The 288,358-nt window shown below is 48.7% G+C and overlaps 1 protein-coding gene across 2 annotated transcripts; it reads right to left on the reverse strand.

The window, feature by feature from the left end:
• Window positions 1–7,767: 7,767 nt before the first annotated feature.
• gfra4a (GDNF family receptor alpha 4a) lies at window positions 7,768–240,416 on the reverse strand. 2 transcript variants are annotated; one of them, XM_038793212.1, is made up of 8 exons: window positions 240,189–240,416; window positions 130,493–130,771; window positions 97,550–97,630; window positions 70,173–70,527; window positions 48,156–48,265; window positions 42,050–42,184; window positions 35,408–35,571; window positions 7,768–8,556 (listed from the first exon to the last, which is right to left on the reverse strand). In XM_038793212.1, the coding sequence occupies exons 1-8, from the start codon at window positions 240,226–240,228 to the stop codon at window positions 8,416–8,418; spliced, it is 1,305 nt and encodes a 434-aa protein (XP_038649140.1). In that variant the 5' UTR covers window positions 240,229–240,416; the 3' UTR covers window positions 7,768–8,415. The 2 variants fall into 2 exon arrangements, with proteins under 2 accessions (XP_038649140.1, XP_038649141.1); XM_038793213.1 differs by having other exon boundaries at window positions 70,173–70,518; window positions 240,189–240,415.
• Between the last annotated feature and the right edge of the window lie 47,942 nt (window positions 240,417–288,358).

Below are 288,358 nucleotides of genomic sequence, written 5' to 3' on the forward strand. Positions count from 1 at the left end.
TCTCGCTGTGAGCTTTAGGTTCTTGTGTGTTCACAGACGATGTGATGCGAATAAAGGGCACACAAACCTAATTTGTTTACATTTTAATATGGATAATAAAAATCACTCATTACAATCAAAAGAAATTTCATACATAGCTTCCTAACAACGAGGACTTGTTGCCATAACGAGAACATTAGCATGAAGGAAATGGTTGTATGGTTGGGGGGGGGGGGGGGGGGGGGGAGAGGAGAAGGGGAAGAGAATTGCCAGAATGGACATTGTACACCACAGAACAGGACACCCAGGTTCCAAATCAGTACACTGACATTTAAAGTAAAACCAAAAAGTACTGTGAGAAAGGAATGATAATACATTAAATTGCAATGTTAACCCTTTTAGTTTCCCACCCTGTAAGATGGTTGACAAAAATCAGCCAAGAACGTGATTAACACAAACATCTGCTTACATCATAGAACGTGGCCACATATACCTCAGAAAATCAGCTTGTTTTTAAGAAAGACTTTCCGTACAGAAACATCTATAATTTTAGAAAATGTTTGATAATGCTTCATCAACTTGAGCAATGTTGCTAACTTACGGACTTTGCTGTATAAGCTGTGGCAGGGTGAGTTTCCAGCAGGAACTGCTACAAGAGTTATCTCAATATCTCTTTCCCCCCTCCACCCAGAGTTTCTGTCACATTTCCAAGACATGGCTCATTGTCAGCCAAGTACCAATTTAGGCAGTATAAGGTGTGGTCTGGAGACAGTTCAGGGTTTCCTTTGCACTGCACCGATATAGTGTCTCCAACTGAGCCCATAGCTTTGTAAAAGTATTTCCACCTCTTAGTCAGAAGGCGCAGGGGCTCAGACCTTGAGCCAGACAGTTCCAACTTTGAATTCTGAGTTCACATCAGGGCGATCTCTCACCCTGTGAGTATGGGTGACTTCCCACCATTGCATGGACTGTGGAAGGCCATGGAATCTTGCCTGTGTTTAGGTCTAAGCATCCTATCGGGTGATATAAAGATGGATACAGTCATGGAAGGAACATTGATATCGCGGCTGTTAATCAGTTTGCAAACCCTTCCATTATTTCAACTATTAATCATGGTTACACTCAACTATGTGAAGCAGCTCAATTTGATTACTGTAGAATTGTGTTGAGGGCTAGTGTCACTGGGAACTGGCTTAAGGCTATTTTCACTTGGGATCGTCGAAATTAAGAGACCTCACAGCATAAGGTCAATACTAGGGAACACCACCACCTTCCTCTCCCAAGTCACTCACCATCCTGACTTAGAACTATATCACCGTTCCTTCATTGTCGCTGGGTCAAAATTCTGGAACTCCCCAACAGCACTGTGGGTGTACCTAACCCCACCACGTGGACTGCAGTGGTCCAAGAAGGCAGTTCGTCTCCTCCTTCTCCTTGGCAATAATGCTGGACTCGCATCTCATGAATGATTAAAAATAGCTTCTCAGGTCAGGTTTTGAAAAAGAGCCATATTCAACTTGAAAAGTTAACTCTGATCCTGCCAGATCGGCCGAGTGTTTGCAATGTCCTGCTTTATTTCTCTTGGGTCATTTACTTGGACTGACTTTAAATCCAGCTTCAAAATTTGAAAGCAAAGAGAGAGGGCAGAAGAGAGAGTTTTGTACTTGTTCAGGTGAGTTGTGACCCTCATTGGGCATTTACAAGTTTCTCCATTTATATTGGTGAAATACTGAGATGAGGTACGGTATGAACTAAATGCAACATAGAACTGCCTCTCCTTCAGCAAAGGACCATAAGACCTAGCTGCATCACAAATTGGCCAATAGTGGCATCGGCATACTGTTTTCCATACCACCTGATTTATTCTAAACTCCGCTACCTTACTGCATCTCTCCCCACTTCAATACATTCAAAAGCAACCTTTTTGAACATGTCCTTGATCATTTCCACAAACCACTGCCTGGTACCCAGTTTACCCCGATATGATGGACATTGGGATGTTTCATCACTTTATAAACACAATGTGAATGTAAATCTTTGCTTGCAGTTGCTAAAGATTGTCTCCTATAGGTACCATTCTTAATCTCTGAAACCTGTACAAACATCCCAGGAAGAATTAAATCTCAAGATGGCTGCTCCTGTTATTGTTACTTAAACAAATGCCTTGGTGACTGACTAACAAGGAGTAGAAAGTGATACCAGTGCAAACATTGCTATTCCACTTTGTTTCTGTAGACTGGCTTTAACTGTGAGGAGCAGATAGTAATGTTGCTGCACCAAGTTAATCTCTCCTTCAATGACTGACATTCAGAGGCATACAGTACAGTTCCCCAGATTCAGTTCTCGAACCACTGCTGTTTGTTGTCCTTGAGAAGGTGGTGATAGGTCTTCATGATGTTACCACAATACTGATGGGTACGGAGTTCCAAAAGTTTGGCCCAAGATCTCGAGTTTAATAAATTGGCCCAAAACACAGGTTAACCATTAGCAAAACATACTGTACTGTTAACAACCTTCAAAAAAAAAAGTTTACGGATCATTAATTTGATAGTTGAGGGTGAAAGCAACTTAATACAAGCTGTAACGAAAATCGAGGAGGTTCCTCTGATGGCTAGGTGGGTTACAGGCAGTCCAGAGTCATATGGACCACGTAGGTCACAGGATTGATCTCAAGTACTGTGATTTCAGCCAGAGCCATGGTAAAGAAAGAACTTGCATTTATATAGCACCCATAGCAGCCTCAGGATATCCCACTCACTTTCTAGGTAAATAAGTTAAACTGAGCAATTTATTTTGTACTTAAAGCTGAAACTGAACTCTTCTGTGCAGTCACCGGCTTTCATTTGGAGAAAAAAGGGTTGTGTGATGAAATAAACTGCAGGTGATTGTTTGATTTCTGCAAACTTACCTACATATCGGAGGAGGGCAAAACATTCTCCTTGGGCGTAGGGATCTGGGATTCAGCTGTGGGAATTGCCGGAGATGATAAAAATCACAAAGCAACAATAGTGTGTGGTGAACCACTGTTATTGTAGTTCCACTGTTGATCCACTGTTACTTACAGCGCTGTATATATTCTCTGTTACTGTTTGGTCCATTGTTACTCACTGTGTTATATCTGTTGTTCTTCCGTGGGTGTGCCCCACTGGGTGTTGTATATAGTTGTCTGATCTGTAGCTCTGTCTCCAGTCTGGGTTCAGCAGCAGACAGGCTACATCTTAGAGTATTAAAACTATTACTTTGTCTTCTACAACTTGCCTCGTGTGTAATTGATGGTGCATCAATTTAATCCTCTTAAGATGTATCCTGTCTGCGGCTGAACCCAGACAGGGCTACAGATCAGTCAACTATATACAACGGCCAGTGGGGCGGAGCCACGGAAGAACAACAGATATAACACAGTGAGTAACAATGGAACAAACAGTAACAGAGAATATTTACAGCGCTGTAAGTAACAGTGGAACAACAATAACAGTGGTTCACCGCATAGTGTCTTTAACACAGGAAAAGATCCAGAGGTGTTTCACAGGAGCATTATCAGACCAAACTTAATACCGAGCCACAAAAGGGTATTTTGGTCAAAGAGGTTGGTTATAATGAGCGTCTTGAAGAAAGTAGGGAGGTTTTAGAGAGAATTCCAGAGCTCAGAGCCTAGGCAGCTGAAGGCAAGCCACCAAAAGAGGAACACAGATTCCTTGGAGGATACACATGATGCACCATCAATTGGACTCCAGTCATGAAGAAGTTCCAAATATCAGGCTTTAATGAACTAGTTGTGCGCCCGGCAGTCGACTTACAGAGAAAGGCCGACTGCCGGCTGCTACGCGTTCTTATACCCCGCCTCGTAGGAGGGCCTACTGGCCTCTCGGCCAATCGGCGAGCAGTCACATGACTGACCTCAGCCAATTGGCAGAGATACACATGACCTGCCTGAGCCAATGGGCAGCGAGTCCTCTGCACCAATGGCAGCACTACTCTGAGGTATCGTAAACCTCCTAGTCATACCACCACATTCACCCCTTGTGGAGAAAGAAGCCGGGGGGGGGGGGGGGGGGGGGGAGACGAGGAGAGAGAGAAAAGGGGGGGGGGGCGTCAAACTGGTAGTATGACTAGAGAGAACGAGGTGTACCGAGATGTCTGGTGGCTGGGGGGGGGGGGTATTGGTGTGGGGGGTTGTGGCCGCACGCCGGCGGGTGCCAGGTCCTGAAGGGAGACCGTGTCCTACCGTCCATTCGGTCCATCTCCCGTTGGAAGACCGAGACCCCATTTGTGACACCGAATGGAACCCTTAGAAAATGGTAGAGGCGCCCATCCGCTTCGAACGCAGTGTACTTTCGGTCACTCGCGCGGATGGGCAGCTGGTGATAGGTGGACTTAAGGTTCACCGTGGAGAAGACTTTGTACTTCGCGATCCTGTTCACCAGGTCGGAGATACGGGGGAGAGGGTACGCGCCCAGCTGCGTAAACCTGTTGATGGTCTAACTGTAGTCGATGACCATCCGGTTTTTCTCCCCAGTCCTAACCACCAGCACTTGGACTCGCCAGGGACTGTTGCTGGCCTCAATGACTCCTTCCTTCAGCAGCCTTTGGACCTCGGACCTGATGAAGGTCCGGTCCTGGGCACTGTATCGTCTGCTCCTAGTGGCGACGGGCTTACAATCCGGGGTGAGGTTCGCAAACAAGGAAGGGATGGTCCACTTTGAGGGAAGCGAGGCTGCAGACAGTAAGGGGGGGGGGAAATAGGGCCACCGAATTTGAAGGTCAAGCTCTGCAGGTTGCATTGGAAATCCAGTCCTAAAAGTGCCGGTGCACAGAGACGGGGAAGGATGAGGAGTTTGTAATTTTTAAAAACCCTCCCCTGGACCGTGAGGTCCGCTTCGCAGCACCCGGTGATTTGGACGGAGTGCAAACCTGAAGCCAGAGCGATTTTGTGCTTAACCGGGTGAACAGGCAGCGCGCAGCGTCTTACCGTGTCAGGGTGGACAAAACTCTCTCTGCTCCCGGAGTCTAGTAGGCAGCTCGTCTCGTGTCCGTTTAGGAGGATTTGCGTAGTCGCCGTGGAGAGCGTGCGGGGCCGCGATTAGTCCAGCGTCACTGCAGCGAGTCGTGGCAGGAGCTCCGAGTCATCTTCTTCCATGGAGTATTCACTGGTGGGGTCCTCCGTGCCGACCCAAGATGGTGGTGCCCGTCGGCCGCACGTGGAGTCGGGGTTCCAAAATGGCAGCGCCTGGGGCCCGCACCTGGAGTCAGGTCCCAAAATGGCGGCGCCCGTGGCTCACACGTGGAGCCGGGGCCCCAAAATGGCAGCGTCCGTGGGTCACTCGTGGTGGCTGGGAGCGGGGGCAGAGGGGTCTGTGGGCCGCTCGGGGCCCTTGGGGGGGGGGGCCCGGGGGGGTGATACACAGTCGCTGCACGGAACAGCAGCAACCGACCTGGACTACCAGACCACGGAGTAATGGCCCTTTTTACCGCAGCTCTTGCAGACTGCGGAGCGTGCCGGACAGCGCGGGCGGGGGTGCTTGGCCTGGCCACAGAAATAACAGTGGGGCCCCGTGGGCCTATCGGGGCGTCCCGCAGTGCAGGCCTGGGGGAGGTCGGAATCGGCGGGGGTGAGGGGAGGTGCGTGCCAAGTTGCCCAAGGGGTCGCCACGCGGCCGGGGGCAAAAGTGCGGGCGTTTCGGTCGGCAACCTCCAGGGAGGATGCGAGTGCCCGTGCCTCAATGAGGCTCAAAGTGTCCTTCTCTAGGAGCCGCTGGCGTATCCGAGAGGATTGCATGCCCGCGACTAAGGCATCCCTGATTAGCAGCTCAGTGTGCTCCGCCGCAGTAACTTGCGGGCAGGCGCAATTTCTCCCCAGGACAATGAGGGCCCGATAGAATTCGTCAAGGGACTCACCAGGGAATTGTTGCCTTGTTGCCAGGAGGTGCCGCGCGTAGACTTGGTTTACAGGCCTGAGAAAATGTCCTTTCAGGAGATCCATGGCTGCGTCATAGTCCTGTTCATCCTCAATCATCGAATAAACGGCGGTGCCCACGCACGAGTGGAGAATGAGGAGTTTCTGCTCCTTTGTGGGTTGATTGTCTGTAGTGGTGAGGTAACTATTGAAGCACGCCAGCCAACGTTTAAAAGTTGCTGACGCGTTTGTAGCATGCGGACTGACGCGGAGGCAGTCTGGTTTGATCCGTAGCTCCATTTCCAAATTCTAGTTTATTAAATCGATGCACCATCAATTGGACTGGAGTCGTGAAGAAGTTCCAAATATCAGGCTTTAATGAACTAGTTGTGTGCCCAGCAGTCGACTTACAGAGAAAGGCCGACTGCCGGCTGCTACGGGTTCTTATACCCCGCCTCGTAGGAGGGGCTACTGGCTTCTCGGCCAATCGGCGAGCAGTCACTTGACTGACCTCAGCCAATTGGCAGAGAGACACATGACCTGCCTGAGCCAATGGGCAACGAGTCCTCTGCACCAATGACAGCACTACTCTGAGGTACCGTAAACCTCCTAGTCATACCACCACAACACATAAGACGGGAAAGATTATGGGCGGATTTGAACAAAGAGAATTTTAAATGTGAGGCATTGCTGAACTGAGAGCCAGTTGGTCAGCAAGCAGTCGGGTAAAAAAGAGAAAACGCACCTAAGACGACAAATTAATGGGGCAACAGTAAATATCTTTCCGCAATGGCATAAAACCTCCCGCTGTGTTACTGCAGAGAAAATACAGTCTTTACAGCTTATCGTTGATATTAGTGGTCCATGTACTCGACAGGGAAGCTTTCAAGGCGATTGACGAGGCCTTTAAATTTCTGTTCAACTGAGCTGGACTGTGAATAAACTGTCTCAAAAATTCTATATTTTAAATTGTTTGGATGTAATTTTTGTGGAGTATCAGCGGTGGTTCAGAACTCTCACCTCTGAATCAGACAGTATTGGTTCAAGTACCATTTCAGAGTCTTGAACACAAAATGCTAGGTTGACACTCTGGAGCTGCAATCTTTTGGATGCGGCATCAAACTAAGGCCCAGTCTGCCTTCTCGCATGGATGTAAAAATCCCACAGCATTATTTCGAAGAGTGGGGCAGTTAGCCCTAGTGGCCTTGCCAAAATTTATTCCTCAATCAACATCGCTAAAATTAACTCTGATCATCATCATGATGCTGTTTGTGCACATTGACTGTTGCATTCCCTAGTCTAACAGCACCTATTACTTCAGAAGTACTTCTGCCTGGACTGCAGACAGAAAAATACATTTCACTGTACTTCGGTACACGTGACAATAAATCGAAATCTAAGTGCTTAGCTGGTCGTAAAGTACTTCGGGACAGGTGTTATTTAAATGTAAGCCATTCTTTCCTGCCGCAAAATGGTAAAAGTGTCTAAAGTGATAGTACTATTTTACTCTGGGTAGCCGACGATATCTATTTAGAATTGAGTACATGGGAGGAGAGGGTTGGGATTTCCTATAGATGTGCCTCTGAAGGTTTGCAAAGAGTCCCCAAGCCTGTGCCAATATTGATTAATTAGTGCCCCCCCCCAACTTCATGTCTGAAGTATTAGAATACCTCATTTTCCACGGCAATGAGAATTACCTGGTGACCCTTAGTGGAACTAAGTGGCAATTTGTGAAAAATAAATCTGCCAAGCTCCTCTTTAACTCAACAGCTCCTTAACATTTGACAAGGATAACCAGGTTTTAAATTCATACTCTATATTTTACATCTATTGAAAATGGCTCATTAGGTTTCGACCTTCAACACTGCCAAATGGGTATTGACGCTTATTTCTACTTTTAAATCGTTTTTTAATTAATTGTGGTGAATCAAGTACCTTTGAAAACAGTTTAAAAGGAAAGAATAAAGCTCTGGGATGTCTGGCTGAGGGCCACGGGCTTCCTTCCCCACCCAGAGTGGAAAAGTTAGACTAAACCTCCAACTGGTTGCTTAGCTGCTGCTCTTTTCTTCTTTAAAAAAAAATCTTTGCGTTCAGAAGGCGGTGTGATCAGTCGTTCTCCAAGGATCATTCTTGTTATTGTTGGGTGTTATTGTCGACACTGACTGATGTGCAGAAAGTTAGCAACTGATGCAGGCCGCTATGATCTCCCTCAGGAGGAAGTGGGCGTCTCAAAATGGCTTTCCGCAGAAGTGGGCGCATCTCAAAATGGTTTCCCCGGAAGTGCGTGCTTCTCAAAATGGCTTCCCCCAGAAATGTGTGCGTCACAAAATGGCGTTCCCGATGGAAGTCTTTCCGGCTGATGGTGGTTCAGAATGTTCGCCCGGTTTGAAAACAAAATGGAGTTCTGATGGCACAAAACTGCTTGTGTCTCTTATGCCAAATCTTTCTCGGCCTGGAGGGTTGGTGAATGAAGCTAATATACATTATGTTTGTATGTGGACAGAGGTTGATGGGGGACCCTCCCAGCCCAGTGTCTGAATTGTTCACATTACAAAGTGAAGGTGAATCGAGGTGAGCAGCAGAGCCCAGACCAATTCCGCTTGGCTGCTCACAGCCACCGCCAGGCCCAAGGCCTCTGAGGCTGAGCGTGTCGAGTCGCGCCACAGCGGCCTTTCGTCAGCGACCTGCAAGGAGAGACCAGAAGAACAGAATGAGACCATCTATCAAATATAATCTTATCCAATGAGTTCCCCTCCTTCCTCTGCTATTGCAAACCCTGCACACACTTTCCTTTGCCAATCAGGGTGACCAACTCCAGGGGGTGGTGAGGCGCTGGGGAACCTGTGCTAACATGAATGGGCAGCCAGGAGCACTGCGAACATGCATGCACAAAATTTATAGGTGTGAAATTCAGGATGAACTGCCCCTCCCCAGGCAACATACTAACCAGGACCAGTGGCGTGCAGAGGTCTGGTGATGCCCGGGGCAAATCTTGATTGTATGCCCCAAAGACTCAAGTATAAGGCCTAATATACTGAGAAATATTATGAGAAAGGAAAACATTTTGAATATATAAACACAGATGAAACATGAAATAAACGCTTTATTCGATTTTAATATAAATCAATCAAATTTATTAAGTTCTTTTCCCCAAATGATACCTCCTGTCACAAAGCAGTAATCTTTTATATTAGCAATCACACCAAAATCAACGTAAATTAAACATGAATTAACAGGAAAATTGCAATAATATGACCGATAAATTACACATAGCAGATACAAAGACATATCTCACACATTTCTCAGTCAGCCCATTCAGCACGTATCACATTCATTTCAGCCACAATATCCTTCAAAACGTTGAACTTCTTCAAATCAAATTCCATCTTCATTTCTCTAAAGCTTTAGCACCAAGTCTCATCAAACAACGGCATTACTTCACCCAATTTCCACAAATATAATTTTCACAGTCGACACATTTCCAGATCCCTTCTTCTTCACAAAACCCTGGTCATGTGGGGCCTGTTTTTGCACTATGCCAGTGCATAAAGGGTCCCCAAATCCAGATATAAAGGGCGCGATTCTCCCAGACAGGGAGAAATCGTAAGGCTGGCGTAAAATCCGGGCGGGTTTGACGCCAGCCTCCCCCTCCCCGACCGGGAACCGATTCTGGTCCCCGGTCGGGGCTAGCATGCCGCGGCCGTGAACTCTGGCATCGCGGGCTTAACGAATTTCGTTAAGCCCGCTTGCCAGAGTTTACGCCGGCTGACGCGTCACATGACGTCAGCCGCGCATGCGCAGATTGGAAGACTCCAACCCGCGCATGCGCAGATGACGTCATCGCGCATTTGCACGAAACCCGCGCATGCACGGTCGGTAATGCCCCTCAGCCGCCCCGCGAAGTGATACAGCGGGGCAGCGGAAGGACAAAGAGCGCGCGGGAATCGGACCCGGTGGGCACCGATCGCGGGCCCATGGCACCCTTGGCACGGCCGTGGTACTGCCGTGCCAATCGGTGCCATGGTTTTCAAAATCGGGACTTTACGGCCGTTTTTACGAACGGCCAGACCAGGTGTGTTTGCCGTTCGTAAAAACAGCCGTAAAGGGCTGGGAACTCGGCCCATTGGCCAGCTGAGAATCGCTGCTGGCCGTAAAATAACGGCGGCAGCGATTCGTGTCGGGAGTCGGGCGTGGGGGGGGGGGGGGGGAGAATAGCGGGAGGGCGTCAGACTAGCGTGGCCGTAAAAATTTACGAACCCCGCTATTCTCCGCACCGTCGTGAGTGCGGAGAATTGCGCCCAAAAGCTCTGTTCAAGATCCGAGCTCCAGCAGCTTGCAGTCAAGTCTCTGAGAATCTCCCATTTATAGGACCCTGGGCTTTAAGTATAAAGGGTAAGAGGGCAAAAGTTAAGAGGCCATGATGAATCTTTATAAAATACTGGTTCTGTCCCAAATGGGTGCCCCTGGCCCAAATGTCAAATTCTGGGCACGACAGTTTAGTAAGTTGACAGCTATAGAGAGGGTGCAGAGAAGAGTTTTAAAATGGATCAAAAGATAAAGATAAAGAATAAAGAAAACGCACCCATGGTGGCATTGCTGTCGATTCGGGAGAATTTGCGCCGAGTGGAAAGCCGCCTCTTCACCAGCGGCGACCGCGGTGCGCGGGCACGCTCCGGCCGACCGCGGTGTGCAGGCGCGCTCCGGCCGACCGCGGTGCGCAGGCGTGCTCCGGCCGACCGCGGTGTGCAGGTGCGCTCCGGCCGACCGCGGTGTGCAGGTGCGCTCCGGCCGACCGCGGTGTGCAGGCGCGCTCCGGCCGACCGCGGTGCGCAGGCGTGCTCCGGCCGACCGTGGTGTGCAGGCGTGCTCCGGCCGACCGCGGTGTGCAGGTGCACTCCGGCCGACCGCGGTGTGCAGGTGCGCTCCGGCCGACCGCGGTGTGCAGGTGCGCTCCGGCCGACCGCGGTGTGCAGGCGCGCTCCGGCCGACCGCGGTGCGCAGGCGTGCTCCGGCCGACCGTGGTGTGCAGGCGTGCTCCGGCCGACCGTGGTGTGCAGGCGCGCTCCGGCCGACCGCGGTGTGCAGGTGCACTCCGGCCGACCGCGGTGTGCAGGTGCGCTCCGGCCGACCGCGGTGTGCAGGCGCGCTCCGGCCGACCGCGGTGCGCAGGCGCGCTCCGGCCGACCGTGGTGCGCAGGCGCGATCAATTCTCTGCACGCCGCTGCCCCCATCCAAGGGATGCCCGGGGCCAACGCACCGTCGCCCCCCCCCCTCTGCACGCCACTGACCAGGACTCAGGGCAGTCGTCTCGATTACGGGACGATCCGTAAAACACAGCATAGTGATCCACCCTATTGACAATATATACCCAATTTCCTTTTGAAAGTTGACCATGCATGTCCATCTATCTGCGTATTTGTCTCAGTGTTATGTCTTCTGGTTTCCATGTTAGAAATAATCACACTTTGGACTCAAAAGGCTGGAGCTTCATCGAGCGTATTTCTTACAGCTCTCCATGAGGCTGATAGACATTTTTATGTGGCACATGACCGGAGCAGATGCGATAGGCCAAATGGCCTTTTCTGTGCTATATGATTCTATGACTCTGTGCGGTGTCTGCATGTTCTCCTTGTGTCTGATTGGGTTTCCTCCGGGAGCTAAGGTTTCCTCTCACAGTCCAAAGATGTGCGGGTTAGGTGGATTGGCCATGCTAAATTGCCCTTAGTATCCAAAGGGGTTGCTCGGGTACGGGAATGAGGTGTGGGCTTAAGTTGGGTGCTCTTTCCATCGGTGCAGACTCGATGGGCTGAATGGCCTCCTGCACTGTAAATTCTATGATTCTATGACTTTATGTCTAGTGCAGCAGTGAAATGTGGCATCCCTGAATACATATTCTGTTATGATCCCAGTGTGGTGAATGTGATTCACACTATATAGTTGCCAATATCACTCCATGTATATATGTTCGTTATCTACCCGTTCTAAGATCAATGCTGTATATAGTTGCCAATATAAACCCGTGTATATATGTTCACTATCAACCATTGTAAGTGCAGTTGCACTATCCGACCACCAGGGGGAGACGCTCTGGGAGTACGCGAGAGTTTGTACTGGGCTCCTCCCTTGGCTCCGCCCAGGACTCCTCCGCCTGGGACCGATGTATAAAGATCAGTGCCTTAGAGACAGCCTGCCAGTCATCTGGAGTTCAACGATGAATAGGCTGGTTCTATTGTAAGTGTATTAAAGCCTCTGTTCAGATCCAACTACACGTGTTCGCTGAATTGATGGTTCCATCACCCAGCTGATGTGAAAACTGGACAGGAAGATCTCAGAATGGAACCTTGGCTCAAAAGATCGTGGGCGAGATTCTCCGCAAATGCGGAGAATCGTAAAGGCTGCCGTGGGACAGGCCGTGACCCACGGCAGCCTTCACGCCCACTTCCGGGGTCGATTCTCCCCCCCCCCGGGCGCGGCTAGGAGCGCGGCCCCGTACGTCAAGCGTCACGCCGGCTGACGCGGCCGATGATGTCGGCCGCACATGCGCAGGTTGGACAACGCCAAACCGCGCGTGCGCAGTTGGCGTCTTTTCCCTCAGCCGCCCCGCAAGAGGTTGCGGCTTGATCTTGAGGGGCGGCGGAGGGAAAAGAGTGCGTCCGTTACAGACGCACGGCCCGCGATCGGTGGGCAACGATCGCGGGCCTATGCCCCCCTTGGCACGGCCGTGGTACTGCCGTGCCAATCGGGCCCCCAGATGCCCCAAACGGGCATCTGCCACCCGTTTCACGACGGCAGCGAGCAGGTGTGTTTGCTGCCTTGTTGAAACGGCCGTGAAGGCCCGGCCGCTCGGCCCATCGGCCTCGGAGAATCGCCGCTCGCCGTCTTTGCGGCGATTCGTGGCGTGGGTCGGGCGTGGGGGGGGAGAATAGCGGGAGGGCATGAAAAATTTCAGGAGGCCCTCCCGCTATTCTCCCACCCGGCTTGGTGGGCGGAGAATCGAGCCCCGTAACTTTTATTTTAAAAAAAACATAGAGGATGAGTTGTAGGACCACTAATTGTTTTTAAGAACAAGAAAAAGCATTTATTAAATATGAAAAGTTGGATTATTATACAATACACTTTTACAAATACACATTTAAAGATTAATATGGATTACTAGGTACGTCTTAAGATACAATGGTCTCATTAACACAAGATAACTGTGGTCAAATATATGCACTCTGTTTTGAACCTCAAGTGAATGTAGGTGAATACATCCTCAGAACCCCCCCAGATGATGATTACATGTGAGTTTCCAAGCTCCACTCCCAAATACATGCTTTAAAATCTTCTCTCGTTATCGTGTTTTCTCTTTGCGGTTTGCATTCTGAAATCCAGTCCAGGTTTTACAAATTACACTTTTAAAACAAAGGTTTTGCTCCATTTTTAATAGCGAATCCAGTCAGAGTGATAAGGTGAGATTTGTCTCTTTGCCTGTCTCTCAGCAGTTTGGGAGTGATTTCTAGACTGTCTGGACGTGTCCTTCTATAAACCCACGTCCTCTTGGTGATGTGGCGATGATGTTGAACCCATGCTGTTCAGCGCATTCTTTCAATTCGCTGGAGGTGAATTGGGTTCCATTGTCACATCCTTTCAGGAAATCCTTGCTCCATGAACAGAACTTATACTGCTGAGGTGATTGAAGTAATTCTCAACTCTTTCACCTCTTGGGTAAAAGGGAACTTTTTGAGATACCAATCTTGATCTTTTGTCTTGTGTTTCTCCTGTGGTGACAACTGAGCGCATTTGCCAGCACCATTTCTCTTCCTGGCTTGTATTTTAGAGTGAAATCATATCTCTGCTGCCTCACGAGTAACCTCTACAGTCTTGCTGGGGCTCTGCACAGATTTTTCTTGTAGATTTGCTCCAGTGGATGATAATCACTTTCCACGAGGAACTTGGTGATATTCCTTGGTGATATTTAAGTAATTTCTCATATCCATACGCGACTGCCAAGAGCTCTCTTTCTATATTGGCTTATCTGGCCTCAGCTGATGTTAGAACTTTGAACACAAATGCTTTCCTTCTTGTTCCCAGTCCTATTGTAGAAGCATCTACTTGCAGAGTAACTGTTGTTTCCCTGTATACGGTTTGTTGAAAGCCCTCTCATGATTCTGACCACCTAGATTTGCTGTGTGTTCTGACACGCGTTATGAAGCAATTCATGTACTGGATCAAGTCAAGGAAATTTTTCAGCTCTACCTTGTCTCCTGGGGCTTCCATCCACCCTGGAGCCTCCATCTTGGAAATGGCTGTGATTTTCTTTTTACCTCATGTTTTTACTGAGATCGGCTGCAGCTGGGACTCAACTCCCCAGAATAGCAGGAGCAACTGTTTCAGTGACATAGAACATACCTGTTCCTCCAATTTGGGTTGTTACTCGCTGTTGAATCTCTGTTTCACCCACGCCATTCACATGATGAGGCTCAGTTTCAGAGTCTCTCTCTTTGGGTAACCATTTTTTGAAAATTTTCCGGAAGGATCTTCTGGTATAGTTTAAAAGTGATTGTGTGACAAGGACGTACCCACAACCGCCACGACAGACACTACTGGAAGACCTACTGGACGCAAGTATCCTAGAGAAAGGGAACTGTAGTGACATGTATGACCGACTGGTAGATAGGGACGACACCGTACTGGACGCAACAAGGAGGAAATGGGAGGACGACCTGGGGATGGAGATCGGGTGGGGACTCTGGAGCGAAGCACTGCATAGGGTCAACTCCACCTCCACGTGCGCAAGGCTCAGCCTGACGCAACTAAAAGTGGTACACAGAGCCCACTTAACAAGAACCCGTATGAGTAGGTTCTTCCCGGAGGTGGAAGACAGATGTGAACGGTGCCAAAGAGGCCCGGCCAACCACGCCCACATGTTCTGGTCCTGCCCCAGACTCGTGGAGTACTGGACAGCCTTCTTCGAGGTAATGTCCAAAGTGGTGGGAGTGAGGGTGGAGCCATGCCCGATAGTGGCGGTCTTCGGGGTTTCAGAACAGCCAGATCTATTCCTGGGGAGGAGGGCGGACGCCCTTGCCTTTGCCTCCCTGATCGCCCGCCGTAGAATCCTGTTTGGCTGGCGGTCAGCAGCACCGCCCAGAGCTGCGGACTGGCTGTCCGACCTCTCGGAATCTCTCCAAATGGAGAAAATCAAATTTGCCATCCGAGGGTCGGACGACGGCTTCCACAGAACGTGGGAGCCATTCATGCAACTGTTCCGGGACCTATTTGTGGCCAATGTACAAGAGGAAGAATAGTCGGGGGAAGGTAGCGGGAGGGGGGGGGGGCTACAGGTTCGTTACGGGGGTTCGATGGCTAGCTAAGGCCCAAAACCAAGCTAAATAAACATGTTGAGGGGGGGGGGGGGGGGGGGGGGGGCGCAGTTACTACTACGAAGATGCTTACCTGTAAATATGTATGTTAATTTTTGCGTGTTTGTTTTTGTTTGTTTTTTTTTTCTCTCTCCTAACAATTTGTAATTTGTTCAATATAAAATACGAAAACTGAATAAAAACATTTATAAAAAAAAAAAAAAAGAGTGATTGTGTTGCTCTGTGCTGCAGTATCAAACTTCAGATTCAGGTCAATTTTTTGGAATAATTTCTCGCCGTCTCCCTGATCTGAATGGTTATTGCTTGAATTTCTTTATTCTGGGAGCTGTCACATCCAGCCATTTCAGGCTGTTGTATGGTTCCTATACCTCTTGTGTTGTAGACATAGACATAGAACAATCAGTGCAGAAGGAGGCCATTCGGCCCATCGAGTCTGCACCGACCCACTTAAGCCCTCACTTCCACCCATCCCCCAACCCAACCTCCTAACATTTTTGGACACTAAGGAACAATTTAGCATGGCCAGTCCACCATGCACGTCTTTGGACTGTGGGAGGAAACTGGAGCACCCGGAGGAAACTCACGCAGACACGGGGACAACGTGTTGACTCCGCACAGACAGTGGCCCAGCGGGGAATCGAACCTGGAACCCTGGCGCCACAGTGCTAATCACTATGCTACCATACTTCCCTAATGTTCTCATCGTCATTTTCCAGGGTGTGAATGCTTTGGTTCACTTCACCTCTGATTTGCCTTGATGTCTATCTCTGATAACTGGTGATGCACCATCGATGGCACGTGAGGCGAGTGATTTACCAAAGTCAGGCTTTAATTAACTAGAACACAGCCTGGCGATCGTCTACAGTGGAAAGGGACGATCGTCAGGCTTCTGAGCATTTATACCTCGTTGATAGAGGCGTGGTTAACTCAGCCTCTCGGCCAATCGGTCGAGAGGCACATGACCGACCAGGGCCAATGGTAAGCCGACGTTCTGGCCCAATGGCAGACGAGTATGCAGATCATATCATTACATTCACCCCTTACGGAGAAGGAAGGCGGGGGGTGTGTGTGTGAACGAGACCCGGGGTGGGGGGGGGGGGGAAGAACTGATGATATGAGTAGCCGTCGGGAGAATAATTTTCTCTCCGTACCCTTGTCGAATTTGGGGGCTTGCCACTGGCCCAGACATAACAATATTTACAAAAGGAAGTCCATGGGACCGTAGAACTCTAGAAGGATTCGATCAGTCGTTTGGTGGTCCTTGACGTCCTGGCCGAGCGCCGTAGTGGAGGAGGTGTCGTCGGATCGGCTGATGGTCCTGCTGATGTCCTGGAGTCCGGGAGCGATAGACTTCGAGTAGTCTCCGTCACCTGAGCTGGCCGCGGAGACGCCATGGATGAGGGATGGGGAAGCTGAGTGGGGTGCTGGGGTGAAAAAGGGGAGGGGGGGTCTGTGGTGGGGGGGGGCTGCACGCCGGCGGGTGCCAGGTCCCGGAGGGAGACCGTGTCCTGCCGACCGTCGGGGTGCTCCACATACGCGTACTGCGGGTTAGCGTGGAGTAACTGGACATGCTCCACCAACGGGTCGGACTTGTGCACCCGCAAATGCTTCCGGAGCAAGATGGGTCCGGGGGTGACCAGCCACGTCGGGAGAGGGGATCCGGAGGACAACTTCCTGGGGAAAACAAGAAGACGTTCATGAGGTGTCTGATTAGTAGCAGTACAGAGCAGTGAGCGGATAGAGTGCAGCGCATCGGGGAGCACCTCTTGCCATCGGGAAATAGGGAGATCTCTGGACCGGAGGGCCAGTAGTATGGTCTTCCAGATGGTACCATTCTCCCGCTCGACCTGTCCGTTACCCCGAGGGTTATAGCTGGTCGTCCTGCTAGAGGCGATGCCCCTGTCGAGCAGGAATTGACGCAGCTCGTCGCTCATAAATGAGGACCCCCGGTCGCTGTGAATGTACTCGGGGTAGCCAAACAGGGAGAAGATGGAGAGGAGGGCCTTAATGACGGTCGATGTGGTCATGTCGGGACAGGGAATGGCAAAGGGGAAGCGGGAGTGTTCGTCGACAACCGCCAGGAAGTAAATGTTGCGGTTGTTAGAGGGAAGGGGCCCCTTGAAGTCAATGCTGAGACGTTCAAAGGGGCGGGATGCTTTGATCAGGTGTGCGCGCTCGGGGCGGTTTGCACTCGGCGCAGATGTGGCAGTCACGGGTTACTGTCCTGACTTCCGTGATGGAGAAAGGCAGGTTGCGGGTCTTAATGAAATGGTAGAGACGGGTCACCCCTGGATGGCAGAGGTCTGCGTGGAGGGAGCGGAGGCGGTCTATCTGCGCGCTGGCGCAGGTACCGCGGGACAGGGCATCGGAAGGCTCATTGAGCTTCCCAGGACGATACAAGATATCATAGTTGTACGTGGACAACCCGATCCGCCACCGTAAAATCTTGTCATTTTTGATCTTGCCCCTTTGTGCATTATCAAACATGAAGGCTACTGACCGTTGGTCTGTGAGGAGGGTAAACCTCCTGCCGGCCAAATAGTGCCTCCAATGTCGCACGGCTTCGACTATGGCCTGGGCTTCCTTTTCCACAGAGGGGTGGCGGAGTTCGGAAGCCTGGAGGGTTCTGGAGAAGAAGGCCACGGGTCTGCCCGCTTGGTTCAGGGTGGCCGCCAGAGCTACTTCAGATGCGTCGCTCTCGACCTGGAAGGGGAGGGCCTCGTCGATGGCGCGCATCGTGGCCTTTGCGATGTCCGCTTTGATGCGGCTAAAGGCCTGACAGGCCTCCGTCGACGGCGGGAAGGTCGTGGTTTGCATGAGGGGACGGGCCTTGTCCGCGTAGTTGGGAACCCATTGGGCGTAGTATGCGAAAAAACCCCAGGCAGCGTTTGAGGGATTTGGGGGTATTGGGGAGAGGGAGTTCCATCAGGGGGCGCATGCGTTCGGGATCGGGGCCTATCACTCCGTTACGCACTACGTAGCCGAGGATGGCTAGGCGGTCGGTGCTGAACACGCATTTATCCTTATTGTACGTGAGGTTAAGGAGTTTTGCGGTTTGGAGGAATTTCTGGAGGTTGGCGTCATGGTCCTGCTGGTCGTGGCCGCAGATGGTGACATTATCAAGGTACGGGAAGGTAGCCTGTAATCCGTACTTGTCGACCATTCGGTCCATCTCCCGTTGGAAGACCGAGACCCCATTCGTGACACCAAACGGAACCCTAAGGAAGTGGTAGAGGCGCCCGTCAGCCTCGAACGCGGTGTACAGTCGGTCACTCGCGCGGATGGGGAGCTGGTGGTAAGCGGACTTAAGGTCCACAGTTGAGAAGACCTTGTATCTCGCGATCTCGTTTACCATGGTAGAGATACGGGGGAGAGGATACGCGTCCAGTTGCGTAAACCGATTGATGGTTTGGCTGTAATCGATGACCATCCGGTTTTTCTCCCCCGTCCGGACCACCAGCACTTGGGCTCGCCAGGGACTGTTGCTGGCCTCGATGACCCCTTCCGTCAGCAACCTCTGGACCTCGGACCTGATGAAGGATCGGTCCTGGGCGCTGTACCGTCTGCTCCGTGTGGCGACGGGTTTGCAATCGGGGGTGAGGTTAGCAAACAGGGAGGGAGGGTCCACTTTGAGGGACGCGAGGCTGCAGACAGTGAGGGGGGGTATAGGGCCGCCGAATTGAAAAGTCAAGCTCTGCAGGTTGCACTGGAAGTCCAGTCCTAGGAGTGCCGGTGCGCAAAGGTCAGGGAGGACAAGGAATTTATAATTTTTAAAAACCTTCCCTTGGACCGTGAGGTCCGCGATGCAGCACCCGGTGATGTGGACGGAGTGCGAACCTGAGGCTAAACCGATTTTGCGTGTTACGGGATGGACAGGGAGCGCGCAGCGTCTTACCGTGTCAGGGTGAACGAAGCTTTCCGTGCTCCCGGAGTCCAGCAGGCAGTCCGTCTTGTGGCCGTTGAGGTGGATCAGCGTAGTCGTTTTGGCGAGCGTGCGTGGATGAGACTGGTCGAGCTGAACGGCCGCGAGCCGTGGAGAAAATTCGTCGTCGCTGTCCGATTCCATGCTGGAGGGACCTTGCGTGGCAGATGTGGAAGTCGGTGGCCAGGATCCATATGTGGGGTGAACGGCCGCGAGCCGTGGAGAAAATCCGTCGTCGCTGTCCGATTCCATGCTGGAGGGACCTTGCGTGGCAGATGTGGAAGCCGGTGGCCAGGATCCCCAGGTGAGGTCTGTTCCCCAAGATGGCGGCGCCCAGGACCCGCACGTGGGGTCGGCACCCCAAGATGGCGGCGCCCAGGAAGCCCTCGTGGCCGCTGGAGGCGGAACTAGCGTTGCCGGCGCTGTGAGCGGAGAGGCGCGCAGGCCGGCTCCAGGACGCCGGCTAGGTGCATCAGCTGTGGGAGGAGGTAAGGCGCGCGGGCATGGTGCGGGGGGCCGGGGGTGGGGGGAGCCGAGTCGCGCTGCGGGCAGGCAGGGACCGGGGGGGGCCGGAGAGGCGAGCCGGTCGGGCGCCGGGGCCCGGGGGTGGGGGGAGCCGGGGTCCGGGAGCGGGGGAAGCAGGGCCGCTGCGGGCAGGCAGGGACCAGGGGGGCCCGGAGAGGCGAGCCGGTCGGGCGCCGGGGCCCGGGGGCGGGGGGGAGAAACGTGCGCGGCGGGCAGGCAGAGGCCTGGAGGGGCCGGGGAGGTGCACATGTCGGCCGGCGGGGCGCGAGTCGGGAGCGGCTGGAGGGGCCCTGGAGGAGAGAGGGAGGCACACAGGCCGTTTGCAGAGGCCTGGGGGAGGGGGGGGAGAATGCTGTGCAGCTTCCAGAAACGCTGCAGCCAGCGTTTTGGCCTGGCAGACCGTGGAGTAGTGACCCTTCTTACCGCAGCTCTTACAGAGGGCGGAGCGGGCTGGGCAGCGCGAGCGAGGGTGCTTAGCGTACCCACAAAAGTAGCAGCGGGGCCCCGCGGATTTATCGGGTCGCCCCGCGGCACAAGCCTGAGGGAGGCCGGGAGCGGTGGGTAGCTGGTGGGAAGCGTGCCAGGAGGCGGCCTGGCCAGGGTCATAGGTGCGAGCGCTTAGATCTGCGACCTCCAGGGAGGCGGAGAGAGTCAGCGTCTCCGTTAAACTGAGTTCGTCTCTTTCCAGCATCCGCTGGCGGATCACGGGAGACAGCATCCCAGCCACGTAAGCGTCTCTGACGAGTAGCTCCATGTGCTCTGTAGCGGACACCGCTTCACAGGCGCAACCTCTCCCCAGGGCACAGAGGGCCCGGGCGTATTGGTCTAGAGACTCACCGGGGACCTGCTTTCTGGTGGCCAGCAGATGTCGAGCGAATACCCTGTTGGTCGGTTTGATGAATTGTCCTTTTAGCTTTTGTATAGCGTCATCATAATCTGTTTCGTCTTCGATTATTGAGTAAGCATCAATACCCACGCTGGAGTGGAGGACGTGCAGCTTCTGTGCCCCGGTGGGGGGGGGGTGGTTGTAGATGCCAGAAACCCTTCGAGGCAAGTCAGCCAGAGTTTGAAAAGTTCTGTAGAGTTCGGAGTTTGCGGGCTGATGCGGAGGCATTCGGGCTTGATGTGGAACTCCATCTTCAAAGTTGTAGTTAATTAAATTGATGCACCATCGATTGCACGTGAGGCGAGTGATTTACCAAAGTCAGGCTTTAATTAACTAGAACACAGCCTGGCGATCGTCTACAGTGGAAAGGGACGATCGTCAGGTTTCTGAGCATTTATACCTCGTTGATAGAGGCGTAGTTAACTCAGCCTCTCGGCCAATCGGTCGAGAGGCACATGACCGACCAGGGCCAATGGTAAGCCGACGTTCTGGCCCAATGGCAGACGAGTATGCAGATCATATCATCACAACTGGTTTACTATTTTCTTTCTTTGTTCGGCATAAGTTTCCCCCAGTGATTGGGCTTTCCACAAGTTCTTCAATTTGATCCATGTGCAGGATATTTCCTTCTGTCTGTGAACCCGTGTAGTCGTCCACAGCTCTTGCAAGTCTTTCTCTATCTGGTATGCATTCTTTTACTGCTATTTCACTGCATCAACCCTTTCTCTTGACCTAACTGAAAGGCAGTTGTTTGGGTAGTCAGCTTTCTTCACCTGTCCATTTATGGCTTCATGTGCTCTGGCGGTGTCTACAGTCTGTGATAGTGTGAGCTGGTCCTGTCCAATTAAATATTTTTGTACTTCACAGTGTGCAGAGCTCCAAAAGAACTCTACCAGCCTTCTATCTATGTCCTTAAATATGTTTTATGGCTGCATTTTTAAATCTTAATGAAATTGGCAACAGGCTCACCCGATTCCTGCCTCAGACCTTGAAATTCATACCAGTTGATCTGACTTTGGCTGGAAAAACCATGCTGAATCTTCAAAGATTTTATCTAGGTTTTCGCTGTTGTCTTTACTTAGCTCCCGACTACTAAATAAATTTAACCCTTTACCTTCTGTCGCTGATTTTGTAGCTGTGCCTTTCCTCCGCACTAGTGCCTTTTAGAAAGCAACACTTCTATTCCTGCAATTCTGTTCAAACTTCTCAAATGCCTCTTCGAGATCATCAGCTTCCCAATTCATCATCGGCTGCAGCTCCCTGTTTATTGCTGCAGCCACCATTTTGTTCTTGCACGATTCACAAAGTTTTAAATCTAATTTAAGATGTTTGGATTTCTAGTCACAGACAGCCACAGCCACCATGGTTCCCGCAAGTAAGAAATAATCACACTTTCGGCTTAAAATGCTGGGTCTGTCCTCCATGTCGTTGGAAGGCAGATACAATGTTACTTGTCACATGATTGTAGCTCATCAGTGACAGTGGCACCCCAGGATTCACAAAACAATTAGTCCCAGGCTCTTTATGAATAGTACAATAACACAGCATTCACTAGGGGCTGGTTTAGCACAGTGGGCTAAACAGCTGGCTTGTAATACAGAACAAGACCAGCAGCGCGGGTTCACTTCCTGTACCAGCCAACCAGAACAGGCGCCGGAATGTGGCGACAAGGGGCTTTTCACAGTAACTTCATTGAAGCCTACTTGTGACAATAGGCGGTTATTATTATTATTAACCATCTGTCTTATCTAACGTGCAAACCTTCTCAAAAATGTCAGACCTCTTTAGGAGTAAGAACATCTCTATGGAAACCAGATGAGATCACTAAAATGCTATGGTCGGTCAACATTACGATACGGTTGGAAAAATTAGAAATTAGAATATGAAGCTGAGAGGAGATTGACAAGGTGGCTGAGAGGAGATTTGGTCGAGGTATTCAAAATCATGGAGGGGTCTGGATACATTAGACCGGGAGAAACTTCCCACTGTGCCAGAATGGAGAATGATAGACAGATTTAAAGCAATTAGTATAAGAAGCAAAAGCGACACGTGGAAATATTATTTCACACAAGGTGTGGAATGCACTGCCTGAGAGTGTGCTGGAGGCAGGTTCCATTGAAGCATTTAAAGGGAATTACACTGTTACCTGAAAAGGTGCAATATTCAGGATTACGAGGAGAAGTTGGATCATTTGGAGAGCCAGTGGCTGAATGGCCTCCTTCTCCGCTACAATCATACTTTGTTAGGCAAGACAAGGGAAGATAAATTACAATCATCAGAGATATAGGACGCGATTCAGCGGCCTCGTCACACCCAACTTGGTATCAGGACGAGTCCTTTGGATCTCACGAGAGGCCTCGCAAGATTCGCGATGTTCTAAACATCTTGCGGGATTCAATGGAATCTCACCAGGCATCGTGATCGCTCTCGCTGGGCAAGATCCAGGCGTGCAAATTTAATGAACCATTAGATCTGCGCTTGCCCAATTCACCTGGGGCCCAGACGGGATTGACTGGCCTCGTCAGCAAGGCCTCAACCGGGCACCAATTGGTACTGGTTCACAATGTCATGAACCAGTCGTGATGGCACCTCGGGTGGGAGGGGATCTCACTGGGGGGGGGTTGAGGCCCCCAGGTGGTCGGGCACTGGGAGGGGTGCTCCCCCAGCCCCATGGTACCTTGACACTGCCACCTGGGCACCCTGGCAGTGCCACCCTGACACTGCCAGGATGGCAAGATGGCACAGCCAGGCTGGCAGTGCCCAGGTTACCTGTGGCGGGCTGGGCCCGGGGGTCCTTGCCCATAAGCGATGGGGTGTTGGGGGGGCTCAAGGACCCTGGAAGAAATAAATTGGGGTGTCCAGAGGCCATGGTGAGGTTGTGGGGGGTGGGGGGTGGGGGGATTGATAAATCGGAGATGCCGTTACAAATGGCAGCCTCATCCACAACTAGTCTTCCTGCATTGAAATGACTTATAGAGTGATCTAACTGAGTTCCTCGCCAAGGCCAAAAATCAGCAAAGTGCCGTTGAATAGCGGGGCCTTTGTCGGCACTGCAGGTTTTAACTTGAGTCCAATGAATCGCGCTGATGGTATCTGAGATGTCTGGCGGGGATTTATTTGACAACATGTTCAACTAATCAGGAAGTTTTGAAGAAAGGCAACAGGAAGAACTTTTGCAAATGATCACTAAGAGGTAGCTACAACTCCTTGGGAACGTACCTAGGAGAGATATAGTAGAATATCTGGTAATGACTGGCGAAACTGAAGGCAACAGAGCCGGATAGACACAAAGCAGCAAATAGGCTGACAGTTTAAGAAGAACAGGTACTAGATTTGAGAACAACACCAAGATGGAGGCTGCTATCTCGGCCAGTGAAAGTTGGAGAGCCATGATCACCGACGCTGTAAAACATGGCACCTGAAGAAGACTTATCTATCTCACCAGCATCAGTTTGCCTTGTTATCTAACCATATATCAATCCGCCAATAAATCTTTTCTACCTCTGTTTATCTATTAATCTCTCATTGGGTCTAACTCAACGCCTATAAATAAATCAGGCAATTGCTATCTGTCCATTTATCAGTCTATGTTTATCTGTTTACTCCTTTCTTCCACTACTTATCTATAATTCAATCTGTTATAGAATGAAAGCACAAAAAAAGGCTATTTGGCCTATTGTGCTTGTTCCAACCCTTGGAAGGTTATTTTTAAAAGCATATCTTCACGCCCACATTTTTCTTTTTAGCACTTTGGGGAATAGTGATGGAAAGAGTCCCTTGCTGATTATCAGCCTGTTGAACCGTATTATGAACATCCCTTCTGTGGCCAACAGGACCTGTTGTTGGACTCAAAGCTAGAGTTTTCAGTCCAGCGGTAAGGGTGCTATCACTGCACCACAAGGTCTCCTTTGAAAGTGATTCAATTAATCTCACTTCCCTTCTCTTTCCCACGGCCATGCAGGATTTTCCCTTCATCCCTGTCTCGGCTTTTTGGCTCAGATCAAGCATCAGATCAAGCTCAAGATGAGGTGCAATACCTCTTCTTGTCAGCTTGGATCTTGTATGTCTCTCTTGTGGACACATTGAATTAGATTCAAGTTGCATTTGAATTGTTTTTTGGAGCAAGCGATGAGATGGATTAAAGGCTTAATAGAAGAAAATTACTGCGGATGCTGGAATCTGAAGCAAACAGAAAATACTGGACAATCTCAGCAGGCCTGACAGTCTATATTGGGGCCTCACGGTAGCATGGTGGTTAGCATCAATGCTTCACAGCTCCAGGGTCCCAGGTTCGATTCCCGGCTGGGTCACTGTCTGTGTGGAGTCTGCACGTCCTCCCCGTGTGTGCGTGGGTTTCCTCCGGGTGCTCCAGTTTCCTCCCACAGTCCAAAGATGTGCGGGTTAGGTGGATTGGCCATGCTAAATTGCCCGTAGTGTAAGGTTAATGGGGGGATTGTTGGGTTACGGGTATACGGGTTACGTGGGTTTAAGTAGGGTGATCATTGCTCGGCATAACATCGAGGGCCGAAGGGCCTGTTCTGTGCTGTACTGTTCTATGTTCTATGTTCTATGGAGGGAGAAGGGAGCTAACGTTTCGAGTCTGGATGGCTCTTTGGCAAAGCTAGAGAGAACTGGAAAGAAGGTGAGATTTATACATTTGTGGGGGGCGTTGGATAGAGGATCAACGATAGATGGACATTAACAAAGATGTCGTGGACAGAAAGACAAAGGGAATGCCAATGGGTATGATCAAGCCTAAGAAGGGTGATGATATGGCACATGATGTGGAGATGCCGGCGTTGGACTGTGGTGGGCACACTGAGAAGTCTTACAACACCAGGTTAAAGTCCAACAGGTTTCTTTCGAATCACTAGCTTTCAGAGCACTGCTCCTTCCTCAGATGAGTGAAGAGGTGGGTTCCAGAAACATATAAAGTCAAAGATGCAAGATGACAATTTGAATGCGAGCATTTACAGACGGATCAACTGGAGAGAGGGATAATCACAGGTTATTGAGGTATGAACTATCTCAAGCCAAGACAGTTGGTAGGATTTCGCAAGCTCAAGCCAGATGGGGGGGGTGAATGTAATGATACATGAATCCAAGGTCCCGGTTGAGGCCATACTCATGCATGCGGAACTTGGCTACCAGTTTCTGCTTGGTGATTCTGTGTTGTCGCGGGTTCTGAAGGCCTTCTTGGAGAATGCTTACCCGTGGAATAGAGGCTGAATGCCCTTGACTGTTGAAGTGTTCCCTGACTGGAAGGGAACATTCCTGCCTGGCGATTGTCGCACGATATCCGTTCATCTGTTGTTGCAGCATCTGCATGGTCTCACCAATGCACCATGCCTCAGGACATCCTTTCCTGCAGCGTATGAGTTTGGCCGAGTTGCATGAGTATGTACCACGTACCTGGTGGGTAGTGTTCTCACGTGTAATGGTGGTACCCATGATGATCTGGCACGTCTTGCAGAGGTTGCCATGGCAGGGTTGTGTGGTTTCGTGGTCGCTGTTCTCCTGAAGGCTGGGTAGTTTGCTGCAAACAATGGTTTGTTTGAGGTTGCACGGTTGTTTGAAGGCAAGGAGTGAGTGTGTGGGGATGGCCTTGGCAAGATGTTCGTCTTCACTGATGACGTGTTGAAGGCTGCGAAGAAGGTGTTGTAGTTTCTCCACTCCGGGGAAGTACTGGACGATGAAGGGTACTCTGTCGGTTGTGTCCCATGTTTGTCTTCTGAGGAGGTCGGTGCGATTCTTTGCTGTGGCACATTGGAAATGTCGATCGATGAGTCGAGCGCCATATCCCGTTCTTACAAGGGCGTCTTTCAGCATCTGTAGATGTCTGTTACGTTCCTCCTCATCTGAGCATATCCTGTGTATACGGAGGGCTTGTCCATAGGGGATGACTTCTTTCATATGTTTAGGGTGGAAGCTGGAGAAGTGGAGCATCGTGAGGTTATCCGTGGGCTTGCGGTAAAGCAAAGTGCTGAGGTGTCCATCCTTGATGGAGACGAGTGTGTCCAAGAATGCAACTGATTTTGGAGAGTAGTCCATGGGGAGTCTGATGGTGGGATGGAACATATTGATGTTATTGTGCAATCATTTCAGTGATTCTTTGCCATGGGTCCAAAGGGAAAAAAGCTTCATTGATGTATCTGGTGTATAACGTTGGTTAAAAATTATTGCCAGCACACCTGCTACTTCCTTCCTTGCATCACTGCATTGTAGCACAGTGGTTAGCACTGTTGCTTCACCGCTCCAGGGTCGAAGGTTCGATTCCTAGCTTGGGTCACTGTCTGTGCGGAGTCTGTTCGTTCTCCCCGCGTCTGCGTGGGTTTCCTCCGGGTGCTCCAGTTTCGTCTCACAATCCAAAGATGTGCAGGTCAGGTGGATTGGCCATGCTAAATTGCCCTTGATGTCCAAAATGGTTAGGTGAGGTTGCTGGGTTGCAGGAATAGGGTGGAGGTGTGGGCTTCCGTAGGGTGCTCTTTCCAAGGGCCAGTGCAGACTTAATGGGCTGAATAGCCTCCTTCTGCACTCTAAATTCTATGATTCAACAGCTTGTCTACTTTTAAGCCTGCCAGACCACTCAGAACCTCTTCTCTGTCTCTGTTAATCTCTTTAATTTTTTCGCAGTCCTTCCCCCTGATTTCTATACCCACACTGCCCTCTCACGAGTGAATACTGACACAAAGAATTCATTCAGAACCCGACATCCTCTGACTGCACACTTAAATTACCACTGTGGCCCTTAATGGGCCCTACTCTTTTCCTAGTTATCCTTTTACCTTAAAGTACTTGTAAAACAATTTAGGATTTTCCTTTATTTTACCGGCCAGTATCCCCTCATGTTTTTTGCTCTCTTATTTTCCTTTCTAAGTTCCCTCTTGCACATTCTATACACCTCTGGGGCTTCTGCTGTTTTGAGCTCTCAATTTTATTTTTCGCAGAATGTACAATGCAGAAGGAGGTCATTCGGCCCATCGAGCCTACACTTGCTCTTGAAAGAGCTCCCTACTTAAGACCACGCCTCCACCCTATCCCCGTAATCCAGTAACCCCACCTAACCTTTGGACACTAAGAGGCAATTTAGTGTAGCCAATCCACCTAACCTGTACATCTTTGGATTGTGGGAGGAAACCGCAGCACCCAGGGGAAACCCACGCAGACACAAGGAGGAAGTGCAAGCTCCTCCGCACAGTCTCTTGAGGTCGGAATTGAACCCTGGTCCCTGGAGCTGCGAGTCAGCAGTGCTAACCACTGTGCCACCGATATCTGCCATCAGCCTCCCTTTTTCTCCTGATCCAATGATGTATATCCCTCAATATCCAGAGTTAACTGGATTTTTTAGACCCACCCATTTTCATGATTAGAACATGTTGGCCCTGTACTCTCCCTATTTCCTTATTGAATGCGTCTTACTGTTCTGTCACAGATTTACCTAAATGTGTCTGCTCCCAGTCCACTCTGGCCAATCATATCGGATCTTATTAAAATCGGCCTTCCCCCAGTTTAGAACTTTGATCTCAGGTCCTGTAGAAATGCCAGTGCAGATGACAAGATGGTACAGGAGACCCTCATCTAAGACAGTTTCTACCGAATGCCCAAGTTACTCCTGCAGGAAACTCTAGTGTCCATCACTAAATGGTTATCACACCTTCTGCAACATCGGTTGTGCCCCACCGTTCATATAGCGAAGATTGGCACTGGCCAATCAGAGGTACTGGTAGGGCTGAATTGAATATGAGAAGAGAGACCACATTCTGGAAACAGAACTAGTTTATGATACTCTGGCCATTTCAATTTCAGGAGCAGCCTTATCTGTTGTAATTGCTAAGTGGTTCGTGCTGTTTGATCAATTTAAAGGATTGTCCAATTTAAAAGTGGACAATGTGTTGGGGCAGCAGGGTAGCATGGTGGTTAGCATAAATGCTTCACAGCTCCAGGGTCCCAGGTTCGATTCCCGGCTGGGTCACTGTCTGTGTGGAGTCTGCACGTCCTCCCCCTGTGTGCGTGGGTTTCCTCCGGGTGCTCCGGTTTCCTCCCACAGTCCAAAGATGTGCGGGTTAGGTGGATTGGCCATGCTAAATTGCCCGTAGTGTCCTAATAAATGTAAGGTTAAGGGGGGGGTTGTTGGGTTACGGGTATAGGGTGGATATGTGGGTTTGAGTAGGGTGATCATGGCTCGGCACAACATTGAGGGCCGAAGGGCCTGTTCTGTGCTGTACTGTTCTATGTTCTATGTTCTATGTTAGTGGAGGTTTCTATCCACTAATTCTTGGGAATTTTAAAATGAAAGCAGTGTGAGGTGATGCACTTTAGAAGGAGGAATTTAAGCATAGACTATTTTCTAAATGGGAAATGCTTCGGAAAGCAGAAGCGCAAAGGGATGCGGGAGTCCTTGTTCACGATTCTCTTAAGGTTAATGTGCAGGTTCAGTCGGCAGTTAGGAAGGCAAATGCAATGTTAGCATTCATATCAAGAGGGCTAGAGTACAAGATCAGGGATGTACTTCTGAGGCTGTATAAGGCTCTGGTCAGACCCCATTTGGAGTATTGTGAGCAGTTTTGGGCCTTGTATCTAAGGAAGGATGTGCTGGCCTTGGAAAGGGTCCAGAGGAGGTTCACAAGAATGATCCCTGGAATGAAGAACTTATTGTATGAGGAATGTTTGAGGACTTTGGGTCTGTACTTGTTGGAGTTTAGAAGGATGAGGGGGGATCTTATTGAAACTTACAAGATACTGCGAGGCCTGGACAGAGTGGACGTGGAGAGGATGTTTCCACTTGTAGGAAAAACTGGAACCAGAGGACACCAGACTAAAGGGACGATCCTTTAAAACAGAGATGAGGAGGAATTTCTTCAGCCAGAGGGTGGTGAATCTGAGGATCTCGTTGCCGCAGAAGGCTGTGGAGGCCAATTCACTGAGTGTCTTTAAGATAGAGATAGATAGGTTCTTGATTAATAAGGGGATCAGGGGTTATGGGGAAAAGGCAAGAGAATGGGGATGAGAAAATATCAGCCATGATTCAATGGCAGAGCGAACTCAAAGGGCTGAGTGGCCTAATTATTCTCCTCTGTCTTATGGTCTTATGGTCCTATAACCGACAAACAGCACAATCTGTCCTCATATAAATGTAACTTTTCAAGCTAGCAGATTTTCACAGTAACTTCATTGCAGTGTTAATGTAAACCTACTTGTGGCAATAAAAATAAAGATTATTATAAAATAAGTATTTTACAGGCAGTGTCAAAAGTGATGCGTTTTATGTAGTTTATCCTACCTGGAACTTTCAAACTCATTGTCACTGTCCCTCGAGAGATTGCATTTGACTTGATTGATAAACCATTTACCTTAGTGTTTTCCACAGCTCTTGACTACATTCTGTGGCCTCAATTTATTTCTCAGAGATAAGCATAGACAAGCTGTGACTGCAGTATATTAGTGATATAATCAGAGTCTGCCTATGTTCCTCCACTTCCAATTCACTTTAATAGAATGTGGACGAGTCCCATTTTAAAGACAGCTTTTACTGGATGCCTAATATTTTCACTTTGTGTTTCAGTTCTATTATTGACTCCCTGAGGGGCCAGATTCTCCTTTTACTCTGCGATCACATTTTGCATGGTCAAGTTAAACCACCCTGTAATTTGTGTTTGTTTCCAGTGCCCTTTTGAATTAGTGTCATTTGATGTACCATTAGAAAAGAGTATGGTGGTGTACCTCCTTGAATGCAGCTGCAATCACCCTATTCCTCTGCTAAACACGGAAGGTACTAGCCAAAGTTCTTGCCCTCTGTTTGGAGCCCATTTTGTCTCTCCTGATCAATGTGGCTTTATTAAGGGTCAACAGTCATTCTCAAATTTTACGCTGCTTTTTAAATATTATTCACTTCGGGGCTCCTTCTCCTCTCCCAGAAGTTATAATTTCTTTAGATGACGAAAAAGCATTTGACCGTGTAGAATGGGAACTTCTGAGGAACAAAGGGACCTTGGAGTGTTTGATAATAGATCTCTGAAGGCAGAAGGGCAGATTAACAGGGTGGTGAAAAGGCCCTGTAGGACACTTGCCTTTATCAATCTCAGGATAGATTACAAAAGCAGGGAGGTCATGTTGGAGTTGTATAGAACTTTAGTGAGGCCACAGCTGGAATAGTGCGTGCAATTCTGGTCACCACATTATAGGAAGAACAAGTACTTTTTTCTATACTTGTTTCAATTTCTAAAGAAATGGGAATATATTTAAAACAGTTTGTGTGTGAATCTCAGGGTGTGCATGTTCAGCTGAAATTGCTTTAATTTTCAGTAGTTGGCAAAATCAGGTATTGGAAATAAAGTTTCAAAGTCAAAAAGAAAAGAATGCTGACCACGACTGACTTTTAAATACAAATGATGAGGTTTCTCTGCCAGAAGAGGCGGGAGAGAGAAGGCCATGCACGCTGTATGTCTGTGCTTTGGGCGTGAAATTATGGAGGAGATATTCCTCCATTTTGTAGCTGCCGGCAAGCAAGCAACAGGATTGTGTGAAGAACTGAAGCTGGTTTATTTTGTAATAGGAAGAGGGGGATAGAGATACAGACCAGGATCTCACAATTGAATCTGCTGGAGAGAGCTGCGCAGGAGAGTCCACGGCAGGACAACGCAGTGCTAGTGTTAGCTCTGTACAGCCCATTAAGGAGAAACTGAAATCGGGAACAAGCAGTATAAAGATGATTTCTTGAGGTATGGCTTTTGTTGTGCTAATGCAAAGCCCATGTGAGTTATATGCGGGAAAGTACTGGCAAATGAAAGTTTAAAACCCTCAAAACTTCAAAGGCATTTGAAGAGTAAGCATGGCAAGTTCGAGGACAACCATCTAGATCTTTTTCAAATGATGCAGTGAGAACTTAAATCATCAGCTGACGTCCTTAGCAGAAATGTAACACTGAATGACAACGCAAGTGAGATCATGAGGACCAAGCAAGCTCACATTAAAGGTCAGCATAAACGGTGTGTGACAAAGGGCAGCCAGCGTGGGTCGTGACAGTTGGCCAGCAAGGGTCCCGAAGGTCAGCCGTTTGGTAAAAGTGGGTCCCGGGAAAGAAAGTTTGAAAAACTCTGCGCTAACCTGTCCCTCAGCACTGATGCTTTTTTCGCTTGTTTTATATTTTTGGTTTAACCAGTATACTTATAGTTTTGCCATTAGGCGCAGTTCCAGAAGTTGGGTTTGTGACTATTTCTTTACTCTCTGTCCTGCTACTTGTTTTTGGAACAATATTGACTTCCCCTGAGGCCTCCCCCTCCCCACCATTTACGAGTTTAAAGTCCTTGTCGCCAGCCTATTTATCCTTTCCGCTAGGACACTGGTAACTGGATGAGCACTTGGCACGTCATAAAATTCAAGGCAATGGGCCAAGTGCTGGTAAATGGGATTAGGTAGCTGGGTCAGGTGTTTTTCACGTGTCAATGCAGATTCAATGGGCTGAAGGGCCTCTTCTGCACTTTAGAAAAAATTGGTTTTGGTTCAGTTTTTATCTCGTAGATTAAAATGTTATATTTATCACCCGTAGGCTTCAATCCGCACTAATCTTTCGTACTCTGCTTATTTTTCCTTCCACAGAGGTATTAGACAAGGCTTTCTTAAGCCCCATTTATTTTTGATATAGGTTGAGCATCCCTTATCCGAAATGCTTGGGGCCGAGTGTGAATCGGATTTTGGAATATATCTTATATTTGTATCTGCGGCGCATTGGGAACTGCGCATGAGTGTAATGTTGGAAACTGCACATATGTGGCATGTTGCAAACTGCGCATGTGCGGCACGTTGCAAACTGCGCATGTGCGGCACGTTGGGAGCTGCACATTGGCGGCACGTTGGGAACTGCGCATGTGCAAAATGTTGGGAACTGCGCATGTGCAGCGAGTTGGGAACTGCACATGTGCAGCACATTGGGAACTGCGCATGTTCAGTTTGGACTGGGGTGAGCACAGTAAGAAGTCTTACAACACCAGGTTAAAGTCCAACAGGTTTGTGTACTTTAACCTGGTGTTGTAAGACTTCTAACTGGAAATTTGGTGCAAGTGGAACTCCTAAGAATTCAGCAAAGTTCCCTCGAATTTCTATTGGCTGGATGAGGCCTGCTTGTTGCCCTGCGCCATCCCTTTAAGATTGTCATGTGCCCAAGCGCCCAACTTGAATGGGAATGTTGGCCGTGCACGACCAAATTATTCCCTGCACCGCACTACCTGGAATTCTGTGCCGCCGTGGGAGTGAGGTGGGACGTCGGTCAGTAACTCCAAACCGTAATTTAGTTCAATTTGTTAAAATGTAACTGGACTAGCGTACTATGCCACCACTTCCCCAGGCAGCGGATTCCAGCCACTCACCACCCACTGAGTAAAAAAAATCTTCCCTCGCAATCTCCTCTAAACTTTTCCTCTCGCACCTTAAATGTATATCCCTTGTAATTAATTTTACCACCCTGGGAAAAACCTGCTGGCTATCCACTCTGTCCTTGCCACTCATAATTTTGTAAACTTCCATCCCCTCAACCTCCATCGTTACAGTGAAAACAAACAGAAGAGGTTTACCAGGATGTTGCCTGGTATGGAGGATATTAACCTCATAGTTAATGCCCTCCATACCAGGCAACATCCTGGTAAACCTCTTCTGCGCCTTCTCCAAAGCCTCCCCATCCTTCTGGTAGTGTGGTGACCAGAATTGTGCGCAATATTCCAAGTGTGGCCTAACTAAGAATCTGTACAGCTGCAGCATGACTTGCCAATTTTTATACTCAATTTACCGACCGATGAAGGCAAGCATGCCATATGTCTTCTTGACTACCTTCTCCGCCTGCTTTTCAGTGATCTGTGGACTTGAATGCCCAATTCTCTCTGCCTGTCAATAGTCATAGAACTTACATCGAGTCTGCACCGGCTCCTGGAAAGAGCACCCTACCCAAGATCCACACATCCGCCCTATCCCCATAACTCAGTAACCCCACCCAGGGCCGGCTCAAGGCACCGGCAACTCGGGCAGTCGCCCGGGGCGCCATGTGCTTGGGGGCGCCAGAGACTCGGGTCCCGCGCATGCGCAGTTGGGCCGGTGCCAACCAGCGCATGCGCGGTGGCCGCCCTCCCCCAGGGCGGCCCCCTCGGTCCGCCCCCCCGCCCGGTCCGCTCCCCCCGCCCACCCCCCTTGGTCCCCCCCCGCCCCCCCCCTCGGGTCCGCCCTCCCCGCCCTCGGGTCCGCCCCCCCGCCCCACCCTCGGGTCCGCCCCCCCGCCCCGCCCCCGGGCCCGCCCCCCCGGCCCGCCCTCGGGTCCGCCCCCCCGCCCTGCCCTCGGGTCCGCCCCCCGCCCCGCCCTCGCTTCCGCCCCCCCGCCCCACCCTCGGGTCCGCCCCCCCGCCCCGCCCTCGGGTCCACCCCCCCCGCCCCGCCCTCGGGTCCGCCCCGCCCTCGGGTCCGCCCCCCCCGGGTCCGTCCCCCTGTCCCTCCTCGGCCCCCCCCCCCCTCGGCCCCCCCCCCGGCCCCCCCCTCGGCCCCCCCCCCCCCAAGGGTGCCGAAGTTCAGCTTGCCCGGGGCACCAGCAACCCTAGGGCCGGCGCTGACCCCACCCAACACTAAGAGTAATTTTGGACACTAAGGGCAATTTAGCATGGCCAATCCACCTAACCTGCACATCTTTGGACTGTGGAGGAAACCGGAGCACCCGGAGGAAACCCACGCACACACGGGGAGGATGTGCAGACTCCGCACAGACAGTGACCCAAGCCGGGAATCAAACCTGGGACCCTGGAGCTGTGAAGCAATTGTGCTAACCACCATGCTACCGTGCTGCCCCTAAGGGTTCTGCCATTTACTTCCTACCTGTATTAGACCTTCCAAAATGCATTACCTCACATTTGTCCGGATTAAACTCCATCTGCCATCTCGCCACCCAAGTCTCCAACCAATCTAAATCCTACTGAATCCTCTGACAGTCCTCATCGCTATCCGCAATTCCACCAATATTTGTGTCGTCCACAAACATACTAATCAAACCAGTTACATTTTCCTCCAAATCAATTATATATACTACAAAGCAAGGATCCCAGCACTGATCTCTGCGGAACACCACTCGTCATAGCCCTCCATTCAGAAAAACACCCTTCCATTGCTACCGCTTGTCTTCTATGACCGAGCCAGTTCTGTATCCATCTTGTCAGCTCACCCCTGATCGAATGTGACTTCACTTTTTGTACCAGTCTGCCATGAGGGACCTTGTCAAATGCTTTATTGATGTCCATGTAGACAGCATCCACTGCAATTACTTCATCAATCATCTTCATCACTTTCTCAAAAAAACTAGACCTCCCCTTTACAAAGCCATGCTGTCTCTCACTATAAGTCTATTTGTTTCCAAATTGGAGTAAATTCTATTCCGAAGAATTCTTTCCAATAATTTTCCTACCATTAATATAAGGCTCACTGGCCTATAATTTCCTGGATTATCTTTTCTACCCTTCTTAAATAAAGGAACAACATTGGCTATTCTCCAGTCCACTGGGATCATACCTGTAGCCAATGAGGATACTAAGATTTCTGTCAAGGTCCCAGATATGTCCTCCCTTGCCATCCTCAACACCTTGGGGTAGATTCCATCAGGCCCTGGGGACTTATCTACCTTAATGTTTTTCAAGATGGCCAACATCTCCGTTTTGATATCGACAAGTGACTGATTAATGCAACCCTGGCCAGCAGAGAATTAGAAACTGCTCGTGGCCTTTCAGTTCCCAGCATCAAAATGGGGCCTTACTGTGTGGTTGAGTACAATTCCGCACAGCGGAAGAACCTTTCCCCTCTACATTACTTTCCATTCCTACCTGTGTGGTTAGTGATGTACTGAACACATTTTCTTCTTGGTGTGAAAGATCCGTGTCGTTTGTGTGTTTGTCCACTCGGGTCTGTGATGTAGGGAGAGTTGACTGTTGAACACTAGAGCCTGTGTTAAGATCTGTCCCATTTCCAAAAGCTTGGAATGCATTCTCTGCCGATAAAGAAAGAGATGACAGGTTTAAACCCAGGAGGAACAGGCCCTCAGTTTTAATTAATTGTTTTGATTGAAACATTGCCCCATCTTCTGCAGATGCTGTGATCCAGTATTTTCAGTTTTAGCCCACTCGCTACTTCTCAATTTTGCATATCGCTGGAAAAAGAGACATGTTGTCAAAGTTTTTCACCTTGCACTCATCAGTACATTCACAATAATACCAAGTTGTAAAAGGAACAACAATATATATTGCATGAGAAGAGAGTGCCGATTGGTTGGCAAGTGGACTATGATTGGCAGAGGCATAGCCCTGTAGAATGCACCGGTTAACTGGTGATGACAGTTAAGTGCCAAGCTTTGTTAAATTCAAACCAGGCATTTTGACTCTGATTGGTCAAGGCAATGCCCTGAGGAATGAGTCATGAAATGGCTGTCACCTATTTTGTTTAGTTGAAAAAGGCACAAAGTGTATACATGTTCCTTCTGTCTGGAAAGGACAGGGTCCAATGTGTGAATATATGGAACTTCTCGTGCACATAAGTGGGCCACACTGCGAGCTGACTCTTAAATTGGTTGTCAGTGTAATTCTCAGCACACTCAGGGTTGTTTAGCAAATGTGGTTCAATCATGGAATTTCATTTAATGTTGGACTGTGGTTTGAGTTTTGTAAGCATGGACTGGTTGGATAGAGTCTGTACTGTGCCTGTTGCGAACAGCTGAAGGGACATGTTGTTTAATACGATCCGCAAGTCTTTGGGACATGTGGTCTGAATATTCTGATGATTGCAGGAAGAAAATTTACAACAACATAAGCATTTAGAACATAGAACATAGAACACTACAGCGCAGTACGGGCCCTTCGGCCCTCGATGTTGCACCGACATGTGAAACCATCTGAAGCCTATCTGACCTACACTATTCCATTTTCATCCATATGTCTATCCAGTGACCATTTAAATGCCCTTAAAGTTGGCGAGTCTACTACTGTTGCTGGCAGGGCGTTCCACACCCCTACTACTCTCTGAGTAAAGAACCTACCTCTGATATCTGTCCTATATCTATCACCCCTCAATTTAAAGCTGTCCCCTCGTGTTGGTCATCACCATCCAAGGAAAAAGACTCTCACTGTCCACCCTATCTAACCCTCTGACTATCTTACATGTCTCTATTAAGTCACCTCTCAGACTTCTCCTCTCTAACGAAAACAAACTCAATTCCCTGAGCCTTTCCTCGTAAGACCTTCCCTCCATACCAGGCAACATCCTAGTAAATCTCCTCTGAACCTTTTCCAAAGCTTCCACATCCTTCCTATATGTGGTGACCAGAACTGCACGCAGTACTCCAGGTGCGGCCGCACCAGAGTTATGTACAGCTGCAGCATGACCTTGTGGTTCCGAAACTCAATCCCCCTGCTTATAAAGGCTAGCACACCATATGCCTTCTTAACAGCCCTATTAACCTGGGTGGCAACTTTCAGGGATTTATGTACCTGGATGCCGAGATCTCTCTGTTCATCTACACTACCAAGAATCTTGCCATTAGCCCAGTACTCTGCATTCCTATTACTCCTTCCAAAGTGAACCACCTCAGACTTTTCCGCATTAAACTCCATCTGCCACCTCTCAGCCCAGCTCTGCAGCTTATCTGTGTCCCTCTGTATCCTATAACATCTTTCAGGACTATCCACAACTCCACCGACCTTCGTGTCATCTGCAAATTTACTAACCCATCCTTCTACACCCTCTTCCAGGTCATTTATAAAATGACAAACAGCAGTGGCCCCAAAACAGATCCTTGCGGTACACCACTAGTAACTGAACTCCAGGATGAACATTTGCCATCAACCACCAACCTCTGTCTTCTTTCAGCTAGCCAATTACTGATCCAAACCGCTAAATCACCTTCAATTCCATACTTCCTTATTTTCTGCAATAGCCTACCGTGGGGAACCTTATCAAACGCCTTACTGAAATCCATATACACCACATCAACAGCTTTACCCTGATCCACCTGTTTGGTCACCTTCTCAAAAAACTCAATAAGGTTTGTGAGGCATGACCTACCCTTCACAAAACCGTGTTGACTATCGCTAATCAACTTGTTCTTTTCAAGATGATTATAAACCCTATCTCTTATAACCTTTTCCAACATTTTACCCACAACTGAAGTAAGGCTCACAGGTCTATAATTACCAGGGTTGTCTCTACTCCCCTTCTTGAACAAGGGGACAACATTTGCTATCCTCCAGTCTTCCGGCACTATTCCTGTCGACAAAGACGACATAAAAATCAAGGACAAAGGCTCTGCAATCTCCTCCCTGGCTTCCCAGAGAATCCTAGGATAAATCCCATCTGGCCCAGGGGACTTATCTATTTTGACATTTTCCAAAATTGCTAACACCTCCTCCTTTTGAACCTCAATTCCATCTAGCCTGGTCGACTGAACCTGAGTGTTCTCTTCGACAACATTGTCTTTCTCCAGTGTAAACACTGACGAAAAATATCCATTTAACGCTTCCCCTATCTCCTCTGATTACACACACAACTTTCCACTACTATCCTTGATTGGCCCTAATCTTACTCGAGTCATTCTTTTGTTCCTGATATACCTATAGAAAGCCTTAGGGTTTTCCTTGATCCTATCCGCCAACGACTTTTCGTGCCCTCTCCTCGCTCTTATTAACTCTCCCTTTAGGTCCTTCCTGGCTAACTTGTAACTCTCAAGTGCCCTAACTGAGCCTTCATGTCTCCTCCTAACATAAGCCTTCTTCTTCCTCTTGACAAGTGCTTCAACTTCCTTAGTAAACCACGGTTCCCTTGCTCGACAACTTCCTCCCTGCCTGACAGGTACATACTTATCAAGGACACGCAGTAGCTGTTCCTTGAAAAAGCTCCACATTTCGATTGTACCCATCCCCTGCAGTTTCCTTCCCCATCCTATACATCCTAAATCTTGCCGAATAGCATCATAATTGCCTTTCCCCCAGCTATAATTCTTGCCTTGCGGTATATACCTATCCCTGCCCATTGCTAAAGTAAACATAACCGAGTTGTGATCACTATCACCAAAGTGCTCACCTACATCTAAATCTAACACCTGGCCGGGTTCATTACCTAGTACCAAATCCAATGTGGCCTCGCCCCTTGTTGGCCTGTCTACATACTGTGTCAGAAAACCCTCCTGCACACACTGCACAAAAACTGACCCATCTATAGTACTCGAACTAGTATTTCCAGTCAATATTTGGAAAGTTAAAGTCCCCCATAACAACTACCCTGTTACTCTCGCTCCTGTCGAGAATCATCTTTGCAATCCTTTCCTCTACATCTCTGGAACTATTCAGAGGTCTATAGACAACTCCCAACAGGGTGACCTCTCCTCTACTGTTCCTAACCTCGGCCCATACTACCTCAGTAGACGAGTCCTCAAGCGTCCTTTCTACCGCCGTAATACTTTCCTTGATTAACAATGCCACCCCCCCCCTCTTTTACCATCTTCTCTGTTCTTACAGAAACATCTAAATCCTGGAACCTGCAACAACCATTCCTGTCCCTGCTCTACCCATGTCTCCGAAATCGCCACAACATCGAGATCCCAGGTACCAACCCATGCTGCAAGCTCACCCACCTTATTCCGGATGCTCCTGGCGTTGAAGTAGACACACTTCAAACCAGCGTCTTGCTTGCCGGTGCCCTCTTTCAAACTTTTAACCCTATCCCTGACCTCACTACTCTCAACATTTATTCAGCAATACTCAAATTCCGTCCTATCAAATTACTGCAGGCGCAATTTACCGGCCACATGGCGCCCGTCTTGGTGACACGGTGAGGCCGGTGAATGGGGAAATGATCCAGTGGTCGGCATGGTGGTACCATGAGTGGTTGCCCCCCCGGTTGCCCGCCCCCCCCCCCCCAGCGCCTCCCTACCCAGCTTCTTATGGCGGCCCACCCCTGCAGAAATTCCCTACCCCCCACCGAGAGTCCCCCACTCCCCACGAGCACTGGGGCAGCAAGCCCACCACCCCCGGGCTCTTTGCCTGTGAGCAACAATCGCTACTCACCTCCTCAGCTCCCCATAGAAGCCCTTCCGCCAAGTTCACGTTTTTCAAAAGGAGCACTAATTGGTGCCAGCGTGAGCACCTGCTGGGGAGGCCGCAGAATGACAGGAGGCTGTTGGATATGGAATGGCTCCTACTAATTGCATGGAAATGGGGTTTAAATGGTGATGATTGTTTGCTTGCCACGTTACGGAGATATCCCGATTGCCCAACAGGAGCGGGCCGGTTGCATCGCAAACTGGCGCCTGGCGCGGTTCTCGGTTTTGTCCCTCCCACTATTCACCGGCCTTGTTTGGCTTGAGGGAGAGCGTAACGAGGCCGAGAGATCATGTCCTCAGAAAGTTGTGGATGAATTCCTCCCTACTTCTCAATTACTGTACAAGCCAGTAGAATAGGCCTGTATTTGCTGGAGCTCAGAATAACGGGAGGTGATTGCACTAAAACATATAAAATTCTGAACAGACTTGACAGGGTAGATGCTTTCAGATGTTTGGACTCTAAGGCCATCAAGGGTTATGGGGACTGGGTGGAAAGGTTTATTCCAGATCCAGGATCAGCTATAATCTCATTGAATGACGAAGCAGACTCAGTCTATTCTCTAGGAATAAGGGGCTGCATTCTCTGCTTTTGGGACGATGTCCCCACACCGTCATAAAAACGGTGGACTTGTCGTGAAAGGACCACATATTCATAGCCCTGCGGGAGGCCAGCAGTGACCCATTGGGGAGCTCGCAGCTTTTGCTGCAGATATGGGCCCCCGCACTTCCGGGTCAGAGGCCACGCCGTGCTCCATGGCAGACCCAGACTGCAGAGCTGGACCTTAAACAGTGCCCCCGATCGGCCGAGCACCCGAGCCGGGAGAGCGTGCAAACTCCACACGGAGAGTGACCCAATGCCGGAATTGAGCCTGGGGGTCCCTGGGCTGTGAGTCAGCAGTGCTAACCACTGTGCCGCCCTAAAGATAAAGGTAAAAGAGAGCGCGGGCTCGAGGCCTTCACTTACCTTCAGGCAGCGGAGAGCATTGGGCCTGCGAGGGGCAGGCTTTTGGGACAGAGAATAATAGAGAGCCGCGGGCCCTAACCCTAACTGGACCTGCAGCCACTGTACAGACAACACGCTGTATTTGAAATAAAATCCAAGAATGATGACACAGGAAAGTGGTAAAGATGATTAGTCTGTGAGTAACTGATATTCGGGACTGTCTCTAAATAGCTGAAACTAAAAAAAAACATATTATTTGATTGGAAAAGTATTACTTTTATCTAGATTTATTCTAGTCTAAGATATAAATTTTTTACTTTAAGGCATATCAGATGAGGAGAGCTGAGTGGAATGTGTGGCCTGTCACATGTGGGGTGTCTTGGACCATATTGGTGTCCCAGATGACCACATGTGCGGGAAGTGCTCCCAGCTGCAGAAACTGGACTTCCAGGTTTCGGAGCTTGAGCAGCGGCTGGAGGCACCCTGGTGCATCAGCGAGGCTGAGTAGTACATGGTTAGCACATTTAGAGAGGTGGGTTACATTAACACTGCAATGAACTGTGAAAAGCCCCTAGACGCCACATTCCGGTGCCTGTTCGGGTACGCTGAGGGAGATTTCAGAATGTCCAATTCACCTAACTGCACGTTTTTTTTGTGACTTGTGGGAGGAAACCGGAGCACCCGGAGGAAACCCACGCAGACACGGGGAGAACGTGCAGACTCTGCACAGACAGTGACCCAAGCCGGGAATCGAACCTGGGGCCCTGGCGCTGTGAAGTGACAGTGCTAACCACTGTGCTGCCGTGCTGCCCCATGGTCCTTCCTCAGGTGATTATGTTCAGGGTGCTATTCAACTAAAAGGTGTTGTTGAACCGGAAAACGCTGGTAATGAACAACTTTCCTAACATCGGAGCAATGGCTACACTTGACAGGCTGCAAAAGTACTTTGGACAGGTGGAGGTCACGAGGGGTGCTTTTGAGATGAAGATCTTTCTGCCTTTCAAGGGCCAAGCCAGGAGAAGAAGAGCAGGACGGAATTAAAGGGAAAGGTCTTGAATGGGATGGCAGTCAGAATGACCAAACTGATGATGATGTGAGGCAGAAGGAGGGAATAGTGAGACGAGCAAAGAAGTCAAGGTGGGTGCAGAGGAGGTGTCACTGTTTGCAGCAGAGGAAGATATTGGTAATCTGGCAAATGAAGAGGCAAGACCACGGAATGTCATGGGGGAAGGGAAGGTCAAGGCTGTGGGCCAACATGGGGGCCATGTAGCAGTAGGAGAGCACCAGCCTCCACCTCCTCTCCCTGGCTCTGATGTAGCAATGCACCAATGTGAGAGCTGTTTTCGTTCACATTTCCAGCATCCACAGTACTTCAGTTTTGCTTTCGGTGATAAATTAAATGTCAGTTACGTCCCGATACAAAGCGGCCTTACTCACTGAGGCAGATGTTATCCGTGAAGAGGTTAAGGAAGCTCTCACAGTCACCCCTTTGATTTCCACTACCACTGCAGGTACACCAGGGTGCTACATTGGAGCTGGAATTGTCAATGTAGTTTGGGGTGACCACGGTACCTATCAGAAGAGGCAAAGAACAAAGATTAACAGCAGCACAAAAAGGAAGTGTTGATGGGCATCTTTGAGAGACCATGAATGAGGATCACTGGCACATAGTTTGTCAGAGTTGTGCTCATAAACCTTACATAATAATAAATAATAATCTTTATTAGTGTCACAAGTAGGCTTACATTAACACTGCAATGAAGTTACTATGAAAATCCCCAAGTCGCCACATTCCGGCGCCTGTTTGGGTACACTGAGAGAGAATTCACAAAACAAGCACGTCTTTTGGGACTTGTGGGAGGAAACCGGAGTTCCCGGAGGAAACCCACGCAGACACGGTGGGAAGGTGCAGACTCCATACAGACAGTGACCTGTGGTAGTCACCACTGTTGTATTATATACTGCATACGAGGATATTACGGTAAGGTTCCTGTACTACAGGTATGGGGGTAGATCCCTGCCTGCTGGCTCCGCCCAGTAGGAGGAGTATAAATGTGTGGGCTCTCCGAGCTGCAGCAATTTCGGCAGCAGCTGCAGGAGGTTCCACATCTCTGCGTAATAAAGCCTTGATTACTCTCTACTCGTCGTAATTGATAGTGAATCAATTTATTACGCAGAGATTTTAAAACGATGGATCTCCGCATCAAGCCTGATTGCCTGCAGCTGCACCCTCAAGCAGACAATGCCAAGTCGGCCTTCGCACATTGGCCAGCTTGTTTCGAGGCATACATAGGATCTGCGACTGAACCATCCTCAGAAGCTCCAGATCCTCTACACGTGGCTGAGCTCGGACATCTTTCCCCTCATACGGGACGCGTCGACATACGCTGAGGCCATGGCGCTACTGAAGGAGAACTACGCTCAGCAGACCAACAAGATCTATGCCAGGAACCTCCTCTCCACGTGGCATCAACTCCCGGTGAGTCTGTGGAGGATTTCTGGCGTGTCCTGTAACTCCTTGTGAGAGACTGCGATTGCCAGGCTGTTTCGGCCGCTGAACATTCGAACTTGCTACTTAGAGACGTGTTCGTTACAGGCATAGAGTCGGCCTACATCTGCCAGTGACTCTTAGAAGGAGCTACCCTCAGCCCTGTGGTGACCAAGAAACTAGCTACTCGCTCATGGTCGCCTCACGCAATATTCAGGCGAATGCCCCCGACCGCGTGGCCCACCCCTCCTGAACATCGTGGACCCCACCAGCGAACATCCTACCATGCACGCCGTCAGCGACCTCCCCTAGCCAACCCCAGGGTTGTGTCGTGCGGTAACCACACAACCCCAGGGGACCCAAGTGCTATTTCGGCGGACAGTCAAAACACCCCTGACAATGCTGCCCAGCACGAAACGCACTCTGCAAGGCCTGCGGTAAGAAAGGACATTTTGCTGCTGTGTGTCAGGCCTGCACTGTGTGTCCCAGCAGCCCCCATGTGCGACCCGTGGGCACCACCATCTTCCTGGCCGCAGACCTCGTGCGGCCCATGGGCGCCGCCATCTTGCTCCCCTCACAACACGTGTGGCCCGTGGCGCCGCCATCTTCCCTGCCTCAGGATCCCTGCCCGTCGGACACCTCATTGGGCCACTCATCGCCTGCAACCACCGCCGACCAGCCATGTCTGGCCTCCGTCACGATCGACCAGACACGGCCGCACAACTTCGTGACCGCCTCGACGACTGTGAAGATCGACGGGCACAAGGTTTCCTGCCTTCTGGACTCCGGGAGCACTGAGAGCTTCATCCACCCCGATACGGTAAGGCGCTGTTCCCTCACGGTCCACCCCACCAACCAGAGCATCTCCCTGGCTTCCGGATCCCACTCCTTGGCGATCCGGGGGTACTGCACTGCCACCTCACCATCCAGGGCATAGAGTTCAGCGGCTTCAGCCTCTACGTCCTCCCCAACCACTGCGCTGCCTTGCTACCCGGCCTGGACTTCCAGTGCAACCTCCAGAGCCTAACCTTGAAATTTGGCAGGCCCCTACCACCTTCCCTGTTTGTGAACCTCACCCCGGATTGCAAACCCGTCGCCACCAGGAGCAGACGGTACAGTGCCCAGGACAGGACCTTCATCATGTCGGAGGTCTAGCGGCTGCTGCGGGAAGGTATTATCGAGGCCAACAACAGCCCCTGGAGAGTCCAAGTGGTAGTGGTGAAAACTGGGGAGAAAAACAGGATGGTCGTTGACTACAGTCAGACCATCAATCGGTACACGCTGCTCGACGAGTCCTCCCTCCCTCACATATCTGATATGGTCAATCAGATTGCACAGTACCGGGTCTTCTCGACAGTGGACCTGAAATCTGCCTACCACCATCTCCCCATTCGCAAGGCGGACCGCCAGTACACCGCATTTGAAGCGGACGGCCGCCTTTACCATTTCCTTAGGGTTCCCTTCGGCGTCACTAACGGGGTCTCGGTCTTCCAACGGGAGATGGACCGAATGGTTGACCGGTACGGACTGCGGGCCATGTTCCCGTACCTGGACAATGTCACCATCTGCGGCCACGACCTGCAGGACCACGACGCTAACCTTTCCAAATTCCTCCACACCGCCAAACTCCTTAGCCTAACCTACAAGGAGAAGTGTGTGTTCAGCACGGACCGATTAGCCATCCTCAGCTATGAGGACCAGAACGGAGTTCTCGGGCCCGACCCCGATCGCATGCGTCCCCTCATAGAACTTCCCCTCCCCCACTGCCCCAAGGCCCTCAATCGATGCCTGGGATTCTTCTCATACTATGCCCAGTCGGTCCCAAACTATGCGGACAAGGCCCACCCGCTCATTCACTCCACCGCTTTCCCCTGATGGCCGAGGCTCACCAGGCCTTCAACCATATCAAGGCCGACATCGCCAAGGCCACGATGCACGCGGTCGACGAGACGTTACCATTCCAAGTCGAGAGTGTTGCATCAGACGTCGCTCTGGCCACCACCCTCAACCAGGAAGGCAGGCCTGTGGCATTCTTTTCCTGCACCCTCCATGCCTCCGAAATTCGGCACTCCTCTGTCAAAAAGGAGGCCCAAGCCATCGTAGAAACTGCGATTTTGGAGGTATTATTTGGCCGGCAGGAGATTCACTCTCCTCACTGACCAACGGTCAGTTGCCTTCATGTTCAATAACACACAGCGGGGCAAGATCAAAAATGATAAAATCTTGAGGTGGAGGATCGAGCTCTCCACCTCCAATTACGAGATTTTGTATTGCCCCGGAAAGCTCAACGAGACCCCCGATGCCCTATCCCGAGGCACATGTGCCAGCGCACAAGTGGACCGACTCCGCACCCTGCATGATGATCTCTGTCACCCAGGGGTCACCCGCTTTTATCACTTTATAAAGGCCCGCAATCTGCCCTACTCCATCGAGGAGGTCAGGGCTATCACCAGAGACTGCCAGGTTTGCGCGGAGTTTAAACCACACTTCTACCGGCCAGACCATGCGCGCCTGATGAAGGCCTCCCGCCCCTTTGAACGCCTCAGCGTGGACTTCAAAGGGCCCCTCCCCTCCACCAACCGCAACACGTACTTTCTCAATGTGGTTGACGAGTACTCGAGATTCGCCTTTGCCATCCCATGCCCCGACATGACGTCTTCCACCATCATCAAAGCCCTCAACACAATCTTCGCTCTGTTCGGTTTCCCCACCTACGTCCACAGCGACCGGGGATCCTCATTCATGAGCGATAAGCTGCGCCAGTACCTGCTCAACAAGGGTATCGCCTCGAGCAGGACGACCAGCTACAACCCCCGGGGAAACGGGCAGGTGGAGCAGGAGAATGGGATGGTCTGGAATGCCGTCCAGCTGGCCCTACGCTCCAGAAATCTCCCGGTCTCCAGCTGGCAGGATGTCCTCCCCGTCGCCCTTCACTCCATTCAGTCGCTCCTGTGTACCGCGACTAACGAAACTCCCCATGAACGTCTCTTTGCCTTCCCATGAAGTCCACCTCCGGGGTTTCGCTCCCAGCATGGCTGGCAGCTTCAGGACCCGTTATCCTCCATAAGCATGTGCAGCTACACAAGGTGGACCCATTGGTTGAGAGGGTACAGCTACTCCATGTGAACCCGCAGTACGCCTACGTTGCGTTCCCCGACGGCCGCCAAGACACTGTCTCCCTCAGGGACCTGGCTCCAGCTGGATCCTGCACAACCCCCCCCCTTCTGCCCCGGCACCACCCTCCCTTCCCCCGGCGCCCCCGCCACAGCCCCTGCTCCAGGACAATCCACCCTCCCCTTGGTCCCACCCGGGGATGAAGAATAGGCCGACACGCTCCCGGAGTCACCGACGACCGAACCAACGGCGGCATCAACACTGCACCTGCGGCGCTCGCAACGACGGATCAAGGCGCCTGACCGTCTACATCTGTAGACTCTTCCTAAATTTTTTTGACAACCTGTATGTAAATAGTTTCCACCACCCCTGCTGGACTCTTTTCTAACAGGGGGTGAATGTGGTAGCCACCACTGTTGTATTATATACTGCATACGTGGATATTACGGTCAGGCCCCTGTACTACAGGTACGGGGGTAGATCTCTGCCTGCTGGCTCCGCCCAGTAGGCGGAGTATAAATGCGTGTGCTCTCCGAGCTGCAGCCATTTCAGCAGCAGCTGCGGGAAGCTCCACATTTCTGCGTAATAAAGCCTCGATTACTCTCTACTCTTGTCTCGTCGTAATTGATAGTGTATCATGACCCAAACTGGGAATTTAACCCGGGTCCCTGGTGCTGTGATGCAACAGTGCTAACCACTGTACAGCCATTGAGCAGCACGGTGGAACAGTGGTTAGCACTGCTGCCTCGGACAGCGGATAGCCGCTGTGAAGCTGTCTTAAGGAGCTGCAGACCTGTGAAGAATAAATAGCGACGGAAAAGCTACGCAAAGAGTGTCTGGACAGTGTATTCAAACACAGGCCTCACTCCCCAGACAACTTTACAAATTTTATTTCAGCCCGGACATTTGATTCCGTCCTGGATCGAGGTTCAAGCTAAAACGTAAATACCGCCTGCCCAATCGCCTCCCCCCCAATTAAAACAGACGGGCCCCTTAATGGGCTACTCTGCGAGCGTGACTGTCGGCGGGAGCACTTTTGACCCTGACGCCTGCCACTGAAATATTGCTCGAGTGCTCAACAACATCGGGAGGTGCGTCTGCTGTCTTCTCGCACAATTTCATACGTTTCCATATTGGGCACATGCCCGCACGAGCAATATAAAATTCTGGCCAAGGTTTCTAATTTCTGGAAGGGGGTTTATAAAAAGGGGGAGAAAAAAAGAAGAAATTGTCCTTCCATGTACTGAGTAATTTCCTTGCCTTGGTCACTGTGTGCAGGAGTTCAAAGTAACCAATTGGGCTGACGCCCAGAGACTGCTGCTGGGAAGTGAACATACATCAAGGGGTAGACAGGGTCATACTGGCAAGGCAGTGTCAGACATGGCTCAGTGCTCGTCCTCCCACCTCCATAATCTATTGCGTGAGCATTTTGAAAATGGGCAAGTTCTCCTCAGCACCTTAATCAATGTTCCCCAATCAATACCTCCAAAAATAAATAGATTATCAGGTCATCACTGTCTGTGGGATCTGGCTGAGTGCAAAAGTGACTTTCTCATTCCCGACATTGCAATGGTGACTGTACTTCAAAAGTACTTTAATGGCTTTGAAACACTTTGGGTCATCAGAAAGGCTTGAGAGCCCTTTTCTTTTCTCTCCTTACGTGATTGGGAAAGGATAGAATGTGCAGTACACTGAACCGAACACACGATGTGCGGAATCCACTGGGGAATGTTTACTGGTGGTAGTGATTTCACAGTGTAAATTTACAGTGCAGAAGGAGGCCATTCGACCCATCGAGTCTGCACCGGCTCTTGGAAAGAGGTGATGTTCTGAATCAGGAAGGTGTTCAGTTCTCCAGCGGTATCATCCTTCACAAGCAGAGAATTTAGTTACAAAATTGAAGTAACATGGCAGCTAAAAGGCAAGGACCCTGGATCTTACCTATAATCCCAGTGTACGAGAGCAAACATGCTGCATAGTTCTCCCTGAGACAGCCGCTCACAGACTGTGTGGAAGGCTGACAGCTCGTTTGGAATTCTGCTAACCTCGATCTGTCAGGGAGGAGAAAGAAAGGTAGAAATAAAAATTGGGATTGCGTGGCTTTTGAACCGAGCGAATGTAAAACAATGAACCCTTCTCCTTCAACATGTTAGTGGATACAATCAGTCACAACATCAGGGTGGCAGTTCAGATGTTTCCATCGCAAACACTTCTCTTTTATTTCACTGAGAGTGACTTAAATGCTTACTACAGCCCGATTTGTATTCTCAGAACACAGTGTAGACCTGTGGCATAGGGCAAGGTTGACAAGTTTCAACCTAGCAAGTGTATTATTCCAGAATTGGGTTTTTAAAAGGTTGAAACCCCTGGTGCGATATTACCAAACGTACAAGAAAGACAAGTCAGGTTAACACTTACGAAAGTCAGTGGTTTAAGAATAGGAAGCTCCCAATTCATAAATATTCTACAAACTGCCACAAATCAATTGACTTCCTGCACTTGCTATCAGGTAAAACACCAAGAATCAGATTGATGAACCTGGAGGCCATCAATATAATCTGAAGGTAATGGTGAAATCAGGCTAACTATCAATCCTGCTTCCCCGCTACCGTGATGAGGCAGCAAGAAACCGCCACAGGAAATCGGAAGCCCTTCTCCTTGCCTCATCGACTCAATCTCCACTACTGAGTGCATTTACTCAGCATCCCACCCATGAGCTGCTCAAGTGCAGCTAAAGAGATGAGAAGGGTGAGGTATCTCTTGGCATTATGGACATCGCATTGTGCAATAATTCATCATGGCTCCATCCACAGCACCTTCCAGGTCCGCAACCGCTACCATCTAGAAGAGCCAGGGCAGCAACCACTTAGGAAGCTCCCCTCCAAGTCACGCACCATCCTGACAATTTTTGTTGGGATGTAGGCGCCGCTGGCTTGGCCAGCATATCTGTTGTCCATCTCTAATTGCCCTGGGGAAGGTGGTGGCGGGCTGCCTTCTTGAACCATTGCAGTCCATGTGATGTAGGTACACCCACAGTGCTGTTAGGAAGGGAAGACCGTGGAACTATATCACTATTCCTTCATTGTCACTGAGTCAAAATGCTGGAACTCTCTACCTAACAGCACTGTGGATGTACCTACCCAATGGACAGCATTGGTTCAAGAAGGCAGCTCACCACCACCTTCTCAAGGACAATGAATCAACAGGCCCACTTTCTGTGCTGCCAACCGCTCACTGTTTTATCAGTTAACGTATTAACAACTTCTACTTTAGGAGGTTAGCCCTCAAGACATTTTTTTCTTTTGTATTTTTTTGAATTCTTCAGTTATTTTCAAACTGTAGCCAATAATAAGCATCATGTTACAATGCAATTAACTCACCTTCCAGTACCCCCTTTCTTCCTATTTATTCAGACTTAATCCTCTAACGAGGATAAAGAGCAGGGTCACACCATCTAGAAACATAGAATGGTCACAGCACAGAAGGAGGCCAACTGGCGTGTTGAGTCCGTCCCAATCTTTGCAAGAGTAATTCAGCTAACCAAGTACCCTGCGCTTTCAGTGTATCTCTTCATTGTGTTTAATCTTCAGGTGCTTATCCAAGTTCCTGTTGATATCCACAATTGAATCTGTCTCCAACACACCCTGGCAGTGCATTTCAGATCCTAACCACCATCTTGTTGCCTTTTGTTTGCTAATCATCTGTGTCCTGTGGCTTTCGACCCCTTCACCAAAGGGAACACTTTCTTTCTCCTCGGTCTAGACCCTTCATGATTTTGAACACAACTCACCTCTCAACTTTCTCTAAGAACAGCTCCGGCATCTTCAACCCTATCCTCATCACTGAAGTCTCTCATCCCTGAAACCTTTCTCGTAAATCTTTTGCAGACTCTCTGCACAGCCTAACACACCTTCCTAAAGTGTGGACAAAACATTCCAATTAAGGCTGAACCACTATTTTATAAAGCTTCAACATAACTTCCTTGCTTTTGAACTCCATGCTTCTATTTGTCAAACTCAAATTCCCGCGCGCTTTTTTCCACCACTTTCTTCTTTTTTGGCTTTCAATGTAAAGTCACCATAGTCCCAGATGACCATAGGCTGCTTTCCCCTTCCAGGGGGAGAGCTGACTGGTGATGATTTAACCTGAGGATCACCACGCCTCAGGCAAGGTTGAGAAGGCGGGACCTCCATGAACCTCAGCCAGTACGGGAATTGAACCCATGCTGCTGACCTCGCTCTACATCACGGACCAGCTGACTAGCCAACTGAGCTAAACTGGCCCCATGGCTGGCTTTCAGTACATTGCTTGAGAAGTGGCAAAAATGATCACATGAAAGTCTAGTTGTGTCACTGGCCGGACATCAGGTTTTAACAATGATCTTCGGCAATTCATGACCCGAAATGTCCCTGCTCCATGGTTGATCTCCATCTGTGGAATTTCGCAGAATGTACAGCAAAGAAACAGGAAGGAGAGGCCTCAGTGAGAAACAGAAGGTGCCAACAAGAATGTTAAACCTTTGTCGGAGAGTCAATGCAGCATGGAATGCTGGAGTATGAATTTTTAACACAGGCTTAATTGCTTTCCGTACAGTGTGCCTTTGAACTTCAGGTGCAGCTACTGTTAAATGTGAGGTGGATGCCAGCTGCTCCCCCCCGAGAAAGGAAAACTTTGTCATCTCAGGGACCATTTGCACTTATTCCCTGATGGTGTTCACTAGTGAGATGAAAGTCGGGGAACATGTTTGTCCGTTGCCCAGTTCTCTTCCGGATGCTCAGCTGGCATAGATCCCACATTTCCTGGGGATAGCCACAGGGGCTGTTTTTTTCAGGGTGGCAGTCCAATTGGATAACCCACAATCACGCTCCGAGAAAGTGCGCCTGGCATATGCATTCCCATCATTCTTCGACCCACTACGAGGATAGGAGAAACCTCCAGAGACTTGACGGCATGGGTCTCTCCCCCCCCCCCCCCCCTCCCCTCCCCCAATGCCCTTTTCACTGAGGCAGGGAAATGTGCACCTTTCAGAGCAAGGGAAATTAACATTTCCCCTCATAAATTTCTTCATAAGGTAATTAGCTGCTTCAGGAAGAAGAAGAATGGAATTTTATGTTAAAAGTAACGGCGAGGCCAACAATGTTCATCATTATTTACGTGGAAAGCTCCGGCTGCAAGAGTAATTAAGTGGGGAAAGGTGGTGTTGCATATCTTTTGTTTGTGGAGCATGCGACCAAGCAACAGCGGAAACACGGAAGTCAGAAGCAGAAAAACGGGCCTGAATTCATCATAGTGGACAAGCATGACCTTTCCGTTCAATTTCCATGAACCTTAGTGCGGCAGATTGCTGCGAGTGGGAGATTGAAACAGCATGACACCCTCTGCAGGGCAACTTGGTATCCCCCGAAACAATCAGAGTGAAAGATTGAGGTTTGCAATCTCAGTGCAACTGAGAATAGAGAGTTCAACTTCAAACAAGGGACAGAAATGTTGGATTAAGGAAGCAAAATAGAATTCTTATTGTAAAACAATTAATACTGAAGGAATGAGGCTCCACAATTGCAATACCAAAAACAGCTTCTTTTTATACACTGGCAATAATGTAACAAAACTTCGGAAGGAACATTATAAAACTAAATATGACACTGAGTCACATACGGAGATACAAGGCCAAATGAAAAATAGCTCGACCAAAGACGTAAGTTTTAAAGAGTCTCTTAAAGGAGGAATGTGAAGTAGAGATGGCTAGCAAGGCAATTTCAGAGTTTAAGTCCCAGGCAGTTGAAGGCCACCAATCGTGCAGTAATTGACATTGGGGATGCTAAAGAGGCCAGAATTAGAGGAGCGCAGATATCTCCAAAGGTTGTGGGGCTGGAGGATGAGAACTTTAAAATCAAGATGTCACTTGACTGAGAGACAAGGTAGGTCAGGAAACACAGGATTGATAAGTAAATGGAACTTGCTATGAATGGGGACATGTTCAGTCGAGATTTCGATGACCTGAGGGTGAAAGAGCAATCAGGAGTTCATTGGGATAGTCGAGTATACGATTTTCAGGCCTCGATGTGCTCAGACTCGAGCGAAACGAGGCCGGTGAATAGCGGGAGAGGCTGAAAGCGAGAGCCACGCCAGGCGCCAAACAGTTTGCGATGCAACCGGCCTGCTCACATAGGCCAAATAGATCTCACCGTAGTGCGGCAAGAAACCAATTATCACCACTTAAGCCCTATTTCTATACAGTTAATGGGAGCGACCCGTTATCCAATGGACATCCGTCATTCAGCAGCCTCCCCAGAAGGTGGTCACGCTGGCGCCCATTAGTACTCCTTCTTAGAAACGTGAACCTAGAGCATAAGAACTAGGAGCAGGAGTAGGCCATCTGGCCCCTCCAGCCTGCTCCGCCATTCAATGAGATCATGGCTGGTGGAAGGGCTTCTGCAGGGAGCCGAGGAGGTGAGTAGCCACCTTTGCTCACATGCAAAGAGTCTGGTGGCGCTGGGCCCGGCTCCCAAGTAGGGGACCCTCCGTTGGGGGGTGGTGCACCCTTGGCTAGAGGGGGGGTGGGGGGTTGGCACCCTCTGTAGGGGTGGGCTGCCATTTGAAGGGGGGGAGGCGCTGGGGGGGGGGGGGGGGGGGGGCGGGGGGAAACCGTGAGCGGCACCAGTATGCCTACCCCGGATCTTGTGATGTGTCACAGGTGTCCAACATTCTCCACTCTCCCGATAGTGCCGTCCACTCTCCCCACCGCCTCCTCACTCCCCACACCCCCTACCTACCCCTGCCCTCTCCCCCCTCCATGTGCCCTCAGTGATCCTCAATTTGCTTAATCTTTCTTGCTCTACCGTTCCGTCCACAGGATGCACATCTGAGGTGGAGACAGCCAGCTGCTTACCACGTCCAGTGGCCTTCGATACTCCTGGCGGGCATCCTCTGGGGGCTTTGGTGCCGGAGGGCCCCGGCACACTTGTCAAATGAACATGCACAGCCGTGCCGCCCTGTCCTGTGTGCTGAACACGAGAAGCAGCATCATCAGATGGGTGGAATCGTGGGAGCTGGTGGCACCATCCCCACATCATGGGAAGGGTCCGCGTTGGCTCCCAGCACCCCGTCCTCTTGGTCGGTGCCCATAGAGCCCGGGAGTTCGGCATAAAGCCCAGGGGTTCATCTCGGGATGGAGGGGCAGCTGGCTCGAACCCCAGCAGCCTCTGCGTCTTAAAGAACAAAGAACAATACAGCACAGGAACTGGCCCTTCGGCCCTCCAAGCCTGTACCGATCACCTGTCCTACCTAGACTAGCCGCCTATATCCTTCTATACCCCATCTGTTCATGTGCCTATCCAGATAAGTCTTAAAGGTCGCTAACGTATCTGCCTCAACCACCTCACTTGGCAGTGCATTCCAGGCCACCACCACCCTCTGTGTAAAAAACTTCCCCCTTACATCTCCACTGAACCTTTCCGCCCTCACCTGGAACATGTACCCCCTTGTAATTGTCATTTCCGCCCTGGGAAAAAGTCTCCAACTGTTCACCCTATCTATACCCCGAATAATTTTATAAACTTCTATCAGGTCGCCCCTCAGCCTTCGTCTCTCTAGGGAGAAAAATCCCAATTTATTCAATCTCTCCTCATAGCGAATACCCTCCATACCAGGCAACATCCTGGTAAACCATTTCTGTACTCTCTCCAAAGCCTCCACGTCCTCCTGGTTGTGCGGTGACCAGAATTGGACACAGTATTCCAAACGTGGCCTAACCAACATTCTATACAACTGTAACGTAATTTTCTAGCTTTTATACTCTATACCCTGTCATATGAAGGCAAGCATGTCATATGCTTTCTTTACCACCATTTCCACCTGTGCTGCCACTTTTAAGGATCTGTGGACCTGCACGCCCAGATCTATCTGTGTCTCTATGCTCCTAATGTTTCTGCCATTTATTTTATAGCTCCCATTTGAATTGGATCTACCAAAATGCATCACCTCGCATTTGTCCGGGTTAAATTCCATCTGCCATTTTTCTACCCAATTTTGCAGCCTATCAATATCCTGTTGTATTCTCTAACAATCTTCATCACTATCTGCAACTCCTGCAATCTTAGTATCATCTGCAAACCGGCTAATCAGACCCGCTACCTTTTCTTCCAAGTCATTTATATATATTACAAAGAGCAGAGGTCCCAGTATTGGTTCCTGCAGAATATCACTAGTTACAGACCGCCATTCGGAAAAACACCCTTCCACTGCTACCCTCTGTCTTCTATGGCCAAGCCAGTTCTGGATCCATCCAGCTAGTTCACCCCTGACCCCATGTGATTTAATCTTTTGCACCAGCCTGCCATGAGGGACCTTATCAAATGCTTTACTGAAGTCCATGTAGACAACAACCACAGCCCTTCCCTCATCAATCATTTTTGTCACCTCCTCAAAAAATTAAATTAAATTAGTGAGACTTGACCTCCCTTGTAAAAACCATGCTGAATGTCGCTAATAAGATCATTCACTTCCAAATATGCATAGATCCTATCTCTGAGAATCTTTTCAAACAGTTTAACTCTCACTGACATCAAGCTCACAGGCCTATAATTACCCGGGTTATCTTTGCAACATTTCTTAAATGACGGTACAACATTGGCTACCCTACAATCCTCTGGGATCTCACCTGTGGCCAATGAGGACAGATTTCTGTTAGAAGCGCAGCGAATTCATCTCTTGTCTCTCTCAGTAATCTGGGATAGGTGCCATCTGGCCCTGGGGATTTGTCTACCTTAATGCTTTTTAACACACCTAACATTTCCTCCCTCGTAATAACAACCTGTGTGTTTACACATCCTCTGACACACCACCAATCAACGTGTCCCTCTCCTTTGTGAATACCAATACAAAATACTCATTAAGGACCTCACCTACTTCCTTTGGTTCTGCACATAATTTCCCTCCTTTGTCCTTGAGTGGACCAACTCTTTCTCTAGCTAACCTCTGGTTCCTAATATATATATCATCTGGCTCTGCCAGCCCTGGCGGATCCCCGATATCTGCACCAACATGCCGAGGCTTTCGGCGATGCTCCTCAGTGACTGGGACATGCTCCGCAGCTCCCGGCTTTTGCCATCTTAGAGCAGGACATGTCCCGCAGAACCTCATCAAGGTCAGCCTGGTGCTGAAATGAAAAAATGAAAATGGCTTATTGTCACGAGTAGGCTTCAATGAAGTTAATGTGAAAAGCCCCTAGTCGCCACATTCCGGCGCCTGTCCGGGGAGGCTGGTACGGAAATCGAACCGTGCTGCTGGCCTGCTTGGTCTGCTTTAAAAGCCAACGATTTAGCTCAGTGAGTTAAACCAGCCCCTGGGTATATGCTGGGTAGCATATACATAGATACATAGAGATAGGAGCAGGAGGAGTCCTTTTGGCCCTTCGAGCCTGCTCTGCCATTCATCACGATCATGGTTGATCATCCAACTCAATAGCCTAATTCTGCTTTCTCCCCATAGCCTTTGATCCCATTCTCCCCGTGCTATATCTAGCCGCTTCTTGAATACATTCCAAGTTTTAGCATCAACTGCTTCCTGTGGTAATGAATTCCACAGGCTCACCAATCTTTGTGTGAAGAAATGTCTCCTTATCTCGGTCTGAAATGGTTTACCCTGAATCCTCAGGCTATGACCCCTGGTTCTGGACACACCCATCATTGGTAACATCTACCCTGCATCTACCCTGTCTAGTTCTCTAGAATTTTATAAGTCTCTTTGAGATTCCCCCCCCCACCTCATTCTTCTGAACTCCAGCGAGAACAATTCCAACCGAGTCAATCTCTCCTCATATGACAGTCCCGCCATCCCTGGAGTCAGTCTGGTAAACCTTCGCTGCACTCCCTCGAGGGCAAAAATATCCTTCCTCAGAGAAGGAGACCAAAACTGCACACAATACTCCAGGTGTGGCCTCACCAAGGCCCTGTACAATTGCAGCAACACATCCCTGCTTCTGTACTCGAAACCTCTCGCAATGAAGGCCAACATATCATTCGCCTTTGTTACCGCCTGCTGCACCTTCATGCTTACCTTGAGCAAATGGTGCACAAGGACACCCAGGTCCCACTGCACACTCCCCTCCCAATTTACAACCATTCAGGTAGTAATCTGCCTTCCTGTTTTTGCTTCCAAAGTGAATGACCTCACACTTATCCAAATTATACTGCATCCGCCATTGATTTGCCCACTTGCCCTGAACAGATCTTGCTGTAGGATCCCTGCATCCTCGTCACAATTCACCCTCCCACCTAATTCGGTATCGTCTGCAAACTTTGAGATGTTACATTCTGTTCCCTCATCCAAATCATTAATATATATTGTGAATAGCTGGGGTCCCAGGACTGATCCCTGTGGTACCGCACTAGTTACTGGCTGCCAATTTGAAAAGGACCCATTAATCCCTATTCTTTGTTTCCTCTCTGCCAACCAGTTTTCTATCCACCTCAATACATTTCCCCCAGTACCATGCGCTTTAATTTTGCACAATAATCTCTTATGCGGGACTTTGTCAAACGCTCCTCAGCTATGGAGCAAACACCCTCAGCTACGGCCGTCACCGACTACGCAACACCTTGGACACCTTCACTAATGGTGCCAACGTCATGCACCAGGCTCTCCACTGCGGTCACAACCCAAGGCAGTGTTGGCCTCGATGCCAAGCATTGCCGGTGACATCTCCTGCGCCCATAGCCTCTGTGACTCCTCCAAGTGGCTATGGATCTGCTGGATCTCCCTCTGAATGTCCTCATCACACCCGAACGCCTCCATCAGTACCTCTGTGCCACAGGCTCAGCATCAGTCTGGGACCCAGCTGGGTCCTGGGGTCCAGCAGACCTCCGACTGTTGTCTTGCCTGGGGATTCCTGCCTCCACCTGATATACATCAGCAACTGTGTGGTGTTCACCAGATTGTGCCCCAGAAAATTGTCCACTAATATTTCCAACGTGTCTCTGCGCTGGTGGAGGGTGGGGGTGACAGCTGTAATGCGTCAATTGTGGCATCCGAGGAGCTCTCCTCCAAGGAGGTATGGGAGGCAGGGGAGGGAGCCACCCGGGATAGGCCGGTGCCATCGACTGGAGGACCTGCGGGAGAATGGACATGTGGTCAGTGGGAGGGATGGGTCAGTCAGTTAGGCAATAACAACTCACGTGTGACAAGTCCGCCGAGTGGGGCCTAGTGGATCCTCACCTCGGCGGCGTCCGCCTACCTCTGCATTGGTGACCACTCTGTCCTCGGCCACCCCCGTCACCTCCAGGGCCCATTCCTCGAAGGTGATGAGGATGTGTATGTCCGACATCCCTCCGCCAATCTGGGCCCTCTCCCGGTGATTGTGGTAGAGCTTCTCCTGCGGAGAAACAGAGAGGGCATCATTAGCCACACGCGTGGTACACATGGATGGGAGTGTGTGTGAAGGGAGGATTGAAGGGAGAAGGGGGGGGGGGGGGAAGAGGATTGGGGCAGCATGGAGGGTTGGGGTTTGGAATGCTCATGTGGGGGAGGAAAGATCTCGGGGTGGTGGCGCATTGGTGTCTACTCACTCATGCTGTCCGGTGTAGGTCGTTGATCTTCTTATGGCACTGGAGGCCAACCCTTCTGGTCACACTCACCGAGCTCACGGCTGCTGCCACCTCATCCCAGACGGCACTGGCTGCTTTGTGGCTCACCGTCTGGGACCATCAGGGGAAGAGGACATCCCTCCTGGACACCGCCACATTAAGGTGCCTCCTCAGGTCTGCATTCCCGAACCTTGGGGCCGGTCTTCTCGGTGCCATGGCCGCGAGCTGAGTGGGGTTGGCTGAGCATGTGCTGCTCGACCTTGTTAGCTGGGGGGGGGGGGGGGGGGGGGGGGGTGGTGAACACGGTCCCGGCGAATTGACCGGCGAGCCTTCATTTGAGCAGAGAAGCCTGTGTGGCTTGTTAAGTGGACCAATTAATGTTAAATAGCATTGCCGGCCTCGCTGAGCTGAGCGCCGGGAAGCTCGCGGTAATTCCCGCTCGCTACCACACTTAGAAATCTTTCTGGATTATTGTGCCCTACAATTGCCACAAGGCATGAAGAAGGGTTCCAGTTGCAGATGAGTTGAAGCAGGGGCAAAATCGAAGGATGGTACAGGGACGTCTTACTGATGGTGCAAATATGTGGTCGGAAGCTCACCGTGTGGTAAAATACGACACCAAGGTTGGTTTTATCTCAAGCTGTCAGGAAGAAAGAAGCAGTCAGTGGCTAGGGAGTAGAGTTTGGGGACCAAAAAGTAATGGCTTCAGTCTTACAAATATTTAATTGGAGAAAATCTTTGCGTATCCGGTATTGGATGAAAAGACTGACAATTTAGCAACAGCAGAAGACTCAAGGGAGGTGGAGGTGAAGTAGAGTTGGGTGTCGACTTTCTACGTGTGAAAACGTATGGTTTTCAGCCCCAGAGAGGTTGGCCGTCATTAATCAAGACTTTTCATACTTTTGAAATAGAACTGTTCCAGATTTGATAGAGCCGTTCAAACTCATGAATTGTTTTGAAAGAACAAATAAAGAAAAACTTTCTTACCAGATTACAGATGCAAGGTGATTGGCAAAGCAACCAGATAGGACATTTTCTTTTTATTCTTTTATGGAACATGGGTGTCAGCAGCTGGGCCAACAGTTTCCCCTTCCTAATTGCCCCTTGATGGGGCAGCTAAGAGTCAACCACATTGCTGTACGTCAGGTATGACATGTGGGCCAGAACAGGTAAGGATGGCAGATTTCCTTCCCTCAGGGACATTAGTGAACCAGATGGGTTTTTACAACAATGGTTTCATGGTCATCGTCCGACTTTTAACTCCAGATTTTTATTGAATTCAAATTTCACCATCTGGTGGGATTCGAACCCAGAGCGTCACCTTGGGTCTCTGGATTTTTAGTCCGGTGCTTGTGACCTGGAATGTACTCAAAGAAGGTGGAAGTAGATTCAAAGCTAATATTGAAAAGTAAAATAATTGAAGGGAAAGGAGTGACTGGGCTATGGAGAAAGAGCAGGGGAGTAGTTTTTGTGGTAATTGGATAGTTTTTCTAAAGAGCTTTTACGGCGACAATAGGCCGAACGGCCTTTTTCTGTACTGTACCATTCATAGCATGAAAAAGGGTCCTGAGACTGGAATGGATTAGCCCTAACTTTGTACGGCAAGTGTTGTTCATGTCTACAACACCAGCACAGAAACTTCACGCTGTTTGATGGCATTTGAATCGTGAGGCAAAACAGCGGGATGCCAGTTCCAGAGGGTTGCATATGTTGAACTCAGAGATTTTCACATTTGAATATACATCTGTCCTCGCTTGACGTTGCTGGGAGATTTGCTCATAAATAAATGTAAGCCTTGCTCTTATTTTGACAGTAAATTCTGGCCCATCAACGAAGGTAAGCTTCCAATTCACTCCAGAGAAGAGGTTAATAAGCTGTTTGTTTTTCTCCACCCTCCCGGCTGAATTTCGATTGTTTTTCCTTGTAATTTGTTTTCAGCTGCTTTGATGAAATGGTGATAAAGGAGCTGTTGCGGATGAAGCCTTCAAGTGCAGCGCCTCTTCACAGTGATGCATCTCTGCTTTTATTCCACAGAGGCACCCTCTGACCCTTCCAAGCTCTCCTCATTTGGGACTCGCTATCTGGAATGCACATAGCTGTGCAGACAAAATAATATTCCTGCTCAACCGTTGTTGTCGCAGATGTATAATAAATCATATTTAGGTCAGATCACAGGGGTTTTAGAAAATCAAATGAAAAGCAGTCCTTGAAACATCTAACTACCTATGGACCACAATAACTGTTCAAAGTAGAAAAAAACCCTCTGATTTCAATGAGAAGATCTATTACATTGGAAATCTGAAATACTCAGTTGTACGAGAAACATCTGGAGCTAGATTTACTTTTTCGGCCCCTCTGGACTGTCAGAAGTAAGATAAGAAGAACAGACTTAAATAGTTTCAGCAGTGCAGCAGTAATAACATTCACCAGAAATAAATAAGAAGATAAAGGTGTGTTGACTGTTCATTCATTCCTCTTTCCTTTAGCGTTCTCTGCTTCAAGTTTGGAAGGGGGTGGGGGGGACGAGAGTGGGGAGTGTAATTTTAACCTTAAAAGTTAATGGATGGGGTCTGCCGTCTATTTGTCACCACTCTATATTGCGTACTATTGACTTCAGTGGGAATGGGGTGAGCTGCAAACCGTCCAATCACACCGGGCAAAACAGGAACATAGGAACAAGAGTCAGCCATTTAACCCTTCGAGCATGATGTGTGAGCCTTTTGACGTGATCACAACTGACCTGCAACCTTATTCCATAGGCCTGCCATTGCCTCAGATCACCTAATATGAAACCATTGAGTCATTGAAGGTTTGCAGCACAACAGATGGCCACTTGGCCCATCATGCTCTGTACTGGCCACAGCAACGGGCCACCCAGTCCAATCTCACTTTCCAGTATAGGTTACGGCGGTACAGATGCACATCCAGGCACCTTTTAAATGAGTTGAGGGTTTCTACCTCTACCACCCTTTCAGGCAGTGAGTACCAGACCCCCAGCGCCCTCGAGGAGAAACATTTCCTCATCTCTCCTCTGATCCTTCCACCAATCATTTTAAATCCACGTCCCGAGTCACTGATCTCTCTGATGAAGTAAGAGGCCCTTCCCATCTGCTCTATCCAGGTCCCTCAGAATTTTGTACATCTCAACCAAATCTCCCCTCAGCCTCCTCTGTGCCGAGGAGAACAATTGCGGCCTATCCAATCTCTCCTCATAGCTGTGATACTCCAGCCCTGGTACTATCTCTGTAAACCTCCTCTGTACCCTCTCTAATGCAATTACATTCTTTCTGTAATGAGGCGGCCACAACTGCAGAGAGTGGTGTGAATTTGCCACCGGCGGTATTCTCCGTTCCGCCGGCAGCGCACCCAAGCCCACGTGTTTCCTGGCGACGTAGCGTAGCCACAGTGGGACATCCCATTGGCTGGTGGGGGGAATGGAAAATCCCGCTGCCTCCGCCCAGGAACACACGGCTGGGGGACAGGAGATTCCAACCCAGTATCTTGAGGTAAACAATTACTACCGATCACAGATTCAAAATTGATTGCTATCCATGCATAAATTACCATTTGAAGGAGGCAATTCCCAAACATTTGCCACCTTTCGTGTGTCGAAGGTCGAGATTCTCCGGGTCCGCCCGCCGATAGAGAGAATCCCGCTGGCCTGCTGAATCGGGCGTAGCGCCAAAGATGGGGTTCACATTGGTCCCCCAATTCTCCTGACTCCTGAGGAGCTCCTGCTGCCATGATTTGATGCCAGTCCTGAGAAATGTGGATCTGGTGGCTTGCAATCCGAGGGGTGGCAAGGGGGTGACAACCCTCCCTACAAGCACCTCCAGAATGTTGAGGGGGGTCCTTCATGGGAGGCGCGGGTCGGGGTGGGGTGGGGGGGGGTTGTGCTGGGCTGGAGGGGCTCAGGTCAGGGGTCTTTCTTGGGATGGGGGTCATTTGGCTGCTCTTCCCATCTGCAGCCTTTAAATCCTTTTAACAGTCAGTATCTAAAAGTTAAAGTTTTCTCGTAATAAAGTGACAGTGGTCCCATCTGTACCCCTAAACCTTTTAAGCAGTCCGTCTGTCTGCTCCACCAGCCCTCCCCTGGCGAAGAGACTCCAGCATCCTTACTGAAGCCAATTCCCCCGGCATCAGAACTATGGCCGTGCACTGGCCTGGGTGTTGCACCCGCTTACCATATAATGGGCTTCGAAGCAGACCCTTTTTCACAACTTAAGGATGGCAAGCCTGAAGGCCTCAGTGTAAAGGGGGGAGATTGACATTGGTGCATGGGAGGGAATTGCCACGAACCGTGCTGTGTGGTGGCACCTCATCCAACAAGCTACAACACAGTTGGAAACTGCCTGCATAGCCTCTGCTAGAGAGAAGCGACAAAAGCAGAGGGAGGGAGAGCAGGTCCCTGGCTCGGGAACCCCCCCTTTTCTCAAGGCAACTACTGTCTTCTCTGCCTCGAGACCTGTGGCTCCAGGATTGGCCTGCCGAGTCACATCAGGACACGCAACTCATGAAGCTTGGCCAGTTAAGTTGAGGCCCATGGAATAAATGAGGCAGTAGCAGCAGGGATACAAAGTTAGCTGAGTAAGGGGAATCAGGGAGTCGTGGTGAATGATTGCTTTTTTGGACTGGAGCAAGGATTATGTGGGGAGGGGGACGGGGGACGGGGGGGGGGGGGGGGGGGGGGACTTAGCCAGGGTCGAGTTGGGACCACCAATTTTTGAAATACATATTAATGGTCTAGGTGTGCATGACATAATTGCTAAATATGCTCATGACATGAAACTTGGAAGTATTGTAAATTCCGAAGAAGGCAGTGATGGACCCCAAGACGACATAGATGGGCTGGTGGAACGGGCAGAGAAATGGTGGTTGAAATTTAATGCCGATGTATGTGAAGTGATAAATTTTGGTCAGAAAAGCGTGGGAAGCAATATCAACTAAAGGGTACAATTCTACAGGAGTGCGGGAACAAAGAATGACAGGTGGCAGGACAGATTCAGAAAGCGGTTAAAAAGGCATGCAGGATCCTGGACTTTCTAAACAGAGGCTTAGGGTACAAAAGCAAGTTATGATGAACCTTTACAAAACACTGGTTCAGTCTCTACTAATTGTGTCCAATTCTGGCCACCACAGTTTAAGAAGGATAAGGGTGCAGGAAAGATTTATGCAAGTAGCTCCAGCATTGAGGGACTTTGGTTACGCAGATAGATTGGAGGAGCTGGGGGAATTCCACTCGGATAAGAGAAGTTTGGATTGGATTGGATTTGTTTACTGTCACGTGTACCGAGGTACAGTGAAAAGTATTTTTCTGCGAGCAGCTCAAACAGATCATTTAGCACATGAAAATAAAAGAAAAAGAAAATACATAATAGGGCAACACAAGGTACACAATGTAAATACATAGACACCGGCATCGGGTGAAGCATACAGGAATGTAATATTCATCAGGTCAGTCCATAAGAGGGTCGTTTAGGAGTCTGGTAAACTCCTTAAGAGATTTGACAGAGATGTTCCAAATCATGGGGGGTGTGGGGGGGGGGGGGGGGGGGGAGGTTTGGGGGGGGGGGTGGTCTAACAAAGTAGAAAGAGATAAACATTTCCCCTTGGTGGAACACTTGAACAGAAAAATATTGCAGGGCTCCAGACAAGAGGTGGGGGAGTGGGTCCAGCTAAATTGCTTTTGCAGAGAACTGGCCTCCTCCTGTGCTTTGGCAATTCCATGTTCTCGGAACAGACATCTCCCTCATTTCAAGGGACTGATGACGATGCCCGGACACTAGTAACACGTCCATCCCCACAACCCACAACCTTTGTGAATCTTGAATATTAAAGGATTTAATGAAGCATCAACATTGCATATAGGAATGGGCAATGGGACATGCCAGTGGTTCACTCATGGCTCCGTTGGTAGCATTCTCATCTCTGAATCGGAACGTTGCAGTTTCGAGCTCCGTTCCAGGAACTTCATTCCAAGATGTCGGCTGATGGAGGGCTGCACTGTCAGAGGTGCTGGCTTTCAGATGACTCATTAAACTGAGGCTCTCTCTGCCCTCTCTGGTGGATCCCAAGGCAATATATCCCTTCCACTGAGGGCCATTCCCATCCCCTACCATCACCATGCCGTGGCCAATATTTACGTCCCACTAACTTTAAATAGAGATAATAAAAAGCAAATATTGCTGGAAGTTGCTGCCGGTGTCTTTACTAAGTTCTATTCATCGGTTAACTCTGAAGTTGTTCACCTACATTTTATAAATTCATTTGCGGGATGTGGGCATCGCCGGTTAGGCGAGCATTTATTGCCCATCTCTAAACCTGAGGTGTAGGTTTACCCACAGTGCTGTTGTGTGGGGGCGGGGGGTCCAGGATTTTGACCCAGCGACAGTAAAAGAAAGGCGATATCTTTCCAAGTTGGGATGATGATATTTGCGCTCCTCTAATTCTATCTTTTTGTGCTCTGCGATTTTAAAATTGTTCCACCTTCGGTGGCCAAACCTTCAGTTGCCGAGTTCCTAAGCTCTGGAATTCCCTCGCTGCACCTCTCCATTTCTCTTTCAGCTTTAGTGATGCACCTTCCAACCCACGTTTTTGATGAAGCTTTTGGCCATTTTGCCCTAACATCTCCTTAAGTGGATGAGAGTCAAATTTTGCTTTTCAACACTCCTGTCCGCCTTGGGACGTTTCATTAAATTAAATGGGTGTTATATAAACACCAGTTGTTGTTGTCAGGCACACGTCAGTACTGTAATAGCTCTTTGACATTGTTAGCTCTAGCTGACAGCATTCGTCCCCAGTCAATTCTAATGAGCTACAGGCAGTTGGATTAAAGTTGGAATGTTAGAAACCTACTCATTCTGTCAAGTTAATGATTCATGGGATGGCCAGTATTAGCTCAGTTGGCTAGATGGCTAATGTGATTTTGATTCAGAATAATACCAAAAGCACGGGGTACGATCCCCGTTCCCTAGACTTGGGGCCTGTCTCCTCACCCTGCCGCATGGTAAAAATCATGGCGTAAGCTGTGGTTCGGCTCCCCTCGAATAATCGAGGATGTCAGCTGGAGGAGGAGATAAAAAATAATCGCTTATTGTCACAAGTAGGCTTCAATGAAGTTACTGTGAAAAGCCCCTAGTCGCCACATTCCGGCGCCTGTTTGGGGAGGCCGGTACGGGAATTGAACCCGCGTTGCTGCTTTGTTCAGCATTACAAGCCAGCTGTTTAGCCCACCGTGCTAAACCAGCCCCAGATGATTCACAGCTGGGGCTGCAGGAGGGACTGCAGCAAGTATGCCTGAACATCTTGGGTTAGAGAGAAGGGCAGAGGGGGGAAATGAGCCAATATTCCTGCTCCTGCTCACTATCCAGTCAGGAAGTTGAAGTATCATAGAATTTACAATGCAGAAGGAGGCCATTCAGCCCATCGAGTCTGCACCGGCTCTTGGAAAGAGCACCCTACCCAAGTCCACACCTCCACCTTATCCCCATAACCCAGTAACCCCACCCAACACCAAGGGCAATTTTAGACACTAGGGGCAATTTAGCCTGGCCAATCCACCTAACCTGCACATCTTTGGAAACCGGAGCACTCGGAGGAAACCCACGCACATACAGGGAGAACGTGCAGACTCCGCACAGACAGTGACCCAAGCCGGGAATTGAACCTGGGACCCTGGAGCTGTGAAGCAATTGTACTAACCACTATGCTACCGTGCTGCCAGGATATCCAGGGAATTTGCAGGATTAGGCAATCGTTGTTGGTGCACACGTTTGTTCCAACCGTTTCTCCCTTACTTTTTCCTATTCTTTACTGTTAGACTTAGAAAGTAAAGGAACAAAGCTTCACCATGAGACTGATAAGATGAAGAGAAGTGGAAAGGAAGGTGGGACAAATCAAAAACAGTCAAAATCAGTTAAGGCCGTGCCTAGGTTTGTTGAAAGGGGATATGAAAGAAATGAGCAATTCATCTGTTTGAGGTCTTCAGGGAAAGTTACTTGCAGTACAAGGTAGTAATGTGATTCTTGGTCCCTGTGGAAAACCTCTGCACAAAATCATTGTCTTCTGGAGATGAAGAAAGGCAAAGAAGGCTAAAATAATTCACCTTGCTTCACCTGGTTAGTCCAGAGTTAACAACAGAATGCAGGAGCTGAAGTACAAAGAACAATACAGCACAGGAACAGGCCTTTCGGCCCTGCAAGCCTGTACTGGTCATGATACCACCCTTGGCCAAAACCCTCAGCACTTCCTTGTGCCGTATCCCTCCATACCCAACCTATCCATGTATTTGTCGAGATGCCTTTTGAAAGCTGTTAGTGTATCTGCTTCCATAACCTCCCCTGGCAACGTGTTCCAGGCACTCACCACCCTCTGCGTAAAAACCTGCCTCGCACATCTCCTCTAAACTTTGCCCTATGGACCTTAAACCTATACACCCTGGTGACTGACCCCTCCACCCTGGGAACGAGTGACTGCTCATCCACGCTATCCATGCCCCTCATAATCTTGTAGACCTCTTCGGTCGCCTCTCAACCTCTGTTATCCAATGAAAATAGTCCAAGTCTACTCTGTCTCTTCGCATAGCTAACACTCTCCAGACCAGGCAACATCCTGGTAAACCTCCTCTGCACCCTCTCCAAAGCCTCCACATCCTTCTGGTAGCGTGGCAACCAGAATTGTGCGCAATATTCTAATTGCGGCCTTACAACACCAGGTTTATTTGGAATCACTGGCTTTACCCCCTCTCCAGTCTGGACCTGTAAATACTTAATTACCTGCAAAGACTCGCATTCAAAGTGTCATCTTGCATCATTGGTTTTGTCTTTATATGCTGTGTTCTGTAAATTAGCTCTTCACTCACCTGATGAAGGAGCTGGGCTCCGAAAGCCAGTGATTCCAAATAAACCTGGTGTTGTAAGACACCTTACTGTGCCCACCCCAGTCCAACACCGGCATCTCCACATCTTGGTGAACAGTGATGCCAAGTTCCCATTTAGTACCTCGCCCATTTCCTCCGGCTCAACATATAGATTCCCTCCGTTGTCCTTAAGTGGTACAATTCTTTCCCTGGCCACCCTCTTGCTTTTTACATACGAATAAAAAGCTTTGGGATTCACCTTAATCCTACTTGCCAAGGACTTTTCATGACCCCTTTTAGCCCTCCTAATATCCCGCTTCAGTACCTTCCTACTTTCTTTATAATCCTCAAGGGATGTCCCCACCCTTTTAGACCATGCAAAAGCCTCCTATTTCTTTTTGACAAGGTTCACAATATCCCTCGTTATCCAAGTTATCCATAACTTCCCATACTTATTTTTGTTCTCTCAGGAACATGACTTTCCTGAATCCTAATCAACTGTCGCTTGAAAGACTCCCACATGTCCGATGTTGATCCAACAGCCGCACCCAATCCAAATTCTTCAAATCCTGTCTAATGTTATTGTAACTTGCCTTTCCCCAGTTAAGCACCTTTTACCTTCATCCCTATCCAAAAGTATGGAATTGTGGTCGCTACTCCCAAAATGTTCCCCTACTGAAACCTCAACCACCTGTCCAAGCTCATTCCCCAATACTAGGTCCAGTACTGCCCCTTCACTCGTTGGACGATCTACATATTGCATTAAGAAGACTTTCTGGATGCACCTTACAAACTCTGCCCCATCCAAATCCCCAGCACTAAGTGAGTCCCAGTCCTTACAGGGGAAGTTAAAATCCCCTATCACAACAACCCTGTTAATTTTGCACCTATCCAAAATCTCTCTACCTATCTGCTCCTATATATCTCACGGGCAGTTGGGGGGCCTGTAATAAACACCTAACATTGTGATTGTGTTCCTCAGGCTCATTGTATGAGCCCTCCGAGGTGTCCACCCACAGTACAGCTATAATATTCTCTTTAACCAGTAATGCTACTCCCCACCCCTTTTACACCCCCCACCCCTTTTACACCCCCCTCTATCTCACTTGAAGCATCTACATCCTCCAATGTTCAGCTGCCAATCCTGCCCTTTCTTTATTCATGCTTCTGTGATAGCCACAACATCATTGTTCCAAGTACTAATCGGTGCTCTAAGTTCATCTGCCTTACCTGTTATGAAATTAAATGAAATGAAAATCGCTTATTGTCACAAGTAGGTTTCAAATAAAGTTACTGTGAATAGTCCCTCGTCGACACATTCCAGCGCCTGTTCGGGGAGGCGGGTACGGGAAATGAGCCCGTGCTGCTGGCCTTGTTCCGCTTTACAAGCCAGCTGTTTAGCCCACTGTGCTAAACCAGCCCCTATACTTCTGGCGTTGAAACAAATACACTTCAGAGTACTGCGTTTGAGCAGACAGGGTGATGTTCTCTTATTTTTGTTGTCTATTTCCCCTTCAGTTATTACACCTTCTAACCCAGCGTTCTGATTCCCAACCCCCTGCCATACTAGTTTAAATCCTCCCAAGTGACTCTAGCAAACCTCCCAGCCAATAGACAAGACACCATGGCCCTGCACCCCCTCTGCCCGCACCCCCTGGTTGAAAAGCCCAGGGTGGGTACAGAGCCCACTCAGGAGAAGAACGGCTGCTTCGCAACCACTTGACAGCCAACTGGAGATGGGATTTCCACCTCTCAGAGTCAGTAAGTTCCATTAATTAGAAGCTGACCGCTCTGACATTGCCACTCTCAAACATACCAACAAAGTGGAGGAGTAGGCCATTCAGCCCCTCAAGCCTGCTCTGTCAGTACCTTTCCTCTCCCCGGGCCTGAAGGGGCATTCAGTGATGGATCGGAACTTTGCGTGGGAGCCGGGCAGGGAGGTTGGCGAGAGGTACTGGGGCCAAAGTTTGAAAGGTCGTGGAGAGGGGAACCTGGGGGAAGTAGGGTGACAACCTATGGGGGCCCTCTGATGTGCCCAAGTGGCAGGAGGGTCCTCCTCTTTGCCCAGCACCAACTCGCTCAGAAAAACCGCCATACTGGCTGCTTGATGTGAAGCTCTCCCGCTGCCAGTTTAATCCCGGTGATGGTGGGTTGAAGCCCTTAAGTGGGCCTGATGTTACCCCGTCTGCTGCATTGAATAGGCCTCAACCTTCAGACCTGCCAGTGGGGACTGTTTATTCCAGCCCCGAAATTCAGTACCTTAATGCCCCTCAAATTATTTTCTCACCAAATGTCTGTCCAACTCCTTGGCAAAAACATTTGGGAATCATCAGTTTAAATTGTCACTTCTATTGAGCAACAAGCGGACCCTCTCTCCAAATACAGCGTTCAAATCGGAAGATGATTAATAGGTTTGAGGGTGTGAGGAGTCTTGCTCAGAGCTCTGTTTAAGGTGAATTCGGGATGGCACAGGATCCTCTCACCCTCTTTACCTGGGTTAGGGAAGCTTCCATTGCTAGTTCTGTCTTCTGATTTGGCGGGGGGGAGGTGGCGGGGGGGGGGGGGGGGGGTTTAAATCTACTTGTTTACCAAAGTGAGAGTTGCCAACGCTGGCACCTACAATCGGTGCTAAGCACTGAGGGTCAGGGTTAGCACAGACTGTACGCAGGTTGGAACTCAGTATTTCGCTACAACATGCTTCAGCTCCAGCTTTGACAGAACACTCTTTACTGCATTAGCGTGACATTTTGTTATTTCCCACACCATTCCGTGGCTGTTTCAAGGAGGATGTCAATTTAATGCCAAATCAGGGACAGATTCATGCTTCCCCTGGGGGCAGCGTTGACGTTGTCACTAACTTTGTTTAATGTGGGCAGCACGGTAGCATGGTGGTTAGCACAATTGCTTCACAGCTCCAGGGTCCCAGGTTCGATTCCCAGGATTGGTTCACTGTCTGTGCGGAGTCTGCACGTCCTCCTCGTGTATGCGTGGGTTTCCTCCGGGTGCTCCGGTTTCCTCCCACAGTCCAAAGATGTGCAGGTTAGGTGAATTGGCCATGCTAAATTAGCCCTTAGTGTTCAAAATTGCCCTTTGTGTTGGGTGGGCTTACTGGGTTATGGGGATAGGGTGGAGATGTGGGCTTGGATAGGGTGCTCTTTCAAAAGGGCCGGTGCAGACTCGATGGGCTGAATGGCCTCCTTCTGCACTGTAAATTCTATGATAAACCTAACCAGCTGGCAGAGACAGAAGATCTTCAACCCTTCTAACCATTCAAAACACTGATCCCCTGGGCGAAAGATCATCGAACGAAGTGGGAGGGGTAGGAGGAGGGGTGGGGGGAGGGAAGCAATGCTGCAAAATAGCCACCTGAAACACCTTTTTATTTCTATTGATGCCAAATGGATGCAAACAGGCGGCCAACTCGTTGTTTTGGGTTAGTCCCCAAAGTGTGTGTGTGTGTGTGTGTGTGTGTGTGTCAACTGACTGAGGCAGCCAGTCAGCTCGCTGTCATCTCTTTACCTGCAAACAACATTCATTTTGCATGACTCCAGCAGTGTCAAGCAGTTCTGCTTCTCCTTAACGTAATAGGAACACGACGGCACGATGGTTTGCCTTCTGCGCTCCGCGCACGCCGTGTCCTCGCAGGGGCAGAAGAGCAGCTCGTGCGTGAACTCGACGGGCACACGGTCAAAGAACTTGCGGAGGGCTTTGTGGCACTTGGGGTGGTTGCAGGTCTCAGCCTTGCTGGAACGCTTGATGCAGGAGGAGACGTACTCCGTCCGTAACTTCTGGCACGACTCGTCCACGTTGCAGGCTTTGGCTGCGTCCAGGCAGCGGTTGGCCCGTGTAATGCCAATGTCAGATCCTGTGAAACCAATTGGACAAACATTGAACCTTCCTATAGACCTTGTTCTAATTGAGGCGACAATGGCTTACAATCACGGCACGTTCCACAGATTCAGGATTGGTACATTTTTAGAGAAACCAAGGTCCCTAGTGAATAGAGACATTTACTTTGACAGATGAACTAACGCAGCATCTGACAGACTCTCTTAGAAACATCCCCGGAATGGCCGCCATGTTGTGCACAGCACGATTCCACAAATCAACATTAAGATAAATGAATGTTTAATTTCATTTTTTTATTGTTAACTGCTGTAGGCGAGAAGATGAAATGAATCAGGAAGCCCTGATCTGGACTTTAGATGCCTATGGACAAGACAAAGGAAGAGCGAAGTGTCTCTTCATTCATTATTCCAATGCTAAATGATTAGGCCAGAGGACAAGTCTGGAGCTTTCTTAGGGCAACATACCAATTTATGAACATACGAATTAGGAGCAGAAGTAGACCATTCAGCCCCTCCAACCTGCTCTGCCAGCAAGTTGATTTGGCTGATCTGATTGTGGCCTCAACTCCACTTTCCTTCCTACCGTCTAACCCTTTGACTCCCTTATCAATCAAAAATCTACCTAATTCAGTACTGAAGATATTAAATCACCCCGCCTCCACCAGTCTCTGGGGAAAAGAGCTCTACAAACTCATGACCCTCTGGGTGAAACCAATTACTCCTCATTTCTGTCTTAAATAGAAAATTCCTTAGTTTTAAAACTACGTCCCCTCTGTGACAATATGTAAACTGTAAGAATAATGAAGGGTTAATAATTGACTGTAACTGCATCCACCCACTAGATGGCGATCAAGCACATACATGTGGATCACGTGATACTCTTGATTCAGGGAGAAGGTTGTTCGGCGAGATAGAGAATAGTTGTATTATCAGTAGTTAGATCATAGTTTTAGCCAATCTGTTACCTTTTATATCCTAGCAAACAAGTCAAGTCTATTTAGTTGTAGTCTAAATAAATTAGTTTTGTTCAAAACTTAGCCTGATGTTCTTTGTGAGACACTACACTTTGAAGCCATCCTTATTCAGAAAGCAAAGAACATCACATGTTACCAGTGGTGCAAACCGTAAGGTACCAGGTGTGGGTGCTAAGGCAAGTAGAAAGGTTCAGCTAGAGAAGAGAAAAATCACACCCTCAACTCTCCCACAAGGTTAATCATCTTTTCATCATCCCACCCTGCCAGTTCCCATTTCAATGCCTCCTAACCCCAATGGATATAGGCCCAACCTCTCCAACCTTTCCTCATAGGATGTTGCCATCATTCCAGGAAGCAGTCAAGTGTCTCTTCTCTGAACTCCTTCTCGTGCAATCATGTCTTTTCTTAAATAAGGAGAATGAAATTGTAGCCGGTATTCCAGATGTGGTCTCACCAGCACCCAAACAACTGTGACAAAACATCCTTACTTTACATCGCATTCCCCCTGCAATAAACAACAACATTTCATTCGCCTTCCGAATCGCTTGCTGTATCCCAGGGTTCTGCAATCTCTCCCCTGTTAAATAATTTGCTGTTTTTTATTCTTCCTGCCAAAGTGGACAAGTTCACATTTTCCCAACATTATACTCCACCTGCCAAGTTTTTACCCACTCACTTAACCTATCTATATCCCTCTGCACATTCCTTATGTCCCCTTCAAATCTTACTTTCCTACCCATCTTTGTGACATCAGCAAACTTAGCTGTCATATTTTCAATCCCATCATCTAAGTCTTTGATATAAATTGGAAATAGTTGAGGCCCCAGCACTGATCCCTGTGTCAAATCTCGCCAATCCAAAAATGACCCATTTATGCCTACTCTCTGTTACCTGTGAGCTAATGAAACCTCTACCTATGTTAATATGTTCCCCCTAAACCATAATCTGTTATTTTCTGTGGTAATCTTTGATATGGCACCTTGTCAAATGATTCTGGAAATCCAGGTACACCACATCTACAGGTTCCCCTTTATCCATGTTGCTGGTTATTTTCTCAGAGAACACACAAATTAATCAAACATGATTTCCCTTTCACTAAACCACGTTGGCCCTGCCTGATTGCACTGAGATGTTCTGAGAGCCCCACTATAACAACCTCATTAATAGATGCCAGTGTTTTCTCCATGACAGATGTTAAACTAACTGGCCTGTAGTCTCCTGTTTTCGGCCTCCTTCATATCTTGAACAGAAGAGTAACATTTGGGATTTAACAATCTGACGAGACCGTTGAAGAATCTAAAGAATTTGGGGAAAATTAAAATCAATGCATTTATTATCACAGCAGCCAATTTTTTTTTAAGACCCCAGGATGAAATTCATCAGGATTTTGGGACTGGTCACCTTTTAGCTCGAATAATTTTCTCAGCGCTCCTTGGCGATTGTAATTGTTTTAGGTTTCTCCTTTCACCTCTTGAAACACAATTCATAGAATCTATGGCACGGAGACAGCCCCTTCGGCCCAAACTGGTCCATGTCTACCAAAAGGCCCATTTAAGCTAACCGCATTTGTCTGCATTTGGCCCATACCCCTCTAAACCCTTCATATCCATGTATCTGTCCAAATGCCTTTTAAATGTTGTCAATGTCCCTACCTCAATCACTTCCTCCAGCATCTCATTCCATGTGTAAAAAAGTTGCTCCTCAGGTTCCCATTAATGCTTTTCCCTCTTAACTTCAACGTATGCCCTCTAGTTCTCGATTCTCCAACCCTGGGAAAAAGACTGAGTGCATTTACTGGCATGTTATTTGTATCCTCTCCAGTGAAGCCAGACTCAAAATATCTGCTCAATTCATCCAACCTTTCCATTATTAATTCCCCAGCCACACTCAGTAGAGGACCTATGTTCATTCTACTTACTTATTTCCTTTGTAAATAGCCATATAATCTGTTGCTAAAAACATTCTTGCTAGCTTTTTCTTATAATCTAATTTCTTCCTCATTTTTAAAAGTCATTCTTTGCTTTTTTTCTCTGTCCAATCTAATAACCTGCCATTAATTACTGCATAATTATATGCTTTTTCTTTCAATTTGATACGATCTTTAACTTTTTTCGTTGGCCTTGGATGGAATGTCCTGCCTCTCGCGTCTTTCTTTCGCACTGGAATGTATCTTTGTTGAGAGTTGCAAAATATCTCCGTTAAGTGTCTGGCACTGCATCTCGACTGACTTATTCCCTAACCTAATTTCCAGTTCACTTTATCAAGATCTGTCTATCTCAGGAAGGAGATACATGTTGTAAATAATAATAATATAATCTTTATTAGTGTCACAAGTCGGCTTACATTAACACTGCAATGAAGGTACTGTGAAAAGCCCCTAGTCGCCACATTGCGGTGCCTATTCGGTTACATGGAGGGAGAATTCAGAATGTCCAATTGACCTAACAGCGCATCTTTCGGGACTTGTGGGGAGGAAACCGGAGCGCCCGAAGGAAACCCACGCAGACACGGGGAGAACATGCAGACTCCGCACAGACAGTGACCCAAGCTGGAAATCGAACCTGTGATCCTGAAGCTGTGAAGCAACAGTGCTATCCACTGTGCTTCTGTGCTGCCCCTAGGTTGGAGAAAGGACAGCTACGGCCGTTTGACAAATTGGATATCTCTTTCAAGGGCTGTCATAGGCGTGATGGGCTGAATGGCTCATTCTGTGTGTATCATTCTATTTGGAAAAGAAAAGGACACAGAAATGATGACTGAACACTTAGATAATGTTTTCACTATTTATGACGCTGTGAAAGTGTTCTACCATGGCTTAGTTGGCAGTAATCCTGCTTGAACTCAAGAGTTCCAGGCACAAAAATCTAGTGTAGTACTGAGGGAATGCTGCACTGCTGGAGGCAGGCACACCTAACAAGCACGTCTTTTGGGACTTGTGGGAGGAAACCAGAGCACCCGAAGGAAACCCACGCAGACACGGGGAGAACGTACAGACTCCGCACAGACCATGACCCAAGCCGGAATCAAACCTGGGACCCTGGTGCTGTGAAACAACAGTGCTAACCACTGTGCTACCATGTGCCATGAGGGTTAAAAGGCCTGTTCCAGGGATGGCAAGATGTCTTTTGAGGAGAGATTGAGGAAACTGCTCCTATATTCCCAGAGGTTTGAATAATGAGAAGTGATCTCATTGAAACGTTAAAAAGTCTTACAAGACATGACAGGGTCGATGCAGGAAGGATGTTTTCCCTGACTCATGAGTCTAGAACCAGGGGACGCGGTCTCAGAATAATGGGCAGGCCATTTAGTACTGAGCTGAGGAGGAATTGTTTCACACACAGGGTGGCGAGTCTTTGGATTGCTCTACCCCAGTGATTTATAATTGAACATGTTCAAGACAGAAACCAGTTGATGATCAGACATGATCTATTTGAATGGCTGAGGAGGCTCAACATGCTGAATGGCCGCCTCCTGTTCTTATGCCCTTACGTTCTTCAAACCCTCACAATTGCCTTTAAGTTCAAAACACTAGTCTTAGACCCATCCTCCTCTCCCTCAAACTGAATGCGAAATTCAATTATTTTGTGATCACTGCTACCTCTGCTTTTATTATGAGATCATTAGCTACTCTGCATGTTACCATTTTTATAATAACATGCTCTCTGATTGGCTCGAGCACATGCTGCTTCATGATACTGATTGGAGTATATGGGACTAAATAATGGAACATCAGGGGCGGGATTCTCCGACCCCCCTGCCGGGTCGGAGAATCGCCGGGGGGGCGGCGTGAATCCCACCCCTGTTGGCTGCTGAATCCTCCGCACCTTCAGGGGCTAGGCTGGCGCTGGAGTGGTTTACGCCACTACTCGGCGCCGGAATGGCCCGCCCTGCCAGTTCGTGGAGAACCTCGCCCCAGATCAGCAATTGGCAATCAAAACACAGGGGGCTGGATTCTCCATTTTTGGGACTATGATCCCACGCTGTCGTATAAACTGTGACCTTTGACGCCAGAAAAACTGATGTGAAAGGGCCACATATTCATAGCCCTGCGGGAGGCTAGCAGTGACCCATCGGGAAGCTCGCAGCTTTTGCTGCAGATATGGGCCCCCGCACTTCCGGGTCAGAGGCTGCACATGCACAAGGCGGCAGCCTCCAGTGGTCGCACCGTGCTCCATGGCGAACTCAGACCGCGGAGCTGAACCTTCCAAATAGTGCCCCCGATTGGCCATAATCCCGATCCGGACCGCTCACTCAAAATTAGCCCTGTGCCGTATGAGCCCCTCCCCCCCGGCCTCCGATCAACCCGCCCACGACCATGGCAGCCACGGACTGAGTCCGCAGCCACCATGCTAGTATCCCGACCAGCAGGACCATGTTGAGATCCATGCCGTCGAGAGTTCGACCATTCGGAGGCGGAGAAAGGTGGGGTGGGTCTCCAGCAATAGCTGCAGGTAGGGGATACGTGGCGCAACGTTCTTGGAGAGTACACCGCTTTTTGGTGCCCGGAGAATAGGGCAACTGGCGCCAGTCCCAATTCCATGCGCGAAACCGGGGCGGGATTCACCCCTACCTGGCGGGGCAGGGGGTCCCAGCGGGACGGAGTGGCGTGAAGCACTCCAACGTTGGGCCGCCCCAAAGGTGCAGAATCCTCCGCACCTTCAGGGGCTAGGTCCGAGTGGTTTGCGCCCCGCCGGCCGGCAGGGAGGGGGCTTAGTGCCACGCCAACCGGCGCCGAAGAGCGTCCGACGGCTGGCGTGAGTCGCCGCATGCGCAGGAGCGCCAGCGTGTGCTGGCGTCATCCCCGCACATGCGCAGAGGGATTCGCTTCCGCACCGGGAATGACGGTGGACCACAGACTCCGGTGCGGAAGGATAGAGTGCCCCCATGGCACAGTCCCGCCCGCGGATCGGTGGGCCCCGATCGCAGGCCAGGCCACCGTGGGGGCACCTTCCGGGGCCAGATCCTTCGGTGCCCCCTCCAAGAACCCCGGAGCCTGCCCGCGCCGCTAGGTCCTGCCGGTAATGGACCTACTCTAACTTACGCTGGCAGGACTGGCAACGAACGGGCGGGACTTCGGCCCATCGCCGACCTGAGAATTCGTGGAGCCCTGGGGCCCATTCAATCACACTGGTCCCCATCATTCTCCAGGGCGGGTGGTGCGACTCACGCCAGGCCAATATTTTTGGGGGGGGGGTGAATTTGGAGGACGGCGGGGGCGGGATTCACACCAACCCCCAGTGATTCTCCGACCCGGCAGCACGTTTGCATTGTGGATAGCAGAATTGCTTCATAGCTCCAGGGTCCCAGGTTCGATTCCCGGCTTGGGTCACTGTCGGTGCGGAGTCTGCACGTTCTCCCCGTGTGTGCGTGGGTTTCCTCCGGGTGCTCTGGTTTCCTTCCACAGTCCAAAGATGTGCAGGTTAGGTGGATTAGACATGATAAATTGCCCTTAGTGTCCAAAATTGCCGTTAGTTTTGGGTGGGGTTACTGGGTTATGGGGATAGGGTGGAGGGGTTGACCTTGGGTAGGGTGCTCTTTCCAAGAGCCGGTGCAGACTCGATGGGCCGAATGGCCTCCTTCTGCACTGTAAATTGTATGATTGCCATTGGTGAGATCAGAAGATTCCGTTGGCGGAAAGGGCTGAACAATTCAACCCCAAATATTTCAAAGTCTGATTGTGGCAAGTCACACACCAAAGTACATTTATGTAGCTCCTTTACCCTTGTAAAACATTCAAAATCATCTCAGTGAAGTCTATGCGGTGATATAATGTACAACGTTGTGTTGTAATTCACCAACTGACCACTAGGAGTCTCATTAGTATATAAACGAATGTTCGAGACAGGTGACCTCTGCCTGGAGAGCTGGAAGCGAGAGGTTGCTTGCGCATATTCATCCTGTTATTCATCTGTTGTTTTGTATATTTTTGATCCACAGTTAATGTTAATAAATTGTTTATAGCTCAAGTGTTCTTGTATTATAAATCAGGCCATCCGACAAGGACATTACACTGCACCAGGGCTGGATGGTATTAAACACTGAGAAAAAACAAGTTTTCCACGAGGTCCATAGAGATTTGAAAATGTTTCAGACTGCAGGAATGAACACCGTGGAGTCGTTGAAGATACCAAAGAGTCTCAGATTTCACGGTAATGTGGACAGCAACTGTGTGTGTTTAAACAACAATTTAACCTGTTTCTTACTGCAGTAAATTTAGAAGATCAATCAGATTTGCGCAAGGTTGCAATGCTCCTGACAACAATTGCTGTGTTTAATGTAGTTTAATTTGCAAACGATGAAGCTAGCAAAAATTTTAACAAAGTAATTTGAAGATTTGATGCACACTGCAGCCCCAGAAAGAATGATATTTATAAACGCTATGTGTTTCGATCACGTTTACAAAAGACAGAAGAGTCCATAGATCGTTTCATCGTAAAGTTAAAAGCTAAAACCTTTCATTTTTCTGCGGTGGAAACTTCGATGATTCGGGACCAGATTGTGTTTGGTGTGAATGAAATTAAGCTGAGGGAACGGTTGCTGAGGGAATCGGAGCTGTCTTTGGAACAAACAGTTAAGATTTGTCAGGTTTACGAGATAGCAGCACAGCATTCTAAAATGTTTCTCAGTAATGGCCCCGTCTTTTTGGAGGAAAGCACTCCAGTTGCTGCCTTTTTTCCAAATAGTTGGGAAACTTCCAAAAAAATGCGGGAAGGTTCCTGCAGCTCCTTGCACACCAACAAACAGGGTTAAAGATCAGGGCAAAGTACTTCTGTGTAAAATATGTGGTCTAAGGCACAAATTAAAGTAGTGCCCAGCATTTGTCAAGCTTTGTTCTGCTCAGAATTGTCACTCTAAGCTCAATCCCAGATCAGTCAGCACAGTGGAAGACTGTGATGAAACATCATTGTATGTTGGAGTAATAACAGAGAAGAAAGTTTTTGGGAGAAACCAAAAAATTCCCCAACACTTAAAAAATGCTAGCTGATGCTCCATTTAAAAGAAATGTATGAGGACAAATGGCTGCTACCACTTGAAGTGAATGGTACAGTGGCCCAATTGAAGTTAGACACTGGTGCCAAAGCCAATTTAATCAGCATGACTGTTTTAAAAATTCTAAAATTTAGCCGATTAGAAGAACTCACAAAATATCTCTGAGAGATTGTAACGGTTTATGCATTAAATATTATAGTTCATGTGACCTGAGTGTGATGGTGAAGAACACAGTTTATTCTGTCCCATTCTATATTGTATCCAAGGGTTTGGATTCATCATTAGGTGGTCAGTCCTGTGAAGAAGTAGGTCGAGTGCAGTTGGTATACAGCATCCACAATGGATTGGATCAACACTCCAACGATTCGGAGAACATTATCAGCAAATTCAGTGATGTGTTCACAGGGTTTGGTGCACTACAATGCACCTACAAGATAACTCAAAGAGGATGTGCACCAATAAGAGTACCTGCACCCCTTCGGGATCACCTCAAAAAAGAAGCTCAGAATGACAGAATGCGTTTTATTTTTATAAATTTAGAGTACCCAATAATTTTTTTTTCCAATTAAGCCCTAACCTGCATATCTTTGGGCTGTGGGGGTGAAACTCAGGCAGACATGGGGAGAATGTGCAAACTCCACATGGACAGTGACCCAGAGCCAGGATTCGAACCCGGGTCCGCAGCGCCGCAGTCCTAGTGCTAACCACTACATGCCGCCGGACAGAATGACAAAATGAAAAGTAACCAGAAAGATAGAAGAACCTACCGATTGAGTAAACCCCATGGTTTACTCAAAGACAAAGAATGGCTTTATTTGCATGTGCATGGATCCTAAAGACCAGAACGAGAATATCAAAAGAGAACATTACCGAGTACCAAAGAGTGAGGAAATCACAGCTGAGATGGCTGGCACAGAATTCTTTACAAAGCTTGACGCATCTCAAGGTTTCTAGCAATTGCAGTTGGAGGAACAAAGTGAAAAATACTGCACTTTTAATCTGCCATTTGGGCAGTACTGCTTTCTGAGAATGCCGTTTGGCACAGTTTCGGCATCAGAAATTTTTCACCACGCCATGGAGCACATAATCGAAGGCATCGAAGGTGTAGTGTGTACGTGGATGATATCATCATTTGGGGCTCAACCATAGAAGAGCACAATACGAGGCTGCTTATAGTTCTAGCGAGCATCAGGAGAAATGGGCTGAAGCTCAACAAGCAAAAGTGCCAATTTGGAGTAACTGAGGTCACATTCCTAGGTGACAAGCTCTCATCGCATGGCATTGAACCTGACAAGGACAAAAAGCAATTCTCAACATGCCAAAACCACACAACAAGAGAGCCATTGTTACATGGTAGTTAGCCAGCAGAGTTGGCATAGAGGTTGCGTACCACACTTCCATACTTGGCAAAGGAGGAGAATGCAGTGATTCTCGGTGCTGCAGCTGGCGAGAAACGTCCCACCAAACACCCCAACAATTGGCCTTAAACTTTTGTTCACTGAATCGTGCCTATTATCTTTTCCGCACAGGAAAAAAGGCCATTGAAGTTCATAGAATTGCCAGATGGATATGAGAGACTGTAGCACAGAATGAGGCTGCCGGTTAAGTGGCAAAAGAAGGTTGCTAAAATCGCAGAATTGTTTCAGCACAGAAGGAGGCCATTTGGCCCTTCGTATCTGCACCAGCTCTGTATGAGACCCAATTCAGGCAGTGCTGGTGTTTCACACTGTTCTTAAGGATTTACAATGCTCTTCCATCCATCCACTTCTTATTCAAGGACAAGTTTTGTTGCATACACAGCTAAACAAACTCTTTATTTATTGCCTTGGACGAAGAGGCCAACCACTGCCAAGATCTCTAGGGCACTTCCAAATCAAAAGCTGTGTCATGTTCTTGCCAGCTCTGTCCTGTTACCTTAGCTGTGAAGTGCCGCAGATAATCCTCACATGGAATTAGACAGGTTTGCAATTCGGATAATAACTGAACACTTGTGAGTGCGAGGACCAGGAACAGAAGAGAGTTCCTCCACAGAGGTGTGAAGTAAAAGATTCATCCTTGGTGGAAATAATTCCCAGGTCTCAGGGGTTCAGTTTGAAAATGAAGAATGGTTCAAGAGTATCAATTGCGACTTCCAATGGCGTGATGCTTGGGGAAGACATGCACGAGGTGGCTCCCACTGGAAAACTGACATTTTTACTCTTTCTTATTGGTGACACGGGTCCTTGACGTCTCAGAAACTTTTGAATTTGGGAGTGCAGAGTTCACTCATCTTGGAGATGTCCAACGGAGGCAGAACCAGAAAAGAATTGGCCCGAAACTCGTTGACAGACTCTGAAGCCTCTCAGAGATCTCCTGGAGGTAAGATGGCGGAGTCAGCATTTTTTCCAATCACTCCGCTAACGGCAGAAGCTCTCACCAAAAACTTTGGCGATTGAGCTCGATAAACACAGGCAAAACCTGTCGGTAGATCTTAAAAGATCCATTAAAGAAGCCTTGTTCACCATTTGTTTAGTTCTTGAAAACACTAGCAAGACCATTGAAGGTCATGGGAGCCACAATTAAGAGCATAGAGGTTGCATTGTCGGGTCATAGTGACAGGATCACCTCCCTGGAGTCCAACTTTGCTTCAGTGGTCGAAGTTAATAAAACCTTAACTGCTAAGCTGAATGATCTGGAGAACAGGCCCAGTAGACAGAACATTTGTATTGTGGGGTTATGGGAAGGGATCGAGGGCTGCACCCCTACTGAATATTTCTCAGATCTGTTCCACAAGATGGCGGGTGAGGGTGTATATACATCCCCCCCAGAATTAGACTAGGCCCATCGCTCACTTCAACCCTAGTTTCAAGGAAAAAGAATGGGTTCTTCAATGGGCAAGGGAGCATTGGGATCTCAAGTGGGAAGCCATTCTATTTGGCTGTACCAGGACGTGAGTTGCAGATTTAGCCAAGAAAAGAGCTGCTTTTAATGGAGTGAAAACTATCCTGTACAAAAGTGGAGTTACGTTCAGGATGATCTATCCAGCTCTTTGAGTAATGGTCTAAGAAAAGGACCATGTTTTTGACTTAGCAGGAGATGCGGACTCCTTTGTTCAAAAGCGCAAGTTGTGCGTTGTTTAATCTGTTTATGGCTCCGTGTATGGACACTTTGTATTTTGTTTCTTTTCATGTTCATTGTTTGGATGTTTAATAATCTTTATCATTGTCACAAGTAGGCTTATATTAACACTGCAATGAAGTTACTACAAAAATCCCCGAGTCGCCACACTCCGGCGTCTGTTCGGGTATGTCCAAATTACCGAACAGCATGAACAATTTCTCCGACCCCCGTCGGGTAGGAGAATCCCCGAGGAGCGGCGTGAATCCTGCCCCACCACTCCAACGCTGGCTGCCGTATTCTCCAGCGCCAGTTTTCAAGCGGGGGTGGGGATCACGCCACGCCGGTTGGGGGCTGTTAGCAGCGCCCCCCCCCCCCCCAGCAATTCTCCGGGCCCCGATGGGCCGAGTGGCCTTCGGTTTCTGGCCACTTCCGCCGGCGTGGATTGGAAATGGTCCCACACGGTGGGACCTGGCAGGTAAGTTGGCTGGTGCGGTCCTGGGGGGGGGGGGGGGGGGGGGGTCAGCGGTTCTGTGCATGCGCTAACTCGCGCAGTCCCTGCGGTGCTGACTGGCGCGGCGGCAACCCCTCCGCCGCTGGCCTGGCCCCCAGATGTGCAGAGAATTCAGCAACTTCCGGTCGGCCTGACGCCAGAGTGGTTTGCGCCGTTTTTTTACGCCGGCGTCAGGCCATCGCGCTGATTCGAGAGAATCCCGCCTAAGGTCTTTCGGGACTTGTGGGAGGAAATCGGAGCACCCGGAGGAAACCCACGCAGACACGGGGAGAACGTGCGGACTCCGCACAGGCAGTGACCCAAGTGGGAATCGAACCGGGACCCTGGCGCTGTGAAGCAACTGTGTTAACCACAGTGATACCGTGCTGCCCATTGTACTCTTGGGGTCTTTAGTGATATCTGAGAGAGTTATGCTATGTATTTAGTACATTAATCTATTGTTGTCTTTCACTTTTCATTATTGCCATCTGGCAGGACGTTTAGTCGCTAGCGTAGTGTTGTGCGACAAATATGTTTTTACTCCAGTTGGGAGGCTCCCAGCTAACAAGGGGTGTTAGTTAATGGGAGAGGTATTAGAGAGTTTGCTGCAGCTCATAACAGTAGTTTATAAAATGAGCAAGTATTTAGTTTTGATTTGTTAATTGTAACTTTGGGGTAAGTTATTGTTTGCCACCGTTCCATTTGCTTTTGGGTCTGGTTAAACGTAACTATGATTGGTGTTTTTAGGGTTGGGGTGGCGTGGGTTTTACTGTTAGCTTGCTGATGGTGTCTGCTGGTCATTTGACTTGGCTCGGAAGCCTTCTTGGGTGAATCGTTTTGCTTTATCTTACTTATGTCCCGTGTTTGTGACCTCTCTTTGGGAATGGCTGGCTCCGGTTTGAAGGGTGGTGGAAGATCTTCAATCCGTCTGGTTACCCGGAACGTTAGGGGTTTGAAGAGCCCTTAAAAAAGTCGAGAGCATTCGCTCATCTTAGGAGCCTAAACTCTGATATTGTCTTTTTTGCAGGAAACCCTTTATGTATCAAGGATCAGACCAGTGCTGGATTGGACAAGGTTTTCATCCTGGTTTCAATGGCAGAGTCTGGGGTATGGCGATTTTAATTAATAAAAGAGTCCAGTTCTCCTCAGATTATAGTTGACCCCAATGGTCGATATATTATTGTTTGTGGCTCCCTGTCGAACACCCCAGTAGTTCCGGTCAACGTTCAATGCTCCTAACTGGGATGATACAAATTTCATTAACTCTCTGTTAGCTTCCCTCCCCAACCTTGACTCACACTAGCTTATTTTAGGCGGCAACCTGAACTGTGTGTTAGACTCTAAATTGGATGGTTCTAAACCTAAATCTTTGGTCCCATTAGGGATGGCCAGGGCTTTGTCTTATTTTATGGCTCAGATGGGTGGAGTAGATGACTGGTGTTTTTGCACCTGATGACAGGGATTTTTCCTTTTTTTTAACATGTCCAGAATGCTTATTCCCGCATTGATTTTTTTCATTTTAGATAGGGCTCTCCTCCCTTCTGTAGTGGTGGCTGTGTACTCAGCAATTGTCATTTCTGACCACGCCCCACACTTTGTGAATCTATTGCTGGAGTCCGGCCCCACCCAACGCCCACCCTGGAGACTACTTTTCTGGCCGCTAAAAAATTTTGCGAGCGTTTGGCAACCTCCATTGACGACTACGTCAAATTAAATCAGTCCGACTCAATCTCCCGCTCCACGTTGTGGGAGGCTCTTAAGGCCGTTCTGAGGTGGGAAAATTATCTCTTTTGGCGCATACGTGCTGAGGATGAAGTTGGAGCAGCAGAGACTGATGGATTCCGTTTTAGAGGTGGATCACCACTCCTCACTCGATCCTACTCCAGAGCTATTCGCAATCAGCAAAATGTTGCAGACACAGTTTGAACTAATGTCCATTAACAAGGCTGTACGTCAGTTTCAGCGATTGAGGGGTACTTTTTACGAATACGGGGCGAAAGCCAGTCTTCTTCTGGCTCACCCACTCAAACGTCAAGCAGCAACCCGTGAGATCCCCCAGATACTTAATCCGGGTGGCAACCTCATTCCTGCCCCTCTTCAGGTCAATGTGGCTTTCAAGTCTTATTGCAGTGACCTGGATAAGACAGAGCCCCCCTCGGATAAGTTGGTCATGTCTGATTTTCTGGACAATCTGCCCGCCCCAAATGTCAAAGCGGAGAAGAGCTGTGAGTTAATATCCCCATTATGCCCCAACGTGATTTAGAATGATATTGGGCTGTTGTAGGCTGGCAAGGCCCCTGGCCCAGATGGTTTTCCGATGGAATTTTATAAGAGGTTCCCGGAACAGCTCGCATCTTTGTTGTTAGATATGTTTAATGACTCCCTTACCAGTGGTTAATTGCCTCTGACCCTTACTCAGGCCTCTATTTGCTTGCTCCTTAAGAGGGACAAGGATGCGACTGAATGTGGTTCATACTGACCCATCGCTCTTTTAAACGCGGCTGGCTAGGGTTCTGGTGCTCCAGTTGGAGTATTGTCTATCTGGTGTAATTTTGGAGGGACAAACAGGCTTTGTGAAGGGCTGGCAGTTATAAGCCAATATACGTCACCTTTTAAGTGTCGACTTACTTTTACAGGAATTCCAGCAGCAGCCAGGAATCATGGGAGCAATGTCCAGAGGGCAGAGCCTAGCGACTGGTAAGTGTTTAAATTGAGTGTGGTGTGGATTTCGGGCCTAGTGTCGCTTGGGAACTTACCTTTACAGGAACACCAGGAGCAGCCGGGAATCGCGGGAGCAATGTCCGGAGGGTGCTTAAACCGAGCGGCAAGTGAACCTTCTGCAGACGTCAGACTTGCAAAAGAGAGAGTGGCTCCTGATTGGTTCACAATAAATCGGGTGACTCGTTTCCTTAACCCTTTCATTCCTAGGCTCACTGGAGTAGGTTCTGAGTTACATTTTATAAGGTATGAGATTTTAATTTTTTTTCTTCTTCTCACACTTACTTGAGTGTAGCAAGCTGGATTTAATATTGAATAACCTGTAGTAACCAGAAGACACGCTAAAATCTTTGGGGGCCTATTTGTGAAAGCAGTACAGTAAATTTTTATTTGAGGGCCTTAGTATTTAGTTTTTTTAATCTAACAACCAAAAGAGGGAGAGAGATGTCAATTGGCCGGGTTGTGTGCTGCTCCTGCACGATGTGGGGCATCATGGACACTTCAAGTGTCCCTGAGGACTACATCTGCGGAAAGTGTATCCTCACCGACCGCATGGATCGGTTAGAGCAGCAGGTTGAAGCACTGAGGAGTACACAATTAGCTGATATTATGATAGGTCATAGATTCAGAGATGTGGTCATACCCAAGAAGGTAGATAGCTGACCGCCAGACAGGGTAGGCAGACAGTGCAGGGGTCTCCTATTGCTGTCCCCCTATCTAACAAGTATGCCGTTTTGGATAGTGATGAGGGGGAAGGTCCATCAGGGGACATCAGCAGCAATGGCCAAAGTGAAGGCACTACAATTAACCCAACTGCACAGATGGGGGGTACAAAGCTTAGAAAAGCAAGACTGGTAGAGGATTCAATAGTCAGGGGCACAGATAGGCACTTCTGTGGCCGCGAAAAGGACTCCAGGTTGGTAGTTCGCCTCCCTGGTGCCAGGGTCCTGGATGTCTCTGAACGGGTACAAAGCATCCTAAAACGGGAGAGAAATCAGACAAAGTTCATTGCCCACATTGGCACGAATGACATAGGTAGAAAGAGTAGCGAGGTCCTGCAATGGCAATTTAAGGAGCTAGGTAGAAGATTAAGAAGCTGGACCTCTAGGGTAGTAATCTCAGGATTACTCCCCGTGCCACATGCTAGCGAGGCTAGCAAAAGGGATATAGTGCAGTTGAGCACATGGCTAAAGAACTGGTGCAGGAGGGAGGGCTTCAGTTTTTTTGATCACTTGGATGTCTTCCAGGGAAGGTGGGGTCTGTACAAGAAGGACGGGTTACACCTGAATTGGAGGGGCACCAATATCCTGGCTGAGAGGTTTGCTAGTATGGTTTGGGTTGGTTTAAGCTAATTTGGCAGGGGGTTGGGAATCAGCACTGTAATCCAGCAAGTGTAGATGAGCATGGCTAAGAGGAAGGGCAGGCTGGGGGAGGTCATACTCATTGGGCCTGGAGGTCTGGAGTGTATCTGTCTTAATGCACGGAGTATACCAAGTAAGACAGATAAACTTACAGCCTTGATTCAAGCGCGGAACTTGGATGTGGTTGCTGTAACGGAGACTTGGTTAAAAAATGCACAAGACTGGCAGCTAAATATTGCAGGATATAGGTGATTTAGGTGAGACGGGGGAAGGTAAAAGAGGCGGGGTAGTTGCAATACTGGTTCGAGAACATATTACAGCTGTGCAGAGGGAGGACACCATGGAAGAATGAAGTAACGAGGCACGGTGGGTAGAACTCAGAAACAGGAAGGGGGCAGTCACTATGATGGGGTGTACTACAGGCCTCCCAACAGCCCACGGGAAGCTGAAGAACGGATATAAGCAGATTTTGGATAGCTGTAGAAATAATAGGGTTGCTGTAGTGGGAGACTTTAATTTTCCTCATATTGACTGGAAATTCCTTAGGGCTAGGGTTCTGGACGGTGAAGAATTTGTTAAGTACGTCCAAGAAGGTTTTTTGTAACAATATGTGGATAGTCCGACTACAGAGGGAGCTATATTGGACCTAGCACTAAGGAACGAGCCTGGCCAGGTCATCAAAGTTGCGGTGGGTTAACATGTGGTGAACAGTGACCACAATTCCGTAAACTTTCGGATACTCATGGAAAAGGACAAGTGTTGTCCGAGGGTTAAGGTGCTAAATTGGGGGAAGGCCAGATTAGACAGTATTTGGAGGCTGTTGTTTGGGAGAGGCTGTTTGAGGGTAAATCCACATTTGGCATGTGAGAGTCTTTTAAGGAGCAGTTGATGGGAGTGCAGGACAGGCATGTGCCGATAAAAAGGAAGGATAGGAAAGGCAAGATTCAGGAACCATGGATGACCAGGGAAATTGAGAATCTTGTCAAAAAGAAAAATGATGCATACGTGAGGTACAGGCAACTAAAAAGAGATGAAGCACTTGAGGAATACAAGGAAAGTAGAAAAGAGCTCAAGCAGGGAGTTAGGAGGGCAAAAAGGGGCACAAAATGTCCTTGGCAGTCAGGATTATGGAGAATCCCAAGGTACTTTATACGTATATTAGGAACCAGAGGTTAGCTAGAGAAAGAGTTGGTCCACTCAAGGTCAAAGGAGGGAAATTATGTGTAGAACCAGAGGAAGTAGGTGAGGTCCTTAATGAGTATTTTGCATCAGTATTCACAAAGGAGAGGGACACGTTGATTGGTGGTGTCTCAGAGGAATGTGTAAACACTTTCGAACAGGTCGTTATTACGAGGGAGGAAGTGTTAGGTGTGTTAAAAAGCATTAAGGTAGACAAATCCCCAGGGCCAGGTGGCATCTATCCCAGATTACTGAGGGAGACAAGAGATGAAATAGCTGGGCCTCTAACAGAAATCTTTGTGTCCTCATTGGCCACAGGTGAGATCCCAGAGGATTGGAGGATAGCCAATGTTGTCCTGTTATTTAAGAAGGGTTGCAAGGATAATCCGGGTAATTGTAGGCCAGTGAGCTTGACATCAGAGCTTGTTGGATACATTCTCAGAGATCGGATCTATGCACATTTGGAGGTGAATGGTCTTATTAGCGGCAGACAGCATGGTTTTGTATGAGGGAGGTCATGTCTCACTAATTCAATTGAGGTTTTTGAGGAGGTGACAAAAATGATTGACGAGGGAAGTGCTGTGGATGTTGTCTACATGAACTTTAGTAAAGCATTTGATAAAGTCCCTCATGGCAGACTGGGGAACAAGATTAAATCACATGGGGTCAGGGGTGAACTAGCTGGATGGACCCAGAACTGGCTTGGCCATAGAAGACAAAGGGTAGCAGTGGAAGGGTGTTTTTTTGAATAAAGGTCTGTAACTGGTGGTGTTCCTCAGGGATCAGTACTGGGACCTCTGCTCTTTGTAATATATTACTGGGACCTCTGCTCTTTGTAATATATAGATGAAAACATAGCGAGCCTGATTAGACAGTTTGCGGATGATACTAAGATTGCAGGAGGTGTGGATAGTGATGAAGATTGTCAGAGAATACAACAGGATATAGAATTTAACCCGGACAAATGCGAGGTGATGGAGGGATTTAGCACAGGGCTAAAGAGCTGGCTTTTAAAGCAGACCAAGGCAGGCCAGCAGCACGGTTCAATTCACGTACCAGCCTCCCCGAACAGGCGCTGGAATGTGGCGACTAGGGGCTTTTCACAGTAACTTCCTTTGAAGACTACTTGTGACAATAAGCGATTTTCATTTTTTTCATTTATTAGTTATGAGGAGAGATTGGATAAACTGGGATTATTCTCCCTAGAGAGACGGAGACTGAGGGGCGACCTGATAGAAGTTCATAAAATTATTAGGGGTATAGATTGAGTGAACAATTGGAGGCTTTTTCCCAGGGTGGAAATGACAATTACAAAGGGGCACAAGTTTGCGGTAACGGGGGAAAGATTCAGTGGAGATGTGCGGGAGAAGCTTTTTACACAGAGGGTGGTAGTGGCGTGGAATACACTACCAAGTGAGATGGTTGAGGCAGATATGTTAGCGACCTTTAAGACTTATCTGGATAAGCACATGAACTGATGGGGTATAGAAGGATACAGACCGTTGGTTTAGATATGACACGCGATCAATGCAGGCTTGGGGGGCCGAAGGGCCTGTTCCTGTGCTGTATAGTTCTTTGTCTTTGCTATAAACTATGATCTGCTTACTCACACTATCTTTACTTCTGACCGTCTGTAGCTATCTCCTGCACACTCTCCCATACAAGGCTTAGCATCAATGCTTTATATACTTGTAACTGTAGCTCCCTCAACTGGCTATTAGGGGCAGCACGGTAGCATTGTAGATAGCACAATCGCTTCACAGCTCCAGGGTTCCAGGTTCGATTCCGGCTTGGGTCACTGTCTGTGCGGAGTCTGCACATCCTCGCCGTGTGTGCGTGGGTTTCCTCCGGGAGCTCCGGTTTCCTCCCACAGTCCAAAGATGTGCAGTTAGGTGGATTGGCCATGATAAATTGCCCTTAGTGTCCAAAATTGCCCTTAGTGTTGGGTGGGGTTAATGGGTTATGGGGTTATGGGGATAGGGTGGAGGTGTTGACCTTGGGTAGGGTGCTCTTTCCAAGAGCCGATGCAGACTCGATGGGCCGAATAGCCTCCACCTGCACTGTAAATTCTATGATTCTATTCTAAACATTTCATTAACACTTGCAGTTCTTACATTTATGATAAAACCACATCCCCCTTTCTTTGTAAAAGAAAAATTATTATAAACTTTGGTTATGATATTTTTCTTTGAAGAGTACATTAGCTAGTTTTGATCATAAACTTGCTATCAGTTTGTACATTCATTTTCAAATAACTGTTACACCGCTTAGTTGATGAAATGATTAATTACAAGGTCTTCACAAATGTAATCGATCTGGTGGTCTTCTTTTTCTGGTTGATCTTCTCAACGGTGTCTTCAAGGTATTCAATTGCTCTTCCAACTCTTCTTGCTATATTGGTGTCAAGTAAGGATTGGGAATATCCTTGAATTTCTTATCTGGATTAGTAACATTCTGAGGTTGAGACTTGTCATGATGTTGATGCGCAACACAGCTCTTCTGTTTCGTCTGAACATAGAACCTTGTTCAGTCTGAACTCAGTATGATCTTGGTGCGACTTGTCTTAGAACATTTTCTATGTGTTGCCATCCTCCATCAGGATTCTGAATACGTACAAAGTCACCTTCTTTTAATTCAGGGAGAGGTTTTGTTTGTTTAGCATAGTCCTCTTTTTGCTTATTTTTTATGGCTCTGATATGGTATCTCTTGATGATCCATATCTGGAATGATTATCTCAGGTAATGTGGTGCGAAGTCGCCTACCCATTAGCATCTGAGCAGGTGATAATCCAGATGACAGTGATGTTGTTCTGTACGCCAACAACGCCAACAATAGGTCTTGATTATCATTGATTGCTTTGTGAAACAATTTCTTGATTATTCCTATTCCCTTCTCTGCTTTTCTATTTGACTGAGGATAACATAAGAACATAAGAACTAGGTCCTAAATCTACTTCCCCTTATTTTGAGGCTATGCCCCCTAGTTCTGATTTCACCCGCCAGTGGAAACAACCTGCCCGCATCTATCCTATTTATTCCCTTCATAATTTTATATGTTTCTATAAGAGCCCCCCACATCCTTCTAAATTCCAACGAGTACAGTCCCAATCTCTCCTCGTAATCCAACCCCCTCAGATCTGGGATTAACCTAGTGAATCTCCTCTGCACACCCTCCAGCGCCAGTACATCCTTTCTCAGGTCAGATGACCAAAACTGAACACAATACTGCAGGTGTGGCAAACATGGGCTTGAAGTAATGTGATTGAAGTTGTATTGCTCTACAAACTGTGTCCACTCCCAGCTTGAGAAACACAGACTATGGTCAGAGACAACGTATAAAGATGTCCCAATGTGTGCAAAAATTGATTTTCTTGCCCTTAAAACAGATCTTGCTGTTGAATCATTTATCACCTCTGGATAGTTGGAGTAATAGTCTATGAAAACTAGATAGTCACGACCTTGAAAATAAAACAAATCCATGCCCCCTTTGATCCATGGACTGGTGGCGATTTACATTTCTTTGATTCTTTCTCTGCTCTCTACAGGCTGACGCATCTGACAGATTGTGCATTCTTGTAGATATTGATCAACTCTCTGTTGATTCCCGGCCAATATATCGACTGTCTAGCCATTCTACTACACTTTTCTATGCCTTGATGCCCCTCGTAAATCTCTTGCAGAATCCCTTGACGTAGACTGGCAGGAATCACAATCCTATCTCCCTTGAGGAGGAAACCATCTATTACAGAAATATCATCTCTTGTATCTCGAAAGGCAGATCGACATCCATTGGGCCATCCTTCTTTGAGGTATTTCTTCACCTGCTGGGCTGTCAATTCCTTTTCGGTTTCGGCTTTGATAATACTTGTTTTCAATCAGACACTGGAAGTATCTCGGTAAAGAAAGAGTCTTGATTTCCACTATTTGGACTATCTTTGTATCTGATGTGTCAGCATCAGTGGTAGCTCTGGAAAAGTTATCCACATCACCTAAGTCTCCCATTGACTCTTCATGTCGGTCATTCGAAGTACTGGTTGAGTGAACCGTTTCAACGAGCTTCAATTTTTCGCAAGTATCCATCCCAATTAACGATGACTTTTCATCTTCCACTGTCTCAAAGTCGATGGGCATTTCAATGTCACCATTTCTAACAACGAGATGACAGGATCCTCTTGTGGCTATATTGTTACCATTGTAATCAGTCAGCCAACAAGTAGATTTCTTCATCAGTTGTGTCCTGTAAGCTTGTCTTAAATATTTTTCTGTGATAATATTTGTGTGTGTTCCTGTGTCAATTTTAAATGGTATATCTGTGCCATTAATTTCTAATAATACAGTCCACTCCTTAATTATCTGTGAGAGCCGTTGCACTGGTGTGTCATTACGATCCAGCAAATTAATCCTAGTGACTGGTTCAATCATGAACGTATCAGTTAGCGGGTACAGTGAGCAATCCTCTCTATCTGTCAAGATATTGTTTTTTTATCTTTACTCTTAACACTTTGGATCCTTCCGAAGTCATTGTAGGATTTTGTTTATTTGGTTATTGGAGAAGCTGCTGAGAAATGACACAGTGCTGGAAAGTGGTTCAACTTGCAACAATTGGAACATAGTTTGCCTTTCGCTGGATAATTCTATTTACTGTGGGCGTGGCCACAGTGTGTGCTCGTCATCAGGCTCGTGACATCACTCTCAAAATGGCCGGCGGCCGTTGTGCGCAGTTTTCTTTGCTGCGACACAGCATTAATGGCGTCAGCCACGATTCACAATTTCACGCTCTTTTCTTTTGCCACAAACTCTGTGTGCTCAGTTGATGCCTGTTCACTGGCGTTGCAAATTTTACCGCATCTTGTAGCAGGAAAATCGGTGGTATTAGCATTTATCCCCAAAACAACTTGATCACGCAGCATAGAATCGGAGGCTGAGGAAAAATTGCAGGACTGCGCTCTTAACTTTAAAGCTGTTATGAAAGAATGTACCGACTCCTCTCTTAACTGCAGCCTTTCTCTGAACATGTAGCACTCATAGGTCTCATTCACCTGCTTCTTGCTGTGCGTATTTGTAGCACCGTGTTATATTTCGTTTCATCTTCATCAGCACTGAACTCAGATGAATTATAAAGTTCTAATGCTTGTGGTCCTGCCAAATTTAATAGGAGTGCTATTTTTTGTGATTGGAAGCGCATTCTAGTGGAGGCAGATAGGAAATCTTCAAACTGATGTTTAAAGAATGCCCGATTTTGACATAGTTTACCGTTTGTCCTGAAGTGGTCAGGTTTCTTGAAACCCTCCATCTTATGATTTTTCTTCGATGTAGATTTTCAGAATTTTGTAGCATCTTGCTTGTTTTCTTCAATCTTCTTATGCTAATCTTTTCTAATCTAACTGTTTCTTACTTTTCGAAATAAGCCCCTGGTACCATGTGGTGTTGTTTGTGTTACTACATTCAGGATGGTTAGTGTAGTGTTCACAAAGACCACAAAATAGCTTGAGCTTGAACAAAGGTTTACATTTATTAACACTACTAACTTGGATTCGACATGCACTCCTAAAGTATACACAGTTGATTATTAACATAAAAACTATACACATCTACAACTAATCTTTATACTGATATAAACTATGATCAGCTCTTACTCACACTATCTTTACTTCTCACTGCTTTTCTTTCTTTACTTTCGGGAATCTTGGATAACGAGAGATATTGTAGGCCTCGTCAAAAATAAAAAGGAGGCATTTGTCAGGGCTAGAAGGTTGGGAACAGACAAAGCCTGTGTGGAATATAAGGAAAGTAGGAAGCAACTTAAGCAAGGAGTCAGGAGGGCTAAAAGGGGTCACGAAAAGTCATTGGCAAATAGGGTTAAGGAAAATCCCAAACCTTTTTACACATACATAAAAAGCAAGAGGGAAGCCAGGGAAAGGGTTGGCCTATTGAAGGACAGGGGATGGAATCTATATGTGGAGCCAGAGGAAATGGGCGAGGTACTAAATGAATACTTTGCATCACTATTCACCAAAGGGAAGGAATTGGTGGATGTTGAGTTTGGCGAAGGGTGTGTAGATAGCCTGGGTCACATTGAGATCCAAAAAAACGATGTGTTGGGCATCTTGAAAAATATTACGGTGGAGAAGTCCCCAGGGCTTGATGGGGTGTACCCCAGAGTACTGAAGGAGGCAAGAGAGAAAATTGCTGAGGCCTTGACAGAAATCTTTGGATCCTCACTGTCTTCAGTTGATGTCCCAGAGGACTGGAGAATAGCCAATGTTGTTCCTTTGTTTAGGAAGGGTAGCAAGGATAATCCAGGGAACTACATGCCGGTGACCCTTACATCAGTGGTAGGGAAATCACTGGAGAGAATTATTAAAGACAGGATCTACTCCCATTTGGAAGCAAGAGGCAGGAACAGGCCCTCTCGTATTAGCGAGAGGCAGCACGGTTTTGTGAAGGGGAGGTCATGTCTCACTAACTTTAAAGAGTTTTTCGAGGAGATCACAAAGATGATTGATGCAGGTAGGCAGTGGATGTTGTCTATATGGACTTCAGTAAGGCCTTTGACAAGGTCCCTGAAGGCAGACTGGTACAAAAGGTGAAGTCACACGGAATCAGATGTGAGCTGGCAAGATGGACACAGAACTGGCTAGGCCATAGATGGCAGAGAGTAGCAATGGAAGGGTGCTTTTCTGATTGGAGGGCTGTGACTAGTGGTGTTCCGCAGGGATCAGTGCTGGGACCTTTGCTGTTCATAGTATATATAAATGATTTGGAGGAAAATGTAACTGGTCTGATGAGTAAGTTTGCGAACGACACAAAGGTTGGTGGAATTACGGATAGCGATGAGGACTGTCCAAGGATAGAGCAGGATTTAGATCGTTTGGAGACTTGGGCAGTGAGATGGCAGATGGTGTTTAATTCAGAGAAATGTGAGGTAATGCATTTTGGAAGGTCTAATACAGGTAGGGAATATACAGTGAATGGTAAAACCCTCAAGAGTATTGACAGTCAGAGAGATATTGATGTATAGGTCCACAGGTCACTAAAAGGGGCAACAAAGGTGGAGAAGGTAGTCAAGAATGCATACGACATGCTTGCCTTCATTGGCTGGGGCATTGAGTAAAAATTGGCAAGTCATGTTGCAGCTGTATAGAGCCTTAGTTAGGCCACACTTGGAGTTTAGTGTTCAATTCTGGTCGCCACACTACCAGAAGGATGTGGAGGCTTTGGAGAGGGTGCAGAAGAGATTTATCAGGATATTACCTGGTATGGAGGGCATTAGATATGAGGAGAGATTGAATAAACTTGGTTTGTTCTCACTGGAAGGCAGACAGTTGAGGGGCTACCTGATAGAGGTCTACAAAATTATGAGGGGCATAGACAGAGTAGATAGTCAGAGACTTTTTCCCAGGGTAGAGGGGTCAATTACTAGGGGGCATAGGTTTAGGGTGCCAGGGGCAAGGTTTAGAGGAGATGTACGAGGCAAGTTTTTTTACACAGAGGGTAGTGGATGCCTGGAACTCACTGCCAGAGGAGGTAGTGGAAGCAGGGACGATAGTGACGTTTAAGGGGCATCTTGACAAATACATGAATAGGTTGGGAATAGAGGGATACGGACCCCGGAACTGGAAAAGATTTTAGTTTAGATGGGCAGCGTGGTCGGCGCAGGCTTGGAGGGCCGAAGGGCCTGTTCCTGTGCTATACTTTTCTTTGACTGTCCCCAGCTATCTCCTGCATACTCTCCCCCACAAGGCTTAGCATCAATGTCTTATATACTTGTAACTGTGGCTACCTCTAGTGGTTATTCTAGATATTCCATTAACCCTTGCAGTTCATACATTTATGATAATACCACACTGACCATACACATATGTTTTGACCCTGCCCAAACTTGCCAGCTTTTGGGCTGCCTCTTTTAGCATCATGTCAGAGGTATTCCGTTTGGAATTAATCCCGTTTCCACTGGTAGCCATATTTGGGATTTCGGATTCACTGGCTGTTCACTCTGGGGTCGAGGCGGACATTGTCACCTTTGCCTCACTGATAGCTTTGAGGTGGATATTACTTGGATGGAGGCCTACATTTTGCCCAATGCCTCTGATTGGTTGGTGGACGTTTTTCTAAGTTGTTTTCAATTAAGGGGCAATTTAGCGTGACCAATCCAGCTACCCTGCATATCTTTGGGTTGTGGGGGTGAGACCCACACAAACTTGGAGAGAACGTGCAAACTCCACACGGACAGTGACCCAGGGTCGGGTCCTCGGCAGTGATAACCACTGCGCCACCGTGCCGCCCTGGTTGGGGGGCTTAATGTCATTCCTACACTGAGAGAAAATTCAATTCACCATCAGAGGTTCAGTGTAGAGGTTCTACCTGACGTGGCTTTAATAAAGGTGAGGGGTGTCCGCCGAGTTAACAAAAGAAGACAGGGCAGCACGGTAGCATGGTGGTTAGCATAAATGCTTCACAGCTCCAGGGTCCCAGGTTCGATTCCCGGCTGGGTCACTGTCTGTGCGGAGTCTGCACGTCCTCCCCGTGTGTGCGTGGGTTTCCTCCGGGTGCTCCGGTTTCCTCCCACAGTCCAAAGATGTGCGGGTTAGGTGGATTGGCCATGCTAAATTGCCCGTAGTGTCCCAAAAAGTAAGGTTATGGGGGGGTTGTTGGGTTACGGGTGTAGGGTGGATACGTGGGTTTGAGTAGGGTGATCATTGCTTGGCACAACATCGAGGGCCGAAGGGCCTGTTCTGTGCTGTGCTGTTCGATGTTAAGACGTTTATTTATAAGAATGATGATTTACATGAGGCCCGGTTATACCTCACCGGGTCCTCTCTCTGTGTCGGTCGGTTCCTGACTGGCCGATCTTTTATACAACACAGTTAGCAGCCCTGGAGTAAGCAGGAGAGCCTGTAAACCAGCAAGCTCATTCCTGAGAGCTATCTCACATCTGTAAGGCTGATCCATTTGAGGCAGCCACAGTTCAATCATGACACTGAGGTGAACACCTCTTAGAAGTAGATTACGAATGAGAGCAAATTAGCTGATGGTTAGTCATGTTGCTAAGAAGTATTTATAGAAAGAAAGAACATGTTTTGTTGATGTTTCTGGTTTAATGTCATTTGAAATAAAGACATAGTCATGAGTTCATTTCTGTATCTGCTTTCAGCTCCTGTGAGTCAGATGATGACATGGGAAATGCAGACTCTTGGAGAGAGCCAGCACACCTACAACTGGCCGAATGGCCTCCTTCTGTGCTGTAACGATTCTGTGGCCTGAATCTTTCTTGGCGGGGTCCGGAGAGTCCACGAGGAACAGATCCCCACCAACTCCAACAGGCCCGCTGCCATTTTATGCTCAATTCAGCGTTGATTGGAACATGGGCAGGAAAAGGCACTTCGGTGGCCATTTAAGAGCCTTAATAGAGGCATGGGCGGGCGTCCCATTATAAAATCGCGCCTGGGCTGGGGAGGGTGGGATTCGGAGACGGTGGGATCCCGGAGGGAATCCCGACCATGCAATTTCAATCCCCCCCCCACGCCTCAATACCCGTCGGGGGAGCGTTTAATTCATGCCTATGATTCTACAAGCGGTTGGCCATGCCCATTTGACCCTATGTGAATGCAGTAGAATGGACTTGGAGTGGACAATAAAGGGAATTGACATTTTGTTGAATAAACTAAGCTTTTAGTTTTCTTTTAGTGGACAAAAGGCGCTATCTTAAGCATGCATTTTTCTGTTTACCGCCACCTCCTGCTCCAAAAGAGATGAATCCGGAGCCTTGGGTGGGGGGGTGGGGGGGGGGGACATCCCATGGCTGCAAGTTGACCACGGATCGCGGCTTTAATAAATATGAAAAATGGCTGAACTGTGCTTCCCAGGGCACTCCATATTGAGGCAGTATCTCTCTCTACCTCTCTCCGTCATGAATTCCCACCAGGGCCTGGAGTGGCTGCCGATACGTTAGTCCTCCCATTGGCCCTCCAGCTTCGGGAGCCCACCTGCCGCCACCCTTACTCCCTCCCTGGAACGGATCTCAAATTCCGGCTTGCAAACCCAGGCTGAAGATCCAGCCTCAAGGAATTCGGTAGCGAGATATTTGCCCGAGCATGGAGTGATGCGGAGTGAGTGGCACAACTCAGTGCTGCTGGCATTCTGCACGTCAAAACTACCTAAACAGACCCAATCAACCACTCAAGGCTGTGTCCACCAGGCACTGGAGAACTCTTTTATTTAATAAATAGGAGACTCACCTGCTGTTATTGAGGCCAGTCTGGCATAGTCATATCCCCTCTTGCTGGGCTCGTAGGGCGAGCTATCATCTATTTCTTCACCTGTAACCCAAAGGATTTATAACATTAACTTCACGTCTGCTGTGTTTCAGCCAATGTGTCTTTGTAACCAGCTCACCATTTAATTGGGATGAAATTACAGAACTGAAATTTTACACTCCTCTGCCAGTGGGTTTGTAGGCGGTGGATGAGCGTAAAATTCCTTGGATGGGCTTCCCGCTGGTTTCCCACCTGCCTGACCTCGCGGTAATTTCACACTGGGGTGGGCGAGGCCTCGGGAGGCCCACCATCCCTCGCCCCAATTGAAGCCTTTAAGTGGCTGATTGTTGACCACTTAAGGGCCGTTTCCCGCCCAGCTTCAATTTCCAGGCCGACGGGAGGATTTCTAAGTGTGGGGGAAACCTGAAATGTCACCATCCGCACACTAAGCTGCTTGTGAAGGCCCATTGGTGACATGAGGTCTCAGAAGATCCTGCCTCATAACAGGGACAATAAGGAGGACAGTAGCATCATGGTAATGTTACAGGCCTAAGAATTCTGAGGCATGGACCAATGCTCCAGAGGCATGAGCTCAAATCCCACTACAACATCTGGGGGAAATTTAAAATCAATTAATTATTCTGGAATAAAATGCTGGTCTCATTAATAATGATTATTAAACACCCGGATTCTTCTATGTGGTTCACTAATGTCCTTCATGGGAGGACATCTGTGGCTCCTCGCCTGATCTGGCCTCACGTGACTCCAGACCCACAACAATGTGTTTTCAGAAATAGTCAATCAAGTCACTCAGTTGCATCAAACCATTACAAAATCATTGAATAATGAAGGGATGGTACACCCCGTCTGTACCTGGGCACAAGAAGGTATAAAAGCACACCCATTCAACCCTGCAAATTCCTCCAAACTAACATCTGGGCCAACATTGAGAGAGCTGTCCAACAGATTAGTCAAGCAAAAGCCCAACATAGTCATCAAATCAGACCTTACAGCCAATGTCAGAGACCCTTCCATCGCCTACTAGAAGGACAAGGACAGCAGACGCATGGGAATACCACCATCTGGAAGTTCCTCTTCAAGCCACTAACCATCCTGACTTGGAAAGATATCGCCGTCCCTTCACTGTTGCTGGGTCAAAATCCTGCATCAAAGTCCCTATCAGCACTGTGGGTGTTCCTACACCACAGGGACTGCAGTGGTTCAAGAAGGCAGCTCACTGCCACTTTCTCAAGTACAACTAGGGATGGACAATAAATACTGGCCAAATCCCATGTGGGGAAAAAACATTCCTGTTGGGAGAGATCCACCAGAGATGGTGACACAGTGGGATACAGTTGGAAGGGAGAGGCCCTGGGTGTCCTCAACATTGACTGCTGACACCATGAGGTCTCCTGATATCAGGTCAAACATAGACAAGGAAACCTTCTGCTGATTACCACCTACTGCCCTACCTCAGTTGATAAATCAGTACTTCATTACGTTTAACAATTGGAAGAAGCACTGAGGGTGGCAAGGGCACAATATCTACTCTGGGTGGGGAACTTCAATGTCCATCTGCTAGACTGGGTCTGTGGCTGGTGGTAGTGGAATCAAAATAAGGGAAAAACCTACTTGACCTCATCCTCACCAATCTACCTTCCACAGATGCAATTCTCCTGACAGTACTGGTCGGAGTGTCTACCACACAATCCTTGTGCATAAGAAGTCCTAGCTTCACACTAAAGTCACCCTCCATTGTGTTGTGTAGTGCTACCGCTGTACTAAATAGAACAATGAATAAAGAAAAGTACAGCACAGGAACAGGCCCTTCGGCCCTGTAAGCCTATGCCGACCATGAAAACGCGAGCTAAAAAAAACCCCCCTTCTGTCCTTACTCTGTCCGTATCCCTCTATTTCCTCCCTACTCATGTAATGCAGAACAATGCCAGCAGCGCGGGTTCAATTCCCATACCAGCCTCCCCGAACAGACTAGGGGCTTTTCACAGTGACTTTGTTGAAGCCTACTTGTGACAATAAGTGATTATTATTATTAAAGTTCGGAAGGGCCAAGCCTCCCTCACTGCGCCCCAGCTCAAGAAGAACCTTCATCACCCTCGGGGCTTTCCCGGTCCATATAAAACCCGAGGTCGCCGTGTTCATCTTCCTACAAAATGCCTTGGGGATGAAGGTTGGGAGACACTGAAACACAAACAGCAATCTCGGGAGGACTGTCATCTTCACAGTCTGTACCCTCACCGACAATGACAGCGGGAGCACGTCCCACCTGCAGAAGTCCCCTTTCATTTGCTTAATAACCCTGCCCAAATTTAGTTTATGAAGCTGGCCCCAGTCCCTTGCCACCTGAATCCCCAGGTACCTAAAACTCCTTTCCACCACTTTGAACGGCATCTCCCTCAGTCGCCTCTCCTGCCCCCTTGCCTTGTTTGTAACCTGAGAACCGGCCAAATTCTTCCAGTACTCCCATAATTCCTGTGACTTCCTCCCAAAGGGTCTGCTACATAAAGGAGTAAATCATCGGTGTAGACTAAGCCCTATGTTCTACCCTCCCTCTCACTATCCCCTGCCAAATACCCTCAGTGCTATTGCCAAAGGCTCTATGGCCAGGGCAAACAGTAGTGGGGAGAGTGGACACCCCGGCCTTGTCTCCCTGTACAGACTAAAATATTATGATTGAACCCGGTTGGTCCTTACATTCACCACCGGTACCTGATATAGCAACCGGACCCAATCCACAAATCCCTGCCCAAACCCAAACATTCCCAAGACATCCCACAGGTACTTCCACTCCACCCGATCAAAGGCCTTTTCTGCATCCATGGCCACCACCACCTCGACCTCACATTTAGGAGCCGCCTAATGTTCAACGGCAGGCATCGCCCTTTCACAAATCCCGTCTGGTCCTCCCCTATTACCCCTGGAACATAATCCTCTATACGTGCGGCCAAGATCTTTGCCAGCAATTTTGCATCCACATTCAACAAGGAGATTGGCCTCTGCGGGCCTCAGCTCTCCGGATCATTATCTCGCTTCGAAATAAGGGAAATCGATGCCTGTGATAACGGGGGAGCACTCCCAGCTCCTTGGACTCATTGAAAGCCTTTACCAGGAGCGGCCCCAACAGCCCAGAAAACTTTTTATAAAACTCCACCGGGTATCCGTCTGGTCCCGGGGCCTTACCTGATTGCATTTCCCCAATCCATCTACAATCTCCTCCAGCCCGATTGGGGCTCTCAAACCCTCCACCAACTCTTCATCTATTCTCGGAAACTCCAGCCCTCCCAGAAATTGCTTCATACCCTCTTCCCCGGCTGGTGGGGTTCCGATTTATACAATCCACTGTAAAATTCCCGAAACACATCGGGCGGGATTCTCCAACCCCCCGCTGAGTCGGAGAAGTGGCGGCGTGAATCCTGCCCGCCGCTCCAAAGCCGGCTGCTGAATTCTCCGGTGCCAGTTTTCGGGCGGGGTGGGGACGTGCCGCACCGATTGGGGGCCGTTGGCAGCGCCCCTCCGGCAATTCTCCGGTCCCCGAAGGGCTGAGCGGCTGCCCATTTTTCAGCCAGTCCCGCCGCCTTGAAATGGACATGGTCCATCCCGGCGGGACCTGACTTGGAGGGCGGTTAGCGAGGTCCTCAGGGGGGCGCGGGGGGATCTGGCCGTGGGGGTGGGGGGGCACGGTGGCCTGGCCCATGATGGCGGGCAGTCCTCTGCCATGGGGGCACTCTTTCCCTCCGTGCTGGCCTCTGTAAGACTCCGCCATGGCCGGCGCGGAGAAAAAACCCACTGCGCAACGCAGGAAACACGGCAGCGGTTCTGCGCATGCGCCAGAACACGCTGACAGTCCTGCACATGCGCCAACTCGCGTCGGCCGGCGGGGGCCCTTCGGCGCCGGTTGACGCCGCCGCCAATCCCGCCAGCGTCGGCATAGCCGCCGGAAGTGCGGGGGATAGAAATTGTCCCACTGGGCAGACGCAGCATGGGTTCATAAAGGGCAGGTCGTGCCTAACTAATTTAAGGGAATTTTTTGAGGACCTTACCAGAGCGGTAGATAATGGGGAGCCAATGGATGTGGTATATCTGGATTTCCAGAAAGCCTTTGACAAGGTGCCACACAAAAGGTTGCTGCATAAGATAAAGATGCATGGCATTAAGGGCAAAGTAGTAGCATGGATAGAGGATTAGTTAATTAATAGAAAGCAAAGAGTGGGGATTAATGGGTGTTTCTCTGGTTGGCAATCAATAGCTAGTGGTGTCCCTCAGGGATCCGTGTTGGGCCCACAATTGTTCACAATTTACATAGATGATTTGGAGTTGGGGACCAAGGGCAATGTGTCCAAGTTTGCAGACGACACTAAGATGACTGGTAAAGCGAAAAGTGCAGAGGATACTGGAAGTCTGCAGAGGGATTTGGATAGGTTAAGTGAATGGGCTAGGGTCTGGCAGATGGAATACAATGTTGACAAATGTGAGGTTATCCATTTTGTTAGGTATAACAGTAAAAGGGATTATTATTTAAATGGTAAAATATTAAAACATGCGGTTGTGCAGAGAGATCTGGTGCATGAGTCGCAAAAAGTTGGTTTACAGGTGCAACAGGTGATTAAGAAGGCAAATGGAATTTTGTCCTTCATTGCGAGAGGGATGAAGTTTAAGACTAGGGAGATTATGCTGCCCATATCTTCGGCCCATATCCCACACCTCCCCTGTCCCGCCCTTGGGCAACTACCATCATCAACCTTCCTCCTCCCCTACCTTGAAAGTCCCTTCCCCGTCAGCAGTCTACACCCCCCAACCCAACCCCCTCCCACTCCCCATCCCCCTCCCTTCCCATTCCCCCCCCACATCGGTCTTCAGCTCACCCCCCACTTTGCTTCCATGAACTAGCCTGCCCAGATAGACTGGCACCCCACGCCCATGGCACCTAGCATCTTGCCCCCCACTAGTTCCCCTGCCCCCCGCTCTCAGTGCAAACATTCAAAACAATTAAAACAAAGGCAAGAAGTAGAAACAAACAAACCATCCCTACCAAGGTCCAAACCCAAAGACCCACCCCTCCTCACTTAACAAAGAACTATACATCAGCTGAACCCAAAACAGGACTGAAAAAATATAAAGAAACAAGCAAAACCCCCAAAATAAATCCGAACAACGCAAACCCAAAGTATTTACAGAACATAGTTCAGAACTGCTCAGTCAAAGTTCAAGGTCCTCCTTCGCCTGTCAGTCTATTCTCCTTCATAAAGTCCGCTGCCTCCTCCGCCAAGCCAAAGTACAACTCCCGGCTCCCCCTAGGTCACCCATTGGTGAGCTGTGTACAGAAGACCAAACCTTATGCCCTTCTTGTACAGGGCCTACTTGACCTTATTAAAGCTCGCCCTCCTCCTCCTTGCAAGCTCCGTTCCCAGGTCCTGGCACACCAGGATCTCGATATCTTCCCAAGTGCATCGCCTCGTCTGCCTGGCCCACCTCATAATACGTTCCTTATCCAGGAACCAATGTAATCGTACCACCATCGCCTTCGGCGGATCACCCCCCCCCCCCCCCCCCCCCCCGGGGCTTGTGCATCAGTGCCCTGTGGGCCCGATCCACCTCCAGCAGTCGATCAAACACACCTTCCCCAAGCAGCTTCTCCAGCACCTTCCCCACATACGCACCAGGATCCGATCCTTCAATTCCTTCCGGCAGACCCACGATCCGAATGTTCTGCCTCTGAGAACGTTTTTCCAGGTCCTCCAATTTCTCCAGCAGCCTCTTCTGCTGGTCACGTAGCATCCCAATCTCTGCTGCCATCGGGGTGGACTGTTCCTGCTGTTCCCCCGTCTGCTCCGCCAACCTCTGATTGCCTGTCACTGGGCTGCCAGCCTCGTCTCCACGCGGTCAACCACCCCGCCTTGATCGAGTCCACCACCCGGGACAGGTCCTCCGCACTCTCCTTCCACTGTTGGGTGAACTTCTCCATTTAAGAAGCTCACCAACTGGTCCATCGACCACTGAGTTGACGGGGTCCAACCCTGTTTGTCCGCCATCTCCACGCGCATTGTTTGCTCCTCACTTGCCACCACCACCTGGATTGTTCTTTTCCGATTGCTTCTGGGCCGCAGCTCCATCAACTAGGGGTCAATTTCTTCTGTTCTCACTTCTGCACCTGCAACAATCTGGCATAAGGGCCACAAAAAGACCACCATGAGTGGGAGCTGCCAAATGTGCGACCGCTCACTCCATGGTCACCACCCAAAGTCAAATTTGTCCGGATTAAGCTCCATCTGCCATTTCTGTGCCCAAGTCTCCAATCTATCTGTATCCTGTTGTATCCTCTGCGAACCGGCCAATGCATCGCACCTCTTTGGGGGCAGCACGGTAGCATTGTGGATAGCACAATTGCTTCACAGCTCCAGGGTCCCAGGTTCGATTCCGGCTTGGGTCACTGTCTGTGCGGAGTCTGGACATCCTCCCCGTGTGTGCGTGGGTTTCCTCCGGGTGCTCCAGTTTCCTCCCACAGTCCAAAGATGTGCGGGTTAGGTGGATTGGCCATGATAAATTGCCCTTAGTATCCAAAATTGCCCTTAGTGTTGGGTGGGGTTACTGGGTAATGGGGATAGGGTGGAGGTGTTGACCTTGGATAGGGGGTAGAGTGCTCTTTCCAAGAGCCGGTGCAGACTCGATGGGCCGAATGGCCTCCTTCTGCACTGTAAATTCGATGTAAAAAAAAACCCTCGTCACTATCAGCACCACCGCCAATCTTTGTGTCAGCTGCAAACTTACTAATCAGACCACCCACACATTTTCCTCCAGATCACTACAAACAACAGAGGTCCCAGCACTGATCCCTGCTGAACACCACTAGCTACAGATCTCCATTCAGAAAAGCACGTTTCCACCGCTACTCTCTGTCTTGTATAACCAAGCCAGTTCTGTATTCATCTAGCCAGACCACCCCAAATCCCATCTGATTTTAGTTTTGTACCATGAGATAGTTTGAGAAAGTCTCTCGTTACTCACAACCAGGCATCTACGAGGTGCTGTGGATCAGCAACTGCAGAATTGTGCTCAACCACAATTTCTAACCTTAAGGCCCCGGCATACCCCGTACTCTACCATTACCACCTAGACAGGGATCAGGGGGCCAATCCTGGTTCAATGAGGAGTGTAGAAGAGCGTGGCAGGAGTAGTAACAGGCATACCTGAAAATGAAGTTCCAAACCGGTGAAGCTACAACACAGATCTATATGTACTCCAGGCAGCAGAAGCAGCCTGCTGTGGACAGAGCTAACGGTTCCCAAAATGAAGACATCTGCTCAACGCTTTGTAGTCTTGCCACATCCAGTCAAAATGGCGTTGGCCAATTTAACAGCTAACCAGGAGGAAGGATACCACAAATAACCCTATTCTCAGCGATGGAGGAACTGAACGCATCATGCAGAAGACAAGATTGATGTATTTGCAATCTTCTTCAGCCACACATGCTGAGCGAACAATCCATCTTGGCAACATCATGAGGTTCCCAGCATTATCGATGCCAGTCTTCAGACGATTCAATTCACTGTCTCTGATATCGAAGAACGCCTTAAGGCCCTGAACACTGCAAAGGCTGTGGACCCCAGCATCATCTGAGTTTGTGTTCTCGAACTAGTTATGCTCCTAGCCAAGCTACTGGACTAGCATCTACCCGAAAACGTGGAAGATTGCCCAGTTAGGTCCTGTCCACATAAAAGAGGACAAGTTTAAACTAGGCAATTACCTACAAAATGATGGACGGTGTCATTGACAGTGTTATAAAGTGACACTCAGCAATAACATGCTCACTAATGCTTAGTTTGGGTTTTGCCAGGATCACTCAACTCCAAACCTCATCACAGCCTTGGTCGAAGCATTGACAAAAAGGGTGAACTCAAGGGGTGGGGTGAGAGTGACAGCCCTTGACATCAAGGCAGCATTTGACCATGTGTGGCATCAAAGTGCCCCAGAAAAACTGGAGTCAATGGGAATCAGGGGGGAAACTTTCCATTGTTTCGAATCACACCTAGCACAAAGGAGGATGATCGTGTTCATTAGATGCCAATTATTGCAGCCTTCGGACATCACTGAAGTGACCCAGGCCCAAACATTTCAGCTGCTTCAACAATGACCTTCCTTTCATTATGTGGCGATGCCGGCGTTGGACTGGGGTGAGCACAGTAAGAAGTCTTACAACACCAGGTTAAAGTCCAACAGGTTTGATTCAAACACGAGCTTTCGGAGCGTGGCTCCTTCCTCAGGTGAATGGCGAGGTATGTTCCAGAAACATTTATATAGACAAAGTCAGAGATACTGGACAATGCTTGGAATGCAGTCTTGGGGTTATGGAACTGCATTCCAAGCATTGTCCAGCATCTCTGACTTTGTCTATATAAATGTTTCTGGAACATACCTCGCCATTCACCTGAGGAAGGAGCAGTGCTCCGAAAGCTCGTGTTTGAATCAAACCTGTTGGACTTTAACCTGGTGTTGTAAGACTTCTTACTTCCTTTCATTGTAAGGTCAGAAGTGGGAGCATTGGCTGATGCTTACACAATGTTCAGCACCACCCCGGATATGCGGGTTAGGTCGATTGGCCATGCTAAAATTGATCTTTAGTGTCCAAGGATGTGCAGGTTAGGTTAAGGGTCCAGGGTGGGGTGGACAGGGGAGTAGGCATGGGTATGGTGCTCTTTCAGAGGGTCGGCGCAGATGCGAGGGACTGAATGGCCTCCTTTTATCATAGAATTTACAGTGCAGAAGGAGGCCATTCGGCCCATAGAGTCTGTACCAGCTCTTCGAAAGAGCACCCTACCCAAGGTCAACACCTCCATAACCCCACCCAACACTAAGGGCAATTTTGGACAGTAAGGGCAAACTATCATGGCCAATCCACCTAAACTGCACATCTTTGGACTGTGGGAGGAAACCGGAGCACCCGGAGGAAACCCACGCACACACGGGGAGGATGTGCAGACTCCGCACAGACAGTGACCCAGCGGGGAATCGAACCTGGGACCTTGGAGCTGTGAAGCAATTGTGCTAACCACCATGCTACCGTGCTGCCCATTTCGTACACTCGGGTTTCTATGATTATGATTCCATGATTTTACTGTCACAACTCTTCAGATATTGAAGCAACTTGTGTCAATTCTAAAACTAGCGGTCTCTGTTTAAAAAAAGGGATCGCCCATTTAAAATAGAGATGAGGAGAAGTTTTATTCCCTCAGAGAGTGGTGAGCCTTTCTTTCTCAAAAGGCAGCGGAAGAAGAATCTTTGAATAGTTTTAAGGCAGAGCTCAGTAGATTCTTCCTTAACAAGAGGGTGAGGGTTATAAATCATAGAATGTACAGTGCAGAAGGAGGCCATTCGGCCCATCGAGTCTGCATCGGCTCCTGGAAAGAGCACCCTACCCAAGGTCAACACCTCCACCATATCCCCATAACCCAGTAACCCCACCCAACACTAAGGGCAATTTTGGACACTAAGGGCAATTTATCATGGCCAATCCACCTAACCTGCACATCTTTGGACTGTGGGAGGAAACCGGAGCACCCAGAGGAAACCCACGCACACACGGGGAAAATGTGCAGACTCCGCACAGACAGTGACCCAAGCCGGAATCGAACTTGGGACCCTGGAACTGTGGAGCAATTGTGCTAACCACTATGCTACTGTGCTGCCCATTTTGGACTGTCGGGTTTCTATGATTCTATCGGGAGTAGGCGTGAATGAGGGTTTAATGTTCCACTCAGATCAGCCATGATCTTATTGAATGGTGGAGCAGGCTCGTGGGGCCGAGTGGCCTACTCCTGCTCCTAATTTGTATATTCGTATATGCAGCAAGACCTAGCCAATATTGAGACTTCGTCTGGTAAGCGGCAAGGAACATTCTTGCAACACAAAGGCCAGTCAATGACCATCTGCAGCAAGAGAGAGAATCTGGCAGCATGCCCCACCATCAACATTCTGGGGTTACCATCAACCAGAAACCTAACTGGTTAGTCATGTAAATACCGTGGCTACAAAAGCAAGTCAGAGACTGGGAATTCTGCAGTGAGTAATTCTCCATCTTGACCCCCACAAAGCCTGTCTACAAGGCCCAAGTCAGGAGTGTAATGGAATACTCTCCACTTGCCTGGATGAGTGCAGCTCCAACAACACTCAAGAAGCTCCATACCACCCAGGACAAAGCAGCCCATTTGACTGGCACCAGACTCACTATTTCAGGGGGCAGTTAACATTTCTGTGGGTCTGGAGTCACATGTAGACCAGGCCAGGTAAGGATGATCGGGTTTCTTTCCAAAAGGGCATTAGTGAACCTGATGAGTTTTTATAACAATCGATGGTATTGTCATGGTCACCATTACTGAGACTAGGAACTTGGAATGACATCGCCATTGTCGTTGGAGAGGAAGTCATTGGAATTTACCATACGGTAGACACATAGCCATCTAACCTAATCCCACTTTCCAACTTTAGGCCCGTACTTACACCACACGGACTGCAGTGGTTCAAGGGGACGGCTCATCACCGCCTTCTCAAGGGTGGGCAATAAATGCCAACCTTACCAGCGATGATCACATCACAAGGACAAATTTTAAAACTATTTGAAAAGGAGGAGCATCAAAGGAAATGTTCAAAAAAGAACAAAGAAAATTACAGCACAGGAACAGGCCCTTCGGCCCTGCCAGCCTGCGCCGATCCAGATCCTTTATCTAAACCTGTCGCCTATTTTCCAAGGATCTACTTCCCTCTGTTCTCCGTCCATTCATATATCTGTCTAGATGCATTTTAAATGATGCTATCGTGCCCGCCTCTACCACCTCCGCTGGCAAAGCGTTCCAGGCACCTACATAGGCACCTATGTGCGTAAAAAACTTCCCACGCACATCTCCCTTAAACTTTCCCCCTCTCACCTTGAAATCGTGACCCCTTGTAATTGACACCCCCACTCTTGGAAAAAGCTTGTTGCCATCCACCCTGTCCATACCTCTCATAATTTTGTAGACCTCAATCAGGCCCCCCTCAACCTCCGTCTTTCCAACAAAAACAATCCTAATCTACTCAATCTTTCTTCATAGCTAGCACCCTCCATACCAGGCAACATCCTGGTGAACCTCCTCTGCATCCTCTCTAAAGCATCCACATCCTTCTGGTAATGTGGCGACCAGAACTGCACGCAATATTCCAAATGTGGCCTAACCAAAGTCATATACAACTGTAACATGACCTGCCGACTCTTGTACTCAATACCCCATCCAATGAAGGCAAGCATGCTGTATGCCTTCTTGACCACTCTATCGACCTGCGTTGCCACCTTCAGGGTACAATGGACTTGAACTCCCAGATCTCTCTGTACATTAATTTTCCCCAGGACTCTTCCATTGACCGTATAGTCCGCTCTTGAATTAGATCTTCCAAAATGCATCACCTCACATTTGCCTGGATTGAACTCCATCTGCCATTTCTCTGCCCAACTCTCCAATCTATCTATATTTTGCTGTATTCACTCTCCAATCTATCTATATTTTGCTGTATTCTCTGACAGTCCACCTCACTATCTGCAACTCCACCAATCTTAGTATCATCTGCAAACTTGTTAATCAGACCACCTATACCTTCCTCCAGATCATTTATGTATATCACAAACAACAGTGGTCCGAGCACGGATCCCTGTAGAACACCACTAGTCACCGTTCTCCATTTTGAGACACTCCCTTCCACCACTACTCTCTGTCTCCTGTTTTCCAGCCAGTTCTTTATCCATCTAGCTAGTACACCCTGAACCCCATACCGCAGGGGTGGGCAAACTACGGCCCGTGGGCCGCATGCGGCCCGCCATCGGTCTTTATGCGGCCCACCAAGATCAAGTCATATAAAAAAATAAAAAAGAATTTAAAAAAAAAAAAATTTAAAACATTTTTAAAAATGTTTTTATTTTATTTTAATGTTAATGGGGAGGGCTGTTGGGTTACTGGTATAGGGTGGATACGTTGACTTGAGTAGGGTGATCATTGCTCGGCACAACATGTGTTTCATGTGAAGTTTCTACTTTAAAATATTAATTAATAAAAATTAATTGCTTTTTTTTCTTTAAACTGAGTTACTTTGTTTTTCAAATAAATGTGTTTCATGTAAAGTTTCTACTTTAAAATATTAATTAATAAAAATTAATTGCTTTTTTTTCTTTAAAAACCTTTTATTTTGGCTATTTTAAATATTAATTATTTTACTTAATATACTATGCGGCCCTTTAAAATTGAGAATTTCTGAATGTGGCCCTTGCACGGAAAAGTTTGCCCACCCCTGCCATACCACTTCACTTTTTCCATCAACCTGCTATGGGAAACTTTATCAAACGTCTTACTGAAGTCCATGTATATGACATCTACAGCCCTTCCCTCATCAATTAACTTTGTCACTTCCTCAAAGAATTCTATTAGGTTTGTAAGACATGACCTTCCCTGCACAAAACCATGCTGCCTATCACTGATAAGTCTATTTTCTTCCAAATGTGAATAGATCCTATCCCTCAGTATCTTCTCCAACAGTTTGCCTACTGCTGACGTCAAGCTCACAGGTCTATAATTCCCTGGATTATCCCTGCTACCCTTCTTAAACAAAGGGACAACATTAGCAATGCTCCAGTCCTCTGGGACCTCACCCGTGCTCAAGGATGCTGCAAAGATATCTGTTAAGGCCCCAGCTGTTTCGTCCCTCACTTCCCTCAGTAACCTGGGATAGATCCCATCTGGACCTGGAGACTTGTTGACCTTAATGCCTTTTAGAATACCCAAAACATCCCCCTTCCTTATGCCGACTCGACCTAGAGTATTTGAACATCCATCCCCAGCCTCAACACCCGTCATTTCCCTCTCCTTGGTGAATACCGATGCAAAGTACTCATTAAGAATCTCACCCATTTCCTCTGACTCCACGCATAAATTCCCTCTTTTGTCTTTGAGTGGGCCAATCCTTTCTCTAGTTACCCTCTTGCTCCTTATATACGAATAAAAGGCTTTGGGATTTTCCTTAACCTTGTTAGCCAAAGATATTTCATGACCCTTTTAGCCCTCTTTCTAGCGCGTTTGAGATTTGTCCTACTTTCCCGATATTCCTCCAAAGCTTCATCAGTTTTGAGTCGCCACGATCTTATGTATGCTTTTTTCATCTCAGCGAGTCTCACAATTCCACCCGTCATCCATGGTTCCCTAATCTTGCCATTTCTATCGCTCATTTTCACAGGGACATGTCTGTCCTGCACTCTAATCAACCTTTCCTTAAAAGACTCCCACATTTCAAATGTGGATTTACCCTTAAACAGCTGCTCCCAATCCACATTCCCTAGCTCCTGCCGAATTTTCTTATACTTGGCCTTTCCCCAATTCAGCAAAACTATTCTAAAACTTACGGAATTGTGATCGCTATTCCCAAAGTAATCACCGACTGAAACTTCAACCACCTGGCCGGGATCATATGGGCCCTTCCCGAGTTGGACTATTTACATACTGCTCTAAAAAAACTCTCCTGGATGCTCCTTACAAATTCTGCTCCATCTACGCCTCCAACACTACATGAGCCCCATTCAATGTTGGGGAAGTTAAAATCTCCCATCACGACCACCCTATTGCTCCAACATTTTTCTATAATCTTTCTACATATTTGTACCTCTACTTCACGCTCACTTTTGGGAGGCCTGTAGTAAAGTCCCAACAATGTTAATGCACCCTTCCTATTTCTTAGCTCTACCCATATTGCCTCAGTGCTCAAATCCTCCATAGTGCCCTCCTTAATCACAGCTGTGATATCATCTCTAACCAGTAATGCAACTCCTCCACCCCTTTTACCTCTATACCTCCTGAAGCATCTATACCCTGGGATATTTAGTTGCCAGTCTTGCCCTTCCCTCAACCAAGTCTCAGTAATACCAAGAACATCACATTCCCAGGCACTAATCCAAGCCCTAACTTCATCTGCCTTACCTGCTACACTTCTCGCATGAAAACAAATGCACCTCAGTCCATCTGTCCATTTGCGTTCATCATCTCTTCCCTGTCTACTCTTCCTCTTAGTCACATTGAGTTTATTATCTAGTACCTTACTGGCTTGAGTTGCTGCTTCTTTACTGACTAACTTCCCAATGTGGTTCCCATCCCCCTGCCACATTAGTTTAAAACCTCCCCAACAGTGTTAGCAAAAGCACCCCCTAGGACATTGGTTCCAGTCCTGCCCAGGTGTAGACCATCTAATTTGTAATGGTCCCACCGCCCCCAGAACTGGTTCCAATGTCCCAAAAATCTGAACCCCTCCCTCCTGCACCATCTCTCAAGCCACGTATTCATTCTGACTATTCTTGAATTTCTACTCTGACTGTCTCATGGCACTGGTAGCAATCCTGCGATTACTACCTTTGAGGTCCTACTTTTTAACCTAACTCCCTAAATTCTGATTGTAGGACCTCATCCCGTTTTGTACCTATATCGTTGGTGCCTATATGCACCACGACAACTGGCTGTTTGCCCTCCCACTTCAGTATGTCCTGCAGCTGATCTGAGACATCCCTGACCTGTGAACCCGGGAGGTAACGTACCATTCGGGTGTCTCGCTTTCGACCACAGAAACGCCTGTCTACTCCCCTTACGATTGAATCCGCTATGCCTGTAGCCCTGCCAGTCTTTTTCCCGCCCTTCTGTGCAGCAGAGCCAGCCACGGTGCCATGAGCCTGGCTACTACTGCCTTCCTGGAGAGTCACTTCCCCCAACAGGGGCGGGTTTAGCTCACTCGGCTAAATCGCTGGCTTTTAAAGCAGGCCAGCAGCATGGTTCGATTCCCGTACCAGCCTCCCTGGACAGGCGCTGGAATGTGGCAACTAGGGGCTTTTCACAGTAACTTCATTGAAGCCTACTTGTGACAATAAGCGATTTTCATTTCATTTTTTCATTTTCAACAGCATCCAAAACGGTATACCTGCACTGCCTTCCTGCTCTTTCTCTGCCTTTTGGTCACCATCCCTGTCTCCCTCACCAATCCTAATCTGCGGTGTGACCAACTCACTAAACGTGCTATCCACGACCTCCTCAGCATCGCGGATGCTCCAAAGTGAGTCCATCCGCAGCTCCAGAGCCATCATGCGGTCTAACAAGAGCTGCAGCTGGACACACTTCCCGCACATGAAGGAGTCAGGGGCATCGGCCGCGTCCCTGAACTCCCACATTGAGCACGAGGAGCATAACACGGAGAAGGAAATCAGATTTGATTTACTAGAGAATATTGCAGGGAAAGTTAACTAATGAAGGGTGTAGTGATATTCAGATATCAATATACATGATCAATGTGTGTAAATGTAGTACAGTCATTTTAACACTAGATGGCTCACAGTCAGATACTATAAGAACTGGTTTCGAGCCATTTCTAAGTCAGATGACATGATGATGTGATTCAGAATAGTGAACAAGCAAGACATAGAATAGCTAGAGTGAGAGAAGTTAGAGCAAGTTTGTTATAATAATGTATAGTTAGTTATCTGTACTGTACTTTAATTCTTTATTGTTAGTTTAGTATTGAGTAAAAGGACTCAGTTTATTATTTTATTACTCATTAAATAGTTTATCTTTCAACAAGAAGGCTATTGGTCATTTTATCATCCTGGTGGATTCAAGAGTAATATATACATTTTAGATAAGTCATTACTTAAAATATAACAAAGAGCTTTCAGAGAGCCACAGAATCATAGAACCTCTACAGTGCAGAAGGAGGCCATTCGGTCCATCGAGTGTGAACCGACGCTCTGAAAGAAAGACGCCCACTAACCCCACCCTATCCCCGCAATCTTACCTAACCTATACATTCCTGGACACTAAGGAGCAAGTTAGCATGGCCAATCCACATAATCCGCACATCTTTGGACTTTGGGAGGAAACCGGAGCACCCAGAGGAAACCCATGCAGACACGGGGAGAAAGTGCAAACTCCACACAGGCAGTAACCCAAGGTCGGAATTGAACCCCGGCTCCCTGGCGTTGTGAGATAGCAGTGCTCACCACTGTGCCACTACGCCGGCCTGAATAGGGAATAATGATGAGAATTCTTTTTACATAGCAAGTCGTGATCTGGATCTCATTGCCTAGAAGCTGAATCATTAGTGACTTGTAAAAAGGAATTAGATAAATGCTTGAAGGGAGAACTTTGCTGAAAACAGCAAAGGAAAGTGTGACCATTTGAATAGCTCTTCCAAAAAGCCAGGTATGTTGGGCCAGATGATTTTCTCCTGTGTCTATGCTTGTACCAACTCTAGTTGATTGGCCAGTATGGTGGGTCCAAAAGGTCTCTCTGTTCTGTCCTATCATTCCTGTGATTCTGCAGGTGGCAATATATAGGCTAGGTGCCCGCAATTAGCCTCAGCACTGCCGAAGAACAAATCATTCCTCAGGGTCACCGTTCCCCACAGCTACACCGTGAAGTGTCCAGATGATAAGCAATGGAACCTGTTGGCACTCACTAATTGGAAGTGGCCACTTTGGCGGGGAAACCATACAATCCACAAGTGCTTTCTGAAGTCTATGTCCCATAGAGCCACCAAGCTCTTTGTGACATTAACTCGGACGGCCTGGGTCTCTGGCCACCTACTGAGCTGTCGGTCCCAGCTCACTGCCTCTAACGATCTGGCTTCTAGCACCTTTCGTACCGTCTCCCACAGGAGTCTCTTCTCAGAGGACAGCGGAAAACTGGGAAAATTGCCATCCCGATGGCAGCCTGAGCTGCTGCTGCTCTGTTTTCGACTAACTCCAGCCAAGATTGCCTGAAGGTAGTGCTTGCGGCAAATTGGTAAGCATTGCTACCGCGTCACCTCTCCACACTAACCCCCTCCACTCTCCTCCCTACATCACCTCAGCAAGGCCACTGAATCCTGTCAGAATTTAATTGCAGGTCGTGGCTGTAAAGGTTGGATCCAGCTGGGTCAACTTCAGTGATTTATTTTTTGAATCAAACAAATCCACCTTTCTACAATGCTGGATGGTACAAGATGTTGTGTGGGGGGGGGGGGGGGGGGGGAGAATTACTTGTGGCGTCTGAGTTGGAACTAGGACAGCCCTGAGTTACATCAAATGATTAATCATGGAGAGAAACAGCCCTCAGCATCTGAAAAGCGCCTAGTTCCACTGCTCCAAATGGCAACTAATTAGGCAGCTAGCCCAGTTAGATACATGCTGCCCCGCGTCTAAGCAACAGGGGGAGGCCACCTGGGCCTCAGGGCTGGTTAGTGCCCTCTGCCAAAAAATCTCCGACAACAATTCAAAGGCATTTTCAGCTGAAGCCTCTGCTCCTCAAATTATTTTCTTTAAAACCATTAGAAACTTAGGTACAATGGCCAAGATCAACATCACAATATGTTCCGGGAAATGCTGAGAGATGTGTTGCATCCCCACGAGTACAATCCATCCTTTGTGTTTTATGGGTTTTGTTGCCCTCTGGGATGAGGAATGATGGAATCTGAAAGCTTCCTTCAGGGCCATTTTTTCCCCCTCCCACTGAGAGACTTTCCAGATGTTTCCTTCTGGTTTATGTCAGGAAAGAGTAAAACAGGCGACATCCCCCTGATCACTGACCCCCCCTCCATCCCCGCTGGAAACCCTCTGCACCCCCCCCCCCCCCCACCCCCCCTCCCCGTCTCTCCCATCCCTAATTAATAATCTACTCCAATAAATGTTGCCGAATGAAAGCATTTATTTTGCAGGGGTCACTACTCAGGAGTTGCCAAGGGGATTCACATCTTTGCGAATGCATTTTACTCAAGGTGAACTGTCAGCTTAAAGAAAAACTTTTCTTTTCTGAAATACTTCCCCAATATATATTGAAAAAAACTGTTGTTCCAAACTTTGGGCTGGATTCTCCGACCCCCCGCCGGGTCGGAGAATCGCCTTGGGGGCGGCGTGAATCCCGCCCCCGCTGTCTCCTGAAGTCTCCGACACCAGAGGTTCGGCGGGGGCGGGAATCGCGCTGCGTGTGTCGGCCCCCCCCCCCGCCCCAGCGATTCAGTGGCCCGTGATGGGCCAAAGTCCCGCTGCTATAATGCCGGTCCCGCCGGCGTGAATCAAAACACCTTCCTTACCGGCGGGACTGGTGGCGCGGGAGGGCTCCGGGGTCCTTGGGGGGGGGGGGGCGCCGGGCGATCTGGCCCCGGGGGGGTGCCCCCACGGTGGCCTGGCCCGCAATCGGGGCCCACCGATCGGCGGGCGGGCCTGTTCCGTGGGGGCACTCTTTTCCTTCACGATGGCTGACGCGAAAGTGACCCCCTCCCCAGCACATGCGCAGGGATGGCGTCAGCAGCCGCTGGTGCTCCGGCGCATGCGCGGACTTCCGCCGGCCGGCGAAGTCCCTTCGGCCCCGGCTGGCATGGTGCCAAAGGCCTTTCCTGCCAGCCAGCGGGGTGCCAACCATTCCGGCGCGGGTCTAGCCCCTCAAGGTTAGGGCTTGGCCCATAAAGGTGCGGAGAAATCTGCACCTTTGGGGCGGCCCAACGCCAGAGTGGTTCACGCCACTCCATCCCGCCGGGACCCCCCGCCCCACTGGGTAGGGGAGAATCCAGCCCAAGGTGTCTCCTTTGTATGTTTGGAGCAACACACCCTAGTGACGGACTCCTGCAGAGCACAGGCCTACGTATGTGATGAACACTTGATGAACACTTTTAGCAGTGGGGAGATAATTATGGGACTGGGAAAGACCACTAAAACTACTGGTTTAAAAATAAGCACGCGCTCATTGGTGATGGAAGTGAGGAGAATTAAGTTCTCTCAGAGGGTCTTGAATATCTGGAACTCTCTTCTTCAAAAGGCAATGGAGGTGGAGTCTTTGAATATTTTTAAGGCAGAGCTAGATAGAATCTTGATTAACGGGGGGGGGGAGGGGGGGGGAGAGGAGGCAGCAATTTGGGGGTTGAGGTTACAATCAGAGCAGCCATGATCTTTTTGAATGGCGATGCAGACTTGAGGGGCCGAGTGGCCTTCTCCTGCTCCTGCTCCAAACCCGTATGTATGTACGTCCATAAAACAGCATGGCATGTAGCACAGGAGACCATTCAGCCCCCTGTGCCTCTGCTATCTCTTTGAAAGAGTTATCCAGTAAGACTGTTCCTTGCCCTTTCTCTATAGCCCTGCTTACTTTTTCTTTCTACACATATATCCAATATTCTTTTGAAAGTTACGATCAAAGTCGTTTCCATCACCCTTTCAGGCAGTGCCTTCCAGATCACAGCAACTCATGGTGCAAAGGTACAAACTCTCTTCAATCTCCTCTCATTTCTTTGGCAATCATCTTAAAATACAGGAGCTTAAAAAGAGAGGGAACTGAGAGAAACAGTAGCGAAAGGAAGATTGATGAAAATAGACACAAAAAGGTAGTGGGAGAGAGAGAGAGAGAGAGGCACGAGCTAGGCAGCATATACATTTCTACCTTGCTCATTGTGTTCAAAGGGCCAGCCCCAAAATTCATCTTTTGCAGGTAATCAGGTGATTGTCAAACCAGTGTGGAGCTGCATCAATGGTTTTTATGATGTGGAGATGCCGGCGTTGGACTGGGGTGAGCACAGTAAGAAGCCTTACAACACCAGGTTAAAGTCCAACAGGTTTGTTTCAAACACGAGCTTTCGGAGCACTGCTCCTTCCTCAGGAGACCTGAGGAAGGAGCTGCGTTCCGAAAGCTCGTGTTTGAAACAAACCTGTTGGACTTCAACCTGGTGTTGTAAGACCTCTTACAATGGTTTTTATAAAAGCGGGGAAGGTTGAGACTGGAGTTTCCATTGTCTGAAGGGCTAGTGGTGGAGGGAATGGGGAACAAAATGAAGGCCAGTGTTGGAGGATGGAAGCCCGCGTACAGTGATATGGAAGGAGAAATAAGTGGCGGGCTTCGAAAGTGAGGAAGAAAATCTTACGGCTGTTACTGCAGACATGGGAAACTCTTTGGAATTTAGAAGAATGAGAGGCGATCTTATTGAAACATGTAAGAATATGAGGGGGCTTGATAGGGTAATGCTAGGAGGATGTTTCCCCATGTGCGGAGATATAAAACAGGGCTGATTTTAAATATAAGATGGAGTTGAGGAGGAATTTCTTCTCTGAAGCGGTTGTTAGTGTTTGGAATTCTCTTCCCCAGAGATCAATGGAGGCTGGGTCATCGAACATTCCAGGGGGGAGTCCGACAGATTTTTGATCTGCAAGTGGGTCGAGAGTTATGGCAAGGAGGCCGGAAAGTGATATTAGATGAGGCATGGTCTTATTCAACAGTGGGACAGGATCGAGGGGCCGAATGGCCTACTCCTTGCTCCTACTTCTTGCATTTGTATGGGAAGAAAATTATGCTAAGTGAGAACATAGGAATACAGACTTTAATGTGGATTGGATCATGGGTATTCTGGATGATTTCTGAATATAAAGCAGGGAGGTTGGCGAGTAGAATGTTGGCGACATCCAGCTGTGAGATGATAAAAATAATTGGGCTTTGGTGATGGAACATGAGGAATAGGGATGCAGACGGGCAATGCTCCAGGGATAAAATAGAAATGAGAATGGGCAAATTCCGGAGAGAAGGTGGCATTGTGGTAATGTCACTGGACTAAAGCTCAGGCTTTAGTAAGACGGGTTTGAATTCAATTAATAAAATCTGGAATGGAAAGCTAATCTCAGTAATGGTGACCATGAAACTATCTTTGATCACCGTAAAAATCCATCTGGTTCACTACTGTCCGTTTAAGGTAGGAAATCTGCCGTCCTTACTTGGTCTGGCCTACATGCGCTCTGAAATGGCCCAGCAAGCCACTCAACCCAACGGCAATTAGATATGGGCAACGAATACCCGCCTTACAATGCCCACATCCCATGAAACAATGAAGAAAAAGAAAAGAGATAAATGGAAGGAAAATGAGTTTGATGTTGTATTTGTTTTTATAACATGGATTACTAAATTACAGGTAAACCTGATTGTTGGATGTGACGCAATCAATGCATGATCTGTGTTCCAGTTGAATACTTCAGGAATGCACAACAATGTAAACTTGGTGCTTCAAATGTGACCACAACACAGATATGGAGACACTGAGACAGACAGACATTCCCTTTAGGACTGATGTGAAAATGAAAATTGCTTATTGTCACGAGTAGGCTTCAATGAAGTTACTGTGAAAAGCCCCTAGTCGCCACATTCCGGCGCCTGTCCGGGGAGACTGGTACGGGAATCAAACCGTGCTGCTGGCCTGCCTTGGTCTGCTTCAAAAGCCAGCGATTAGCCTTGTGAGCTAAACCAGCCGGTGTGAGAGAAGACATAAGAGAAGGTGCAGAAAAGATTTGCGAGAATGGTTCCAGGGATAATGAGTGGGATTCTCCTTTCCGGGGAATAAGTCCCCATGCCGGCGGGAAAACCGGCGCCAACCACTCCGGCGTCAGCAGCTCCCGAAAGATCCCCCCACGCCTCCCTGAGGACCGCACCAGCCAATGTACCTGCCAAGTCCCACCGTGTGGGACCATCCGTAACCCATGACGGCGGGACTGGCCAAAAACGGACGGCCGCTTGGCCCATCGGGTCTTGGAGAATTGCCGGGGGGGGGGGCGCTGCCAATGGCCCCCGACAGTGTGGCGTGAACCCCGCCCCCGCCCGAAAACCGGCGCTGGAGAATACGGCAGCCGATGTCGGGGCGGCGGGGTGGGATTTGCGCCGCCCCCCCGGGGATTCTCCGACCCGGCCGGGGGGGGGGGGGGGGCAGAGAATCCCGCTGAATGAACTTCAGTTATGTGGATAAAATGGAAAAGCTGTGGTTCTTCATAAAGAAGAGAGTGTTGGGAGGACATTTGATAGAGATATTCAAAACTATGAGGGGTCTAGAGAGAGCATTCCCAGCGCCTGAACCTGAGGACACGGTCTAAGGTGATGTACAAAAGAAACTAAACTGTCATGAGAAAAGGCTTTTATATGCAGTAAATGTTAGGAGGGTAAGCAGCCAGATGTAATGGTCCACATTGGGACCAATGACCTGGGTAGGAAAAGGTATGTTCCAGAGGGGTCTGCAGTTAGAGGTAAGAAATGAAAATGGTGCAATAACATCGATCGGTCTAGTGTATAGACCACCAACTGGTGAACTGGAAGTTGAGATAATTTGTCTATATTGCCTTTGCCCCACCTATCCCTGGTCTTCTATTCTGCCCCCCCCCCCCCCCCCCCCCGTCTCCTTTCCAACTACCTCATTCTGTACATTTCTTCCTTGCTGTAGTTCGGTCAAAGGATCATTTAGATCCAAAATATTAACTCTGGGGTTGGAATATAAGAGTGGGGAAGTCTTGCTACAGCTGTATAAGGTACTGGTGAGACTGTATCTGAAGCACTGTTGACCAGTTTTGGTCCCCTTAGTTAAGGAAAGATATTATTTTATTGGAGGCGATTCAGAGAAGGTTCACTAGGATGATTCCCGGTATGGAGAGATTGTCTTCTGGCAAAGGTTGAACAGGTTGGGACTCTACTAATTGGAATTTAGAAGAATGAGATGGTGATCTGATTGAAATATATTGGATGCTTAAGGGGCTTGACATAGTAAATGCAGAGAGGATGTTTCCCCTCGTGGGTGAGTCTAGGACCAGAGGACAGTCTCAGAGTAAAGGGGAGCCAATTTAAGACTGAGATGAGGAAACATTCCTTCTCTCAGAGGGCTGTGGGTCTTTGAAACTCCTTACCACACAGAGCTGTGGGGGCAGAGTGCAGGGGTTGGATTCTTCGAGCCTCCGCACAGAAATCATGATCATCGTGGGGGCGGAGATTGGGCGTTTACGCCGAAATCCGGTCCGACGCTGCTCCCGCGATTCTCCAGTCCCTGGAGAATCGCTCGGGAGCCTCGCACTTGCGAACTACATGGCGTGGGTAGGAGGCCATGACAGAGGCATCCCCTGCGATTCTCTGAGGAAAACTGGCCGAGTTCCCGACGGCGTGGTTCTAACCACATATCGGCTGTCAGGAACAGCCGGTTGCGGCTCCTGACTCAGTCCAAGGGTTTGATCACTGGGGGGGGGGGGGGCCTCATGGACGGTCAGGAAGGCAATCGGGCATCATGGATCCACGGGCGCGCGTGATCTCAGGGGGGCCTACATTTCTGCTGCCGCTACGCGGTCCGAGTCCGCCATATTCCAGGGGGCGGACGCTGCAGGCCGCCGCCTTGCGCGTGCGCGGACTCCCGACTGGAAGTGCGGGGCACCGTATCAGTAGCCAGGGCTTTCTTAAGGAAAGTCCAGAGTGATTCGCCAGCGTGGGGACATAGCCCCATTATTGGAGAATCCCGCCCATGGTGTATACTTAAGACTGAGATAGGTAGATTCCGATCATTAACGGAATCAAAGAGAAAAGGGCAGAAAATTGGACATGAGCAATGCCAGATCAGCCATGATCATATTAAATGGTGGAGCAGGCTCGAGGGGCTGAGCGGCCTACTCCTGTTCCTATTTCTTATGGTGTTAATGAAGAGATGGGACTGTGAAGCAGACTGGGAGCAGAGTGAAATAGGTCAGAATCACTGTGAAGCAGACTGGGAGTAGAGTGCAATAGGTCAGGATCACCGTGAAGCAGACCGGGAGCAGAGTGAAATAGGTTAAGATCACTGTGAAGCAGACCGGGAGCAGAGTGCAATAGGTCAGGATCACTGTGAAGCAGACCTGGAGCAGAGTGAAATAGGTCAAGATCACTGTGAAGCAGACTAGGAGGAGAGTGAAATAGGTCAGGATCACTGTGAAGCAGATCGGGAGGAGAGTGAAATAGGTCAGGATCACTGTGAAGCAAACCGGGAGGAGAGTGAAGCAGGCCAGTATCACTGTAAAGCAGGCCGGGAGGCGTGTGCATCAGTTCTGGAGGAGTATGAAACAGGTGAGGATACTGTGAAGCAGACTGCTGTTATGTATTTAGGCCAGTTTTAAGCTAATTCACCTAACCCTCAGTGCATTACATCAACACAGCTGGTTAGAGCCAAATTAAGTTCAACACATGACCTAGAAGGCATTTTAGAATGGATTTTTGTATTTCTGTGGGTCAACAAAACAATATGTAGTCCAAATATTTAATGTATTTAGACACCGTGTAGATTTAGGCGTGCCTATAACTGTGATGACATACTTAGACACGTGCCAGAAGAAACAAATTAATTGAACCCAATGTACCTTGGCTGCAAGCCAAAGAATTAACCATACTCAGTGTAGCGGACACTGAATATTCACACTTTCAAATTTATAAGTGTTATTTCACCTTTTAAGTTCTATACTCAAGATTGAATAGTGTCTTGAAAACCTATATACACTTCATCGTTTAATTTCACGTTACACTCATTGTAATAACCTAACATGGTCAAAACACCATTTTTGTGATGACAAAGAAAGCCTTTTGTGTTCTGCAATTTGTAATCACTCACATATATTAATTAAGAATTATTACATAATTACGAACCAGGTAGAAACAGATGATGACCAAATAGTGTATCTCAATTAAGTTCTGATTGAAGAAGTCGTAATTAATCAAATAGTTATGTTAAAGCTGGATTTAAAAGCTCCTCACTTTAAAGTTTCTGCTTTGGTTGATATTAGCCCAGTGAGCTAAACCAGCCCCTGGGGGGGGGGGGCCCTAGGAGGGGGCGGCAGTAGCCCTTCATTGCTGTGGGCCTCCAGGTCTCAAGGAGTCTGGCGACTGGTGTGTAGGTCGCGTTTCTCAGAGGCCCCATGCTGGGCTTCTGGCAATATCTCCGCTGACGCATTGCCCTGTGGCAGCTGAGACGGGGGGGGGGGGGGGGGGGGGGGGGGGGGTCGCGGGGGGGGGGGGGTCGGCAGATTATGATATCCCTGGGTGGGGTTCCCGTGAAATGACAGGCTGCACATGCAGAATGGGAGACCCTGACAAGGGAAGTTCAACAGCGGCATGAGGGCAGAAGACCCTCACACAGCGGGGGAGGATGAGTACTGTTAAAGTCAACCCCACCCTCAGGGCAAGAGCTCTCTGGAAGGGAAAGGCCAGGTTATGGAGGCCAGTCCATCAGAGAATAAAGCCAGCGTGGCTGTTCAAGGTGGGAGGTTCACTTAATCTGCAGCCCATGGGAGCTGGGGGAATGGGAGTTCCATCTCAGGATGAAGGTGACTGCAAATTGCTGTCTCAACATGGATCAGGCGTGCCTCACCTGTCACAGGGTGAAGCCAGTTGCCCAATCAGCTCCACAACCCTTCCTTCAGAGCATTTAGTCAGTCTTGCAATGCGTGATTATTACTGATTGTCACCTAATAGTTGACCCTTTGTGCCCAAGGGGTATAATAATAATCTTTATTATTGTCACAAGTAGGCTTACATTATCACTGCAATGAAGTTACTGCGAAAATCCCCTCGTCGTCACATTCCGGCGCCTGTTCGGGTACACCGAGGGAGAATTCAGAATGTCCAATTCACCTAAGCAGCACGTCATTTGGGATCAAGGGCTGTAACTGGCTAAACGAGAGATGGCGATATGACAAAAACTTTCACACAGAGAGTAATTAGGATTGGGAAATGCATTGCGTGAAAGTATGGTAGAGAAAGGTTCAATGAAAGGAGGAACTGGATTAATATCTGAAAAGGAAGAATGTGCATGGCTACATGGTGAAGGCGGGAAATGAGACAAGGAAAATTGCCCTTGCTGCAGTTCTGGTCTCATTTAGGAAAGTATATACTCACTTTGAAGGCGGCACAGTGAAGTTTCACTAAATTGGTCCCTGGGATGGGGGGCACTGTCCTACGATGAAAGCTTGAGTAAATTGGGTCTATTTGCTCTGGAGGTTAATCATAGAATCATACAGTAGAGAAGCAGCCTTTTGGCCCATCCAGTCAATGAAAAAACTACACTAAATCTACACTAATCCCACTTTCCAGCACTTGGTCCATAGCCTCGAATGTTATGGCATTTCCAGTGCTCATCCACGTACTTTTTAAAGGTTGTGTGTTTTCCCACCTCTGCTGCTAGGGTAGTACGGTGACACGTGGTTAGCACTGCTGCTTCACAGCGACAGGGACCCAGGTCAATTCCGGCCTGGGTGTGTGAAATTTGCACTTTCGCCCTGTCTCTGCGTGGGTTTCCTCCGGGTGCTCCGGTGGAGACTCGATGGGCCGAATGGCCTCCGTCTTCACTGTAGGGATTTTATGATGCCCACCCAGGAAGTGCGTTCCAGACTCCCACCACCCTCTGGGTGAAAAGGCTTTTCCTCAAATCCCCTCTAAATCTCCTCTCATGTTAAAATTATTCCTCCTTTTTATTGACCCTTCATCCAAGGGGAACAGCTGCTTCCTATCCACCCTGTCCATACCCTTCATAATCTTACACACCTCAACCAGGTTACCCTCAGCCTTCACTGCTCTAAAGAAAACAACTCAAACCTATCCAGCTTCTCTTCATAGCTAAACAACTCCATCCCAGACAACATCCTGGTGAATCTCAATCAGCACGGTAGCATGGTGGTTAGCATAAATGCTTCACAGCTCCAGGGTCCCAGGTTCGATTCCCGGCTGGGTCACTGTCTGTGTGGAGTCTGCACGTCCTCCCCGTGTGTGCGTGGGTTTCCTCTGGGTGCTCCGGTTTCCTCCCACAGTCCAAAGATGTGCGGGTTAGGTGGATTGGCCATGCTAAATTGCCTGTAGTGTCCTAAAAGTAAGGTTAAGGGGGGGTTGTTGGGTTACGGGTATAGGGTGGATACATGGGTTTGAGTAGGGTGATCATTGCTCGGCACAACATCAAGGGCCTGTTCTGTACTGTTCTATGTTCTATCTCCTCTGCACTCTCTCTAGTGCAATCACATCCTTCAAATAGTGTAGCAACCCGAACTGAACGCAGTACACAGCTGTGGTTGAACTAAAATTTTGAACAGTTCTATCATCTCTCTGCTCTTATAATCTATGCCACGATTGATAAAGGCAAGTGTCCTGTATGCTTTCTTAATTACACTATTAACGTCTCTGCCGCCTTCAGGGATCTGTGGACAAGCACCGCAAGATCCCCCTGTTCCTCTGAGATTCCTAGTGTCCTACCATACATTGAGTGTTCCCTTGTCTTGTTACTCCTTCCAAAGTGCATCAACTCACATTTTACAGGGTTAAATTCACTGATCTCTGCATCTGATCAACTGATCGGTATCTTCCTGCAAACTAAGACCTTTTTCCTCACTATTAACCTCTTGCCAATCTTCTGTCATCTGTAAACTTAAAAAAATTTTTTTTTATTGTCACAAGTAGGCTTACATTAACACTGCAATGAGGTTACTGTGAAAAGCCCCTAGTCGCCACACTCCGGCGCCTGTTCGGGTACACGGAGGGAGATTTCACAATGTCCAAATTATCTAACAGCACATCTTTCGGGACTTGTGGGAGGAAACCGGAGCACCCGGAGGAAACCCACGCAGACACGGGGAGAACGTGCAGACTTCACACAGACAGTGACCCAAACCAGGGACCATGGATCTGTGAAGCCATAGTGCTAACCACTGTGCTACCGTGCTGCCCATTCCCCCCACATTCTCATCTATATCGGTTATATATATATCAAGAACAATAAGGGATCTAGCACGGATACATGTGATGCGCTGCTGGACACCGGGACTCTAGTCACACAAACAGGCTCCTACCCTCTGTCTCCTACCATTTAGCCAGTTTTGGATCCAACTTGCCAAGTTATCCCAGTTTCTTTATGCTTTTGTCTTCTTTATCAGTCTCCCATGTGGGACATTGCCAAAGGCTTTGCTGAAATCCATGTACGTCAACTGCATTACTCTCGTCTACACACCCTGTCAACTCCTCAAAAAAATTCAATCTTATTCATTCGGCACGACCTCCCGCTGATAAAGCCACCCTAACTATCCCTGATCAAACCTTGCCTCTCCAAGTGGAGATTAATTTTCTCCTGCAGAATTTTCTCCCAATACTCACTAGTCTGAAATTCCCTGGTTTATCTCTACCGCCCTTCTTGAAAAGTGGAACTACCTGAGCTGGCCTCCAATCCTCTGGCACCTCCTCTGTGGCCAGAGAGGAATTCAACATTTGGATCACAGCCCCTGTAATTTCCTCACTTTCCTCCCACAAGCCTGGGATACAACCCATCCACCCTGGGGATTTGTCCACTTTTAAGCCTGCCAAAACCTCCAGTCCATCCTTGCTCCCTATGTCAGGGCATGGTTTAGCACAGGGCTAAATCGCTGGCTTTGAAAGCAGACCAAGCAGGCCAGCAGCACGGTTCGATTCCCGTACCAGCCTCCCCGGACAGGCGCCGGAATGTGGCGACTAGGGGCTTTTCACAGTAACTTCATTGAAGCTTACTAGTGGCAATAAGCGATTTTCATTTTTCATTTCCAAGAACCTCACAGTCCCACTCCCCCCAAATTCTGTATCTATATCATCCTCTCCTGAGTGAAGACAGATGTGAAGTATTTGTTTAACACCAGACCAATGTCCTCTGGCTCCACCCACAGATTTCCCCCTTGGTCCCTCATGGGCCCTACTCTTTCCCTGGTTATCCTCTTCCCCTTAATGCACTTATCGAATATTTTGGGATTCTCCCTAATCCTACCTGCCCGTGGTTTTTCATGCCCCACTTGTCTCTCCAAATTGCTTTTTAAAAATAAATTTAGAATTAAGGGGCAATTAAGCATGGCCAATCCACCTACCCTGCACAGCTTTGGGTTGTGGGGGTGGAACCCACTCAGACACGGGGAGAATGTGCAAACTCCACACGGACAGTGACCCAGGGGCGGGATTCGAACCCGGGGCCTCAGCGCCACAGTTCCAGTGCTAACCACTGTGCCGCATGCTGCCCTCAAACTGCTTTCTGTTAATATTCTTTCGAGGGAGCATCATAGGATCTGGGCATCGCTGGCTAGGCCGGCGTTTTTATTGCCCATCCCTAATTGCCCTTGAGAAGGTGATGGTGAGTCACCTTCCTGACCTGCTGCAGCCCATGTGGTGTATGTGTACCCACAGTGCTGTTTGGGTAGGAGTTCCTGGGTTTTGACCCAGCAGCACTGAAGGAATGATGGTATATTTCCAAGACACGATGGTGAGCGAAATGAAAAAAAATGAAAATCGCTTATTGTCACGAGTAGGCTTCAATGAAGTTACTGTGAAAAACCCCTAGTCGCCACATTCCGGCGCCTGTTCGGGGAGGCTGGTACGGGAATTGAACCGTGCTGGTGGCCTGCTTGGTCTGCTTTAAAAGCCAGCGATTTAGCCCAGTGAGCTAACCCAGCTTAGATGATTGACATCCAAACACCACAGCCATCTTCCTTTGTGCCAGGTGTGACTCCAACCATTGGAGAGTTTCCCCCTGATTCCCATTGACTCCAGTTTTTGTCGGGCTCTTTGATGCCACACATGGTCAAATGCTGCCTTGATGTTAAGGGCAGTCACTCTCACTCTCACCTCACCTCTGGAGTTCAGCTCTTTTGTCCAGGTTTGGATGAAGATAGACTTCACACTGTCCTGTTGGATAGCTTCCATTTTGCCTATGGCCGCTTTGTTCCATTCCCCTTCATGTCACCCAGGTCGGGATGGAGATTTCAGTGGATTGTTTATTCCACTATTCAATTATATTGCTTTAATTGTCCTTCAATCTCCCTTAAACTCGTGTTTCACTGCAATTACGTGGGGCGGCACAGTAGCAAAGTGCTTAGCACTGTTGCTTCACAGCACCAGGGCCCTGGGTTTACTGTCTGTGCAGAGTCTGCATGTACTCTCTGTGTCTGCGTGGGTTTCCTCCGGGTGCTCCGGTTTCCTTCCACAAGTCTCGAAAGATGTGCTGTTAGGTGAATTGGACATTCTGAATTCTCCCTCTGTGTACCCAAACAGGCGCCGGAATGTGACGACTGTTTTTCACAGTAACTTCATTGCAGTGTTAATGTAAGCCTACTTGTGACATTAATAAAGATTATCTATCTCCCAGCGCCCAAACTAAATCTGTGCTTGAGCTTGAAGCTCTGAATAGCTAACCATGCAAAGGTTACACGATGCAGCATAGTATCATTCAGGGGTGCACCCTCTCAGCACAGAATTCTACCAGTCAAAGGGAGTCGGCCCTCTCTGGCTAATCAGCTGTGGAAGGCATCGCGGCGGCTGGTTCAGTGAGACCAACCACCTCATCATTGTTATTACTGAGATCTGAGATGATTGGCTTTTCATTGTTTGGCAAGGAGATTGTGGCTGAAACATGGTGCCTGTTCATTTGCTGAAGTATGGTTGCACTGTTAAAAAAAGACCTTTTTCGGGAGTTACTGGCAAGGCCTGAATTTTCTTTCCCTTCTCAAGCCTCACAGTGGGGCTAAGTGGCTTCCTCGGTCACTTTGGAAGGCAGTTTAGAGTCAACCACATGGGTGTAGCCATAAGTCAGCCTGGTGAGCCAAGAACAGCAGGTTAAAGGGACGTCGATGAATCACTGGGTTTTTGTAACGATCTGACAGCTTTACGATCACATTGTTTCTTTTATAATCTCCAGATAGTTTAAAAACTGAATTCACATTCTCATACTCCAATGGTGGATTTGAAATGATATGCTCCTGGATTATTAGTCCAATAGCAGGATTACCACAGCACTGTCCTAGCGGTGAGACACCCCGTGGTCCTGAAAGCCATTATTTCATTCACAACAGTCCGTTTCCCACAACAGAGGAAGTTTACGTCAATTTCCACGTGGGTCAGGGGTGGAGGCAGGCAGGATGTCAGATCAGCGCTTAAACCCTGACCCTGAGCCATTTTCAATGAGGCCAGCTTGGGGAAGCGGAGGTCAGCCAATCAGATCCAATTATTTTAAATGAATGAACCTATTAATGGACTGGGAATATCCCCGTCAGCCAGGGAAGGTGGCCTCAATTAGGCCCATTCATTAAGTTTTGGTTGGCAATGCGGCCAGTGCCCATTGTCCAGGCCAACATGAAAGATCACCAAGTGGGCCGCACCCCATCACCAACCCCTCCCCCAACCCAGGCCCCATAACCTCTGCCAGCCACTGAAGGGGTTAACCCTCCAGAGTCATGGCCAGGCAGCTGTAGCATTTCAAAGAGTAAAAGAAAACTTATCTGGCCTGCTCCCCTACAGCCTCCATGCTCAGATCAGCAGCTCCCCACCTCAGCCGGTGGCAATGCCGATCTCTGAGTGCCGGAGGGCGTCCCATTGACCAGCCAGTGGCAGCAACCCGCCTGCCATCCCTGATTGCACAATGAGCCTGCGTTGCGGCGTTTAACTGGCTGCAGCATTGAAGATTAATTCTTGTTCTAAAAATTAGTTTCGGGGATGTGGGCATGGCTAACTGGGCCGGCACTTACTGCCCATCTCGAACTGCCCTTGAGAAGGTGACGGCGAGCAGCCTTCTTGAACCGCTGCAGTCCATGATCATGGTGGGTGCATCTAAAACATGCCAGGTGGCGTCAGGACCCAGACTAGCCTCCATTTCCAGTTCCTGACCCCTGACGGATGATCAAGCCCCCTAATTCTAATTCATCAAAGCAGCTAACACCACTACTGACTGAACTGGCCAAGTGCTACAGGAAAGAGCAGCTGGACTGGGTCTGCAGTAGGTGGTGAGAGGATCAACAAGAGGGAAAAAAACTTTGTCCTCACCAACATTCCTACCCAGAGGCATCTGATCATGACAGGAGTGAAAGGAGTGACACTGCACAGTCCTTGTGGAAATGAAGTCCTGTCTTCGCATTGAGGATACAATCCGATATGTTGCGTGGGACTACTACCGTGCTAAATGAGACAGATTTCAAACAGATGTAGCAGCTCAAAACTGGGCATCCATGAGATGCAGTGGGCCATCAGCAGCAGCAGAATTCGATACAACAATATGTAACCCCCATGGCTCAGTGTCTACACGCACTCCATATCTGAATGAGAGCAACAGTGGGCTGTGCTTTGCTGTAATATTACTGGATCTTTATAGATTAAATATCTGTCTAAATGGGTGTTTATTTGTGAATCTAACCAAGTAAGAATCTTCTGGGGAAATGTTCTGTAAGGCTAATTTTAACTGTGTAAAAGTAATCTTGTGTGTTTAAGTTTTCTTTTCTTTTGTTTAAAAAGTGTTTTAATTTTGATGTTGAAAATCTCCAGAAGTGTTACTCGAGTGTGTTGCTCCTGGCTTCAGTACATGTATTTAAATATAAATAAAAAATGGTCGTGATCGCTTGTCAAGTTTCCCTTTAGGGGATTTGGCTCGCCTGCCACTTGCCGCCTGCCTGATCATAATAATAACGAAGTAATAGAAGAGCAATGTCTGGATTGCGAGTGATTCCTACAACGTGTTTCCTCCCTCAGGGCAGTCTAGTGTTTGGCTAACAATATTTAAGAGGAATCTCTGCGGGTTACTGAAAACATGACTGAAACTGCAGTAACCCCAGATAAAAGCAAAAAGCAGTGAGTGGGGGATAGTTACACTTTACAAATGATGTGCGTGAAACAATCCCATTCACCTATAGAACATAGAACAGTACAGCACAGAACAGGCCCTTCGGCCCTCGATGTTGTGCCGAGCAATGATCACCCTACTTAAACCCACGTAACCCGTATACCCGTAACCCAACATCCCCCCATTAACCTTAACACTACGGGCAATTTAGCATGGCCAATCCACCTAACCCGCACATCTTTGGACTGTGGGAGGAAACCGGAGCACCCGGAGGAAACCCACGCACACACAGGGAGGACGTGCAGACTCCACACAGACAGTGACCCAGCCGGGAATTGAACCTGGGACCCTGGAGCTGTGAAGCATTGATGCTAACCACCATGCTACCGTGAGGCCCCAATAGCTGTCTATAGCTGTGTGGTTGACGGCGGAATTATCTGTCCATTTCTGTTCTGAGCAGGATGGAGCCAAGAAAGAGAGGTTGGAAGGACTAACCTTGCGTCATGCTCTGATGTAGGCTCCAGTAGATCCCCAGGCAGTTCTTCTCCTTCTTCATGCCTCGCTTGCACTTGCAGTTGTGCAAAGGGCTGGACAGAAGTGACATGACCGCACTCATGCACTGGTTCTTGGCTCCGGGCCCGAGCGGAGCGGCACTGCTGCCCGCCATGCATTGGCGGAACGTCCTGTACTTGGGGCTACATTTGGGGTCATTGATGCAGGTCTCGCTGGCTTGCAAACAGTCGTTGTGGGCCCCTTCCACATTCGACAGTCCATCTGCCAAGGGAGAAAAGGAAGAAACAAAGTCCACATTTAGTCGACCGGCGAGAAATCTCAGAAAGGTTTTCGTGGAATACTTTCTTTTATGCCAGAGGGATTTATTACTAATTAGTCAATCGATTAGGAGCAGAGGAACTGGAGTAGGCTATTCGGCCCTTTGTGTCTACTGTGCCATTCAGTTAGAATCATGGCTTATCTGTCCCATTTCGGTTGTGAGGGGGGCTGTGTCTGAATTTCCCTGGTGACTTACTCACACATAGGGGGCTGGTTTAGCTCAGTTGGCTGGACAGCTGGTTGTGATGCAGAGCGAGGCCCATCCCTCCACTCAGGGCAGTGAGAAGGACAATGCCAGCATTTCCACATCTGATCGCCATTGTGACTATTTTTAAAATCCGTCTGCGTGGATGTCAGGGGAGGGAGGTGCATTACTCATCACTGTTGAATATCCATTTTGAACGTTAATATTGAATATGTATCTACCACACTTTCAGGCAGATTCCACATCACAATTTGCCCTGTTTGATAATTCTCTCCCCTTCTCCCCTCTTTCGAGACATGTGGGAATGCTAATTCATCAATGGAAGCTGGATATAACATTGCAATACAGAACCACTTGCTTTGGCCGTTTACCCAACCTCTGCTTGGCACCCTCCATTCTAATCCTTTCCATGAATATTTGTTATTCTTCATCTTCCTCTCCCCACCTTCTCCTACTTCCGATCCTTGTCCCACCACCACCTTCATCTCCTGAGTGGCACCCTGGCGAACTTGCCCACAATTTTCTGAGAATTCCGAAAAATAGAAAAACAGGGGCGAGATTCTCCCACCTGAAGGCAGAGTGTTGACGCCGTCGTAAAAACAGGAGAGTTTCCCGACGGCATCATCGGACCGCTATGTGTAGCAATCCTCTGCCCTCCAGGGGGCTGGCACGGCACTGGAGCGACCCACGCTGCTCCAGCTGCTGATACTGGTGTCAAATGGGAGCTGTGGGTCTGCAAATGCACTCTGCGACTGGCGCGCATGCGCGGTAGCTTCCATCTCCGCACTGGCCCCAACGCAACATGGCGTAGGGCTACAGGGGCCGGCGCAGAGCAAAGAGGCCCCCACCACGAGAGGCCGGCCCGCTGATTGGTCGGTCCCGATTGTGGGCCAGGCTACGGTGGAGGCCCCTCCCAGGGTCGGACCCCCCCCCCCCCCCCCCCCCCCCCCCAACCAGGCCGTCCAGACAGGCTAGATTCCGAAGTCCCGCCAGGTAACACCACAGATGTGAACGTCGCCGGCGGGACTCAGGCTTTTCGGGCGGCCACCCGGCCCATCCTGGGCAGAGAATCGCCGGGGGGCCGCTCGGCGCCGGGCTGACCATGCCAGCGCCAATGGCGCCAATTCGCTGGTCACCGGAGAATCGGCGGCCCAGAGTCGGGGCGATGTTGCGCGAATCATACCCGGCCCGGCGATTCTCCGACCCGATTTGGGCTGAGAGTATCCCGCCCAGAGATGTGCATTAACTTAAACCACCAGTCCAAGGCATAATGCCAACACTCAACGTTAAATAACGCTCACATTCGGATTCTATTTTCTCTCTCCCGCCACGTTGTACAAGGAACATTAACAGAGATGTAACAGATTGTCCAAAATAAACTATTAAAAACACTCTTTGCTGTTATGGGACTTTTCATACACAGAGCAAGCAGCTTCCATTAATCCTGGTCTCCCTCAAGATCCCACAAGCTATTTGTTTCAGTCAGGCTGATGACTTGATGACTAAAACCCACCAGAGTTCAGGAAACAACACAGCCTCAATCTTCCAGCATCATCATTATGTTTTGACTGTGAGTGGAATAAAGCACATCATCTGCCACCTGGCCTCTAGTGCCTGGGATTAGATGGATCCCTCAGAACACAAAGTGACATCTTGCAGAAACCTTCGCTGGTTTAATTTCTCGCTTCCATCAAGTGGCACAAATGCTTGAGTGCAAAACTGTCCGGGAAAAAAAATATTTCAATCGGCTTAAACCCATTTGGCAGAGCTGCCCAGATGACCTAATGGATGAATGTGTGATTTGCCCTGCTAATAAACTATACAAGAATGTTGCATCCTGTTTTCAGACAGATTCCCACAAACTGGAGCAGAGCAGGGAGGGATTGCAATTCGCATCACGGGCTAAAGTGGGGGAAGTGAAGAAATACATTCAGCCAGGGCTCCGCTTCCTGACTGCCAGCCGGTGACAGGCGCGGCGAAGCGTGTATTCCTTATTCTGTGACATTCCCACAGTCAAACAGAGCAGAGAAGGCCCTTTGGCCCATCGAGTCTGCACCGACGCATGGAAGGCACCTGATCTGCCAATCTTAATCCCATTTGCCAGCACTTGGCCCATAGCCTTGAATGTTAAGACGTGCCAGATGCTCATCCAGGTGCTTTTTAAAGGGTGTGAGGCAACCCACCTCTACCACCCTCCCAGGCAGTGCATTCCAGACCATCGCCACCTCTGGGTAAAAAGATTTCCCTCAAATCCCCTCTGAACCTCCCGCCCCTCACCTTGAACTTGTGTCCCTCGAGCTGACCCTTGAACTATGGGAAACAGCTGCTCCCTGTCCACCCTGTCCACCTGTCCATGCCCCTCATAACCTTGTACATCTCGATCAGGTCACTCCTCAGTCTTCTCTGCTCCAGTAAAATCAATCCAAGCTTATTCATCCTCTCTTCATAACTAAAATGTTCCATCCCAGGCAACATCCTGGTGAAACGCCTCTGCACCCCCTCCAGTGCCATCACATCCTTCCTATAATGTGGTGACCAGAACTGCACACGGTTCTCCAGCTGTGGCCTCACCAATGTTCTATATAACTCCAACATTACTTCCTTGCTTTTGAATTATATGGCAGGTCTACCATATGCCTTTTTCACCCTATTAACCTGTCCTTCTGCCTTCAAAAATTCATTTACAAACACGCCAAGGTATCTTTGTTCCTCAGGACGTCCCAGTGTGGTGCCATTCATTGAATATTTCCTTGCCAAATTGCTCCTTCCAAAGTTTAATGCCTCACTTTTTAGGATTAAATTTCATCTGCCACCTTTCTGCCCATCTGACCATCTACATCTTTCTGTAACTCAAGACTCTCAGTCTCACTGTTAACCACCAGGCCTATCTTTGTGTCATCCACAAACTCACTGATCCTACCCCCCAAATAGTCATTTACATAAATGACCAATAATATGGGGACCCAGCACAGAGCCCTGTGATACGCCACTGGGCCCTGGCTTCCAGTCACTAAAGCAAACGTCCGTCATTACCCTCTGTCTCTTACAGCTCAGCCAGCTTTGAATCCACCTTATCAAGTTCTCCTGTATCCCATGTGTATTTGTCTTCTTTAGAAGCCGCTCATGTGAAATATTCATTTAACGTCGAACCAATGCCCTCTGGCTCCACCCACAGATCCCCCCCCTTGGACCTTAATGGGCCCTACTTTTTCCCCAGTTTTCCTCTTCCCATTGATATACTTATAGAATACCATAGGATTTTCCATACTTTTACCACCCCCTCTCGCCCCCAGTAAATTCCCGCCCTGCGACCACGAATTCCCACCCAGGGTCAATGGACCTTTCGCTGGTCCGTCAAATTTTCCGTCCGGCCTTCGCCGATGATTGACGCGACGGATGGGACCAGAAGATCTCAAGTGCTCATCCACATGCGGGTTAGAGACCTCCCTGTTTGTGTGGAGTTCCTCCAGGTAAGCGTCGGCACATTCAGAAGGGGAGACACTTGGCGGAAGACGGGGGAAATGGAAACAGAATAAATGTAAAGGAATGCTGCAGCCTCCCCTCGCGAGCTGCTGGAACGGGAATGCGGCTTGAGTTTCCGTGGCTGCTTCTGCTGCCGAAGGAGGGTTCGATGAACGGCCTTAGTAGCTGAGTGTCAGAGTTGGTCAGGAGACACTCGTGCTGGCTGGCCCCACTCCAGTACACCCAGCCAGTTCATTGCCATATCCTTTACTGCTGTCCATGTCAACACGGCCATCAACATTTCCTTGCCGCCTTGGCCGCTTCCTATTTTCTCATCACCAGACAGAAGAGAGACCCCATTCACAGTGCGTCCTGGTCCGCCAAAACCCTGCCACCTTGATACAGTGTTGTGAACCCCCCCCCAGAAGCCCCTAATCCGTGCGCCCCTTCTCACTCCAGCCACCTATGGCACCGGGTTTACAAGCACTTGTCCTTCTTTTAACCCCGGCTGCAAAAGCTGTCAAGGTCACAGGAAAGGCATGGAAAATGATTCACTACGATACCGCCAAGGAGGGCTTCGGTCGTGAGGAAATACTTGAAAAGCTGGGCCGTGTTTCAAAGCAAGTTAAGCTATGCGGTTTTTCTTGAATAACAATGTGGAACAGAGAAACAGGAATAGACCATTCTGCTCCTCCAGCCTGTTATGCCATTCGATTAGTTGAAGGCCAATCTGTGCCTTCGCTGGGGCCCTCCTGATATCCCTGACCTGAAATAAGTTTAAAAAGTTTAAATCCCGCCATTGTCCCATTGATTTAATGTCCACAGCCTTGTCCTGACCTTTCCACAACTTTCTATTTGACAAAGCGCTTCCTGATTTCACAAATGGCAAATGATTTTCATATTCTGCCCTCTTGTGGTGAATACCCACAATAGAGAAAATAGTTCACAGTGTCTAAGTTACCATGTTGTATATTTCCAGCAGCTACTACTGCAGATTGCCGTCAATATTTCTCATTCGATTTTGCTGTGCCACAGTCACAATGCACTTGCAATCTTCTCTGGCCTCTAAATGCTGCCAAGAGCCATGTTTCCAGCCTAACTCCATTGGCACCTTGCTGGCTGGAAAGCTTTGCCACACTCTTGATCCCACAGACCAAACATACCGCAACACCTAATGCAAATTTCGGTTGCGCGTTTGACTGCACAGTCAGAGCTGGATTTCATTGTGAGCTTTGGGACTCTGACCTTCGAACCAATAGAGGGTCCAGAGCCAGGCTCGGGCGGCACGGTGGTTAGCACAGCGTCAAGAACCCGGGTTCAATTCTGGCCTTGGGTCACTGTCTGTGTGGAGTTTGCACGTCCTCTCCGTGTCCTCGTGGGTTTGCTCCGGATGCTCCGGTTTGCTCCCATAGTCCAAAAATGTGCAGATTAGGTGGATTGGACATGCTAAATTGTCCCTTCGCATCCAAAAAATGTGCAGATTAGGTGGGGTTATGGGATAGGGCGTGGGAGTGATCCGAGGTAGGGTGTTCGTTCAGAGAGTCGGTACAGACTCGATGGGATGAAGGCCACCTTCTGTACTTTTATGTTCTATGGCAGGATTGAATGCACAATCTTCTCAGAAATGGCCTCCTAATTGGTCACCTCTGTGTTCGTCGTTCAATAAAGGATCATCGGTGGGCTCCCACTGCTGCTGACACAATATATAGAGGAGGCGGTGGCATACTGGCATTGTCACTGAACCAGTAATCCAGAGACCCAGGGGATTGCTCTGCATTCCGGGTTCGAATCCTGCCATGGCAGTTGGTGAAATTTGAATTCAATGAAGACTGGAATTAAAAACCTAACGATGACTATGAAGCCATTGTTGATTGCCACAAAAACCCATTTGGTTCACAACTGTTCTTCAGGGAAAGAAATCTGCCATCCTCACTTCGTCTGGCCTACATGTGACTCCAGACACCCAGCAATGTGATTGATTCTTAAATGGCCTCTGAAATGGCCTCGCCAACAATTCAGTTCACGGGCAATTAGGAACGAGCAATAAATGCAGGGTGCAGACTTTCTTACCCTTTTGTTGGGGCATAGAATCTCTGGCTTTGATGGACCCCCCCCCCCCCCCCCCCCCCCCCCCCCCCCCCCCCCTCCCCCTCCCCCCTCCCCCTCCCCCCCCCGACCTGTCCCTGGGACACCACCTCCACTGAGCCCAGCAGCCTTTGCACGTGGGAGGGCTAGGCCCCTCCCCTACTGTCAAGCCCATAAAATCCACACCTAATTGGGGCCTCAAGCAAATTGATTTGCTGCCTACCTCTGTGTAACAACCAATCTCAGTCCCAATTTGCCCTAGGAAAGTTATACTGTGGCGGGAACGGGGACCATTCCAACATTACGCTCCCTATTTTATCAGCTGCTCCCCTCGCCCCCTCCACTTGCGCTCCCCTGAGATTTGTCATCATGAGACAGGGAATACTCATCCCAGAATATCTGCACTTTCCCAAATGATCTTCCTACAATCAAAGACAGGGTTTTAATCTGATGCCCAATCGTATAATTGTACTGGACACTAATTTCAAGAATGTATAGAAAGAGGGGGGGTGCAGGTGTTGTAATATGTCTTCAAGGGATATGAGCAAGACATCACCAGGAAGGAAGTGTGTCATGCGACCCAGCTTTAGTTTCACTTTGCTTTTCAGCAGAGTGCACACACAGACAGATCTGCTGCTGGTGCCGTCAAAGTTTATGCCTCCGAATTAATGTTCTCATGTGCCTAGTTTCACTAAATGAGCCCACAATGTCTTTATCCGATCCCTTATGATTGACTGGTGGTTTTATATCACTATAACATTACATTAGGCCCATTTGGGAATATGCATGACGCCCAGCAAGAAATGATCTGAACGGGGTAGCTATTATCCCGCAGGGCCTGAGCCATTTTCTCACCTTGCAAGCTTAACGCCAAAATAGAGCCTGTCAAAACTATCCAGTGGGATAATAGCGACCGTGTTCAGATCATTGCTCACTGTGTATCACACATGCTCACGAGTGGACCCTCGCCTGCCACTTTCAGACTTGAAAAGTGCCAGGTCTACCTCAGATTAACCTGGAAGGGTAAAGTATCTCAAAAGGTTGAGCAACTGAAAGGAAGCCAGCCACTTCATGCGGCTACTGTGCAGTAGCAATACAAGTTGGGATTTCAACTAAAAGGATGCTGTCATCAGCTGGCGGATTACACCTATCAGCACGTCCCTTTGGCTGTTGCAATAGGCTGCCTATTGACCATACCCAACCAAACCGCGCTTGCAAACTTCAGAACAGAATGTTTAACATTAAATGTAAATTCATCAATTGGACAGCACTTGTTGAACAATCCTGTGTGTGCTAACAATTGCACTCACAACCAATTTAAGATTGTCAGTCGATTTCGTAATGTGGCTCACTTATGCCGACTAGAAGCTACATAGATTCATAGGCAGGGGTCTGTCCTCTGTAACGAAAGGACTATGTCTTAGAAAGAAGAGTAAGAGTCTGGACTGTTCTCTTGTCCATGGTAACTCATCGGCGAGAGTCAACTTGCCAACGAATCAGCACCCTTTTCTCATGCAGTGTAAATTGTTATTCCCTTTGAAATTTGGTATTCTTGTATCTGTCCAGATGAATGCAAGATAAAAAGCTTCAACAGCATTACTTTTTTTAAGCAACACTATCAATATCTCTTCATAATTTTACACTTCCATCTACAGCGCTTACAATACCATCTATCTTTGTGTCATAGCTAACATTTGGATACTTTACACAGAAATATAGAAAATAGGATAGGAGTAGGCCATTCGGCACTTCGACCCTGCTCGCCATTCAACATGTTCATGCCTGATCCTCTATCTCAATGGCATACATCCAAGCTTTCCCCCGACCCCTTGACATCCTTAGAGTCTAGAAATCTATTTTGTTCTTAAATATATTCGGTGACGTGGCCTCTACCGCTACCACGACGACGCGAAACTGGCACGGGGATGACTGATTCTGTCCCCAATAGGGGGCCAGCACGGCGCTGGAGCGATTCACGCCGCTCCAGCCTCCCTTCGCAAATGGGCGCCGCGTCAACCCGCGCATGTGGGGGGGACTTCTTCAGGGCGCCGGCCACGACTCAACATGGCGTTGGGGTTCAGGGGTCAGCCGCGCAACAAAGTAGGCCCGGGGGAGAGAGGCCGGCCTGCCCATTGGTGGGCCCCGATCGCGGGCCAGACCCCATCGGAGGCCCACCCCCGGTGAAGGAGCGCTTTTCCCCGCCCCACAGACCGCCCCCCTGACCCTACGCGCAGATTTCCCGCCGACAGCGACCAGAGGTGAACGACACCAGTGCGACTCTGTCGTATCTGCGCGACCGCTCCGCCCATCCGGGCCGGAGAATCGGCGGCCCTGCCGATTCCAACGGCCCGTGGATGGCGCCGTGCCAAACGCGGCCGCGTAAATGGCGCTGATTCTCCGCACCTTGGAGAATTGTGCGCCGGTGTCAGGGCGTCGTGGCGGTTGCGGCGATTCTCTGGCCTGGCGCGGGGCTCGGAGAATCGCGCCCAAAGTGTTTATTGGTGACGTAAGTATGTACATGTATGCGAGGTATAATCCAAGTTATGAGCTAGCTCCATGCTTGCTCCTCCACAGGCCTCTGTCTCGTCAACAACTGACTGCAGTCTCAGGTCATGTGTCATACTGTAGGTGGCACTGTTTCCCAGCCCCACAGCTAACCGTTGATATGCCAGATATTTGCCCACTACAATCCCTAGTGCCCTGGTCAATAGTTATCCTTCAAACAAGGTCACAAGAAAGAACAAATGATCTGGTCATTATCACTTTGCTGTTTATGGGATCTTGCTATTCACAAATTTGCTGCCACATTTCCAACATTACAACAGGGACTACACTTCAACAAATTACTTCGGTATGATCTGAGGATGTGAAAGGCGGTATGTAAGTGCAGGTCTTTTTTTAATCTCCTTTCCTGTCTGGATAATCGGCAGATGAAAGGCATTTTAAGTTAACGTAACAGTACTTTGTAACGCAATTGTCATGTTGTAAGTGCTGTTGTCACTGGACTAGTACTCCACTGACTCAGTGCACTGCTCTGGGAACCTGAGTTTGATTCTACTCTGCCAGATTGTGAAATTTGAATACAATAAAAACCTGGAATTGACTGTCATAAAACAAACAATCTGGTTCACTACTGTTCTTTAGGGAACAAAATCTGCCGGCCTTACCTTGTCTGGCCTACATGTGACTCCAGGTTCACAGCAATAGGGTTGACTCTGAAAGGGCCTAGCGAGCCACTCAATTCAGGGGCAATTAGGGATGGGCAATAAATGCTGTTCCAGCCAGCGACGCTCACATCCCATGTAAGAATTTTAAAAACAGTTCATTTACAAGCAGAGCTTTGTATTGTCCTGCGTACATGGGGTATTACATTTCCACAAGACCATTAGTGCATTACAGGGAGTTTCAGAATGACAAGGAGGGCTTTGGGACTCAGGGTGTTAAATTATCAGGTTACAAAAGGGAGATTGTTTTGATTGCAGTTTTAAAAAAGAACAGATTGGGAGGAAACGCGATCCAGGGTTTCAAAGGCTGCTGGAAGATGGCTGACGTGGAATGCAAAACGTAGATGTAAACCATCCATTCTGTTACATTAGGGAGAAGTGAAGATCCCGTTTAAAAATAAAATTGGCTGATTGGCTTGGTGCCATTATTATTCATTAGTACAGCATCTTAGGATCTGAGCTGTACCAATATACTGCTCATGCTGTAGTAACAATGTGTATTGCGGGCATTGAATCATCCATCACTGAATTTTGACATTGCTGCTTCTCTCTTTTCAGTCCTCTCCTGTTAATGAAAACACTTCAGATGCACCTCGCAGCTTTAAGCATCTCTCACCATATGCCACAATGCGTTTATTGTCTAAATCGTTTATCAATGGGTACCCACACACCATTGCTGCCTGACCCCCTCCTGACTCCCTAGTTTATTTGGTTTCAATTAAATATTTCCGTGGGCCAGGCAATTGTTGCCTGAGATTTAATACAGAGAAGTATTGGCTAAAGGTTTAAGAGCACTGACAAAAGAGGGGTGTTGAGGAGAATATTATTACAAGCAGCGCCTGGCTACAATCTGGAACACACTGGAATGTATGGTGGGAGCAGATTAAGCAACAATTCTCGCACGAGAATTTCAAAAGACAGGGCTACGGGGAAAGAGCGGAGGAGGGGATAAATTGGACAACTCTTCCAAAGAGCTGGCACAGGTCGAAGGGCTGACTGGTCTCTCTCTGTTCCATATGATTCCTGTAATTCTGATTGCAGGATATTGCCTATTGGAAGAAAGACTAGCTAACATATTCATTGTAGAAGTGGTGTCAAGCTAAGGATGCTAAGGATGGATTAGCCATGCTAGATTGCCCCTATGTGGGGTTACGGGGATAGGGCAGGAAATTAGGCCTTGGTCGGGTGCTCTTTCAAAGGGTCGGTGTGGACTCGATGGGCCAAATGGCCAGCTTCTGCACTGTGGCGATTCTACAGAAAATTTGATAGATGAAACTGAGGGAGACCAAGGAATCAATGAAAGTAAAATTGGTCTTGGCTAAGGCAGAAAATGGAAGGTAGCAAATCTCCAGTCCATTTTACATCCAATTTTGTTTTTTATTGAAGTCAATAAACGACATGAATTTATACAGCGCCTTCCAATGACCTTTGGTCATCCTAAAGTGCTTCACAGCCAGATAAGTGCTTCTGAATCTAGTTGCTGTTGTAATGTAGAAAACATAAAATGAAACAAGAAAATCTGGCAGGGAGTACAGCGAGCACCTGATTCACCATCGCCCAATTTGCATTATTACCAACATGTTCAAAACACAAATGAACAATCAATAAAGCACTATCTCAGGTTCTGATCCGGACTCTTTCCCTATCTTGGTGTTATTGTCTGAATTTTGGAATCACAGAAAGACATAGCAACAGGAGTTCAGCCCCTGGTGGCACGGTAGCACAGTGGTTAGCACTGTTGCTTTACAGCTCCAGAGTCCCAGGTTCGATTCCCGGCTTGGGTCACTGTCTGTGCGGAGCCTGCATGTTCTCCCTGTGTCTGTGTGGGTTTCCTCCGGGTGCTCCGGTTTCCTCCCACAGTCCCAAAAGACGTGCTGTTAGGTAATTTGGACATTCTGAATTCTCCCTCTATGTACCTGAAAAGGGGCTGGAGTGTGACGATGAGGGGATTTTCATAGTAACTCCATTGCAGTGTTTAATGTAAGCCTACTTGTGACAATAAAGATTATTATTGTTACTAAACATTCCAGCAGGAGTCATATTCAGATTGTATAGTGTGCGAGACAGATCCCATATTGATACCTATGTCTACTTCTGATTACTGAGACACAAGTGAAATATTTGAGCACTGGAGACGATACATATAGAACTCTGGTTTGTAATCGGCATTGGAGATGGTGCATAGATCTCTGGGGCCGGGTGTATGGCCTCTCACTGTTTGAAGATGAGGGTGGGGGTCTGGTAAAATAAAGCAAGTGACATTCCCACTGCCTTCCCACCCACCCATGACCTGTCTCCTATATTATACTAGGCAGAGAAAGCTAACCCACCTTGAGGCCTATTGAGATCTTAAAATAGCCAATGAAAGACTTCATTCCACCTCTGCCGCCACATCATGGCTATTTTAACCGCAGCAGGAACATAGAACATAGAACATAGAACAGTACAGCACAGAACAGGCCCTTCGGCCCTCGATGTTGTGCCGAGCAATGATCACCCTACTCAACCCACGTATCCACCCTATACCCGTAACCCAACAACCCCCCCCCTCCACCTTACTTTTTTTTTTAGGACACTACGGGCAATTTATCATGGCCAATCCACCTAACCCGCACATCTTTGGACTGTGGGAGGAAACCGGAGCACCCGGAGGAAACCCACGCACACACGGGGAGGACGTGCAGACTCCGCACAGACAGTGACCCAGCCGGGAATCGAACCTGGGACCCTGGAGCTGTGAAGCATTTATGCTAACCACCATGCTACCGTGCTGCCAAGACCACCATGCTACCGTGCTGCCACTTCAGAAGGCGGAGGCAAGGTTGGTAGCTGGCAGCTTTCACTGCCTGGCTGCTGTTGGGCAGGACGGGAGTTTACCTCCTTTGGGAGATCCCCGTTGTCCATCGGCAGTACCCTTCCAAGATTGTACCCGACTCGAGACCCTCCCCAGACACTCAAACCTGGCCCCCACCTCCCTCCTCCCCCCTCTTCCTGGCGTCTGCCACCCAGGTCAACAAAAACCCTTGGGCTGCTGTCTGTGCTGAGTCTGCACTTTCTCCCAGTGTCTGCGTGGGTTTCCTCCGGGTGCTCCGGTTTCCTCCCACAGTCCAAAGATGTGCAGGTTAGATGGATTGGCCATGATAAATTGCCCTTAGTGTTGGGTGGCGTTTCTGGGTATGGGGATAGGGTGGAGGTGTGGGCTTGGGTAGGGTGCTCTTTCCAAGAGCCGGTGCAGACTCGATGGGCTGAATTGCCTCCTTCTGCTCTGTAAATTCTATGACAATACAATGCACATTAAAGGTTGCCACTGTTCACACCTCAGCACAAGATGCAGACAATGATGACTGAGGGCAGCCTTCAGGGAGGTTGCTTTATTTTGACTGCCGGTATTGGAATTGATTTGGAACCTTGTCTAAAACAACACGGAAAGTGTTTGACACAAATCAATGAAATGAGCTAGTAGGTTGAAGCAATTTATGTCATGGACACCGAGTCTAGCTGATGCAGTTCAGAGCAGGAATTCCCTCAGATCCTATATCCCTTCCGCTGCTGTGATTGTGCCAGAATTGCGGCACAATGGTGGACTGTGCCGCTCTGATTGCCCGGCAATGAATCCGACTTGGATGGAGGTCGGCGGTGCCACCCAGCGCTTTGGTGTGGTTGGTGTATGTGGCAGAGTTCCTGCGACTAGAGAAAATCAAGTATACCCTCAGGGGGTCGGAGGCAGGGTTTCAGTCAAGATGGAGGTCGTTCACTGCTGACGTTAAAGATCTGTTTGTTGTCAGCATTTAAGGGAAGGGGGGCGGGAACAAGGGGGGCGGGGGAGGGTTGAGGATTTACTTTGGGGTAATTAGTTTAGAAAAACAAAAATGACAAACTAATATATTTGAGTGCGTTTGATTTGTTTGTAGAATTTTCTGTATTGTTGGGAATAAAATATATTTTTTAAAAGAGTTAACATTGCTGAGGGTCTAGAGTCACATGTAGGCCAGGCTGGGTAAGGATGGCTGATTTCTTTTCCAAAAGGACACTGGTGAACCAGATATGTCTTCACAACAATCGATGATGGTTTTATTGTCACTATTGCTGAGACTTGCTTTATATTCCAGATTTATTAATTGAATTTAAATTCCACCAAGCCATGGTGGGATCTGTGTCCCCAGCTTGGGCCTCTGGATTATTAGTTTAGTGACATTACCACTATCCCATCTACTCCCCCCCCTTTCCTCTGAATGCGGTAAAGCAGATGCTAGCGAGTCAGCCGCTTATTTCCGTCTCCCCCAATTCCTTCAACCAATAGAAATAAAAATGGCAAGGGATGTTAAAGGGGATGGCAACCCGGTGTCTTCCTTTTTACCCTAGGCCAGAGGATCAATGTTGCACCCAATCTCTTTTGCTGGTGCGTCAACATCTAGGGCTGGATGCTTCCGTCCCGCCCGCCGCGAGAACTCCAACAATGGAAAAATCCATTGACCTCGGGCGGGATTGTCCAGTTGCCGGGTGAACGCAGTCGGGAGTTTTGCTCCAGCCGGCAGATTGTGTTTACCCAGTGGCCCCATGGCACTGTTACCAACTAGTGACTGTGTTCCAGGAGTCAACTTTATGGTGAGGGTTACTGCGGGTGACCAAAAGGTGACTGTGTCAAAAATGAAGTGTTGTTTTGCTGTTTGAAGAATTATTAATGACTGTCAACAATATTATGCACACACATGTTTCATGTTAACAAGCACAACTGTTGGTTTAACGTCATTGTCCAAATGAGCAAATGTTATTTTGACAATGGAAGGTGAAGAGGTCACATGGTGTTGGGTGGGAATGGTAGCCTCATGGTTATGTCACTGGAGTGGTCATCAAGTTGGCTGGGTCTGAGGATCCAGTCACATGGGTTTATACCAGGATGGTAGCTGGAAGTTACACCCAGTGAATCAAATAAATCTAAAATAGAGATAGTCACAGTAATATCACGTTCTCCTCTTTGCATAAATGTATCGATCATACAGAAGGATTGGTGAAAAAAAATGTGCTTTTTTAAATTTTAAGATATGACAAGTACTGATCGTATTCACTAGGGGGCTAATCATAGTACATCGAATCTCTACTAGTACAAGTCATTACAAGTCATGGAACTAATATTACACATCCTGTTGAGGATGTAATGATTGACAGTAGTTCAAGAAATGCTTCCTTAAAGGTGCATGCCATCTCATATCACAACATCCCCCTTTTTTTCTAACTAGAGCTTTACTGTTGAAAGAACAAACTATTTGCATGAAAGCAAAATAAAATAACATTATGTTTGAATGCACTTTAACACAGAGCGATGGATTTGCACATCGCTGAAACATTTTGGCAGTTTGCTTATCCATCAAGCTTTAGTCATGTTGATCTTTGTTGGAGGGAGCTGAATGCTTTCAGAATGTTGGTTCGTGGTGCTTTTGCTTGTGTTGCATCTTAGGCTGTGTTCTGTTTTCAATCGGACGATTTCTGGTGGTGGCATTGTCCTGAGGTGACATCTAATTCATCACACTGGCAAGCCATTTGCCGTTCATACTTGATACGATCTTGGTTGTGGATACATGCTGATAATTTCTGCTGGATTCCAGGTACGAACAGTTGGGTGCTACATTGGTACTTTCTGTTGAGTAATTTGATACCTACAGGCAGGTAATGGGCATCTTTCATGTTCCCTTGTTTTTCGAGTAACATTCTCCTGCGAGTACCAATTTGTGATGACCGGGTAGTAATGTCTTCACCAGTCTGCCAAATAGCAATTCCACGTGGGTTCCTCAAAATGACATTTGTAAATTTAGAACGGGTATATATAACCTGTTCCATGTGGTGCAGGCTGTGTTGAAACATAGAAAACATAGAAAAGAATTGGAGCAGGAGGAGGCCATTCGGTTCTTCAAGCCCGCTCCGCCATTCATTATGATCATGGTTGATCATCCAACTCAATAGCCGAAACCCGTTTTCCCCTATATCCTTTGACCCCCTTGGCTCTAAGTGCAATATCTAACTGCTTCTTGAAAACATACAATATTTTGGACTCAACTACTTCCTGTGGTAACGATCTTCACAGGCTCACCGCTCTCTAGGTGAAGACATTTCTCCTCATCTCTATCCTAAATAGTCCAGCCCATATCCTCAGACTGTGATCCCTGATTCTGGACATACCCACCATCGGGGACATCCTTCCTGCATCCACCCTGCCTAGTCCTGTTAGAATTTTATAGGTTTCTATGAGATTCCCCCTCATTCTTCTGAACTCCAGCGAATACAATCCTAACTGACTCACTCTCTCTTCGTACGTCAGTACTGCCATCCCAAGAATCAGTCTGGAAAACCTTCCTCTATAGCAAAACCATTGTTCCTCAGATAAGGTGACCAAAACTGCACACAATATTCCAGTTTGGTGATCTTCACCCAGCGTAAGCATAGAGTTACCAATGATATGCCTTGTGGTCCTCATCATCTTCCCGATGAAACCAGCGCTGATGACCAAAAACAGATCCTTGCATGCTGGTAGGCCTATAATCACGAATATAACATTTCTGCAGAGACGAGAGTGAGTTTTTGTAGCAACACTTGAGTGTAATGAGATGAACTCTGAGCCACTAAACAGGATAGGTTTGACAGTGGTTGGTTGAATTACCGTTTGCCCCATCTGTGAGTATATACTGACTATACCTCTGTAAGAGCCAAGTTTTTGAAACCCGATTTTTAGGCAAAAAGTAGGGGGTTGACTCTTAAAAGAGAAATACTTTAGAGGGATTGAAATCCATGCCAGTTCTTGGAAACTGTTGAACTGCCAAAAACCACGCTGTTTCAGCGGTTGCTGGCCATGGTTCTGAACTCCCATGCTATCTATTTCTGATAGTTTCAATGAGAAAAGAGCAAGTGCGACAAACATTAACTGGACTGTTCACGCCAACCTCATTTCCAAAACTAGTGCAAGGTAAATGAAAAACTAAGGAATGTGGGAGCTAAAGGTAGACTCTGGCACAAGATTAGGTATTACTTGAGAATAGACGGTACATTGCAATGTGTGACGTGATGTTTTCACCTGCACCTCTATCTAGTTTTGCATATAGATTATGTTGGCCCTGCATCTGGGGGCATACAATCTGGACAGTGGAAAGGCTTCTGTTGATACCACTGTACCAATACATTCTTTTACACTCCCCACGCTGAATGTTAGCTCACTACATGTGTTTACGCTCTGGTCATCCTGGTCATTTGACCATATAGAACATACAGTGCAGAAGGAAGCCATTTGGCCCATCGGGTATGCACCGACCCACTTAAGCCCTCACTTCCACCCTATCCCCGTAACCAACAACCCCTCCTAATCTTTCTGGTCACTAAGGGCAACTTAGCATGGCCAATCCACTTTACCTGCATGCCTTTGGACTGTGGGAGGAAACCCCGCAGACACGGGGAGAACGTGCAGACTCCGCACAGACAGTGACCCAGCGGGAAATCGAACCTGGACCCTGGTGCTGTGAAGCCACAGTGCTATCCACTTGTGCTACCGTGCTGCCTAGATATTTCATAGATATTTTGTGGACACTGTTTGGAACATGCTCTTGGTCAGTTGGAATGCCATGCCTATGTGGCTTCAGTCACATGTCAAAAACCGGTTTAGGACTTCTCTTCTTAAATGGCACTTCCAGTGTCCTCCAGTGCCACGAGCCTTGCATATAGTGTTAAAAGCTGATCATTTTCTTGGCACATGTATGAGACAGTACTGCCTGCATTGCTTACAGGCGTGCCTGCATTGGATATCATGCCAAAGGTGGATCAATCACATAGACCCTGTGGACTCTGTCTGCCCATTTGTATGGCTTTGTACTTGCCTCCATTTTATAGCAGAGCATCCACAGTGTAACACAGATACATAGACACATAGAAGATAGGAGCAGGAAGAGGCCTTTTGGCCCTTCGAGTCTGCTCCACCATTCATCACGATCATTGCTGATCATCCAACTCAATAGCCTAATCCTGCTTTCCCCCCTATAGCCTTTGATCTCATTCTCCCCAAGTGCTATATCCAGCCGCCTCTTGAGTATATTCAAAGTTTTAGCATCAACTACATCCCGTGGGAATGAATTCCACAGGCTCACCAATCTTTGTGTGAAGAAATGTCTCCTTCTATCTGTCCAAAATGGTTTACCCTGAATCCTCAGACTGTGATCCCTCATTCTGGACACACCTATCATAGGTAATATCTTCCCTGCATCTACCCTATTTAGTCGTTAGAATTTTATAAGTTTTGAGATTCCCCCTCATTCTTCTGAACTCCAGCGAGAACAATCCCAACCTAGTCAATCTCTCCTCATATGACAGTTCCGCCATCCCTGGAATCAGTCTGGTAAACCTTCGCTGCATTCCCTCGAGAGCAAGAACATCCTTCCTCAGAGAAGGAGACCAAAACTGCACATAATACTCCAAATGTGGCCTCACCACGGCCCTGTACAATTGCAGCAACACGTTCCTGTTTCTATACTCGAAAACTCTCGCAATGAAGGCCAACATACCATTAGCCTTCTTTACCGCCTGCTGCACCTGCATGCTTACCTTCAGCGACTAGTGCACAAGGACACCCAGGTCCTGCTGCACACTCCCCTTTGGGTAACCTTTGGGTTGATCCAAGATGTCTTTTTGGAATGCTTCCATTGGAATAGATGCTACCATAAGCTAGATTATTCTGTTAATTCACATAAATTCCAGACAGTGTATATTCTGATGTTGAACTTGATGTGTGATTCACCACATTTTTTTCTGGATTTTGAAGATGGTTGTTGCACAGAATTCCAGGCGCTGGAATGTGGTGACTAGGGGATTTTCACAGTGACTTCATTGCAGTGTTAATGTAAGCGTACTTGTGACAATAATAAAGATTATTATTATTACTGTTAGATTCACGACCCTTTGGGAGAAATAGTTTCTCCTCAAATTTACCTCTTATTCTAAGATTATGACCTTTCTTTTAAGAATGCTCCACAAGAGGAAGCATCTGCTCCACGTCTACTTTATCCATACCCTTTAGCATCTTGTGTATCACAATTTAATCTCCCCTCACTCTTCTAAAGTCTGCCCCAGGTGGATATTGGGTAAATTGGAATGAAGAGTGTAAGGGCAAAGGGGGGTGGCTGGGGGACCTGAGTTGGCATGATTTGACACTAAGTTGTCACTGAGACTATAAAGGGCTGTGGGGGTGGGTATGGGGTAGAGGTTGCCATGGAGGTAATGTAGGACCATGGGACGTGGTTACGGGGCATGATGTAGCATGGAATTGTATGGAGGTGTGGGGGGGCCGGGGGGGGGGGGGGGGGGGGGGGGGAACGAGGGCTCGAGAGATGTTTTAGTTTCATTCTGTTTTTCATAGCTTTGAAAAAGCGCAGGAGCTCCAAGGCTGGCCTCTCCCCCAGCCCTCCTCTGTACCTGGCAATCCCTGCCTTCAAACTCTTTCCGGGGGAAGGGGGAACAGGGAAAGTTGAAAGTTTCAGTTTCATCCATCCCCCCGCCCCATCCCACCCTGACCCCCCCCCCCCCCCCCCCCCCCCCATCACCTGGAATAAAAATCCAAACCTCTGGGCAACTTTTGCCCGGGTTGGCTTTGCAGGAGGCGGGAATGTTGAAATTTCCGTCTTTGTAAAGCCCATTTCTAACCCAAGAAGCCAAATTTACTGAAGAAACCATATCTTATCTGAAACAACAACCAGCATTTTTATAGCACCTTTAATGTAGAAAAACATCTGAAAGTAGTTCACAATGGTAATTATATAGGAACTGACTATATACTTGCATCTACAGGTAGGGGACATTAACTGGGATTCACTTGTGCTCCTGTGTGTAGGAGTAGACATCCATGGTTGTTGGGTTAGGAGGTTCATGTTTGTAATGGGCGTTTCTGTAAATAAAATCTTACTCATGCAATCCCTACAGTCCAGAAGGAGGCCATTCATCCCATTGAGTCTGCACCAATGGTCCAAAAGAGCAGCCTAACTAGGCCCACTTCCCCACCTTATTCCCATACCAAACCAACCAGTGCATCTATAGACACTAAGAGGCAATTTAGCATGGCCAGTCGTTGGACTGTTGGAGGAAACCGGATCTCCCGGAGGAAACCTCACACAGACACGGGGATACTATGCAGGCTCCACACAGTTTCCCAAGTTTAGAGTTAAACCCAGGTCCCTGGCAGCGTGAGACAGCAGAGCTAACCACAGTGCCACTGTAGATAAATATATAGTCGGCTCCCGTTCTATTGTTCACTGCCTGGCTATCTGGAGTAGAACACACAAGTTTGTTTTCAGACACAAATTGATATTGAACCAACGAAGGAGACACCAAGCCATGTAATCAGAAGCAGGAGCTAAGTGATCGGTTATACAGAAGGTTTTACAAGAAAAGAGAGAGATTAATTCCAAAGATTCGGTCCTGGACAGCTGAATGCATGGCCACCAGTGTTGGAGTGAAGGAAATGGGGAATGGGTGTTGGTTTAGCTACACCACATAATAATAATAATCGCTTATTGTCATAAATAGGCTTCAATGAAGTTACTGTGAAAAGCCCCCAGTCGCCACATTCCCGCGCCTGACTGCAGCTGTTCAAGAAGACTGCTCATGACCACCTTCTCAAAGGCAAATAGGGATGGGCAATAAGTGCTGGCCTAGCCAATGGCGCCCACATTCTGTGACCGAACAACAAAGAGACGGTCAGAACTGGAGGAATGTAGAGACCCCATCGGGTTGTAGGCCTGGGGTAGATTACAGAGATCGGGAGGGCGAGGCTACAGAGCAAATTGAACACGAGGAAGAGATATTTCAAATCAAGCCGTTGGTGGACTGTAAGCTGGAGTAATCTCAGGACATTGTTAAAAAGATCCAGAAGCAATCGGTGTTAAATTGTAAACATGATTCATTGGCTGCGTCCATCATTTTATGATGCCTAAGACTCCTGCATTGAATTAATGATTTTATTGGTATAGATATACCACTTTGTACAACAGTGATTAAAAGGGATAGCAAGATACCCCAAAGCATCAGAGAACTGTGCGTTAGTCTGACTACGAAGTACAAGGGTGATGAAATTAATTTTTTCTTTTTAATAAAACATGGAACATGCAGAAATTATAGGCTGAACTATCTGTCAAATTCAGACCCAGAATGAGAAATAATTTCTCCAGCCACAAATAAATGACAGTGTACGCTCGCTTCATCTATCAGCAGTTTGCAGGCTGTTAACACTTTGAGTCCTCAAAGACCTTCAATGCTTTTGAAAGGATTGCCTTTCTTTTATGTCGCAAACCATCTGCAGCGGTAAGTTGGCTGCGAGATGGTGCGATATTGACTGCTGGGGGGGGAAAGAAAATTGCAACAGCGCTTAAAGCTTCTTTAAGGGGGCAGAACACATCATCAGCCTCGCTGTGACGCCTTGTGCTGTTGAATAGCTTTGTGGCTCGCGTACATGAAGAACTGCCGTGTGGAGGTGGCTGATACCCCCTACAATGGTACACCAGGACAAGGAGTCAACACTTTTGAAGAGCGATAAGATAAAGGAGGAAAGCAAAACGAAACTGGGACAAGGAGGGGTAAAATAATACTACGCCAATTAAAAGGAGGAACTGGAAGCCAAACAGGGCCACGTTGATCTGACAGGTGATCCAATTATATGTTCAGTAGGTCAATCAAAGAATCATAGAATGGAATCATACATCGTACAGCACCGTCTAGCATGTGCTCAATGGGCCAAATGGCCTCTTTCTGCACCATAAATGACTCTAAATGACTCTTGTTAAGGGAGCCTTTCACTCCTCATGCTTGTGCTTGTTTCCTGAAAGCTGTCCAATTAGGACCCATGTCTCAGCTTTTCCCTGATAAGCATAAACTGTATCCTCTTCATGTCCATGTGCAGTGCTATCACTTTATGAAAGTTCCTATGGGTTCTGATTCCTGCAGCCTTTCAGGTAGCGCATTCCAGATCATAATCCTCTGTCTGGATTTTCTTCCTTGTTTCCCCCTCTAGCTCTCTTACCAATTATTTTAAATCTATGGCCTCTAGACACTGTCCCTCATGACCACTGTTCCAATGTAGCTCTCAGCTTTATTTAGTTCCACACTATGGCCCACCCAGTCTCCGGCCTAACTAGCTGCGCATACAGGATTCTGGGTTTTACCATGCAGTACAAAAGCAAGATGAACTTTTATAAAACGCTGGTTTGGCCTCAACTAGAATACTGTATCCAATTCTGGACACCACGGGAGGGATTCTCCTAACGGGAGTCTAAGTGCCGATGCCGGAGCAAAAACCGGAGTATTTTACTCCGGCGTCGGTGCCCATTCCCAGACCGCTATTCTACCCCCTCTGTGGGGCTAGCAGGGGCGTCGCGTGATTTACGGGGGCGTGGCCTCGGCGCGGCGTCAAAGACCCAGCGCTGCGTAAAAGACCCGGCGCCTTGGGTCCCACGCATGCGCAGTTGGGCCGGCGCCAACTAGCGCATGCGCGGTGGCCGTCCTCCCCCAGGCCGCCCCGCACAAACATGGCGGATGGATCAAGGCTCGCCGGCGGAAGGAGGCCCGCCGACAGAGAGCCCGTCCGCCAATCGGTGGGTCCTGATCGCAGGCCAGGCCACTCCGGAGGGCCTTCCTGGGGTTGGGAGCCCCCTCCCCCCCCACAGGCCGCTCCCGGCCCTTGAAGCCCCAGGTCCCGCCGGCCCGACAGCAGGTTAGAATGGCGCCGGCGGGACTGTCATTTTTTCCGCCGGCCGCTCGGCACATCTGGACCGGAGAATCGCCGCTCACCATTTGCGGCGATTCTCTGAGCGGCCCGACATGATTTGCGCGGTGCTGGTTATGGAGGGGGTGGGAGAATCGCGTGCGGGGTCCGGGGCCGTGTGGCGCAATTCGCGCGGCGCCGCGGCAATTCTCCGACCCGGCCGGGGGGGGGGGGGGGGGAGGAGGGGGGGGGGGGGGGGGTGGGGGGGGGGGGGGGGCGCTTTGGACAGAGGCAGAAAAGATGTACAAGAATGGTTCTAAAAGCTGACGAACTTCAGGTACAAGGGTAGATTGGAGATTAGAGGGTGGCGTGGCTGCACAGTGGTTAGCACTGCTGCCTCACAGCGCCAGGGACCCGGTTCAAGTCGGCCTTGGGTGACTGCGTGGAGGTTGCACATTCTCCTGTCTGTGCGTGGGTTTCCTCCGGATGCTCTGGTTTCCTCCCACAGTCCAAAGATGTGAAGGATAGGTGGATTGGCCACGCTAAATTGCCTCTTATTGTCCAGGGATGTACATGTTAGGTGGGGCCTTGGGAATAGGCCAGAGGAGTGGGCCGAGGTAGGGGGCTCTTTCAGAGAGTCGGTGTAGACTCGATGGGCTGAATGGCCTCCTTCTGCACTGTGGAGATTCTGTTGTATGTTGGGACTGTTCTCCTTTAAGCCAAGGATGAGAGTAGATTTGATAAATGTGTATCTGCTCTCTCTGTGATTCTATGATTTGAATCTATGATTCGATGATTTCTTTAGAATCATGAACAGCCTGGATAAAGCAGATAGAGAAACTATTCTCATTGGCAGAAGAATTGAGAACCAGAGGAGCAAAGTGTTTGGAAAAAGGACCAAAGATTTTTTATTTTTTTTTAACATTTAGATTACTCAATTTGTTTTCCAATTAAGGGCCAATTTAGTGTGGCCAATCCACCTATCCTGCACATCTTTGGGTTTTGGGGGTGAGACCCACACAGACACGAGGAGAATGTGCAAACCCCACACGGACAGTGACCTTAGACCGGGATCGAACTTGGGGCCTCGGTGCCGTGAGGCAGCAGTGCTAACCACTGCGCCACTGTGCTGCCCGACCAAAGATGACATGAAAAGTAAACTTCTTTTTCAGCGAGTGGTTAGGATCTGTGGAGTGCGCTGTCTGGGAATGTGATGCAGGCCAATTCAAATGTGTTTCTCAAAAAGGAATTTGATAAGGACCTGAAGGGAAAACATTCACGGGACTATGGGGAAAAGGTGGGAGTATGGATCAGGAAAACTGCTCTTTCAGGGACCCAGCAAGGGTTCAAAGGACTAAATAGGGTCCTCCTGCACTGTAACCATTCTATGATTCAACAAACCGAATTTAACCATCTCCCCACGACATTCAATGGTATTACCATCACTGTATCCTCAACTATCAACATCCTGAGGTTACCATTGATCACAACCGGAACTGAACTAGTCATATAAATACTGTGGCTACAAGAGCATGTTAGAGGCTCGGAATCCCGTGGCAAATCAGTCACCTCCTGATTTCCCCAAAGCCTGTCCACCATCTGCAATGCACAAGTTAGGAGTGTGACACAATACTCTCCACTTGAATGGATGAGCGCAGCTCTAACAACACTCAAAAAGCTTGACACCCTGCAGGAAAAAGCAGCCCGCTTGATTGGCACCTCTAACATTCACCCCCCTCCACCATCATTACACAGTGGCAGCCATGTGTACCATCTGCAAGATGCACTGCAGGAACTAACCAAGGTTCCTCAGGCAGCACCTTCCAAACCCAGGGCCACTCCCATCTAGAAGAACAAGGTCAGCAGATACATGGGAACCCCACCACCTGGAGGTTCTCATCCAAGTCAATCACTGCCCTGACTTGGAAATATATCGCCATTCCTTCACTGTCGTTGGGGCAAACTCCTGGAACTCCCTCCCTAACAGCACTGTGGGTGTACCTACACCACATGGGCTGCAGCGGTTAAAGACGGCAGCTCACCACCACCTTCCCAAAGGTAATCAGTGGTAGGTGTAAAATGCTGGCATAGCCAGCGACACCCAGGTCCTAGATTCTATTCTCACATCGAACTGCTCAGGGGGCATGGGTTTAGCACAGTCAGAAAAACAATGAAGCTCCTTTTTGATGCTTCAAAGTCCTCTTCCAATAACATCCATTAGCTCAATAAGCACAAAATCCACACGTTGTCCTCGTTAAAAAAAATCATCAGCACCTTTTGCGTGAAAGGAGCAGTTGCTGTGGCAACACCTTTGAAGAAGGCTGTTTAGTTGTGCAAAATTTATGGATATCTAATTTATTCCATTTTTTATGATTTGGTGCTTGACATAGAATTTAATTTGATAGGGGCAAAGGTCAAAGCTCTGAATTTGTATCCTTAAAAAAAAAGCTTGCTGCACAAATTTGATTGTATTTTCTGAAGCAGGTACGAAGTTACAGGTTGCAGAAATACCAATTAACCCCACTATTTCATAAATAATGCGACAAACTTTTAAAAATCAAGAGATTTGGTGTAAAAATCCAACCATAAACCAATATAGCTTGACCATTGGCTAACACACCTCAGTAGGGGTTATTTTATCAGTAAGGGTTATTTAAACAGGTCAGACCTCTTTAAAGCATTTTCAAAATCCCTCCGCTTATCCGGGTGTAATTATCGACCCACTTGAGGTAAAGTGCGTTCTTCGGCTCATTATCTTCTCAGAGACCTGCAACCAAAGGGTGCAGAACGTGGGCCTCACAGTTGCTGGGTGGGTGTCGAGCAAGGAACAAAGGCTCATTGTTGGGGCGAGGTGTTGCAACACCAGAGCCTTAGAAATCAAAGAGGTCACAGGAGGGTGTTGGGGGTACCTGGACCTCTCCCCTTCGCCAGCAGTGAGTTTTCTTTTTACTCTGTCATGGGATTTGTTGCTGTTACCCACAGACTGAATGAGTTAATAGGCCATTTCGGAGAGTGGCTGAGTCAACCACATTACTCACGGTCTGCAATAACACATAGGTCATATTAAGGCACCATCTAGTGTGACGAATGGAGGAATTTAAGGAATATTGGCTTCTAGATATTGGGGCAATTTAAGGGTTTAAATCCTGGGATTGTAGTGTGTTTGACTGCAGTGGTCATGTTTTTAAAAAGGATTTTTGTTCGCAGGGCCTGGGAGCTTTTTGGAGTCAGAAGGTGAAACTGACCAGAGGAATGTTGTTTTCAGTCTGGGCTAATGTGCAGTGGTTTGACTGAGGAAAGTTCCTAGGGATTTAATGTGCTTTCAGCTTGGGGAGATGATGTTGTTACTGGCTGGCGCTAAGGGAGGCAGAGGCATTTTGGAAAAGCTTTGTACAGGAGTTGAGCTCTGATCTGACTATCTCACTGAGTCCACAATTCTCTCACAGTATGATCGTTAGAAAAAGAGCAATAATACTTAAAGCAAAGCGGTCTTGGCTGAGGACAAGAAATAAACCATGCCAAGTGAACCAGCTTTTTGAAGATATTCAGCCAGAGTCTGAAGGAGTTCTATCAGGAGCCTCATCTCTTCTGTAAAACAAGTATTACTCTATGCCATGCTGTTTTTAAGATGGGTTGAGAGCTGGACGTTTCTTTTCTTGTTGTTTAATGGGGGATTTAGTGTTAAGGGGTAATTGTAAGGTGTTCTTTTCAGGTATTAAGTTAACAAGTTTTAATATTGTATTCCTAATAAAGTTTTGTTTTAAAAGTACCATATCCCTATTTCTTCGTGCAATCACTCCTGGAGCAAATCATTCTTTCCACACAGTCTTACAAATAAACTAAAATATTGGAGTTTTGGTCCAGTATCCTAGCCACTGTTGGGGTGTGGTCAGGGATTGTTATACAAGGCACTAGTCAGGAGTGTAATGGAATACTCTCCACTTGCCTGAATGAGTGCAGCTCCAGTAACACTCAAGAAGCTCAACACCATCCAGGACAAAGCAACCAGTTTGATCGGCACCCCCTTCACCATTCACTCCCTTCACCACTAACGTACAGAGCCAGCCGTGTGTACCACCTACAAGATTGACTGCAGCCACTCACCAAGGTTACTTTGACAGCACCTTCCAAATCTGTGACCCCTACCATCGAGAAGAACGATGGTAGCAGATGCATGGGAACACCACCACCTGCAAGTTCTAATCAAAGTTACTCACCATCCAGACTTGGGACAATAGTGGGAATTTTCAGGATGGTGGGGGCACGGCCTTAATGAGCGTGAATTGGCAGTAAGCAGGATTTCCGCCCATCAAGCAGGAAGAAATCCCACACTGAGCAGCTCCCCAGTCCTTCTAGGCACAGAGCTGCAGTGGCCGGAAGAGGTATTTCAGGTAGTTACCTGGCACAAAGTCCTGGGACCTGGAGGACAAGGTAAATGGAAGGGGTCCCTGGGCCGGGTGGGCAGGGTACGCCTGGGGATTGTGACCGTCGGGTGATGGAGGGGAAGGAGGTCTGAAGGTCACTGGGCCTTAAAGCTAGGGTGCTCCGGGTCAGAAGGGGGATCTGATATCGACACGCCCCACCCCGTTCCTGCCAAAGATCCAACTATTTTTATTTACGCATTTCCTCCGCTAGCCAAAAAACTGTGGCTAGGTGGGAAACAGCCATCAAGTGGCCACTTAAGAGCATTAATTGGGGCAAGGACGGACTTTACATCTGAGACCTTGCCCTCTCTGTGGTAAAATTGCTTCCAGGGTCAGGGCGGATGGGAACCTGGAGGCAATCCTGTCCATGCAATTCCAGGCTCCTCCCAACCTCAGAACCCACTGGAGGTGGAGAGGGGAGGAGTGACATGGATGTAGGATTCCAAGCTGCATCCCCATTTCTTCACTGTTACTGGGGCAAAACGTCTCGAACACCCTTCCTAACAGCACTGTGGGTGCACCGACACCACAAGGACTGCAGCTGTTCAAGAGGCTGGCTCATCCTTCTCAGGGAAATTAGGGATGGGCAATAAATTCTGGCCTAGCCAGCAATGCCCACATGCTGTGAACGAGTTTAAAGGAATGGATGGCAGGTTTGTTTCCCGACAGAACGGTCGTGAGCCAGATGGGTTTTGATGACAATAGATGACAGATTCATGGCACTATAATTGAAACTAACTTTCAGTTCCAGATTTTAAGTGAATTTAAATTCCACCAGATGCTGTGCTGGGATTTGAAACCAGTCCAGATCATTTTTTGGGGCATCTGGATTATTAGGCTAATGACATTAACTCTCGGCTGTTGCTTCCCTTAAGCTACAAGGGCTGCAAAGTAAACCCATATGCCAAGTGTCCGTGCCACTCCAGAGTCACCCCAACAAGAACAAGCATCTAATCGTCAGGAACTCCCAGCCCCCAGCCCAGAACCTGAGGAGCCGGAGTTCAGAGAGAGATTCAGATGTCACATCGAGGAACACAAGACTGGTGGAGGCTAGCGGGAGCTTCCTGTCAGTGAACAAAAGGAGAAGATCCAGGCAAAGGAAGGGATGTGTAGAGGCACATTCCTGTACCGCCATGACAGTGATTCTGAAACCTCTTTTGCTCAAAGGACTGGTTTTAAATGGACCACTAATCACAGGTCACACCGTATCTATGCTATTGTTCTACCAAACAGAAGAAAGAAAGGAAGTGGAATAACATGTAAAGAGGCAGCCATGGTGTGGAGATGCTGGCGTTGGACTGGGGTGAGCACAGTAAGAAGTCTTACAACACCAGGTTAAAGTCCAACAGCTTTGTTTCGAATCACTAGCTTTCGGAGCGCAGCTCCTTCAACAGGTGGGTGAAGAGGTGGGTTCCAGAAACATAAATATATAGACAAAGTCAGTGATGCAAGATGATACTTTGAATGCGAGTCTGTGCAGTTAATTAAGTCTTTACAGGTCCAGATGGAGCAACTGGATAATCACAGGTTAAAGAGGTGTGAACTGTCTCACGCCAGGACAGTTGGTAGGATTTCGCAAGTCCAGGCCAGGTGGTGGGGATAAATGTAATGCAACATGAATCCAAGGTCCCGGTTGAAACCGTACTCATGTGTGCGGAACTTGGCTATCAGTTTCTGCTCGACGATTCTGCGTTATCACGGGTCCTGAAGGCCACCTTGGAGAACGCTTACCCGAAGATCAGAGGCTGAATGCCTTTGACTGCTGAAGTGTTCCCCGTCTGGAAGGGAAAATTCCTGCCTGGCGATTGTCATGTGATGTCCGTTCATCCGTTGTTGCAGCGTCTGCATGGTCTCGCCAATGTACCATGCCTCAGGACATCCTTTCCTGCAGCGTATGAGGTAGGCAACGTTGGCCAAGTCGCACGAGTATGTACCACGTACCTGGTGGGTGGTGTTCTCACGTGTAATGGTGATCTGGCATGTCTTGCAGAGATTGCCTTGGCTGGGTTGTGTGTGATGCGACCATCAATTCACACGAGACAAGGAGTTGAAGTGAACAGTGGCTTTAATCAGCTAGAACAGTGCCTGCCTGCGACTGCTTTGCACTGAGAGCCGCCTACAGGGCAGCTGCTCTATATATCTCCCCTCAAGGGGGCGGAGCCCATAAGGGCACCAACATGATACAAGCGGTGTAATACAGTACAATGGTCCATAGGTGGAGCCCACATAGGCAACAGCATAGTACAATGTAATACCGTGGTGAATGGTTACCATAATATGTTCACCACAGTGTGGTGTCATGGTCATTGTTCTCCTGAAGCTTGGTAGTTTGCTGCAAACAATAGTCTGAGGTTGCGCGGTTGTTTGAAGGCAAGTAGTGGGAGTTTGGGGATGGCCTTCGCAAGATGCTCGTCTTCATCGATGACGTGCTGAAGGCTGCGAAGAAGATGCTGTAGTTTCTCCGCTCCAGGGAAGTACTGGACGATGAAGGGTACTCTGTTGGTTGTGTACCTTGTTTGTCTTCTGACGAGGTCGGTGCGTTTTCTTGTTATGACGCGTTGGAACTGTCGATCGATGAGTCAAGCTCCATATCCCATTCTACGTGGGCATCTTTCAGCGTCTCGAGATGTTTTTTACGTTCCTCCTCATCTGAGCAGATCCTGTGTACATGGAGGGCTTGTCCATAGGGGAAGGCTTCATTAATGTGTCTCGGTGGAAGCTGGAGAAGTGGAGCATCGTGAGGTCATCCATGGGCTTGCGGTAAAGCGAAGTGCAGAGGTGACCTCGCAATCAAAGTATTGTCTGGCATCTTTGACTTTGTCTACATATGTATTTCTGGAACCCACTTCTTCATTCACCTGAGGAAGGACCAGTGCTCCGAAAGCTAGTGATTCGAAACAAACCTGTTGGAATTTTTACCATGTAAAGAGGGGAGGAGCAGAACACAACCAGCCCACAGTGGAGGACTAGGGCTCAGCAGGCCCACGGTGGAGGGGCAGAGCACAGCAGGCCCATGGTGGAGGAGCAGAGCAGAGAAGCTCCACGGTGGAGGGGCAGTGCACAGCAGGCCCATGGTGGAGGAGCTGAGCAGTGCAGCCCCACGGTGCAGGGGCAGAGCAGTGCAGCCCCATGGTGGAGGGGCAGAGCACAGCAGGCCCATGGTGGAGGGGCAGAGCACAGCAGGCTAATGGTGGAGGAGCAGAGCACAGCAGGCCCATGGTGGAGGGGCAGAGCACAGCAGGCCCATGGTGGAGGGGTAGACACAGCAGGCCCATGGTGGAGGGGCAGAGCACAGCAGGCCCATGGTGGAGGGGTAGACACAGCAGGCCCATGGTGGAGGGGCAGAGCACAGCAGGCCCATGGTGGAGGGGTAGACACAGCAGGCCCATGGTGGAGGGGTAGACACAGCAGGCCCATGGTGGAGGGGCAGAGCACAGCAGGCCCATGGTGGAGGGGCAGAGCACAGCAGGCCCATGGTGGAGGGGCAGAGCACAGCAGGCCCATGGTGGAGGGGCAGAGCACAGCAGGCCCATGGTGGAGGGGCAGAACACAGCAGGCCCATGGTGGAGGGGTAGACACAGCAGGCCCATGGTGGAGGGGCAGAGCACAGCAGGCCCATGGTGGAGGGGTAGACACAGCAGGCCCATGGTGGAGGGGCAGAGCACAGCAGGCCCATGGTGGAGGGGTAGACACAGCAGGCCCATGGTGGAGGGGTAGACACAGCAGGCCCATGGTGGAGGGGCAGAGCACAGCAGGCCCATGGTGGAGGGGCAGAGCACAGCAGGCCCATGGTGGAGGGGCAGAGCACAGCAGGCCCATGGTGGAGGGGCAGAGCACAGCAGGCCCATGGTGGAGGGGCAGAACACAGCAGGCCCATGGTGGAGGGGTAGACACAGCAGGCCCATGGTGGAGGGGCAGAGCACAGCAGGCCCATGGTGGAGGGGTAGACACAGCAGGCCCATGGTGGAGGGGCAGAGCACAGCAGGCCCATGGTGGAGGGGTAGACACAACAGGCCCATGGTGGAGGAGCAGAACACAGCAGGCCCATGGTGGAGGAGCAGAACACAGCAGACCCCTCTGCTGCCTCACGACGCTGAGATCCCAGGTTCGATCCTGGTTCTGGGTCACTGTCCATGTGGAGTTTACACATTCTCCCCGTGTTTGCATGGGTTTCGCCCCCACAACCAAAAGATGTGCAGGTTAGGTGGACTGGCCACACTTAATTGACCCTTATTTGGAAAGAATTAATTGGGTACTCTAATTTTAAAAAAAAATACAGCAGCCCCATGGCAGAGAAACAGAGTACAGCCGACCCACAGTGCCATAACAGAGCGCAGCCGACCCACAGTGCCATAACAGAACACAGCAGACCCACAGTGGAGGAGCAGAGCACAGCAGGCCCAAGTTGGAGGGGCACAGCACAACAGGCCACGGTGGAGGAGCAGAGCACAGGAAGCCACGGCAGAGAAAAAGAGCACAGCAGTCCAACGGTGGAGGAACAGAGCAGAGAAGCCCCATGGTGGAGGGGCAGTGCACAGCAGGCACACGGTGGAGGAACAGAGCACAGCAGTCCAACGGTGGAGGAACAGAGCAGAGAAGCCCCATGGCGGAGGGGCAGTGCACAGCAGTCCAACGGTGGAGGAGCAGAGCAGAGAAGCCCCATGGTGGAGGGGCAGTGCACAGCAGGCCCACGGTGGAGGAGCAGAGCACAGCAGTCCAACGGTAGAGGAACAGAGCAGAGAAGCCCCATGGTGGAGGGGCAGTGCACAGCAGTCCAACGGTGGAGGAACAGAGCAGAGAAGCCCCACGGTGGAGGAGCTGAGCACAGCAGTCCAACAGTGGAGGAGCAGAGCAGAGAAGCCCTATGGTGGAGGGGCAGTGCACAGCAGCCCCATGGTGGAGGGGCAGAGCAGTGCTGGCCCATGGTGGAGGAGCAGAGCACAGCAGTCCAACGGTGGAGGAGCAGAGCAGAGGAGCCCCACGGTGGAGGAGCAGAGCAGTGCTGGCCCATGGTGGAGGAGCAGAGCAGTGCTGGCCCATGGTGGAGGAGCAGAGCAGTGCTGGCCCATGGTGGAGGAGCTGAGCAGTGCAGCCCCACGGTGGAGGAGCTGAGCAGAGAAGCCCCACGGTGGAGGGGCAGAGCAGTGCAGCCCCATGGTGGAGGAGCTGAGCACAGCAGGCCCATGGTGGAAGAGCAGAGCACAGCAGTCCAACGGTGGAGGAGCAGAGCAGAGAAGCCCCACAGTGGAGGAGCAGAGCAGTGCTGGCCGATGGTGGAGGAGCAGAGCACAGCAGGCCCACGGTGCAGGGGCAGAGCAGTGCAGCCCCATGGTGGAGGAGCAGAGAACAGCAGCCCCACGGTGCAGGGGCAGAGCAGTGCAGCCCCACGGTGGAGGAGCAGAGCACAGCAGTCCAACGATGGAGGAGCAGAGCAGAGAAGCCCCACGGTGGAGGGGCAGTGCACAGCAGGCCCATGGTGGAGGAGCAGAGCAGTGCAGCCCCATGGTGGAGGAGCAGAGCAGTGCTGGCCCATGGTGGAGGAGCAGAGCACAGCAGGCCCACGGTGCAGGGGCAGAGCAGTGCAGCCCCATGGTGGAGGAGCAGAGCAGTGCAGCCCCATGGTGGAGGAGCAGAGCAGTGCTGGCCCATGGTGGAGGAGCAGAGCACAGCAGGCCCACGGTGCAGGGGCAGAGCAGTGCAGCCCCATGGTGGAGGAGCAGAGCAGTGCAGCCCCACGGTGCAGGGGCAGAGCAGTGCAGCCCCACGGTGGAGGAGCAGAGCAGTGCAGCCCCACGGTGCAGGGGCAGAGCAGTGCAGCCCCATGGTGGAGGAGCAGAACACAACAAGGGACTAAGGCATGGCCTCGGAATCTGCGCCGGGTGCAAACCTGATTGTTTTTCCATTTTGTGCGATTTCTCGCCCTATTGCGCTTCTCACAAAGTGGAGAATCCAGCCCCTGTTTGGAGACCAGTGGGGTCATGACGAATCAGTTTTTAATCACTTTGTTTTATTCTTCTTAACGATGATTGATAGATGTAGGTATTGGGGGCACAATCTGTAAATGTGTAGATGATTCTGAGATCTGTGAGAGTGTCAGGACTTTGAACGATGGCTATCTGTTTCAGAAAGATCTTAGAGTGTTGGAAGATTGATTTCATAACTGTTAAATGATATTTAACTCAGAATAGCACAGTGTTATGAATGCAAGCTGGGGCAAAGCTCCACATACATACATAAACCCTTCAGGGAAAAGCATTAAAGTGGGTCAAGAATGAAAGAGATCTAGCTTTTAGCTTTGTAAAATCATATTGGGTGTTGCGGTAAATTTCTTGGTCATTTGACGATAAGAAGGCAAAGTGTGTGAGTGGAAAGGAACATAGACAGATAATCAGCTTCAAAGTCCTGCACTCGTAAATCAGGCAGATTTCCATCTACCTTTAGTATACTTTGTTGGAAAGAAATAGAATTCTGACATAGGAAATGACTACTTTGAGGCTGAAGGTTTTGCACAAAGCACTTCCTATTGCTCCCAGCATTTACACACTCAACTGAGTGTCCTAGGCCCAACCATCTTGAGTTGCTTCATCAATGATCTGCCTTCCATCACCAGGTCAGAAGTGGGGATGTTTGAGAATGATTGCACAATGTTCAGCACATTTGGTTGCTCATTTATTGAGGCAGCATGTGTCAATTTGCAAAAGGATCTGGACAACATTCAGACTTGGGCAGACAAGTGGCCGGCAACATTCACTCCACACAAGTGCCAGACAATGACCATCTCCAACAAGAGAGTCATAGAGTCAAAGAGTTCTACAGCACCGAAAAGGCCCTTCGGCCCATAGCATCTGCAGCGGTCAAAAACAACCACCTAACTATTCTAATCCCAGCTCTTGGCCCAATGCCTTGTATGCCTTGGGATCGCAAGTACACACCTAAATACTTCTTTAGTGTTATCTGGGTCTCTGCCTCCATCACCCTTTCAGGCAGCGAGTTCCAAACTCTCCACCTTCTGGGTGAAAAATGGTTTTCCTCACATTCCCTCTAAACCTCCTGCCCCTTACTGTAAATCCCTGGTCATTGATCCCTCCAACAAGGGGAAAGGGTTATTCCTGTCTACTGTATCTATGCCCCTCATAATTTTATACATCTCAGTCATGTTCCCCTTCAGCCTCCTCTGTTCCAAGAAAAAGAACTCCAGTCTCCAATCTTTCTTCATAACTAAAACTCTCCAGCCAGGCAACATCCTGGTAAATCTCCTCTGCACCCTTTCCAGTGATATCACATCCCTCCTATAATGTGGATTTCAGAACTGCACAAAACACTTTAGCAGTGGCCGAAACAACATTTTATACAGTTCCGGCATAACCTCCCTGCTCGTAAATTCTATGCACCGGCTAATAAAGGCAATTATACCATATACCTTCTTAACCATCGTATCCACCTCCTCTGCTACCTTAAGGGACCAGTGTACATGTCCAGCAAGGATCCTCGGTGCTTCCCAGGGTCCTGCTATTTGTCATGTATTCCCTTGCCTTGCTTGTCGTCCCCCAGTGCATCACCTCACACATATCCGGATTGAATTCCATTTACCATTGATCAGCCCTTCTGACCAGCCTGTCTATAATCTCCTGTCATCTCAGGCTATCCTCCTCACCATTTACCATCCCACCAATTTTCGTATAATCCGCAAACGTCCTACATTCATGTCTAAATCATTTATATAAACCACAAACAGCAAGAGCCCCAACACTAATCTGCGGCACCCGACTGGACACAGGTTTCCAGTCAGACATCCAAACATCCCTCAACCATCACCCTCTGTTTAGCACAGGGCTAAATAGCTGGCTTTTAAAGCAGACCAAGGCAGGCCAGCAGCATGGTTCAATTCCCATGCCAGCCTCCCTGAACAGGTGTCGAAATGTGGCGACTAGGGACTTTTCACAGTAACTTAATTGAAGCCTACTCGTGACAATAAGCAATTTTCATTTCATTTTCTGTTTTCAAGAAGCAGTTAGACATAGCACCTAGGGCAAAGGGGACCAAAGAATATGGGGGGAAGCGGGATTAGACTATTGTGTTGGATGATCGACCATGATCTTAATGAATGATGGAGCAGTCTCAAAGGGCCGAATGGCCTCCTCCTGTTCTAATTTTCTGTTTCTATGCTTCCCGCCAATCAGCGAATTCTGGATCCAATTTACCACATTCCTTGGGTCCCATGGGCTCGTACCTTCACTGTCAGTCTCTCATGTTGACCTTACCAAAAGCCTTGCTGAAGTCCAAATAGACTATGTCAAAATGCATTGCCCTCATCTACACATCTGGTCACTTTTTTGAAAAATTGAATCAAGTTGGTCGAATCTAACCAGGTTGAATCTAATCATCACCCCTCAGAATCCAATGGCATCACCATCGCTGAAACTCCCCACGATCAACATTCCTGGGGTTATCATTGACTAGAAACTGAACTAGACTAGCTGTATAAATGCTGTGGATAAAAGAGCAGGTTTGCAGCTTGGAATTCTGCAGAGAGGAACTCAATTCCTGATTCCCACTATCCAAAAGGCTCATGTCAGGAGTGTGATGGAGTACTCTCCACTTAGTGGATGAGTGCAGTTCCAATAACACTCAAGCATCTCAACACCAACCAGGACACAAAAGCCCACCCATTTGCTACCCCATTCACAACCTTCAACCTCCGCCACCAATGCACATGGCAGCCATGTGTACCACCGGCAAGATGCACTGCAGGAACTCCACAAGGCTCCTTCGATAGCACTCATAGATTCATAGAATTTACAGTGCAGAAGGAAGCCATTTGGCCCATCGAGTCTGCACCGGCTCTTGGAAAGAGCACCCTTCCCAACCGCACACCTGCACCCTATCCCCAAAACGCAGTAACCCCATCCAACACTAAGGGCAATTTTAGCATGGCCAATCCACCTAACCTGCACATCTTTGGACTGTGGGAGGAAAACGGAGCACACGGAGGAAACCCACGCACACATGGGGAGAACGTGCACACTCCGCACAGCCAGTGACCCAAGCCGGGAATCGAACCTGGGACCCTGGAGCTGTGAAGCAATTGTGCTAATCACTATGCTACCGTGCTGCCCATTCTGCCCAAATCTGCGTCATCCTAGAGGGACAAGGACAGCAGATGGATGGGACCACCACCTACAAGCCACACACCATGCTGACTTGGAAATATATCGCCATTCCTTTACTGTCGCTGGGTCAAAATCCTGGAACTCCCTCCCTAACAGCACTGTGGGTATACCTATACCACATGGACTGCAGCAGTTCAAAAAGGCAGCTCAGAGCCGGCAAACTGGCACAGTGGTTAGCACTGCTGCCTCACAGCGCCAGGGACCCAGTTTCGATTCCAACCTTCGATGACTATCAGTGTAGAGTTCATACGTTCTCCCCATGTGTGCGTGGGTTTCCTCCGGGTGCTCCGGTTTCCTCCCACAGTCCAAAGATGTGCAGGTTAGGTGGATTGGCCACGCTAAATTGTCCCTTAGAGTCCAAAAGGAAAGGTGGGTTTTGTCGGGTTATGGGGATAGGGTGGGTACACTTTCAGAGGGTTGGTGCAGACCTGATGGGCCGAATGGCCTCCTTCTGCACTGTAGAGATTCTATGAATTAGGGATGTGGAATAGAAATGCTGGCCTAGACAGCAATACCCACTCCCTCTGAAACTAATACAAAAAGATTATACTGCAATGTCCTGTCTATTGACAATATTGCATTACACTCTGGGATTGTTATGTGGAATTTGTTAAACTACAAAATCAGTGAGAACAAGGTTAAACCAGTGGTGTACAGAGAATGCAGGAGTCTAATACCTATCATTAGTAAATTATGTCCATATTAAATGACTAATATTACAAATATGATTCAAACTCAATCAATGTTTGTTGTGGTTATTCATAGAAACTAACAAACACACTTCTGTTGCTGTTTTGGTTGTGTTGGCATCACAGACTGACATTTGGATTTCACTAACATTCATTGAATGGGACAGCAATGTGAGAATGACCAGATAGTTTCCGAAGGCAAAGGAACCTGACCATCCCGAATTATTGAACTCTGCCCTCCAGACAAGGTTGCAATATGGGGTGGATTCTCCGACCCCCCCCCCCTCCCCCGGCTGGGTCTGAGAACTGCCGGGGGGGGTGTGAATCCCGCCCCCGCCCCCGCCGGCTGCCGAATTCTCCAGCACCGGGGTTTTGGCGAGGAGCGGGAATCGCGGTGCATCGGTCGGCGGCTGCTGGCAGCGGCCTCCCCACCCCCCCCCCCCCCCCCCCCCCCCTCCCCCCCCCGGCGATTCTCCATCCTGCGATGGGTCGAGTGGCCGCCTGTTTTCGGCAGGTCCCGCCGGCGGAAATCACAAGATTTCGCCAGAGTGGCCCGCCCTGCCGCTCACGGAGAATCCCGCCCAAAGGCAAGAACAGGCAATTCCCCTCGAATCTGCACCACCGTTCAATACGATCATGGCTGATCTCTCGGCCTCAACTCCACTTTCCTGCCCGTTCTCCAGAACCCTTCAACCCCTCACTAATTAAGAACCTGTCTATCGCCCTCTTAAACGTACTCAAAATGCCGACATCCATCGCACTCTTGCTACTGATTTGCTGCTGAAGGTGCCATTGCTCAATTGTTCATTGTCACCACGGTTTCAGTTCTTTGCTTCTTGCAAAAGACGCAAAAGCAATCTGAGAAAAGAAGCTTTCTCAGGAGCGAGTGGTTACGGTCAGGAATGCTGAGAGTGTGGTGCACAGAGGCAAGTTCAATCGAGGCATTCAGAAGAAAATCAGACAGTTATTTGAAAAGGAACAATGTACATAGAACATAGAACAGTACAGCACAGAACAGGCCCTTCGGCCCTCGATGTTGTGCCGAGCAATGATCACCCTACTTAAACCCACATACCCGTAACCCAACAATCCCCCCCATTAACCTTACACTACGGGCAATTTAGCATGGCCAATCCACCTAACCGGCACATCTTTGGACTGTGGGAGGAAACCGGAGCACCCGTACGGTTAGGGGCAGGAGGGCACTAAGTAAATGGGTCATGAGGACAGCCAGTACAGCAACGATGGGCCGAGGAGCCTCCGTCTGTGCTGCAACAAGCTTGTGATTCCATGATCACTGTTGGCATCGTCTTTCTTCTCTGGCCTTGCAGGAGAATGATGTGATTTTACTGTGTCAAAGATTGCGGATAGGGCGATAGGGATGATGTCCCAATCATTTACGATGTCGTAAGTTACTTTGACAAGAATCTTTTCAGTACTGTGGCGGAATCCTGTTTGGCGGGATTGAAGCATAGAGCTCCAGGACAGATAAGCATGAATTTGGGCGGTGACAGCGTGATCAAGGACTTGGGAGAATAAAGGGAGGTTGGAGATGGGATGGTAGTTGACAAGGATGGAGGGGTCCAGGGTTGTTTTTTTTTGAGGCGGGATGATGATGGCAGATTTGATGGAGAGAGGGACAGAACCTCAGGGGAGAGAACTGCCAACAATGTCAGCAATGTTAAGAATGCAATGTGGGAGGCAGGGAGGGAGGTTGGGTGATCAGTAATTTAGTAGGATCCTGAGAGCGGGTGGTTGGTCTCAGGGACAAGATGAGTTAACTGAATAATAATCTCACTTCTCATGACTTTTAAAAATATATATTTTTATTCGAGGCATTTTCAAATTATTTACAGAACACAAAGAAACATCACCGATTTACCATAGCCCGAATACAAATCGGCCAATGTCCCACCCGATCCACTTTCTAGTCATAATAAAAACACAAAAATAACACACAACACAGGAAAACAACCCAAGCAAACCCCACCTCCCCCAACAACCCGGCTGATGTTTACCACTGCTTAAAGAAGGCAATGCACAACCTCCACCTCAAAAAGAACCGCTCATCTGACCCCCCATGGCAAATTTAATATTTTCCAACTCTCCAAACTCCGTAAACCTGCAAGCAGGTCCCTAAAATGCTCGATCCTCACCTGCTGCCAAACACTGAATGCAGAATCTAATGTCATACCCTCCATCTTAAAATGTTGGCTGCACTGATGTCACACTCGGAGCGATGGAACCATCACTGGGCTCCTGGAGTACCTGGACGGCGAGAACGGAAGAGGCACTCATGCCCTCAAGCTCGTCCCTCGACCGGGGGCCTCCTCCATCCGCTCCACACCAACCTCTCCTCCACCGCCCATTTCCTGACCTTTTGCAACATTCACTGGCCAGTAACAATTCAGCAAGCTTGTCAGCACCACCCTCCCTCTCCACCTGTCCCTCTCCAAGAACAGCCTCCGAATCCAGGGTACCTTACCCACCCGCATCATTTCCGAAATCATCCTATTCATCCTTCCAAAGAAAGACTTGGGCACAAAAATCGAGAGATTCTGAAAAATAAACATGAAGTTCGGCAAGACCGTCACCTTTACTGTCTGGACCCATCGCCCAAGGCTCGATCACCAATGCAAAAAGCAACGGAGGCAATGGACACTCTGCCTCATCCCCCGGTGCAGACAGAAATACCCCGAGATAATATTATTTGTGCGAACAATCTCCTAATTGGCCCACAACCCCACATCCAGCCTCCACTGCGGCCCCTGAGAAACTTCCTTCTCCACACACAGCTCCACAAGAGGTGGCGCATAATACAAGACCACGGTCACTGAGTACTCCATCCCAACCACCCCTGCCAACAACCTCTTGTCCATGACAGAAATGTCAATCCAGGAATACACCCGGTGGACACAAGAAAGAAACTAAAACTCCTTCGCTCTTGGCCTACCAAACCTCCACGGATCCACACCCCCATCCTTACCATAAATCCCAACAATTCCTTCGCCACCGCCAACACCTTCAGGGACAGATCCAGCCTAGGATCGAGAATGGTGTTCCCCCCCCCCCCCCCCCCTCCCCCCCCCACATAATCAGCCGGTACGTGTCAAGTTCCGGAACCTTTGCCAGTGCCCTCTTCATAAAATCAACACCATCCCAGTTGGGGTCATTGATGTTCACCAATGTCACAGGCGCACCTCCCACCCTCCCACTCACCATCACATGCCTACCCCAACTATGCTGCTAGCCAATAGGCCATCTTCTTATTAATCAGCACGGTCACCCCCCCTCGTCTTCATATCTAACCCTGAATGAAATACCAACCCCACCCAACTTTTCCTCAATCTCATCTAATCCACAACCCTTAGTTGCAGAAAGACTCTGGGCGGGATTCTCTGGTCGCCGGCGCCAAAATTGGGTTCGGCCATTGGCCGGAGAATACCTGTGTACGACCAAATTGGGGGCGGTGCCGCTTTCAGGATGCTCCACCCCCTCTTGATGTTGCCTGAGGCCCACCCCCTGATGCTCCGCCCACGACCGGCCGAGTTCCCGACGGCGTCGGTTGCGTCTGGCATCATCCGTCGGGAACTCGGCGTGGCGGCTGCAGACCCAGTCCGCTGCCGTCACAGTCGGGGGAGGGCCGATCAGTGGGCAGAGAGGGCTTTGACAGGGGCTGGGGGCATGTTGGGGGGTGGTCGGCGGCACGCGAGCCGGTCAAAGTGGGGGCACTATTTTCAGGGCAATTCTCCAAACCGTATCGGCAGCTAGAGCCGGGTGCTCTCCGCTGCCTGCATGCTAGCCCCCGGCCAAACGGAGGATCGGTGGCTGTTTTACACCGAATATTCGGTCGGAAAACGGCACCGTTCCCATGCCAGCATGGGGACATAGCCTGAAAATTGGAGAAACCAGCCCAACAACTGCCTTCAAACTCTGTAAGTGGCAAAAAACACAGGACCGCTTGACCGGCCCATTCAGTCTCCTAACGCTCCGAGAGACCAGTCTGGTTGGAGGGCACCAAGCACCCCCCCCCCCCCCCCACCCCCCACCACCCACCAACCCTGATCAGCCTCATCCATGTTTCAACTGACTCCTCCCTGGCAATGACCCGCCCACCTCCTGGGTCCCTTCAAGATGGCGACCGCCCACCCCCGCCAGCCAACTGCTCCATAGCAATACCTTCAATGTCAGCAACTCACTCCTCCCTCCCAACCCCTCTCCCATCCCAAACACAAACATTCCTGCCTCCCTAGTCCCACCATCCCCACCTAAGTCACAAACAAAGGAGACCAGCACAGCCCGAAAATGCACCCCCCCCCACCTCCTCCCTCCTCGGCTCTTTCCCGCCCACTTCACTTCCGCTAACTAGCCTACCTGCTAGCAAGGTGACCCCCCAACGAGGTAAAAGACCAACTTCCTCTGCACGAAAGAGAAAATGCTGGAAAAGCTTTGACAAAGGGTCATCAGACTCGAAACGTTCGCTCTTTTCTCTCCCTACAGATGCTGCCAGACCTGCTGAGATTTTCCAGCATTTTCTCTTTGGTTTCAGATTCCAGCATCCGCAGTAATTTGCTTCTAACCAACTTCCTCTGCACGAAAGCACCTCCACCCCCCCCCCCCCCCCCCAGCCCACCCTACCCCCAAGTCGCACCAAGCCCTTCCATTCCAACTCTCCCCTCTCCCCCTCCCGCGTTACCCACCGTTCCCAAAGATTTTATATTGCATCACTACCCCCAAAGCGGGGAGGCAAAAATTGACAAAACTCTTCTTTTACACAATTAACTATACAGAGTGTGCAGTATACCCAAAACCAAACATCATCAATCCACGCAAACACATATGTTTCCCCACCCTCCCTGAGTACAACACATCCACTCTGTCATGCAGGTGAACCCAACCAAAATTCAATGTTCTCAAACATCCCACAATCCATGGTCTCCTAAGAAGTTGCTCACCTCCACCACATGTTGAAGTCATGCTTCTGTCCCCATATGTGACCCACAGACGAGTTGGGTAGAGCACCCCAAACCGCTTTGACCCTATTAAACCCAGCCCACCACCTGGCCAGTTACACTCCCAAGTCTTGGTAGATAAAGACCATATGGCCTTCCCTGATGCACTCATGCCTCCCCTTTGCCCTCCTTGTCCAAGCACCAATGAGGCTTCACAATGATTGCCCTCAGTAGCTCTCCCACTTTTGACTTCCTCCTCGACGACCTGTGTGCCAGATCCACTTCAGGTAGACGGTCGAAGAGCCCCTCCCCTACCAACTTCTCAAACATCATGGCCACATACTTTGTAGCCTGCATTCCCTCAACCCCTTCCAGCAGCCTCACGATCCTCAGGTTCTGCCTCCTCAAACGGTTCTCCAGGTCATCGACCTCCTCCCTCACCTTTTTCTGACCCTCCGCCATCTTGCCATCAGGCAATTCGACCCTCATGGTCAGCCACCGGCTTTTCCACCTTCTGGATTGACGCATTCTGCGCCTCCAGCTTCTGCTCCATTCTCTCCAGGGCAAACCCAATCGGCTCTGCCACCTTGGCCAGACCCTCTGACGCCGCCTTCCTTTGCTGCTCAAACCCAGCTGCCAGGAATTGCACCAACTGCTCCGTCGATCGTTGTGTAGGCAGTGATGCCACAGCTCACTCCACCATCTTTTCTCCCACTGAGCTACGCGAGTCCGCCTGGTCAGAATGGTGTCCCTTATTCATTGCACTCCTTGTTTGATAATGTTCGACATTACCCAGCGAAGGAGAATAACTTAGTCTTTGCTTTCCCACTCTTTCCACTTGCAAGAGCCTCGCAAATCAGATGAAAAGGGCCAAAGAATCCAACCTCAGGCTGGAGCCACCTTATGTGTGACCACTCACTCCATGGCCGCCACCGGAAGTCCCATCACTTCTCATTACTAACTGATTGGTCAAAACATTTATTCATTTAGAGATCCTGCATCTCTGTGTCAAAGTAAGTCACCTATCTCAGCCCATCTACTGACAAAACCTTTGTCCATTTCTTTGATATCCCATGCCAAGATTGTTTTTAGTTCTTTCCTGGCTGGCTGTCCACCCCCCCCCCCCCAACTTCATGAAATTGAGCATATCCGAGGGGGAGGGGGAGGGGGAGGTTGGTGCAGACTCGATGGGCCGAATGGCTTCCTTCTGTACCATAGGGATTCTATGGATATTGGGTCCTGGTTCAGCAATGCCTAGATTTCAAAGGCCTCATCCTTGTTTTCAAATCCCCTTATATCCTCACCCCCCCCCCCCCCCCCCACTCCCCCACCCCCGCTCTCTGTAACCAGCTCCAACCCCACAACCCTTTGACAACCCAAGCAGATACATTAACGGCATTCAAAAGGCACCTTGACAAATACATGGATAGGATGGGAAATGAGGGATACGGCACAAGGAAGTGCTGAGAGTTTTGGCAAAGGTTGGTGTCATGACCGGTCCAGGCTTGGAGGGCCGAAGGGCCTGTTCCTGTGCTGTACTGTTCCTTGTTCTTTCTTCACCTTGGACGCTTTTGTTAAAAGTGCTGTACAAATGCACGTTGTAGTTAAATCGCTGCTGAATTTGGGTTCAGACCTTACTCCGGAGTAAAGTCTAGGCTGGGGCTCCAGTGCTGGGCTGAACGAGTGCTGCACTGTCAGAGGTGCTGTCTTTCCAATGAGATGCTAAATCAAGGCCCTATCTGTCTGCTGGACATAATAGATCCCATGACAATATTGGACAACCAGCAGAGGAGTCCTTCCTGGCTTCCTGCCTAATATTTACCCCTCAACCAACACTCCAAACAAATTACCTGGTCACCACCGCTGTGCTGTTTGTGGGAGCTTGCTGTGCACAGGTTGTCTACTGAATCTCTTACATTGGCTACCGTGAGCAGCATTGTAGCTCAAGTGATTAACACTGTGGCTTCCCAGGTTCGATTCCCAGCTTGGGTCACTGTCTGCGGGGAGTCTGCACCTTCTCCCCGTGTCTGTGTGGGTTTCCTCCAGGTGCTCCGGTTTCCACCCACAGTCCAAAGACGCGTAGGTTAGATGGATTGGCCATAATAAATTGCCCTTAGTGATCATAAAAGGTTAGATTGGGTTACGAGGATAGGGTGGAAGTGAGGGCTTAACTGGTTCAGGGGCAGACTCAATGGGCCAAATGGCCTTCTTCTGCACTGTAAATTCTATGTTCTATTCCAAATGTGCTTAATTGGTTGTAAAGTGTTTTGTGGCATCTGGAGTGTGTGAAAAATACCACACATAAATGTTTTGCTAATAGCTTGCTTGCAAAGATTTACTCATCTGTTCTGAAGCAGGCTTTTGCTGTTCCTTTTCTAGTGTTTCACCTGACTGTCTATATCTATGGTCACATTAAAGAAGTGTGGCCAGTTGTACATAAAACTTTCTCTTCAGTTCTGCTCTCTAAGGCCTCATCTGCAGTGAAACGGTGGCCAGCAAGAGATTGACACCTGACAACCAATCTAACGTGTGGAAGCAACAATGCACATCGCCTCTGCCCCCGCCAGGAACAAGGCAGCGAGCAGAACAGGGCTTTATAGCCCTTTCGATTTGTGTTGCCACTTCTCCGAGACACATTTGCATACCACACTCATTCCTTGATTGCTTGATTGACTGCCTGAATAAAGGGCCTAAAAACGCGACATGTGGAGCACTGAAAATGAGAAGTCAAGTCAGGCAGTCTGTCAGGCTGCCAAAATGATTCTGCTTACTCTTGTCACCCTTCGCGCCACCGGATATCCAGCTATCCAGTCTGTCAAAGCAGCTTCCAACTGAGGCTGATTCTCATCGCAATGCTCCTCAGTGTTTCCAGCCAGTGCTAATGAATGCCAGCTGAATTTAAGGCATTTGCTCGCTCGATGCTGGGAAGCAGAACTTTTTCAGCTAACAAAAGCGAAACGCAAAGGATCGTAGCCCGGGTTCATTGGAATGGCACGGTCCACTGTCACTGTCACACTGTGCCCCTGTCTATCACTCGCCTGAGCCAATCGTCAAAAATCACGACATGTAAAATTCACTTGATGGCTGACTGGTCCCAATTTTGACTTCAGGCAAGCGTACCAAACTGGCTTAACTGGCTCCTGATTTTCATTTCCTGTGGTGTGGGTGTGGTGATCTCTACCACTGTATATATGAGTGTGCGTGTATTAGGGGATGTATGACAGTACCTGTATTACAGGTTTGCTGGTAAGCCCCTGCCGGCTAGCTCCGCCCCCAGGGAGCAGTATAAATATGCATGAGCTTCACTGAGATGCCATTCTACAGCTGCTGCCAGAGGAATAGCATCTCACTGTAATAAACCCTCTCTTGTACCTTATCGGGTCTTTTGTGTGCAATTGTTAGCGCCACAGTGGGAACACTACAAACAGAAGAAGGCCACTCGCCCCCTCGAGCCTGCTCCACCATTCAATTAAATAGCAGCTGACTCCCTGCCCAACTCCACTTGTTCCATATCCCGTGGCCCCCTTAGCTCACCAACTTTTATCGCCATCAGTCCTGAACATTCCACTTCACTTACTGCAGAGATGGTAAGTTCAGATTTCTACAGCCCTTTCTGTTGAAAAAAAAACACATCTTGAGTTCCCTGTTGATTGGCCTAACTTAAATATTAGGATTCGGCATGAAAGATATTTCCTGTTGGTAATCTGCCTGGAAACTGTGGATCTCATTGTTTGTCTTAGATTTTCCTTCTCCAACCTACAGACCTCTGTTACTGACTGGTGGCCAATCAACCTTTGACCTCTACAATCTAGGTTGAACTGCAGAACAAACTGTTGGGAGGGAAGCCTCTGATAACGCTAAGGATCCCTATGTGAAAACTACTTGAAGCAGGATAAACTCCATACCTGCTGGGTGAGGGCAGACAACAGGTAACCCACAAATCAAGAGTAGGAAATGTGGGAACAAATGCATAGAATCCCTACGGTTGCAGAGGAGGCTATTCGGCTCATCGAATCTGCGCTGACCTTTGGAAAGAACACCCTATCTAGGGCCACTTCCATGCCTGATCCCCGTAAAAAGAGCGGGAGCTGAGAGTCAGAGAAGGGATTTAAAAAGAGCGGGAGCGGAGAGTCAGAGAGGAGATTTAAAAAGTGCGGGAGCTGAGAATCAGAGCGGAGATTTAAAAAGAGCGGGAGCGGAGAGTCAGCGAGGAGATTTAAAAAGAGCGGGGACTTGGGGCAGCACGGCGGCACAGTGGTTAGCACTGCTGCCTCACAGGTGGTAGGTGGGGTGCCAATTAAAAGGGCTGCTTTGTCCTGGATGGTGTAGAGCTTCTGCTTGATGTTGGAGCTGCGCTCACCCAAGGAAGTGCTGAATATTCCATCACATTCTTGACTTGTACCCTGTGGATGGTGGACCAGCTTTGAGGAGTCGGGGGCTGAGCTACCCACTGCAGAATTCCCAGCCTCTGGATTGGATTGGATTGGATTGGATTTGTTTATTGTCACGTGTACCGAGGTACAGTGAAAAGTATTTTTCTGCAAGCAGCTCAACAGATCATTCAGTACATGGGAAGAAAAGGGAATTGAACAGAATTCAAGAAAATACATGAGAATACATAATAGGGCAACACAAGATGTAACTACATAAGCATTGGCATCGGATGAAGCAGACAGGGTGTAGTGTTAATGAGGACAGTCCATAAAAGGGTCATTTAGGAGTCTGGTGACAGTGGGGAAGAAGCTGTTTTTGAGTCTGTTCGTCCGTGTTCTCAGACTTCTGAATCTCCTGCCCGATGGAAGAAGTTGGAAAAGTGAGTAAGCCGGGTGGGAGGGATCCTTGATTATGCTGCCTGCTTTCCCCCGGCAGCGGGAGGTGTAGATGGAATCAATGGATGGGAGGCAGGTTCGTGTGATGGACTGGGCGGTATTCACGACTCTCTGAAGTTCCTTGCGGTCCTGGGCCGAGCAGTTGCCATACCAGGCTGTGATGCAGCCTGAGAGGATGTTCTCTATAGTGCATCTGTAAAAGTTGGTAAGGGTTAATGTGGACATGCCAAATTTCCTTAGTTTCCTGAGGAAATAAAGGCGCTGTTGTGCTTTCTTGGTGATAGCGTCGACATGAGTGGACCAGGATAGATTTTTGGTGATGTGCACCCCTAGGAATTTGAAACTGCTCACCATCTCTACCTCGGCTCCGTTGATGCTGACAGGGGTGTGTACAGTACTTTGCTTCCTGAAGTCGATGACCAGCTCTTTAGTTTTGCTGGCATTGAAGGGAGAGATTGTTGTCGTTGCACCACTCCACTAAGTTCTCTATCTCCCTCCTGTATTCCCTCCCTCTGACCTGCTTGTTTAGCCACAGGATTTATGTTGCCAGTCCTGTTATGTTTCTGATCAATGGTAATGCCCAGGATGTTGATGGTGGAAGTGCCAACAATGGTAATGTCATTGAATGTCAAGGAGAGATTATGGATTCTCTCTTGTTGGAGATGGTCATTGCCTGGGATTTCTGTGAATGCTATATATGTTTTTAATTCACTCATGGGATGTGGGCATCGCTGGCTGGGCCAGTATTTATTGCCCACCCCAGAGGGCATTTAAGAGTCAACCACATTGCTGTGGGTCTGGAGTCACATGTAAGCCAGACCAGGTAAGGGTGGCAAATTTCCTTCCCTAAAGGACATCGGTGAATCAGGTGGGTTTTTATGACAATGGACAATGGTTCATGATCGTCATTAGACCATGAGTTAAAATGTCACCATCTCCCATGGTGGGATTCGAACCTGGGTTCCCGAAGCATTAACTTCGAGTCTCTGGAATACTAGTCCAGCAACAATACCACTACACCACTGCCTCCCAACCCAAGTTTGTTGTTGTACAGATCTTGTTACACATGGACACGGGCTGCTTCAGTATCTGAGGAGGCACAACAGGAACTGAACATACTTGGCCTTGAATATATCATTTCACCAACAGCTGTGTGGCTCCTATTACCACAGCTCCTACACTGCATCTGGATTTCGATGGCAATTCCCTGCAATTAAATGGAAAACTCTACTGCCCGAATCTTAGCACATACCAAGTCCCATTCATTCACCACACCGGTATTGACTCCAACTTCTTGAATGTCAGGCAACATCTTGAATTTAAAATTCTCCTCCTTGTTTTCAGGTTAATCCGTGGCTGTGCCCATCGCTGTCTCTGTAATCGCCTCCTGCTCTTTAATCCTTTGCGATATCTGCATTGCTACAATACTGGCCTCTGCCACGCCCTGAATTTTCATCGCCTCGCAATGGGCGGCCATGCATTCAGCTGCTGAGGCCCTAAACCGTAAGATGTTCTTCCTAAAACCTCACTTCCTTTCTTTCCTCCTTAGAACTGCCTATTTTTGGTCAAGCTTCAGGTTATCTGCACGATCATCTCTTCATGTAGCACAGTGCCAATTTTATTAATCTGATCAAACTCCCATGAAACGCTTTGAGTTGTATTACAATATTACAGGTGCTATATAAACGTAGGGTTTAGTTGCTGTTGGAAAATTTCAAATGCTCTTGTTTCCAAGTCAAAAGACCCTCGAGCTCCCTGAAACCTTTATTTCTCTGGGGTTAGAGAAGCAGAGTGTAATAAGGCATAAGTAACATGCTCTCAATTAACAGGTTTATGGTGGAATGCCTCATTTGGAAAGCATCTAATGACTGCCTCACATCGCTGTCCATGTTAGTCATATATCCGAGGGCTGAATGACTTCACCATCAGTTTTCAAATGATTTCATTGCAATGGTTCATTGCTGATTGCAGTGAGTATCCAGGATGGTGACTTTGTCCTTTAAAGAGGAGAGCCTTTTTGCATTTGTTCTGTCATTGCTGATGAATGGAATGTTTAACAATGATTTTTTTCCTCAGATTGAAGTCGTGAGTCAATCCACAGGATGGGTACGGGCTAATGTTCAGTTGGCCCATCATCAACAACGTACATGTTGCTATCAGGCATATCACAGCATCCGGAACATTCTGCAGCAAGTTCAATTCATATTCACAATCTAGCAATTTCTTAAAGCTCACGGGAAGTTCAACGGCATGATCCAGCTTTTGAGAGGTTAATGGCGGAGCAATTAAAGTTTGCCAGCAAAATGTGGCAATTCACAGCTTATCTCCTCCCTACCACAACCTGCTGGGTTCTTTACACACTGCGAAAAGGCTTGCCCACAATGTGTGCTGCTCTTTTCCCAGCCAATCCTGGGCTGTTCCCTTAATCGGGGCTTGTTTCGCCCAGTGGGCTAAACAGCTGGCTTGTAATGCAGAACACGACCAGCAGCGCGGGGTCAATTCCCGTTCCAGCCTCCCCAAACAGGCGCCGGAATGTGGGGACCAGATGCTTTCCACAATAACTTCATTGGAGCCCACTTGTGACAATAAGCGATTATTATTATTATCCTTATGTTCACAGTTTTACTACAAACAGTGAACTGAGATAATGTTCTCCCCACTGTCTACCAAACTCAGAAGAGAAGTCCCCTCCCACACAGATACTACGTTACAATCAGGAACGCACCGATTGGAAGGGAGGCGGAAACCCTCACAACAGACCTGTCAGTTTGACATCAATAGTGAGAAAACTGATGGAGGCCATAATACAGGATGAGACAAATTTGGGGCTGGTTTAGCTCACTGCACTAAATCGCTGGCTTTTAAAGCAGACCAAGCAGGCCAGCAGCACGGTTTGATTCCCGTACCAGCCTCCCCGGACAGGCGCCAGAATGTGGCGACTAGGGGCTTTTCACAGTAACTTCATTGAAGCCTACTCGTGACAATAAGTGATTTTCATTTCATTTCATATACACTTAGAGAAAAATAGGTTAATACTAGACAGCCAACATGGCTTTGTCAAGGGCAAGTCATGTCTGACAAATTTAATCAAATTCTTTGACGAGGTGACACAGGCAGTGGATGAAGGTTGTGCCGTGGATGTTGTACATTTGGACTTTCAGAAAGCATTTGATATAGTGCCACATGGCAGGTTGGTTGGCAAATTAAAAATGTTTGGGATTGATGGGTCCTTGGCAGCATAGATTAAAACTTGGATAAGAGATAGGAAACGGAGGGTAGGTATAGATGGGTGTTTCTCAGACTGGAGACGAGTTGAAAGTAATGTTCCCCAGGGCTCTGTTTTTTTAAAACTTAGAGTACCTAATAGTTTTTTTCCAATTAAGGGGCAATTTAGCGTGGCCAATTCACCTACCTTGAACATCTTTGGGTTGTGGGGGTGAGACCCATGCAGACATGGGAAGAATGTGGCCAGGGTTCAGTGTTGGGACCCTTGCTTTTTCTGATTTATATTAATGATTTAGAAGTGGATGTTGAGGGGAAAATCTCTAAATTTGCAGATGATACGACGCTAGGGAGAATAGTGAATTGTGAGGATGATGCTAAGTGACTTCAGAGGGGCATTGACAAATTGGCCAAATGGGCAGACACCTGGCAGATGAACGTCAATACAGTGAAATGTGAGGTAATGCATTTTGGTAGAAGAAATATAGGGAGACAATATAGGCTCAATGGTATAACTTTGAGGGGAGCACAGGAGCAGAGGAACTCGGGGTTCAAGTGCATAATTCTCCAAGAATTCTGGCCAAGAAAGTTGAAACAGTTATTAAGAAGTTATAAATAAAGCCATAGAATATAAAAGCAAAGAAATGATGCTACACTTCTACAAATCATTGATCAGACCACATTTGGAGTATTGCGTTCAGTTCTGGACTCTTACTTAAAGAAGGATGTTAAAGCCCTGGAGAGAGTGCAGAGATTTACTAGAGTGATACCAGTAACTTCATTGCAGTTTAATGTAAGCTTACTTGTGACAATAATAAAGATTATTATTATTGGGGAAATATGACAGGTTCTCCTTGGAGCAGAGAAGATCAAGAGGCGACCTTATTGATGTGTTCAAAATTCTGAACAATTTTGACAGGGTAAGAAGGATATTCTATTTCCGTTAGTGACTCGTGGTCACACTTTCAAGATGGTCAGCAAGGGAGCTGGGAGTGAGATGAGGAGAAACCTCTTTACTCAGAGAGTTTTTAGGGTTGAATGCGTTGCCTGGGAGAGTGGTGGAAGTGGATTCCATAGGAGGTTTCAAAAGAGTGCTGGATATGTATTTGAACGTGCTGAACTTCGAGGGCTACGGAGTTAGGGCTGGGGAATGGGATGAGCTAGGTTGCTCTTTTGGAAACTGGTGCAGACATGTCCTTCTGTGCTGTAATAACAAACAAATAGCAAACAGCAGCTTTCCAAAGGAAAGTTGATATCGACATGCAAGAGAACAAAATGTGCAAAACCATAAGCAAAGGAGGGGGAGTGGAATTAAGTGGCTGGCTCTTTCAAAGATTCTTGGATGGGCTCTCTTAGCCTGGGGCTGGGCCGGAGAATCGCAGCGACCGGCGTGAATCGCGCCATGCCGCCCCGACACCGGGACGCCATTCTCCGCAGAGTGGAGAATCGGCACATTGGCACCAGCGTGGTTAGCGCGGCGCCAGTCGGGGGCCGCTCTACGGTGCCCCCCAACGATTCTTGGCCCGGGATGGGCTGAGCGGCCGTAACAAAAAACCCGAATCCCACCGGCGCCGTTCTAATCTGCTCTTAGCCGGCAGGACCTCAGTGTGGAAGGGTCCGGGGACGGCCTGTGGGGAGGAAGGGGGGTTCGACCACAAGGGGTGGGGGGGGGGGAGGGAGGCCTCCGTTGTGGCCTGGCCCGCGTTCGGGGCCCACCGAGCGGCGGGCCGGCTTCTCAGGCTGGGGGGCCTCCTTTCTTCCGCGCTGGCCCCTTTAGCCCTACGCCATGTTGCGTCGTGGCCGGCACGGAGAAGGGGGCCACTGCGCATGCGCATGTTGGCACCGGTGCCACAGCGCAAGCGTGGATCCCGAGGCGTCCAGTTGATGCTGGGATCAGCAGCTGGAGTGGCGTGGGTCGCTCCAGTGCTGTGCTGGCCCCCTGTAGGGGCCAGAAATGCTGATCCTGAGGTCAGGTTGACGCCGTTGAGTAACGCGATGGCAAATCCGATGGTGTCAACACTTAGCCTCAGGATCAGAGAATCCCGCCGTTGTGTCCAATTCTGGGAGGATACCAAGGCCTCAGAGAGGGCCCAAGACAAGATTTACAAGGATGATCCCAAGGATGAGGAATGTAAGGTTTGTGGAGATTTCAACGAAACTATGGAAGACAATGGGAAGGAGAAGGTGTGGGGTTAATTGATAGCTCTTGAAAAGACCAAGCGCATGCATGATGGGCCAAAGGCTTTCCTTCTATGCTGTGTGATTTGTGATTTTTTGTGTGTCCGTCACCAACTTAAGGTTGTAAACACCAATGACTGGGTCACCGTATCTCATGTGTGCCAGCTTGCATTTTGCCCACTTTTTTTTTTCTGCATGCCTGAAAATACTCCCTCTTGACGGATACAGTTTGATAGCCGCTCTCACTGAATGACAGTATTTCTTGTAAGACGTCTCACAACAGCAGGATAAAGTCCAACAGGTAAGGGCAGCACGGTGGCGCAGAGGGTTAGCCCTGCTGCCTCACGGTGTCGAGGTCCCAGGTTCGATCCCGGCTATGCGTCACTGTACGTGTGGAGTTTGTACATTCTCCCCATGCTTGCGTGGGTTTTGCCCCCACAACCCAAAGATGTACAGGCTAGGTGGCTTGGCGAAGCTAAATTGCCCCTTAATTGGAAAAAATGAATTGGGTACTGTAAAGTTATATAACAAATAGTCCAACAGGTTTATTTGAAATCACAGCTTTCGGAGCGCTGCTCCTTCATCAGGTGACGTGAAGGCAGATTCACAAACACAGCATATATAAGCAGAGACACAATTGCAAAATAATACAAACTTCTCCAGCTTCCACCCTAAACACGTTAAAGAGGCCATCTCCTATGGACAAGCCCTCTGTGTGCACAGGATCTGCATTCATTTCAGTGATTCTTCGCCGTGATTCCAAAGGAAGAAAATGTTGCTGATGTATCGAGTGTATAACGTCGGTTGAAGGTCCCGTGCGCCATAGAGGTCTTGCTCGAACTTGTGCATGAAGATGTTGGCATATTGAGGTGCGAACATCGTCCCCATGGCTGTTCTGTCTGTCTGGGTGAAGAACTGGTTGTCGAAGATGAAAGGCATCGTGGTCCAGAATGAAGTAGATGAGTTGTAGGTTTGCATCTGGAGTTGTCAGTTGTCGGTGCTGAGTACTGAGGCTATTGCTCTTTTCCAACCTAATCCCCACATCCCTTGATCCAGGTTTCAAGAATTGAACAACCTCAGTTTTAATGACAGTCATTGACCGAGGAGCATCCACGGTTTTCTGGCATGCAGAATGTGATGAATGTAGAAGTTGTTATATGTTGTATTTTATATTTGTGGCAGTATTGTTATTAAAAACCCTGGTTTAAAACACATACAGTTAGGATGGCTACTAAAGAGTCGGAAAAGGTGAGATATTCATTCATTCCAACCACTTACTTGGTTACAGATAAATGGCTAATGAAATAGTGCTGTAATTTCTGGAGATTCCCTGGAGTGTAGATAATTTATGAGAGATTGTCTTTAGTCCTAACACAGCAGGTCCTGGAACTTAGTGGGATACAGATGATGTATTTAATGGGAGGAACCAGGTCTGTCTGTAGTTTTGCAGTCCATTATAGGATTTTAGGTTGAACCGCAGTTTTGCCAAATGCTTTTAGGTTGAGTAGAAAGGGTCTGACAAGACAGAAGTGTACTGCATCTGCTCTGAAAAGGATCTCTCTCCAAAAGTCTCGACACAGATAAGCAAGGCAGCTGTTTTGTTAACTTTATTTATAAGTGGCATTTGAACTGTATTGGGTTGCTTAATTGGAATTAGTGGCAGGTGTTGATAGTAAGTTCAAGTTTTTCCTTTTATTTAAGAACTGCTTAACTGATAATTGTAAAGGTATTTCTTTGATGTTAATGTTGTTAATTCGGTGTTTAAAGTTTGTTTTAACATAAAAGATACCTATTGGTCAGAGTCATCACCACGAGGGTGAAGTCTCCTTTCCTCACAGTTTTACAAATTGGAAGATTGTTTGGGGTTCTCGTTGGTATCCTAACATAAATTGGATCCTGGTCTGGTGTCCTAAAAAGAATTCTGATGATTTACATCCCTCTGAGCAATATTCCCTATCAAATTTCCTTGTTGTGCGCAGTCAGATTTTTCCATGTTCTTTCACTTTCTTTGTGGCATTTAACCGGAACAAGTGGCACCTTTCAGGCAGGGTGACCAAGTCTGGTGAAAGAAAATAAGGAACACTTCGCTGTGTGGGATCGTGGGTACAGGGTTGCAGACAAACTTACAAAATAGGAGCCAAATACGGGCCTTTTGGCCCCTTGAGCCGGCTTCACCACTCGATAGGAAGTTCTACATTTCCATCCACCCCGAATAACCTTTAGTTCCTTTGCCCAATAAGAAGCTATCTGCCTCCACTTTAAAAATGTTCAGTGTCTCCGCCTCCACCGACTTCTGAGTCAGCAAGTTCCAAAATCACACAACCCCCTGACAGAAAACACATTTTCCTCATCTTCTGTTCGGCGCAACATTGTGGGCCAAAGGGCCTGTTCTGTGCTGTATTTCTCTATCTATCTATAAGGGTGACCCCTTATTTTAAAACAGTGCCCCCTGGACTTACCCACAAGAGGAAACATCCTTTCAATGTCCACCTTGTCAAGGAGGTCCAGCATCTCAGATACTTTCATCAAGTCATCCCTCACTCTCATAAACTCCAGTGGAAACAAGTCCTGCAGGTCTAAACTTTCCTCATAAAACAAACCACTGCTTCTAGATATCAACCTAGTAAATCTCCTCTGAACCGCCTCTAACACATTTCCGTCTTTCCTGAAATGAGGAGATCAGAATTGCACACAACAGTCGAGATGTGGTCTCCCCAATGCCCTCGATAACTAGATGAGGGGAGGGGGTGGGGATGTTGATTTCAAGCCGGGCTTCGCCACCTTCGCCATCTGACCCAACCTTGGAGCTACCGCCCACCCTGAATTGGGCCTGAGACTGTGCCCGACCTCCCGCTGGGCACCCTCCAGCCACCAACCCAAACCACCCAGCAGCTGTCATCGGAGAGTGTCGGCCATTTTTCCCTTTGCTGCCTCGTGGCCAAGTGGGTTCGGGTCAATGCACGCAGAGCAGCACATTTTGCATGCGCACACAAAAGATTCAGGCACGTGAGAAATCCGGGATGAATGGCGCCCTGCGAAGCTCATACTGGGATGCAGCATGGACAGCGGAATTCTGGGCCAGTCCCGGGAAATTTGGATGGTTGGCCACCCTGCTTCCAGGCTGCTGTGCAGCACGCACGCACACGGTTTAGCAAGAACATGCTTCTCGGTGAAGAAATCTCTCCTCCCCTCAATCTGAAATGGCCGCCCTCTTATCCTTGCAACATGCCCGCTAATTCCAGACTCTCTGGACCGAGGAACCAACTTCTCAGTACTTACCCCGTCAAACCACTGAGGATCTGAAATATTTTAATATTAGCTCTCAATGTTCAATACCCCAGGGAGTGTCAGCTCATTTTATTCAGTGGTATTCTGTTCAATTCGCGAGACCACGAATGCTGAGATTAACTGCATCGTAAACTGGGGGTCTTCTGGACTGTAACATTCACGTGACGGATTTACTCATCCAGCAATTGGAAGACTCCCCGATTCAAACTACGTGAATTATAGAATCCTCCAAAACAGAATGAGCCTACATGACCCATCATTCTTGTGCTGGCTCCTTGAAACGTCTATCCAATTGAAAAATGAAAAATGAAATGAAAATCGCTTATTGTCACAAGTAGGCTTCAAAATGAAGTTACTGTGAAAAGCCCCTAGTCACTACATTCCAGAGCCTGTTCAGGGAGGCTGGTACGGGAATCGAGCCGTGCTGCTGGCCTGCTTTTTTCTGCTTTAAAAGCCAGCGATTTAGCCCAGTGTGCTAAACCAGCCCCGCAGACCCACTCCTCCACTCTTTCACAATGGCCTTGCATTACTTTCCTTTCCAAGTATTTATCCCAATCCCTTTAGAAAGCTTAACCATTGAATCTGCTTCTACTGCTCTTTCAGGCAACGTGTTCCGAATCAGAACGAGGTGCTCTGCAATACAATTTCTCCTCAGATTGAAAGCGATTTGCAAAAGAGGTGAAGGTGAGACAGGGAGTGGTTGGGGTCTGAACGCCGGGCCTGGAGGTGAAGTGGAGGCAGGTTCGATCGAAGCAGTCAAGAAGGCACGAGATTATTACTTGAATAGGAACAATGTGCAGGGTTATGAAGGAAAAGACAGGGGGATGGCACTAAGTCACAATGCTGGTTGGGGGGGGGGGGGGGCAGTGCAGACATGATGGGCCAAATGGCCTCCATTTACACTCCCCCCTCACTTCTTTTGCCAGTTACCTTGAATCTGTACTCTTTGGTTCTTGAACCTTCAGTCATCTGAAAGGGCGTCTCCCTTTTTCACTTCATCAAACCCCTTATAACTTTATGAAAAGTCCAGTTAAACCTCCTCTTGCCCTTCTCTGCTGTAAGTAGGCCGATCCTAGCCCCTCCAGTCTCTCCGCATAACTGAAGTCACTGATCAGTGATACCATTGAAATCTTCGACAGTGCGGCCCTTTTTTCAACAGTGCTTAAGCATCATTTTCTCACAGTTTTGCTCGCATGGCAGGTGCAACACTGGCAAATCTTAGGCCTTAGAGGTTATTATTTAGTGAGTAACGTGACAGCGGGGTTCTCTGCCTCAGTCACCCTTAGGAATAGGAGACCCCACTTTATTCACCAGATACCAGAGCGTTCGGCAGGATTATTCTGGACAGCTGTATCAGGTCCATGTTTCAGGAGCTTTTGGCACGTTTCTAACAAATAACAAATAAAAACCAGCAAAGGCCCAGCAATAGATAATTATGGACATTTTATTTTATTGAGGATGTTTTAAAAAAAAATCATTGTTAGATTCCCACAAGTGATGCTAAGAATTGCTTTATACCTGGGGTATTTTGCAGTTCAATGACCAGAAATGAATCAAACAAAAAAATGGTGCTTTAAAATGGATTTATTGGGATATATTAAAAAATTATTTGAGGTTTGAAATAGATGACGTGCACGGTGAAAAATTGAATACGTTACGTCTGAAATTTTGAATCTGAATGTCAGGGCACATGGTGAACGATGATTTAGAAAGTGACAGAAGGAAGCTTTAACCTTCAGACTGTCTCAGTAACAAGTGGAATGTGCCTCCTTTGGGGGGGTTCAGTTGAAATACTGGGTAAAACGTATCAGGGCTAAATCGCTGGCTTTTAAAGCAGACCAAGGCAGGCCAGCAGCACGGTTCAATTCCCGTACCAGCCTCCCCGAACAGGCGCCGGAATGTGGCGACTAGGAGCTTTTCACAGTAACTTCATTGAAGACTACTCGTGACAATAAGCGATTTTCATTTCATTTCATTTTTCAGCAACTGATTTGAATGCTGAGGCATTGAAGCTAAAAAAAACCAAACATTTTGTGTCTGTGAACCTTGTGTTCGGAGGATCTCAGCACCGAAATAATACAGCTTCGGCTCCCTCAATCCAAAGCTTTGGAATTCCTTCCCTGAACCTCCACCTCTCTAACCCTCCTTCGGGATACTCCTTAAAATCCTCTTCCCAGGCTTCTGGCCATCGATCCTTCATGTGTTATGTGGCTTGGCACCAAGCTATGTTTGAGAACGCTGCTGCAAAGGGGTCTTGGGCATTTTATTGTTGCTATCCAGGCAGGTACAGCATCTTTGCTGAGTTAGAAACACAAAAGTTTTTCCAGAGGCTATATCTGAACGCATACATACCAAACCAATAAATACAACTTACCTTGTTTGAACAGAGCTTGGGAATCTGACAATGGTTAAAAAACCATTTGCAACAAATTGAATGGACAAATTTATATATAGCTGGGCCAATACTGATTTTGCATCATGTGCCAAAAGCTCCTGGAAAATGGGTCTGAGGCAACTGGCAGTAATCCAGAATAACTTGGCGAATGTCAATCCTCTGGTATCGAGTGAATAAGCTGGGTCTCCTATTCTTATGGGTGACTGAGACCATCAGGCCATAAGACAGAGGATCAGAAGTAGGCCATTTGCTCCATCGAATCTGCTCCGCAATACAATGAGAGCATGGCTGACCTGAGACAGAAAGTACCCCCCCCCCACACTTAACATTGTTCACTCAATGATAACCTCTAATGCCAATTATTTACCAGAGTTGCGTCGATCGTGGGCGCAAAACTATTAGAAAATGATATTTGAGCACTGTTGAAAAAGGAGATTTTCATCTGCCGCTCATCCGGGCGGAATCGCAGGAATCAGGAATACCAGATACCGGATCTCAAACCCAATATTTACAGCCTGGGAAATCTAAAAAGGATGGCTCCTGCAAGGGGCGATGCTCACAGAGAACAAGGCGTTGGTTATTTGTGGAGTCGGAGATTTATAATCTTACACCTGTTCAGATTAGGGCACAGGTTATAGTCAGGTCAGGCTAGGGCAGTGGTATGTGGTACTTGGGGTGGTGGAATTGCTAAATATATCCACTACCTATGGGCATAGTTCCTTAAAATGTAAAGAACATAGAACATAGAACGATACAGCGCAGTACAGGCCCTTCGGCCCTCGATGTTGCACCGACATGGAAAAAACTAAAGGCCATCTAACTATGCCCTTATCATCCATATGCTTATCCAATAAACTTTTAAATGCCCTCAATGTTGGCGAGTTCACTACTGTTGCAGGTAGGGCATTCCACGGCCTCACCACTCTTTGCGTAAAAAACTCACCTCTGACGTCTGTCCTATATCTATTACCCCTCAATTTAAGGCTATGTCCCCTCGTGCTAGCCACCTCCATCCGCAGGAGAAGGCTCTCGCTGTCCACCCTATCTAACCCTCTGATCATTTTGTATGCCTCTATTAAGTCACCTCTTAACCTTCTTCTCTGTAACGAAAACAACCTCAAGTCCATCAGCCTTTCCTCATAAGATTTTCCCTCCATACCAGGCAACATCCTGGTAAATCTCCTCTGCACCCGTTCCAAAGCTTCCACGTCCTTCCTATAATGAGGCGACCAGAACTGTACGCAATACTCCAAATGCGGCCGTACTAGAGTTTTGTACAACTGCAACATGACCTCATGGCTCCGGAACTCAATCCCTCTACCAATAAAGGCCAACACACCATAGGCCTTCTTCACAACCCTATCAACCTGGGTGGCAACTTTCAGGGATCTATGTACATGGACACCGAGATCCCTCTGCTCATCCACACTACCAAGAATTTTACCATTAGCCAAATATTCCGCATTCCTGTTATTCTTTCCAAAGTGAATCACCTCACACTTCTCCACATTAAACTCCATTTGCCACCTCTCAGCCCAGCTCTGCAGCTTATCTATGTCCCTCTGTAACCTGCAACACCCTTCCGCACTGTCTACAACTCCACCGACTTTAGTGTCGTCTGCAAATTTACTCACCCATCCTTCTGCGCCCTCCTCTAGGTCATTTATAAAAATGACAAACAGCAACGGCCCCAGAACAGATCCTTGTGGTACGCCACTCGTAACTGAACTCCATTCTGAACATTTCCCATCAACCACCACTCTCTGTCTTCTTTCAACTAGCCAATTACTGATCCACATCTCTAAATCACCCTCAATCCCCAGCCTCCGTATTTTCTGCAATAGCCGACCGTGGGGAACCTTATCAAACGCTTTACTGAAATCCATATACACCACATCAACTGCTCTACCCTCGTCTACCTGTTCAGTCACCTTCTCAAAGAACTCGATAAGGTTTGTGAGGCATGACCTACCCTTCACAAGACCAAGCTGACAACTCAGGAAAATTGTCCTTTCGGCAGCCGGATTGGTGAGCAGTAAATCATAAGCAGACGGCAAATGTTTTCAGTGAGGCAATTTTGGACCTTCGCCAAAATGTGTTGCTTTATGCTCAGTTTCTCATCGTATGACTGGGAAACGTACTCCAGGCATGTGGAGGATATACATTGCGAGCCGGACAGCTCAACTGCTTTTGAACATCTGAATCCAGGCAGTTTTATAATGTGGGAGAGGTGATTTAAGTTGACCAACGTCAGCATTGATTTGGTGACATTAAGATGTCTCCAATTCCCAGGAGTGCAGGTGTCATGCATTCCCCACCAAGAAATGGCCGATTCGCCATTTGTGTCACCGAACAATTCTTCTTTTTTTACCCGCAGTTTCCTGATGTGAATTAAATGAATTAAAATGAATGCACAGAATGCTCTGTGTGGTCCACTGATCCTCGATGCCTAAATTGCCAACATTATGCCTCTTGTCAGCCGAACTGAACTGCCTCTAGTTACCTGTTCAGCCCAAAGAGCATCAGAGAGAGTTCGAAGTCAATAAAAATCTGGAATTAAAAATCTCATGATGACAATGAGAACATCGTCAATTGTTGGAAAAGCCCATCTGGTTCGCTAACGTCCTTAAAGGAAGGAAATCTGCCATCCTGTCTTGGTCTGGGCTACATGTGACTCCAGATCCACAGCAATGTGGTTCACTCTTAAATGTCCCCTGGAACGGCCCAGCAAACCACTGAGTTGTATCCAATCGCTACCAAGTCAATAAAAAGGAACAACACCAGAAGGACCACCTGGCATTGACCTCGGCCTTCCACTGTTGTTGGGCCAAAATCCTGGAATTGCCTCCCTAGCAGCACTGTGGGTGTACCTACGCCTCAGGGACTGCAGCAGTTCAAAAAGGCAGCTCACTCCCTCTTTCTCAAGGGCAATTAGGGATGGGCAATAAATGATCTCCTAGCCAGCAACGCCCATCACACCCTGGGAAGTAGGGAGGTGTGCACCATCTGATTCAAATTACTTCATATGAACTCCCCCGGTAATTGGGGGTGGAGCTGGAGCTTCCCCCTTAGCAGAGAAGGCTCCACAGTATAAAAACCCCAGCCTGGGTGCAGGTCGGAGAGGGTGACCCTTTGAGGCGTGGGAGTTTAGTGTTGCATCTTAATAAGTCTCTTTTTTTGTATCCTACCGTGCATCCTATGAGTGTTTCTCGCTCGCCGATTCTACAATGGAAATGAGGCTGAAGTGGAATTGCACCGTTTGTTCTACACCTGGACCATTTCGTCTAGGCCACAAGAGGCCTTACCTCAACCAATTGAGATGCCTCATTTAGGAAAACTGGAGGCCTTCAATGTGGGTAATGGTCATAGAATCATAGATTTACAGTGCAGAAGGAGGCCATTTGGCCCATCGCATCTGCACAGGCCCTTGGAGAGAGCACCCGACTTAAGCCCACGCCTTCACCCTATCCCCATAACCCCACCTAACCTTTTTGGGCACATAGGACAATTTAGCATGGCTAATCTAACTAACCTGAACATCTTTGGACTGTGGGAGGAAACCGGAGCACCCGGGGGAAACCCACGCACACACGGAGAGAACCTGCAGACTCCACACAGACAGTGACCCAAGCTGAGAATCGAACCTGAGACCCTGGAGCTGTGAAGCAGCTGTGCTAACCACTAAGCTACCCTACTGCCCACATGATTTGGCTCAACACGTGGAGCGATGTAATATTTATTTCAGACCAACATCATAATTGGTGATGAACGACACATCGTAACCCTACTAATGCTGGTTGGTGGGGGGAGGGGAAATTATACTGCTATTAGACAGGAGCTGAGGAGCTTAAAGTGGGAACAGTTGTTCTTGGGGAAATGCACATTAGTAATGTGGGGATTGTTTAAGGAGCACTTGCTGTGAGGGTTGGATAGTTTTGTCCCACTGAGACGAGGAAGAAATGAGGGACCTTGTTGCTCAGGAGAACAGTGTGAACCAGGTTAATAGGCTCGAACAGGTTGATATTAAGAAGGAGGATGTGCTGGAAATTTTGAAAAGCATCAGGATAGATAAGTCCCCTGGGCCTGATGGGATATACCCAAGGTTACGATGGGAAGTGAGGGAGGGGATTGCTGCGCCGTTGGCGATGATCTTTGCGTCCTCACTCTCCACTGGAGTAGTACCGGATGACTGGAGAGAGGCGAATGTTGTTCCTCCGTTCAAGAAAGGGAATAGGGAAATCCCTGGGAATTACAGACCCATCAGTCTTACGTCTGTGGTTAACGAAATATTGGAAAGGATTCTGAGAGATAGTATTTATGATTATTTAGAAAAATATAATTTGATTAAAGATAGTCAGCATGGCTTTGTGAGGGGCGGGTCATGCCTCATAAGCCTCATTGAATTCTTTGAGGATGCGACAAGACACATTGATGAAGGTCGGACAATGGATGTGGTGTATATGGATTTCAGTAAGGCATTTGTTAAGGTTCCCCATGGTAGGCTCATTCAGAAAGTCAGGGGGCATGGGATAAACGGAAATTTGGCTGTCTGGATCACAGAATTGGCTGGCCGAAAGAAGACAGTGAGTGGTAGTGGATGGAAAGTCAGTGACCAGTGGTGTCCCACAGGGATCTGTTCTGGGACCTCTGCTCTTTGTGGCTTTCATAAATGACTTGGATGAGGAAGTGGAAGGTTGGGTTAGTAAGTATGCCGATGACACGAAGGTTGGGGAAGTTATAGATAGTATTGAGGGCTGTTTCAGGTTACAACAGGACATTGACAGGATGCAGAGCTGGGCTGAGAAGTGGCAGATGGATTTCAACCTAGGTAAATGTGAAATAATTCATTTTGGAACGTCGAATTTGAATGCTGAATACAGGATTAAAGGCAGGATTCTTGGGAGTGTGGAGGAACAGAGGGATCTTGGGGGTCTACGTACATAGACCCCACAAAGTTGCCACCCAAGTTCATAGGGTTGTTAAGAAAGAGTATGGTGTGTTGGCTTTCATTAACAGGGGATTGAATTTAAGAGCTGCAAGGTTTTGCTGCAGCTTTATAAAGTTAGACCACACTTGGAATATTGTGTCCAATTCTGGTCGCCTCATTATAGGAAGGTGTGAATGCTTTGGAAAGGGTACAGAGGAGATTTACCAGGCTGCTGCCTGGAATGGAAGGCATGTCATATGAAGAAAGATGGAGGAAGGAATGGGGAAGATGTCAGAGGTAGGTTCTTTACATAGAGAGTGGTGGGTGCGTGGAATGCACTGCCGGCAGAGGTGGTGGAGTCTGAGTTATTAGGGACATTTAAGCGACTCTTGGACAAGCACATGGACAGCAGTAAATTGAAGAGTTTGTAGGTTTGGTTGACCTTAGATTAGGATAAATGGTCGGCACAACATCGTGGGCTTAAGGGCCTGTGCTGTGCTGTTCTATGTTCTATGCTAAGATCCATCCTGGCCGAAGGACTGGGAAACCTGGCAATGTGTCTCTGCGGGGAGTATAAGATGACGGTGAACTGCGTTTCCCGTTTGGCGGATGTAGGCGGTAAGGGGAGTTGATTCTCTTCAGGGATTGATGTTTCCTGATCATTGTAGATGCACACTCGATGTCCATAGGATGCAGGAAAGGACTGCAAGGGTGACTGTGGATGGCCTGCACTACACCTTCAACACGGATGGTAACCCGGAGGTAGCGGTCTCTGACAAGAGAGCCTCTTTACTATTGCGGAGTTTGAGGCATTCGTGGCCGCGAACGGGATCCGCCATGTGGGAGGTCCAAACATTTAAGAGGGGATTGAAGAAACTGACCAACCTGGCAATCTGAGGAACACAATTGGCCCGCTTTATGGTTTGTTACAGGACCACACCGCATGCGACCATGGGGGTGGCACCCGTTGATCTACCCGCTTCCCGTACCAGCCTCCCCGGACAGGCGCCGGAATGTGGCGACTAGGGGATTTTCACAGTAACTTAATTGAAGCCTACTCGTGACAATAAGCGATTTTCATTTCATTTCATTTTCATTCTTCCCGCTTCTTTCATCACGCACGAACAGATTCAAAAACAGCTTCTTCCCCGCTGTTACCAGCCTCCTGTTATGGACTGACCTGATTAACACTACACCCTGTATGCTTCACCCGATGCCGGTGCTTATGTAGTTACACTGTATACCTTGTGTTGCCCGATTATGTATTTTCTTTTATTTCCTTTTCTTTTCATGTACTTTATGATCTGTTGAGCTGCTTGCAGAAAATTACTTTTCACTGTACCTCGGTACACGTGACAATAAACAATTCCAAATCCAAATCATGAGTCGACGCCTCCGGACATGGTTACGCTTGGTCATTCCAGACATCAGGAAGATGGTCCAGCAGGGTCAAGAGCGGTTCGAAGCTGACACAGGACTTTGGGGGCCGCGCAGCAGTTTCACTCCTGGGGACGCCAGCTGCGTCTTGTATTTTGGTGATGGAACCTCTTGGATCCCTGGGATTGTGCTCCGCCAAACAGGGCCGGCACCTTACTCTGTACGGACACTGGGCCAGGAATCTAACTGCATCCGCAGACACCTTCAAGAATTGCCAGCGCCTGCCGCTGCTGCCCGGATTCCATGGATTCACCAGCTACAACCTCCGCCGCAACCTGCATCCCCTCCGTCCGTCGTCAGCCAGGTGGTCAAGATGGCCGACGTTGTTTTCTCGGATCCTGACACAAACTCCAACATGGACGTCGACATCCATGTTGATATCTGCACCCGCCCCTCCTCTGACACCAACCCCACCAGTCCAGCCTCGATGCTCGGCATGGAAACGCCCCTCACCGATCAGGTACATGCTTCCTGGGTCAACCCCTCCAACACCAGAACAACTACACCAGGCAAAATGGACAAAGGAGTCCATGGATCCACCAGAGGACATGGACATTTCTCCTGACTTGGGGGTGGCGGGGTGTTATGAGCCCCTGGGATGTAGGGGAAATTCAGCATCCAATTCCCATTAACTCACAACGAGTATGAACTCTCCCGGTATTTGGGGGCGGAGCTTTCCCCTAACAGGGAAAGCGCCACAGTATAAAAACCCAGGCATGGGTGCAGGTCGCAGAGGGTGACCCTTCATGGCATGCGAGTTTATTCGTGTATCTTTATAAATCTCCTTCTTCATATCCTACCATGCATCCCATCAGCTTTGAGTGTTCCTCGCCCGTCAGATTCTACAGCACACATCCCACTAAATAAATTCCCATGGTGCTTTTTTTTTGCCTCGCATGGCTGACGTGGAATCATCAACAGGGGGTATAATGAGAGCTTTTGGTAGAGCTAAAGCATGACTCTTTGCCAAAGCTTCCAGACTCTGAACGTTAGCTCACGTCTCTCTTCACAGATGCTGTCAGACCTGCTGAGATTGTCCGGTACGTTCTGTTTTTACTTCAGATTCCAGCATCGCAGGGATTTGCTTTCATCTTTTGATGGAGCAGACAGGGAGAACATGTGGTTCTGTGGCAGGAGGGTCAATAACTAGAATTCTCAATAACGGACTAAAGAATTGGAACAGGGATAGCTGAAAGAGCCAGCAGATGCGCAAGGGGCTGAATGGTCTCCTTTTGATCTGTGCGACGCTGTGATTCATTCACCATGCTTGGAGATTATCTCCTTATGAGCAGCGTGTTGAGATATTTTAGTGCGTTCAGGTGCTCGTGCAGTACAAATTAATTAAAGTGCCCCTTGGTAATAATAACTGATCACAACCTGAATATGAGTGACAGAGCATAATCAGATGAACCTGTTCTAATCTTATGTCAGGAAATCTAAATGTGGGCACGTTGGAATAATTTAGACTTGCATTTGCCTCAGTCAACAATACAGCTGTTCCTGAGCTCATTTTAGCAGCCACCTTCAAGAATTGCCAGCGCCTGCCGCTGCTGCCCGGATTCCATGGATTCCCCAGCTACAACCTCCGCCGCAACCTGCATCCCCTCCGTCCGAGGGGCCAGAGAGCATAAAATTGGCCTGTTGTCCGCAGAGGCCTCTTCTGTTTCAAGGATTTGATAGGGTTGATATAAACTATTTCCCCTGCTTGAGTAATCAGGCACCGGGGGGGGGGGGCATAAACATACCAGCAGGTCAGGCAGCATCTGTGGAGAGCGAGACAGAGTTAACGTTTTGTTAATTCTGTTTTTCTCTCTCCACAGACGCTGCCAAACCTGCTGAGCTCTTCCAGCATTATCTGGTGTTAGTTTGGATTTCCAGCATTCGCCGCCTCTCCCCAATTGTCTTTGTATTGAATAGCTTGGCCAACCATTTCTGTCAGCAACTAAGAACTAACCACGTTGCTGTGGATTTGGAGTCGCAGATTGATTTAACAACAATTGATTATAGTTTCACGGTCTTCATTGCGGCATGGTCGCACAGCGGTTAGCTCTGCTGCCTCACAGCGCCAGCCCCCCCCCCCCCCCCGGGTTCAATTCCAACCTCGGGTGACTGTCCGTCTGGAGTTTGCACATTCTCCCCGTGTCTGCGTGGCTTTCCTCCGTATGCCTTCCCGGTGGGGCACAAGAAGCTCCCGCCGGCGGCCTCCCTTCATCCACGGAATGGCCGGGATGCCTATGGATCACTGGCATGGGTGCAGGTCGCAGAGGGTGACCATTTGGGGCATGGGAGTTTAGTTGTGTATCTTAATAAATCTCCTTCTTCTAAATTGCTCCTTGGTGTCCAAAGATGTGCAGGTTAGATTGCGGGGACAGGGCTGGGGACTGAGTCAGGTGCTCCTTCGGAGGGTCGGTGCAGACTCGATGGGCCGAATGGCTTCCTTCTGCATTGTAGAGACTCTATGATAGCGCTCAACTCCACGTTAATTAAAATTTCACCAGCTGATGTGGTGGGGTTTCAACCTGTGCCCCTAGATTGCTGGATTACTAGTCCAGTGACTTGAACATCACCCAACCATCTCTTCGCAACTCAGGCAGCACGTATCTAATTGGCCACGAATAGGGCGGTTCGATGCCTCTGACGGCGGCAAGAGAACAGAGAAGGTGAAGTGGAGCCAGGCATACAGCTACTGGAGAACTAGCTGGACCAACTGGGCAGCTCCCTCGCATCAGAGAAGCCTCAAGGAGAGACAGATTCCTCTTGGATCTGGAAGACAGAGGCTGGAATTCCCCGACTCAACGGCAGGTCGGAGAATTCCCGGGGGACGCGAGAACCGCGCCCCGCCGCCGGCTTCCCCATTCTCCGGCACCGATTCTTGGGCGCCTGTGGGGTTCCCATTGCGCCGGTCGGGGGCCGTTGACAGCGGCGCCCCCCGTCGATTGTCCAGGTCCCGATGGGCCGAGTGGCCGCCGAGTTCGGCCGAGTCCCGCTGGCATGGGTTACTCAGGTCCCACACAACGGGACTTGGAAGGTGAGTCTGTGGGGGCCGTCCTGGAGGGGAGTGGGGGATCCAACCCCAGAGGGGGAGCCCCTCGTTTCTGGCCCGCGATCGGGGCCTACCGATCGGCGGGCGGGCTGGTTCCGTGGGGGTCTATTTTACACAGCGCCGGGCCCCTGTAGGGCTCTGCCATGTTGCCTGGGTGCCGGTGTGGAGAAGGGAACCCCCCCCCGCATGTGCGGAAATGCGCCAGCCGAGCGTGTATGCGCAAACTCGCACCGGCCATTCCGCGCCGGCTGGAGCTGCGGGGATCACTCCGGCGCTGACATAACCCCCTAGGAAGGGGAGCATTCCCCATTATCGGGGACAGTTGTTGTCGGAGTGGTTGGCGCCACTTTTCACGCTGGGGGAGACATAGCCCCACTATTGGAGAACACACCCATAGTCATCTGGGTCACATGATCATGGGGAGTGAGCTGCAGGCGCTCGACCCACTGAACTCTGCTACCCGGCTGATTGGAGATCAGGACTTAGCTCGTGACAGCGTCTTGGCGGAACTGCAAGTCAGCCACAAATATCCATCAAAAATAATTTTGTTCCTCCAAGTTAAACTCTTCAATGAAGGCTAAGGGGTGGCACGGTGGCACAGTGCTTAGCACTGTTTCTTCACAGCGCCAGGCACCCGGGTTCAATTCCTGGCTTGGGTCATTGTCTGTGCAGAGTCTGCACCTTCTCCCCGCGTCTGCGTGGGTTTATTCCGGGTGCTCTGGTTTCCTCCCACAGCCCAAAGATGTGTGGGTTAGGTGGATTGGTCACGCTAAATTGCCCCTCAGTGTCTAAAGGTTAGGTGGTGTTGCTGGGTTATGTGGATAGGGTGGAGGTGCGGCCTTAGGTAGGGTGCTCTTTCAGGGGCTGGTGCAGACTCGATGGGTCGAATGGCATCCTTCTGCACTGTAAATTCTATGATTCTGATAAAGATTTGATGCCAGTGGAATAATGGATTCCGGTTTTATATCCAGCCCATGTGCTTTAATTCCCAGTTAAACAAACAACAGTATTTCCAACAATGCAGTGTTCCAGCAGTACTACCATTGCAGTGTCAGCTATGATTTCAGTGCTCAAGTCCTGATGGAACTACAAACCCGATCCCTGGGACTAAGAGGTAAGAAAGCATCGAGCTGGGCCACATCGGACAGTCAAAGCGCGGTGGAAATCTATCATTCTTAGCCCTAAAAGGCTGTGACATTGTGTTCAAAATGTTTCTCTCGCACAGTCACCCCACTCTCAGTGACAATTTTAAATGGATGATATTTCACTATTGACTTTAGGACCAGAGGTAATGGGCTCCATCAAAATGCTTCATAGGTTTGAACAACATCATTAAACCTACTCCCAGCATTCTCTGCTCCTGTAAAACGAGGATATAAAAATCTCAGGATTCAGATTTTACTTGGCGTGGCCAATTCTGACCTGAGGGAGTCGTCAGCCAATCCTCTCCAGAAATCCAGTCAGAGTGCTGTTAAAAGTCCTGGCGGAAACAACCAGGGAACTGAACGAGCGGCTGGTTTAGCACAGGGCTAAATCGCTGGTGTTGAAAGCAGACCCAGGCAGGCCAGCAGCACGGTTCAATTCCCGTACCAGCCTTCCCGAACTGATACATGAGGACACTAAGGTCTCGCTGAGTATCCACCTCCCTCAAATTACGCTCATTCAAATAATAACCGGCCTTTCTATTTTTATTTATCCACGTTATATGGTGGACAGCATGGTAGCACAGTGGTTAGCAGAGTTGCTTCACAGCTCCAGGGTCCCAGGTTCGGTTCCTGGCTTGGGTCACTGTATGTGCGGAGTCTGCACGTCCTCCCCGTGCCTGTGTGGGTTTCCTCCGGGTGAACCGGTTTCCTCCCACAGTCCAAAGATGTGCAGGTTAGGTGGATTGGCCATGCTAAATTGTCCTTAGTGTCCAAAACGGTTAGGTGGGGTTATAGGGATAGGGTGGGTGGGTGGGTGGCTTTAAGTTTGGCTCTTGTCCAAATCATTAATATATAATGTGAACAGTTGGGGTCCTAGCACAGAGACTTTTGGTACTCCATTAAATGCCTCCCGTACCAGCCTCCCCGAACAGGCACTGGAATGTGGCGACTAGGGACTTTTCACAGTAACTTCATTTGAAGCCTACTCGTGACAATAAGCGATTTTCATTTCATTTCATTTTCAATTGGAAAAAGAGCCATTTATTCCAACTCTTTAATTCCTCTCCAACTAACCAGTTTCTATCCATCTCAAGACACCACCTGTAATCCCACGCGTTTTAACTTCACATGGTAATCTGCTTTGTCACTATCTGTCATTGGCATGGTATCCATAAAATTTGGAATTGCAACCACTTCATCCACAATGATGGGGATGGAGAACTCATGGGCAATGGTAGCTGACTGACAGCATCGACATGGGCAATCTGCGGACCCAGGCCAAGTTGTCGCGAATATTCATTCACAATGAGTAAAAGTGTCCAACGCTGAAATCTGGCTGACGTGATGGATGGGATTCCATTACCTTCCCTGGAAAGGCTGAGTAGGGGCTTGTGGTCAGTCACAGTGGAGAAGTGCCTCCCAGAAACATATTGGTGGAATTTAATGACTCCAAATATTACCGCCAAGCCCTCTTACTTCATTTGAGCATATCGTCGTTCAGGCAAAAGCGACAGGGAATTCTGTGCAGTCATCCTATTTGTGGGCCAGGACTGCCCCAATGCCATGCGGGAGGCGTATGTTAGGATTCAGCAGCTGATCTGGATCATAGTGAGTGAGGAGCTGTGTGGATTACAGATGCTGCTTTATCCCGGGGAATGCGTTGTCTTGTGAGGCACCCCAGAGATTCTGGTCCTTCTGCAACAGTATGTGGAATGGAACCAATAAGGTGGCCAGGTTGGCGATGAACTTTCCATAACAATTTACGAGCCCTCGTAACGACTGGGGTTCAGTGGTGTTCTTCGGAGTTGGCCCGTTTAATGGTACGAACCTTGTCCTCCATTAGGTGTAAACCGTTCCTCTCCGGCCTGTATCCTGAGTAAGTCACCGCTCTTTTTTTTTTTTTTAATTTTTTTTTAATAAATTTAGATTCCCCAATTATTTTTTCCAATTAAGGGGCAATTTAGCATGGCCAATCCACCTACTCTGCACATTTTTGGGTTGTGGGGGTGAAACCCACGCAGACACGGGGAGAATGTGCAAACTCCACACAGACAGTGACCCAGAGCCGGGATCGAACCTGGGACCTCAGCGCCATGAGGCGGTTGTGCTAACCACTAGGCCACCGTAAGTCACCGCTCTTGTGCTGAACACACACTTGCTCCTCTTCAGCCGGGCGACCATTTGGGAAAACTGCCTGAGCACATTTTGCAGGTTGTCCGTATGCTCTTCCTCCACGGTGTCCATGATGAGAATATAATCTAGATAGACGGCCACCTTCGGCAGACCCTGCAAGATATTTTCCATGGCCCGCTGGAAAATCGCAGGGGCAGATGAAACCACAAATAGTGCACCATCTACAAGATGCACTGCACAAACTCAACAATCAGCATTCGACAGGTCCTTCCAAACCCCTGACCTCTACCACCTCAAAGGACAAGGACAGCAGGTACCTGGGAACACCACCACCTGCAAGTTCCTCTCCAAGCCACACACCATCCTGACTTGGAACAAGTCAGTGTCATTCACTGTCATTGGGTCAAAATCTTGGAACTCCCTCCCTAACAGTACTGTGGGTGTATCCACATCACATGGACAGCAGTTGTTCAAGAAGGCAGCTCACCTGAGGATTCAGGGTAAACCATTTCGGACAGATATAAGGAGACATTTCTTCACACAAGAGTGGTGAGCCTGTGGAATTCATTACCACAGGATGTGGTTGATGCTAAAACATTGAATATTTTCCAAGAGGCAGCTGGATACAGCACTTGAGGAGAATGGGATCAAAGGCTATGGGCAGAATGCAGGATTAGGCTATTGAGTTGGATGATCAGCCATGATTGTGATGAATGACGGAGCAGGCTTGAAGGGCCAAAAGGCCTCCTCCTGCTCTTATCTTCTATGGAACCTCACTGTATTCAGGTGATGTCCCGGAGGACTGGAGAATAGCCAATGTTGTTCCTTTGTTTAAGAAGGGTAGCAAGGATAATCCAGGGAACTACAGGTCGGTGAGCCTTACATCAGTGGTAGGGAAATTACTGGAGAGAATTCTTCGAAGCAGGATCTACTCCCATTTGGAAGCAAGTGCTCATATTAGCGAGAGGCAGCACGGTTTTGTGAAGGGGAGGTTGTGTCTCACTAACTTGATAGAGATTTTCGAGGAGGTTACAAAGATGATTGATGCAGGTAGGGCAGTGGATGTGGTCTATATGGACTTCAGTAAGGCCTTTGACAAGGTCCCTCATGGCAGACTGGTACAAAAGGTGAAGTCACATGGGATCAGAGGTGAGCTGGCAAGATGGACACAGAACTGGCTAGGTCATAGAAGGCAGAGAGTAGCAATGGAAGGATGTGTTTCTGATTGGAGGGCTGTGACTTGTGGTGGTCCGCCGGGATCAGTGCTGGGACCTTTGCTGTTCGTAGTATATATAAATGATTTGGAGGAAAATGTAACTGGTCTGATTAGTAAGTTTGCGGATGACACAAAGGTTGGTGGAATTGCGGATAGCGATGAGGACTGTCAGAGGATACAGCAGGATTTAGATTGTTTGGAGACTTGGCGGCGAGATGGCAGATGGAGTTTAATCCGGACAAATGTGAGGTAATGCATTTTGGAAGGTCTAATACAGGGAGGGAATATACAGTGAATGGTAGAACTCTAAAGAGTATTGAAAGTCAGAGAGATCTAGGTGTATAGGTCCACAGGTCACTGAAAGGGGCAACACAGGTGGAGAAGGTAGTCAAGAAGGCATACAGCATTCTTGCCTTCATTGGCCGGGACATTGAGCATAAAAATTGGCAAGTCATGTTGCAGTTGTATAGAACCTTAGGCCACACGGAGTATAGTGTTCAATTCTGGTCACCACACTACCAGAAGGATGTGGAGACGTTAGAAAGGGTGCAGAAGAGATTTACCAGGATGTTGCCTGGTATGGAGGGCATTAGATATGAGGAGAGGTTGAATAAACTCGGTTTGTTCTCACTGGAACGAAGAAGGTTGAGGGGTGACCTGATAGAGGTCTACAAAATTATGAGGGGCATAGACAGAGTGGATAGTCAGAGGCTTTTCCCCAGGGTAGAGGAGTCAATTACTAGGGGGCATAGGTTCAAGGGCAGAAGGTTTAGAGGAGATGTGCGAGGCAAGTTTTTTTTACACATAGAGTAGTGGGTGCCTGGAACACGCTGTCGGAGGAGGTGGTGGAAGCAGGGACGATAGTGACATTTAAGGGCTGTGACTGTAGCATCTTGACAAATACATGAAAAACGAGAATGGTACCAGGGAAGAAGGTCTTCAGTCAAGTGGAGAGACAGGGGAAGCTGAGGTTGTTCTTCGAGCAGCAAAGGCTAAGAGGAGATTTGATGAAGGTGCTCAAAATTATGAATAGTTTTGATAGAGGATCTAAAGGGAATTGTTTTCAATGTCAGGAGGTTAATAACCAGAGGCCACAGATTCAAGGCAAAAGATAAAGAGGCGACATGCAAAATTTATTTTATACAATGATTCTATGAATCTGATTCTGCCAACCATTCAGGCAGTGAATTCCAGATCCTAAATATTCCTTGAATCACTGATCTTACTTCCTTAACTCCTAATGCCTTTGGTATCAGAAGAGTGAATTATGAGAAAATGGGAACCTATAAGTCTTATAAGGATGTATGTGAGGAGGGACCTTGTAGAGACAGGATAAGGTAACACGCTAACTCATTAAAGGCGGACTCACTACTTACGTCGGCAACTGCATTTTCATCATAAGGATTATTAATAACTGGAATGATCTCACAGAGAGACGGGAGAGACCCTGGAACTTTGAAACCTGTTGGGGAGATCATGAGCGTATATCAAAGGATTAAAAAATGAGTCGAATAACTTCCATCATCTGTCCATACCTTTCTGATCTTTGTGTTCAGTCTGTGGAGAAAGCACACAATACAGTCCGAAGGGAGCTGAGAGAACATCTGCTCAAGACTGAGCTTGGAGATTAGAAGGATAAGTAGTGAGAGATGATCAAACAGTCTATTGAACATGTGCTATTGGGACCAAGGGAAACGTTCTCTTGCTCTCCGTGATGTAACTGGCCAGTATTGAATAATGGAGATTGCACTGTTAGATTGATATCCTCAAGTTTCACTACATTACTTTACGGAGCCAGGGATAACATTTCACAATGCTTTATCTTCTTGGAGATTTCACGCATAATTGACTTCAGTGAGTGGTTATTAAAATGTGCCATACAAGAGGGAATTAATTTTATCTGTAACTGGGAGACTTTCACAGGTAAACGGAAACTTTACACCATTGCGACGCTGATCTTTCTGTATTCCATCTCTTACACTGGCTCCAACAAAGCTTAACATGTGCTCTTACAAAAAGCGACTTGCACTCCTCATTCTATGCCGGCTAGTGAGTCGGGAATCAAATCTCTCGTACTTTATGCTTCCCCTGCATTTCTGAGGGGTAAATGCTAAGTGTCCCTATCCGGGCAGTTTCAATTTAATAGTCAGTTGGGACTTGGACCTTCCCGTGTACTGGCCGAGAAATTGGGTCATGTGAAATCTATTCTTTTAGGGGCTACGTGACCTGGTACACGCCCAAATTGGAGGGCAGGATGAGTGTGCCCCTTCCCTTTTTTGGTTTAGAAAATTGCTACTTTTAATCTGTATCATTCAGCAGTGAATCAAAATGTTAAGCATACTTTCCCAGCGTAGCGTTTTCTGAGTCACATCACATACAGCTGAGGGACCCAGGCTCAATCCTGGAGTGTGAGCAGCTCTGTGGCTGCACCTCACATTCTCTCCTCAGGCTGCAGCCCGCATTTTAGTGAAAGGGATCTTAGTGCCACGCCATCCTTACGTTTTTCCTAGAACTATTTTTCCAGTAACTTCATTTGAAGCCTGCTTGTGACAATAAGTGATTTTCATTTTATTTCATTTCAAATTCTTTCCTTTGTGAGCTTTGTTGTGATGTTTTCTTGTATGCTGTTTTCTTGTTCTTTTCCGTTATTCCTAAAACTCTGGGTCCAGTTCATCCAGAATCGTTCGATGTCCATGTTGGAGATGGACAGACCAGAGGAGTCATTTACTTGTGCATGAAGTAAGCATTAGATCCACAGGCGTATTAATCAATAGGGGACATTAACATAGTGGTTATGCTACTGGACCAGTCATCCAGAGCCCTCAGTCTCATATCTAGAGATATGACTTCAAATTGCAGCACTAGAGCTGGAGGCTGCACGGGAGCACAGTGGTTAACACAATTGCTTCACAGCTCCAGGGTCCCAGGTCCAATTCCCGGCTTGGGTCACTGTCTTTGCGGAGTCTGCACGTTCTCCCCGTGTGTGTGTGTGGGTTTCCTCCGTGTGCTCCGGTTTCCTCCCACAGGCCAAAGATGTGCAGATTAGCTGGATTGGCCATGCTAAATTGCCCTTAGTGTTCAAAATTGCCCTTAGTATTGGGTGGGTTACTAGGTTATAGGGTTATGGGGATAGGGTGGAGATGTGGGCTTGGGTAGGGTGCTCTTTCCAAGAGCCGGTGCAGATTCGATGGGCCGAATGGCCTCCTTCTGCACTGTAAATTCTATGATTCTATGATTAAGTTCAGTTAACTAATTGAACCATTTTGGAACAAAGCGTTATCAGCAATGGTGGTGACCAAGAACTGCTGGTTTGTCGTTAAAACTCATCTGGTTCATGAATGTCCTTTAAAGAAGAAAATCTCCCACCTAACCCAATCTGGCCTCTATGTTAGGACTGAACTGCCCTCTGTCATGGCCACACAGGACACTCAATTAGAGAAATTAGGAATGGGTAATAAACACCACCCACATCCTGTCATTTAAAAAACAAATGAGGATCATAGAATAATATATCAGAGCAGGATGTCATTCATTCCATTGAGACCATGCCTCCTCTTTGACTACGAACTGGGCAGCACGGTAGCACAAGTAGCTAGCACTGTGGCTTCACAGCGCCAGGGTCCCAGGTTCGATTCCCCGCTGTGTCACTGTCTGCACGTTCTCCCCGTGTCTGCGTGGGTTCCCCCGGGTGCTCCGGTTTCCTCCCATAGTCCAAATACGTGCTGGTTAGGTGGATTGGCCATGATAAATTGCCCTTAGTGTCCAAAAAAAAAGGTTAGAAGGGGTTATTGGGTTATGGGGATAGGATGGAAGTAAGGGCTTAAGTGGGTTGGTGCAGACTCGATGGGCCAAATGGCCTCTTTCTGCAGTATGTTCAATGAGTTCTATGAACATACAAAATAGGAACAGAAGTAGGCCATTCAGCCCCTCGAGCGTGTTCTGCTATTCGAGAAGATCATGGTTGATCTGGTTGTTTTGAGTTCCACATTCCCCATCTAACCCTGATAATCTTTGATTCACTTGCCCAACAAGAATTTATCTCTATTAGAAATATTCAGTGACCCCCACGTCCACCATTTTCTGGGGCAGAGAGATGAAATGTCACCTCATCTCTGTCCTATAAGGGCGACCTTAATATTCTGTTCAATTATTCCCTGCTCTTCCTCACTGTTATGCAAATCTAACCCCATCAAATATCTATTCAATCACTATAGAAAGTTACGACTGTAATCTACTTGCATCACCTTTGCAGGAACAATGTTTACAAGAATGTTGCCAGAGCTAGAAAAGTGTAGCTTCGAGGACAGATTGGATAGGTTGGGTTTATTTCACTTGGAACAAAGAAGTCTGAGGGGTGACTTGATTGAGGTGTCCAAAATTATAAGGGGAAGAGATAGAGGTGGACAGGGTAAAATTGTTTCCCTTGTCAGAGAACTCTAGAGCCAGGGGTCATAGGTTCAAGATAAGTGACAGAAGGCCCATAAGGCCATAAGATGTAAGACATAGGAGCAGAATTAGGGCACTCAGCCCATTGCGTCTGCTCCGCCATTCAATCGTGGCTGATATTTTTCTTATCCCTACTCTCCTGCCTTCTTCCCATAACCCCTGATCCCCTTATTGATCAAGAAAGTGTGGAGGGAGCATGAGGAAGAACTTTTTGAAGCAGAGATTAGTGGGAGTCTGGAATTTGGTGCCCGAGTTGATGATGTGGGCAGAGACCCTAAACTCGCTTAAAAATAGCTGGACCTTCACCTTAATCTTAGCTACAGGGCTATGGGCTGGGTGCAGGAAGGTGGGATTAGAAAGGGCACCTGGGTGTCCTCGGGCTGGCATGGACATGATGGGCCAAATGGCCTCCTTCTGTGCTGTAACTTTCCTGTGATTCTATGTTTCTAATTTTCCTAAGCAGCCCTGAGCTGTGCTTCTGCTGGAATCATTTGTGGTGTTCTTTGTGTTGCTTATTTCAGGATGGTTGGCATGGTGTTCACAAAGACCACAAAATAACAAAGCTATAAATTTATTAACACTACTAACTTGGATTCGACATGCACTCCTAAAGAATACACAGTTGATTAATAACATCTAAACTACACTCATCTACAGCTAATCTCACTACTGGTTTAAACTATGATCTGCTCTCACTTACACTATCTGTACTTCTGACTCTCACTAGCTAACTGCTGCACACACTTGATGTTATAACTGGATGGGCAGATCCCAAAATGGAACCCCGGGCCAATCGTCAAGGGGCGGGATTCTCCGTCCCGCCAGCCCCGTTTTCCTGCACGGTACGTCCTCGCCGGCAACGGGATTCCTCATTCCTGCAGCCGGCCAACGGGACTTCCCAATGTGCCCACCCTACGCCCTCCGGAAACCCCGCAGGTGTGGATGCACTGCCAGCGAAGCGGAGGATCCTGACGATGGAGAATCCTGCAGAAGAACTTTTACTTTTTTAATAAAGGAGGAACAGAGTTACAGGATTGCTAATTCATTTTAACAACAAGGATTTTTAAAAATTAAACATGTGAAGTTGTATTATTATACAATACTCCTTTACTCCCCGCCCTTCTCTGAACAATTACACATAGGTTTTAGGATTGACACAGATTACAAAGAATATCTTAAGATACAATGGGCTCATTAAAAGTGCCTTTTAAACACACCAGATGACAGTGGGCAAATATACTCTCCACTCCGAATGCCAAGTGAATGTTTGTGGCTGTCTCCTCAGAAAGAATGTCATGTGGGAATTTCCAAACTCCACTTCCAAAAACGCACTTTGAAATCTTATATCATAATTATGGCGTCCCTTAGCAGTTTGATGCTGAAATAAGACCAGGTTTTCAAATGACACTTTTAATCAAAGCTTCCACTCCACTTTTAACAGTGAATCCAGTCCAGGATTTTGCACCAACCTTTTTAGATTTTTCTGTCTTGACCGCTATGCGAACTGCTCACAATTGCTTTGACTCTCAATCCCCAGAATGTATTAAAATGGCATCAGTCGTTTGTTTTACCTTTGAAGGTTATTGTCCCACTTTAAATCTGGTTACTGCAATTGTCTATTTTACTCAGAACACTTTGTTTGCTCTTCCTTGAATTCTTCTGCACAATACCTTGGTCTGTTCACTTAACTCCAGACAGCTTGGACACTTCCCTTCATATGGCATGGTTTCACACTGGTTAGCACTGCTGCTGAACAGCACCTGCATCCGGGTTCAATTCCAGTCTTGGGTGACTATGCGGAGTTTGCATGTTCTCCCTGGGTCTGCGTGGGTTTCCTCCAGGTGCCCCAGTTTCCTCCCAGAGTCCAAAGGTGCACAGGTTAGGTGGATTGCAATGCTAAATTGCCCCTTAGTGTCCAAAGATATTCAGGTTAGGTAGATTGGACACATCAATGTGCAGGGCTATGGGGATAGGGCAGGGGAGCCTAGGTAGAGGGCTCTGTCAGAGGGTCAGTGCAGACTTGATGAGCGCAATGGTCTCCTTCTACACTGTAGGGATTCTATGGATTAATTTCTCTAGTTTCCTTAACTAGCTGCTCTTCTGTTAGGTGAATTGGACATTTTGGATTATCCCTCAGTGTACTGCTGGAGTGTGGCAACTATGGGATTTTCATAGCAACGTTATTGCAGTGTTAATGTAAGCCTACTTGTGACACTAATGAAGATTATTATTATTCAGATCTCGGCACTTGTTTTCTTAACCATTACTTCATGGTATGGTTTTTCTTCTTGCAAAGCTGAGAGATGTTGTCTCTCTAGCCTTCTAAACCAACTGTTTCTTGCAGAGCTGTGAGAGCTGCCTTCTCTCTCACTACATATATCTAACTGCCCCCCATAAATTCAGCTAAAATTAAAACTTAAAAGCTTATCTCCCGTACAAGGCTCCAGTTGCTAAGCAACACCCACATGAAAATGAAAAATGAAATGAAAATCGCTTATTGTCACAAGTAGGCTTCAATGAAGTTACCGTGAAAAGCCCACATGCTTATGCGTGTTATATTATGGGGGACATACACTTAATGGAGGTGTGCTGGGACTAGAGTTGGAGGGAGAAGGATCTCCTGAACTGGGAGCTATGACTTTCCAGATCATGTTCCTCCTGACCAGCATTTAGCCCTCTGGTCAAAATATGGTCCAGAACATGGAGCTAAAACTAAAACTTAAAAGCTTCTCTACGTTACAAGGCTCCAGTTGCTAAGCAACACCCCACATGCTTATGCCTTTTATTTATTCTTCACGGTGTAGCCCTCTCTAAGCACAATAGAAACACAGTTGGAACTTAACCAATCCCCACACATGCAAACACCTTTGTCCAGCATGAATCTAACTATAGGTTTTACCCTTCCAGGCACAGAAACATTAAGTCCACTTAAAACTATACCTTATTTCTAATGTTTATCAATACAAATGTAAATTCCTTAAAACTACCTTTGTTTTCCTGACAGGACCTAAACCTACTCCCCCATTTTCCTGCCTTTCTCTTTTACCTGATATCCCTTTGATTTTGAAAATGTTTTTAATCCCGCTTTTGTCTTTCGATTTGTACTCACCATCTGATCTGCTTTGCACATCTTGCTGCAATTTCATTTTTTTAACCTCTTACCAGCTTTCAAAATGTAACAAAAACTGGTGAATGATCGTCAAACTGTCACCCGGTATCAACTCTGACCCTTACTTGATCTTTACCTATGCGCCCTGCGCTGATTTTGGGTGCTAGGTGGCTGGAGGATTGCCCGCACAACGTAAAACTCACTTTTCACACCTGTTGCTCCCAATAAAAAAAAGGAATTTTTGTTTATAAAGCACGATTCACAAACCCTAGACATCTCAAAGCAGCTTTACAGCTAACAAAGTGTTTTTGGAGCGTAATTAGTGGCCGGAATTTAGGAATAGCAGTGGCCAGTTTGTGCTGGGCAAGCTCCCATGTGACAATGACCAGATTATCTCTTTCAGTCAATATTGGTCAAGACACCAGGGATAAGATGCCTGCACCATTAAATTTGTGCGAGTTCTTTTTTTCCTGAGGTGCATCAAGATCAAAATCCTAACTATTCCATTGACAACACAGAGCTATCAGAACAAAGCAAGACAAGAGAAGGAAAATGTGTAGAACATGTAGCCCTGCAGGCCTGATTTCAGTATTTTAGAGGTAAACTGGGACTACATGAGGGAAGGGAGTGCTAATAATGTTACAGAACTAATGAGTGATTCCTTATCCCAGCAGAGGCTGCATTCTCATCATGCTCACAGTAAGGTGCAGTGGGGAAGGTGACCACTGAGCCCATTGCATCTGTGCTGGATGGGTGGATGTGCTAGACCTATTATGAATCAAAGAAGCAGGGCCAAAACCAGTGGGTGAAGATGGTGTGGGCTGTCAATTCCTCTGCCAGATGTAGGAGTTGCACATTGTGACCCAGCTTTCAGAAAACAATTCTGGTGACCCCAGCAATGCATCCTATTATGGCCCCCAATAAGCCAATGGGAAACCAGTAAGTAAGTAATCAGTCATAGTCCACAAAGGACCATAGGCACCTCTTTCCATTCGAGAGAGACAATTGGTTACATATGGTTGGAGGGGCAAAGCGATGAGGCAGGCCTCCATGAACTATTTGAGGGCAGCACGGTAGCACGTGGATAGCACTGTGGCTTCACAGCACCTGGGCCCCAGGTTTGATTCCCCGCTGGGCCACTGTCTGTGCGAAGTTTGCACGTTCTCCCTGTGTCTGCGTGGGTTTTCTCCAGGTGCTCCAGTTTCCTCCCACAGTCCAAAGACGTGCAGGTTAGGTGGATTGGCCACGCTAAATTGCCCTTAGTGTTCAAAAAAGTTAGAAAGGTTACGGGGGTTAGGGTGGAAGTGAGGGCTTAAGTGGGTCTGTGCAGACCTGATGGGCCGAATGGCCTCCTTCTGCACTGTATGTTCTATGTTCTACGTACCACAGCCAGTATGGAGGTTGGACCTGCATAATTGGAATCATTCTGCATTCTGGAATCATTCTAGCCAACTGAGCCCTGGGAAACTCGGGCCATATTGGAAATATCCAAAATGTAATTAAAAAAGCATATGGAATTTTAGCGTTTATTGCAAAAGGACTGGAGTGTAAAAGTAGAGAAGTATTGTTGCAATTGAATAGGGTATTGGTGAGACCAAATCTGGTATATTGTGTCCGGTTTGGTCTCCTTATTTGAGGAAGGATGTGGAGGCATTGGAGGCAGTTCAGAGGAGGCTCACCAGATTGATTCCAGGGGGTGAAAGCGTTGACGTATGAGGAGAGATTGAACAATTTGAGCTTATACTCGCTGGAGTTTAGAAGGATGAGAAGGGATCTGAACGAGGCATATAAAATACTAAAATGGATTGATAAAGTAAAAGTAAACCAAATGTTCCCTCTTGTGGGGCAATCTGAAACGAGAGATCATGGATATAGGTTGAGAGGCGGTAGATTTAGAACTGAGATGAGGAGGAACTACTCGCAGAGGGTGGTGAATTTGTGGAACTCGCTGCCCATAGAACGGTGGAGTACGAATCATTGAATGTTTTCAAGCAAGAGATAGGTAAAGTTCTGATAAAAATGGGTTAAAGGGATGTGGGCAACAGATGGGAGGTGGCTCTGAGACCAGGGGATCAGCCATGATCTGATTAAATGTGGGAGCAGGCTCAAAGGGCTGAATTCCTTACTTCTGCTCCTAATTCCTATATTCTTATATTGCCATGCTACCTGCTGACTGGGGTTGCCTACTCGCTCTTAACAAGGCCTCAGGCAGCATATCTACCCGATCTGGTTGCCTTCATATGTGGGGACCCACCAGAATGAGCATGATGTTAACCTGCATCAGCACTAATTGACTAACCTTCCCTGAGAATTCACTTGTGATGAAACAAAATAATCTCTGAGGGGAAGAAACAGTGGGAGTTGGTCTACTGTTCCATGATTACTCTCTACTCTCGTCTCGTCGTAATTGATAGTGCATCAATTTATTAAGCAGAGATTTTACAGCAATGGAACTACGCATCAAGCCAGATCGCCTGCAGCTGCACCCTCAAACAGACAACGCCACGTCGGCCTTCGACGATTGGCTAGCTTGCTTTGAAGCCTACATCGGGTCAGCTACAGAACTGCCCACAGAAGCACAGATACTCCAGATCCTGTACTCAAGGATGAGCTATGATATTTTTCCCCTTATCCAGGACGCGCCCAACTACACTGAGGCCATGGCGCTTCTGAAAGGGAACTACATCTGGCCTATCAACAAACTCTATGCCAGGCACCTCCTGCTGCACGGCAACAACTCCCCGGTGAGTCACTAGATGATTTCTGCCGTGCCCTGCACATCCTGGCAAGGAACTGCGATTGCCAGGCAGTTTCGGCCGTGGAACACACAGAACTCTTAATCAGGGATGCTTTCGTTACAGGCATGCAGTCGGCGTGCATCCGTCAGCGCCTATTAGAAGGGGGTACGTTTGACCTCGCGGCAACCAGGCAACTATCGAATTCACTGACAGTCGCCTCCCGCAACGTACAGTCGTACGCCCCCGACCGCACGGCATACACCCCCGACTGCACAGTGCCCTCATGGACATTGTGGGTCCGACCAGCGGCTGCCCCCAGCCAACCCCAAGCCTGCGCCGCGTGGCAGCCAGCCAACTCCGGGGGGCCCAAATGCTATTCCTGCGGGCAGACAAAGCACCCCCGACAACACTGCCCGGCGCGGAGTGCAACCTGCAAGGCCTGCGGAAAGGAGGGACATTTCGCTGCCGTGTGCCAGGCCCAGTCGATCGCTGCTGTACACAGGCCCATTGTTCCTGCACCCCCTCTGTGCGACCCATAGGCGCTGCCATTTTCGTCCTCACAGACCACGTGCGGCCTGTGGGCACCGCCATCTTCCTCCCAGCAGACCACGTGCGGCCCATGGGTGCCGCCATCTTTAACGACACCCGCCATGTGCGCCCTATGGGTTCCGCCATCTTTGGCGCCATCTTGGACGGTGCCTCAGGACCCCTGCTTGTCGGGGACTTCATCGGGCCGTTCATCACCTGCCACCGCCACCGACCAGCCCGGGGCTTACCAATACCAACCGCAAATCGCCTCCATCACGCTCGATCAGTCCCGGCCGCACAACGTCGCAACCGCGTCGACAACGGCAAAGGTCGATGGGCACAAGACATCCTGACTCTGGGAGCATGGAAAGCTTCATCCACCCCCCACGGTAAGGCGCTGCCCCCCTTGCGGTACATCCTATTAGCCATCAGGGGAAAAACTGTGGACTGAATGAGTGGGTGAGTCTTGTCCGCATAATTAGGGACCCACTGGGCATAATAGGAGAAAAGCCCCAAGAATCGTTTCAGGGCCTTGGGGCAGTGGGGGAGAGGGAGTTCCATGAGGGGGCGCATGCGGTCGGAATCTCCCTGGCCTCCGGATCCCATTCCGTGGAAATCCGGGGGTACTGCATCGTCACCCTCACTGTTCAGGGCGTAGAGTTCAGCAACTTCCAACTCTACGTCCTCCCCAACCTCTGCGCTGCCCTGTTACTCGGCCTGGAATCCAGTGCAACCTCCAAAGCCTAACTCTAAAATTCGGCGAACGCCTACCACCCCTCGCCGTCTGCGGCCTCACGACCCTTAAGGTCGACCCACCTTCCCTGTTTGCGAACCTCACCCCGGATTGCAAATCCGTTGCCACCAGGAGCAGACGGTACAGTGCCCAGGACAGGACCTTCATCAGTTTGGAGGTCCAGCAGCTTCTGCGGGAAGGCATTATTGAGGCCAGCAACAGCCCCTGGATAGCCCAAGTGGTAGTGGTGAAAACTGGGGAGAAACAGAGGATGGTCATTGACTACAGTCAGACCATCAATCGGTACACGCAGCTCGATGCGTAGCCCCTCCCACACGTATCTGATATGGTCAATCAGATTGCACAGTACCGGGTCTTCTCGACAGTGGACCTGAAATCTGCCTACCACCAGCTCCCCATTCACAAGGCGGACCACCAATACACTGTGTTCGAAGCAGATGGCCGCCTCTGCCATATCCTTAGGGTCCCCTTCGGCGTCACTAACGGGGTCTCGGTCTTCCAACGGGAGATGGACCGAATGGTTGACCGGTACGGACTGCAGGCCACCTTCCCGTACCTAGATAACATCACCATCTGCGGCCATGACCAGCAGGACCACGACGCTAACCTTTTCAAATTTCTCCAAACCGCCAAACTCCTGAACCTCACGTATAACAAGGAGAAGTGTGTGTTCAGCACCAACCGCTTAGCCATCCTTGGCTATGTGGTGTAAAATGGAATTCTCGGGCCCGACCCCGACCGCATGCGCCCCCTCATGGAACTCCCACTCCCCCACTGCCCCAAGGCCCTGAAACGATGCCTGGGGCTTTTCTCCTATTATGCCCAGTGGGTCCCTAATTATGCGGACAAGGCCCGCCCACTCATTCAGTCCACAGTTTTTCCCCTGATGGCTGAGGCTCGCCAGGCCTTCAACAGCATCAAGGCACGCGGTCGACGAGACCCTCCCTTTTCAGGTCGAGAGCGATGCATCCGACGCTCTGGCCGCCACCCTCAACCAGGCAGGCAGGCCCGTGGCATTCTTTTCCCGCAGCCTCCATGCCTCCGAAATTCAGCACTCCGCTGTCGAAAAGGAGGCCCAAGCCATCGTAGAAGCTGAGCGACACTGGAGGCATTATCTGGCCGGCAGGAGATTCACTCTCCTCACTGAACAATGGTCGGTTGCCTTCATGTTCAATAACACACAGCGGGGCAAGATCAAAAATGATAAAATCGAGGTGGAGTATCGAGCTCTCCACCTACAATTACGAGATTTTGTATTGGCCCGGTAAGCTCGACGAGCTCCCCGATGCCCTATCCCGAGGTACATGTGCCAGCGCACAAGTGGACCGACTCTGGGCCCTACACAATGGTCTCCGTCACCCAGGGGTCACCCAGTTCTTTCACTTCGTAAAGGCCCGCAACCTGCCCTACTCCATTGACAAGGTCAGGGCGATCACCAGAGACTGCGAGGTATGCGTGGAGTGAAAACCGCAATTTTACCGGCCAGACTGAGCGCACCTGGTGAAGGCCTCCCCTCCACCGACCGAAACACATATTTCCTGACCGTGATCGATGAATACTCCAGATTCGCCTTCGCCATCACATGCCCTGATATGATGTCTGCCACAGTCATCAAAGCCCTCAACAGCATCTTCACCCTGTTTGGTTTCCCCACTTACATCCACAGTGACCGGGACTCCTCCTTTATGAGTGACGAGCTGCGTCAGTTCCTGCTCAGCAAGGGCATTGCCTCGAGCAGGATGACCAGCGACAACCCCCAGGGAAACGGACAGTAGAGAGGAAGAACGGGACGGTCTGGAAGGCCATCCTGCTGGCCCTACGGTCTAAAGATCTCCCGGTCTCCCGCTGGCAGGAGGTCCTCCCCGACGCGCTCCACTCCATCCGACCGCTACTTTGCACTGCGACTAACGAAACCCCCCATGAACATCTCCTTGCCTTCCCTCGGAAGTCCACCTCCTGGGTTTCACTCCCAACGTGGCTGGCAGCTCCAGGACCCGTCCTCCTCCGCAAGCACGTGCGGCTCCACAAGGCGAACCTGTTGGTCGAAAAGGTACAGCTGGTGCATGCAAATCCACAGTACGCCTACGTGGCGCACCCCGATGGTTACCAGCTGGTTCCCCACCCGCTCCCCCAATTGCCCCGGGCCACCCATCCTCCCCCCCCCCCAGCGCACCTCACCACAGCCCCCGATCCAGGACGATCCGTCCTCCCATTGGTTCCACCCGGGGATGAGGATGAGGACTACAAGCTCCCTGAGTCACAGCGACCAGGCCTGCGCCTGCATCGCCACCAGGACTGCGGCGCTCACAGCGGAGGATCAAGGCACCCGACTGGCTAAATTTGTGAACTTTCAACAAACTGTACACTTTAAAAATGCTCACACACCATGTAAATAGTTTTTCCACCACCCCCGCTGGACTCTTTTTTTTAACGGGGGTGAATGTGGTAGTCACCACTGTTTGCATAATGTGTATATGACAGGTAATACGGTGAGGCTCCTGTACTACAGGTACGGGGATAGACCTGTCCAGTAGGCGGAGTATAAATGTGTGTGCACACCGAGCTGCAGCCATTTTGGCAGCAGCTGCAGGAGGCAACACATCTCTGCGTAATAAAGCCTCGATTACTCTCTACTCTCGTCTCGTCGTAATTGATAGTGCATCAGACAGCCCAGCATGTCAGTGCAAAAGACAAGGTTGAAGCTTTGTAACCACTTAAGATGGAGATGAGGAGAATTGGATTCCTCAGAGGGCGGTGAGTCTGTGGAACTCTTATTTCCCAGATAGCGGTGGAGGCAGGGCCATTGAATATTTTTCAGACGAGGATAGATTCTTGATTGACACGAGAGTCAAAGGGCAAAGGAAGTAGGAAGGAATGGAGGCCACAATCAGATCAGCCTTATTGAATGTGGAACAGATTGAAAGGGCTGAATGGCCTACTCCTGCTTCTAGCTTGTGTGTTTGTATTCCTGGAGACACAAGAGCAATGCAGGAAGTCTGCCAACCCCTAGTTACTTTGGGTGAGAGGGAAAAACATTCAAAGGAAAAGTTCCTCTTGGCTTTCCTGACAGCCTCGACAAGAGAATCGATCAGTGATTGATTGCAACATGGAACCAGCCAGGCAGTCTTTAAATTGAGCTCCTAGGCCCCACTCCCAAGTCACAGGAAGACCCAGGATCTCACAGGAGGACCCAGGATCTCGCAGGAGGACCCAGGATCTCACATGTTGACCCAGGATCTCACAGGAGGACCCAGGATCTCACAGGAGGACCCAGGATCTCGCAGGAGGACCCAGGATCTCACATGTTGACCCAGGATCTCACAGGAGGACCCAGGATCTCACATGTTGACCCAGGATCTCACATGTTGACCCAGGATCTCACATGTTGACCCAGGATCTCACAGGAAGACCCAGGATCTCGCAGGAGGACCCAGGATCTCACATGTTGACCCAGGATCTCACAGGAGGACCCAGGATCTCACAGGAGGACCCAGGATCTCACAGGAGGACCCAGGATCTCACATGTTAACCCAGGATCTCACATGTTGACCCAGGATCTCACAGGAGGACCCAGGATCTCACAGGAGGCCCCAGGATCTCACATGTTGACCCAGAATCTCACAGGAGGACCCATGATCTCACAGGAGGACCCAGGATCTCACAGGAGGACCCAGGATCTCACATGTTGACCCAGGATCTCACAGGAGGACCCATGATCTCACAGGAGGACCCAGGATCTCACAGGAGGACCCAAGATCTCATATGCTGACCCAGGATCTCACAGGTTGACCCAGGATCTCACAGGAGGACCCAGGATCTCAAAGGTTGACCCAGGATCACATAGGCGGACCCAGGACCTCACAGGCAGACCCAGGACCTCACAGGCGGAGCCAGGACCTCACAGGCGGACCCAGAACCTCACAGGCGAACCCAGGACCTCATAGGAGGACCCAGGATCTCACAGGTTGACCCAGAATCTCACATGAGGACCCAGGATCACATAGGAAGATCTAGGATCTCACAAGAGGTCCCAGGATCTCGCAGGAGGACCCAGGACATCACAGGTGAACCCAGGATCTCACAGGAGGACCCAGGATCTGACAGGAGGACCCAGGACCTCACAGGCATGCAATGCTGGTTGGTTCCAGTGTGATTTATGCTGCTAGCTATTTTCCATTTGGGCTCAGAGTCAGTCCACTCAGGGGCAATGTCACTTTAAACGTACTATTAACACACCAGTGCTGTGCTGCCTAGATTCTTCTAACTGGTGATAGTTTTCAGATGAGGCGTTAAAACTGAGCCCTTGTCCATCAGCGCAGGCAGTTGTTGAACGATAAATGGCACCAAGATATCAGCCTTGGCTCAGTTAGTAACACTCTCACCCCTGAGTGGAAGATTGTGGCTTCAAGGCAACCTGAGGAGAATTATGTTTTACGCAGCGAGTTGTTGTGACGGGGGATTGACTGCTTGTCAGGTTGGCAGAAGCAGGTATGTTGGTAACTTCCAAAAGGGAATTTAATAAACATTTGAAAAGGGAACATTTGCTGGGCAAAAGGCATGGTGTGGGACCGATTAGGTAGTTTTGCGATGAGGAGACACGATGGGTCGAAGATTCTAATGGACTTGAGCACTTCATAAGAACATAAGATCATAAGAAATAGGACCTGGGGTCGGCCATTCAGCCCTTTGAATCTGCTCCGCCATTCAATGGGATCACCTCCGCAGCCCTCTGACGCAGAGAATTTCAAAGTTTGGTCAACCACCGAGTGAAGAAATTTCTCCCCATTTCAATCCTAAATGGCCAACCCCTTCATCTTGGCTGACATTAAGTTGAGGTAATGAGGGGGTGTTGTCTTTCAGATGAGACGAGATGTTAAAATGGAGGCCCTGTCTGGCGTCTTCAGTGGATGTTAAACATCCCATGACGCTATTCACAGAAGAACAGCGGAGGGTGGTAATGGGAAAAACACTTATGCCCCAATCTCATTGTCATAATATCTACTCATGTATATAATGAGATGCAGACAGGCAATGATTGACACATAGGATGACCAATGAACACATAACACAGAACAACCAATCATCACCAGACACCACCACTATAAAGCCCACAGGGCATTAAGATTCCCGCTCTTTTCGGGACCCAGACACTGAGACAGTCAGAGTGCACAAGTGGACATTATTGCCATGTGGTAGCTAGTAGGTCTGGTCGAGCCAGTAAGAGGTCATCAGTAGGATTAGTAGAGTGTCAACCCACAGCTGAACATGTACAGCAGTTCATAGTTTAAATAAAACTGTGTTGAATCATCTCCGGTGTTAGACGTTTGTGCCCCAAGGTCTTTCATTGTCCAATTGGCTGACGGCTCCATTCTCCGGCGCTACAGGAGGGCGCTGCGGAGAATTCCCCGCCCTCCTCCCAACCGCATTGCTCCGCCGGCTATCATGCCTCCTCCGGATGTTTCTTGCCATGAGGACACCGATCTGCCAGCGATCCCGCCTGTCTATGGCACCGCCACAATGCCAGCAATCCCGCCTGTCCAAGTGCCGGCGTCTCCTGCTCCATCTCTGCAGCGATCGACCAGAATTTGGCACCCGCCTCAAAGACTGAATCCATAGACTTTACTTTTGTAAATGTTGTTCTGTTTGTGCTGTATCTGCACGATAGACACCTTCCCAGGTACATATGTTCGTTAACTCACCACTTGTACATAGTCAGACATGTATATACCTTCACGTTCCATAACTTATTTTTTTAAAAAGGGGGAGATGTCATAATATCTACTCATGTATATAATGAGATGCAGGCAGGCAATGATTGACACACAGGATGACCAATGAACACACAACACAGAACAGCCAATCACCAGACTGGACACCACCACTACAAAGCCCACAGGGCATTAAGACTCCCGCTCTTTTCAGGAACCAGACACTGAGACAGTCAGAGTGCACAAGTGGACATTATTGCCATGTGGTAGCTAGTAGGTCTGGTTGAGCCAATAAGAGGTCATCAGTAGGATTAGTAGAGTGTCAACCCACAGCTGAACATGTACGGTAGTTCATAGTTTAAATAAAACTGTGTTGGATCATCTCCGGTGTTAGACGTTTGTTTCTAGCTTCCCTGCATCCAGTTGCAGTCAACGTCGAACCAACCCGCCTAACACATCACTCATGACCAAACAACACAATGATCTGGTCAATAATTTCATTTCTGGTTATGGGATCGTGCTGAGTGAAAATTGCCTGTGTGCTTCAGATGTGACAACAGTCACTATATTTAATTGGCTGTGAAATGTTGGCTGAAGTCAGGAGAGATGCTATATAAATGCAGATTCTTTCTTTCACTGTCCAGGGTGGGTTTTATTTTGTATCCTTAACAAACGTATCACCACCAGAACCAGACTGAAGTGTCATTCACCTTGTTGCTGTATTTGGCCTCTTGCTGTGCGTAAAGAGCACATCGCAAGTTCAAAGTAATTCATGCATGTCCATGGACTGCTGTAAGAATTAAGTACACGTCATTTCTTTTGTGCAATGAGTTGTAAGTGGCCATAAGAAAACACTTCAAAACAGTTTGTGGCATCTCCAATCTGACTCCATAACTCATCTTCCATAGCTGACCTCTACTACCGAGATGGCAGCAGGGGAACACCGCCATCTGCAAGTTCCCCCTCCAAGCCACGCATTGCCCTGACTTGGAAATATATCGCTGTTCCTTCACTGTCGCTGGGTCAAAATACTAGAACTCCTTCCATAACAGCGCCGTGAATGTACCTACACCACATGGGTTCAAGAAGGTAGATCGCCACCCTCTTCGCAAGGGAAATTAGGGCCCGGCAACAAATACTGGCTAAGCTAGCAACACCTATATCCCAAGAATGAACATTTGGCAATAGCAGCCAATTGTTCGTGTGTCATTCAAGGAAATGTCCAGCAGATGGCAGTCACTGTTGAAGGTTCCCGACCCTGTTCATGCGTGCAGCTCGGAGCAATGTTGGTGTATTTTATACATATTAGTGTGTAAGATTCTATTAATAAGACATATTGGCCCTATACACAATGATGATTTGACCACAGAAGCCAGAATTTGTTCCTTCGCCAATTCGGTTTCTGACAAATGCATTTGAACCGTGAATATTTTTTGGATTATGATTGTTTTCTATGAATCGATGATTGAATTTAATGTACTGAATGGATATTGATTTAGCAGTAGGCTTGTGGCCAAGTGGTAATCTTCTCTCCTGCCACACTGTGCTTCTACAACATTTCTGCTGTGTCTTTGCAAGACCTAGGACAGGTGGACACGAGTCACAGGTGACAAGGTAGGAACCTGGAGAGTGGAGTGGACATGAGATGACAATTGTCCACTTCACCATGCGCTGCCAGACCCCTTTTTAATAGTAAAAATGGTTCGCACGTAGGGCAGATGAAGGCCACCCGTCTGTATTGAGAATTTTGTGAAAAGAAAGACTTGCATTTGTGTGGCACCTTTCACAACCTCAGGACATCCCAAGGTGCTTTATAAATTATAAATTATTTCTGAAGTTCAGTCACTGTTGTAATGTAGGAAGGTAATGACCGTTATCATCCTGAGTGATGTTGGTTGAGGGATAATATTGACCAGGACACCAAGAACTCTCCTGCTCTTCTCCAAAATAGCGCCGTGGGATCTTTTATACCCACCTCGAGAGCAAGCAGGGTTTAATGGCTCATCCAATGGACAGCTCTTCTGGCAGTGCAGCACTCCCTCGATACTGATTTTCACACCATGACCTGCTGTGGACACATTGCTTCATAGCCAAGGAAGTTTTTATTTATTCATGGGATGTGGGCATTTGTTGCCCATCCCTAATTGCCCTTGAGCAGGAAGTTAAAAGTCAACCATGGTTCTGTGGGTCTGGAGTCGCATGTAGGCCGGACCAGGTAAGGACGGCAGATTTCTTTCCCTAAAGGACATTAGGGAACCAGATGTCTTTTTAATTAAAACATTTTTTTTTTCGAGTACCCAATTATTTATTTTCCAATTAAGGGGTAATTTAGCGTGGCCAATCCACCTACCCTGCACATCTTTGGGTTATGGGGGTGAAAGCCACGTAGACAAGGGGAGAATGTGCAAACTCCACACAGACAGTGACCCAGGGCCTGCATTCGAACCCAGGTCCTCAGTGCCGTAAGCAGCAATGCTAACCACTCTGCCACGTGCTGCCCCTCAGATGGCTTTTTACAACAATCAACAATGGTTTCATGGTCATCATTGGACTTTTAATTCCAGATATTTATTGAATTCAAATTTTGAAGCTGGCTTAATAGTGGGGACCGGTCCTTGTTATGAGCTTAAAGACTACAGCCCTTCCAATGTCTTCATTGTACTGACTATAAGATGGCTGATTGCAGGGGGTCCCTCATGCCAGAGGTCGCATGACTACAGGAAGCCAGATAGGACATGTCGTGATGATTGCAATTCAAGACACAGACAGGTCTACTGCTCATGCAAATTGAGAGAGCAGTGAAGGGCTCTTGCATCAGGGCCTTCCTCTGTTGGCTCAGGCCCTCTGGCCTTTCTGTTCCACACCTGAGCCAGAATCTTACACTGCTCCCCAGGGAGTGGGCTGGGAGGAATGGGGTGGGGCATAAAGTCAGGGGGGATTGCAGGGGGTTCTGTGCCTGTCGCCTTCCCTCCTCCCCTGATGTTTTACCAGTGACGGGGTAGACGGAGGACATCCTGCCTGCACCTAGGTCAATTGTGGCCTTTACAGTGGCCACAATTACCAGGACCAAAGTGAGGGGCAATTTTCACCTGGGAAGGCCACCAGTAAAGCCCGGCAGCCTTCCTGTGTGCTCGAGGTGGGTGGTTGAGGGGGCGATTGAAGAGGGGATGTTCCTCACCCATCAGGCATTCTGTGGCTGGCGCTTGCCCGATTGGCCCCAGGGGTGTGTGGTCAACTTCCGTGGGACCAGAAGATCCTGCCGATGGGAAGGGTTGGAAAATCCTGCCCATGGTAACAGCAGTATAGCTCACCGCAAGTCAAAGAAACTGGTATATTCATGCAAGTTTAATGAAGGGAATAACACAAAACTCCAGCCAAAACTCCAGAAAATCCCAGCCTCGAGCGAGGACGGTGGATTGTGGCCTTGGAATCCAGCAAGGATGGAGCTGCCTGGTTGCAAATGATCCCAACTATCGGGGCACTGACAGTGTCAACCTTGTCTCTATGGCAGCCAATTTGTTGTGGAGCCCTTAATGTAGTAAAATGTCCCAAGATGCTTCACAGGAGCGTCCGAAAATCAAACTTCACACCGAGGCACATAAGGAGATACCAGAGCAGATGACCCAAACAGGTCGGTTTTACGGAGTCCCTTAAAGGGGAAGGGGGAGAGTGAGGCAGAGAGATTTGGAGAGTGAATTCCAGGGCTTTGGGCCTCGTCATCTGAAAGCGTGGCTACCAATGGTGGAGCGATTAAAATTGGGGATGAGCCAGGGGACAAAATTAGAGGAGTGCTGAGATCACGCAGCATTCCAGGGCTGGAATTTCCTTTCAGATACTTCAGCACAGCATTTAGGTCAACACTGCTCTTTGCTGATGATAACACAGTCCCTAACTCCACTTTCAATTCCTCGAATAATGAAGCAGTTTGTGCCCATATGTTGCAAGACCTGTCATGGGCTGACAAGTGACAGGTAATATTCGTCCCTCACGAGCGACGGGCAATGGCAATCTCCAACAAGAGCCAAACCACCTCTTCTTCACATATAAAGCCATCATCATCACCAAGTTCCCCACCATCAACATCCTGTGGACCAGCACTGACATTGAGTATAACTGGACCAGTCACATAAATGATTTAGCTACCAGAATCAGTCTGAGACTGGGTGTTGTGTGATTTGTACCTCACCTCCTGAATCCCTCAAAGCCCACAAGTCAATCCTCTAGGATTATCTGGAGTCTCTGTGAACTAAATCCCGTTACCATCACTATTTGGAGGTTCAGGGGCAGCAGGTGCATGGGAACACCACAACCTCCAACATCCCATCCAAGGAACACCTCACCCTGACTTGCCATTGTATTGCCAACCTTCTTCACTGCTGGTTCAAAATCCTGGAAATCCCTCCAGATCGCACCGTCCAAGTTCCTTCACCATTGCAGCATTTCAAAGAAGAAAAGCCCACTGTCCACATCCACCCCCTCCCACCCCCAACTTCTCAAAGGCAATTTGGGATGGGCAGTAACTGCCAGTGACACCCACATCCTGAGAAGAAATTAACAAAAAACAACTCTGGGTGAAGGGTCAAAGTGCGTGGGTCAGGAAGACTGAGAAGGGTGGAAAAGATGACAAGACGCATCGAGGAAAAAAATATCCAGATGACACTGAGCTTGAACTCTAGGGGCCCACAGTTTGAAGGACAGAAGCTCCAGAGTTTGGAGTCTCTCGGGAAGACAGCCAGTGCACTGATGTCACCACAGTTCCCGTTGCCGTCAGCCAGGCGGTGCTTTGCAAATTAGACAATAAAACTTACAACATTCCATCCGGGAGAGGGACGTGGAATCTATTGCCAAATGAGATAACTTACCACATCTGGTGGGTTGGGGGGTAAAATAAATTCCTTGGAGCCAGTCAAAGAACAAAGCCCACTATCCGGGGAGGTGGTGGTGCAGTGGTATTGTCACTAGACCAGAGAGCCTGGGTAATGCTCTGGGAACCTGGGTTCGAATCCCACCATGGCAGAAGGTGAAATTTGATTTCAATAAGAAATCTTGAATTAAAAGTCCGATTACCATGAAACCATTGTCAATTGTTAAAAAAAACCCATCTGGTTGACTAATATCCTTTAGGGAAGGAAATCTGTTGTCCTTAGCTGGTCTGGCCTACAAATGACACCAGATCCACAGCAATGTGGTTGACTCTTAAAATGCCACTCAGTTTGAGGGCAATTGTGGCCTGTTCATCAGCAATGTTTGGATCATGCTACTAATTATGCAACACATTTCAGTGAAGCTAACAAGCCTTACTGGAGTCAAAGCTGAACAAACACCAGTTAACAGGCAACGGGTTAAACATTCCTAAGAGACATTCTGTTGTTGGCCTGAGTTTTGTGCCTACCCTGTTTTATCGCACGTATACACACCTATCCTGAATCAGCTTCATAGTGTCACCCTCCTAACGAACCCTTATATATCCCTTGGGCGCTTGTGCTTTGTGTTAAAGCACATTCTATTAGCTACCGGAAAAGCTAGGGTTTCCTCCTCAGCAAGTCGGTCAAGGTATTGAACGGTAGGTTTCTAGAAAAATGCATGTGATAATTTTTACAGATTTGGTGCTAAATCACACCCTTGTTTCAAAGTGAGCTGAATGGTGTCTGTAAAATCGCAGTAGTGCAGGAAGAGATGTCAGCCCCCTCCATTCTGTTGGAATGTTGGCTCAATCATGGCTGACCTGTGCTTCAACTCCAATTTCCCTCCATACCCCCAAGATTCCGGCCTCGGGTGACTGACGATCTGTGTGGAGTTTGCACATTCTCCCTGTGTCTGCGTGGGTTTCCTCCGGGTGTTCCGGTTTCACCCCACAGTCCCAAAATGTGCGGGTTAGGTGGATTGTCCATGCTAAATTTCCCCCAAGTATCCAAAGATATTCAGGTTAGATGGGGTTACGGGGTTAGGGTGGGGCAGTGGGCCTCGGTGGGGTTGGTGTTCTTGGGAGAGTCAAAACTACACTAAATTTACAGTAATCCCACTTTCTAGCACTTAGTCCATGATCTTGAATATCAAGTACTCGTCCCATGTACATTTAAAGGTTGTGAGGTTTCCTGACTCACTAGTCTGTAATTCCCTGGTTTATCTCCACCGCCCTTCTTGAAAAGTGGAACTACATTAGCTGGCCTCCAATCCTCTGGCACCTCCCCTGTGGCCAGAGAGGAATTCAACATTTGGATCACAGCCCCTGTAATTTCCTTCCTTGCCTCCCACAGCATCTTGGGAGATAACTCATTCAGCCCGACAAAGCCTCCAGTATCTCCTCACTCCCTATGTCAAACTGTTCAATAACCTCACAGTCCCCAGTGTGGGTGGCATGGTCTGAGAATGGTTAGCACTGTTGCTTCACAGTGCCAGGGTCACGGGTTTGATTCCCGGCTTGGGTCACTGTCTGTGCGGAGTCTGTACATTCTCCCTGTGTCTGTGCGGATTTCCTCCGGGTGCTCCCGTTTCCTCCCACATGTTCTGAAAGACGTGCTTGTTAGGTAATTTGGACATTCTGAATTCTCCCTCTGTGTACCCGAACAGGCGCCGGAGTGTGGAGATGAGGGGCTTTTCACGATAACTTAATTGCAGTGTTAATATAAGCCAACTTGTGGCACTAAGAAAGATTAAGATTACTATTATTATTAAAGTCCCTCTCCCCGAATTCTGTACCTTTATCATCCTTCTCCTGAGTGAAGACAGATGTGAAGTACGTGTTTAACACCCTACCAACATCCTCTGGCACCACCCACAGTTTGCCCCCTTAGTTCCTAATGGGCCCTATTCTTTCCCTGGTTATCGTCTTCCCCTTGATATACTCATGGAATATTTTGGGATTCTCCCTGATCCTACCTGCCAGCATCTTTCATGCACCCTCTGTGCTCTCTTAATTGCTTTCCTAAGTTCCCCATGCACTAGCCTCTCTTTTCATCCAGTCCTGAATATTCTTAGACATTCAGGGTTCCCTGGGCTTGTTGCTCCTACATTTCACCCCCAAGGGAACATTTTGGGCCTGCACTCTCCCCATTCCTTGTTTGAACTCCTCACCAACCCCCCCCCCCCCCCCTCCCCCACCCCCCACTGGTCAGCTGCAGATTTTCATACGTCTATTCCAAGTCTATTTTGGCCAGATCCTGCCTTCCCCCAAATCCCAAACTGTTTTTTGTAGACCATCTTTTTCCTTTTCCATAACAAACGTAAATCGTACTGTGTTGTGGTCGCTATTGCTAAAATGCTCCCCCACTGTCACCTCGAACCCCTGTCTGGATTTGTTCACCAGAATTAGATCCAGCACTGCGCCGCCCCTTCTTGGACCTTCTACATATTGGCATATCAATCTCTCCTAAATACATTTCAAGAAGTCTGCCCCCTCTAAATCCTTTACACTTTGACTATCCCAATTAATGTTGTGGAAGTTGAAATCCCCCAATATTTATTATTATTATTTTTTCACACCTCAGTGAATTGGCTACATATATGCTCCGCTATTGCCTGTTGACTGGGGGCCTATAATACACTCCCATCTATGTGATTGTCTCCTTTTTATTCTGAAGCTCTACTGCAAAGCCTCATTTGAAGACCCTTCCAAGATATCGTCCTTCCTTCCTGCAGTAACTGACCCCTTAATTAATAATGCAATATCACCTCCTCGTTTACACCCTACCCTGCCTTGCCTGAAGGTCCTACTCCTTGCCGGAATATTGAGCTGCCGATCCTGTCCCTCTCTCTACCACATCTCTGTGATGGCAACAATATCATAATTCCATGTGCCAATCCACACCATTAACTCATCAGTCTTACCTGTCATAGAATCACTACAGTGCAGAATAACACCATTCGGCCCATTGTGTATGCACCGACCCTTAAAATGACCACTCTACCCATGCCCAGTCCCACCGATCCCCATAACGCCGTAACCTAAACCGCACATCCCGCTACACTAAGGGGCAATTTAGCAAGGCCAATCTTTGGGCTGTGGGAGGAAACCAGAGCTCCCGGAGGAAACTCACGCAGACACGGGGAGAAGGTACAAACTCCACACAGACAGTGGCCCAAGGCCAGAATTAAACCGGTGTCCCTGGCACTGTGAGGCAGCAGTGCTAACCACTGTGCTGCCAATGTATTCCTGACATTAAAGTGGAGGCCATCCAGCCTCGCCTTACTCCCTTGGAACTTAACATGACTAAACTTCCATTGCCTTGGTTCCTTTACTATAGTATGGTGTGTCCCTATTCTACTCACGTTCTGTGTCTCTTCTCCCTGTCAAACTAGTTTAAACTCCTCCCAACAGCAGTAGCAAACCCACCCTCAAGGATGTTGGTTCCATTCTGCTTCAGGTGCAGACCTTCCCACTTGTACATGTCCCACCTTCCCCAGAAACAGTCCCAGTGATCTAGGAATCTAAAACCCACCCTCCCGCACCAACTCTTGAGCAGTCAAGCTACTTGTGGAGCCAGAAGTTTGGCTCTGACCACACACCCTTGAAGGATCTGCACCCCCAAAAATCAGCGGCCTTCCAACATGGAAAACCAATTTGAGGTTGGGACCCCAGGGCACTCTTGTACGACCTGCCTGTTTCTCTTGGACTGCCTGATGGTCACCCTTCTTTCCTCAAGTCCCTTGATCTGCGGTGTGATCTCCTCTCTTAAAATGCTATCCAGATAACTCTCAGCCTCGCGGATGGGCTGCAATGTCTCTAATCGGTGTCCATGCTCCAAAGTCCAGAGCACGAGTTTCTGCAGTTGGCAGCACTTCCTACATGTGTGGTCATCCAGGATGCCGGTATGGTCTATGACTTCCCACATATGACAGGTCACACATTCCACTCGACTGACCTCATCTCCTATGTCTTAAACTTAAAAGTGTTTTGCCTTACTTGCTAAGCTTTCAAATTACTCCGAACCAGTGCCGAAGTGTGGCGACTAGGGGATTTTCACAGTAACTTCATTGCAGTGATAATGTAAACCTTATTATCTTGAATGATAATCCTCTCACCTTAACTTGGTCTCCTTGTCTAATTCCACTTCAGCCCACTTATCCTTGTATTACTTATTATAATTACTTAACACTTTAATTTATTATGCTGGCTCTGACTTTTACTTATCCCTGGTGCTTCTCAGTTTATTTCTTTCAACTAGTGGCAGCAATGTATATATCCCCAAGATACGCTGCAGGAACTGACCAAGGTTCGAGCACCTTCCAAACCCACGGCCATGACCACTACCATCTAGAAGGAGAAAAACTGCAGATACCTGGGAACGTCACCACCTGGCGGTTTCCCTCCAAGCCACTCACCATCCTGACTTGGAAATATATCGCCGTTCCTTCACTGGGTCAAATTCCTGGAATTCCCTCCCTAACGGCACTGTGGGTGTACCTACACCTCCTGGACTGCAACGGATGGTTTCAAGAACGCAGCTCACCACCACCTTCTCAAGGGCAACTAGGAATGGGCAATAAATGCTGGCCTAGCCAGCGATGCCCACATCCCGTAAATGAATTTTGAAAAGGTCTTTACGCTACAGGCAAGGTGAAGGATTTGTACTGCTGCAGTCGCAGGAACTTGGCTAAACTTCACACTACGCCACATTGTTGGGGCAGGGTGGAGGAAACTTCACTCTGCACCCAGCTGCCTCGTGGCTGATGTAGGGATTTCCTGCTACTGTCACTGGAGTTTCAAAACTGCGCCACGGAAAACGAGTGCCGAAGGGTGCGACGCGGTGTGCGCAAACATGCTCGGTTTGCGCCACACACCACTATGGTTAAACCTACATGTACTGATTGAAGATTGTAGTGTGAACTGGGCGTTAAGCCCATTACCGACACAGATCGAGGGTTCTGAAGCCCTCTTTCTGGCCAATTCCCAAGATTGTTTGGTGCCTGACCATGCCCATTGTGATCAGTTTTCTCAGGTACAGGGAAGCCAAGCTAATGATCTCGAAGCAGGCACACTGAAGGCCGGCACCAAAAACAAGAAGCGAAACAAAAGAAAGAAAATATATTTTCCAGAATGTGGAGGGAAGGGCACCCCCTCATTAAAAAGGGGGTGCTATCACCAGTCACACCTCCCTTCCCACCCCCACCATTGCCTTCCCCGAAGTCCCCAGCTCATGGCTAGCCACCATGATATCTGCATCTTCGCCTTCTTTGTGACAAGCACATTGGTTCTTGAGGAGTATCCCATTGGCTGCTGGGCCCCTAACTGGGTGTCTGAATGGAAATTGTTCCATTTCCCTCCATTAACTTCTTGATTGGAAAGCCAGGACGGATTTGTTAAGGGAAAAGTGCTTTCAACAAACATGGTAGAGTATTATTGCTGAAACAACAGAGGGATGCGGGTCATGTGGTTGATGTGGTGTACATGGACTTCCAAAAGGTATTGGATAAAATGTCACAAGGTCTAATGCAGGTAGGGAATATACAGTGAATGGTAGAACCATCAAGAGTATCGACAGTCAGAGAGATCTAGGTGTACAGTTCCACAGGTCACCGAGAGGGGCAACACAGGTGGAGAAGGTAGTGAAGAAGGTCATACGGCATGCTTGCCTTCATTGGCCGGGCAAGTCATGTTGCAGCTGTATAGGACCTTAGTTAGATCACAGTGTTCAATTCTGGTCGCCACACGACCAGAAGGATGAGGAGTGGTTGAATAAACTCGGTTTGAGGGGCGACCTGATAAAGGTCTACAAAATTATGAGGGGCATAGACAGAGTGGATAGTCAGAGGCTTTTTCCCAGGGTAGAGGGGTAAATTACTAGGGGGCATAGGTTTAAGGTGTGAGGGGCAAGGTTTAGAGGAGATGTAGGAGGCAAGTTCTTTTACACAGAGAGTAGTGGGTGCCTGGAACCCGCTGCCGGAGGAGGTGGTGGAAGCAGGGATGATAGTGACATTTAAGGGGCATCTTGACAAATATATGAATAGGATGGGAATAGAGGGATATGGACCCCGGAAGTGTAGAAGATTTTAATTTAGACGGGCAGCATGGTCGGCACAGGCTTGGAGGGCTGAAGGGCCTGTTCCTGTGCTGTACTTTTCTTTGTTCTTTGTTTGTTCTTTGTTCTTAACAGGCTTGTCAGCAAAGTTTATGTTATGCAATAAAAGGGACAGCGAGAGCAGGAATACAAAGTTGGCTGAGTGACAGGAAACAGAGTCATGGTGAATGGATGTTTTTAAGAGTGGAACCAGAGGGGACCTCTCCAGTGGTCAGTATTAGGATCCTTGGTCTTCCTAACAAATATTAATGAGCTAGACCTTGGCATAATTTCAAAATTTGCAGGTGATATGGAACTTTGAAGTGTTGTAAACTGTGAGGATAGTGATATATTTCAAGATGACATAGACAGGCGGGCGAAATGGGTAGACTAGTGGCAGATGAAATGCAAGGAATGGGGCAGCATGGTGGCACAGTGGTTAACACTGTTGCCTCACAGCTCCAGGTCCCGGGTTTAATTCCAGCCTCGGGTGACTGTCTATGTGGAGTTTGCACTTTCTCCCCGTGTCTGCGTGGGTTTCCTCCGGGTGCTCCGGTTTCCTCCCACAGTCCAAAGATGTGCAGGTTAGGTGGATTAGCCATGCTAAATTGCCCTTAGTGTCCAAACGGTTAGGTGGGGTTACTGGGTTACGGGAATAGGGTGGAGGCGTGGGCTTAAGTAGGGTGTTCTTTGCAAGGGCTGGTGCAGACGCGATGGGCTGAATGGCCTCTTCTTCACTGTAAATTCTATGATCTATGAAAGGTGAAGCAATATATTTTGATGGTGAAATTGAGGAGAGGAAACAAATGGTATCGTTTTAAAGGGGATGCAGGTGTAGCTGAGGGACCTGGAGGGATATATCGACAAATCATAGAAGGTGGAAGGGCAGATTGAGAAAGTGATTACTAAGGCATGCAGGATTCTTGCAAATAGCAGCATAGAGGACACAAGCAAGGAGGCTACAGTGAACCTCCACAGAACACTGGTTCAGTCTCAACTAGAGTGTTGTGTCCACATTTGGGCACCACTTCAGAAAAGGATGTGAAGGTATTCGAGAGCGGGTGCAGAAAGGATCCAGGAGGACGGTTCCAGGGATCAGGGACTTCAGTTATGTGAGTGGGTGAGAGAAGCTGGGGCTGTTCTCATTGGAGAAGAGAAGAGGAGGGGCAGCACGGTAGCATGGTGGTTAGCATAAATGCTTCACAGCTCCAGGGTCCCAGGTTCGATTCCCGGCTGGGTCACTGTCTGTGTGGAGTCTGCACGTCCTCCCTGTGTGTGCATGGGTTTCCTCCGGGTGCTCCGGTTTCCTCCCACAGTCCAAAGATGTGCGGGTTAGGTGGATTGGCCATGCTAAATTGCCCGTAGTGTCCTAAAAAGTAAGATTGATGGGGGGGGGGGGGGTTGTTGGGTTACGGGTATAGGGTAGATACGTGGGTTTGAGTAGGGTGATCATTGCTCGGCACAACATCGAGGGCCAAAGGGCCTGTTCTGTACTGTACTGTTCTATGTTCTATGTTTGGGAGAGATTTGGTAGAAGTGTTCAAAATCATGAGGGGTCTGGAGGGGAGGTGGTGGTGGCATAGTGGTATTATCACTGGACTAGTAATTCAGCGACCCAGGATAATGCTCTGGGGACATGGGTTTAAATCCCACCACAGCAGATGGTGAAATTTGTATTCAACAAAAGTCTGGAATTAAAAGTCTGAAGAAGACCATTGTTAATTGTCATAAAAACCCATCTGGTTCACTAATGCCTATTAGGGCATGTGACTCCAGATGTGGTTGAATCTCAAGGGCAATTAGGGTAGGGATGGGCAATAAATGCTAGCCCAGCCTGTGATGCCATGTCCCATGAACAATTTTTAAAAATAGATGGAGAAACACTGTTCCTGAAAACCAGGGAACACCAATTTGAGCTGAATGGCAAGAGAATCAATTTCAACACAGCGAGTGGTTATAATGTGAAATGCACTGCCCTGAGAGTGTGGTGGAGGCAGATTCAAAAGGGAATTGGGTATTTACCTCCAGAGAAGAAATTTTGCAGGGTTACAGGGCAAGGGTGGGTGAGTGGGACTGGCTGAGCTGCTCTTGCAGGGAGTCAGCAGGGACATGATGGACCGAAAAGTAGACCTGTGCAGCAGCCTTTGCATGATTCGATGTGCAGGCCAAAAATCCCTTCGCCCATTCCTCTCCATCAATCAAGTGTTCCACCAGCTACTGATCTGACTGTCACGGAATGGGATTGCCACAATTCAAAGCATTAAGGAATGTATAGTTACACCTGACACTCTATCATACATCACAGAATAAAATTTCAACATTTCAAAATCGGGAAGGGTTTTGGCAGAATAAAGAGTGAGAAACTGTTTCCACTGGGAAGGGGAGGGGGTTGGGGGGGGGGGGGGGGGGGGTTTGTGTGTGTGTGGGGGGGCTGGAGTCGGTAAGGGGAGGACCGTCACAAATTTAAGATACTTGGCCAAACAATCAGAGTGGAGAAAAATGTACACAGTGAGTGGTTAGCACGGGGAATGCACTGCCTGAAAGGGTGTTTGGCGGAAGTAACTTCCGAACAAATACATGCAACGGTAAAGACAGGGGGCGTGAGGCCCATTGGATTGCACTTTCAAAGAGCTAGCACAACCACAAGGGGAAGAATGGCCTCTGTCTGTGCTGGATGATTTGATACATTAAAGTGAAATTTCTTTCGATAGGTTCCATTGTGGGAGAAAGTATACAGAAGGTTGACAGCGAGTTACGAGCTGATTATTCAATCAATGGGTTACGACACCAAAAAGCTCCAGGGTACAATATCTGTCTGGAGTTACAATATTTACAAAACTGTCACTATAAACCAATGACAGCTCAAGTAAAGATGGTTTCTTAAACTTCAGGGACGGGGAAGATATATCTGCTTCAAAGCTTGCGTGTTTCATTTAATAGGAAGAGACTCTCTGGGACTGAAAGCTTTCTTCATGCACTTTGAAGCCTTGGGTGATACCGTGAAAGGGTAAGGGCCATAAAACAGGCCCATACAAAGCAGGAATGAATGAGGAATGTTGAGAAGTAGCAATTAGGGGAGGCCAAACTTGAATATGTCCATTTGTAAAGTTAACGAAAGAGCAAAAGGGAGAAATAAGGGAATGTACATTGTCATTTAATTCCCATAAAGTATCCCTGTCCTTGAAAAATGCAATCAGTGAATGCACCAGGACTTTGACTGGTGTCAGTGTGGGAGCTCCGCCACAAGCTACTGGAGTAACATCTTGATGGAGAATATATGTTTCCTTGGGGAGACTAAAGAAATGGTGGCAACACGGTGTGATGTAATGTATGGCGGGAATTGCCTTGAATATACAGGGTGAGAGTTTGCACTGTTGTATGTAAATTTCAGTTAGAAAGTTGCTTCTAGTTTTACCTTGGCCTCCACAGTGCTTGTAAGTTCAGTAATGATGGATTGCAGCAATGTGTCTCTGCTGGTGAGTCTTAACCCCACTAAACATTACAATGTGATATTAAGCAGCTGCCTTTACTTATAGTCCCTCTATCACATCAAACTACAGCACAAGGGATCTTGGAAATTGCTACAATGTGGTCACTGCTGTGGGGGCAGGGTGGGGGGGGGGGGGGGGGGGCTGGTGTTCAGTTATACGAGTGACATATACATGGGATCACATCCAGTCAGCTTTGAGTTCAATCATTTGTAAAGTTCAGGTTAATGGGTTTGGCACTCCGTATTCCACCCTGAGGCCACACAGGAGTTACACTGGGAAAGAGCAAGTTCGGAGAGTGCCGAGCACCTGGTGCAGTCTGGAATTGGAACACGTTCCTGATTCCCAGCGAGTTCCTCTCTCGGCTATTCTTGCTGTAACCATTTACCCTTCTTTGGCCCTTCCTTTACTTTGACTTGTCCCATTGTCACCCCTATCGCCTTGTATCCCCACCCGTTTTGTCATTTCATCCCTCCATCCGATCACATTCCCTGCATCCTCCTGTGCTCCCCCCCTCAACTCTTCACCCCTGCAAAAAATAAACCATTTCCCCGGATTTGTTCATTTTTAAGAGCTATTTGTGTCTAATATCGTCCAACTCTGAAGGCAGCACGTTGAGTAGAAACATTCATTGGGATTGTCCCTCCGCTCGCTGGCGGTGGAATTCACTGCTCCCGTCGCTGTCAATGGGAATTCCCATTGAAGCCTCCCCACGCCACTGGGAAATCTGTCGGATCCCGCTGCCAGCGAACGGAGAATCCTGGCCTTTAACTCTGCTATTCTCTCCACAGATGCAGCCAGACCCGCTGAGTGTTTTCAGCAAAGTTTTTAAACGATTCTACTCGTGCTGCTGCAAACACTGATTGGACGCGGACTAACTCCCTCTCAGTAGTTGTCCGAAGAATAAGGGCTGACCTAAAATGGATTAATGAAGGCAGGAAAGAAAACGCAAGAGAGAAAATCTGTGTAAATACAGCATGTTTCACACTGTCACAGCATCGGTATGAAGCTGCATTGCCATAACTGCATTATTGTGAAGTAGAAAACACAACATTGCCGGCATATCTGCCCTCTCCTCCCGTCCAGGACTGTGGAATCGGATGTACCTTCAGCGGATTCCAAATGCACCAATGGAATAGAGCTTTTAAAAGCACAGACTTTACTTCCATTCAACTGTGTCCGCACAACAGTTTCCACACATTAGTGAGAGACATAAGGGGGCTGGTAGGGCAGCACGGTAGCACAAGTGGATAGCACTGTGGCTTCACAGCGCCAGGGTCCCAGGTTCGATTCCCCGCTGGGTCACTGTCTGTGCAGAGTCTGCACGTTCTCCCCGTGTGGGTATCCTCCAGGGGCGCCGATTTCCTCCCACAGTCCAAAGATGTGGAGGCTAGGTGGATTAGCCACGATAAATTGCCCTTAGTGACCAAAAAGGTTAGATGGGGTTATTGGGTTACGGGGATAGGGTGGAAGCGAGGACTTAAGTAGGTCGGTGCAGACTCGATAGGCCGAATGGCCTCCTTCTGCACTGTTTATTCTATGTTCTCCGTCTGGGTTGCGCCAGCCCAAATCCCGCTCTGTCAAGAGAATTCCTGGAGAGGTCCGAAATAGGATTTGTGCCGATGCAAAACAGGTTACGATGCTCTCAGCCCACTCCAACTGGTATGATCAGGACCTCGCCCAGAAAGGGTGAGAAACTGATTACAGATGATTTGCGTTAATTTTCATCTTATTGAAAGTCGAATGGAGCAGCCGCCAGGTATTCTCAACCCCCCCCCCAAGTGGGAAGCCCCCCAGGCCAAATCCGTACTCGTCTTCAAAAGTGGAGACCAGGTGCCATTGATTATGAGGAGGATTAAGGGGGTGAGGATCCATCTACACTTACCTCCGGGGAGCACAAGGCCAGATATCATGTGGGGGGGGAGGGGGGGGGGGGGCGAGGCGGGTTCTTCACGGTAGCTCAGACTGGGCTGGAGGGTGTCAAGATGGGGGTCACTTTGGGTCTGTGAAGCCTCCTTTCCTTCATGTTTAACACCTCATAACAGGGAGACGCACAGTGGCAGCCTATCTGTCCGAACATCCTCTCACGGGACAGAACCATTCTGCAGCTCATTTCTTGGAGAAGCACATCACACCCCTTGGAGTACAATAAGTTCTGTGGTTTCAATGTTGCAGTATGCCTTCTATTATCCCTTTGTACTTGGTTGTTTACATTGAATTCAACACAATTTCTTGATTGACAGTTGAAGGTTATCTCAAAGGAGGGTTTAGCTTGTTTGTTTTTAGAGCACTTCACGGTCCATTAACTCTGAAGTGCTTCCTCTTTTGAGCAGGCGTTCTGTCTGGCCATATTTTTTTTATCGCAAATATTTTTCTACTCTGAATTGCTTCTTAGAAAGCGCAGGTGCTCTATCTGACAGCAATTCTTTTTAGACTTGATCTTTTTCAACCTCTGAAGCCTTAACAGCATGCCTGCACTGAAGGAACTTTTCCCATTATAGAAGCAGCTGGCACCGTTAAAGTCCAAGGGTTCCTCAATGAGGACCACTGGAGAATTCTCTGGATGGACGTGATAACCATGCTGGAGGTTTGGAGGCCTTTGTAGCCCTTGGGTAGGCAGGGACATAGCAGTACAGTGCCCTGGCACTTACCCCGGCACCCTGGCAATGCCCACCAGGATGCCGGAGGCAGTGGCACACTGGCACAGCCAAGGGGCTGAGCCTGAAGGAGGGAACTGGGGGAGGAGGAACCTGAAGGCGGGAGGGGAGAGCTTTGGCGACCCCATGGTGGGATGTCAGTCACATGGGGAAGGCATCATGACAGCGATTATGTGGGTGGGCGGGGTAGTTCTTTGTCAGCGAGAAGATGGCGGTGCGGCAGGGTTATTCTGAGATGAGGCCGCCCTTTAAGAATGGCATCCCGATCTCTGAGGGTCCAGCCTTGCGATGGTTCGGGACCCACACCACATTTTCGGGGCAAATCACTCCGGCCCCAATACAATTTGGAAGTGTGGGTGGATTGCGATCTGGGTCATAACAAACCATCTGGTGGGAACCTTACCTCGTTTCCTACCGGAAACCGGACTTGGATATTTTTAAAGAGAATTGTGCCCATCATCAAGAAAGGGGTACATTTAATCATTTAGTTTTCCTGTGCCAGCTATCTGATCAAATGATCCATCACTGATCCCACTGTCCTATGCTCTCCCTCTATCTTCCAACCATCAATATAAATCTGCAGGGCATGCGTGCTCCTATCATTGCTTTGGGGTAATCATGACTCTTTTATAAAAAGTTTGATTTGTAAAGATTAAGGTTAAAAACCCATGAATTAAAGGGGGGGCTATTATTATTGCCGGGAGCAGACTCATTTCTCTGTCACCGTGTTATCACTCGGGAGCACAGAGCAGCGTGCCTGCTGACACAACGGCAGATCTGACAGTGAACCACAGACATTGCATCGCCAAATTTGGCAGGCGGGAATGAAAGATTGGCCAAATGTTTGCTTTGATTTCACTAGAGGCGATACCTCTTTATGCGACGCCCGATCTAACCTTCTCAATTCGCTGCCACAGCCACCCATCCCCTTCCACCCCACAACCGCCTGTACTGATCGTGCAAGCTACTACAGCACTGGGCACACACTTTGTTTACTGATTGATCCTATGCAACAGGATCAACACCAAATACTCGGTTCAATTTTACCAATAGCGTTTACAAAACGTTTTATTGAAAAAATACATTCCTGTTGAGTGGGAACAGTGAGACTATTATTCCTCTTTTATACTCAAAATTACATTATGTCAGTCAAAATATGCAAGTCATTTTATTTTAGTATGTTTGATCTTGACTGGGGTCTCCTTCCCTTCCAAATGCCCCCCTTTTAAAGATTGGCTTTAATTATTTTTTAAAAAGGATTTGTCAAAAAAAATCAGAAGGCAGATGAAAGGGGCTTTTTGTTTAGCAATGACTTGTCATGACCAAGAATGGATTGCCTGACTGGAAGATGGAAGCACATTCGGTTGGAAATATCACAAGGTAGCTTGAAGAATGAAGGAATCTCAGAATCATTAAGGCGCAGAAGGAGGCCATTCGGCCCATCGTGTCTGCACTGGCTTTCCAAACGAGCATCATGACTTTGTGCCGTTCACCTGCCTTTTCCCCGTACCCCTGCGCATTGTTTCCATTCAAATGATCATCTAATGCCCTCTCGGGTTCCTCAATTGAATCTGCCTCCACCGCGCTTCCAGGCAGTGCATTCCATAGAATTTTTTTTCCAGACCCCAACCACTCGTTGCGTGAAAACGTTTCTTCTCACATCACATTTGCCTCTCTCTTTCAACCGGGCAGCAGAGGCACAATGGACTGAGTGGCCTCCTTCTGCGTGGTGTGATTCTGTGAATCTACATGACACTACGAATGCTGGAGATTTGAAATGAGTACTTGCAGCGCTAGAAACACACAACAGATCAGTCGGAACGTGTAGAGAGCTCAGAAAGCTCGAGTCATTCTGACTGACCCTCTTTCCTTTGGATGCAGGGACCCTGAGGCTGAAACTGAAAAGGAGTCCCCTATCCCCCAACCCCCGTGCCCCCATTCTGACTGTCTTGCTGTGTGCTTCCAGCACTCTGGTCCTGTGTTTTTCTACGTTCTTTTTTACTACTGATTTGGATAAGTTCGCGGATGTTTCAGTTCAGTTATTAAGGTCTGCCGTGGTTTCAAACGAATAGCTGACACATTTCTCATTTAAATCAGAGTCTGACAGAGGGCGAGCAAGAGAAAAGGATAAAACCAGCAGTGCCATATTAACTCCTTCTGCACTAAATATCTAGCTCTGCATGCACTCACATTCTCTGCTAATTTGAGCTTTTGTGAATTTTTTGAATAAGAGGACAGGATTAAATAAATTCAATAGATCGCTGTCCCACATAACCACATAAAAATCAATGCTGATCTGTAAAAGATGCAGCAATGTCTAAACTATGTGACTATTATTTATATATTTAATGTATCTTAATTTAGGTATAGTACAGGCATACACTTTAAATACATCCACAAAACAGGGCGCAAGGGATAGAGGCTCAAATTGGGACAATCAGGAATCTCTACCTGGGGCTAGATTTCTTTAAATGATGAACATTTATATATATATGTACACATATCTAAACACATACATACATGCTGAAACACATATGTGTTTAAAACACACAAAATCTTATATAGACGTACACACATTACACATTTGCACACACTGACACACACATATTCGTACATTTATACCCATTCACACACCATAAGATATAAGAGCAGAATTGGACCATTCGGCCCATCGAGGCTGCTCTGCCATTCAATCATGGTTGATATGTTCCACATCCACATTCTCCTGCTTTCACCCCAGAACCCCTGATCCCATTATTAATCAAGAAATACCCTTAATTCCACACACTTACACACATTCACACACACTTACATCCATTCTCACACACATGTACACCATTCACACACTAACTTATACACATGAACATATTAAAACACACACAATTAACACATTCACACACTTACACACATTGACACATTCACACACTTACACATATTAACACACTTATACACATTAACATATTCACACACACAAACACATTCACACACACATTCACACTTACACACATTCACACAGTTACACACATTAACACACACTCAAACACATTCACTTACACACATTCAAACACTTACACACATCAACACATTCACACACTTACACACACATTAATACATTCACACACACACATTCACAGTCAAGACACTTACACACATTCACACACGTACAAATACACGTACCCACGGACACACACAGTTGCGCACATAGGGACTGGTTTAGCACAGGGCTAAAGAGCTGGCTTTTTAAAGCAGAGCAAGGCAGACCAGCAGCATGGTTCAATTCCTGTACCAGCCTCCCCAAACAGGCGCCAGAATGTGGCGACTAGGGGCTTTTCACGGTATCTTCATTGAAGCCTACTTGTGAAAAATAAGCGATTTCCATTTTTCATTTCATACTCAAACCTTCACACACATACCCATCCACATTTACATCCTTGAACACGCACATCTTTGAACACACGCACCCCCATCCCCACATACCTGCACATGAATAGATATAATGACACACACACACACACATATCCAGAAAAACAGATCGTGCCTTATCACAAGAAGCACTGAGCAGAGTATTTCCAGCTTTCTTTTAATTTTCAGTCCATTTGTGTGTGTAACGCCGCGAACCCGCTTCATGTCGATGAGAAAGGTCAATATTGATGTGCTGGAAATAATTCTGGTCCCATTCAAACAGCCACAGCCGGCTCCTTCTGTCCCAAACGATTGCGCCTCGGTAAAGTTTTCCGTATCCCTCCCTCAATATGAGGGCAACAAACAAAATAATATTCATATATATTTTCTGAAATGTGGATTTCCAGCGAATTATTATTCAGAAAAGAAACTTTCTCGTCGCCTGAATTAAAAGAAGTTGAAGCTTATATTAAAAGTTGAAGATCATTTTCCTCGAAAGATCTAAATTGTTTGGGATAATTAAAACCCAGCAGCAGCAAAAAAATACCCCTAATCTTCAGAAAACACATTAACCCCCCCCTGTTCGGACATCAAAAGTAACTCGAATGTCCTGGCGATGAGATAGAAGCAGCTTCGTAAATACTAAAGCAGAATTAAATTGCAACTGTTAACATCTGACCCTGGCGAAGAGAGTTCTGCCGAAGATGTGCCTTTCATGTTAAATACACGCTAAACAGTGGCGGACTGTTTATTAACACCTTGTCTATTAAGGATAACTCAGTACTTACCAATAAGTGTCAAGATTAAACAAATCCCCATCAGCAACATTGCGTGTGAGCCGTTTCCCCCTCCGCACACTTCCCCGCCTCACAAGCAGAAATCGATTCAGAAATCACTTGTCCAATCTTGTATAAAAATTATAATCCGCTGGCTTTTGCTGGGACCTTTCTTTGGGATCATTCCTTTTAGGATTCGGTGCAAAATGGGGGGGGGGGGGGGGGAGGTCCGATCAATTGTTGTGTCTTTGGGGGGGGGGGGGTTAAGAGAGAAATGAGACTCTTGTTTAAACCCCCAGTTTTAAACAAAAAAAAAAATCTTCAAACTAGAAAGGCAGGAATCGGTTAGATGAGAATGAGGGTTTGCAGTGTAGCCCCGCCGCTCCGAGCTCGGGAACGTCTTAAATCCGCCGTATTTAGGTAGTAAATCATTGTCCTATTGTTTGTTCCGACCCACTCTGTAAGAGGGGAGTATGAAATATTGGTGCTTCTCGATCACCCTTTAATTCCTCCCCCCCTCTCCCTCTCTCTCTCTCTGAAACATTTACCTTCTGCCGCCTGGCGTCACTGGGAGCCAGTGACCGCTTAAAGCGAGATAGCTTCCACAACCCACCCACCCTCCCCATTTTCACATCCCACCTGCCCCCACCCCAAATCTCTCCCACCAGGAATGGCCAACATGTGTTCCATGCCTGGGATTAACCCCTTCACGCGCTCTCTCCAAATGGCAACACCCCCCCCCCCCCCCACCCCCGATCCACTCCCTCCCCCTTCTGTTAAAAGTTTTCCAAAGATACATTTTATCCCCATGTCGGTGTGGGGGGAGGGGGCTGTTGAGGGAGGGGGGGGGTGGTGGTGTCAGGATTTCCCCCCTCAGGATTTTCTCCCAGTGCGATTTTGGTTTCATGGGGGGGGGGGGGGGGGCACAGACGCGACCTTGCAACCGCCTTCCATTCTCATGTGTGACTCTGGGTATTCCGAGTCGGTGGGCGTCATGAACCCCAGAATGAGACTTGTCCAAAAGTGGAGGCAGATTCAGTCGTGACCTTCAAAATGGGATTGGATAAATATTTGATGAATATGTCGGGGGGGGGGGGGGGGGGGGGGGGGGGGTAGGGGACAGAAGGGCTGCACACAGAACATGAGACGGATTGGATTACTCTTTCAAAGATCTGACAGACACCAGTGTGATGGGCCAAACGGCCGCCCTCTGCACTGTGCGGTGCCCAGTAGGTATCGCAAGCCAAGTCACATCCTGCTCTGAGCTTGGAGCTGAGTTGGTCAAGTCTCCAAATGGCTTTGTAAAGGGTGACGCATACCCATGGCTGGGGCTGGAGGTGGGATCAGAAAGTTGGCACTGTGCAGATGCAACTATCACCCAACCTACAATCTCTACAGGGCAGAAGGAGGCCATTCAGCCCATCGAGTCTGCACCAACCCTCCAAAACTTTACCCAGGCCCTCCCCTGTAACCCCACCGAGCCTGCACATCTTTGGACCTGTGGGAGAAAACTGGAGCACCCGGAGGAAACCCACACAGACATGGGGAGAACACACAAACTCCACACACAGTCACCCAAGGTTGGAATTGAACCCGGACCCCTGGAGATGTGTGGCAGCAGTGCTAACCACTGTGCCACCATGCCACCGGTTAGCTATGCGAATGCAAACCGTGCGTTTGACTGGAAACCTTGGTGTGTGCAAGTGGATCAAACTCCCCACTGGGTTTGAAAACTGATGATATTTTGAAGTGCCAAATTATTACAGTTAGTGTCAAATATTTACACACAAATCAACATTTAAATTAGAGGCTTGTTTTAAACATAGAATTAGAATGCACAGCACATAAATAGGCCACAACAGACACAGAAAATACTGGACAATCTCAGCAGGTCTGACAGCATCTCCGGAGAGAAAAGGGAGCTAATGCTTCGAGTCTGGATGACTCTGTCAAAACTCATAGGCCATTCAGCCCACATGCTCCATGCCTCCCATTCATCCTGACCAATCACCTTACCCTTAAAATCCTCTCTCTCATTTCCTTATGTAAGATTCTTCTTAAATAATTCTCCCCTGACACTGAATTTCTCAGATTTAATTTTAAATAATATTTATCTTGGCAGAAGACTGAAAAACAGTCTCCTCCTCCATCCTGGTCAATGATGCTGCAATTTGGTGGGGAGCAGTGGGGGTGGAGAGTGACCCTTTGACATATTGCTCCTCTAAGCCCCACACTAATGCCACCGAGATAGGGAACTTGGGGATTGTTGACATACCCGGTCACTCGACTGTGCAGTGTTTTCAAACAAGCATGACTTTATACCGAAGAAAATCCATTCATCAGCTTTCCCATGCCACACCATCTGAAAAAATCTTAAAGAGCCTCCCAAAAACCAGTTGTTGAAATTAATCCAACTGTCACGCAGGGAGAGGTGACCTAATTAAAGAATCACTTGGCCTTTCTGACTATAATGGTCCACCTCGATTCTCTTAATGTTCCCAACTGTTCCGCACCCTCCCCCCCTCCCCCCCCCCCCCCCCCCCCACCACCACCACCACCACCACCACCACCATCTGGCCTGGGCTTGCGAAATCCTACCAACTGTCCTAGCTTGAGACAATTCACACCTCTTTAACCTGGGGTTACCCCTATCTCTGGATCTGTAAAGACTGAATTACCTGCAAATGCTCGCATTCTAAGCATTGTCTGGCATCTTTGAATTTGTCTATATATATATATATGTTTTTGGAACATACCTCTTCATTCATCTGAGGAAGGAGCAGTGCTTCGAAAGCTAGTGTTTGAAACAAACATGTTGGACTTTAACCTGGTGTTGTAAGGCTTCTTACTGTGCTCACCCCAGCCCAACGCCGGCATCTCCACATCAATAGGCACTTTGCTCTGTTCAGACTCTCTCCGGGCACTCCCTCACACTTCATACCACCCTCCCTGCTGGAGAAATCCTCCAGTTACCCTGACCCAGATGCCAACTTCAGTGACCACCCCCCCCCCCATTTACTAATGTCCCTATAGTGAAGTAACCCTCCCTCCCCACACACACACACATTTGCCAATGCCCCTATAGTGAAGCCCCCCCCCCACACACAATTTACTAATGGCCCTAGGGTGAAAGAACCCCCCACACACACATTTACCAATGCCCCTATAGTGAAGCCCCCACCCACACACAATTTAAATGCCCCTAGGGTGAAAGAACCCCCCACATACACATTTACCAATGCCCCTATAATGAAGCCCCCACCCACACACAATTTACTAATGCCCCTAGGGTGAAAGAACCCCCCCCCCCCCCCACAGCCACACACACACACACACACACACGCATTTACTAATGCTCCTAGGGTGAAAGAACCCCCCCCCCCCACACACACATTTCCTAATGCCCCTGTAGTGAAGGAAATCCCCCCCCCCCCCACCATACACACAAACATTTACTAATACCCTCTACAGTGAAAGAAATCTTCCGCCTTTACATGGTCTGGCCAGCACTCTGGTCGACGCTTAATTGCTCTCTGAATTGGCTGCTCTGTGATGCCCTCCATAGTCTAATTGCGGAAACTCTGCCCCAGCCAAAGTTATCACCTCCAGGCGAAGAGGGTGGGAAGGTGGTGTGGGAGGGTGGGGTGGGGGGCGGAAAGGGGGGGGGGGGGGTGAGTTTTGCGAAAATGAAGATAAGTAGCACTGAGTTCCTGCAGCAGGGGCGTCAGAAGATGGATAACTAGACCAATTCACCATACACAGCCGCTAAACTGCATATGTTATTGACGCAGGCGCCCGGGCGGGTCTGCAAAGTTCCCTCCAGCCAGTGCTGCTGAGGTAAAACATGGTAACAAGTCTTTCAACACCTAAAACATACTTTCTGAGCTCTCTGGCATCTCTTGACTGACGTTGAGACCAGGCTGTGTGTGTGTGTGTGCGCAGTGCCACTTTCTACAGGGGGGGCGCTCTTGTCAGCGCTCTGCACAAAGTCATTGCATTCGTCATGTTTCTGAAAGTTGCTGCCCGCAAGTCGAGCATCATTTCCCCCTTTTCTCTAAAGGTCTCATGTCAAACTGATATTCTTTTGGCGAAAGGAACGAGTCGCAGCGATCCTTTGGCATTCTGTATCAGGGAAGTGGGTAGAAATGGTCTGTGAATAGACTGGCTGTCCATCACCTCATTCATTCTCCCACGTACATGGAGCCCGCAACACTGTGCGTGTGTGTGTGTGTGTGGGGGGGGGGGGGGGGGGGGTTTGAGAGGAAATGGACAAGAAGGGCTGTTTACTAAGGGAGGTTCGTCACTCATGGGTTTTATTTGTTTTATAAATTTTAGTGTACCCAGTTCATTTTTTTAAAAATAAGGGGCAATTTAGCGTGGCCAATCCACCTACCCAGCACATCTTTTGGGTTGTGGGGGTGAAACCCTCGCAGACACCTGGAGAATGTGCAAATTGCAGACGGACAGTGACCCAGAGACGGGATTGAACGTGGGACCTTGGCGCAGTGATGCAGTAGTGCTAACCACTATGCCATTGTACTGCCAACTGATCGGTTTTGTCTAAGGAATACCTTAAATTGAAATGAAGCTGCCAGCTTGAAGAAAGCAGTGAAAAGGTCTGTTCTGGGAGGCCGGTACGGGAATTGAACCCGCCCTGCTGGCCTTGTTCTGCATTGCAAGCCAGCTGTTTAGCCCACTGTGCTGGCCCTGGGATCAGCTCCCACCTCCCTATTCTGGAAGTGAGGGATAGGTCTCCTTTGTAAGCATGGTTGGGTGGGGCTGATTAAGTGAATTATTTTTGTAGGAGCTAAGTTATTCTGATCTGCATGGGCGGTGGGAGCTGATTCAGTTGGAGGAGCTTTCAAAAGTGACTTGGAAAGATTCTTGGAAAGCAAAGGGGAGTGGGACTAATTGGATGCCAAAGAGCCTGCACAAGCAGCACGATGGCCTGATTGGCCTCATTCTGTGCTGTGTCAAAGTGCAATGTACTTTGCTTCTTTGGGTTCTCAACGTGAGAAACAGATGACAGAACGATCATCCTGAGTTCTGAGGTGATAATTCAATCGATGGATTACGATGAGAAGGAGCTCTAGGATATAGAATGAAAGAGAAAATGCTGGAAAATCTCAGCAAGTCTGGCAGCATCTGTAGGGAGAGAAAAGAGCTAACGTTTCGAGTCTGATGACTCTTTGTCAATCCAACCTGAAATGAACGGGCAAGAATGTAGTCGTAGTGTTATTGCAGCCTCTATTCCCAGAATAGAGGGGCACCTAAAAAAGGGAGGAGCCAAGATGCTCCAACATCTGTAAACAGAAGACAAGTCGTGAACATTGTCGGTTCTGCAGAGGACATTTCAATTGAGTGAAGTTCTCAGAAATATCGGCGGACAAACTAACGTGCATGTGAAGTGGTCACAAGCTTTTCAGCTGAAAAGTAAGTGGCCAATCTCCAAATCAAACATTTAACATACAAACAAACAAACATACGTGCAGGTTCCATCAGAAAGGACAGCGCTTCTCTTAAGCGGTTCCTCTTTTTACATCATCTGGACACCTCACTTCTCTTCATTCTCTGCGAACAGGGTCGCAAAGGGGATGCCGTGTCGGGAGTCAGACATCAAGCCATCCTCTTCTCCTGGATCCCATATCCTTGTATGGATCAGGCATGCAATCTTTGCATTGTGTGAACGGGGGTCACTCTCTTCATTGCGGACAAGTCGCCAAGAATTGTCCCTGTGCCAAATCGTGGGGTCTAAAATTGAAGGAGCGTTGTCGGGGTCGTCAGTGTTGGGTGGTGGGTGTAGGTGTGGGTCCGGATTTTTAATGTAGGTGATCTCCATGGGGTCACTGGGGTCGGGGTCATAGTCGCTGAAGTGGGGGCTGTAGGGTGGAGTGCTGTGGCTGCCCTCAGTCTCACAGTCACTGTCTCTGCTGTGGCAGCTTGTGGGCGTTCCGGGGCATGGTCTGAAGTCAGTGGGCGGAGTCGAGGTCGAGTCCGATGAGGAACTGGTCTGTGAGGGGGAGGGTGGAAATGTGTCTCTTGTGGGCGGAGCGAGGTGTTCTGCTGCATCCAGCAGGACATGGTGCGTGTGGTTTGACTGTGTTCCATAAGCCTTTAGCTGGTTAATATGAAACCACGCAGTCTTACCGTTTGGGTATTTTATTCTGTAAACTGAGGGGCTGATTTTGTCTGAAATTGAGTACGGGCCGGAAAATTTTGGAGCCAAAAACGTGCTGGGGTTATACACAGATAACATAACCTGTTGCCCAACCTGAAATTCTGTGGGGTGTACATTCTTGTTGAAACAGGCCCTGCTCTGTTTCCGTCTTTTTCCCAATGTTACTGGGGCTGCTAACTGTGCAGACCTTACAGTCTCAACTAATTCTTTGACTGCTTTCTCGTGTGTGAGGGCCGTCACTTCTGGGCTGGTCATGTCGAGTCCTAAAAGGAATTCTGATCCTTTCATAGGGCATCCGGTCATGAGTGTGTGTGGGGTGAAACCTGTGGATGATGAAACCGTATTCCTTTTTTAAAAAATTTTAGAGTACCCAATTATTTTTTCCAATTAAGGGGCAATTTAGAATGGCCAATCTATCTATCCTGCACATCTTTGGGTTGTGGGGGTGAAACCCACGTGGACACGGGGAGAATGTGCAAACTCCACACGGACAGTGACCCAGGGCTGGGATTCGAACCCGGGTCCTCAGCGCCGTAGGCAGCAATGCTAACCACTGTGCCACCGTGCTGCCCTATGAAACCGTATTCCTAATGAACATTAGAGCGAATGGGAGCACTGAATCCCAAGTCGAATTGTTCTCCTGTACCATCTTCCTAAGGGTCGATTTTAGGGTCCGATTCATGCGTTCTACTATCCCGCTTGACTGGGGGTGATACGCAATGTGAAAATTCTGTTTTATTCCGAATATGGTCAGGACGTTCTTCATGACCCGTCCTGTAAAGTGAGATCCCTGATCTGACTCTATACTTCTGGGGAGACCCCATCTCATAAAGATGTGGTGGGTCAGGATCTTTGCAGATGTCTTAGCTGTGTTGGTGCATGAAGGGAAAGCCTCTACCTATTTGGTAAAGGTATCTATGACCACCAGAACATATTTATAGCCATTCCTGCAAGGGGGCAATGGACCTATAAAATCGATCTGGAGGTTTGTCCAGGGGCCATTAACGGGGCGAGTGTGGCTGAGTTGTGCCTTCTTTGAATACCTCTCCTGGTTATTCTGCGCTCAAATTAAACAATTCTCAATATAGTGGGTTACATCTTGTCGTAAGTTGGGCCACCAATAGAGTTGTCTAAGGTGTGTTGTGGTAGGGTCGATCCCTTGGTGTCCATGACTATCATGGAATAAGGCAATCATTTGATTCCTGTCCTGTTCAGGAACCACATACAATTTATCTTTTATGATCACACCCTCATGTGTGGTCAAAGCGTGTTTGAATCTATTGTACTGGGCCACAAAGTTTCCTTTAAAAATCTCCCGGAGATTTTCGTCCTGCTTCTGTGCCTGTACTAAATCTTTAATTTCTGTTTGTGAGACCTGAACTGCAGTCACAGGGGCGCTAGCTGGTGCGCTAGCTGGGGGTGTCCAAAAGTGACCTCGCCTGGAACCTGCTTTGGCCAGTGCATCAGCTTTTACATTTCCAGGGGGGGGATGACATATGGTGACGTCTAACTTTGATGATGCCATACGTCCTATCCTTTGCCTTCTCTAGGATATGGTGGAGTAATGGGGCTGATGGAAGGGGTTTCCCGTCTGCGGAGACAAAACCTAATTTTCAATGGGGCACACGTGTCTGTGTGCTGGGGGCTCTGGCTTGAATTCCCTATCTTCCTGGGGGGGCGTCTTGGCAATGAAGGGTCCTGTGTTGTGTAGGGGTGCTACAATTTCGCATTCATGGGGTTGTCCTGGGTATTGGAGGTTGTCCGCTAAAAATGTGTGTGTTTTGGTCTGTTTAACTGTTATGTCCCGTCTTTGTAACAGTAGTGTCCACCTAGCTGCTCTTATCTGGCTCACTGAACCGTCCTTCAGTCGACCGTCTAAAAGTAACTGTGTGGGGGTGTGCTCGGTCAAAATGGTGATGGGATTGAGTCCGGTTATGTACGAGAAGTACTGAACTGCCCAAAATACTGCTAGTAGGTGCCTCTCGCAGGCTGAAAATCCTTGTTCTACGGGGTCTAAAAGTCGTGAGGCATAAGCCACTGGTCGTAGCTGCTCGTGCCGTTCCTGAAGGAGCACGGCCGAGAGGGTCAGATCTGTGCTAGCTACCTCTATTGCATAAGGGGAAAGTTGGTCTGGAACTTGTAGCGCGGGTGCTGCGCTAAGGACCTTTTTTAACTCTTCCGCAGCCTCTGTATGCTGCGGAAGCCATTCCCAAGGTGCTCCTTTCTTAAGGAGGTCTGAGAGTGGGGCTGCCTGTGTCGCAAAACCATCGATATGGTTCCGACAGTACCCAACCAGTCCTAAAAATGACCGGAGGGCTGAAACATTCTGGGGAAGGGGCAATTTGACAATCGATTCAATTCTTTTGAACTCGATCGCGCGTTTGCCGTGCGTGATGACTGTACCCAAATACATCACTTGATTCTCTAATATTTGGGCCTTTCTGGGGTTAACTTTACATCCAATCTCTTGTAAAATTTCCAGGAGCTCGGCCAGAAGCGTGATGTGCTCTGCCTTGGTGTCTGTCTGCAGTAATAGGTCGTCCACATACTGTACCAGACATTCGGGTCGGGAAGATTTTGCTAATCCATTTGCCAGCTGTCGGTGGAAAATGGAGGGTGAATTGTGGAATCCTTGTGGGAGGCATGTCCACGTATACTGCTGTCCTTTAAATGTGAAGGCAAATTTGTACTGGCACGCTTTTGCCAATGAGATTGACCAGAAGCCATTGCTAATGTCCAATACCGTGAAATATTTGGAGCGGAGTCCCTGCTTGAGCATGGTCTCGGGACTTGTTGCTACCGTGGGGGCTACTGCTGGGGTTACTTTGTTGAGTTCCCGATAATCAATGGTCAGACGCCATGATCTGTCGGGCTTCCTCACTGGCCAAATAGGTGCATTATTAGTTGAGGCTACTGTCCTAAGTACACCCTGCTCTAATAAGCTCTCTATAACTTTTCCAATTTCTCCCTCTGCTTCTAGGGGAAATCGGTACTGTCTCTGTGGTCTCGGGTCATGTCCAGTAACTTGAACTTGTCCAGTCATTCTGCCGCAGACGTGCCGGTGACTGGCAAATGCTGTCCTGTGTCTGTTCAAAACTGCCCTAACCTGTTTGTCCGTGCTAAGCGTGGTTGGGTCAAAACAATAGTCGCCTACTGCGCTAATCCTGTTTGTAGACTCTCCTACTGTGAGAGTTGCGGGTGCTCTGTCAGATTTTGCCATTCTCCAGACACACTGATTGACTGGATTGAACGACAGGCTGTGGGCATTCATAAAATCAATACCCAGTATGTGTTCTGCTGTGCGGGGCAGATTAAATAAAACAACGGGGTGTCTGGTGGAGATGTTCCCTAGCTGAATTGATACGGGGGCTGTAATGTGTCCCTGCTGCGAGTGTCCTGTAAATCCGCTGAGTGTAATTGTGGATGTGGTTGGCCACGTGTCTGCCTGTGCTGTAATGGTGGAATTAATTGTTGTGCGGGACCCTCCTGTGTCCCAAAGTAATTCTATGGGCTTCCCTCTAATGTTTGCTGTGACCACCGGCCTTCCAGATCGGTCCCAGAGGGTGTCACAGACCCAAGTGGGGAGCCCGAACACCGTCAGTCCGTTCCGTCCACATTGGTCTGTCCTGACTGCGTCTCTATACTGTGGATAGGCTTAGCTTTGTTCCTGTTCAGAGTGCCTGTCTGCTGGCCTCTCTGAGATCTCTGTGGGCCATTGCATTCCCTTGCAAAATGCCCTAACTGTCCGCAGTTGTAACATTCCTGCGACTTCTGTGGGGGGCTGTTCTTTCCTTCATTTACCCATGTGGTGTTTTGGTGCGCTCTTACTGCCTGTATATCTGCTGCAGCCTGAGCTTCTTCTGGGGTCTTTACTTTAACCTTGCCTTGGACGGATTGTTCCCAAGCGCGGGACAATCTTTTCAAAACCCATTTTTAATAATGGGCCTCTTCTGAGGGGTCATAACTACTGCAGACATTCTGTCCTGCATCTGTGGTGTGGGAGATTATGGTGCGGGTCCATTTAACCATATTGTTGTGGGTTAAATGTGCTCGGTCTAAATCGCCAAAAACGGCAGTGAAAGGAATCCACAGCCTTCCTGCGAATGCTGTGGGATGCTCTGTCCTCTTCTGCCTACACTTATTTAGGCCTTTGACTGGGTCTCCTCTATTGTACCCTATCGCGTCTAAAATAGATGTATACATCTCCTCTAGTGTGCCTCCTCCAAGGTTCTGTGGGCCGGGGAGGGCTGCAACTAGTGATGCGTCTAAACTCAACACTGTGAGCTTCACTTGCTCTCGCTCATCCAGGCCGTACATGGTAGCCTGTTGCTTAACTTTTGCGAAAAATTGGTGGGGGTCTGCAGTGGGGAGGAACGGGGTGATTTTCTCACACGCGCCCCTGAGTTGTGTTACAGTTAAGGGGGTGGTGTAGGTGATGTCGGGTGCGCCTTCTGTGGTTGCCTTTCTTTGGGTGGTGACTGGGTTCATAGGTGCGGGTGCTATCTGATCTGTGGGGGTTTGGGGAGCTTTCCTTTTCTGTTGCGCTGCTGGCGCACATGTTCCCTGAATATAGCGCTGCGCTGTCTCGCTCAATTCTTGCCAATCTGGGGCATTTACCTCATCTAACTGTCTCCTGGAACCCATTCTGCACAGAAAGCAGAGATTGCAGCTGCGCAATCTGCTTCCTACACTTCGCGTGATCCACTGTGCTTTGCCTTTGCTCAGTGGTGGCAGCATGGAGTGCTCTTAAAGCTGCCTTTAGGTCAGAGCATTGCCTTTGCAGTACCTCTACCTGCTTCTCTGAATCTTCCCTTATCAGAACTGCGCGCTGCACATCCTGATAGGCTTTCTCATACTGGGATTGGGAACTGCTCAGATGGGCTAGACAAGACTGATGTGCTCTCTTGGCATCATCCACCTCTCTATCCTTCTCTGCCAGCTTCCTTCTTAACTCTAGGTTTTCCTTTTCGATGTTCCTGACATCCACTTTGCTCATCCTATTCCTTTCCTCTAATTCTTTGCGGAACGTCCGAACGACCTCCTCTGTGCCTCGCAACTGTGCCAAGCAGGACACAATTGCCATCGGCTTGCGTGCTTTGCTTAAACTCTTTTTATGAATTTGAGAAAGGTTCTCCCACCAAGTATGTCCTATACTCCCGGGACCTGTCTCCTCATTCACACAAAACTCACTCCTTTCCCTTTGAGGTATTTCCTGAGTTCCAGCTCCCATACGGGACACTGGCCTACTCTGCTACTGTTGGTCGCTGCGACCACGAACTGCTCTGGGTTCATGAGGCGTTCCATTGCCTGCATGGCCATTTTCTCTTTCTCTATGCTCTCTTAATTTAGAACAAGGGATGATAAGGTAATGCTTTTAAATACAGGTACGGCTTTCGCTATGTTCCGATTATAAAACTCCCGACAGTTTGACGCTCAAAAATCTCTCGGTTTAACCTTACAACCCTGTTAGTTACGCATGCAAAAACACACTTCTGAATTATGACTATTGATTTGAACTCCTTGAATACTTGTGGTTTTTCCTTTTCCCAATTGGATTTCCAATTCAAATTTCTGGGTTCTCTCGGAGTGGGGGGGGGGGGGGGGGGGGGGGGGGGGGCACTTCTAATCGAGTCCCGTCAGAGTACTCCACTAAATGTTGGTTGTTCTGGGTGAGTGTGCTTAACACTCAATTTGCCTCTGTTTCTTTACTTAGCTCTGGAGTCGCCAGGTATCGATAAGGTACCGCCACAAGTTCAAGGTGAAGTTCAAAGCAATAAAACCATACACCAATTAGTAACTTCAAACAACTGAGTTTATTATAATACAATTATAATAACTACCCATGCACATGCTAAAAGGATTAAGCTATTCCTACTGCTAAATAAACTAATAATTATCTCGAAGGAACTGCTGGGTCAGGGAACAAGGCCTCTTGCTCTGCTCTGGTCTGCAGACTTCAGGGTGGTATAAGTTAAAAAGGGGTCAGGAGTGTCTATCTCTGGTAGCGATCGTTGTGAGACACTTACTTGCTGGCGGCTGCTGTCCGAACCCTCTCCTCTCTTTCGTTCAAGGTCTTCTTGGCAAAAGCTGGTCGAGGTGCTGGTCCACGGAGGAGTGTTGGTCAAAGAGAGAGGAGGGCTGGACGAGAAGACTGAACCATGTGTGGGACCTGTCTTTTATAGGTCCCAGGGATCCACGTCCCTTTGGGCGGACTCCCTTACCTGCTTGGAATCGATTGGGTCTCTTCCCAATCGATATGTTTGAATCCCCCCCAATACTGAGGCTGTTCCTTAGCTACTGGGCGGGCTCTCAGGCTCTTTGTTTTCGAACCCTGTTGGTGCCTGAGTGTCTGGTATCCTTTACAAGTTGCAGTTGCTTCCCCATTTGTGTCCATTGTATCTGGAATTGTTTCATTAACATGCTAATTATCCCGGTGATTGCCTCATTAGTATGCGGAACGTTCATTTCGGTGCTGTCTGCTTTCTTAGCAGACAGAATCCACACCTGCTAGGTGCAGCCTGCTGGGGCTGCAAACATTGCCCATTTTATCCTGTATGCTTTGCGTTCCTCCATTTTGTATTTAGGGAAATCGCCAACTTCGGTGGCTACACAATTCAGTTCGGTCAGACGCAGAAATTCACTGATCTCTTGCGAAGAATGGTTTGGCAGAATTTGGTCGTTTTCCAGCTGTAATTCCAGTGTCAAGGGCCCTGTTCACTTCTTCCATGATTTATGTGATGATCATAGTGAATGGCGGAGCAGGGCTCAAAGGGCAGAATGGCCTCCCCCGGCTCCTATTTTCCACATTTCAATGTTTCTAACGGGGGCAGGCCCAATTGCAAAAGAAATACCATGTTCGGATTGGGGATTCCTTGTGTTTAAAGCAAAACGTTGCTTCTAATATAATTAGTTAATCAGTACTGTCCAAATCCAAATAATATTTAACCATTCATTGAGATAAATACTTTAATAATGATTAGATAATGTTTGCACAGAGTACTAGGAGTAAGCTATTCAGCATCTCCAGTCTATTCTGTCAGGCAAGATACATTTCCTGCCAAATTTACAGTAACCAGGAAACCGGGGGAATTTGCTACTTCTCCTTGAATAGTGCTTCGGGAAGAGGAGTGGGCGGGGAGAGTAAAGGAATTTTCTCTCCACCACCAGAACCTGATTTGAAGTGAGGCGAAAATCCCATTTCTCCCACAAAATATTTGATGAATGTTACTCCAGCTATTCACAACTACTTGTCCACTGTAGCCATCATTATCCCTCCACCAACATCAGTCAAAAGCTTAATGCATTAATTGATGTCAGGTTTCAAGAGCCTTGTGGGAATTTAATTATCATTTATTTTTATTCGATCATTGGATGTGAGCATTGTTGAGAAGACCAGTATTTGTTGCCCATCTTCAATTGCCCTTAAAGAGGTGCTGGGTGACCGCCTTCTTTAATCGCTGAAGTCCACGTAGTGAAGATACACGGCCCACTGTGCTGTTAGGGAGGGAGTTCAAGGATTTTGACCCAGCGACAGTGAAGGGATGGCAATATAGTTCCAAGTCAGGATGGTGTGTGGCTTTGAGGGGAGCTTCCAGGTGGTGGTGTTCCCATGTCTCTGCTGCCCTTGTCCTTCTAGGTGGTAAAGTTTGTGGGTTTGCAAGGTGCTGTCAAAAGAGTCCTGGTCAGGTGTTGCAGTGCATCTTGCAGATGGTCCTATGTTGATAGATCTTTGAAAGTTGCCTCTCAAGTGGATAGAGCTGGGCAGAAGGCCTATGGTGTGCTAGCATTCATTAGCACAGGGATTAAATTTAAGAGCCGTGAGGTGATGATGCAGCTGTACAAAACCTTGGTAAGGCCACATTTGGAGTACTGTGTGCAGTTCTGGTCGCCTCATTTTAGGAAGGATGTGAAAGCTTTGGAAAATGTGCAAAGGACATTTACCAGGATGTTGCCTGGAATGGAGAGTAGGTCTTACGAGGATAGGTTGAGGATGCTAGGCCTTTTCTCATTAGAATGGAGAAGGATGAGGGGCGACTTGATAGAGATTTATAAGATGATCAGGGGAATAAATAGAGTAGGCAGTCAGAGACTTTTTCCTCGGGTGGAACAAACCATTACAAAGGGACATAAATTTAAGGTGAATTGTGGAAGATATAGGGAGGATGTCAGAGGTAGGTTCTTTACCCAGAGAGTAATGAGGGCATGGAATGCACTGCCTGTGGAAGTAGTTGAGTCGGAAACATTAGGGACCTTCAAGCAGCTATTGGACAGGTACATGGATTACAGTAGAATGCAGGGGTGTAGATTGATTTGTTCTTAATCTAGGACAAAAGCTTGGCACAATACTGTGGGCCGAAGGGCCTGTTCTGTGCTGTATTTTCTATGTTCTATATTTAAATGTGGAACGGAAAGTATAAGAGAAGAGGCTCTCCCCTGGATTGACATGTCCACTGGCTATCACACCCGGCTGAAGACAGTGAGAGACTAGTCTAAGGACTTGGAGAAACCTGTGGCACAGCACCAATTGCCAAAGGGAAGGGTCATCGTTGGGCCTCAGATGGAGCAATTGATGAGCTTCATCAAGGAGGAATTTCGACAGCAGGAGACTGGTCAATGGCGATTGAGGGAGCAGTGGTAGTTCTTTGCGGATCGGTTGATCGGGTGGAAAAGTGCCTCGAAGAGCAGGAGGTGACGATCCGTGAGGTGGGGAAAGTGGTGCCCGATAAGAGTGACCGGATTGTGTCTTTGGAGGCAGAGTTCAGAATCTGTGTAAGTTGCTGCAATCAAAGGTGGAGGAGCAGGAGAACAGGCCGTATATGTACCTAACTGGGGCGGTGTGGGGTTTGTAAAGAAGCTACTGGGGGCGATTCTGGACTTGGATTCGCACCAGTCGATTATGGGAGGGGATTTTAACTGTGTATTGGAGCCAAAGGTTGACAGGTCGAGCCCCAAGTGGATGGGAAAGTCGAGGATGGTGAAGGAGCTGGGAGGGTCTATGGAGAGCATGGGGATGGTGGATCCATGGAAGTTTAGAAACCCGAGTGGAGGGAGGGAGTATTCCTTATTCTTGCATGTATGTATTGTTATGAGCCAGGGTTTAGAGAACCCCAAAGTGTATCATGGAGGTCACCTGACCCACAACTTTTAATAGATTGTGGTATGGAGAGCACATGGCCCACTCTACAGGTGTGGTACAGCAGAAATGGAAAAGTATTTTTTAAAGCAAAACAATGTTTATTCTATGAACTCAAGTTAACATTTTTAAAACATACAGTGAACAAAGAATACAACACTAAGTAATCCTTTAAGCTTTCCTTTAAACATCCATAAGACTTTTTACAGAAAGACATCAGGATTAATGTCACTACTGAGAACAGTTACCACGTTGAAATCAGCAAATGGACACTCATAAGCTTGCAGAGATTCACACACATCCTGCGGTGATTGCAGCTTCTCCAAAACTAAAATAAAACCAAACCCACCCTGCAGCAAAAAGCCTAAAGCAAAAGTGAAAAGCTGACAGACAGTCCAGCTCCACCCACTCTCTGACATCACTGCAGTAATAAACACCCATTTCTTAAAGGTACTCTCACTACAGATATTTATATACACACCCATTTATAAACAACCATTTCTCAAAGGTACTCTCACATGACACCTCCCCCCAAGAAAAAAAACCCATCACTTCAAGATGGTTTCATTTTTCACCTTTTCACTATCCTGTAAGAAATGCACACAGTAAATATACTTTTTTGTTTAAAAAACAACACACGCAAACAGGTATCATAATATAGTCCATTTCTTTTTTCTTCTTCTTCCTCCAACTGGAATCCCTTTTGATTGATTGTCTCTTTGAACAAGAAGGTCTCTGCAAGATCCATCCATTTCTCTACGCCTCGGCATTTCTCTTTAAAGTCAGATACTTTCGTTCAATCTGATCACAGAGTCCCATGTAATTCTCTAACTCAGGAGCATTGGTTATCACAGCTTTCAGGCAGTCAAATACCTGTTGAAAGTCCGCTGTCCACTGACATTTTCGATGTTTCTTCAGCAAGTCCATCAGTGGAGCAACCACGCCACAAAAATCTTTCACAAATGTTCGATCAAATACACTCATGCCAAGAAATCGCATTATTTCCCTTTGTGATGAGGGTATCCAAAACTCTTCAATAACTGTTGGTTTTACATCCCATGGGACCATTCGATCCTGTTCGATTGTATGGTCAAGGAAAGTGACTTGGGCTTTTCCAAATTCACTTTTGGCTAGGTTTATCACCAAACCTGCCTCCTGAAGTTGATCGAATAACTTAATCAGATGTTTTAAATGTTCTTTCCATGTCTGGCTGAAAATTACCAGATCGTCGATGTATACAGCACAATTGGGTAATCCTGAAACTACTTTGTTAGTTAACCGTTGAAATGTGGCTGGGGTGGTTTTCTTGCCAAATGGCATAACTTTGAATTGGTATATACCATCTGGAGTCACAAAAGCTGAAACCTCCTTCGCTCTTTCGGATAAAGGTACCTGCCAGTAACCTTTAAGTAAATCCAGTTTGGAAATAAAAGCTGATTGTCCCACTTTCTCAATGTAATCCTCCAAACGTGGGATAGGATAAGAGTCCGTTCTTGTAACTGCATTAACTTTTCTATAGTCCGCACACAACCTTTGGGTACAGTATGGTTTTGAACCATCACGATGGGTGAGCTCCATTGGCTGTATCCCACTTCAATTATGCCATTTATAAGTATACTCTCAATCTCTTTGTTAACCTGTTCCAATTTTAAAGGGTTATGTCTATATGAATGTTGTTTGATTGGAACAGCATTTCCCACATCTATACCATGTATAGCCATTTTAGTACTTCCCAATTTATCTCTATAAACTTGCCCACGTGATATCAGTAACTCTTTCAGGTTCGTCCGTTTTGCCTCTGGAAGGTAACTCAACAATTTATCCCAATTTTTTAAGAACGTCCTCATTTTCCAATTTAATTTGAGGTATGTCAAATTCACAGTCAATTGGATTTGGTTCGTCACTTTGAGTTAGAATCATCAAAACCTCCTTTTTTTTCTCTTCCCTTTCAAAGTACCCTTTAAGCATATTCACATGACACTCGGTGAGACTTCCTTCTTTCTGGCGTTTTTACCACATAATGCACCTCACTTAATTTCCTTTCAATCTAATAAGGTCCACAAAACCTTGCTTTTAAAGGTTCACCTACCACTGGTGACAATATTAAAACTTTATTTCCACTGGCAAAACTATGAACTTTGGATTTCTTGTCCGCTACCCGTTTCATCACATTTTGTGCAACTTTTAAATGTTGTCTAGCCAATTCAACTGCTCTATTTAATCATTCCCTAAAATTTGACACGTAATCCTATAATGTAAGTTCTGATTCCTCACTCACCAATTTTTCCTTCATCAATTTAAGTGGCCCTCTTACCTCATGACCAAAAATTAGTTCGTGAGGACTGAATTTGGTTGACTCATTAGGTGCATCCCTAATTGCAAACAGTACAAATGGAATTCCTTTATCTCAATCCTCTGGATAATCTTGACAATAAGCCCTCAACATTGTCTTTAATGTCTGATGTCACCTTTCTAACGCTCCCTGCAATTCTGGATTGTATGTAGTTGATTTAAATTGTTTTATTCCTAAGCTATCCATAACTTCTTTGAATAACCTTGAGGCAAAATTTGATCCTTGATCCGCTTGTATTTCAGTGGGTAGTCCATATCTCGTAAAGAATTTAAGTAACTCCTCCACAATCTTTTTAGCTGTAATATTATGTACTGGAATGGCCTCTGGAAACCGAATAGACACATCCATTACAGTCAAAAGATGTTAATTCCTACTTTTTGTTTTAGGAAGTGGTCCTATGCAATCAATTAGGACCCTTGTAGAAGGTTCCTCAAATGCTGGAATGGGTATTAAGGGCGCTGGTTTTATCACTGCTTGAGGTTTCCCTATCACTTGACATGTGTGACATGATTGACAATATTTAACTACATCTTTATGTAGTCCAGACCAATAAAAATGTTTTTGTATTTTAGCTTGAGTTTTCCTTATTCCCAAATGACCTCCCACCGGTGCCTCATGTGCAACTTGCAACACCTCCTTTCTATACCCGACCGGCAATACTACTTGATGAACATCTGCCCACTTTTCATCCGCCTGCATCTGTTAAGGTCTCCATTTTCTCATCAAGACATCACTTTTATGGTAATAACACTCTGGTTTACACTCAGATTTCTCTTTCATATATGCTTTCTGATACATCCATTTTATTTCTATATCTTTCTGTTGTAACTCCGCCAATTTTCCTGAACTAAAAATATCCGCCTCATCCTCCACCTGTTCTTGTTCTTTTTCAACCATCCGATCAAAAGCCGTTTCTGATAATTGAACTTCCACTTCATCTTCAGTCTTTGATTTTTCCTCTTGTTTTAACCTGTGACTTTGCGACCTTGTTACTACACCAACCGGAAAAATCCCAGGATATTTGTCCCTCAACACTTCAGTTGTTTGATTTTCTACTGGCTTATTCACCACAGTAGCCATCACTCCCAACTGCGATGCAACTATATCATGACCCAAGCTAAACTGTATTCCTGGACAAGATAGTTTCTCTATTACTCCTACTGCCACTTCACCCTCTTCACTGGACTTTCCAACCTTACCTTATATAATGGAACACTACTCCTCTCACCCTGAATTTCACATATTACCACCTTTTCTGGCAATATTCTTCCCAAACTCCATAACTCCTCATCTCTTACCATTAAAGATTGACTAGCTCCCGTATCTCTTAAAATTGTGACTTCTTTAGCTGCGCCTCCTGATACGCATGAGTAAACTTTACCCACCCAAGTAAATTCTTTGAAGAGATCTGGCACCTTCTTATCAATCACCTCTTGATCAGGCTGTACAATCTTTTGCACCTCCTTCGCTTCACTTGGGCTTTCCTTTACCACTTTAACAAATCCCACTGTCTTATCCTGTTTTACCACATCAGCCTTCCCAGTGCTTTTCTTCAACCACCAACACTGACTTTACATGGCCTAGTTTATTACAGTCGCATTTTTTCAGGTAATGTTAACTGCAATGTCTTTGCCAAATCTAACAATCTGCTTTTAGTCTCTGTCCGTAAGGTACTGTGTGTGACCGTCTCCACCCCCAAAAACTTCAGAGCCTCTGAAAGAGTCATTGTCCACAACACACTCCCCACTTAAACTGGAATACCACACCTAAAAAGCAACCAAAATATGCTCACCCCTCACTGCCTTTAAGTTCACGAAGCCAATCCAATAGATAGACTTTCATCCCCTCAAGCCCCCAATTTGTTATGGGCCAGGGTTTAGAGAACCCCAGAGTGTATCATAGAGTTCACCTGACCCACACTTTTAATAGATTGTGGTATGGGGAGCACAAGACCCATTCTACAGGGATGATAGAGCAGAAATCAAAAAATATTTTTGAAAGCAAAACAATGTTTGTTCTATGAACTCAAGTTAACCTTTTTAAAACATACAGTGCACATCTTAGCAACCATCAATTCAAATACAATCCCCAAAGAATACAACACTAAGTAATCCGTAATAAATTCCCAAACAACATCCAGAGGACAAAAGACCCTTTTAACACAGAGATCAGGTTTAAGTTCTCTAATGAGAGCAGTTATGAAATCACCCAAATTAACACTCTTTAGCTTGTAGAGAGATCCATGCACACCTATTGGTTTTCACTGCAGCTCGTCTCTCTGAAAACGAAACTAAAAACTCACTGTATCGCAGCCTGCTCAAAAATGAAAGTAAAGCAGACAGGCAGCCCAGCTCCATCCACTCGCTGCCATCACTGCAGTAATAAACATCCATTTCTTAAAGGTACACCCACTACAGTTATTCTATAAAATCACCCATTGTGGAGCGTCCGGGGGGTGGTAGGGCTGATGGGGCTGGTAGGGGCTGATAGGGGTAGGTGGGGCTGATGGGGGTGGCAGGGGCTGATGGGGGTGGTAGTGGCTGATGGAGTGGTAGCGGTCTATGGAGGTGGTCGGGGCTGATGGGGGTGGCAGAGGCTGATGGAGTGGTAGCGGTCTATGGAGGTGGTCGGGGCTGATGGGGGTGGCAGGGGCTGATGGAGTGGTAGTGGTCTATGGAGGTGGTTGGGGCTGATGGGGGTGGTAGGGGCTGATGGGGGTGGTAGGGGCTGATGGGGGTGGTAGGGGCTGATGGAGGTGGTTGGGGCTGATGGGGGTGGCAGGGGCTGATGGAGTGGTAGCGGTCTATGGAGGTGGTCGGGGCTGATGGGGTGGCAGGGGCTGATGGGGTGGCAGTGGCTGATGGAGTGGTAGCGGTCTATGGAGGTGGTCAGGGCTGATGGGGGTGGTAAGGGCTGATGGGGGTGGCAGGGGCTGATGGGAGTGGTCGGGGCTGATGGAGGTGGTTGGGGCTGATGGGGGTGGTAGCGGTCTATGGAGGTGGTTGGGGCTGATGGGGGTGGTCGGGGCTGATGGGGGTGGCAGGGGCTGATGGAGCGGTAGTGGTCTATGGAGATAGTCGGGGCTGATGGGGGTGGTCGGGGCTGATGGAGTGGTAGCGGTCTATGGAGGTGGTCGGGGCTGATGGGGTGGCAGGGGCTGATGGGGGTGGTAGTGGCTGATGGAGTGGTAGCGGTCTATGGAGGTGGTTGGGGCTGATGGGGGTGGTAGGGGCTGATGGAGTGGTAGCGGTCTATGGAGGTGGTTGGGGCTGATGGAGTGGTAGCGGTCTATGGAGGTGGTTGGGGCTGATGGGGTGGCAGGGGCTGATGGGGGTGGCAGGGGCTGATGGGGGTGGCAGTGGCTGATGGAGTGGTAGCGGTCTATGGAGGTGGTAGGGGCTGATGGGGTGGCAGGGGCTGATGGGGGTGGTAGTGGCTGATGGAGTGGTAGCGGTCTATGGAGGTGGTCGGGGCTGATGGGGGTGGTCGGGGCTGATGGGGGTGGCAGGGTCTGATGGAGTGGTAGCGGTCTATGGAGGTGGTTGGGGCTGATGGGGGTGGTCGTGGCTGATGGAGTGGTAGCGGTCTATGGAGGTGGTTGGGGCTGATGGGGGTAGCAGGAGCTGATGGGGTGGCAGTGGCTGAATGAGTGGTAGCGGTCTATGGAGGTGGTCAGGGCTGATGGGGGTGGTAGGGGCTGATGGAGGTGGTCAGGGCTGAATGAGTGGTAGCGGTCTATGGATGTGGTCAGGGCTGATGGGGGTGGTAGGGGCTGATGGAGTGGTAGTGGTCTATGGAGGTGGTTGGGGCTGATGGGGGTGGTCGGGGCTGATGGAGGTGGTTGGGGCTGATGGGGGTAGCAGGGGCTGATGGGGTGGCAGGGGCTGATGGGGGTGGTCGGGGCTGATGGGGGTGGTCGGGGCTGATGGGGGTGGTCGGGGCTGATGGGGGTGGTCGGGGCTGATGGAGGTGGTTGGGGCTGATGGGGGTAGCAGGAGCTGATGGGGTGGCAGTGGCTGAATGAGTGGTAGCGGTCTATGGAGGTGGTTGGGGCTGATGGGGGTGGTAGTGGCTGATGGAGTGGTAGCGGTCTATGGAGGTGGTCAGGGCTGATGGGGGTGGTCGGGGCTGATGGAGTGGTAGTGGTCTATGGAGGTGGTTGGGGCTGATGGGGGTGGCAGGGGCTGATGGGGGTGGTAGGGGCTGATGGGGGTGGTAGGGGCTGATGGAGTGGTAGCGGTCTATGGAGGTGGTTGGGGCTGATGGGGGTAGCAGGGGCTGATAGGGTGGCAGTGGCTGAATGAGTGGTAGCGGTCTATGGAGGTGGTCAGGGCTGATGGGGGTGGTCGGGGCTGATGGGGGTGGTCGGGGCTGATGGGGGTGGCAGGGGCTGATGGGGGTGGTCGGGGCTGATGGGGGTGGTCGGGGCTGATGGGGGTGGTCGGGGCTGATGGGGGTGGTCGGGGCTGATGGGGGTGGTCGTGCCAGCGTATGCGGGAATTGTGATCTCGGACCTCATGCCACATTGGCTAGATGTGAGGCTTAGTTCGGGGCAGGTGCAGAGGCCGGGGTGGAGCTTAGATTCGGGATTTCTGCCGGACAAGCCGTTCTGTGAGAATATGAGCGTGGTGATTAGTAATTATGTGGAGCTTAATCAGAACAGGGGGGTGTTCTGGGGAACATTTGAAGGCGGTGGTGCGAGCTGGGATTATTTTATTTAAGGTGCATAGGGGTCGGACAAGGAGGGAGGGGCATCGGCAGATGTTAGATGAGATAGTTTTTTAAAATAATCTTTAATGTACAAGTTGGCATACATTAACACTGCAATGAAGTTACTGTGAAAAGCGACTCTTAGAAAGGGTAAAGACGGACTTCCGGTTGTGGCTATGACCAGCTAAGTCGCACGTTTGGCGGCTCCTGCTACAAAGGTGTTTTCGGGCCGATTGGAGGGCCCCAACGGCGCTGTAAGGACAAATCCCGGTGGGGGAAGGCTCCCTGAGGAGAACCAGACCAACTTTATGGTCGGTACCCGGAGTGGGGTGGTAAAGAAAGCAACAGCAGCTCCCCAAAAAAAGCGGGGGAAGAAGACCAAAATGGCGGCCGGTGGCGCACCCGAGGAATGGAGGAAATGGGCGGAGGAGCAGCAGGCCGCTCTCCTGCGCTTCTTTACGGAGCTGAAAATGGAGCTCTTGGAGTCAATGAATGCGACGACCACCAGGCTGATGGGAGCCCAGGCGACCCAAGAGGCGTCGATTCGGGAGCTGCAGCAGGAGATGACTGTGAGGGAGGAGGAGGCCACGGTCCTCGTGGGAAAGGTAGAGGTGCACAAGGCACTCCACCTGAAATGGCAGAGCCGTTTTGAGGAGCTGGATACCCGAATGAGGCGGAAGAACCTGAGGATCTTGGGCCTGGCAGAAGGCCTGGAGGGGTCAGACCTCTCGGGATACGTAGCAGAAATGCTGAGCTCCCTGATGGGGGCAGGGAGCCCCTTCGCCCCTGGAGCTGGAAGAGGCCTACAGGGTCATGGCTAGGAAGCCAAGAGCAAATGAGCCCCCGAGGGCGGTGCTGGTGCGGTTCCAGCGACTCAGCGATCGTGAGAGAGTGCTGGAGTGGGCCAAGAGGGAAAGGAGCAGCAAGTGGGAGAATTCGACGGTGAGGGTCTACCAGGGCTGGAGTGCGGAGGTGGCTAAGCGGCGGGCCCGGTACAACCGGACGAAGGCGGTGCTACATGCAAAACGGATCAGGTTCGGAATGCTGCAGCCAGCGCGCTTGTGGGTCACCTACAGGAACCAACACCACTATTTTGAGTCCCCAGAGGAGGCGTGGGCCTTTGTACAGGAAGAGAAACTGGACTCGAATTAGACCCAGGGGATACTTGGCGGCCATAGCCGCTCGGGTACTTTCAGCTGAACAAGCGGTTTTTTTTTCCGGCTGGGTCGGAACTGGGCAACTCTTATTGGAACGGTTTCCTTTTTTTTTTCTTCTTTCCTTGTTTGGATCTTGAACTCTTGCTTTGGGTTTTTCTTCTGATGTTTTTTCCCCCCTTTGCCAACTTCCCTTAGTTATTGTTATTGTGGTTATTCATGGTTATTTATGGTTATTTATACTGTTTGGTAGAGGGCAACTGTTAAGTACATTGTTATTTGTTATTTATCTGTTATTTATAATGTTAAGTTGGGGAGGCGGGACGGGGGGGAGAGCAGATCGGGGATATGGGCTCCTAGGGGGGGTTCTTTACAGGCATGGACGGGGGTGGAACTGAAGATGGCGGGGTGGGGTGTGGCAGGGCGAAAGCGCGGGCTTCCCTCTGTTTTCCCGCGCGCGGGGCAGAGGAGGGGGGAGGGGAGGAGTGCGGGGCGTGGCTAGCAATGGCGACCTTTCCCGCGTTGGAGCGGGGCCAGGGAGGAGTGGCAAGGGGGGGGAGGCCCCCGCCCCCGAGCCGGGGGGAGTCGGAGTGTGGCAGGAGCAGCCGGGTCAGCGTAAACCAGCTGACTTACGGGAGTACGATGGAGGATACATCGCGGCTAGGAGGGGTCCTAGCCTGGGGGGGGGGGGGGGGGGGGGGGGGGGGGAGGGGGGTTAGGGAGGGACACCGGGTTGCTGCTGGAAAGACCAGAAACGGGAAGTGGAGGACTGGAGAGGTGGGGGGAGGGGGCCATCGCCATGGGGAGCGGGTCAGAAGGGGAGGGTCGACCCGGGGCGAGCAGGGAACAGGACATGGCTAATCGGCAGGGGAAGGGGGCGGGTCGTCCCGCGACCCGGCTGATCACTTGGAACGTGAGGGGGCTGAATGGGCCGGTCAAGAGATCAAGGGTATTCTCACACCTGAAGGGACTGAAGGCTGATGTAGCAATGTTACAGGAGACCCATTTGAAGGTAGTGGACCAGGTTCGCCTGAGAAGGGGGTGGGTGAGACAGGTGTTCCACTCTGGATTGGACGCAAAGAACCGGGGGGTGGCGATTCTGGTGGGAAAGAGGGTGTCGTTCGTGGCGGAGGAGGTGGTGGCGGATAAGGAGGGTAGGTATGTGATGGTGAAGGGTAAGCTGCAGGGGGAGAAAGTGGTGATGGTCAACGTATATGCCCCGAACTGGGATGACGTGGGTTTTATGAGGCGCCTATTGGGCCTCATTCTGGGACTGGAGGCAGGGGGCTTGATCATGGGGGGGGACTTTAACACAGTGCTGGACCCCGGGCTAGACAGATCGAGCTCAAGGACCAATAGGAGGCCGGCAGCGGCAGAAGTGCTGAGGGGGTACATGGAGCAGATGGGAGGAGTAGACCCATGGAGGTTTGGTAGGCCGAGGGCGAGGGAGTATTCCTTTTTCTCCCACGTCCATAGAGTGTACTCCAGAATCGATTTCTTCGTGTTGAGCAGGGGGCTGATCCCGAGGGTACGGGAAGCTGAGTACTCGGCCATTGCGATCTCTGATCATGCACCACATTGGGTGGATGTGGAAATGGGGGAGGCGCGGGACCAGCACCCGCTGTGGCGGCTGGAGGTGGGGCTGTTAGCGGACGACGAGGTGTGTAAAAGGGTCCGGAAGAGCATTGAGAGCTATCTGGACTTGAATGACACGGGTGAGGTGCAGGTGGGGATGGTCTGGGAGGCCCTGAAGGCAGTGATCAGGGGAGAGCTGATCTCCATAAGGGCACACAGAGAAAGAAAGGAGAGGCAAGAGAGGGAGAGGCTGGTGGGGGAGCTATTGGAAGTGGATAGGAGGTATGCGGAGGCACCAGAGGAGGGGCTGCTGGGAGAACGGCGCAGCCTGCAGGTCAAGTTCGACCTGCTGACCACCAGGAAGGCAGAGACGCAGTGGAGAAGGGCACAGGGCGCGGTCTATGAGTATGGGGAAAAGGCGAGCAGGATGCTGGCACACCAGCTTCGCAAACGAGATGCGGCTAGGGAGATTGGGGGAGTGAAGGAGAGGGGCGGGAAGGTAGTGCAGAAGGGGCAAGAAGTGAATGGGGTCTTCAGGGATTTTTACAAGGAGTTGTATCAGTCTGAGCCGCCGACGAGGAGAGGGGGAATGGAGGACTTCCTAAACAAATTGAGGTTCCCAAGGGTCCAGGAGGGGCTGGTAGAAGGGCTGGGGGCGCCAATAGGGCTAGAGGAGCTAGTCAAGGGAATAGGTCAGATGCAAGCGGGGAAGGCGCCGGGGCCAGATGGGTTCCCGGTGGAATTCTACAAGAAAAATGTGGACTTGGTGGGACCGGTACTGGTACGAGCCTTTAATGAGGCGCGAGAGGGGGGGGTTCTGCCCCGACAATGTCGCAGGCTCTGATCTCCCTGATATTGAAGCGGGATAAAGACCCCGTGCAGTGCGGGTCCTACAGGCCTATCTCGCTTCTGAACGTGGATGCCAAGTTGCTGGCAAAGATCCTGGCAGCTAGAATAGAGGATTGTGTGCCAGGGGTAATCCATGAGGACCAGACGGGGTTCGTGAAGGGGCGGCAGCTCAACACGAACGTGCGGAGATTGCTGAATGTAATTATGATGCCGGCAGTGGAGGGGGAGGCTGAGATAGTGGTAGCGCTGGACGCGGAGAAGGCATTCGATAGGGTGGAGTGGGAGTACCTGTGGGAGACGTTGGAACGGTTTGGGTTTGGGGAAGGGTTTATTAAGTGGGTGAAGTTGCTCTACTCGGCCCCGACGGCGAGTGTAGTGACAACGGGAGGAGGTCGGAGTATTTCGGGCTCCACCGAGGGACCAGGCAGGGATGTCCCCTATCCCCCCTACTTTTCGCACTGGCGATTGAACCGTTGGCGATGGCACTGAGGGGTTCAGGGGGGTGGAGAGGACTGACTAGGGGAGGGGAGGAACATCGAGTATCGCTGTATGCGGATGATCTACTGCTGTACGTGGCAGACCCAGAAGGGGGAATGCCGGAGATAATGGAACTATTAGCAGAGTTTGGGGACTTTTCGGGGTACAAACTAAATTTGGGCAAAAGCGAGGTTTTTGTGATACACCCGGGGGACCAGGGAGAGGGTATTGGGAGACTCCCCTTCAAGCGAGCAGGAAAGAGCTTTAGGTACTTAGGGGTGCAGGTGGCAATGAACTGGGGGACCCTCCACAAGTTGAACTTTTCCAGGCTGGTGGAACAGATGGAGGAGGAATTTAAGAGGTGGGACATGGTACCGCTGTCGCTGGCGGGGAGGGTGCAGTCAATCAAAATGACGGTCCTCCCAAGGTTCTTGTTTTTATTTCAGTGCTTGCCCATCTTCCTCCCTAGGGCCTTCTTCAAAAAGGTGACGAGTAGCATCATGAGCTACGTGTGGGCGCATGGCACCCCAAGGGTGAGAAGGGTCTTTTTGGAGCGGAGTAGGGACAGTGGAGGGCTGGCACTACCCAATCTCTCGGGGTATTACTGGGCGGCAAATGTGTCAATGGTGCGCAAGTGGATGATGGAAGGGGAGGGGGCAGCTTGGAAACGAATGGAGAGGGCGTCCTGTGGCAACACAAGCCTGGGGGCCCTAGTAACGGCACCATGGCCGCTCCCCCCCACGAGGTACACCACGAGCCCGGTGGTGGCGGCCACCCTCAAGATATGGGGGCAGTGGAAGCGACACAGGGGGGAAATGGGAGGTCTGTTGGCGGCGCCAATAAGAGGGAACCATAGATTCATCCCGGGGAACATCGACGGGGGATTTCAGAGCTGGTACAGGGTGGGCATACGGCAGCTGAAGGACCTGTTTATAGAGGGGAGGTTTGCGAGCCTGGGAGGGCTGGAGGAGAAGTTTGAGCTCCCCCCGGGAAACATGTTCAGATATTTACAAGTGAAGGCATTTGCTAGGCGGCAGGTGGAGGGGTTCCCCCTGCTCCCCAGTAAGGGGGCGAGTGATAGGGTGCTCTCGGGGGTCTGGGTCGGAGGGGGGAAGATATCAGACATCTACAAGATAATGCAGGAGGCGGAAGAAGCATCAGGGGAGGAGCTGAAAGCCAAGTGGGAAGGGGACTGAACAGGTAGACGAGGGTAGAGCAGTTGATGTGGTGTATATGGATTTCAGTAAAGCGTTTGATAAGGTGCCCCACGGTCGGCTATTGCAGAAAATACGGAGGCTGGGGATTGAGGGTGATTTAGAGATGTGGATCAGAAATTGGCTAGTTGAAAGAAGACAGAGAGTGGTAGTTGATGGGAAATATTCAGAATGGAGTTCAGTTACGAGTGGCGTACCACAAGGATCTGTTCTGGGGCCGTTGCTGTTTGTCATTTTTATAAATGACCTAGAGGAGGGCGCAGAAGGATGGGTGAGTAAATTTGCAGACGACACTAAAGTCGGTGGAGTTGTAGACAGTGTGGAAGGATGTTGCAGGTTACAGAGTGACATAGATAAGCTGCAGAGCTGGGCTGAGAGGTGGCAAATGGACTTTAATGTGGAGAAGTGTGAGGTGATTCACTTTGGAAAGAATAACAGGAATGCGGAATATTTGGCTAATGGTAAAATTCTTGGTAGTGTGGATGAGCAGAGGGATCTCGGTGTCCATGTACATAGATCCCTGAAAGTTGCCACCCAGGTTGATAGGGTTGTGAAGAAGGCCTATGGTGTGTTGGCCTTTATTGGTAGAGGGATTGAGTTCCGGAGCCATGAGGTCATGTTGCAGTTGTACAAAACTCTAGTACGGCCGCATTTGGAGTATTGCGTACAGTTCTGGTCGCCTCATTATAGGAAGGACGTGGAAGCCTTGGAACGGGTGCAGAGGAGATTTACCAGGATGTTGCCTGGTATGGAGGGAAAATCTTATGAGGAAAGGCTGATGGACTTGAGGTTGTTTTCGTTAGAGAGAAGAAGGTTAAGAGGTGACTTAATAGAGGCATACAAAATGATCAGAGGGTTAGATAGGGTGGACAGCGAGAGCCTTCTCCCGCGGATGGAGGTGGCTAGCACGAGGGGACATAGCCTTAAATTGAGGGGTAATAGATATAGGACAGAGGTCAGAGGTGGGTTTTTTACGCAAAGAGTGGTGAGGCCGTGGAATGCCCTACCTGCAACAGTAGTGAACTCGCCAACATTGAGGGCATTTAAAAGTTTATTGGATAAGCATATGGATGATAAGGGCATAGTGTAGGTTAGATGGCCTTTAGTTTTTTTTTCCATGTCGGTGCAACATCGAGGGCCGAAGGGCCTGTACTGCGCTGTATCGTTCTATGTTCTATGGGAGCTGGGAGAGCAGATAGAAGACGGGACGTGGGCGGATGCACTGGAGAAGGTCAATTCTTCTTCCTCGTGTGTGAGGCTGAGCCTCATTCAATTTAAGGTGCTGCATAGAGCTCACATGACGGGGACAAGGATGAGCCGGTTCTTTGGGGGTGAGGACAGGTGTGTCAGATGTCTGGGAAGCCCAGCGAACCATGTGCATATGTTCTGGGCATGTCCGGTGCTAGAAGGGTTCTGGAAGGGGGTGGCAAGGACGGTGTCAAAGGTGGTGGGGTCCAGGGTCAAACCAGGATGGGGGCTTGCGATCTTTGGGGTCGGGGTAGAACCGGGGGTACAGGAGGCTAGGGAGGCCGGAATACTGGCCTTTGCGTCCCTAGTGGCTCGACGAAGGATATTAATTCAATGGAAGGACGCGAGGCCTCCAAGCGTTGAAACCTGGATTAACAATATGGCTAGCTATATTCAGCTAGAAAGGATCAAATTTGCCCTGAGAGGGTCGGTACAGGGATTCTCCAGGCGGTGGCAACCTTTCCTTGACTTTTTAGATCAGAGATAGACGTTCGGGGTCGTGGCAGCAGCAACCCGGGGGGGAGGGAGGGAGGGGGGGGGGAGGGGAGGGAGGGGGGGGGGAGGGGAGGGGGGGGGGAGGGGAGGGGGGGGCAGCAAGGGTCGTGGGGGGACATGCACGACTGTAACGCGGGCAAGTCTGCTCGCTGCTCATGTCTGAAACTGTAGGCTGCCTTGTTTGTTAAGTTGTTGCTTGGGGGGGGGGGGGGGGGAGGGAGGACTGGTGCGCGCGAGAGGGCGGGCGAGGGAGGGATATTTGCCTAGAGGGATTGTGTTGTAAATAATTTAAAAATTAGTAGGGGTAAATGTTTGTATGGAAAAACTCTTTCAATAAAAATTATTTAAAAAAAAAAAGAAAGGGTAAAGACCTCGTGGCGACCAAGAAACTAGCTCTCTCGCTCACGGTCACCTCACGCAATATTCAGGCGTATGCCCCTGACCTCGCCAACCACCCCTCCTGGACATCGTGGACCCTACCAGCGAACACACTACTGTGCACCCCATCAGCGACCTCCCGCAGCCAACCCCAGGCCTGTGCTGCACGGCAACCACACAACTCCAGGGGACCCAAGTGCTACTTCTGCGGACAGTCAAAACACCCCCGACAACGGTGCCCGGCATGGAGCACGCTCTGCAAAACCTGCGGTAAGAAAGGACATTTCGCTGCTGTGTGCCAGGCCCGCTCGGTCGCCGCTGTTGCCCCGGCGCCCCCCATGTGCGACCCGCGGGCGCCAGCATCTTCCTCGCCTCAGACCACATGCGGCCCATGGGCTGCCATCTTGCTCACCTCACACGTGCGGCCCGTGGGCACCGCCATCTTACTCACCATCTTGCTCACCTCACACGTGCGGCCTGTGGGCGCCGCCATCTTGCCCGCCTCAGGACACGTGCGGCCCGTGGGCGCCGCCATCTTCCTCGCCTCAGGATCCCTGCTCGTCGGACACCTCATCGGGCTGCTCATTGCCTGCAACTGCCGCTGAGCAACCACATCTGGCCTCCGTCACGATTGACCAGACAACCGCACAACCTCGCGACCACGTCAACGACGGTAAAGATAGACGGGCACAAGGTTTCTTGCCTTCTGGACTCCGGGAACACTGAGAGCTTCATCCACCCTGATACGGTAAGGCACTGCTCCCTCACGGTCCACCCCACCAACCAGAAAATCTCCCTGGCTTCCGGATCCCACTCCCTGGCGATCCGGGGGCACTGCACCGCCACCCTCACCATTCAGGGTGTAGAGTTCAGCGGCTTCTGCCTCTACGTCTTCCTCAACCTCTGCGCTGCCTTGCTACCCGGCCTGGACTTCCAGTGCAACCCACAGAGCCTAACCTTGGAATTTGGTGGGCTGCTACCACCCTTTACTGTCTGCGGCCTCACGACCCTTAAGGTCGACCCACCTTTCCTGTTTGCGAACCTCACCCCAGATTGCAAACCCGTCGCCACCAGGAGCAGACGGTACAGTGCCCAGGACAGGACTTTCATCAGGTCTGAGGTCCAGCGGCTGCTGCAGGAAGGTATTATCGAGGCCAGCAATAGCCCTTGGAGAGCCCAAGTGGTTGTTGTGAAAACTGGGGAGAAAAACAGGATGGTCGTTGACTACAGTCAGACCATCAATCGGTACACGCAGCTCAACGCGTACCCCCTCCCATGCATATCTGATATGGTCAATCAAATTGCACAGTGCCGGGTTTTCTCAACAGTGGACCTGAAATCTGTCGATCCCCAGCTCCCCATTCGCAAGGCGGACCACCAGTACACCGCATTTGATGCAGATGGCCGCCTTTACCATTTCCTTAGGGTTCCCTTCGGCGTCACTAACGGGGTCTCGGTCTTCCAATGGGAGATGGACCGAATGGTTGACCGGTACGGACTGCGGGCCACCTTCCCGTACCTGGACAACGTCACCATCTGCAGCCACGACCAACAGGACCATGACTCTAACCTTTCCAAATTCCTCCACAACGCCAAACTCCTTAACCTAACCTACAACAAGGAGAAGTGTGTGTTCAGCACGGACCGATTAGCCACCCTCGGCTATGTGGTCCAGAACGGAGTTCTAGGGCCCACCCTGATTGCATGCGCCCCCTCATGGAACTCCCCCTCCCCCACTGCCCCAGGGCCCTCAAACGATGCCTAGGATTCTTCTCGTACTATGCCCAGTGGGTCTCAAACTATGCGGACAAGGCCCGCCCACTCATTCACTCCACCGCTTTCCCCCTGACGGCCGAGGCTCACCAGACCTTCAACCGCATCAAGGCCGACATCGTCAATGCCGTGATGCATGCGGTCGACGAGACGTTACCCTTCCAAGTCGAGAGCGATGCATCAGACGTCGTTCTGGCCGCCACCCTCAACCAGGCAGGCAGGCCTGTGGCATTCTTTTCCCGCACCCTCCATGCCTCCGAAATTCGGCACTCCTCTGTCGAATAGGAGGCCCAAGCCATCGTAGAAGCTGTGCGGCATTGGAGGCATTACCTGGCCGGCAGGAGATTCACTCTCCTCACTGACCAATGGTCGGTTGCCTTCATGTTCAACGACACAGAGTGCGGTAAGATCAAAAATGATAAAATCTTGAGGTGGAGGATTATGCTCTCCACCTACAATTCCGAGATGTTGTATAGCCTCGGTGAGCTCAACGAGACCCCCGATGTCCTATCCCGAGGCATATGTGCCAGCGCACAAGTGGACCGACTCTGCACCCTGCATGATGATCTCTGTCACCCATGGGTCACCCGCTTTTATCACTTCATAAAGGCCCGTAATCTGCCCTAATCCATCGAGGAAGTCAGGGCTATCACCAGAGACTGCCAGGTCTCCGCGGAGTGTAAGCCGCACTTCTACCGGCCAGACCGTGCGTGCCTGGTGAAGATCTCCCACCCCTTTGAACGCCTCAGCGTGGACTTCAAAAGGCCCCTCCCCTCCACCGACCGCAACACGTACTTTCTCAATGTGGCCGACGAGTACTCGAGATTCCCGTTTGCCATCCCAAACCCGACATGACATCTGCCACTGTCATCAAAGCCCTCAACACCATCTTCACTCTGTTTGGTTTCCCCGACTACCTCCACAGCGACCGGGGATCCTCATTTATGAGTGATGAGCTGCGCCAGTTCCTGCTCAACAGGGGCATTGCCTCGAGCAGGACGACCAGCTACAATCCCTGGGGAAACGGGAGGTGGAGCGGGAGAAAGGGACGGTCTGGAACGCCATCCAGCTGGCCCTACGCTCCAGATTTCTCCCAGCCTCCCGCTGGCAGGATGTCCTCCCCGACGCCCTTCACTCCATTCGGTCGCTCCTGTGTACTGAGACTAACAAAACCCCCATGAACGTCTACTTTCCTTCCCATGAAGTCCACCTCCAGGGTTTCGCTCCCAACATGGCTGACAGCTTCAGGACCCGTTCTCCTCCGTAAGCACATGCGGCTACACAATGCGGACCTGTTGGTTGAGAGGGTACAGCTACTCCACGCGAACCCGCAGTATGGGCGTACCCCGACGGACGCCAAGACATTGTCTCCCTCCAGGGCCTGTCACCAGCTGGGTCCCTGCACACCCCCCCCCCCCCCCCTCTGCTCCGGCACCACCCTCCCTTCCCCCGGCACCCCCCGCCACAGCCCCTGCTCCAGGATGATCCACCCTCCCCTTGGTCCCACCCGGGGATGAAGATGAGGCCGACACGCTCCCGGAATCATCGACGACCGAACCAACGGCGGCATCAACACGACACCTGCGGCACTCGCAACGACGGATCAAGGCGCCCGACTGTCTACATCTGTAGACTCTTCCTAAATTTTTTTAACAACCTGTATGTAAATAGTTTCCACCACCCCTGCTGGACTCTTTTCTAACAGGGGGTGAATGTGGTAGGCACCACTGTTGTATTGTGTATCCTGCATACGTGGGTATTACGGTAAGGCCCCTGTACTACAGGTACGGGGGTAGATCCCTGCCTGCTGGCTCCGCCCAGTAGGCGGAGTATAAATGCGTGTGCGCTCCGAGCTGCAGCCATTTCAGCAGTGGCTGCGGGAGGTTCCACATCTCTGCGTAATAAAGCCTCGATTACTCTCTCGTCTCGTCGTAATTGATAGTGCATCAGGATATGATCTAGGGGAAGTTTGTGGGGCTCGACAAGCTGTAGGGGAGGTTTGAGCTACCGAGGGGCAGTGAGTTTAGGTATAGGCAGGTGGGGGACTTTGCACGAAAGGAGTGGCAGACTTTTCCCCAGTTACCCGGGTACACGTTGTTGGCACAACTGCTTCTCCCTGATGGTATGAGGGAGAGCAGGATTGGGGACATATACAGATGGTTGGAGGGGGCAGGGCAAGGCACAGCTGGTGAGGATAAAGGGAGGAGGAGTTGGGGAGGGACATAGGATGAGGACCCTGGTGTGAAGAGCTGCGGAGGATGAACTCAACCTCCACCTGCGCAAGGATGAACTTGATTCAGTTCACTTGGTGCATAGGGTACACATTACTCGGGTGAGGATGAGTGGGTTCTTCCAGGGGGTGACCGATGGGTGTGAGAAGTTTGGGATGTGACCGGCAAATCAGGCTCACATGTTCTGGGGCTGCGGGAAGCTGGAGTATTTTTGGGAGGTGTTTTTTGGGACATTACCAGGAAAAGTGGGGGCCAGGGACAGGCCGGATCCTGTGATGGCAACCTTTGGGGTTTCAGAGAATCTTGGGCTGCTGGAGGGGAAGGGGGACAAAGTTGGGGTCTTTGCCTCTCTGACTGACATCAATGGATAAGCACCTGACAAATTGTAAACACTTCATCGATATAGTCAATCATGGGGAGATGATGGAGTAGCAGTATTGTCACTGGACTAGCAATCCAGACACCCAGGGAAAAGCTCCGGGGACCTGGGTTCAAATCCCGTAAGGGCAGATGGTGAAATTTGAAATCAATTTAAAAAAAGGAATCTGGAATATAAAAAGTCTAATGATGACCATGAAAGCATTGTCGACTGTTTTGAAAACCCATCTGGTCCCCTAATGTCCTTTAGGGAAGGAAATCTGGCAAAGGTCCCTTTTGAATTGGAGGTCAGAGAGACCGCCGGGGTTCGCAGCCTGGTTGGGGGTTTGGACAACATTCTCTGGCTGGAGATGATTAAGTTCACTCTGAGAGGGTCAGAAGATGATTTTAAGGGGCAGTGGAGGCCGTTTATGACCTTATTTGAGGAGCTGTTTGTTGTGGGGGTGGGGAGGGAGTGAAGGGGGGAAAACTGTACAAACTGTTGAATATGTTTTGATGGACTGTGTATTTTGTTGATGATGTGTATGTTTAGAATAAAATATCTTTAAAAAAAAGAAACGTGCTATTCTGGTCCAGTATCTTAGCCACTGTTGGGATCTGGTATGGCATCCGTAACAAAAGAGTCTCTCCCTCCAAAAGTTTCTGCACAACTAAGAAACAAATCTGTCTGTTAACTTTATTTATAAGTGGCATTTGAACTGTATTGGGTTGCTCAAATGGAGATAGATGTAGGTAGAGATGATAAGTTTAAGTTTTTCCTTGTGTTGAAGAACTGTTTAACTGATATTTGTAGCTATTTCTTTGATATTAATGTAGTTAATTCTGTGTTTAAATTTAACCTAAAAGATACCTGTTGGTCAGATATCATGGCCACTGTGACACCGTGCCGCCCATAGGAAGGCATTGCAATGGGGAATAAGGGATCAAATGTTTTATAAGAACCAACTATCAAACCTCAACATATTTATGTTCCAAATGATTACTTTGTACCAACAGAAAAGAAAACTGTTGGTGGTAAGTTAGACATGGACTAGCAAGTTTTTTCATAGATTTCATAGAATTTACAGTGCAGAAGGAGGCCATTCGGCCCATCGAGTTTGCACCGGCTCGTGGAAAGAGCACCCCACCCAAGGTTAACACCTCCACCTTATCACCAGAACCCAGTAACCCCACCCAACACTAAGGGCAATTTTGGACACGAAGGGCAATTTATCATGTCCAATCCACCTAATCTGCACATCTTTGGACTGTGGGAGAAAACCGGAGCACCCGGAGGAAACCCACGCACACATGGGGAGGATGTGCCAACTCCACACAGACAGTGATCCAAGCCGGAATCGAACCTGGGACCCTGGAGCCGTGAAGCGATTGTGCTATCCACAATGCTACCGTGCTGCCCTTTGTAGCTGGATTAACGTAGTCTATTTTTTATATAAATTACCTCCTGTTGTAATTGACTAACCATGAATTGGACAATGAAACCAAGGATTTTATTGAATCATAAAATATGAGTCCTCTATCCTGGCACAGTGGTTAGCATTGCTGCCTCACAGCACCAGGGACCCGGGTTCAATTCCGGCCTCGGGTAACTGTCTGTGTAGACTTTCTCCCCGTGTCCGCGTGGGTTTCCTCCGGGTGCTCCTGTTTCCTCCCACAGTCCAAAGATGAGCAGGTTAGGTGGATTGGCCATGATAAATTGCCCCTTGGTGTCCAGAGATGTGATGGTTAGGTGGGGCTACGGGGACAGGGCGGGGGAGTGGACCTAGTTTGGTTGCTCTTTCAGAGGGGGTGGGGCAGACACAATGGGCTGAATGGCCTCCTTCTGCGCTGTGGGAATTCTATGGCTGATCATGAAATGAAATGAAATGAAATAAAAATGAAATGAAAATCGCTTATTGTCACGAGTAGGCTTCAATGAAGTTACTGTGAAAGGCCCCTAGTCGCCACATTCCGGCGCCTGTCCGGGGAGGCTGGTACGGGAATCGAACCGTGCTGCTGGCCTGCTTGGTCTGCTTTGAAAGCCAGCTTAATAGCCCGATTCTGCCTCCCCTCCCCCCCCCCAATATCTTTTGATTCCCCTTCCCCCTAACTGTTGCATCTAACTGTTTCTTGAAAACATTGCAAATAGAAAATCCCAAGTGAGAGTTTTCTTTTCCCACTTGCTGGTGTTATGACTCGATACCTCTGAGCCAAAAGGTTGTGGGCTCAAGTCCCATTGCTGAAACCTGGACAATTTAACTTTCTGAGGGTTCCTGGGATGAGGAAATTCGGACTGTTTTCCAGAGAGAAAGGAAGGCTGAGAGGAGATCGGAGGTATTCAAAATCACGAGGGGTCAGGGCAGGGTAGATAGGGAGAAACTGTTCCCGCTCATGAAAGGATCGAGAAGCAGAGGGCACTGATCTAAACTGACTTGTCAAAGAAGCAATAGCGATGTGAGGAAAAACATATTCACGCAGTGAGCGGTTAGCATCTGGAGTGCTCTGCTTGAGACTGTGATGGAGGCAGATCCAACTGAAATTCTGGAAAGGGAATGGATTTGGATTTGTTTATTGTCATATGTTCCGAGGTACAGTTAAAAGTATTGTTCTGCGTACAGTCCAGGCAGATCATTTCATACATAGGGGGCTGGTTTAGCACAGGGCTAAATAGCTGGTTTTTAAAGCAGACCATGGCAGGCCATCAGCGCGGGTTCAATTCCCGTACCAGCCTCCCCGAACAGGCGCCGGAATGTAGCGACTAGGGGCTTTTCACAATAACTTCATTTGAAGCCTACTTGTGACAAGAAGCGATTTTCATTTCATTTTTTCATTTCATTTAATTTTCACATGAGGAAAAACATAGGGCTACATGACACACAATGTAAATACATAGGCACAGGATCGGGTGTAGTACTACTCAGTAGAGAAGATGTGTGAAGAGATCAGATTAGTCCATAAGAGGGTCATTCAGGAGTCTAGTAACAGCGGGGAAGAAGCTGTTTTTGAGTCTGTCACGGCGTGTTCTCAGACTTTTGCATCTCCTGCCCGATGGAAGAAGTTGGAAGAGTGAATAAGCCGGGTGGGAGGGGTCTTGATTATGCTGCCTGCTTTCCCCAGGCAGCGGGAGGTGTAAATAGAGTCAATGGATGGTTGGCGGATTTGTGTGATGGACTGGGCTGTGTTCACGACTCTCTGTAGTTTCTTATGGCCTTGGGCCGAGCAGTTGCCATACCCAGGCTGTGATGCAGCCCGATAGGATTCTTTCTATAGTGCATCTGTAAAAATTGGTAAAGGTTAATGTGGACATGCTGAATTTCCTTAGTTTCCTGAGGAAGTATAGGCGCTGTTGTGCTTTCTTGGTGATTGCGTCGATGTGAGTGGACCAGGACAGATTGTTGATGATGTGCACATCGAGGAATTTGAAGCTGTCAACCATCTCCACCTCGGCCCCATTGATGCAGGCAGGGGTGTGTACGATACATTGCTTCCTGAAGTCAATGACCAGCTCTTTAGTTTTGCTATCATTGGAGGAGAAATTGTTGTCGTTACACCACTCCACTAGGTTCTCTATTTCCCATCTGCTTTCTGACTCATTGTTGTTCGAGATCGACCCACTACGGTCATGTCATCAGCAAACTTGTAGATGGAGTTGGAGCCGAATTTTGCCACACGGCATGTATGTATAAGGAGTGTAGTAGGGGTGCTAAGTACACAGCGTTGCACGGCCCTGGTATTGAGGACTATCGTGGAGGAGGTGTCGTTGTTTATCCTTACTGATTGTGGTCTATGGGTCAGGAAATCGATGATCCAGTTTCAGTGAGGAGCCAAGTCCTAGGTTTTGGAGTTATGATATGAGCTTCGCTGGATTGATGGTGTTGTCAATGAATAGACCATAAGATCTTAAGACCATAAACATTGGAATAGAATTAGGCCACTTGGCCCATCGAGTCTGCTCCGCCATTCAATCATGGATGATATTTTTCTCATCCCCATTCACCTGCCTTCTCCCGATAACCCCTGATCCCCTTATTGATCAAGATGTTACCTATCTCTGCCTTAAGACACTCAGTTATTTGGCCTCCACAACCTTCTGTGGCAACGAGTTCCACAGATACACCACTGATGAAATTCCTCCTCATCTCTGTTTTAGTCTGAGATTGTCCTCTGGTTCTAGTTTTTCTTCCAAGTGGAAACATCCTCTCCATGTCCACCCCATCCAGGCCTCGCAGTATCCTGGTAAGTTTCAATAAGATCCCACTCATCCTTTTAAACTCCAACGTGTACAGACCCAGAGTCCTCAACCATTCCTCGTACAACAAGTTCTTCATTCCAGGGATCATTCTTCTGAACCACCTCTGGACGCTTTCCGAGGCCAGCACATCCTTCCTTAGATACAGGGCCCAAAACTGCTCACAATACTCCAAATGGGGTCTGACTAGAGCCTTATATGGCCTTAGAAGTACATCCCTGGTCTTGTATTCTAGCCCTCTGAACATGAATGCGAACATTGCATTTGCCTTCCGAACTGCCGACTGAACCTGCATGTCTGATGGAGGAGTCCTTGTTGTCGAGATGCCCCAGGAATGAGTGTATGTTCAGGGAGATGGTGAATGCTGTGGACCAGTTGTTTGGGGTATGTGATTTGCAGTGGATCGAGGCATTCTGGGAGTATGGAATTGATGTGCCTCATGACCAACCTCTCAAAGCACTTCATTGCGATCGATGTCAAGGCCACTGGACGATAGTCGTTGAGGCACGTTGCCTGGTTCTTCTTTGGCATCGGTATGATGGTGGTCTTCTTGAACCAGGTGGGGATCTCGGTATGGAGCAGGGACAGGTTAAAGATGTCCACGAACACATCTGCCAGCTGGTCCGTACAGGATCTGAATGCACGACCAGAGACCCCGTCAGGACCCGTCACTTTCTGAGTGTTCACTTTCAGGAAGGCCGATCTGACTCGGAAGCTGTGACGATGGCTGAATGTCCGAGGCTGAATGGGACTTAATAATAATAATAATAATAATAATAATAATCTTTATTGTCACAAGTAGCCTTACATTAACACTGCAATGAAGTTACTGTGAAAAGCCCCTAGTCGCCACATTCCGGCTCCTGTTCGGATACACAGAGGGAGAATTCAGAATGTCCAAATTACCTAACAGCACGTCTTCGAGACTTGTGGGAGGAAACCTGAGCACCCGGGGGAAAGCCACGCAGACACGGAGAAAATGTGCAGACTTTGTACAGACAGTGACCCAGCTGGAAATCGAATCCGGGACCCTGGAGCTGTAAAGCAATAGTGCTAACCACTGGATAGTGGATAGGTACATGGATTAGGGTAGAATAATGGAGTGTAGATTAACTTCTTCTTAAGGGCAGCACGGTAGCATTGTGGGTAGCACAATTGCTTCACAGCTCCAGGATCCCAAGTTCGATTTCGACTTGGGTCACTGTCTGTGTGGAGTCTGCACATCCTCCCCGTGTGTGCGTGGGTTTCCTCCGGGTACTCCGGTTTCCTCCCACAGTCCAAAGATGTGCAGGTTGGGTGGATTGGCCATAGTGTCCAAAAGTCTATGATTAACCTAGGACAAAAGTTCGGCACAACATTGTGGGCCGAAGGGCCTGTTCTGTGCTGTATTTCTCTATACTTTCTCTATACGCTGTGCTAATGTGTCACCCTGACTTACCTGAAAAGGCAGAATGTGCAGGGTTACAGGGTGAAGGTAGGGATAATGCAACTCGGTGACTTGCTCTCTTGGAGCATCGGTGTATACATGATGACCCAGATAGGCTCCGCCTGCGGTGGACAAATTCTTGACTTTGTGATTCTATGATGCTGACAGAGTGCTGCATAGCAGGCTGCTGTCTTTCAGATATCTGTGAGGCAGAATTACATGTTGTGAAGCCCTGCACCCCAGCCGGAACCTTGAAACCTGAAGGCCGAAGCCCACGCATCACGTACACTCTCTCTTCCCCCACCCCTCACATACTCTCTCTCTCTTCCTCCACCCCTCACACACACTCTCGCTTCCCCCCGCCCCTCACACATTCTCTCTCTTCTCCACACCCCACCCTCACACACTCTCTCTCTTCCCCCACCCCCCACACACACTCTCTCTTCCCCCACCCCCCACACACACTCTCTCTTCCCCCCGCCCCACACACACACTCTCTTCCCCCACCCCTCACACACACTCTCTCTTCCCCCCGCCCCTCACACACACTCTCTTCCTCCACCCCTCACATACTCGCTCTCTCTTCCTCCACCCCTCACACACTCTCTCTCTTCCCCCACCCCTCACACACTCTCCCTTCCCCCACCCCTCACACATTCTCTCTCTTCCTCCACCCCTCACACATTCTCTCTCTTCCCCCACCCCTCACACACACTCTCTCTTCCCCCACCCCTCTCACACACTCTCTTCCTCCACCCCTCACACACTCTCTCCCTTCCCCCAACCCTCACACATTCTCTCTCTTCCTCCACCCCTCACACATTCTCTCTCTTCCCCCACCCCTCACACACACTCTCTCTTCCCTCACCCCTCACATGTTCTCTCTCTTCCTCCACCCCTCACACACTCTCTCCCTTCCCCCACCCCTCGCACATTCTCTCTCTTCCCCCACCCCTCACACACACTCTCTCTTCCCTCACCCCTCACATGTTCTCTCTCTTCCTCCACCCCTCACACACTCTCTCCCTTCCCCCACCCCTCACACATTCTCTCTCCTCCTCCACCCCTTACACACACTCTCTTCCCCCTCCCTATTCCCGCACTCTTTCCTTGTCTCCACCAATGGTGCAGTTGGAAAATCTGAAGCTCTAAGAAAATGTGTTGGCCATATAATTTCTCAATTTTCTATTACATCGTTTTCCTATGTATTAATCATTTGAGTCCCTAAACATCAGTAAAACTAACCTTTTTAAGTGAAAACTATTAATGCTGGGGTGAGGGGCTTACCTGCGGAATCTGCTTCTCTCTCTCGGTGAGCTGGAGGTGCTCTCCTGTACTGTGCTCTCCTCACATCAAACTGTGATGGTGGCTGCCTTTTGCACAGTTACAGTCGCCAAACTGCATCCTAATGCCAGGGGGACCCACCCCGAGTCAAGGTCGCTGTCAGTAGAGGCTCACTCTTGAAGTGGCCTGGATACAAATGGGTCCCCCCACACACATAGACACACACACACACACTCACACTCACTCCCAGACTATCTGTGTTTCCTGCTGGGGAATGGGGTTAGGTTGGTGAATGAATGAGGGTGGATGAGGGTGGATGAAGGTGGATGAGGATATGAAGGAGGAGGGTATGGGGATGTGAAGGAGGGGTGCATGAATGGGTGAAAGAGGGTGGATGGGATGGTGAAGGAGAGGGGATAATGTCGAGGGGTGGGGTTAAACGCCAGTGTTTGGTTCCCACCAGCAGACATAATGAAAAATTGTTGGCGTCTCATCCGGTTTTCGAAATATAAATTGGAGTCTGTTCCGATACCGTAACAAGAGAGGGTGTAGGAAAGTCTTCCAAGGATTTACGGAATTGACAGAACTATCAGGAAAAAGTGAACAAGCTGTGGCTCTGTTCAAAGATAAAGCGAAGCCTGGGAGGTGATGCAATTGAAGTCTTTAAAGTTATGAAAGTGTTCCAAAGGATAAATGTGAAAGATGTTTCCATTGGAGCAGTAATTCAAAACTAGGAGCCACAATTATAAGGTAATCACTGATAGATTCAGTCAGGAATTGGGGAGAACCTTCTTTGTCCAGAGAGTGTTGAGAATATAGAATAGCTATCATGTAGAACAAGCGAAGCAAATAGCATGGATTAATTTAAGGGGAGGATCGATAAGTATAGAGGAAAATTCTGATAGGATTAAAATAAGTGTGACGAAGGAGGCACGTGTGGGCATAAATGCCGGGATAAATAGTCTGTGTATGCGCTGCAATACCTACATAATGCTAGGTAATTCCATGTAATTTATCCAAAATCAATCTTTGCTGATTGGAAGAATTTACTCATCTCTTTCCCAGTGTCACATTGCTCTGTCCTACATTCTGAACAAACTGGAGGCTCGTCATCAGTGGCTCTTCAATGAAGCAGTGTTGCTCCATTTCTGATTGATTTCCTAACAGTCGGAATCCCTGCCTCCTTCCCACTTTAGCAACAGAGTATTACTGGCCAGAAAGGCAATTCCCCCCAGAGGGAAGACATTCCTGATTCAGAAACACCGATCTTTGATGTTCCCTGTGCAGCCATTACGTAGCTGGAGGCAGAATCTTTGATGAGTTTGCTTTGTACCCCGTCTCCAACCTGAGGTGGCGAGAGGGAAGCAATGGAATTAGATCCCTGCAGGGGATTCATCTCCCCAACAGCACATCAAGAAAGAGGTTCACGATAGTGAATTTGGCCATCCAGCTCTACGTTTGAGTTTCAAAGCAGTTTCAGAAAGGTACAAGACACTAAGATAATCAAGCACTAAACAAAACTTGGTCCTTTGCCGGTTTCGATGGAGACAACAGGTTCATGGTTGGGCAATTGTCCATGGAGCGGAGCAAACTAAAGTTAAGGAATAGAATTGAGAAGGTGGGTAAATATTATTAGTTTTTAAATAATCTTTATTGTCACAAGTAGGCTTACATTAACACTGCAATGAAGTTACTGTGAAAAGGCCCGAGTCGCCACATTCCGGCGCCTGTTCGGATACGCAGAGGGAGAATTCAGAATGTCCAATTCACCTAACAGCACGTCTTTCAGGACTTGTGAGAGGAAACCGGAGCACCCGGAGGAAATCTATGCAGACACGGGGAGAACGTGCAGACTCCGCACAGTCAGTGACCCAAGCCGGGAATCGAACCTGAGACCCTGGAGCTGTGAAACAACTGTGCTAACCACTGTGCTACCGTGCCACCCAAATATTCTGGAGTTTAACACTCTCTTCAAAGATCATTTAGTGCTTGTTCAGAGCTTTTTCGTCTTTGTAGGGAAGAATCGAATCATGAAGGAGGATGAACGGGGTTGAATAAGGGTGGAAGGGGCTGTGATGATGGGGAGCATGGATGGGTGAAGGAGGAGGGGTGGGGGTGGAGGAGAGTGGATGGGATGGTGAAGGAGAGGGGACGATGTACAGGGGGAGGGGTGAAACGCCTGCGACACTGGTTCCCACCACCATACAGAATGAAAAATTGTCGGGGTCTCATCCGGTTTCTGAAAATAAATTAGTGGTGGAACATGTAGCTGGCTCCTGGGAGACGCAACTACCCTGTTCAGAACTACATTGTCTCAATTCCTCATCCCATAGCTGAGCAGAAACAAGGGGAATAACACCCCGCATTCAATCTGTGTGGTTTATTTGGCCGTTAACATCCATGGCTGGCTAATTAACCTGAGGACAGAAAGACGCGTCTTATGGCACCTTTCGCAATCTTAGGCCATTGCAAACGGCTCTACACCCAATGAAGAGCTTTGAACTCCTTTCACTGACGTAAGGAAGGAAACTCGGCAGCCTATTTCAGCACAGCAAGATTCCACAAATAACAAAACAAAGAAAGGCTTGTATTCAGATAGCACCTTTCATGCCCACCAGCAGCCTTTACAGCCAATCAGGTGTCGTCACTGTTGTGATGCAGGGAACATTAATGTAGGCACCCGATTTGCATGCAGCAAACTCCCAGAAACGGTAGTCTGATAATCACCACATAATCTGATTTTTATGATGTTGCCTGAGGGATAAATATTGACCAGGACGCAGAGGATAACTCGCCCACCATTCTTCAAAATGGAACAGTTTTTTTTACATCTTATCTGAACAGGGTGACCATTTCTGGGGCCGAAATATAAGGGACACTTCCCATGGGAACATTCAGTGTAAGAGCAGGGGAGTTGGGGGGAGGGGAGGGGGGGCTGCGGGGAGTGTCTGTTTTAGGTGCGAGGCTGGTGCAGCTGACTGGATGGGACTCCATCCCCCAGGGGCCTGCTGGACACCCTCCAGCCCTTGACGCAAACCACCCGTCTGCCAAACTCACAGACCCAGGGCTGAGTCTCTAGAGAACGTGGGCTGAAATCCCACTGCTGCAGCTGGTACAATTTGAATTCAATTAACAAAGTTCACGAACATAAAGCTGGCGTTCATAACGGTGGCCATGAATGACAACTTTTACCCAGTGTTGTGTACAACCCAACTGGGTTCGGAGCTATAGGGCGGGATTCTCACCTACCCAGTGGGACGGGGGTCCCGGTGCCAAGGAGTGCCGTGAACCACTCCGGCATCAGGCCGCCCCAAAGTTGTGGAATTCTCCGCACCTTCAGGGGCGAGGCTGGCCCCGGAGTGGTTTGCGCCACGCCGGCCGGTGGGGAAAGGGCTTGGAGCCACGCCAAACAGCGCCGAAGAGCCTCCGCCGGCCGGCACGAGTTGGCGCATGTGCGGGAGCGCCAGCATGTGCTGCAGTCAACGCAGTGCATGCGCAGGGGGGGGTTTATATCTGCGTTGGCTATCGTGGAGTACCACAACGTGGACGTGGAACAATAGAGTGCCCCCCACGGATCAAGCCTGCTCGCGGATCAGTGGGGCCTCAGTCGCGGGCCAGGCTATCGTGGGGGCACCCTCTGGGGCCAGATACCCCCACGTCTCCCCCCCCCCCCATCCCCCATGGACCCTGGAGGCAGGTCCCGCCGGCAAATACCTGGTGTAACATACGCCGGTGGTACTGGTTGAAAACGGGCAGCCACTCGGCCCATCACGGGCCGGAGAATCGCTGGGGGGGGGGGGGGACGCTGCTAGCGGCCGCCGACGGGCACGGCACAATTCCCGCCTTCCCCCACAAATCCCCGGCGTCGGAGAATTCGGCGGCTGACAGGGGTACGATTCACGCTGTATCCTCCCGGCGATTCTCTGGCCCGGTTGGGGGGGGGGGGGGGGGGGGGGGGGCTTGCCAGCGCTGCCCTCATCGCATCAAAGAAAATAAAAGCTATTACACAATTGTTACATTTTGCCATGTATTTAACTTGATTACTTCGTCAAAATATGAATTTTTTATTAACTCGCGCTGCAATTCAGCCTTCAGGCTGCAATCGTGTTTCTTGAATAAAATACCATTAATTTTATAAAGTTTGCCATCTCGGCTAAAAAAAAGGCTGCATCTGCAATAATGCAGAGATCCCAGTCCCCGGCACTCGAGAGTCTGCCTTGACTGCACAGTAAAATGGAAGTCGCGACTCAAAGGCTTGTGCCCTCAGCTGAGTCACTGATCCACGACCGACAGCTATACCTCCAACTTCTCCCCTCCCAGGCACAGAAATGGAGTTGTGCGGGTGGCAGGTCAGATGCTGAAGGAGCATCAGATCCAGTCACAGTCACCATCGCACCACGGGGTCCCTGAAGGTCATGGACCAGAGCTATCTGTCATGAGCTATTAGCTCTCAGCTTTAGTTGTCAGAACAGTCAGATTCCCAATGGCAATTATCCGTCCCATTGTTTGCAATGAGCCATGAATTGATCCCACATGGCATATAATTAACCTGTGAGAGTTTCAATGAATACCAGCATTTTCCACGTAGAAAGCACACAAATTGATACAGCAAAGTGCCGCAAAAACAAAACTGCGTGTCCATTATATGCACGAGCACGATTTACCTGCAGCTGAATGGAATGAAGGGAGTGAATTAGAGATTGATAGATACTGCAAACCTCACAGTTATGTCGTTTTGCTTTGTCACAGAGATTCCCGATCGGTGAAGAATCGGCCCCTTAAAGATACTGGACCTTCTACTTTATAAATAAACAACACCCAATTGCCAGAAAGAAAGATATTGAGCCAGTGGTTTCAAGGTGAGCCTGCGTCTCCAGCACGATCTGTAAGATTGGTAGCCATCGTGATTTAAAAAAAAACTGTTTTCATGGAATGGGCTATGCTGGAAAGGGCACATTTATTGAATGGCCGTGGAAAGAAAGTTTGAAGTGATCTGCTTGGGAAGGCGTGTGCCTGCTGGACCTTTATAATAGACCACAGATTGATGGCCTTCAAGTAAATAACGTGACTGCACATCGCCAGAGTCAATGTATATAGAATTTACAGTAAGAAGTCTTACAACACCAGTTTAAAGTCCAACATGTTTGATTCAAACACTAGCTTTCGGAGCACTGCTCCTTCCTCCTGCCTTCACCTGAGGAAGGAGCAGTGCTCCGAAAGCTAGTTTGAAACAAACCTGTTGGACTTTAACCTGGTGTTGTAAGGCTTCTTACTGTGCTCACCCCAGTCCAACGCCGGCATCTCCACATCATAGAATTTACAGCACAGAATTAGGTCATTCAGCCTGATGAGTAGGCCGTGGCGCAGTGGCACTGCTGCTCAACCAGTAATCCAGTAGGCCCATGGCTAATGTAATCCAATAGGCCCATGGCTCATGTATCAGGGGACACGGCTTCAAATCCAACCCTTTCAGCTGGTGAAATTCAAATTCAATTGATTAAATCTGGAATTGAAAGCTTGTCTCAGTAATGGGGACTGTGAAAGCACCATCAATTGTTGTGTAAGCCTTTCTGTTTCATCACTTCAACCAGGTGCCCTCGCCTACGCGTGAACTCCAGACCCACGGCAATGGGGTTCTTACAGCCCAGCAAGAGGCCCCTCAGCCCAACGTGACTGTGCTGGCCCTCAAGCACCTGTCTATTCTAATCCCATTTTCCAGCACTTGGTCCATATCCTTGTAACCTCGGGCATTTCAAGAGCTCATCTAAATGTTTCCTAAATGTTATGAGGGTTCCTGCCTCTACCGCACTTTCAGGCAGTGAGTTCCAGATTCCCACCACCCTCTGGGTGAAAAAGGTTTTCCTCAAATTCCCATTAAATCTCCTGCCGCTTACTTTAAATCTATGCTCCTTGGTTATTGACCTCTCCACTAAGGGGAAAAGTTTCTTCCTATCTACCCTATCTCATAATTTTATAGTCCTCAATCAGGTCACTGCACCCCCCCCCCCGCCACGCCCCCTCAGTCTTTCAGTCTTTCTCTGCTCTAAGGAAAATAACCTCAGGCCAACCAGTCTCTCTTGATGGCTGAAACCCTCCAGCCCAGATAGCATCCTGGTGAATTTCCTCTGCACCCTCTCTAGTGCAATCACATCCTATAGTATTTATAGGATTCACCTGAGGAAGGAGCTGCGCTCCGAAAGCTCGTGTTTGAAACAAACCTGTTGGACTTTAACCTGGTGTTGTAAGACTTCTTACTGTGCTCACCCCAGTCCAACGCCGGCATCTCCACATCATCCTATTGTATGGCGACCAGAACTGCAGGCAACACTCTAGCTGTGGCCTAACAAGCATTTTATACAGCTCTATTATAATTTCCCTACTCCTACATTCTACGCCTCAATTAATCAAGGCAAGGGCTGCACGGGAGCACAGTGGATAGCACTGTGGCTTCGTAGCGCCAGGGTCCGAGGTTCGATTCCCAGCTTGGGTCACTGGCTGTGTGGAGTCTGCATGTTCTCCCCGTGTCTGCGGGGGGTTCCTCCGGGTGCTCCTACAGTCCGAAGACGTGCAGGTTAGGCAGATTAGCCATACTAAATAGCCCTTAGTGTCCAAAAGAAAGGTTAGGAGGGGTATTAGGTTACGGGGATAGGGTGGAAGTGAGGGCTTAATTGGGTCAGTGCAGACTCGATGGGCCAAATGGCCTCCTTCTGCACTGTATGTTCTATGTCTAAGAATCTCATAAGTCTTCTTAACCACCTTATCTACCTGTCCTGCTGCCTTCAGAGATCTTTGGACATCTGCCCCAAGGCCCCCCCCCCGGTGCTCTGTACTTCCTAGTGTTCATTGTCTATTCCCTTGCCTTGTTAATCCTCCCAAAATGTATCACCTAGCACTTTTCAGGGTTTAATTCCATTTGTCCATATAATCAACCCACCAATATCTTCCTGTAATCAAAGACTTTCCTCCTCGCTATTTACCACGGCATCAGTTTTTGTATCATCTGCAGACTTACTGCTCATACCTCCCACTTTCACATCTAGCTCATCAATATACACTGCAAACAGCAAGGGACCCAGCATTGATCACTGTGCTACACCA

Source organism: Scyliorhinus canicula, chromosome 3 (genome assembly GCF_902713615.1).
Source record: "Scyliorhinus canicula chromosome 3, sScyCan1.1, whole genome shotgun sequence".
Classification (NCBI taxonomy): domain Eukaryota; kingdom Metazoa; phylum Chordata; class Chondrichthyes; order Carcharhiniformes; family Scyliorhinidae; genus Scyliorhinus; species Scyliorhinus canicula.

What these genes read in the sequence shown, in the direction of transcription:
- gfra4a (XM_038793212.1), bottom strand. Translation starts at nt 240,228, where the DNA reads ATGTTGCTGATGGGGATTTGTTTAATCTTGACACTTATTG. An exon ending in TTTAATCTTGACACTTATTG is followed by an intron (nt 130,772 to 240,188) that starts GTAAGTACTGAG and finishes CTCCCTTGGCAG; the next exon opens with ATGGACTGTCGAATGTGGAA. An exon ending in AAAATGAATGTTGTTTGCAG is followed by an intron (nt 48,266 to 70,172) that starts GTAAAGAGATGA and finishes CCTCCCTGACAG; the next exon opens with ATCGAGGTTAGCAGAATTCC.